The sequence below is a fragment of the Schistocerca cancellata genome, chromosome 6 (genome assembly GCF_023864275.1).
Source record: "Schistocerca cancellata isolate TAMUIC-IGC-003103 chromosome 6, iqSchCanc2.1, whole genome shotgun sequence".
NCBI lineage: Eukaryota > Metazoa > Arthropoda > Insecta > Orthoptera > Acrididae > Schistocerca > Schistocerca cancellata.
Genome location: NC_064631.1, coordinates 505,757,070 through 506,045,427, shown reverse-complemented (window position 1 = coordinate 506,045,427; position 288,358 = coordinate 505,757,070). Strand labels below are relative to the sequence as shown.

At 40.8% G+C, this 288,358-nt stretch overlaps 2 protein-coding genes and 1 non-coding gene across 4 annotated transcripts; 2 read left to right on the top strand and 1 right to left on the bottom strand.

The window, feature by feature from the left end:
• The first annotated feature begins 13 nt into the window (after window positions 1-13).
• Trnal-uag (transfer RNA leucine (anticodon UAG)) lies at window positions 14-93 on the top strand. Its single transcript has one exon. It is a non-coding gene; the product is annotated as a tRNA-Leu (tRNA).
• A 113,872-nt stretch (window positions 94-113,965) lies between these two features.
• On the bottom strand, window positions 113,966-138,670 carry LOC126190983 (probable U3 small nucleolar RNA-associated protein 11). 2 transcript variants are annotated; one of them, XM_049931658.1, is made up of 2 exons: window positions 138,564-138,670; window positions 113,966-114,825 (listed from the first exon to the last, which is right to left on the bottom strand). In XM_049931658.1, the coding sequence occupies exon 2, from the start codon at window positions 114,809-114,811 to the stop codon at window positions 114,050-114,052; it is 762 nt and encodes a 253-aa protein (XP_049787615.1). In that variant the 5' UTR covers window positions 114,812-114,825; window positions 138,564-138,670; the 3' UTR covers window positions 113,966-114,049. The 2 variants fall into 2 exon arrangements, with proteins under 2 accessions (XP_049787615.1, XP_049787616.1); XM_049931659.1 differs by lacking the exon at window positions 138,564-138,670 and adding an exon at window positions 119,680-119,845.
• A 229-nt stretch (window positions 138,671-138,899) lies between these two features.
• Window positions 138,900-269,638, top strand: LOC126191361 (N-alpha-acetyltransferase 35, NatC auxiliary subunit). Its single transcript, XM_049932210.1, has 13 exons — window positions 138,900-139,011; window positions 156,489-156,586; window positions 196,040-196,188; window positions 202,504-202,727; window positions 202,912-203,074; window positions 216,932-217,130; window positions 217,630-217,811; window positions 231,142-231,333; window positions 248,243-248,383; window positions 260,777-260,955; window positions 265,045-265,252; window positions 266,820-267,083; window positions 269,411-269,638. Exons 1-13 carry the CDS (start codon window positions 138,950-138,952, stop codon window positions 269,549-269,551), a joined length of 2,202 nt encoding a protein of 733 aa, XP_049788167.1. The 5' UTR covers window positions 138,900-138,949; the 3' UTR covers window positions 269,552-269,638.
• Window positions 269,639-288,358: the final 18,720 nt, after the last annotated feature.

The window sequence follows — 288,358 nt, the reverse complement described above, 5'->3', positions numbered from 1 at the left end:
CAAAACACGTGAAGGTAGCGTGGCCGAGCGGTCTAAGGCGCTGGTTTTAGGCACCAGTCCGAAAGGGCGTGGGTTCGAATCCCACCGCTGCCAAACATTTTTAAATCCTACAAATGTGTTCGAGAGAGTAACAGAAAAGACGACTGATGATCGCAAATGATGAAGTACGTGATCTTCAGACATAGTAAATTGGATTGTCGATAAACTGCATCGTGCATCTCGATTTTATTCGCCTGATGCTAAATTAAAACTGTCCAGTCCGTGTTTCACTTCGTGGCTTCCGGAACTACGCTGCAGTTGTGTGCAGTGAAGAGCTTGTTTACTGCCGAGTGTTGCTGGTGTTCAAGGAAAAGATTAAAAAATGTTCAAATGGCTCTGAGCACTATGGGACTTAACTTCTAAGGTCATCCGTCCCCAAAAACTTAGAACTACTTAAACCTAAGGACATCACACACATCCATGCCCGAGGCAGGATTCGAACCTGCGACCGTAGCGGTCGTGCGGTTCCAGATTGTAGCGCCTAGAACCTCTCAGCCACCCCGGCCGGCATTAATAAATGTCTTTCTAGAGTAAGGAAAGCTTGAAATTTAGTTTTGAAGGAACACCGAAACGCCTACTCCCCTCGCTATTCGGAAGTGACTGATTAATGATGTCAAGTTGGTGAGGAAGTGATAGGTATTCAAATTTACGCCTTTAATTCTCTATATGCTAAATGCAAAATAACAGCTTTTATGAGTGCCTAGTCAGAAACACTGATGGTGGCCAAATATTTAAGCGAAATGGTGGTTCTTCTTTAGTGTTAATAACACACGCTTGCGATCTGTCGGGCTCAGTAATTGACCACTCGGAGAGCCATTCGAAAAATTCAGCGAAGAGCTTAGCTTGTATGGAACAGTTTACCTTGTCAGAAAAGAAGTGTGGTCTGAAACCTTTGGCATGGCAAGTTCATGGACAACCGAATAGCCAAAATAGAATTTCAAAAACACATACCCTCTTACCTGACTATATGCGGTCATAAGGTGTATGCTGAGCACGAAATTCAACCTCAACATGGATCTGCAGTTCAACTGAACACCTGAGGGGAATTTGTGAGTGTAGACGCCCTGTTCAGTTGCGAGTCGGAAACAACCAACCAGGAGTACCGACATACGCAATCGTTCTGTCTGGACATATCGACACCTCTGTGGCTGCATCGAGGGCAGGATGTGGGAGACATGTGAATGGAGAAGTAACATAAACTATAGCCGAAGAGCAAGGGAACGGAATGGAGAGCGATAAAGCTGGCAGTAAAACTAAATCAATGGATGAAGTTGATATCGATGTCACCACAAGGACACCACAATCCGCCTGTGAAAGTGGTAGAGGATGGCAACAAGCGTTAGTGAGAGCAAAGAACACTTGAAAACAGTGAAAATAGATATTCTGAATACGGAGAAAACAAATGCGACGGCGAACGTATGACCGATGAAGGCACCACGCTGGAAAAATCTGTGGATTGGACCCAACAACAAAACCTCTTCTACACTTCTTCACTGCGAAAGCACACACCAACAACATAACTTGCTCAAAACAGACATGACAAATAGTGAAAAACCTAAGAAGAGGAATCCAAAACTACTATTCGAATATCAAAAAACATAAAAAGGACAAGATGGATGGACAATGAAGTCCCACCAAAATGTATCTTTGTGTTGCATGTGAGAGAATTCCACGAGCTGCAAACCAAGCCTGGTGGGAGTGAAACACTGTCTCCTGGGGAAACGACCCATCGAATTCACCGAATGAAGCCTATTTTCGACCGTGTAGTAGGAAGTAATGGTCATCGGTCATAGAATTATACATATCATGTGGAAACCAGTGTAACAGAAAGAAGCGTTAAACTCGATGAAACAAAACGCATAGGTTTCCAGGACCATTTAAGGAGGAAAAAATGGAAAATACAAAGAATTTCGAAACTAGGAACAAAATATGTATCATACGTATAGACTGTCACATAGAACTAAAAACAAGGAGAAATAATCATGGAATTCCAAAAATTCTGAAGAAACCTTATTTTAACTAATTTCAAAAAGTGAGAGTTTTACCTCTAATACACACATAAAGTTCCCCACACCGCAAATTGCATTTTTAGGCTAACAACCTAAAAACATACAAAGAGTCTATGCTAGAAGACTCATTTATCATAGGAAGTTTCCATTCTTCAACTGCTTTCATCATTTGCGGAAGTTTCTAAAAAAAGTTGGAGATATAAAGCTCAACTTGTCAAAAGGACGTTAATTTTATGTTACCTTTCCTTTTAAATTTTGTTTTAACGACTGTGAAAAACATTTCGATCTGTTCACTACGTAAGGACAAAGTAAGTCTAAGAACAATGTAAGAGGTATGTGATGCCTGCGATATGTAAGCTATAAGAGAATCTGAGACCAAAGAGCAGTGTTGACTGCAGTACGAACTGTGTAGCAGTAGCAATAAGTTGTTGCTAGCGAGCTGTCGCCTGTCTGCGCTTGTCAGTCGAGTCTTGTGTATCATGTTGGCTGGGGCGGTCGCGGTGCAGCGATGCCGGAGCCTGAGTATTATTGTATAAGCTAAAAAAAAACAGCCTCTCGCATATCTAGTAACATTATGTAAACTCACATGTAAATCTTTTAAAAATGTCCTAATAATAATCTTTGTCTAATTTCTAACAAGCATTCATTTCAATTTAAAGAATTTAATATTTTTTAATGCATGATCATTCCAATTGTTGCAAAAGAAAAATCATTTGCTTCTACATCTACATCGACATCTACATCTATACTCCGCGAGCCACCTTACGGTGTGTGGCGGAGGGTACTTATTGTACCACTATCTGATCCCCCCTTCCCTGTTCCATTCACGAATTGTGCGTGAGAAGAACGACTGCTTGTAAGTCTCCGTATTTGCTCTAATTTCTCGGATCTTTTCGTTGTGATCATTACGCGAGATATATGTGGGCGGTAGTAATATGTTGCCCATCTCTTCCCGGAATGTGCTCTCTCGTAATTTCGATAATAAACCTCTCCGTATTGCGTAACGCCTTTCTTGAAGTGTCCGCCACTGGAGCTTGTTCAGCATCTCCGTAACGCTCTCGCGCTGACTAAATGTCCCCATGACGAATCGCGCTGCTTTTCGCTGGATCATGTCTATCTCTTCTATTAATCCAACCTGGTAAGGGTCCCATACTGATGAGCAATACTCAAGAATCGGACGAACAAGCGTTTTGTAAGCTACTTCTTTCGTCGATGAGTCACATTTTCTTAGAATTCTTCCTATGAATCTCAACCTGGCGCCTGCTTTTCCCACTATTTGTTTTATGTGATCATTCCACTTCAGATCGCTCCGGATAGTAACTCCTAAGTATTTTACGGTCGTTACCGCTTCCAATGATTTACCACCTATGGCATAATCGTACTGGAATGGATTTCTGCCCCTATGTATGCGCATTATATTACATTTATCTACGTTTAGGGAAAGCTGCCAGCTGTCGCACCATGCATTAATCCTCTGCAGGTCTTCCTGGAGTACGTACGAGTCTTCTGATGTTGCTACTTTCTTGTAGACAACCGTGTCATCTGCAAATAGCCTCACGGAGCTACCGATGTTGTCAACTAAGTCATTTATGTATATTGTAAACAATAAAGGTCCTATCACGCTTCCTTGCGGTACTCCCGAAATTACCTCTACATCTGCAGATTTTGAACCGTTAAGAATGACATGTTGAGTTCTTTCTTCTAGGAAATCCTGAATCCAATCACAAACCTGGTCCGATATTCCGTAAGCTCGTATTTTTTTCATTAAACGTAAGTGCGGAACCGTATCAAATGCCTTCCTGAAGTCCAGGAATACGGCATCAATCTGCTCGCCAGTGTCTACGGCACTGTGAATTTCTTGGGCAAATAGGGCGAGCTGAGTTTCACATGATCTCTGTTTGCGGAATCCATGTTGGTTATGATGAAGGAGATTTGTATTATCTAAGAACGTCATAATACGAGAACACAAAACATGTTCCATTATTCTACAACAGATTGACGTAAGCGAAATAGGCCTATAATTATTCGCATCTGATTTATGACCCTTCTTGAAAATGGGAACGACCTGCGCTTTCTTCCAGTCGCTAGGTACTTTACATTCTTCCAGCGATCTACGATAAATTGCTGATAGAAAGGGGGCAAGTTCTTTAGCATAATCACTGTAGAATCTTAAGGGTATCTCGTCTGGTCCGGATGCTTTTCCGCTACTAAGTGATAGCAGTTGTTTTTCAATTCCGATATCGTTTATTTCAATATTTTCCATTTTGGCGTCCGTGCGACGGCTGAAGTCAGGGACCGTGTTACGATTTTCCGCAGTGAAACAGTTTCGGAACACTGAATTCAGTATTTCTGCCTTTCTTCGGTCGTCCTCTGTTTCGGTGCCATCGTGGTCAACGAGTGACTGAATAGGGGATTTAGATCCGCTTACCGATTTTACATATGACCAAAACTTTTTAGGGTTCTTGTTTAGATTGTTTGCCAATGTTTTATGTTCGAATTCGTTAATGCTTCTCTCATTGCTCTCTTTACGCTCTTTTTCGCTTCGTTCAGCTTTTCCTTATCAGCTATGATTCGACTACTCTTAAACCTATGATGAAGCTTTCTTTGTTTCCGTAGTACCTTTCGTACATGATTGTTATACCACGGTGGATCTTTCCCCTCGCTTTGGACCTTAGTCGGTACGAACTTATCTAAATAATAAATGTGTAGGCCAGCATTGCACAGAGCTGTGCTGGGAAAAGCTATTGTAAGAGCAGATAGTTGCCGACTTTATCGAGGTGAGAATTTTTGCTTTTTATTTAGAATGATCTTACAGGGCCATGACGCAGCACTGCTGTCGTCCAAATTTTACCAGGTTACTGAATTTATTTTTTATTACGAGGTTTAGGAATTTTTTCTGTTTCGAGCTTACATTAAATGAGAAAAGAATTTTGTGGGTACATTAAATGGGAACCAATTATGTTCAGAGGTTACACAAAAAATTAGAATCATTAACCAAATAAATTTGAAATTATTTCGTGTGGGGAAGTTACACTTAACGTGAATATTATTTATGTTAACATTTTCTGTTGAGAGGTTGCGGTGAATTATTTTACGTGGGGAGGTTACACTTGGCGAAAACCGGCCAGGATCGGATTTTCTTTGTGAATTTCTGAGTAGTAGTTATATATCTGCTCTTATTTACTTAAATGTAGTTTTCATCTGGCGCAACGCATTTACTAATTTGTCACTCTTTCTTTCACAGATCATCGGCAATTTATTGCTCTTTGTTGTAATTGTATTTGTTCCATTTTTGCTTTGTCTTTGTTTCACTTTTGTGCTTAATTTTGATTTGTGAAAAATGCCGCGAAAAACTGTCAATAGTACATCGCGATGTGCAATGAGTGAAATAGCCGACTCGAATAGTTTGACCGATAATATTTGCGACACTCAGTGTAATAATGAGAATCCTCCATTTTCAGATAATCAGTGCGTACCGACCACTAGTAATGATTTTAATCCTAATGATCAGCAAACAAATTCAATTGTGTCCACTTTCCATTACAATGAACGCTGTCCAGTTTGACACACCTGCTTTGCAAAATTTACCTAACGAACAGATAAATTTTTCTAACGAAGATGAACAGTGTAATCAGAATACGTCAGATTTATTTGCTTCCGAGGTAGTGACTAATAATACACGTCCAATTGGCGAACCTGTTCAAGAATCAGAGAATGGCCAAATGGTTACACAAAACGCGACAATTGCAGGTACGCCATCAAACAGCACAGAGAATAGCGTAGGTAATATTGGCATGGATCAAGTTATGGCATTATTGCTACAACAAATTAATGAAAATAATGAAAATCTCAAACAACTTAATAAAAAATAGACAACAATTACAAACAGTCGAAAGAAAGACAAGATAACAACTTCAAACAACTTAATGAAAATTACAAACAACTCAATGAAAAATTAGACAACAATTCCAAACAGCTTAGGGAACAGATTACAGTCGTTGCCGTGCAATGTCATGATACTAAAGAACAATTACGTGAAGAAATTAAGGCTTGTGCTAGGAACAGTAGTGAAGAGATTAGATCTGTGGCACAAGAATTAAATAATACACATGCAGACACAACTAAACTACTTAGAGACGAAATTAGTGCAGTCGCTAAAAAAATGCTCTGAAAACGCAACATAGTTACGCGACGAGTTTAAATCAATGTCCGCAGAACTTTCACGTACACTGGATGCGAAAGTAGAAGCGAAATTTGACCAACAGAACAGCCAAATTGACGAACGTTTTAATCACCACCTACTAAACAGTGAAACGCGTTACCGTAAATTTATACAGGAACAGAATAAAGTAAAGCGACAAGTCATGGAAACAATTACTGCACAGAGACAGGAAGATAGGCGTAAATTGTTTACGAAAGCAAAAACATACGTGGACAACAATATTGCTACAGTATCAGACGAAATCAAACAGTTGAACACCGAATTGCATGATGAAATTTCCGATCTTAAAACAAAAACACACACACATTAGAGTTTCAGACAGTGGCCGACAGACTTGAACAATTAGAACTAATACAGGATCCCGATACCATCAAAGCAGACGTTAAAAAATTGAACGAAACCACACGTAAAATACAAAAACAAATTAATGCTTATGATAATAAAAACGATGATCAGGTAAAAGCACTGACTGAAAAATATGATGAATTGGCCAGTCGTGTTGATGTTATCGAAAGTAATAAGGGTACCAAATCAGACGATACGTCACCTGTTTCGTTTAATCAAACACCCGAATTTCAAAATTTACAACAGACGATCAGTGAGATAGGTTCGTCCAATAATACATTACATAGAAAATTGTCAACTTTACAGCAAGAGGTAACAGAGATGAAAAATGTTTCAGCCTTTAACATATCACAGCATACGCCACTTTGCGAACATTTGTCAGACTCACACAGCCAGTATAATTTAGGTAATTTACAGAGAGTACGTACAGTCACAGACAAACAGATTATCATACAATCCTGAACCTGTTCAGACATACAGAGACGATAATTTTGATTACAAGCATTTTCTATCCGTGAGAAAATTTAATTTTTAAAAAAAATGACAGAACACAGATTCACGCTTTGGACTGGATACGACAATTTGCTTTTGTAATTTTATCAGCTTGGCCTGTAATGCAGAAACTAGAACTGGGCTGGATACAAAAATTTATTTTTGAATTTTCACCGGCATTGCCTGTAACGCAGAAACTAAAATTTAATTGTAGAAAGACCTCAAGGGATTCCTTACACTTCGATGAATATGTGCCGTAGCGTGCACAGGGCCCCGAGCCGTAGTAGTGCTATTTCATCTTTAGTTTTCTGCACTGCTGCCTTCTCTTCTACTATCCTTTATATCTATCAAAACAGCTCTTCAACTATCGACCTATGTAGGATTAAGGATGTATAAAGAAAACCTGATATGACGAGTTTTACCTGAAAGTGACAGTTTTCATTAGACTCTCTCGAGATGACAAGAACTTCCAGCATAATTTTAATAAGTGACAAAATTTTAATCATCAGTATGTACAAAATCTTCAGCAATATCAAACACATTTTGCTAACAATACAGGTTTTTCTCCGTAACAGCATCAAAACCAGCCGGTTAGCATACCTAACCAACAATGCAGTCTGCAAGGTCAACCAAGCTTTAATGTTTCGCCGCCTACACGTATAGCGTCGGCTCCACCAAATAGTAACGCACAGCAGCAAGGAAATCAGTACGTGCAGAAAACACACTATTTCAACTCCTATCGCAACGCGCCGTATAGCAACGACTATCATGACAGACGTAAATGTAATGGGCACAATTTTCAGCGTAACAGTCGGTCTTACCAGCAACAGAATCATCCGCAACAACATATTATCATGAATGAACCAGACAGTAGATATCATCCCGAACGTAATACGTCGGACGAAATAACAGAACAGTACAAATAGTCGAAATGCCACAGCATCCTCCCGAAAATAATAGCACGTCAGATAGAATTTGACTAGATACAGTACAGGTTGCATCTTCCAGCAACGCAAGCAATTCTTTAGATACGCAGAATCTTGTTCACGAAAATGTTATTACTTTTGACGACATCTGAGACACACTTTTACATGAAAAACCAATAGTCTGAATTTGCTAATCTGAAACAAGCTTTGTTGAATGCTCCACTTTTATCACATCCAGATCTTACTAGAAATTTTTCCATTGCCACCGACAGTTCTAACACCGCTTTAGGCGTACACATTTTTCAGGAAATTGAAGAAGATGGTACTACAGTAATTAAAAACATCGCCTTCCCGAGTCGCATTCTGCACCTGCTGAAGGCAATTATTCTGTTACAAAACTTGAAACATTATGTGTTGTATGGGCATTTACGAGATTTAGCCATTTTCTTTATGGAAGACACACTACCGTTTACACAGATCATAGAGCTATACAGTTTTTACTTTCCGCAAAATTTACACACGACAGGTTAAGTAGATGGAAACTTTATTTACAGGAATTTAGTTTTACAATTGTTCACATTCCCGGTACACAAAATATTGTAGCAGACGCACTATCCCGTTCTCTCAACAACAATCAGCAAGACATCGCAACCAACTTCTGCAAAGCAAATTTCAGCGTCATGTATATTCAACAAGTTGCATTTGAAAATTTCATTTCGTCGTCATTACGAGACATGGCACAAGAGCAGAGTAAAGACAACGTATGGAAAGAAATTAAACACCTTTGGCAAGATAGGAATAATGTTACCATTAGAAACAATTACACTGTACGCAATAATATTCTGTTTCGCCGCTCTCACCCTGACAGCAACAACTGGTTACTATGCATTCCTGACGAGCTTGTTAACAAATTAATTTGGTATACTCATTTAAGATACGCACATTATGGAGCCAAAAAATGTTTTCTAATACTGAGACAGAACTGTTATTTTACCAACATGGAGAAACGTATTCGACGAGTTTTAGCATCATGTAAAATCTGCCAGAAAGCTAAGTCAGATACGACTTCACATATTCCTCCATTACATCCCATTGTACCTGTTAAATTGAGACACATGGCCGCTGTAGACATTTTTGGTCCGCTTCCCAGAACTAATAGAGGTTTTTGCTAAATCTTTGTCGCTGTTGAACTCACTTCAAAATTTGCGACCTTCACTCCATTACGCAAAAATACTGCTAAATCTGTTTCGAAAGCATTTGTAAAACATTTTTTATTTCATGTAGGGCATGTATTGAAAGTAATTTCCGACAATGGACCACAATTTCGATCTGCTATATGGACACGTATGTTAGGAACAAGAAACATTTCTCCGATCTATATATCCAAGTATCATGCTTCTTCGAACCCTTGTGAACGATTAATGAAAGAAATTGGTAAACTGTGTAGAATATACTGCCATAAAAGACATATTGATTGGGACACACCAATACTCTCATTCCAGGATGTAATTAATTCCATACCAAATGAATCTACTATGCTATCTCCGACTGTTATACTGAAAAATGTTGAACCACCTAACAAAAAGAATTAGTATCCTTTCCTACATCTCGTCGACTACGACACCATGAAATAATTGACATTGCGCTGAACAACATCAAACGTGCCGCAGAGCGCCGGAGAAGACAGCAAAAACAGGTTTGTACACGCCGTGACTTTGACATTGGACAGAAGATATTAGTGCGTACACACTATTTATCTAACAGAGGAAAGAGTAGATGTAGTAAATTTGACCTTCTATACGCAGGTCCATATAGAATTCGCAGCATTCTTCACCCCAATGTAGTACACGTCGAAACTCTGAGAACCAGAAAAAGTAAAGGCAATCACCATATCTCCAATATTAAACCCTTTATTGAATGAACATACTTTATGATTTATCACACTGTAATGCCTTTTCCTGATTTTTTATATGACCACTTATACAATTATATTTATATGAACACTTACTGATGATTATTATATTTTTCCTTGGCAAGTGCCCGGCAAGGTAAGGTCAGCAGGTCGCTTTTCTTGTCGTTACACATCAGACCGTGCACATTTTTCCAGATAAACTTACATATTTTATGAACAACTATGCAATTCTATCTAGTGACATATTAATTTTATCAAATTCTGTCTCTATTAAAGTCTTCAACTCTCGCCTCTATCAACTACACAACATACAAGCTGAACACAAAGAAAGTCATTTCTTGTCGTTATATATCAGACCGTGCATATTTTCCATTTTTTATGTATGTATAATTGTTTTCCTGTTTCTTTGTATTCACTATGAAGTCTTTAAGATATAACAAACACAAGTTGACTTTGACATTTTTGCCTTATGATATCTCAACATCGTGACTATTTTACATTTTTTTGCTACTACATTATGATACTCTGTGTACATTTTTGCACCTGCACACTGTCTTTGTTTTTGACATATTACGTTTTTTGTCATGCTATGCTGTATGCTTAATTATATCACTAGAAACCAGTTTTTATTTAATGGGTATATGATTTAAATGCAAGACATTAATCATTGTTCATCATTTTCAGAAAGCAATAATGTGTAAAAAAAATAAATGAAACAAACCACAGCGGATTACTATGAAATGGGAATTTCACCTTCGGAATGAACGAAAGAAGATGCAATACCTCGTCACGAAGAGTAAATGGATCAGAATTAACAAACATTAACATGAATATACTATACACATCGTATGATAGCAGTCTTAACTAATCTTTTCTTTCAGAATACGAGGCGATTGATGCAGGCTGTCAGACAGAACCTCACATCTTAGTTTTAGTGATGAAATATGCTAGAAATACGGAACTCTATACTATGAATAGTTGTATGAAGTAAATGGTAATATGAATAATGAAGTGTCTTTTTGCAGATGATAATGAATGATGATGAATAGTGATGAAGAATATGGTAATATGAATAATGAAGTTTTTCTTTGCAGATGAGAATAATGATGAAGTTCATATATTTACTGTTAGTTAAGAAATGCTATGTAGTTATTTAAGTATTTGTTGCAGTTCGTTTTGACAGTATGTCTTATGTCGCATGGTATAATGACTGAAGGTTTTGGAAAGGACAGCTAGAGTACATATATATTGAATACACATTTCATTACCTGTTAATTCGAAGTTCACTACTTTTCAGCATAATATGTGTTTCTTCTTTCAGCTTAATAATCCATTTTGTATTTTTTCTAGAAGAAGCTATTCATGGAATTAATATGCTATAAGCAGATAATCATTAAACCTGTTCTAGTACTTGCATTTTTTTACCCATTTGTGTGTGTCATTCATGAATGTGATCACATATACTCTACTTGTTTCATAACCTTGCTACAGCTGACTCATGACGAATGATGTTAATAATCTTTATTTGCAGCAATAGGTCAAAAACAAATATTTTTATGCCCCAGAAATTAATTATCGATCCCAACGCAATGCATTGCTAGCACAAAAAAATGTATTACCAGTCCTAAATAATGCTACCAGTTTAAGAGAGTTCTGAGTAATTCTGAGTAATGTTTTCTAGTCACAGACCTTCAATAATAGTTACAGTATGTTACATTTTCAATATGTCCTATGTCACTTGAATGATGAGTTCTAAGTAATACTGAATGATGCTTTGTAATAATGCATAAATACTATGCCAATGATTTCTGTAAATAATATTTTTGTTATACTCTATAAATGCTATGCCAATAATTAACTCTCATTTTGAATGATAACTTCTGAATAATACTGAATAAGGTTTTATAAAAGTGTAAGAATACTTTGTAACTGGCCAATGAGTGCCAATAATTATTTTAAATATGTCGTATGTCACTTGAATGATGAAAAATGTTTTGTACTATTCAATACTTGCTATATGTTTAGTAACTGCCCAATGAATGCCCTGTTTCTTATTTTAATTTTGTATTATGTCACCTACATGCTATTATATATGAATACCAGTAGCTTGATGCTACATTCATTAGCTCCTGTTTTGAATGGTGACTTCTGATGATTTGTAACTGGCCAATGAGTGCCAATGAGTACTATAACTAGGTGAATTATGTTAATACTATGCCATTCATTAGCTCCTGTTTTGAATGATGACTTCTGATGGTTTGTAACTGGCCAATGAGTGCCAATGTTCACTGTAATCAAATGATTTATGAACATTATTCTGTAATACTTCATATATAGTACAGAAGTGTTCAGTAACTAGGCGATGAGTGCCAACAATTAGTCAAATCGGTTGATAGACTAGTGTAATTCTCAATGATGACTAGCATGAGACTTAATGTCCTTCACCTTCTGACCTAATTACCAGAAACCAGATACTAAAAGGTATCAGATAGATTATATAATGGTAAGACAGAGATTTAGGAACCAGGTTTTAAATTGTAAGACATTTCCAGGGGCAGATGTGGACTCTGACCACAATCTATTGGTTATGACCTGTAGATTAAAACTGAAGAAACTGCAAAAAGGTGGGAATTTAAGGAGATGGGACCTGGATAAACTGAAAGAACCAGAGGTTGTACAGAGTTTCAGGGAGAGCATAAGGGAACAATTGACTGGAGGAAAGAAATACAGTAGAAGAAGAATGGGTAGCTTTGAGGGATGAAGTAGTGAAGGCAGCAGAGGATCAAGTAGGTAAAAAGACGAAGGCTAGTAGAAATCCTTGGATAACAGAAGAAATATTGAATTTAATTGATGAAAGGAGAAAATATTTAGGGAGTAAAATAACCGATGATGGTCGAAGTAGAGAGGATATAAAATGTAGACTGGCAATGGCAAGGAAAGCGTTTCTGAAGAAGAGAAATTTGTTAACATCGAGTATAGGTTTAAGTGTCAGGAAGTCATTTCTGAAAGTATTTGTATGGAGTGTAGCCATGTATGGAAGTGAAACATGGACGGTAAATAGTTTGGACAAGAAGAGAATAGAAGCTTTCGAAATGTGGTGCTACAGAAGAATGCTGAAGATTAGATGGGTAGATCACATAACTAATGAGGAAGTATTAAATAGGATTGGGGAGAAGAGAAGTTTGTGGCACAACTTGACCAGAAGAAGGGATCGGTTGGTAGGACATGTTCTGAGGCATCAAGGGATCACCAATTTAGTATCGGAAGGCAGCGTGGAGGGTAAAAATCGTAGGGGGAGACCAAGAGATGAATACACTAAGCAGATTCAGAAGGATGTAGGTTGCAGTAGGTACTGGGAGATGAAGAAGCTTGCACAGGATAGAGTAGCATGGAGAGCTGCATCAAACCAGTCTCAGGACTGAAGACAACAACAACAACAACTGCAATATACGTTTGTCCTGTCTATCCTTATGATCATGGAGCACTAGATTTGGTTTCCGCACTAATTCTACGTTGGTGAATGATTGTGGTGCTGACACATCATGGTGTCCACCACCTTGAACAATGAAGATGTTACTATGGTTCCACTGTTTGGTGTACCTAATGTACTACCAAAATGATAACATGGAATATTAATACATTTCAGTGTCTTGGCTACACTGATTAATACTTCAGGGAGGAGAACTTCAGATTGTCTCACTCGGTGTTGTGCTTCTGTAAAAAGAAATGGACTTTGAGTGCAGCTACGTGCAACCTAATGTGCTACAACCATGATGCAATCCTTCCCTTTACTATCCTAGTTCTTGTAAAATGGTAAAAAAAAATACTACAGTGTTTATGCACTTTATGTCATTTGTTAATATGTTTTGTATTCATTGCGTATACATTTTGTCATTGCTAGGTATGTTCTGTACTACAGTGCATATGCACTTTATGTCATTTGTTAATATGATTTGTACTCATTGCGTATACATTTTGTCATTGCTTGATATATTATGTACTCAGTGCATGTGCACTATATTTCATTTCATGTTATGCACTTACATATATGTATATACTCTGTGACTGTAAACTTAGTTAATTAAGAAAAATTGCGTATATATTTTGTGATTTCTTGATATGATCTGTACTCAGTGCATGTGCACTCAATTTCATTTTATGTTCTGTACTTATATATATGTATATACTCTGTGACTGTCAACTTAGTTAATTAAGTAGATTTTAGAAAAATTTGTTGCTCATGGCAAGTCCAATTGACTCACCATCGCTGTCAAATTTTTGCCCCCCCAGTGGAGGGTTATGTAAGAGGTATGTGATGCCTGCGATATGTAAGCTATAAGAGAATCTGAGACCAAAGAGCAGTGTTGACTGCAGTACGAACTGTGTAGCAGTAGCAGTAAGTTGTTGCTAGCGAGCTGTCGCCTGTCTGCGCTTGTCAGTCGAGTCTTGTGTATCATGTTGGCTGGGGCGGTCGCGGTGCAGCGATGCCGGAGCCTGAGTATTATTGTATAAGCTAAAAAAAACAGCCTCTCGCATATCTAGTAACATTATGTAAACTCACATGTAAATCTTTTAAAAATGTCCTAATAATAATCTTTGTCTAATTTCTAACAAGCATTCATTTCAATTTAAAGAATTTAATATTTTTTTAATGCATGATCATTCCGATTGTTGCAAAAGAAAAATCATTTGCTTCCTTTCATAAATAATAAATGTATAGGCCAGCATTGCACAGAGCTGTGCCGGGAAAAGCTATTGTAAGAGCAGATAGTTGCCGACTTTATCGAGGTGAGAATTTTTGCTTTTTATTTAGAATGATCTTACAGGGCCATGACGCAGCACTGCTGTCGTCCAAATTTTACCAGGTTACTGAATTTATTTTTTATTACGAGGTTTAGGAATTTTTTCTGTTTCGAGCTTACATTAAATGAGAAAAGAATTTTGTGGGTACATTAAATGGGAACCAATTATGTTCAGAGGTTACACAAAAAATTAGAATCATTAACCAAATAAATTTGAAATTATTTCGTGTGGGGAAGTTACACTTAACGTGAATATTATTTATGTTAACATTTTCTGTTGAGAGGTTGCGGTGAATTATTTTACATGGGGAGGTTACAACAAGAAGGAAAGAATTTTATCAGGATGGTTACATTTAATTTACTTCGCGAAGAAGTATCGGTTTACATTATTACTCCCCTTTCTAAAGGTGCACGGACAATGGAAGAAAAGTACTGACAATTCATATTGGATTTTTCTTTTAGGAAAATATTGCAGAGAAGCTCGATGAAGGTGTAACTGGAGAGCGGATAATAATAATAATAATAATAATAATAATAATAATAATAAAATGATTCAGTTGGCAAGTTTCAGGCTATAAACAGAAAGGTTTGCGTTTTTAAAGCCTACCATTATACAAAGAGGTGACGGAAGTCGTAAGATAGCGAGATGCACATATACAGGTGGCGTTAATATCGCATACACAAGGCATAATAGGACAGTGCATTGACAAGCTGTGATTTGTAGTCAGATGATTCATGTGAGAATATTTCCAACGTGACTATGGCGGCATCACGGAAATTAACAGACTTTGAACGTGGAATGGTAGTTGGGGCTAGACGCATGGGACACTCGATTTCGGAAATCGTTAGGGAATTCAATTTTCTGGGGCCCACAGTGTCAAGGCTGTGCCGGGAATAGCAAATTTTAGGCATTACCGCTCAGCACGGGTGACATAGCGACCGATTGCCTTCAGTTAATGACTGAGAGTGGTTGTGTTTGCGTAGAGTTGTCAGTGCTAACAGACCAGCAACACTTCATGACATATTCGCAAAAATCAATGTGGGACATACGACGAACATATCCGTTAGGAAAGTCCGGCAAAAATCTGGTGTTAATGGACTACCGCAGCAGACGACAGAGGTGAGTACCTTTGCTGACAGAACGACTTCGCCTGCAGCGCGTCTCCTGGGCTCGTGACCATATCGATTGGGCCCAAAACCGTGGCCTGGTGGGATGGTAGCTGATGGTATGGTTAGAGTGTGGCGCGGACCCCAGGAAGCCAGGGACCCAAGTTGTTAACAAGGCACTGTGCAAGGTGGTCGTGGCTCCATAGTAGTGTGGACTGTGTTTACGTGGAATGGACTGGGTCCTCTGGTGCAACTGAACAGATCATTGACTGGAAATGGTTATGTTCGGCTACATGGAGACCATTTGCAGCCATTCACGGACATCATGTTCTCAAACAACGGTGGATGACAAAGCGCCATGTCACCGGGCCACAATTGATCGCGATTGGTTTGAAGAACATTCTGGACAATTCGACCGAATGATGTGGCCAGCCAGATCGCCCGACATGAATCCCGTCGAACGTTTATGGGGCGTAATTGAGAGGTCACTTCATGCACAAAATCCTGCACCGACAACACTTCCGTAATTATGGTCGTCTACAGAGGCAGTATGGCTCAGCATTTCTGCACGAAACTTCCTGCGAAATGATGAGTACATGCTACGTGCTGTTGCGGCACTACGCCAGGAAAAAGGAGGGCCCGCATCTCGTGGTCGTGCGGTAGCGTTCTCGCTTCCCACGCCCGGGTTCCCGGGTTCGATTCCCGGCGGGGTCAGGGATTTTCTCTGCCTCGTGATGGCTGGGTGTTGTGTGCTGTCCTTAGGTTAGTTAGGTTTAAGTAGTTCTAAGTTCTAGGGGACTGATGACCATAGATGTTAAGTCCCATAGTGCTCAGAGCCATTTGAACCATTTTTTTGAAAAAGGAGGCCCGACACAATAGGAGGAGATATCCCAAGAGTTTTGCCACCTCATTGTCAGTGTACTACTGCAACTGATACAATAAGTGAATCACAGTCAGATATTTACAAATGGGTTGCGAAGAAGACGGTTGCTGATCGAAAATACGAGCAAGCATGTAATTTAAGACTTAAGTGAGACAGTAAAAAAAATCTTGAAATCTGGTAATTAAGGAAGGCAGGATGCCTTACGATTGTGGACGGGGCCCTAATCAATTACTATTGGGTTGCTTTGCAATTTCACTCATTTATTTTAATAAATAAATTTTGAAAACAAGCCAATGAGTTCGCAATCAGACTTTTAAGGCACGTAACCACAATCACAGGTGAAAGCCTTTAACCGAAAAATGGCAATTATTAAAAAAATTTAACAAAAGATAAAATACAGACAGCTAATAATTTTGAAGAAAAGCCAATGTGGTTGAAATCAGAATTTTAAGGCAAGTAACCACAATCACTGCTGAAGGCCTTTAACGCCCAAAATGGCAATTATTAAAAAATTTAACAAATATACACAAAATACAGACAGCAAAATGTTTTTGAAAACAACTCAATGTGGTCGCAATCAGAATTTTAAAGCTAGTAACCGCAATCACGGCTGAAGGCCTTTAACGTGAAAAATGGCAGTTATTTAAAAAATTTAACAAATATACTGTCAAACGGCATAGCAAAAGTTAATTTAAAAAAACTAACAACAGATCACCAAACAGGTGAGACAAATGATGGTAACTTAATAACACAATAATAAAATAAAACACAAGGGCCAGTGACAGCCGGTGCTCCAGGAATCGACCTCTGAGTAGGTCACACCAAAAACACATTCGCGAACGAAGAGAAAGGCAGCCAAGAGTTGCATTCAGATCACAAGATGGTAACTTGGACTAGTGGCAGTCTAACGAGCGACTAATGATAATGTTGGTGAGGCTACCTGACATCCAACAAAACAAATGCAAGATGTAAAACTAAGCCAAAGCCGGAACCGGCGGTCTGGGCTCCGCCTGCAGAATACTGTGCTTAGAGCGTCCGGAACAAGAAGGAATGACTGCCACTAAGGTAGAAGAACGCCAGCCAACCTACAATCAAGAAGCTGCCAAACATACACGCCTCACCGGACAGTGGCGGCAAGGCGAGGAAATGTACAATGCCGTTATATACAATAACCCCCAGGGCTGGTAAATGTGGCGTTAGCGGTCACAAGACAGAAAAATACCGCTGGTTAAACTTAACAGTGTAAGAAGCTGAAAATAGTAAATAGTAATTAGAAGCTCAGGAAGACTAATCAGATCCGCCTTCCCTAGGTATTCCACTCGCTGCTTTTCGCCTCGGCGACACTACGAGCAGCAAGACGAACCCAAGCCATTGGAGAATCGCGAGATTTCACAATGGTGGAGGTTCCTCTACGCGAATTGCAATGCACTCAAACATGCAGGATCCGGTTTTGACGAGGTCGTGCACCCTCGTGACCACTGCCCTTCGATCCGGCAGTCCATACAAACTGCCAGCGATCCCCGCGTGTTGCCGCTCTGCCCGGACCTCGCTGCTCCTGCGTCCCCAACCGAACTCCGCACTCACACCACCGGAAAAAGAACTAGGTCGCCCCAAAGACAGGGTTGCAGAACTACATACCGATAAGCTCCGCTGCTGCCACTAACGGACAAGCAACGCTTACGAAACCGAGTGGCGCCAGTGAACACGAGACGAAGACAAACAACGCAACCATGCCAACTAAACGATAGGGTCTGGCAGAAACCTACACATGACACCAACGCGAGCCTGATGGAAAACTAATTAAAAATACGAAAAAATCTAGAAATTCGAAACGTTCTGAACTTGTTAATGGACAAACTCTAGTACAAAAAATGACAAACGTTCACAACATATATCTAAAAAGGGCAAATATACAACCATTGCAACCACTTTTACTTATTGCTCAGTTTCGCATTTCTTTCTGTTTTTTTAAAATCAAACCTTTAGGTTAGGATTGCCGATGATCTGTATACCGCAGAAAAAAATATTAACAGCTAACTGCCATAGTATTTCAAGAGTTGTTTTCTTGCACTGATACAGTTTCGCAATCATCCGCCCGTATTGTCATGGTATTTTACTGATATGTACTAGATCCCGTCGACGGGGCAAGGCAGTCAATGATATCGCTGAACATTTACTTGACGAGATCTCTAGACTCACATTCAGGAGAAGTGAATTAAGAAATCAAATCGAACAGATGTCGATTTACAATGATTTAGATGACTCACATGACGTTTTGTAACAGCTGAACAATAGAACTACACGTTGTTTTCGGTGTGCTTATGGAAGAAGTCATTTTATAATTTGTGCCACAGCAGTAGTGGAAAGCGCCTACCAAGTGCGCAAGCCCATCGTGCGTTTCTAAGTGAAAGACGTATTCCAGCTGGGAGTTCCGATCACTGTGGTTAACAATTACCGTTTCTTAAATAAGGCTTCTACATCTTCTACTATACTCCGCACGCAACATTATGGTGTGTGGCGGAGAGTATTTTGTGTGCCCGTGTCAACCCCCCAACCCCCCTCCTCTAATTTTCTTGTTCCTGTCACGAGGAAGAGTGGTTGATGGTAAGCTTCCGTGTGGGCTGGAATCTCTCTGATTTTATCTTAATGGTCTTTTTGTGAGGTGTACGTTGAAGAAGTTGGATGTCTCTTCTAGGAACGTACGCTCTAGGAATTTAAACGGGGAAACAATTCCGTCATGCACGATGCATCTCGAGTAGGGCCTGCCAATGGAACTCCGTGAGCGAGTCAGTGACGCTTTCAGCCTTACTAAATGAACCTGTTTGGTAACGCGCGTTGGTCTTGTTTGGATCTTCTCTATTGCCTCTATCAATCGTATCTGGTGAGACTTCCTGACTGACGAGCAGTACTCTAGTAACGGTGGAACGAAGGTTTTGCAAGCTACCTCCTTCGTAGATAAACTACACTTCACGAATATTCTTCCAATAATTAGCTTTATGACATCGTTCCACTTTAAATCGCTCTGTACGTATACTCTCAGATTTTTAATGGATACGATAGCTTCCAGAGAGTTTTCGATAATCGTGTAATAATACAATAACGAGTCTTCTACCTATTTATAGGCAATAGGTTGCATTTGTTTATGTTGAGGATCTGCTGCCAGTCCTTGCTCCAAGTGTAGATCCCCTGCACTTCGCTACGATTTTCTTAACGCTGCGACTTCTCTTGCCATCCGCGAACAGTCTCCTGGAGTTCCGGCGTCACCCACTAAGTCATTAATAAACTACATATTTTGTATTAAGTAACCGTGCTACAACACTGCCTCGGGGTACGTCTGAAGGTCTCGCTCTGTTAAAAATGACACGCGGCTTTATATTTGCAAAGAACTCTACAGTCCGACTAGAAACCTGGTTTGATGTTCCTTTGTTCGTTAGCCGACAGTAAGAAACTGTATCGAAAGTTTTCCGGAAGCAAAGACCATAGCAACAACCTGCTCGTCAGTATCTACTGTTTTCTCGGTCCCGTGGGCGAACAAAGATAGAAGTTTCCGGAAAACTTAAAGACCAGTGTTTTGAGTGACATGTTTCTTTTGTCTTGGTGCAGACTGTCGGCGTAAGTAGCAGGAGGCGGTGTATTCACTTGCGATGCACGTTATTCAGTCCAGTGGCCGAATCTCTGAATCTTTCTGAATGTAATTAGATAGTTGCAAGGCATAAATCATGAGTTTGGAGCCCTTTGAAACTCTTACTCGCATTCACAGTAGAATGTTTGACAAACGGTGATATAATGTATGTTTGCAAGTACAGTTTTGACAACGAGGAAATCATAAAAATTGCAGATGGCAAATTGTACTGAAAGACCAACTACTGTGCAGATATCAGCCTACTACATGAACTAACAGTTGTTTCTAAACAGAAAAATAAATGGAACCAATTCATGACTATGTAATTTCGCTGATATATACATGGGTGAAGAAAGAAAGAAAATTGTGTTTTCCCAAGACAGAATTCTTCCAAAAAAAGACCTCACTTTTTGAAGCAAAAACAGATACAAACAGTGAGCACCTCAAGATGACTACTTGCTTGATATTCAGGAAGTGGTGTTTCAAGCTTAGCAAGGAAGACCTGCTAAAAAGTAGAAAGTGTGGTCTATAAAAAATAGCTTTTGCATGCTACTATATCTTTTAGGACTAATGAGAAAATTTTGACTGTTTTGGCGCGAGGTCATCGGTGTTTACCTACAGCTTTGTTTGCTATTTCTATCCTGCCATCAAAAGGTACCACGTCTCATCCATAGAAAGAAATCGGCGCATCAAAATCAGCTAGTTTATTTTTATACAACTGTCAAAATATTGCTGAGGTACAGAAAGTCCCTGGCGGATTAAAATAGTGCGTGGGCCGCAAATCGAACCTGTGACCTTTACCTTTCGCGGGCAACAGTAAATACTGCCAAGTATTTGATGCTGTGATCTTTGTTTCCGGAAAGGGTTCGATACAATTCCTTATCGTCGGCTAATGAAAAACAGAATATTTAACCAGCTTTCTAATTGGACTGCAAAGTTCCTTCAAAATATAAAGCCGCGTCTCACTTTGAACGGAGAGAGACCTTCAAACATAAAAGTAACTTCGAGCCTACCCCAAGGCAGTGTTGTAGCAGCATTCACAAAGCGTAGCGTATAAATGACTTATTGGGTAACGTTGGAACTCCACGAGGCCGTCCGCGGTTTGCACCAGTACATCTCCTACCTTTGCTGAGGTATTCTATTCCGCATTTTCCCTAATTTTTGAGAGTCGAAATTATTTTTAATGTAAAAGATACTAATTATCTCCAAGATCATGGTTTTTGTTAAAACCAAGTTTTGTGCGAACTCTTAACACTTTCACGTGCAAGGATACTCCTGCAGGATGAAGTTTCCCGGTGAAAGGGGCAGTGTCTGGCAACTTTACGTTCTAGGATGGTCCTTCCAGAATTGCTGCCAAAGACAAAGTTAGGTTGGTTATAAAAAGCACTGCCATTTAGGTTTATCGACAGTTTTCCTTGGAGAGCCGGGGTCTTAAACAGCACCGAAATAGCCTCCACGTTTGGACTACCGTGGAGAAATTAAGACGGTGTTCCTTGTTAGGTACGGTGAGCCTATGTACCGCGTGGATCAACAGTCTAGGAACCATACTGATGCGGTGTTAATGAGAGCTAAAGCCTCGGAAGTTTAGAAGAGGCTGCTAGTTTTCGACGGGCAAACCGTTCAAGAATACTGTTGCTTGCTATTCGAGACAACTCGATTAATAAATATTATGATGATAGCTCAAAGTACGACCGCAACCAGTCTATGAAGTCATCCATGCTGCCGCTCAGTTAATGCTAAACATTCTGCTGCCATCGTAGCACCATTTGACAGAATCTCTCGCTCGCCTTCTCAATTTTCTCATGTATTACAATAATTAACTTATTGTTTGTGGTTTTCTCTTGTTGAACGCTGAGTGATGGCACTCTAGTAAACAGTAAAAGTTGAACGGTTCAAGCACGCCTTCCCGCTCATTTCATTACTATTACATTAACTGTTTGCGTGAGTTTCTTTTATCTGTAACTGACAGCTTTATTTAATACAATCTGTTTATTTGAGTCTGTTTATAGCCCTTATCTGTGTAGCTATCCCCAGGTGCCCTTAATTTCTGTTAGTTGCTTGATAATAATCGCAGTGATTAAGCGAGAGGCCAAGGTTAATTACACTTGCAAATACGAGTGGAAGCTGATGTCTGGATCGCGGACAGGATAGAAATCTGTGAAACAGGGTATCCTTCTAGCAAGAGCAATAAGAACTGTATGGAGAGCTATTACAAATCAGGTCCGTTTTTACACAAAATGAGCGTTTACATTTTATGACATTGGGTTGGTTGAATTGGGGGGAGGGGACCATACAGCGAGGTCATCGATCTTACGATATTTACTAAATCCAGTACAGGTAAAGTAATAATATTAGGGCATGAAGCGGAACATATTAGAAAACGTTGATTGTAACTAGCCAGAAAACATTAGAAATAAACTACGTAGTGTGTCTTAGAGAATAAAGGCACTGGTCTTTTCTAGGAAAGCGTCTCTAGTAAGTGCATTGTTGGTGTCTGAAAAACATGACTTATGGGTCTCGAGCCAAGAACTTCAGCATATTCCTGAGATTGAAAGAAATGATCGTAATACAAAAATTAAGTGCTGCGATGTCAGTAGCAGATTACTAAGAAAATCATTTGCTTGTAATTTCCCCAATCGACCAATCTTTCAGTTTTACAATGATACTAATCAAAGACATGAGTGGAGCGGCCTTCAGCTGCAATATTATTAATTTTCGAAATGTATAAAAATTTCTGGCTTAAGTATTTTTATAACTAATGAAGATTCTTATAGAGTAAGACACTTTGACATTCTGGTTGTTGTATTACTCGGACGCATCTGTATGTTCTGGTGCCAGGCAACGTATTAATATGGTAAAGAAGCACCCACCGTCCTTCAACCAACAGGTGACTGTAAAAGAGCTATATTTATTGATTACAAATTTAACGAATCAGGATGTGAATGAAATTCCATAGTCCAAACATTTTTGCACTATCAAAGAGAAGAACCTCACCACATGTTTCCTACAAGACGAAAGCAACGACAACGAGACAACAGGTAAAACTTCAATTAATTTTCTGGTGAGTCTTCCCGGTAGTATGGCAGTGCTCGATTGAACTTTTCCACTCCAAAGTTCCGTCCAAAGTTGTACTGGACATCTTCATAGGTACTCCAGGTTCTACTGAGTCTTGCAGTAGTCCGCCCAAGACTGATTTATGTCTTCATGCAGAATAGAACAAGAAACACGTAAATTTGCCTTTTGATGTAGCAACTTCGCTGCGATCTTCGAAGTCAAAGTAGAAGACCACATAATCGTTTGAAAACTGTAAAATAAATATTAATTGCGAGTTACTTAAAACTAACGCACTGATTTTTCTATTTCATGAAATTCAACACCGAACGACATCATGAAGTCCGCCGATTACACGACATCGAAAGAATAACTACGGCAAGTAGCGGATGCCGAAGTGTTTTTTCGGCAGACTTTTGCAGAAAAACATACGTTAGTAGAAGCTATGAGTGTAACGGCCGACAACAGAAGTGCAACGAACACTGAGCATTGTTGAGTGTGGAAGGTAAAAGAAGAGACATTACAGATCGTACATGAGGCTTTTAATTTCAAGTTGGTGAAGGGCAACGATGGGGTTGGGGGAGGGGGGGGGGGGGGCGGATGGCACTCGCCCCACTCACTACAATGTTTGGGAGGGGGGGACAGGGACGGCTCCTCCCCCCACCCCACCCCCCCACCCCACCGCTTTCTAAATCCTAATTTGACTTACATATGTACATGATCTACAGCCGGAGACAGTGATAAAAATTATGCTGCTCGTCAGAAAGTATGTAATTAGTATCTCGGCTGACAGTAATTTTTACATATGACTGACTCAAACTGTAGCAGTATTGGTTAAAAACAGTATTAGTTGCAGTTTTAGTTTTTTATTTTTCAACGACGCGTTTCGCCTTATTTAGGCATCTTCAGGTTATCTTTTCTCGATGGACGAGAGTGGCACCAAGATCTGCATAACGCGTTCCCGTTCACAGGAGCTAGAAAAGATAACCTGAAGATGCCTAAATAAGGCGAAACGCTTCGTTGAAAAATAAAAAGCTAAAATTGCAACAAAGACTGTTTTTAACCAATACTGTTGAACACTGGTTTGCTGTATGCGACATATGGATTGGAGGAATTTCAAACTGTAGCATCCTTGAAGTTATTGTTCGTATGACAACGTTTAACGTCTTATAACTCCAACTACATCCTATCTAGTCTTGTCATTAGTTCGCGCGAAGGAATGGAAGTCTTGTAAAGAGCTGCGATTTGTGTGTTAATGAGTGGTTACATTACGAAGAAAAGAGCGAGAGAGTGCCTGCTAGGACAGCATTAGATCTATCCACATAGTGAGAAATAGAAGACCGCAGAAAGAAACGACATTTCTTAAAGAAGGTTTACGTAACTGGAAAAAAGCTACAGAGAAGTTCAAAATGCACAAGAAAAACCTCTTTCATCGCTAGTGTGACGGAATTATTCGGCAATGTGAATGTAGCACACCCGTGATCGCCCAAGTCGCGGTAAATCTGCTGGCCGACCAGGAGAAGGGAAGGAGCGCTTTATTGTCAGTTCATTCAGGTTGCTCGGCCGTTCTGGAAACGCCTTGAGAATTCATAACACTTCTCAATGAGAGGAATGACGATGTACACGATCTGAAGATATGGCTGAAGCGCCGCGACATTTTGAAGACGCTAACGATACAAAACGAAATACTGAAAATATTATGGCTTACATGATCGAGTGAAGCATTGTGCAGCAAATAAGTCATTTACCGAAATATGGAAGATTCAACAACAGATGTACTTCTGTACATTGCGTCAACAATGAGACGCTCCAAGCAAGGAATTTTTTTTTAATTTATACACTCCGATGGACTCCAAGCCACAAACATCGTTAAAGGCTTCCGGACGCTGCCTAGCGCACGAAGAAAAAAGAAATCATTATTCAGAACTCAACAAAGTGGAGGCAGATGAAGAGTCGTTGCACATACATGATGAACCAGGTGTAAGGAAGTTCACGCGGACAGTAAACAAGTATTTACTATTCACACGCAGCACGAAAGCACGCAAACTCAGCACCCACCAACGAAGTACTGACAGCTGAATGACAAGGCAGTTATTCGCATGTGGGCAGCCTAAATTATTGAAGTGGAAGGGATGCAAACAGTTGAGAGCAACATTTCAGAGTGCAGAGAGAAGTATGTCTGGAATTAAAATATGCACAAAGTGACTGGCCAATAGAGACAGACGAGAAGTCGATATGTTGAAAGAAATATTTGACTTGAATTTACATGTACTTGTGTATACAAATAATGCACTGTAAACTCGTTGTGTAATAGAAACTTAAAAATGTATGTTCTTACTAAGCAGGTGTAGGTTGTGTCACGTAGGACAGAGGATAGAAAAAGAAGGTTCATAACGATATGAGTCACTATCTCTTATCACTACAGGAAAATAATGTAAGTTCGTTACAGAGTGTTCATACGCTTGTGGACTACGTTTCACGATCTGACTGAACTGTTACTGATGATGCAAACACAGTAAAATAGCTCTTGTTGCTTCTCTGTCCAAGGCAATATCGTCATCACAGCCGACTTCACAAGCCGTGGCTGCACTTTCCCGCTCCGCCACTGTCTGTCGACATTGAGCCTGTGAAGCGCGGGGTTCACGCCCTGCTGGTGCTGGTTTTCCTAGCCGGTCCTTTTGCAGCACCTAACAGCGGAATCGAGGAGGAAGACTCTCCGGGTCTGGATATTGAACCTCACCAACCATCTTCAGCGTAACAGTGAGAAGTAGTAACGTAGAAGCTCCTGCTCGCCAGAAAGCAAACTTTTGTCTCACCGGTTCTGCGAGTAGTCCATAGAAGGAGAACCTTTTCAATTATAGAACGATACTAAGCAAAAACATGGCTAGAGAAGTCTTCAGCTGCGATATTTTATACGATGTTTAGCAATTTGTCGCTTTTTTTAAATAAAAAATGAAGATTCTTGCGGACGAATATATCTATCGTTCTCTGGCGTTCTGATTGTAGACGGACGCACCTGTTTGTTCTAACACTAGGCAAGATATTGTTACTGTCAAGGAATTATCGTCCTTCAGATGAAGATGCTTTTATAAGTTTTATTTGTTAGTTACAAATACGATGGATCATGACGGAAACGAAATTCTGTAGTCCTAAAGCTTTAGCACTAGCAAAGAGCAGAGCCAAACCAGATGAAAACGACGATAACGAGACAAGAGGTGAAATTTTAATTAATTTCCACTTTTAATTAATTTCCACCTAAGTCTGATTGTCTTCATACAGGCAGGACTCTAGAGCAACGAAAAACATGAGATCTTCTATTAATGTCTGTGACACAGGAAAACAGCTGTTCTGTTACTCAAATTTTCTGTACTGATCCTAAACACAAATTAACAACATTTCACTATTGACATCCAGAAGTATATAAGGGGAAGGGGACGGCCTACCTCGGGCCTCTAGTCCTCGAGGGGGGGGGGAGGGGAGAGGGGGGGCAGGTATGGAGGACCCCAAGGACTGGACCATTTTAACTTAAAAACTGTAGATTATAACCAGTTGTCTGCAAGACGTAAGTATTCTACATGAAAAGATTTTTGTTACCCGTGTCATCTACACAGGGGTGCTTTAAGTACAGTTTAAAAATACGCACATGAGTGAAGTAAAGAGTTCTTCAGTGATTTATTGACGTTTAACTAAAGTATTATATTTTAGAAAAAATGTTCAAATATTGCATCACCAATTTGACATGAGATAAGTGTGTGTAAAACTGGCATCGAAAATTCTCACGATCGAACAAAAAGAAGCTCTTGAAAATGTTTGTACTGGCACTTTGAATACCAGTAAAAATGATCCTAATTTCTTCAAAAGAGTGATATCATGTGACTAATCTTGGTTTTTCACTTATGACCCAGAAATAAGGCGCCAGTCCATGCAATCGAAATGCCGAAATGAGCAAATCAAGATTTGAAATGATGATATTTTCTTCGATATTCATGGAATTTTACTTCTTCACTGGGTTCCTGAATGTCAAACTAGTTATCAGCATTACTACTTTGAAGTTATTGCTCAATCCTGTGGAAGGACAAGAGTCCTGTATTCGTGTCAAGACAATGCACGAGCTCATACCGCGTTGTCTATTAAGAGGTTTCTAGCGAAGTACAGCATCCCATTCACCTTGTTCAAAGTGTTCAAATGTATGTGAAATCATGTGGGACTTAACTGCTAAGGTCATCAGTCCCTAAGCTTACACACTACTTAACATAAATTATCCTAAGGACAAACACACACACCCATGCCCGAGGGAGGACTCGAACCTCCGCCGGGACCAGCCGAATAGTCCATGGCTGCAGCGCCTTAGACCGCTCGGTATATTTTAGAAATTACTTTTTCAAAGGTTATTCATAATTATTATGTAGTTCATTTTACGAATATGGAAATTCAACTAGATGAACCAAAACACTGCCATGTGAATTTAAGGAACGATTTTTACCAACTGTGGAGATCAAGATCTACACTAAAGTGATCTACACTTTACACGGAGGTGACAAACGTCATGGGATACCTTCTGATACTGTGTTGTACCTCCTTTTGTCTGGCGTAGTGCAGGAACTCGATATGGCATGAACTCAACAAGTCGTTGGAAGTCCCCTGCAGAAATGGTAACGTTTATGACTAAAGTGAAGTGTGATGTTCACGTCTAACAAAGAACAGTTATATCAAGTGGTGTTCTGGCTGCGTATCTGATTACGTGTACCTGTATATTTACCTAACCCAGTTTTAAACAATATGTCTACTATCAAGAAATTAAGACCAGTAAACTCATACTAATTAAAACCTATACACGATAATGACAAAGTAGAGGTAAGTACATTGAGATCCACTCGATCTTACTACGGCCCTTTACAAAAGTGGTCCCTGTGCGAAAAATCCATCACTGTGTGAAATAAATTTCTTACCTCGTATTGGTGTCGGGTTGTTCTGCTTTCACCACTGCTAAATTAACTACAGTCGCAAAAGCCAAAATGCAAGATATTTGACTGAAACACATTTAGAATTTGTTTAAATAAAACGACTTGGAATTGGGAGGCGGAACATGACTGAGGAGAATGGCTGTAATATCTTACTTCAAAATCTTACTATATTGCGAAATTGACTTGCAATTGTTAAACCATATCATAACAATTACATTTACGCAAAGAAATGATCTTTACAAAAAATATAATAAAAAACTTGGGGTTGCATACAAAGCTGGTCTCATTCAAATTCGTTCTACAGCAAAACCGCATAAACACATGAATATTGATTACCTTATTGTAAAAAATGGCTCAAAGGGCTCTGAGCACTATGGGACTCAACATCTTAGGTCATAAGTCCCCTAGAACTTAGAACTACTTAAACCTAACTAACCTAAGGACATCACACACACCCATGCCCGAGGTAGGATTCGAACCTGCGACCGTAGCAGTCCCGCGGTTCCGGACTGCAGCGCCAGAACCGCTAGACCACCGCGGCCGGCACCTTATTGTAGATCGATGTAACAATATGTAGAAAAATCCTTCACCAAAATTTCGTAATAATATTTGTAGCATTTCCTTAATTAATTTTACCTCAAATTTTATTTCTTCCGTAAGTTATTAATACACAACACTGAAACTATTACACTGAATATTTAATACTAAGCGACCACTGCGGAGTACCGTAACAGACACTTCCAGCCTCTTACTCGCTACTCCTGGTCTTGCTGAACAACAACTGCCTACCACTGCCTGACCTAGCATAAGCTCTTTGTTACACGTACCCTGGCTCTGCGATAGCTGCCTCTCGGCGTTCTTTCACACTTACATCTTTGAAATCGGTGCTTCGCTTATGCTCTTGGATAATACGTTAAATTTACAATTTTTATTATATGTACCTCTTTCGAAATATTCAGGCGCGCTGCCTCTATAGCCGTCCATAATTGCGAAAGTGTTGCAGGTACAGGATTTTGTGGACAACTGACCTCTTGATCATGTCCCATAAATGTTCGATGGGATTCATGTCCGGCGTTCGAATTGTCCAGAATGTTCTTCAAACTACTTGTGAACAATTGTGGCCCCGTGACATTGCGCACTCCTCCGTTGTTTGGAAAAAAATGGTTCAAATAGCTCTGAGCACTATGGGACTTAACATCTGCGGTCATCAGTCCCCTAGAACTCAGAACTACTTAAACCTAACCAACCAAAGGACATCACACACATGCATGCCAGAGGCAGGATTCGAACCTGCGACCGTAGCGGTCGCGCGGTTCCAGACTGATTCTTTGGAAACATGAAGTGTTAAGAGTGGCTGCAAATGATCTTCAAGTAGCCGAACATAGCCATTTCCAGTCAATGTGCGGTTCAGTTGGGCCAAAGGACCTAGTCCATCCCTTGTAAACAGAGCTCCATCATTATGGAGCAACCACCAGCTTACACAGTGCCTTGTTGACAACTTGGGTCCATGGCTTCGTGAGGTCTGCGCCACATTCAAACCCCTACCTACTGAAATCGGGACTCATCTCACAAGGCCATGGTTTTCCAGTCTCTAGAGCAGTGGTCGTCAAACTTTTTTGCTCAAGGGCCAAAACTAACAATATGATGAGGTACCTCGGGCCGCGGATGTCCAGGTCTTTTTATTAACTGGCAAACCACATAAATGGTGTGTTATGAACCTCCAATAGACAAGCTATAGTAAAGAAGCGAGAGGTTTACCACCGACTTTCTAGCACTTATCGTTAAAGTCGATACCATTCGGACCACTACGTCTAGAATCGTCTCTGTTTCAGATTGTTGCCACCCTCAATGACCCGTAAATTGAAACATTGTAATTGCCCGACGAAATGTTGCTGCGTTGTCTTTGTGAACAGATGGTAAATAACAGCAAATGGACTTATACTTGAATGTATTATGTAACATGAGACACGATCACAACTGTTTTCTATATGTTTTGAAAGTCATTTTTCTTCAACTCACTTGACTGAACTACAACAGCCTTAATTTTATTTCATACTAGATGAGGTACCTGGCATTGTCTAGATATATATTTATTCCAGTCTCATGTTATTCTGTCCCTTCCTTCCCTCACTCTCTGTCGTCCATCTCGACTTTCCCCTCACTCACCATCTCTTCACCCCTTTATCTGTCCATTTCGCACTCCTCCTGTATGTGTCCATGTCCTCCTCCCCCTTCTCTCTCCACATTACCATCCCCCGCCCAACAAGACGTTGCCTCTGCTTACCCCACAATATTTCCTTACAGATTGAAAATAATGTCTGTATCAGTGTGGTTGAAATCGATCCGAGGGTTTAGGAGGAGAAGTGAAGGATAAACACACAAACACACACACACACATATCTTCGTAACTTACCCGACAAAAGAAAGAATTGTTTTTGTGGAATTTATTGTTTTGTACGTAATTAAGTACAGTTTAGGGCAACTCTCCATTTCGCATTTTTGTGCAAGTGGAAGTTTTCGTACTTTTCCACTTTTTCGGACAAATGATCCCTACAGATGCATTAGTTCACGAATTTACTTCTGGGCTGAAAATCAGATATTCTTACGCTGCACACACACAACAACTCGCGCTAACTGTACACTTCCCTGTTAATGTTCGTCCGCAGCTCGTGGTCGTGCGGTGGCGTTCTCGCTTCCCGCGCACGGGTTCGATTCCCGGCGGGGTCAGGGATTTTCTCTGTCTCGTGATGACTGGGTGTTGTGTGATCTCCTTAGGTTAGTTAGGTTTAAGTAGTTCTAAGTTCTACGGGACTGATGACCATAGATGTTAAGTCCCATAGTGCTCAGAGCCATTTTTGTTAAATGTTCGCTTGTACTCGCGCTTATTTACACTCTGCAGCGGAGTGTGCGCTGGTATGAAGCTTTCTGGCACATTAAAGCTGTGTGCCGGACCGAGACTCGAACTCGGGACCTTTGCCTTTTGCGGGCAAGTGCTCTGCACGACTCACGGCCCGTCCTCACAGCTTTACTTTTCTGTCAGTATTTAAAACAGATTCAATATGCTTCATGTTTACACTGCACGCGGAAGTCGATTTCCGTACAGTAGAAAACCAACTTCAAGCACAAAGTACCGTTTGTGGAAATGATTAAACTCGAGTAGTAACGTCTACCGACATGGTCACTTGTCTAGAATACAAATGAGACGCTGAGATCCATAAGAGCCTAAAGCAGACTACCGTCTATCCCACATTTACTGTAAGTGAATATCAGAGAAACCTGTGATATAGCATTTTGTTAATTTTCATGTATACATGTGAGCCTACAGCACAAATAAACCTGACTCATCAGAAGATCGAGATTTCAGAAGTATGAATAAATGCACAACATCACAATCGACAGTTATGTACTTTAGGCCCTTATAATTCTCAGCACCTCAAATGTATCACTGCATGATAAAATTCATAACTTAATATACTGTAACTCATTCAGAAACCCACAAAATGGGTTTACTGCCAGTACAGCTCTAATATATACTGACGTCCGATCTAATTTTACTACAGTGTATAGTGAGTGAATTAGCATATCTGAGATGTGTCCTGTGATCTAGCAGGATTTATGCAGAGCGAACGGGGATAAAAGTCTTCCGCAGTGTGCTACCACATGGTGGCACTGCATAAACTTCCAGTTCAGTGGCAAGGGCTAGGCTGCGCACATCGTGAACCGTGTATGTTGTTTATCAAATCCGTATGTATTTGGCGCGTAAGACAATTACATAACTGAAGGTGTGCTGGCGACCCTGATGCCAAGTTTCACGGATTCTAGAGGAGCAGTAGCGCGGTAGATTTAAGCATCTATGCCGCGTTTGACAGCATTCAAAGAAAAATAACCAATAAATCCGCAAAGTGTCATAATAAAGTAATGAGACTGATGTGAAAAAAAATGTTGCTTACCGTTTTAGACAAGTTTAGTGCTGTCTCCTTCAAAGTAGTTCCCTTCTGATTGCACACACTTTTTCCAGCGCTTCTGCCATTGATGGTAACATTTCTGGAACTCATCTTCTGTAATATCCTCCAAGACCCTCATCACAGCTTTTTGGACATCTTGTGTTGTTTGAAAATGGTGTCCCTTGACCGTCGTTTTGACTCTTGGAAATAGAAGTCGCACGGAGCGATATCTGGTGAATAAGGTGGCTGTGGTTAGTACTTAAATTTTTTTTTTTTGAGGTTAAAAATTGCTGCACTGACAGAGCAGTATGGGATGGCGCATTATCATGATGCAAAATCCAATTGTTAGCAATGTTGGCACGGACATGAAGAACTCTTTTACGAAGTCTTTCTAAAATTTCTTTGTAGTAATATTGGTTAACTGTTTGTCCGGGAGATACCCACTCTTTATGAACAATTCCCTTGGAACCTAGGAAGCACATGCTTTGACATGCGAGATTTTTTTGTTTTGTTTTGTCTGGGTGATCCCTTTTTTTGAGCACCATTGCAAACTTTGGCGTTTTGTCCCTGAATCGTACTGAAAAAACCAACTTTCATCAGCAGTGATAACACGGCTCAACAATTCTGGATTGATTTCCGTTTGCTCTAACAGATCGGCTGCCACATTTTTCCGTGTTTCTCGCTATTGTGTTGTGAGATTTTTGGGGACCATTTTTGCAGAAATCTTTCTCATACCAAGATCTTCAGTTATTACTAGACGAACCGTTTCTCGATTGATGTTCAGTTCTTCTGCAATCATTTTCACGGATAATCTTCGACCAGATCGTGTGAGTTCACGCACCCAGGCCAAGTTGACATCCGTCTGTGAGGTTGACGGTCGTCCACTGCGGTCTTCATCTTCAACATTCGTTCTGCCTTTACTAAACATTTTATGCCAATGAAAAACTTGAGCTCTTGACATTACCTCCTCCCCAAAAGCCTTCTGAAGCCTACCGCAAGTTGTCGTCGCGTTTTCACCCAATTTAATGCAAAAAGAAATGGCATACCGTTGCGCAATATTATGCGGTTCCATTTCCGTGACGAGAGACACAAACACGTGTTAACTTATTACAACACAACTCAGTACTGAGCATTTGCATTGATGTGCTGCTTGGACTAGAACCAGCTTATAGACCAAGGCCAAAGATATTGTGCCTATGCACGCTGCAGGGTTGCCACATCTTGCAAATAAAAGCAGTCTCATTACTTTACTGTTGCACCCTATATAAAGGGGATAGCAGATGTACTGATAATGGTTTCAACGTTGTTCGCCGAAAGATATCATAGCGCCATCAGTGCCTACTCTCTAATAGGGAATGCTCTCAGCCAGAAAACTCATTGTAGTATAGTGCTTCTTACAGCCATCTGAGCGACTTTGAAAGGGGTTAAATTGCGGCCTTCCGAGTGTTGGGACGGTCGCTTCGGAGAACTGCCACACAAGTTGGACATGCTGCGTCATCTGTGCAACGATACTGGTACCAGCGGTCACGTGAACATTCTCACACCCGTAGACGATGTTCTGGATGTCCACGCAACACAGACGCCCACCAGGATCGCCATACAGGGTGTCCAAAAAGACTTTCCCTGATTACATAAATTGATAAATCAGGCTAGAAGTAAGATACAAATATGAAACTTGTGTCGAATTGTTTACAACTACCAAAGTTTTTTTTCTGTTTTAGGTTCTCATTATGTAAGTAGTGGATGAGGTGCAGTGCCCAAGAAGCTCAAAAAAAAAATGGCTCTGAGCACTATGGGACTTAACATCTGTGGTCATCAGTCCCCTAGAACTTAGAACTACTTAAGCCTAGCTAACCTAAGGACATCACACACATCCATGCCCGAGGCAGGATTCGAACCTGCGACCGTTGCAGTCGCGCGGTTCCGGACTGAACGCCTAGAACCGCTAGACCACCGCGGCCGGCAATGCCCAAGAAGCCATGTTAACCAATCAGGAGAAGGCACAGTGTGTCCTGTGATACCATGAGACACGATCACCAACCACAGTGCTGAGACACTTCCAGACAACATTTAGAAGGAATCCACCCGATGTCAAGAGCATTAAAGCCTGGTATAAGAAGTTCAAGAACATAGGATCGGTTGCTGACCTTCCGAGGTCTGGTCTACCAAGAACCTCAAGCAGACAGGGTGGAAGCTGTAAGGCAGTCTTTTCTGCGAAGTCCGAAGAAATCAGTGCGCAGGGCCTCACGTGAATTACAGATGCCAAAGAGATCTCTCCGTGACATTTTACACAAACGTTTATTGTTTCGTGCATACAAAGTGCAAATCGTTCAGGCCTTGTTGCCAAATGACAGTACACGTCGATCTGACTTTGCAGTCGAAATGCCATCACGTATTGCGGACGATGATGTTTATCTCGAACGAATTGCCTTTTCCGACGAAGCGAGCTTTTTTGTCAGTGGAGTAGTGAATCGCCATAATGTGCGCATTTGGGGTTCACAACCCCCTGGCGAGGTAATGGAGTGCACCAGAGGCAGTCCAAAGGTGAATGTTTGGTGAGTGCTATTGCACGATCGAATTATCAGACCATTCTTCTTCGCTGAGGCTACCATCACATCTGCAATGTATCTGGACATGTTGCAACTGTATGCTGTTACTCAGCTGCTTCAGTATCACCCCGATGTATTGTTTCAGCAAGATGGCGCATCGCCTTATTGGGGTTTGGACGTCCATCCCTGTCTCGATATGACCTTTCCTGGGCGACGGATTGGTCGTGATGGGCCAACGGTTTGGCCTCCACGCTCTTCTGACATAACCCCATTAGACTTCTTTTTATGGGGTTATGTCGAGGGCGAGGTCTACCAAACACGTGTACCAGATCTTGAAACCCTGCGGCAACGGATAACCACAGTCGTTGAATCGATCCCTCCAGTGATGTTGGCTAATGTGTGGACGGAAATTGAATATCGCCTAGATGTGCTATGTGCTACCAAGGGTGCTCATGTGGAAGTTTATTGACGTGTGAAAAAAAACTTTGATAGTTTGTAAACAATTAGACACTAGTTTCATGTTTGTATCTTATTTCTAGCCTGAGTTATCAATTTATGTAATCAGGGAAAGACTTTTCGGACACCCTGTATTGTAAGGGCAACAGCGGAAGATCACACAGCTAACACAGCACAGATAAGAGGGCTTTTGAACTCAGCTGTGTCAGCATGAACCAATTATTAGCAGTGGGACTGCGGGGACACACACCTCTGGCCCATCTTCCGCTCAGGCCTTAGCGTCAATGTGCACAGCTCGAAAGGTGCTATCAGAGAATCACTTGGAACATGGAATAGCGCGCCGTGCTCTTCAGCAATGAAAGCAGATTCTGCCTGGTTACTGGGGTTGGATTGGGTTGTTTGGGGGAAGAGACCAAACAGCGAGGTCATCGGTCTCATCGGATTAGAGAAGGAGGGGGAAGGAAGTCGGCCGTACCCTTTCAAAGGAACCATCCCAGCATTTGCCTGGAGCGATTTAGGGAAATCACGGAAAACCTAAATCAGGATGGCAGGACGCGGGATTGAACCGTCGTCCTCCCGAATGCGAGTCCAGTGTGCTAACCACTGCCCACCTCACTCGGTATGATTCTGCCTGCACGCAACTGATTGTCGTTATCTCGTCTCCAATAGAGCACATGTGGTACGTGATGAGAAGTGATTCGTGCGACTTGTCAACTGACAACTCTTACAGAACCACGTGAACAGGTCGGGCAGGCGTGGCATAACGTATCCTAGGACAGTATTTTCCACCTCTATGATCGACCGGATGCTAGAGCCAGCACTGAATTGTCACCCATGGAGGCTGCACAGTGTACTAATATGGGTGTTTCAGCATCAGTCGACACCTGGTACCGCTTGTGCTACTGATCTGTAAATGTAATCATTTCAAGTACTCCACGTGCACAGATGTAACAATGAATCTTGAGTGAATTGGAAACCTCTGAAAGGGTGTACTATTTTTTCCGAAAGTGTATTTTGTTGACTTCCGCCTAGGTTTACACAGCTAAAAAGGTTGGGAACTGCAGTACTACTATTATCTTTCTGTAGAATGTAGTTTGTTATTGTACAGCACATAATAAGACACAAAGCTTTGGTGCCATGCTGCACTGGTATTTCTCTGTTTGAAAAACATAATGGTTGATCTGGGTACATAACCAATGTTATTCATATTATTAACATAAGGTAGCTAGTGCACGTGACTAAGTGCTAGCAGTCATCACATCAGCAGTCAACGATGAGAATGCTAGAATATTACCTAACATTCGAGAGCAATGTCCTAGTCGAGTTGGTTTGGTGTTGTCTTCCTTCACCCAGTTACGGAGTTCAAGTGTGTTTCTGTATCATGAGTACAATTATGATTAGTCTTTCAGCAGTGCGATCGTGTTGCTGCAGATGGGCATTGGATAGAAGGAAGGGACAAAATTTGCTGCCTATGCATAGCCTACATCTCTCGAATTCCAATAAGTGGCCAACAAGCTTAACATCGGCATCCAATTAATGCTCAACATCAACAGCAACTCCACGAGGCACGTTGGAAATGTTTGAAATTCAGCCCAGGTCAGTGGCGCTCAGTGGGACAGTCAGGAATTTCTCGCTGCCATCTGCTTTTCCTTTGTCTGCCAAATGCAATAACCTATATTTCTATAAAACGATACCACTCACTGTGGTTGGGCGGTGATGTACTACTCTCATATGTTCCTTTTTAGCATTCATATCAGTAAATTCAAAGACTTAGGAGGTATTGGATTTCATAGTACTGCACTCCTATAGTGATTGAGCTCAAAAGGCTCATTTACAGCTTGGTTCAGCGTACTTTTCCCGCGCTAACGACCAGTGACGGAATGTCGTAGATGGCACAGAACTTCAGCTTCTAGCAAGGCCTTACTGTTGATAGCACTAACAGGAAGACCGCGCCTGCCCGTCATCACCGACTGCGTCGAAATTTATGGTGCATGCAGAGCCTGGGCAGAAATGAAAGTGACAGAAGGGGAGTTCCAGATGGTGAAGTGTTCATAAAAACTGTATTTTTGACCTGGGTGATGTGAGACATGAGTCATTTAAGTTAGCACAGGTTCCACGCAGCGGTTGGCGAGTGGAAAGAGAACACAACGCTAATCTGAAAGTCTTGGGGCCAAGTCTCAATGTAGAAATGTTTCCTTCCATTTTTACGTTACTTACATTGCAGATAAACCGAAATGAAGCTCACTGACAATGTAGGAAAAGAGAGATTGTTATTTACTGTAAAGAGGACACATCAAGTTGCAGACAGGCACAATTAAAAGACACATAAAGCTTTTGGCCACAGCCTTCATCAGTGAAACAGAGATGCTGGAGTTGGCACTCTTGTGTGCGTGAGGTGTGCTCGACTATGTGCGAATGGTGGGTGTCTCGCTTTTACTGATGAAGGCTGTAGCCGAAATCTTTCTGTAAGTGTCTTTTTATTGTAAAATGCTTGTTTATTCCAGTCTCTGATCACAATATGAATTCTTTAGACGATGACCGGTTTCAGTCTGTAATGACCATCCTCAGACCTTTTTTACACCATGTCCTAAAGTGATACGGCCATAATGGCATCGTCAAAACATATAAATATAATCAGCATAGGATACATCTAAAATAAGGTGTAGAATAGGCCACATCGTCCACATAGTGATTATTGCAACTCAATCACTTTATTGTGATCAATATATATTTTCAAGACGAAAGAAGACTGCCATTTTGCAGTTTTAAAGTGCCTCCCCACCGCCACTCCACACTCCCCAAACACACTCCGTCAGTGCAGCCCTGTGATGACTATTTTTACCATCCTGTTGAAGAATTTTACCAAAAAGCTTCAAAACTACTATTATACCAGGGTCAAATGAAAAGTAATGCCTCCACCTTCGTTAATTGGGTTTGGATGGGAATATTTTAATAAATCAAACGCAGAAATAATCAAAATGTTCAAATGTGTGTGAAATCTTATGGGACTTAACTACTAAGGTCATCAGTCCCTAAACTTACACACTACTTAACCTAAATTATCCTAAGGACAAACACACACACCCATGCCCGAGGGGGAACTCGAACCTCCACCGGGACCAGCCGCACAGCAGAAATAATCCTTAGAATCTGATCTTTAATTATCAATATTCTTCACTTTTCCACATAATCACCAGCCAATTGGATACATTTCTGTCAACGGTGAACAAGTTTTCTGAAGCTGTCACGGAGTCAATGTCGATAATCCACAGACTGATATTTCGTAATGGTGTACCCACATTTCGTCTCCTGTCATAATTCAATGGAGAAAGGCGTTACCGTCACGGAAGAAGTCGACACTCTGTTTCCGCAGCCACAGTCTCACAGTTCTCTCAACGTCTTCATCAGAAGCATAACGATGTCCCCGCAGGTCGTCTTTCATTATCGGGAACAGATGGAAGTCAGACGGTGTTAAATCTGGACTGTATGGAGGATGCCGTACCGTGGTGAGATTCAGTCCCTCGAGTTCTTCTGTGGTGGCACGTGAAGTGAATGGTTTGGCGTTGTCACGCTGCAGGAAAACATTTCCCTTTCCCTTCCGGACCCTTGTTAGCCGTCGTTTCAGTGTTCGCAGCGTTGTGATGTAACACTCTAAATTTATTGTTGTTCCAAGATCAGGAAATCAACATGGATAACACCATCTGCGTCCCACAACACTGTGGCCATGATTTTTCCAGCTCAGGGCTGCGTCCGTCTTGAATTTCTTTATCTGGGGCGAGTCTTTTTGTGTCGATAGAGTGACGTTTCGTCTCTCGGTCGTAATGGTGTATCCACGTTGCGTCTCCTGTCACAACTGAATGGAGAAAGGCACCGCCTACATTCTAGTGACGCAAGAGGAGTTCCTGGCAAATTTAAAGTCTGTGCGCTTTCATTTCAGGAGTCAGCATCCGGGGTAACTATCGTGCACAGATCTTCCGATAGCCAAGCAAAGCAACAGTGTGACCCATACGTTCTTGTGAAATGCCGATTGTGCTTGCAATTTCTCTCTGAGTGATACGACGATCGTCCTGAATCATTCTGTCAACACCTCGCTTGTGAAACTCAGTGGTTGCTATTACATGACGTCCAACTTTTTGTTTGTCACGCAGGTCAGATGTTCCCGCCTCAACATCTTTAAACTTATTCGCACAGTACTCGCATCAACACAGTCACCATAAGCTGCTATCATTCTCTGATGAATCTCCTATGGGGTGACACGCACTGCTGTCAAAAATTCAATGACTGCACATTGCTTAAATCGTATTGAGCGACCGTCTGCGCAGGGTTCCATACTTTACATTGTAACAACACAACCGCAGCTGCAGAGAAGAGGCTACGGAACAAGCAAGTACCTGCCGCATACCAATGCTGCCAACTGTTGAAGAGTTACGAAGGTGGAGGCATTACTTTTCAGTCAACCCTCGTACAATTGAGAGAGAAAAAGAAATACTATCCCGAAAAGACTGCAAAAAAAAATACATCCCATTGTACTTCACCAGCTATCCTCGTCAACATTGGGCGAAATGATGCGTTACTCGTGGTTTACTGTCAAACTGTTCTATGTGAAAGGACCTTTTATGAGTGTAAACCAATCTGTCCTCTTTTTAGAAACTTTAAAACGACTGTCTAATCGCAGAAATACGGCGTTTATAATTTGTGCAGGATAACCGGAAAATTAGTGATTCCCCTAGTTTTACGATGAATATCGCCCCAGCACGTGTAAATCATCTAGTATAAAATAATAAAATTACCTAATTTTATGTACGTAGGTCTCGTGTATGCCTTCCTGCATGTTCGATAACAATCCCAAATTTTGCTTTGCCTTTCCATTTCATGCCTTTATTGAAAATGTTAACAAATGCGGTACAATGAGCACTATTTGAGTTTATCTGCAGTACAAGAGAAGTAAAAAGAAAGAAAGAAACGTTTGGGCATATGGACTCGATCCCACAACCCTCTGATTATCGTTATGTACTCTTTCCGCTGCCCCAGCCGATGCCTTGAAATTTCGCTAATATAAATGGCTCGTGCCTCGCCCGGTCCACGACAAAAATGTTTATTTACGTATTTATTTTAAACGGTTGGCTATCTCGAACTCTCACTTCTGTCACCTTCATATCTGGCCAGGCCCTGCGTACATCGTAAATTTGTGAGAAACCCGTGATGACAAACAGGCGCGGTCCCCTTGTAAGAAACTGTGTGAGCAGTCGGCGGCCGGCACCCTGATAAGACGGGCGCCACTGGTCCGCCAGCAGACTGCCGTGTGCCTAATTGCAGTAGGGGAAGGTCTCGTTAGTCCTGGAGCCAATCGTTCAGTGGCGTGTGTACAAGTTTCACGCTCCGACCTGGGACTTTAAGGGGCCGCCGGCAATTGGGAGCGCGCGCTGACGTCTCAGGCACGACCATTAATCAACTTCGACGAGCTGGCGGCCTCAATTACTGCACCGCAAATTCCTTTTTTTGATGAGTGACTGACAAATTACATAACTGGTCCAAACGTGCGCTGGATAGAGTTGCGCTCTGCCAAAACTACGGTTCAGTAGTTTGGGTTCACTGTACAAATTGCACACTATATGGCAGGAAGAAACATAAATGACTGTGTAAGAGAGAAACTGGAAGCCGACGACTTCTCTTTGTTTTTTTTTATTGTTTTGTACACAAGTAGAACTGCATATCATTCAGTACAAGTCCTTTGTGTATTTTACATACTTACAGAATATAAATTGCATTTTATAAGTAACAAAATTTGTTGATCGCTTAACATCTGCGTTTTTATGTAAGCACGGCAATTACTTGTAATGCAAGTACAGTTTACACGTACAAAACACAAAGAAATATATTTAATTAACGTTTTTATCTTGTACTCAATAGAAAGTTCTTTATCACGATCAAAGGCAAGAGTTCCTTGTTACTATCGATAAATGCAAAAGTTGTTAATGAGTAACTGAAACATGTTTTATGTAAGTTTCACGAAGAATTGAAGCGATGTTTGATGTCTTTTTGTTTTGTGGGTTTTTCTTTATTTTACCTTTTTGTTGAGAAAATTGCGTTTTATAGTGGTATATGATAAATCTGTATTGTTTCCTTTATTTTTACAACTGACCTCTGTTTCACATCACAAATCAACAATCTTCGAATAAAATCGGAATTAAATATGGACAGTTTCAATTTTGCTGTAAATACTGTTCACTTTTAAATAACAGACAGGAGGATAACTAGGTAGACCAGAAATGTTGTGTAGGTAACCTGGCCCTTTATATATGGTCACTCAATTTCTAGACGGTTCGCCGCTCCCGGTTTTTAGGGGAATCTAGTAAGACACTGATCACATACGCAAAGAAAGCGATCGTTATATGGATATCGTTATATGGTAACGTTTGCAATTCTATGGTATAAATGGAACAGCATATGAGTTGTTTAAGTCATACCGACAGAACAGGAAGCAAAAAGTTTCTTTATATGGTCTAAATGATTTAAGGAAGTTTTCCACTTCATCTAACTGGGATGAAATTACATTAGGTGTTCCACAGAGTTCGATCATGGGTCCCCTTCTGTTCTTGGTATATGTGAATGACCTCCAATCTTATCTGAAACAAGATACTGTTTGCTGGTGATAAAACACATCATTATTAATCCAATAAAAGAAACTCCAATAGAAAATGATACAAATATTGTCTTTGGAAAAGTTATTGATTGGTTTTCTGCGAATGGGCTTACTCTGAATTTTGAAATAACACAGTACATACAGTTTTCTACTGGAAGAAGTATAGTTCCTTCAACACATCAACAGAAGTCAGTAGCCAGGATAGAGCATACTAAGATTTTGGGTGTACATATAGATGAGAATCTTAATTGGGAAATTCATATTTTGGATCTCCTAATGTGACTGTGTCAACAGTTTTTCCGATCAGAATAACTACTAATTTTGAGGCTTTATAAATTAGCAAGCCAATATAGTTTGCATACTTTCACTCCCTGATGTCATACGGAATAATTTTTTGGGGTAACTCAACACTTAGGCAAACAGTATTCACTGTTCAAAAAAAAAAATTGTTAGACTATTGTGTGGAGCTCATAGTAGCAAATCTTGTGGGAATCTCTTTAAAAGGTTAGGAATTTTTACAACAGCCTCACAGTACATTTACTCAGTAATGAAATTTGTTCTTAACAACACAGACTAGTTTAAAAACAACATTGACATTCATGGTTATGATACCAGAAGTAAGAAGGACTTACACTATCCTCTACTTAACCTATCTTTTGCACACACAACGGGGTAAAATATGCTGCTGTAAAACTTTTCGATAAATTACCAGATGAAATAAAATGTCTGAGAGACAGCAAAGGTAAAAATAAATTGAAATCGTATCTCTCTGACAACTCATTCTATACCTTAGATGAATTCTTGAATAAGAATAAATAAACCTACAGGTATAATATATGCATTTTGTGCCATTTAAGGGAATGGGGTAGGTAATAAAAATTTGAAGCGTTTTTTTTTTTTTAAAAAAAACACTTCATTCATGTGTGCATTCCTTATGCATTTGACACGTTACTGTGAGAGTGATCAATGGAACACTAACTAACTAACGCCCAATAGGTACGCAATACCTAACGTACAGGTAATGTGGTTATGATCTTTACTGACTAAAGCTACCACGAAAACTACCGTAATCTACAGTAGTTTACGGTAGCCTACAGTAGATTTGCAACTCTAGCGCTGCACAGTTAGTATCACATAGGGGAGGGGGCATTAAGAAAGAAATGACATAACAGACTTGGCTGGCTGCCACTGAACATTGAAGTTGTCGAGTCATGTCTTGTCACAAGAGGTATCTTACTCTCTGTTCTGGTGATACGACATAAAGTAATATTCGGAGGTTCAGTTGGCACATCTTCGAGCAGGGAACTATGTGTTTGATGGAATATCCCATACGTACGGAACATCTGCTGTGTCAGGACTGGGCCACGTAACATACAGTGTAGTATGCATAGTTCACACGTGCCGAAGTGGATAAAAACCAAAACACAGTGGGCAACGAATGACCGTTACGCCATGCTGATGCACGAAATACGTATACATATGAAATACGAAAGGTAGTTCAGAAAGGAGGCAACTTCATCGAAATGGTCACCGAAATGTCACTTGTGAAAGACGTGAGTAACATTTAATTTGGAAATCAATGTTTCAACGTAATTTGTAGTAATGCCTAGAGCTGCAGCACTACAACACACAATGGCCTTCACTACTGAAAAAAAGTTGTTTGATTCTTCATAAAGACATGAATAATAAGCCACGAAATATTTGAACACTCAGTAACATAAAGTGCCCACGAGGCAGCAAAACAAATTTTTAAATCTAAAAATAGGTTTTTTTAACATCACTTCCCACTCTATTGTCAAGTTTAAAAAAAAACTGTAGCTTTCAGAAGATCAAGTAATTCACTTTTGTTGTTAAATTTAGTACGTTAGATCCACCTGAATTCATTAAACTGAAGACCCATTATAATTAATAATCTGTAAATGGCCAGTGTAAGCTACAGTCATACACACGAACAGTTCGTTTATAAGTAGTCACAGTCTAGCTCCACATCATCATGGCAGAAATCAAGGAAATGACCTGTGTGACATGGGGTTAACTTGTTAACTAATGCACTGTTGTGCAACATCAAACACAACTCTACAGCGAGAAAACCAGGAATATACTTCTGTTTTCCTGTTAGTATTACGCTGCACTCGAATTAATAAATTCTATATGTTTGGAAGTTCCAACCATAGAAAAATCGTCGAACTCTCCAAAACACTCCATTTTACATTTTATGCATTTTCCCAGTATCCTACCAGTGAGCTAAATTCTGTCACCTGCTTTATAGACGACTGAGCCTACCAGGTGAAGTATGAAACCGGAATTTGGTTGCAATAATTACATTCTGTTGTTTGACACTGATAAACAATATTTTATTCAAAATAATTTCCATTGTTATTTATACATTTCTCCCACCTCTCCAGCAAGCCATGAATGCCACACCAAGAACACAGGTCTTCTTTTGAAGTGAACCGGTCGGCGAGCCATTTTCGTACATTTATACGAATTGAAGCGTGTTTAGTGAGAGCATGTCTCAGTGATGAAATAGATGATAATCGGAAGGAGCCAAATCTGGAGAATAAGCAGCATGTCCTAGTATTTCCCAACTGAACGCCTCGACCGTTTCCCTGACCCGTTTTCCAGTGTGTGGTGGGGCGTTATCATGGGGCAATATGACTTTGTGCTGCCTTTTTCCATATTCCGGTAGTTTTTCACGTAATGCTCGATTTAAATCGATCATTTGCTGTTGGTACCGACCAGTGTTGAAGGTTTCACTAGGTTTTAGCAACTCATAATAGATTACATCCTTCTGATCCCACCAGACACAGAGCATTGTCTTCTTTCCAAAGCGATTTGGTCTTGTAGTCGATGTCGGTGGTTTGCCTGGATTCACCCATGACTTACAACGCTTAGGATTCGCAAAATATATCCATTTTTCATCATCTGTCACTGTTCGATGGGGAAACAACTTTCTTTTATATCTGGCGAGCAGCATTTCACAAGTGGTCTTTCGATTCGCTTGCTGTCTTTCATTCAGTTCATGGGGAACCAATTTTCCCAGTTTCTGCCTCTTTCCCATAGATTTCAACCGAAGAGAAACGGTTTTCTGCGTGGCATTCAATTGTTCCGCTAGTTCCTGTTGAGTTTGAGCATCATCTTCATCCAATAAGGCCTGCAATTTGTTGTCTTAGAACTTCTCGGTGGATTCTCGCGCTCGTCGTTTCTCACGTCAAAATCACCACTTTTGTATTTTTTGAGCCACTCGAAACATTGTGTTTTCCAAAAAGCATGGTCGCCGAGAGCTTCGACGAGCATTCGATGTGATTCTGCAGCTGTTTTCTTCAAATCATAACAGAAGACCAATGCTGTCCGCAAATCTTTGTTCGTATGCACAATACTTGACATGTGTACAGGTTTGAAACAGATACCAATGTATGGAACTTGAGTTACTGTGTGCTGACATTCGTCATCAGTCGTTACAGGAAGCAGATGGCGCTGCAGAGGTGGTCACACGGTCCGAGAGCTAGCACCGTCTGTAGGGAAATTCCAGTTTCATACTTCTACACCTGGTAAGCAATACTCACTGGGGGATGTAAAAATTTTGCGCCTCTAGGCATACCATATTATATGCGCCTTCCCCCAAAAAATATGTTTTAAATTTTAACTATTACCCGATCGCTTCACAATTGCCGATTTCAGTGTTTCCGTTGAGCTGTTTCCGTACTCTGCTTTTCGTTGTTCTGGAGGACGCGTCAGCGGTCAAGTCGCGCTCAATCAAAATGTAATATGGTTCCTGAACTGTATTGGGTGTACGGCAGTGGATAAAACAAACTTGTGTTAACACATTCTTCTGTCGAAAGACAACAGGAACAAACACAAGGAAAATAACTTTTCTTATATGGCCTAAAAATTCTGCAGAGCGTGTAGGAGACAACGGATTTTTATTATACATTCACTTTTAATTTTGTTCTTCTACACGAAGCCGTTGAAAATGAAAATAAAAAAGTTGTGATAAGATCTAAAACTTGAAACGAACATGTTATACATTAGAAATTAATATATACTTTGACAGATATGCTTTCAACATTAAAATTGAGCTGTCGTTTTACGATGTAATAACTTGAATGTGTAACATTAAAAAAAAAAAAAAAACACGTTCGGCGTTAATACGTGAATCTATAGGAAATCGTAAGAATTGAAAATGAAATAGAGATTTAGGTCCACGAAGTAATAACTAAATACAGACGAACAAACACAGAACTGGATTTGCTATTACATAATATTACAGACTAGTGTGGAAAAATCAAATTTGTTTTATAACCCAATAGTTAATGTGTAAAGCATTAGGATCTGTGTAGCTAGATGATGCATAATAAGTGTACACAATACCTTTAATCCATGTAAGGGCTGAACAGTTCTGCACTGCAGCTACTGCTCTCATCATAGCTTTTTCTAACAGTTTTAGCAAAGCTTTTACGTATTTATCGACGGAACTGAACTGGTTATATATCAACGTTTTTTCATCTGAGCGTACTCTCCGATAACGTATATTTCCGCGATCGTATATTTCCGCGATAACTATCATTTCAGCAGATGCCAAGAATACGCATCAGTTGTAATATACTACAGTATCAGTATGACTTGACTGCACAGCGCCGAGCGGCCTGGGTCATTCGGGTATTGTTGAGTATTGCTGGGGCCTTCCGTCACGTCTGCACGTAAACGAGGCTTAGTTTCGCGTTCTGCCATCGGGAATTGTAAAAAAAAAAAGAACAGGTAATACGTAGTTTGTAAATCCAATGAATGTGCTCTAAGTTATAATAAAAATCAAATTATAATCCTAAATTTTTAAAACTAATACGAATAAACTCACCAGTCAGCAAAGTTTGCGTCTGGCTTTGACAGTAGAAAACTCGTTGATCATATTTTCATAGTTCAGACGGTTATCAGTTAGAAGGTCGGCTTCGATGTGAAGAATGGACAGGCGTTCAATCTCTCCTCAGACAACGTAGAACGTAAGTAGGAGTTCAGTCTTTTAAGAGCAGAAAACGAGCGTTCTGCTGAACAATTTGGAAGTGCCATACATAGAAATATTCTAACAGCAATGTCAACATTCGGAAACACGGACTGTAACCTCTCTTTTCGTAAAAATTTACTCATTTCGAATGGTGTATCACTAATCTCAGAAGATTTCAAAAGTTCCGCGAAATATACACATTCACTAGGGAAGGAAGGCTCTAAATTTGTGTCATGACGCTTGGAGTTTTGTTGCACGTTCAGCAATATCATCGAGTCCAACAGTGTTCTATAGCTTTCCTTCCTCCTCACTCATTCGGCGTACAAGTTGTCGAGTACTGGGAGATATGTTTCGAATCTAAATTTTTCCCTCCCAGTCAGGAAAAAAGAGTCCGCTTCTTCGTCATCATGAAGTTTGCATTTTCGTGATATTTTATAGGTGCATTCATATTCTATATCAGTCACAATCTCCATGGTTTTGTTTTCATACTCGTTGAACATGCCACGGTTCCACAAATAGATGCAATAAATCCTACAAGTTATTCGTATAATTCATGCTCTATTTTAGTATCAATATTTACACTTTGCAATTCCAGATTTACACTATTAAATCTCTGGAGTATGTCCTTCCAAACTGTCGTCATGAATAGTATTTCTAGTCTGCTGAGTTGATTCAATAAAGCTGAAGCCTCATTTCGCACAAGTGGTTTTTCAAACGTATTATTGGCAATATGTGTGAGGACACTGATAATGCCCTCCCAGTTTTCATGTATGCTTACACACGCATCCTCTCTTGCTGACCAATGTGTTTTTGATAAGCTTTTTACCGTTTTGCTTACTGGTTTCATGAAAGAAAGAAGTTTATCCCAACGCTGTGTAGAAGCAGAGAAAAAATTTAAAGGTTTTGCACAACATTGAAAAATGAACATGCTTCCCGACAACAGCTTGCAGCACTCCTGCCGACTAAATTCAAAGGATGTGCTGCACAAGGCACTCAATGCGCTTTCGGATTTCGTTCTTTAATGCGTGCTTACAAACCAGTGTCCGGTCCTGACATATTGCTTGCGTTGTCATATGACTGGCCTCTACAGTCAGTAATATCAATGGAATTTGAAGACAGGACTTATAGTACGGGCCTCAGCTAAGTTTTCGCACTTGTGTCCCGGGTCTGGTAAAAGCACACGAAAATGTTCAACAGGTTCACCATTCTCTTTCACATATGTCAATATGATAGATAATTGATCAATATGTGAAATGTCCACAGTAGAATCTACTATTATAGAGAAATATTTGGCCTGTTTTAATTCACTTATGATAATACTTTTTATTCGTTCAGAAAGAAGCTCTATTATTTCATCACAGATTGTTGAAGAAAGATAATTTGATGTCCTTGCCCTGGATTTCCATATCGTTCAATGTGCTCTGCGAGAAAAGGATCAAACTCGGCCATAAGTTCAAGAGACATCATAAATTGAGCATTATGTAATGAATGGAATCTTTCAACGTGTCTACGTAGGGTAAGTCCACGACTTGTTAGTTTCTTTACTACTGCAAAACACCCTTTTCAACACACAGCGCCAGTGCATTTTTTCTGTTTCAACATATGACTCGACTCGAAATGATTATCTCTTTTTCCCAGCGACTTTTTTCTTAGAATTTTTGTGTTCAAGTGAATTCTTATGATGAGATAAAATATTAGAAATATTTTTCCGATCTGCAGTATCATTAATCTAAAAGTTTACGGTAAAATACATCTTTGTTCAAATATCTGGTTTTATCGCCTATTGATCTTCTTGAATTAGAAAAATCACTGTTACAATTTTGATTAATGCCATGTTGTAAGAGAATGTCGATTGTTGATTCATTGACACAGCATGCAGGATCATCAGTAAAGAGGTTATTTCTCTTTGTAATATCTGACTCGACACTTAGTTTTTCGTGAAACCCGAAATCAGGAACAATTTGCTTTTCTTCGTTTTTAACTTTTGTTTCGTTTGTATTTATTTCTTTTACAACATCTGCAGTGACAGAAATATCATCCGTACTACTTGAACTCGAAGTCGAACCAGCAACATTTTTTGCGAAAAATTTATCTACTCTGTCGACAGTTTTTGGAACATTGGCTTCTCGTTCTCGCCTTTCCTTTAATAATTTCCAAAATGCCACTCCATTTAATTTTGCACGTTTGCTTGTTTCACTGTTATTCATGTCAAGGCACTTACAAAATTGTCAACCAACAGTCAAAAGAAAAGAAGAAAAATTGTAAAAGAAAGGAAAGAAAGGCTGTATCCAGTTACAATCGTATTACACCGCACATGGGCACAAAGCTTTTTACTTTAAACACGGCACACAGGCACAAAGATTTTTCCTTTAAACACGGAGCGATGAACTGAACTCGGGTTACTCGACATAACTGTGCTATGAAAGAACGACAGGGCAGAATAATTGTCGCCTGTTCCTCAGTTGTCAGTGAACAGTAGAAGCACACTTGCCTGCTGGAATTCGCCTCGTAAAGAAAACGGGACAGTCCCATTTTTGGCTTCTGTTTCCCGCGTCGCTGGTGTTTTAGCTGGCACGCAAATATGTTCTGAATATTCTTGACACTGTCTTTCTAATTTAAAAAGCAAATTATTTTTGCAATTTCTTGGAGGGAGGTGTGCTAGATCAACTCTTATCCCACTTAATATCATTTTAGCGGTTTCTGCGAGCTACAAAGTTTTAGTAGCCTTGTTGGCAGTTGATGTAATGTGTTGTCATATGTGTGAACACTGCTGTTATAGCTACACGCAAATGCACCTTTTGTTCCAATACAAAATAAAAATAACCGTTCCTGGAAGAAAAAAAGCTTACTTAAGAAGTATAATATAAAATTTGCAAAAAGTGGTAACTTTGATGTCGTGCAGCCTGGGGCACAACAAATGAGACAAACGAAATTTGGTTTCTTTTTCTTTTTTCGACAAAAAAATAACTAAATAAATAAATAAATTTTTTTAACTGTTGCGAAGTGTATTTCACATATTAGATATTCTGCTTCTATTCTTTTCGTGTAAGCATGGGTTTAAAACATTCCCAGTATCAACATGTTATGTTAAACGGGTGCCATTAAATCAAAGCTCAGATACTCAACACCACAGAGCTTTTGCATTAATTACAGTAATGGAGGGTCAGTAATGGAGGGTTGACTTGATACTTTCCTGTAATTTCGACAAGAAATTTAAGTAGAGTCGGGTTTTACATACTGAGGCCCACATATGTTACAGTATTTAAGAAACTGCTGCTTAGTTTATCACAGCTTTTCAGGGGTCCCGATATTTTCACGGGGAAAATATGGTAGGGTGAAGTAGAAGCCGACAACATTCTCGGAATGATAACGTTTCAGACATTATATTGTAGATTGCCGTCCTGAGAGCTTACTTCAAAATGCTTTGAATAATCAGGAAGATGATACCAGACAGAAACTCAATGTTACATTTCCATTCAGTCACCTAGTAAACTATGTATATTTCGAAGCTTGTATTGTCGAATTTCGTTCTTAAGGATTCTTTAAACTAGCAAATTGTTTAACAATATTAAAAATTTTTGTCGTTTGTTAGCGCAGTTCTTTTAAAACATAAAAGGTTAAAATGAGTAACGAGCAAAAAATGTCGCCCCCCATAAGGTGCCGACGTGCCTAGTGGGCCTAAATGTAAATCCGCCACTGGTAATACTTCGCTTTCATAGCAATACAAATTGTTACTTGCACGTCTTTATATGAGTTCGCTGATTCCAGGCGTGACTCACTCATATTTAGTGCTTGTGGGGTAAGTGCACCATTTAAAGCAAGCTGACAATCTTTGCACCACTTTGAAATTTTATCGGTATTTGACTGAATATTTGAGCAGCATTTCTCAGACAGTAATGGTAAAGGTGCGATCAAAAAGTTTCTGTTTGGGGGCATTCCTGCAGCATATACGCAACGAAGCGTAACTCGGATGCGGGATATAAGCACTGACTTGTAGGCAAGAGGATTAGTGTGCCATTTGCATCTTTCCGACGTGTGTGTGGAAAATGTGGAATCATGAATTGTGGCGACGTTATTACCAAATACGGTCAAACAGGGCCACCGTGTGTGGGGCAGCTCGTCTGTTGGAAATATCCAGGAAAACTACGACAATGAGTGCTGCTGCTTCATGATAACGCACTTCCCTACACCGCAAATGTCGCAATGCAGAAGTTATGGAACTCAGAAGGGAGACACTCGAGCACCCGCTCTATAGTGTTGATCATTACACCTCGGTCCCTTCGAAAAGGCCTCAAAGGATCGACAGTTCATGTCGGACAAGTATGTGCTTCAGGCTGTTGCAAACATCTTCATGCAGCAGGACATAGTGTCTTACCATAGAGGTATTTTCAACCTGGCGCGTCCATAGGATGACCGCCTCAATGCTCCTGGAAATTTTGCCTCATTTGGATGCTGATTCTGGACTGTACTGTAAATAGAGTGAGGTTACTGTTAATATTGCGCACTGGGTGGTGGTAGTGGAAGTGGTAAGTTCCTATGAGGTGAAACAGCTGAGGTCATTGGTCCCTAGACTTAAACACTATTTAATCTAATCTAAACTAACTTATGCTAAAGACAACACACACACACACACACACACACACACACACACACATTCATGCAAAAGGGTGGACCTGAACCTCTGACGGGGGAACCCGCACTAACTGTGGCAAGGCGCCTCAGACCATGCCGCTACCCCCTGTGGCTTGTGCACCGAGTCCTCAGTATACAACAAGACAGTAAGAGTCATAATACATTTCCCTGCGGCACGCCGCAAGTTACTTCTGCAATGTGCAACACAATTAAAGTGTCACTTTTTCAAAGCCGCTTAATTGTCTACCATTGCGATACTGAATTTTGCCACAAAGGTGACTAAATCCTTCCCCTATAATGGTGCAAAAGGATTGGCACATGTGAGAAAAAGTGCAAAACTCACTCAGACGTTCATGTGAGTGTAAGGGTTAATGGTGTCACATTGTCAACAAAAGTTTGCTCAACGCCACCATGGATGTGTCACCCACTGAGAAGGCTGCTACACACCCTTGTTACCCATATTTCAACCTTTTTGATGGAGGTCAGAACCTCAGCGCCCAGTGTCTAAATCACGTGGTTGTCTTACGGGTGTCCAGGAAAACATTTTAGACACAACGCTGCTCAAAACTGACACAAAAAGGCCTCAGGGGATGGCATAAAGGGCGTAAATGAACCTACTCCTTCCCTTGATGGCGTTGATTTCCACCCATTCCGCAGTCGAAAACGACACTGTGCAGCACCAAAAGCAACAGGGGGATGTTCTTGACAACCTTTGACACAGTATACAAGCACTGGATAATTCAACCATTTTTTAAGGACATCGTGGGCCTGGAAACCCACTGAACGTGACTGCACTCTTTTGGAGTACAGCGTGACCACAGTCTTTGCTCTGCCGTAAATGAGGCCAGCAAATGCTAGTTCAGCAATGTAGTGCCACTCAGATGAGGTGTATCAAAATGATTAGCTGTCACATGGGAACCTAGGAATCAGTGAATGGCTGTCTCTGTACAGGGCCATTTGTAAAGAACACCAGAGTAAAGATTGCAGTCACACTACACACCAAAGTGCATGTTCAGTACTGTTGCAGGCCCACAATGTTCTTAGAGAAGGGTTAAAGTGTCCTAGGACGAGGGGGGACATTAGAGCAGCATCAATGACTATCACTGATGTCATCGTGCTTCTGATCTCCATCACAGAGATGGCAAGAGGGTAAAATTAGGGTAAAAGAGAGTCTGACAGTAGAGTATCATTGCAGGTTCTGGATCAAATTGCTGACGATGGCATCAGCATTTCTGGAATAGATGACACTTACATCAGCATTCTTCAGTGTCCGGTGCTCAGGCAAGTGTGCTTGTTATCTTGCACTGACATCAGCATCTGCATTCCTGGAATTCTGGTGTCATCACATCCAGATAATTGCATCAAGGCCATGACATCATCACATTACTGCCCTGTGAAGGCCATACTCATCCCGCACCGGGTACCCTCTTGAGCCTTGCACTTCATCGGACACTCGTCGATGTCATCGCGGTGTCTGGCAATGGCATGCAAGCTCAGTCCCCAATCCTAAAAAGAAATTTTAATTTTTATAATTTGACAGCCCAAGTGCTGCCATTTGCTGTCTGTCGATTGTCCAGTATGAAGCACCATCAGCAACAACAGCAAACAGCTGGTGAAAAGTAGTCTGACAGCACTAGAAAATTCTTTTTTTATAACAATATTTTTCTTATTAATTTATTTATATTATTTTATTTATATCTGAGTATCATTTGCAAAAGTCGTCAGTTTGCATGCACGTGTCACAGCACCCCAGTGTGGAGGGAGGGCAGCAGTTAATGTTATACTATTTCCATGCATGACAGAGAAATATTGCATGTGTGTTTTTACACATCATTTAATGTGTTTATACTTAGGTTTTATCGTTATTGTTGCAAGCCACAGCAGCAGCAATCACTGTCCACAGGGCGTCTTCCTCCCAAACCTTTCAAACACAGTATTGTTAGATTATATTGTAGCACAGCCACTGCAGCAGCAACAGCTACCAGAACTTGAGTCTCACAAGGAACCCCTTGAGTGACAGGTTACAAAAAAATCAATGATATTTTATTTGATGCCCCACATATTGTCTACCATGCAACTGCAATATTGGCTGCTAATGGTAAAAGGGGACAGGACTGGAGGTATCCAATGGTGAGCATAGCATGAGGCTACAGAGTGTAGTTGAATTGCTTAGTTGACAATTCACAACAGTGCTACAGTGCTAGTGGTACTGATACAAAGAAGAGCAATGAAACTGATAAACAAAGCAAACACTGCATTATATCTACAACAACAGTTACTGAAGTTGACATTTTGTCATAAAGGAATCCTAGAAATTTTGTAGAGTGAGAAAGATGTGGGAGATGAAAGATTAGCATTTCTGCACCATGAGCCACGTGAATGCGTGGTGTCCTATATGCCTAACTGTGCAGGCAATGTACATGAGGGGTACAATGATGATACGTGCTTAACAAGTGAAAGTGATATTGAAACAAGTGTTGAACCACATAGTTCATCATTCTTGTTGGTCAGGGAGCCACGAATTCTGTCTCCAGTGAAACATAGTAAAGGGCAATTGAACTTCAATTAGCAGATACTAAACATAATTATGTACATGGCAGATCATTTGCAGCATAATAAAAAACAATTTGAACAGATTTCGAATAAGTCCACAGCAATATGACCATGCAGTGCATAAGAAAAACTATGGATATTCAAAGAAGAACAAGGATGCTTGATACAATTTACAGGATGTGCATGATAGTGACTTACTATGTTATGCACATCAAATTGTACATGACATAGATTATAGTGATTTCAAGGGAAGCAGTAGATGGTTGCATAACTTCAAACAGTGCTAAAGAATTTGAAGGTGTAAGATAACAAAATTTTAAACAAAGTGTCAACTTGGTAGTACACAGCAAACTGTGGAATCAACTTGAAAATTTGGAGATGAGATAAACAAACTTATCCCATCATTCAATGAAGACTTTTTTTCAGCTCTGACAAATGGAGAATTGAAGAGGAAATGCATATGAAAGGAAACCTGGAAATCAAGGGTACCAAGAAAGTTGTATTAAGATCAACTAACATCAATGCCTTAACGCATTCATATACAATTATGCTGACTGTGAAACTGGATGGTAAATTGGCTTGAAAGTTGTTTATTGTGCTCTGAGAAGTTGTAGGTGCTATGCCCCCTATGATTCTTTCTCATGTGCATGATCTTGAAAGGACAGTAGGGATATTTCCATCGCAACAAGCAAGAGTGGGAAAATGGGCGTAAGAGGACTACAGCTATGGAATGAGCACTGCTTTTGGCCAATAGTTGGCCAAAATAACTTACTTTTGCTTGATTTCTGGTCTGCATGTAAAAATCATACTTTGTTAGAGCTAACTATCCCTGCTGAAGATCGTGTAACATTGCAATGTATACTAACTGGAACCACTGGGCAAATTCAGCCTCTCGATGTTTGTTTTTTATGTGCCTATGAAACATATGAATGCACTCTCTGCAGCTCCTTGAGATATAGCCAGTTTCACAATAAGCTCCACAATAGACAGTTTCACATTCGTTTGCAATACACACATCCTGTAGAAGGTAGGTCTCTGCACTTTGCGCACACTTATTTTCTGTCTCCCTCCTGATGCACATGGTGAGTCATTGCCAGCTAATATGTTTCCCATCATAATTCTTAACATGACACTTTCAAATGAAGCTTACTAAAGATTGAACTTGGGACCTCGCACTCAAGGGGTTCCCTGTCAGCTAAGTGCTGGCAAAATACTGCTGTTCGCCAATACAAAGAATCTGACTGCAAGTGGATGTAAGTGTATCAGTGTAGGCCTAGCATTTCACAGTGTCTTTGATGTGGTGACCGAGATGGAGAATGTTCAGTGTCTTGGTACTAGAGTACAGTATTCATGTTGTAAGTGGGACTATCTATGTAGTATGACAAAGTTCATAGAGAGAAAGATGATGATGGAATACAACCAATAGCATAGTCCAATTAACAATAGCATGTTAAAGAGTGAGGCATCAATTTTGACACATACGGAGCTGCAGTGCTTGCATTGAAATCTGAAGGTGCAGCCATATACATTAAACATTTGCTGAGTGTGGAGAATTTAAACAACCTGTACTATTCCCTACTGGTTTCATCAGGCTGATTTTATTGACTATTTGTGCATGCACAATGCAAATATAAATCAATTTGAACAGTATAGAAATGACTATGTACATCTAACACTAAGATATGCATTTGAAAACCCTGTAAGCATAAAACCTGTGGCAGCTGAATTTACTCAAGGAATGCCTAGGCCTGGATATGGTATACCTGAATTACAGGTATATAGAACAGAATTATTTGGACAATATCCCCCCCCCCCCACACACACACACACAAAAACAAAGAAAAATTTTCTACAAGGAAAAAATGTTCTTATCTGTCTCTTCCCTACAGTAACATTCAAAGGGAAAGGATTAGTGTCTTTTAAAAACAGGAAGAGCATTCAATAAGTAATGCAACACACTTTTTCCTTGGCTAATTTTCGCCAAAAAAAAAATGTAGAATTTGTTGTGGCACATTGTAGAATATTCCCGCTTCACCCTCTACAGTATCGTGAAGTTCCAAAAAATGGCAGCACTATACGTAGCCTTAAAAATGGCATCTGTAACAGAGGTGCATTCAAAGCAGAGAGCTGTCATTTAATTTCTTTTGGTGGGAAACCAGAGCATCGCAGATATCCATAGGCACTTGCAGAATTCTACGGAGACCTGGCTGAACAAAAGCACGGTGAGTCATTTTGTGAGGCATTTGTCACCATCACAACAAGGTCGCGCAAACGTATCTGATCTCCGTGTGCTGGCCGGCTACACACAGCTGTGACTCCTGCAGTGTTGGAATGTGCAGACACACTCCTCTGAGGTGACTGGTGAAAACAATCAAACACTTCACTGCACAACTGGACATCTCTGTTGGTAGTGCTGACATAGTCAGCCACCACCCATGAGTTGGGGCATTCAAGAGTGTGCCCGCTGGGTTCCTCGCCACCTAGCAGAAGACCGTGAAGAGCGACAACAGACTATCTGTGGAGAATTGCTTGCACATTATGGGGTTGATCATGTCGATTTTGTGTCAAACATCATCACAGGTGATGAAACATGGGTTCATACCTTAGAACTGGAAAAAAACTGCAATCCATGGAGTGGCACTACACTATCTCTGCTCCAATGAAAAAGTTCAAAGCTGCACATTCAGCTGGTAAAGTAATGCTGACAGTCTTCTGGAACTATGATGATGTTATTCTGTTTGAGTCCTCCTTAATGGTGCAATGATCAACTCTAAAATGTGTGCTATCCTCCAGAAATTGAAGAAACTACTTCAATGTGTTTGTCACCACAAATGATCCAAGTGGCTCTGAGCACTATGGGACTTAACTTCTGAGGTCATCAGTCCCCTAGAACTTAGAACTACTTAAACCTAACTAACCTAAGGACATCACACACATCCATGCCCGAGGCAGGATTCGAACCTGCGACCGTAGCGGACGCGTGGTTCCAGACTGTAGCGCCTAGAACCGCTCAGCCACTCCAGCCGGCTTGTCACCACAAAAATGCATATGAAAACCTCCTTCTCCATGATGATGCAAGGCGTCACACTAGTCACAAACCAGAGAGGAGCTCACAAAACTTAATTGCACTGTGCTTCCTCAACAGCCCAGGTCTCGCACCTTCTGACTTCCATCTATTTGGCCGAATGAAATGTGCACTGTGCGGGAAGCAGTACATACATGGTGGTGAGGTTATTGATGCAGAAAAATGTTTGCTCCGATGTTGACCAGTAGAGTGGTACAATGTGGGCATACGGACCCTCCCAGTAAGTTGGCGTATGGCCATTGCATTGAACAGAGATTATGTTGAAAAATAGGGTTTTGCAACCAAAAGAGTGGGGAATAATATGGAGTACTGGAATCATGAGCAAAACCCATCTGCCCCTCATGTAACAAATTAATTTATGGTTTATTGTTTTTTTTCACAGCATATTCTGGAAATTGGTGGTAAATGTTAATGTAAGACACTTCCTGCTATATCTCCCACATGCAGATGCTTGATAAGGAGGAATAAGACACAAGTGAACCAAGGTTTATTGTGACCACAGTAGAGAGATTTTAAAAAAGTGTGTTGCATTACTTATTAAATGCCCCTCATAATAACACCCCCATGTAACAAATTAACTTGTGGTTTTTCTTGTGTCACAGCATATTCTGAAAAATGGTGGTAAATGTTAACGTAAGACACTTTGTGCTACATCTCCTACAGGGAGATGCTTGATAAAAATGAATATGACTCAAGTAAACAAGAACAAGGGTTTATTATGACCACAATAGAGAGATTTAATAACAAAGGAAAAACTCTTCTCAATAAAAATATAATACAACTTCTCAGACACTAACAAGCATATGCCTGGAACACACAGTGAATAATTGTTGTGGGATGTAAAGACTAAACCACTGGTAATCCAACGATGGAGGTTGAGAGTTCAGCGTAGCTGGCCGACAGGTACATCTCGGGATATCATTGAAAAGTCATAGGTCCTGCATCAGTGGCTTCTGAATGGACTCTTACAGATGGGCTGCTAAGAGACGGTGCCTGAATTGGCCCAGAGGAGTATTATATCTCTTAAAAGAAATATAATGTTATGTTGTTTATTTAGTTAGCGGAAACACTCTCCTAGTAAATTTGTTTGAAAATACAAAAGAGATATAATAAGCAAAATAATGAATTTCGTAGGTTGCCAATTACGTATTATATCTGGTTTTATCGAGCACCAGGCTCCCTACAAATTACTGTAAATGCAATAGTGTAGTAGTACTCAGCTCTGAAATTATTACTATCACAGAAAATAGACAAGTTTTAATAAAATTATTTCACTGGATTACTTCAATTAATCTCACAGAATATTTTTACATAATTTCTTCCACTCTGGCTATCAGATATTGTGCTGTGAAAAAATACGAGTATTTTTAAATGTACCACGTAATGGCGGCTAATTGTTAACAGTCAGAGATTACTGTTACTCGCTCCGCAGCAGCTGGAAACATGCTAAATAATTTTCATTAAATATTCTTTTCATAAGATAAATGTGGCGTAGGTTCTTGAAATAACACACGGAGATCACTTTATACTAATATATTCTTGCTAGGACACAGTTTACACCATTAAATATTTGCAATTACGTTACGACAGAAACAAATGCTAGCGCACGACAATAGCTTGCGTACCTTATTCCAGCTAACACCAGAACGAACAGAACAAAACAGACTAGACAGAAGAATGAGCATTGCATTGTATTTTATACTCTAACAAAGATAATCACATTATAATCTCATACAATAAAAATAATGTCTTTTCTGCATTTATCGATATATATATTGTATATTTTTACAGTTAAATCAATGTTTGCAATTCGTTTTGAGTCACATACTGACAGTTTTATTTATGTTTCACCTTGATAAGGGTGAATATTGCAAAAGGGACACTACGGGAGGTAACTGCCAGTGTGTTGGACTATGCTGCCCTATATAGCTGTGGTGCTGAGGAATTCTTGACAATCAACTTCTGCACACCTGACATGACAGAGGAAACAGGTCCCTGGCATGGAGGACCTCCAATAACACTTGTCCTGCCATCTGTCATCATTGTTATTATTGAGGCAGTCCAGAGAGGCAATGCCTTTTACATATGCAAATCCATGATGTTTCAGTGACATTGCTAATCCCTTTAGGTGAACGCCGGGCACATGGCACTTTGACATTATGGGCATGCGAATTCTACAAGAAATGTTAGTCCTGTAGGCAAATTATATGTCTGAGTGTATTTAAAAATTGGTAGTCAGTATTAGTATAATTAACACCTTTTGTATCTATGAACAGATATCGAGAGTGTAACACATTTATATTAAATATTCAGGAGCTGTGAATATGTGTTAGCGATCACATATGTTAGACTATATGTTCAAAACCCATGTGGATTAGGCAGCTCACTTTGAGCTGCCTCAATACACATACATTTACATCCAAGCCCGAGCTTGTCAGGATGAAATCTGCATCAACTGGCATGTGCAAACCAATGTCAGTGTGCTCCTAGCTACAATTTGCAGCAGTGTAACCTGCATGAATTTCATGTGATTCCCTACACACATCCATATAAATTGCAAACTGACATTGGTTGCAGCAAGTTTTTCAGTCCAGACTGCACATGACTTAGGTTTCTTTCTAGGTTCACTGATGAAGTACATTCAGATTTAATAATCATATACAACCATTCACCCAACAGAAGATCTATGCTTAAAGACTGGAGACTTGTTGAGTACAGACGAAAATATCACTGAACCAAATTTGCAGTAATAATCTGGAACACACACCCTGTTTGAACATTATGAGATATCTTGAAGAAAGCAACACACAGTCAGAAAGTGGTGTGAAGGGCTGCTGCCGCAAGTACAGTGCATTTTCTTTTCAGACGAAAAGCTCACATTGTACATCGAATGAAAGATTAGACAGTAGAATGGATTGCATCATGCCATTTTTCCCAGTGAGTAAACTGCACAGTAAGCGTGGAGACCTATTTATAAAACTTTTCATGTCCGTTGAACAGTTTACGTGTCATCTATACCACCTTCCATGGTTTAACATAAGCCTTAAGTCGTGTGGAACATATTAATCTCTCTAAACAACACTGTAAAAGACATGGATTTTTAAGCACCATCCTCCCAAATGCAAATCCAGTGTGTTAATCATCATATGCCATAACAACTGAATGTCAGATGTGCAAATTTTCTATAGCCCACAGCATACGGACACAGTTGCCTGTTACTGCACTACCCTTTGTGCACAAACTCCTGGAAGTTCCATCACATTCAATTATTTAATTTCTTCATTTTATCAATCACCATAAAGTCATAATGTGTGTGATTCTAGCAATTAGCAGATATGCTGAAAAACTCATTGAACATAATGTCGCTCCCTACATGTACTTGGTAAATAACTTTTAAATTAATATTGTTGTGTTTGAAAATAATAAAGTTTGCATTATCCCTCACCAACTGGTTTGGTATCCTTGAGTATCTCTGAATCAAATAAAACACATTGCCTTTCATATGACAGTTGAAACCAAATTATTTGTGTATCATATCCAGCTTTTCCACAACTTCATTGTCAAATGTGAATACTGTTTGGTTCCACTTTCTCAGGTGGTGGAATATCATTGCTTTTGCTGAATGGCACACAAAAATTACTGTAATAGTTATATTTAGGTTGAATTAGTATTTTGAAAATAATCAGAAGGCATGAGAATCAAATCTCCTATATAATAGGGAAGTAGGGTACCATTCCTCTTCCTCCTCCTCCCCTCCTCCTCCTCTTCTTATTTTTTTGCTTCTTCTTCTTCTTCTTCTTCTTCTTCTTCTTCTCCTCCTCCTCCCCGTTTCTAGTACCGTTGCAGGACCAGTCACTTACCACAACAGTCTTGTGATGAGGCTGTTTAGTTCACTCGGTCATGTTGGCAACTGTCATTTATCTCGGTATACAGGGGTTTCATAGAGAAATAAATAATGCACATGTAAATCTTACACTTTTTTATTCTTATAAATTCTTTCATATAGCAGGTTATATGAAAATAATTAAGCAAGAGTATAGTTCTGTGCCTATATCCAGCGCACGTTTCATTCATTTCCATTGCCATCAATGCACAACATGAATTGTAGAGTTGAGTGATGGTTTCTTCTGATGGTCAACAAGTTTTGCATGTCATATCCAGCAGACTGGTCCGCAGCTTCTCAAAGAACCAGTTGACATATGGCTTCCAATTTAGCTGACACACTATATCATGCTGCACTGGATAGCTAGTAAGCATTAGATTTTTAAACATATAATCCTTCAAATATTTTAACTGTATGTGGTAAGTCCCCTTTAGAGATTGTAAGTACACTCAATATCACTGAGATGAAGCAATCGCACAGCTGATTACACTCATACGGTGATAATGTTACTTCAACATCACTAAATCGTGGGTTTCCAAAATAGCTCCAGTATATAGAATTCGTGTTCCAACTTCAAACCCACACAGACTCATTTAGTACCATATTTGTTTAAAATATACACGAGGTTATCCCCCCATGAACCATGGACCTTGCCGCTGGTGGGGAGGCTTGCGTGCCTCAGCGATACAGATGGCCGTACCGTAGGTGCAACCACAACGGAGGGGTATCTGTTGAGAGGCCAGACAAACATGTGGTTCCTGAAGAGGGGCAGCAGCCTTTTCAGTAGTTGCAGGGGCAACAGTCTGGATGATTGACTGATCTGGCCTTGTAACATTAACCAAAACTGCTGTGCTGGTACTGCGAACGGCTGAAAGCAAGGGGAAACTACAGCCGTAATTTTTCCCGAGGACATGCAGCTCTACTGTATGATTAAATGATGATGGCGTCCTCTTGGGTAAAATATTCCGGAGGTAAAATAGTCCCCCATTCGGATCTCCGGGCAGGGACTACTCAGGAGGACGTCGTTATCAGGAGAAAGAAAACTGGCGTTCTACAGATCGGAGCGTGGAATGTCAGATCCCTTAATCAGGCAGTTAGGTTAGAAAATTTAAAAAGGGAAATGGATAGGTTAAAGTTAGATATAGTGGGAATTAGTGAAGTTCGGTGGCAGGAGGAACAAGACTTTTGGTCGGGTGATTACAGGGTTATAAATACAAAATCAAATAGGGGTAATGCAGGAGTAGGTTTAATAATGAATAAAAAAATAGGAGTGCGGGTTAGCTACTACAAACAGCATAGTGAACGCATTATTGTGGCCAAGATAGACACAAAGCCCATGCCTACTACAGTAGTACAAGTTTATATGCCAACTACCTCTGCAGATGATGAAGAAATAGATGAAATGTATGACGAGATAAAAGAAATTATTCAGGTAGTGAAAGGAGACGAAAATTTAATAGTCATGGGTGACTGGATTCGTCAGTAGGAAAAGGGAGAGAAGGAAACATAGTAGGTGAATATGGATTGGGGGGAAGGAATGAAAGAGGAAGCCGCCTTGTAGAATTTTGCACAGAGCATAACTTAATCATAGCCAACACTTGGTTCAAGAATCATAAAAGAAGGTTGTATACCTGGAAGAATCCTGGAGATACTAGTAGGTATCAGATAGATTATATAATGGTAAGACAGAGATTTAGGAACCAGGTTTTAAATTGTAAGACATTTCCTGGGGCAGATGTGGACTCCGACCACAATCTATTGGTTATGAGCTGTAGATTAAAACTAAAGAAACTGCAAAAAGGTGGCAATTTAAGGAGATGGGACCTGGATAAACTGAAAGAACCAGAGGTTGTACAGAGTTTCAGGGAGAGCATAAGGGAACAATTGACAGGAATGGGGGAAAGAAATACAGTAGAAGAAGAATGGGTAGCTCTGAGGGATGAAGTAGTGAAGGCAGCAGAGGATCAAGTAGGTAAAAAGACGAGGGCTAATAGAAATCCTTGGGTAACAGAAGAAATATTGAATTTAATTGATGAAAGGAGAAAATACAAAAATGCAGTAAATGAAGCAGGCAAAAAGGAATACAGACGTCTCAAAAATGATATCGACAGGAAGTGCAAAATGGCTAAGCAGGGATGGCTAGAGGACAAATGTAAGGATGTAGAGGCTTGTCTCACCAGGGGTAAGATAGATACTGCCTACAGGAAAATTAAAGAGACCTTTGGAGATAAGAGAACCACTTGTATGAATATCAAGAGCTCAGATGGCAACCCAGTTCTAAGCAAAGAAGGGAAGGCAGAAAGGTGGAAGGAGTATATAGAGGGTTTATACAAGGGCAATGTACTTGAGGACAATATTATGGAAATGGAAGAGGATGTAGATGAAGACGAAATGGGAGATAAGATACTGCGTGAAGAGTTTGACAGAGCACTGAAAGACCTGAGTCGAAACAAGGCCCCGGGAGTAGACAACATTCCATTTGAACTACTGATGGCCTCGGGAGAGCCAGTCATGACAAAACTCTACCATCTGGTGAGCACGATGTATGAGACAGGCGAAATACCCTCAGACTTCAAGAAGAATATAATAATTCCAATCCCAAAGAAAGCAGGTGTTGACAGATGTGAAAATTACCGAACTATCAGTTTAATAAGTCACAGCTGCAAAATACTAACGCGAATTCTTTACAGACGAATGGGAAAACTGGTAGAAGCTGACCTCGGGGAAGATCAGTTTGGATTCCGTAGAAATGTTGGAACACGTGAGGCAATACTGACCTTACGACTTATCTTAGAAGAAAGATTAAGAAAAGGCAAACCTACGTTTCTAGCATTTGTAGACTTAGAGAAAGCTTTTGACAATGTTAACTGGAATACTCTCTTTCAAATTCTGAAGGTGGCAGGGGTAAAATACAGGGAACGAAAGGCTATTTACAGTTTGTACAGAAACCAGATGGCAGTTATAAGAGTCGAGGGGCATGAAAGGGAAGCAGTGGTTGGGAAAGGAGTAAGACAGGGTTGTAGCCTCTCCCCGATGTTATTCAATCTGTATATTGAGCAAGCAGTAAAGGAAACAAAAGAAAAATTCGGAGTAGGTATTAAAGTAAGAAGTAAAAACTTTGAGGTTCGCCGATGACATTGTAATTCTGTCAGAGACAGCAAAGGACTTGGAAGAGCAGTTGAACGGAATGGACAGTGTCTTGAAAGGAGGATATAAGATGAACATCAACAAAAGCAAAACGAGGATAATGGAATGTAGTCAAATTAAGTCGGGTGATGCTGAGGGAATTAGATTAGGAAATGAGACACTTAAAGTAGTAAAGGAGTTTTGCTATTTAGGGAGTAAAATAACCGATGATGGTCGAAGTAGAGAGGATATAAAATGTAGACTGGCAATGGCAAGGAAAGCGTTTCTCAAGAAGAGGAATTTGTTAACATCGAGTATAGATTTAAGTGTCAGGAAGTCGTTTCTGAAAGTATTTGTATGGAGTGTAGCCATGTATGGAAGTGAAACATGGACGATAACTAGTTTGGACAAGAAGAGAATAGAAGCTTTCGAAATGTGGTGCTACAGAAGAATGCTGAAGATAAGGTGGGTAGATCACGTAACTAATGAGGAGGTATTGAATAGGATTGGGGAGAAGAGAAGTTTGTGGCACAACTTGACTAGAAGAAGGGATCGGTTGGTAGGACATGTTTTGAGGCATCAAGGGATCACAAATTTAGCATTGGAGGGCAGTGTGGAGGGTAAAAATCGTAGAGGGAGACCAAGAGATGAATACACTAAGCAGATTCAGAAGGATGTAGGTTGCAGTAGATACTGGGAGATGAAGAAGCTTGCACAGGATAGAGTAGCATGGAGAGCTGCATCAAACCAGTCTCAGGACTGAAGACCACAACAACAACAAACGAGGTTATATAATACTATTTTCATATCAGACAGCAGCTGCTCCTGCTGCTGTGATGGCAGGGCATTGTTAGTAAGGAAAAAAAAATTATTTAAGAATATTATGTCTGTATCATGGTCAGCATTTTTTATTCATCATCAATATTAATACTTACACAATGACTGTCTTGCTGCTATGTGTCTTGACATGTTCACTGTTTGAAAGTTCCCACATGACTGCTTGAAAAATTTATCGATAGGCGTAAATATATAACTTTTGGTATAATGAATAATGTTATTATCAAACAACGGAAAATCCAGGATAGAATGTAACAATACTATGAGAACGAAAGTTGGTACTGACCATATAGTGGAGATCCTGAGTTGCAGATTTAATTGTGAGAGTCTTTTTGTTGTGCCTATCTGTGACTCAGGATCTCTGCTATATGGTGAGTAGCAACTTTCCCTCTCATGATATTGAATAATGTTATTATCTTAGTCACTTAATGAGTTATCTTAGTAGCAAGTGCATGCTCAAGTGGCTAAAACTTTTTCAGAGCACTAAATTACTTATGGGCACTGATGTGACACTATGCAGGTGTGTGTCACATCTCTGAGGCCACCGTGATACCAACATAATGTCAAAACAGCACTGACATGAGGCTGGCACTACACCAGTGTGATCCTGTCAGGCTGTTCAAATACTTTTGGGCAAAAAAATAAAATTTCTTAGAATGAATGTCAAAGGACTGAGATATAATGGAGAGCATGTTGCTTCAAAGCAGTGGGAGCCCCTTCATGAGAGCAAAAAAATGACACTGAATGTTGCTGCTGCTGCTGCTGCTATGGTTCAGGTAGGAGCTTCTGTGTGTCATTGTGTGGAACAATAACAAAAAACCTAAGTATAAACACTGTTAATTTGATCACAGATAGTGTGTGAAGTCATGTGTAGAAGCAGTATAATGCTAAAATGCTGTGACATGTGTGCAAAAATAACCATATTGTTATAACAAACAAAACAAAATTGATAAATACTTACTAACAAGCTGCTTCTTCCCAGCTGGTTGCACTTCATACTGAACAGTCAATGAGGGCGGCCCTCACTCAACTGAGCTATAAAAATTAAACTTGCTTGAAGGATGTGCAGCTGAACTTGCACACCATTGGCCACTCTGCTTTTTTGCAAAACACATAACGCCATTGACTACAGGGGGAAAGGGGAGGGGGGGGGGGTTAATTCTGGGAATAATGTCATTAACCCAGCACTGGATGCTGGTGTCAGCAATTCCAAGAAAAGAACTGATGCTGATGTCATTGATTCCAGGAATACTAATGCTGATGTTGATGCATTTTTCGCTTGTATGCTCACTGATCTTCTACTAATCAAGATACTGTGGTATCATCTCTTGCACATAAAGTTGATCTATTATTTTTTTTTTTTTTTTTTTACTGTCAATTTATATCTGCAGTGCATACAAAGAAGATATTGTAGTTCTGCTCTGTGAGTGTCCTGGAAATGATGTTAGCAGGTCACCTTCGCCAAGAGTGACCAGCCATAAAAAGTGGTGGAATACAACAAAAATGTAAATGTAAAAAAATTGGTAAAATTAGCTTCCTGACATTAAGATTACACTTCTCCTTATGAGTGATTGGTTGGCTGTCTGTAATGTGGTTAGAGGCACTGCCTCCACTATAATGTGCTCTACAAGGAATCAATTCATTGCCTGTAAGCACTAAAAAGCATGACCACGAGCCATCTTTTACATTCTCACACAGTAAAGTGATACCCAAAGCAAAAAAATGTTCTGTGTATCTACAATGATACTTGCCCTATTATGTGACACTCCCATCAGACACGTAGGAAATGTGTTGTCAATGTCACAATCACCTTTCCTGCCAATATTGCCAGAAGAGGTATCCATTGTAGATGGCCTTCCAGATGGGCAAGAAAATGTCATTTTATTACTAATTTTTTCCCAGAATACTAGAAAAAAAGCATCCTGCACTCAAGCAGATGTCAGCACCATATCTTAGTGCATATCTATAAATTAACATAGTGAGATTATACAGCACTAGAATACCATACAGCTGATCAGCTCTATATTGAGTGCATTTCATGAGCTGCTGTGTCCCCCACCTGTATCAAATCATCAGCCATGCTACGTGCACACAAAGATGTCACTAGCCTTGATGATGCATGACAGATACTGCACAGGGCCAGCATGTGTCTTGATTCACATAAACTACATTAGAGCATTTATTTGAGAACCAAATCCATTGCCTGAATCAGAAAGCCTTTGATATGTTGTCTCCTGAAACATAATGCCTCACAGAACACTTGGGGACATTGCGTAGGTTCCATTTGTTGTTACGTAACCTGCCAGCTTGGCTAGCATTTCCTGTGGCACTCAACACTGGATTAGTAGTCTATAAACAGCAGACATTTTTTAACTGTATGCTTGTATAAACAACGAGTTGACAGCGGTTATTTGCTCGAATCAAAGTCCATGGTGTTACAGCTCAAGACGTCACATGAACATGCCAATCAACTGCCTAATGCAAGTGGAGAATAGTAGTTCACAGTATGCTGTTGTGATGGTGCTGCACAACAATTCACATAAAAAAACAATGAAACTGCAACATGTGTGGAGAATTAGCCAGCATTTCTGTCTGATAGTTAGTCTGACATATGTAAAATGATCTGCACAGAGTCGAGCACATTGTAAACACTGTTTGATGTGTTCAAACACATGATCCTTTCTGTTATCAGCTATAAGATTCTATTTTTGGTGTAAACTGATAGGCATTCATTCATTTGCCATGCCTACAGATTTAATCATTTTAACACGGCAATCAATTACACAAACTACCAAAACATCGATACAGACAATTGTTATTGTAGACAATCCCTTGATGGAATTCTGTGCTGTTGTGGTGGATGACAGTCTATTCATTGTAAGCAAGTTACATTTCCAATTGAGTAAGGGATTTATGTGCTGTAGAAAGACTGTCCTTTTTTTCACAGAGAATTTTTAATGGTTGGAGTGAGCTGATGGCCATCTATTGATTGTGGAATTTTTGTGCAGAACTTTATGTTTGCTTACATGGAAATTGAGTCTACATCTATTTTACTGGGGTCAGATACTTGCTATTGAGTAAAAACCAGGTAATATGATGATACTGAGAAACACATTTATTATTTACAGTTACTATTGCTGGAAACAGCACCACCTTCCCACCAGTTTTCTTTGCTAGTGTTAGAGAAAGGGATAAAATCTAGTAGGAGAAGTACAAAGAATAACTATACATGTCCAGAAACATGACTGTCTTGCTGACAAAGATAGATACCTTAAGGTGTCAGAGTGTTGAGCACACTCAACACATTACATATTAAGGGATCACCTGTGGCCTAGGGGTAGCATCTTTGATAAGTAATCAAGAGGTCCTTGGTCCCAGGTTCGAAACTCACCACTCCTTAAATTTTGATTAGTAATCAGCATTGGCAACTGAAGGCTTCCGGCATAAAAAGTCACCGTCATTCTGCCAACGGTCTTGTCAAAGAGGGTAGAGGAGCAGAGCAATGTTCAGGGCACTCTCTTGTCCTTGGGGTGGAAAACTGGCCCTAAAGGCAGAAGAATCAGCAATGATCAATGACATGAGAATGCAGAAGGCAATTGAAGCCACTGCATTAATGACATACAATGTGCATCCACAGGACATGTGGCCGGTAAGTGTAATGATCATCTCTCTGTTGGCAAAAGCTTCTGGAATAGTTCCCCATTCAGATCTCCAAAAGGGACTGCCAAGGCGGAGGTTACCATGAGAAAAACATCAAATAACCAATGAAAGGATAACTTTCTACGAGTCGAGCATGGAATGTCAGAAGCTTGAACATGGCAGTGAAGCTAGCAAATATGAAAACAGAAATGAAAAGGCTCAATCTAGATACAGTAGAGGTCAGTGGACTGACATTGAAAGAAGACTAGGATTTCTGGTCAGATGAGTATAGGGTAATATCAACAGCAGCAGAAAACGGTATAACAGGAGTAGGATTTTTTATCAATAGGAAATTAGGGCAGAGAGTGTGTTACTGTGAACAGTGCAGTGATAGGATTGTTCCTATCAGAATCAACAGCATGCTAACACTCACAATGGTAGTTCAGGTATACATGCAGGAGTCGCAAGCTGAAGATGAAGAAAGAGAGAAAGTATAAGATATTGAAAGGGTAATACAGTACGTAAAGGGAGATGAAAATCTTATAATCATGGGGGATTGAAATGCAGTTGTAGGGCAAGGAGCAGAAGATATGGTTACAGCAGAATATGGGCTTGGAACAAGGAATTAGAGAGGAGAAAGACTAACTGAGTTCTGTAATAAATTTCAGCTAATGATAATGAATACTCGGTTCAAGAAACACAAGAGGAGGAGATATACTTGAAAAAGGCTGGGTGATGTGGGAAAATTTCAGATAGATTACATCATGGTCAGGCAGGGATTTCAAAATCAGATACTGGATTGTAAGGTGTATCCAGGAGCAGATCACAATGTAGTAGTGATGAAGATTAGACTGAAGTTTAAGAGATCAGTCAGGAAAAGTCAATGTGCAAAGAAGTGGGATACAGAAGTACTAAGGAGATACACTTTGCGACCGAACCGCTGAATCTTTCCATCAGTAAATGACTCGGTTGTTTTAACCCCCTCCACTGACGGAATGACCCACTTCCCAATTCCGTATGTATAAAACCAATACGGACTTGTAGCTGTCACGCCTTTGCGCTTACTGCTACGTATTTTAACTGTAAATAGCTCAGTCCCAATGGTAAGAGGCAGTAGTGAATTCACGTAGTTAATATTTGAATCCAGCACAGCTGCCACAAGCTCAGCTCACTTTTACTCCACTCCTACCCTCGCCATTGCACCACATTAACTAGGTGCTACGTGGACCTTGCTAAATTCACTTGCGTATACATTTTTTGACCGTTACTCGCCAGTATTTACCTAATGATTAGTACACTCCTAACCGGACTATTTCCCTAAGAGCTGTGATGATTGAACGGGTTCGATCCACGGCCTACAGTGCCCTACAGTTCACACGGTAACACTGCCTACCTGACCCACTTAACTTGGTAGTGAGCTTATGTATCCAATCACCACTGCTAGCAGCAGTGGATAATCCTATCAGCACGACGAGAGCAGCAGACTTACCGTCAAATCCTCCTGAAAATACTTATAACTACGGTCGCCAGCTCTGAAGGAGCAAAAGAATAAATCAATTTTTGGCTCGTTTCAAAGTGAAATGGCTTGAGTTGAATTTAAACTTAATTCTGAATATTACTATTTCTGATCATTCTAGATGATTCTACAAAGCAAATACTCTCTCAATTTCTGTGAGTTGGCTTGGTAATTACTACCAAGACAGTTTATGCAACTTCGGTTAACAAAATTCTATCCTTCAACTTATTTAATGATTTTGGATATTACTCTTTGGACCATTGATACAGAATTAGTTAAGTGACTTTACTTGAAAGGTTGCTCAGAAAAGTTTAAGTAACTGTAAATAGGCGACTCATTCTGGTGTGACCATTGCTCTTTTCAACATTCTTATACGCTAAAGTATTCTACAACCAAAAGAATTGAAAATGAAAGAGGCGATGGTGGCCTCAGTCTGATTTCACTATACTATGTTTGAGGTTACTACACTTTACAATGAACAACATGCGTCGTAATTTTACTCATTACTATATTCTGTCCTCTGCACTTGCATAAAAGAAAACTGGTATTCTCCTTTTACATGTATACAAAGTTCGACTTAACAATTGCAAGCAGTCTTGCCTTGGGTAGACGTGTCGGTGCTGGTGGTGAGATCCATGTGGCTAACGCAGCTCTTCACGCCTCATGCCCTTAATGGCGGCTGGAACTATGAGCTGTAGCACTCGTATAAGCTACTGCATGTCCGCCATAAAATCTGGGCGCAGGAACTCTTACAATCAGCCCCAGTGGCATAAAGGCGGCTTCAACAACCACTCATCGCATTTTACTCCAAAAACGGCGACGATATTCGCCTCTTCGCTGTTGCACAATCACTTTTGCATGAGCACAGTTACGCACGTCCGATCACGTCAACACTCCCCAGGCCATTCCATTGTTCAGTCCCTGTGTCTCCAGCTACCCCTAGCTACGCTCGTATCACCAAGAGTGGGGGCGTTCCCCTACCACCTTTTTACCGAAATCATTTAGTATTTAAGAATATTTATGTTTACTACCCTGGAGTCCATACCAGTCATAATAATTTACTACTAGCGCTTTACAACATTAAATTATACAGTAATAACTTATAATTACCAAGAAAAAGAATACATTTGACTCCGAGCGCTTAGTGCATTGTCTGACAGGCAGTGCTAATTCCCAGTTTCGCCAATAGATGGCATCAGGGTGCACTCCCTGGCAGTCTCACACAAGCGCGCCCGTTTCCGACGCGCGGGCTCCAAATTACTGTCAGCCCACCATCATTTCAGTTCCGTTACAACTTGGAGCTCTTGAAGGCTATTGAAATAGCAATAAGTAATAGTTCAGTGGCCAATACAGTTCGTGAGGACATCTCTAAAAAGGGCAATCACAGATGTTGGAAAGAAAACCATGGGTGCAAAGAAGATAACTTCAAATAAACCATGGGTAACAGAGGAAGTAGTTCCATTGATCTTGAAAGAAGGAAGTACAAAATTGTTCAGGGAAATTCAGGAATACAGAAATACAAGTCACTGAGGAATGAAATAAATAGGAAGTGCAGAGAAGCTAAGATGAAATGGCTATGTGAAAATTGTGAAGAAATAAAAAAATAGGTGATTGTCTGAAGGACTGGCTCAGCATATAGGAGAGTCAAAACAACCTTCGGTGAAATTAAAAGTAAGGATGGTAACATTAAGAGTGCAATGGGAATTCCACTGTTAAATGCAGAGCAGAAAGTGGATAGGTGGAAAGAGTACATTGAAGATCTCTACGAGGGGGAAGATCTGACTGCTGTAACAGAAGAAGAAACAGGAGTCGATTTAGAAGAGATGGGAGATCCAATATTAGAATCAGAATATAAAAGAGCTTTGGAGGACTTAAGATTAAATAAGGCAAAGGGATAGATAACATTCCATCCAAGTTTTTAAAATCACTGGGGAAGTGGCAACAAAATGACTATTCATGTTGGTGTGTAGAATGTATGAGTCTGGCAACATACCACCTGACTTTCGGAAAAATATCATCCACACAATTCCAAAGACTGCAAGAGCTGACAAGTGTGAGAATTATTCCACAATCAGCTTAACAGCTCATGCATCCAAGTTGGTGACAAGAATAATATACAGAAGAATGGAAAAGTAAATTGAGGATGTATTAGATGACAATTAGTTTGGCTTTAGGAAAGGTAAAGACACCAGAGAAGTAATTCAGATGTTGCAGTTGATAATGTAAGCAAGACTAAAGAAAAATCAAGACACCCCATAGGATTTGTTGAACTGAAAAAGCACCCAGCAATATAAAATGGTGTGAGATGTTTGAAATTCTGGGAAAAACAGGGTAAGCTATAGGCAGAGACACATAATGTACAATATGTACAGGAGCCAAACAGGAATAATAAGAGTGGACAACCAAGAATGAAGTGCTTGGATTAAAAAGGGTGTAAGACAGGGGTGTAGTCTTTCATCCCTACTGCTCAATCTGTATATCTAATAACCAATGATGGAAATAAAAGAAAGGTTCAGGAGTGGTGCTAAAATTAAATGTGAAAGGATATCAATGATATGATTTGCTAATGATATTGCTATCCTAAGTGAAAATGAGAAAGAATTACAGGATCTGCTGAAGGGAATGAACTCTCAGTCCATATTCTGTGCACATTAGAGTACAGAATATCCATTGAGAGTAAATCGAAGAAAGATGAAAGTAATAAGAAGTAGCAGAAATGATAACATCGAGAAACTTAACATCACGATTGATTGTCACGAGGTAGATGAAGTTAAGGTATTCTGCTACCTAGGCACCAAAGTAACCAATGGCAGAGGGAGCAAGGAGGATATCAAAAAAGTAGGCCTTAATTTGAGGAAGAAATTTCTGAATATACATTTGGAGCAAGGCATTGTATGGAAGTGAAACATGGACTGTGGGAAAACCAGAACAGAAGAGAATCGAAGCATTTGAGATGTGGTGCGACAAACGAATGTTGAAAATTAGGTGGACTGATAACGTAAGGAATTGGAGAGAAGAGGAATATGAGGAAAACACTGACAAGGAGAAGGGACAGGATGATAGGATACCTGTTAAGACATCAGGAAATGACTTCCATCGTACTGGAGGAAACTGTAGAGGGCAAAAACTGTAGAGGAAGACAGAGATCAGAATACATCCAGCAAGTAATTGAGGACATAGGTTGCAAGTGTTACCCTGAAATGAAGAGGCTGGCACAGAAGAGGAATTCAACAAGATGTTAATGTAAATATGCCTAATATATAGGTATTTATCACCTACATAGCCCCCGTTTCAGATTTCCTTTGTGTGTATTATGTATAAAAGACAGTATTTATTCATCAGTTAGCCTGATTAATAAATGTGGGGTTTAATTATCATGAGAAAATATGATGAAATCTGTTTTATTATTGTGAAGATAGTAAACCAGCCCTGTGTACATATGCATATGTCAGAACAACTATCAGATTCTAACAGTAGCTAATTGTCCCATATCAAAGATTCTTCATGTTTTAAGTGGATTGTGATGCAGTGCCATCACAGCAGCATACTACGAACTACTATTAGTTGCAGTTGAATCGACAGTATGCAGCATGTATGTAACATCTTGGTCCATGGTGCAGTGACACCTTGGACTTTGATTTGAATGAGCAACTGCAGTCAGTTTGCTGTTTACACAGACATATAGTTAAAAGTTGTTTATTGACTACTAACCCTGTGTAGGATACCATGGAAAATGCTAGCCAAGCCAGCAGGATGCATAACTTTGAGCGGAACCTCTGCAATATCCTCAAGTGTTTGTTGAGTGCATTATGCCGCAGGAGGCTGTGTAATGAAGGCTTTCTGATTTGGGCAGTTAATTTAGTTCTTGATATAAATGTCTTGATATTTACAGTTTATGTGATTTTGCATATCACTAAATTGGAATGAGAGCCCACTGTGTCAAGACATGTGCAAGCCATGTGCAATATCTGACATGCATCATCAACACTGGTGACATCTCTATTTGTGTGGCATGTCTGGGAAGTTGAGACAGGCATGGGATGCAGCACCTCACGAAATGCACTCAGTACAGAGCTGACAGGTTGTGCAATATTCTGGTGCTCTACTGCCTCCCTATGTTAAATTACAGATATGCGTTAAGATATGGTGCTGACAGGCAAGGGGATCCAGGAAACTCATTATTCTGGTATTCTGAAAAAAAAAATGATAAAATTAAGTTTTTCTTATCTATCTGGAAGCCCATCCACAGTAGATAGCTCAGCAGGCAGTTTTGGTAAGTGAGGTGATCATGATGTCGACAACACAGCCTATGCATTTGGTGGGGGTGCTACATGACAGGGCACATCATGTTGCATACAAACAGAACTTTTTTGATGTAGCTATTGATTTACTGCGCGATGAAGTAAAAGACTTTCTCTGTAGAGTAAATTGTAAAGAAGGCATTACCCCTATCTTGTTAAAGGCAGATGTGCAATTACTCAAAAGGAGAAGTGTTATCTTAATGTTAGGCAGCTAATTCTATATTTTATTTACTCATTCATTTTGGTCTATTCCGCCACTTGTTACAGCTGGTCACACTTGACAAGGGTGACATATGGTCATGCTAATATTATTTTCAGTGCACCCAAAGTGTAGTAGTATATCTTTTTTGTTTGTGCAGGGTAAACACTGTAGTTATGTCACAGGTTAACACACACAAAATTAGATCAACCATATGCTGCAAGTCATGATACAATCATGTCTCAATTTCCTCATTAAGTAATTAGAACTATAGGCAAGTAGATAATAATTTGCATTTGATATGTCAGTTTTGTTTTTTCATTTTTTCCCTTATAATATACAAAATAATGTTGCTTGAAATTAACAAATCTCAATAGTATTACAGTAAAAACAATAATAATAATAACAATAATGTTTTTCCTGCTGTGTTAATACAACAGTTGCATAGTGGCATAGGGGTTGGGTGTTGGTTTGCACATGCCAGTAGACAGAATATTCATTCTGGCAAATTGTGGTTTCAAAAAGAAAGAACAGATTTCAATTGCTTAGTACAGACAAACTATAGAAGATACAAATACACCGCATACATCACTTGATAGAGGAACGTTCTAAGGTTTTGACACAGCTGTGCTGATGTTGGATTGTAGCAAAATGGAGATTACACCACAAGAGAAATCATTTTGTGTATTGCAATTTGCATGGAGTCAATCCATTGTTCAAGTGCAATGTGCATTCTGCCATCAATTTGGTATGAAGCTGCCTTTGCATAAGCAGATTTATGACTGGCATACAAAATTCTTGGAAGTTGATTGCATATGCAAAGGGAAGAGCACTGGTCAGCTGTGCACATCTGATGAAAATGTCGAACATATCCGAGATCATTCACAATGAGTCTTCAATTGTCCACAAGACAGGTAGGCAGGGAACTTCCACTTCCTCAAATGAAGGTGTGGCATGTTCTGAAACAGCACCTGTGTATGAAAAGCCTTACAAGTTGCAATTACTGCAGCAATTGCATCCCGGTAACCATAACGGAAGGTATAAATCATCTTTTCAGATGAATTGACATTTCATCTATTGGATAAACTAAACTGCCATAACACAAAATGAGGGTGACAAAACATGGCAAGGTCACTGATCATGAAAGAGACTCACTGCAGCTGAACATGTTTTATGCCATTTCTCTCCATTTATGGACTTTTCTTTTTTGTGGAGGGCTGTCTTATCTAGATGTGCTGCAAAACTGCTTGTTTCCTCAATATCATGAAGATTCCATTGATTTCATTTTTATGCATGATGGCACACCCCCGCCCCCCTCCCCCACTTTCATCTTGAGGTGTGCCATTATCTCAGCATCAGTATTCCATAATAGAGGGAAACATTCCATGTGGGAAAAATATATCTAAAAACAAAGATGATGAGACTTACCAAACAAAAGCGCTGGCAGGTCTATAGACACACAAACATACACACAAAATTCAAGCTTTTGCAACCAATGGTTGCTTCATCAGGAAGGAGGGAATGAGAGGGAAAGACGAAAGGATGTGGGTTTCAAGGGAGAGGGCAAAGAGTCACTCCAATCCCAGGAGCGGAAAGACCCACCTTAGGGGGAAAAAAGGACAGGTACACACTCGCGCACACACACACACACACACACACACACATCCATTCGCACATACGACATGCGTACATGCGCGAGCGCACACCTGTCCCCCCCCTCTCCTCCCCTCATGTCCGCGCGCGCGTGTGTGTGTGTGTGTGTGTGTGTGTGTGTGTGTGAGAGAGAGAGAGAGAGAGAGAGAGAGAGAGAGAGAGAGAGAGAGAGAGAGATCCTTTCGTCTTTCCCTCTCATTCCCTCCTTCCTGATGAAGCAACCGTGGGTTGCGAAAGCTTGAATTTTGTGTGTATGTTTGTGTTTGTTTGTGTGTCTATCGACCTGCCAGCGCTTTTGTTTGGTAAGTCTCATCATCTTTGTTTTCAGTATTCCATAATGATGGATTGGAAGATGTGGACAACAAGATCTTGTTCATTGCTTTTGCCTGCCTGGTCACCAGAACCCACATCTTGTGAATTTTTTTTTGTGCACTTACATAAAAGACAGAGTCTTTGTCTCACCTTTGGCAGCTACTCTTCAAGAGCTGAGAAATCACGTTATTGAAGCTGTCAGTTAAATAAAGGGGAACTTACATTAAAATGTATTCACAGTTGCGAATACAAACAACCATCAGCTGTATAAGGGAATAACGATGATGAAAATTTCTGCTAGACCAGGACTCAAACCTGGTTTTCATGATTCTGTGAGTGGTCACCTTAACAACTTTGGCTGTTCATGAATGAGTCACGGATCAGACCCAAACTCCCATATGTCATCAGTCATGCATCACAATCTGTGTCCGTACACATGTTATGTAATTCCCATACACGGGAGAACATTTTAATTGAACGGTGCTGCCTGGTATCAGTACACAAACATGATACTGCAGTGACTAAGTTGTTAAGAAGAATGATGCATATCCAAATGAACATTACATCATTCTTTTTAACAACACAGACACTGCAATATTGCAAACAGGGACTTATTGATTCATGTGCGGAATGAAATGAACTACCATTTCTATGTTTCTTGAGCAACATATGGCACTCATGTTGGGTGTATGATATAGTGTCTATGCGAACAAAAAACTTTGAACCTTTCTCCATCCAGGAATGTGTGAAAGATGTTTCTGTATTTGATAGGTTGTCCGTAACACACAAATGAAATCCGTTCTTTTTGAATCACCTGTACTTAGTCAATACTTTCAGCGATTATCAACTTGGTAGAAATGCACATGTGTGTGCTGGTTAGCCTGAGGGATGTCATTCTGTTCAAGATTTATCAGTATATTTGAGCCCTCAAGAGACCTACAGTATTTTATGGTTGAAAGGGGGTTAACTCAGTTGCAAATTTTTTGTGTAATCAGACAAAAATTCCATATGATCCTGGGGCCACATTTAATTTTAGCATGTTCTGTAGTTTGTCAATACCACTGGCACTAAAATCTATATTATTCATATTCGATGTGGTGTGGTGCTTAAACTGTAGAAGCAATACTATATATTTGTTCATAAAGTTATATTAAGAAAAGCAGTTCAAAATTTCTGCTTTTGTTTTGCTACCTCAAATTTGGAATCTAGGTCGTTCTTAAGTGGGTGCTAACTTTGGTGCCACTCACAGCCATTACAAATGACATGAGTGTCTTGGGTTTTGCAGAGATCTTTTGATAAGATTCTGCAACAATAATCATCAAAGGCTTCATGAGCTGCTATACTGACAGCCAAAAGTGTTTCTTTCAGCATTTCTCTATCAACAGCCTTACTTATGTTGTATTTTACACTAGTTGTACAGTAGCCACTGTTTCTGTAGAAGACTCTTCATATGCCCTGGAAGTACCTCCCATTATGAACAGTTCTATTAGGTCTAATCGCTCTGATGAACACACATCAATCCAGGGCTTTGACAATTATTTATCTGAACTCTATTATGAAAATGATAGGCTGCTACTCACTATACAGAGGAGATGTTGAATCACAGACAGGCACACCAAAAAGAATATGTGAGCTTTCAGCCTAAAGCCTAATGCTGCCTGTTGAGAACATGCAGGGTGGTGGGGGCAGGGTAGGACAGTTTGGAGGGAGAGGGAGAGGGAGACTAGTGACAGGTCTTACATACTCCCATTATCCACACTATGTTGCCATATTTTGAGCAGGTTTCCTCTACCAATATGTCTTCACCTACACTGACATCGAGAACCATAATGCTGCAAATAAAAAATACATAAAATGATATAAAGTGCAAATATCAACATTTGGTTTTATTATCCTGATGTAGCGATTGATGTCCATAATGGTGATAGAGTTGATGTAATATTGTTGACAGAGTTGGTACTGGAACTACTGTAAATTGACTGGAGGTTGCTTTCAGTGCCTTGGCTACCACCTCTAGATAAAAAAAAAATCTCATGTGGAATGGAATTGTGGGACAGAAAAAGTATGTGTGATATGGATCAGGGTTCTGGGGTAAGACTGTGGGCTGGAGAACTGCATTAGTTAGATATGTACTGTGAGGGTTGGGTTAACAGAACCAGATATTATTGAGTTACGTTGGGAAGAGTGCAAAAGATAGGTTTGTTGTGCAAGGTGAGACAGAACTGGGATTAGAAACGTGTATCTAGATGGGAGAAATTGAAATGGGAGTGGTTCTGGGGGTATGTGGCTGAAGCATTAATGTGAAATACAGAGAGGGCACCTAGTATAATTTTTTGAAGGCTATGCTATAAATCAAATGAATAAATGTTTTGGAGAACTGTGTTTACAAAACGAATGTCAATGTGAGACATAAACTGTTGCTTATTCAGATAAAGTTATGCCCATGGGCCCAGTAATTTTTTTACCTCCCCCTCTCCCAACAACAACAAACTAACTTATGCAATTCTTAACAAAATTAGCAGTAAAATTATAAATAGGTTATTTAAAACAAGTATATATTATGCAAAGAAGAAATCTTTGAAAAAGGAAAAGTATTGTATGAATTATGGTAACTAACCTTGAGTTTGGAGCACAAAGATTGGTTGCATCATGTCCAAAATTAAGGATGGAGACATCAGACATATACTATTATTAACCACACATACATACACTCAAAGGGTAACTCAGTATAAATAAAAAAAAAGGATTAGTACATCAGCAAAAATTGTCAGTAGTTTACTGGCTTTCTTCTTGCCTTGTTATCAGCAAACATATATTTCACAGTCTCAAAGTCATATCATTTTCTATTGCTAGAACAGCCAGGTGATTCAACCGTCCTGAATCTGAGAAGCATGCACAGTTTGTGGCATCGATCCATGGATCAATAGGCCACAACATCATATGTGTATTATGTTTTCAAGTGGATCTTTGTTTTGTATACTTCTGGGACCTCATTTCCGGCCTAGTCTTCGACCTGTACGTTTGTCATGTAATAAAAGTACTGATGATTAGAAGAGAGAACCGTGATCATTACCTTACCACCTTGATATCTCCTTCAGTGGTGACCCCAAAATTCGAAAAATCTGTCGAACCAAGTACAAACTGACTACTGCGCTGGCTTCCGCGTTCCGCGTGGATCTTTGTCCGCTACACAATGGCCTTCTACAACACGCCACCACTGCCACCCAGTTTTCACCAGCAACAGCAACTAAATTCAAGCACGCCAGCTGTAGTTGGAGCCCGACATGAATTTCCGCAGTCCTATAGTCTCGAGAACCTAGAGACCTCATCAGGTGCCGTGGTTTTGAACATGATGCCAGCAGTCTCCGACTCCGGCTTTGTTAGCCCCAAAGTGCTTCAGTTTTCGCCGCACAGCAGTACAAGAAACCACTACAAACTGATACCAAACTTTAATGCAAGTACTGTAAATAGTGGGAAGCATAGTTTTCATAATGTGCCACAACAGGACGCCTTTTTGAATGTGCAAGCTCCACGTGTGTATCACTCCACGGCGGTTGCACACGACGTGAATGACATTTGCCAGCCTGTTACTCCGAGTGTTCATCAGTGCAGTAATTTGAGCATGTCAGGTTCCACCACGCTCATCAGTGACTCTGTGACGGACAATTTCGCTGCAGATGTGGAGGACCAATTGCATAATAACCTGTCAAGCAACCGCTATGACCACTTTGACCTTCCGCTGCAACAACCCGTCCCACTTCGCTCCACGCCGGGCTTCCAGCTAACAGATTTCACTCCCCCTCCAACTACTATGAACACAGCCAGCATGTCTGCTTCCACTCTACTGCCCTCACAATGCAGAGTTAACTTTGACTTGCCTACATCTATGTCTACATCTACATTCATACTCCGCAAGCCACCTGACGGTGTGTGGCGGAGGGCACCTTGAGTACCTCTATCAGTTCTCCCTTCTATTCCAGTCTCGTATTGTTCATGGAAAGAAGGATTGTCGGCATGCTTCTGTGTGGGCTCTAATTTCTCTGATTTTATCCTCATGGTCTCTTCGCGAGATATACGTAGGAGGGAGCAATATACTGCTTGACTCTTCGGTGAAGGTATGTTCTCGAAACTTTAACAAAAGCCCATACCGAGCTACTGAGTGTCTCTCCTGCTGAGTCTTCCACTGGAGTTTATCTATCATCTCTGTAACACTTTCGCAATTACTAAATGATCTTGTAATGAAGTGCGCTGCTCTCCGTTGGATCTTCTCTATCTCTTCTATCAACCCTATCTGGTACAGATCCCACACTGCCGAGCAGTATTCAAGCAGTGGGTGAACAAGCGTACTGTAACCTACTTCCTTTGTTTTTGGATTGCATTTCCTTAGGATTCTTCCAATGAATCTGGCATCTGCTTTACCGACGATCAACTTCATATGTTTATTCCATTTTAAATCACTCCTAAAGCGTACTCCCAGATAATTTATGGAATTAACTGCTTCCAGATGCTGAACTGCTATTTTGTAGCTAAATGATAAGGGAACTATCTTTCTATGTACTCGCAGCACATTACACTTGTCTACATTGGGATTCAATTGCCATTCCCTGCACCATGCGTCAATTTGCTGCAGATCCTCCTGCATTTCAGTACAATTTTCCATTGTTACAACCTCTCAATACACCACATCATCATCTGCAAAAAGCCTCAGTGAACTTCTGATGTCATCCACAAAGTCATTTATGTATATTGTGAATAGCAACAGTCCTATGACACTCCCCTGCGGCACACCTGAAATCATTCTTACTTTGGAAGACTTCTCTCCATTGAGAAGGACATGCTGTGTTCTGTTATCTAGGAACTCTTCAATCCAATCACACAATTGGTCTGATAGTCCATATGCTCTTACTTTGTTCATTAAACGACTGTGGGGAACTCCTGTGTCCATGAGTGGCTGCCTGTATTCTTCGACAGCCAGTTCGTCATATCTACCGAACCTTCCGGCAGATATCCAAGCGCCTCCTCGGGAGGAGTGAGGCCCTTAGCTGACACGATGTAGCCTAAGAATCTTACCAAAGTCTGGTGTAACTGGAGCTCCTTATTATTCAGTTAAACAGCAACAGTGGTAAGAGTGTCTTTAACAATCTGCAAATGTTCCTTGCTCTTTTGAAAAGTAGGACTGAAAATAAGAATGTCGTCCAAGTAAATGAAACAAAAATCCAGATGAAACAACACCTTGTTTATGAATCTCTGCCAAGTTTGTGCAGCGTTGCGGAGGCCAAAGGGCATGAACCAGTACTGTAAAAGGCCGAGAGTTCAACTTAGTATAGTCGCCAACCATACGCCAGGTTCCGTCGCTTTTTGTGATGAAGTGGATAGGTGAGGCCCAGCATCTGGCAGATGGTTCGATGATGCCGGCTGTTAGGAGGTCATCTATTTGTTCGTGAGCCACTTTCATGAGTTCTGGCTTGAGACGGCGTGGTCGGCAAGAGATAGGCAGTCCGTCTTGCAAGCGAAGTTTGTGGGTGGTGCCGTCTGTAACCATGGAAACACACAACGTGGTAAACAAGGCGACTGTCTGTGGTATAGTGGGCGCAGTGGCGGCTAGGCTGGGTTGTGGCGCGGATGGTGAAAGTTTGCATAAATGCCAACTGTTTGGTGGCTGGGAGTGACAAACAAGTGAGCTACATGAAACAAGGTTGGTACACTGTTTATTAGTAACCGAAGGCGCCGCTGTTGAGCTTGGTGGCGGTAGCAGGCGCGAATGAACAGCTGATGGTGGTAAATCAAAAACATTAACCTGCGCCTGGGAAGTTAGCTGCCCAAGTGAGGAGGGGTATGAATGTGCTCTCGAATTAACACAGTTAGAGCTGGCGGGAGCACAGACACTGTACAGTTTATGTGGCACATGGTTACAAATGCACTCGGGTGCGAGAACACTGTAGTGGCACCGACTAACCTTGTGTGTTGCCGAGGCGTGGTCTGCTGCAAACTGCTGCCGTGCCGAAGATAACTCATTACTTAAGTCGTTGAGGCGACGGTGTAGCTCAAGTTGTTCCAAGCACAGGCATGTAGACTTGACACACTCAGTGAGCCACTTATTGGTCCATGACAAGAGCTCGGAGGAGGGGTTATTACACTTCCTAGCCAGGTGGACCTGTTTAGCAGTACTATTGACACTAGACGAAGCACACGTGATGTGTTCCTGTGCATAGGTTGGTAGAACACTATTCTTGACGAGGTCAGGCCACAGTGTGTGGAGTCGTAGAAAGTCGATGCCCAAAATGGGATCGTCGATATCAGCCACCAGGAAGGACCACTTCAGGTTGCACTCAGGCGAGAGGGACACTGCATATGAAGTAGAACCTAAGCATGACAAACTATATGAGTTTACAGCATGTAGGACAGTTTTGTGTAGTCAAGACGAGATGGAAGTGGGGAAACATCTGCGCCTGTGTTGATGAGAAAGTTTGTGCCAGAGTTCAAGTCGTGGACGTAGACTCATCCATTCGAAGCATTAGTGTTGGACACAGAATGGAGCGTGGGACGGCATCTGTTGTTTACATCGCAGGAGGTGGCGCCGCTGCCTACCTGCGGTTGAAGTTTGGGTAGCAGCATGGTGGTTTACAACTGCGTGCTTGTTCCCAGAATTTTGCATGGAAGAAACAGTATTTATGGGCGGACGTCTGCTCCTTCGAGTGGTCAGGCAGCGGCGGCCATATTCATCCCCGGCAACAGATGTGATGTTGTTGTGTGAAGGTGCCGGTAGTGCGGCAAGTTTGACAGACTTAGACTTAGTGGGGCGTCCATGTTGGGGCCCTGGTTGTGGTTGGAAACTGGCGTAGCTGCCGGACTGCTGGGACGCCGTTCACATAGTAGAGCAGAGTAAACTCGGTCGGCAGTGCGCAAGCGTTCGCTATTTGGTCTATCTTCATAGGCGGAGATGGTCATTTGGACAGACAGAGGCAGCTTTTCCATCCAGATCTTGGTGAGCGTGGCATCTGGCACGTGAAGCTTGCACATTCAAAAAGACGTCTTGTTGTGGCACATTATGAAAACTATGCTCCCCACTATTTACAGTTAAAGTTCAGTATCAGTGTGTAGTGGTTTCTTGTACTGCTGTGAGGCGAAAACTGAAGCACTTCGGGGATAACAAAACCACTGCACCTGACAAGGTCCCTCGGTTCTCGATGCTATAGGACTGTGGAAATTCACGTCGGGCACCGACTACAGCTGGCGTGCTTGAATTTAGTTGTTGCTGGTGAAAACCGGGTGGTGGTGGCGTGTTGTAGAAGGCCATTGTGTAGCAGACAAAGGTCCATGCAGAACGCGGAAGCCGGCGCGGTAGTCACTATGTACTCGGTTCGACAGATTATTCGAACTTCAGGGTCACCACTAAACAGGTCCACCTGGCTAGGAAGTGTAATAACCCCTCCTCCGAACTCTTGTCATGGACAAATATGTGTCTCACTGAGTGTGTCAAGTCTACATGCATGCGCTTGGAACAACTTGAGCTACCCCGTCGCCTCAACGACTTAAGTAACGAGTTATCTTCGGCACGGCAGCAGTTTGCAGCAGACGACTCCTCGGCAACACACAAGGTTAGTCGGTGCCACTACAGTGTTCTCGCGCCTGAGTGCATTTGTAACCATGTGCCACATAAACTGTACAGTGTCCACACTCCCGCCAGCTCTAACTGTGTTAATTCGAGTGCACATTCATACCCCTCCTCGCTTGGGCAGCTAACTTCCCAGGTGCAGGTTAATGTTTTTGATTTACCACCATCAGCTGTTCATTCGTGCCCGCTACCACCACCAAGCTCAACAGCGGCACCTTTGGTTACTAATAAACAGTGTACCAACCTTGTTTCGTGTAGCTCACTTGTTTGTCACTCCCAGCCACCAAACAGTTGGCACTTATGCAAACTTTCGCCGTCCACGCCACAACCCAGCCTAGCCACCATTGCACCCACTATACCACAGACAGTCGCCTCGTGCGTTATGTGGTTATGTGGTTACAGACGGCACCGCCCACAAACTTTGCTTGCAAGACGGACCGCCTATTTCTTGCCGACCACGCCGTCTCAAGCCAGAACTCATGAAAGTGGCTCACGAACAAATAGATGACCTCCTAACAGCCGGCATCATCGAACCATCTGCCAGATGCTGGGCCTCACCTATCCACTTCATCACAAAAAGCGACGGCACCTGGCGTATGGTTGGCGACTATACTAAGTTGAACTCTCGGCCTTTTACAGTACCGGTTCATGCCCTTTGGCCTCCGCAACGCTGCACAAACTTGGCAGAGATTCATAAACTAGGTGTTGTTTCATCTGGATTTTTGTTTCATTTACTTGGACGACATTCTTATTTTCAGTCCTACTTTTCAAAAGAGCAAGGAACATTTGCAGATTGTTAAAAACACTCTTACCGCTGCTGCTGGTTAACTGAATAATAAGGAGCTCCAGTTACACCAGACTTTGGTAAGATTCTTAGGCTACATCATGTCAGCTAAGGGCCTCACTGCTCCCGAGGATAAAATCAAACCTGTTTTGGATTTGCCACGCCCTCACTCGTTTAAGGAGCTGCGCAGGTTCATCGGATCAGTTAACTATTATAGGAAGCACTTGCCTGCCGCAGCCGAGGTTCAGGCTCCCCTAACAGACGCCCCTGCTGGCAAAAATACAACCATATCCGCCCGGTCCCCTGAACCCCTGCCATGGAACAAGCTTTTGACAAACTGTAGCATGTACTAGCAAACTTAGTGACTATTGCCCACCCACATCTGGATGCTACATTTTTTATTACTGCGGATGCCAGTGATACTGCAGTAGGAGCTGTCCTCAGACAAACCGTCAGAGATACTACCTCTCTTTTGCAGTTCTTTTCTAAGAAACTCAACGGTGCTCAAAAAAAAGTACTCAGCCTTTGATAGGGAACTCTTGGCAGTTTACGAGGCTGTGAAACACTTTTGTGCTGAGGTTGAGGGTAGGGACTTCTATATTTTAACCGACCATAAACCTTTGGTTGCTGCTGTAAAGAATCCCCCGACTGACCCTCCACCCAGACGCTTCCATCATTTGGACTTTATATTGCAATTTACCTCTGACATATGATACATCAAGGGTGCAGATAATGTGGTCGCAGATTTTTTGTCTGGTGTGGGTGCTCTAACTACTCTGATAGACCTCCCTAACTTGCCTCAGCTGCAGTCTGCCGACACGGACACTATGGACCTTATTTCCGATCACAGCTCGTTACTCAAACCTGTGCGATCCACCTTTCTCAGTGTCGTAGGTGAGGTTTGGTGTGTCGAATCAACTGGTATGCTGCGCCCCTTCATACCCAAACCTCTACAGAGACAAGTGTTTGACAAATTACACAACCTAGCTCAACCAGGTGTGAGAGCCTCTACCAGACTTATTTCAGAGCGCTTCATCTGACGTGACATGTGTCATGACTGCCAAGCCTGGGTCTGTGCCTGCATTCCGTGCAAACAAAATAAAGTTTTGCGGCACACATCGCCACCACTAGGCAGCTTCACTGCTCCTCCCAGTCGCTTCCAGCACGTTCACATCGACTTGGTGGGCCCACTCACCCCCTCCAAGGGTTACAGATAGTGCTATCTATTATAGACAGAACCTCTTGTTGGGTGGAAGCTGCCCCGCTACCCAATATTAAATCTGAATCAGTGGCACGATCCTTCATAGACACTTGGATTTCACACTTTGGCTGCCCTGTTTACTTGACGACCGACCAAGGCCGTCAATTTGAGTCTGCCTTGTTTTCTGAACTATGTAGGCTGCGCGGCATCAAGAAAATTTATTCAACAGCATACCACCCCCAAAGCAACGGCCTCGTGGAACATTGGCATAGGATGCTTAAGACGGCCCTACATTGCCATGACCTCCTTTGGACGGAAGCCCTGCCATTTGTCTTACTCGGTTTGTGGACCACTTTCAAGGAAGACCTTAAAGGCTCAGTGGCCGAGTTCGTCTACGGCCAGTCCCTTACACTGCCAGGTGAATTTGTTGCTCCTACTCCAGTTGCCAAACTGTCCGAACTGCCATCTTTGGTAGAACGGATGAGGTTACTCTGAAACAAGCTTCAACCCCCACCCCCTTCCAGCCGCACTCTGCTGCACACATATGTTCCCAAGGCGTTCAACACTTGCGAATTTGTGTTCCTTCGCGACGACACTGTAAAAGCCCCATTACAGCCCCCTTTCACAGGCCTGTACAGAGTTGTCAAACGAACCAGTAACACAATGGACCTCGTAATTAAGGACTCAGTAACTACTGTCTCCCTCAACAGGGTTAAACCTGCTCACGTTGAGTTTTCCCCTACCTAACCCACCGCTGCAGAGACCACGCTCTCTGGCCACCCTCGGCCTTCTTCCTCTGCTCATGATTCGAGTAAACTCACGCCTACACCGGCCCTGTCAACAAGCCCACAGTCATTCTGGGGTTTTCCGCCTCCCGGCTCCCATAACAGAGGCCCCAGGTCCCAGGGCTCTAATATAACAGTTCCATCTTCGTGCGGCAGCACACCGTGCCGCTCTTCTAACCGGTGCAGCTCGCAGGTTCCTGCCACACCCACTCAGACCTTACCATCTGACACTCACCCCTCTACTCGCAGCACACCGCCCTCACCATGCTACGGTTTCCCCACCCCACTGGCTCAGCATACCTCTCTGTTAGCAGGCGCCACTTATGAGCTCTCTACCCACGTTCATTCTAATGACATTTGTGGTTTGTCTGTCATCATTAGTGGTGATACCGCATTAGTGCTGCTTGCATGTGACAATTCGTGTGACTCGTTAGGTGGTGTGTTACAACGTGTAGTGAAGCATTTCAAAATCTCTCGAAGTGCTACGTGTGGCAACCTACGTGCTTATGTTAAGCCAAGTGGAAAGGTGGTCATTAGGTTCCTGGCCGACAACACCCTTCCACACCAACGCTCCCGCACCAGCCGATGACTACGACCGCTGACGTTGCTTCAAGACTTCAGCATCAGCATCCCAGGATTTGCTCTCGCCAACCCCCTCCCCCATCATCAGGTATGTACTCCATAGTGCAGGGGGGGCGGGGGGGGTGCTATGTGGCGTCGATTCATGGATCGATAGGCCAGAACATCATATATGTATTATGTCTTCGAGTGGATCTTCCGGGACCTCAGTTCTGGCCTAGTCTCTCCCCTACTTTTAGCACCTTCAAAAGACTTTGTCGTGTAATAAAAGTATTGATGATTAGAAGAGAGAACTGTGGTCATTACCTTGCCAACTTGATATCTCCTTCAAGTTCATAACCCCTCCAAGAACTGAGGATTCTTCAGCAGAGCAGTTCATTGTTGATGTGCTCAAATAAATTTCTAGAGTGATTCTGATGTTTAATTATCAAAGAGATATTTCTCTCTTAGTATTTTATTTAAGACACAGAAAGAAGTACCATTTTTGTACCCAGAATACAAAAGGAAGCTTTTGAGATGGACACATTCTGTTCCAAAAGACTCCTCTATATTCTCTGAGTAAACATGCTGCAGCTGTTTTGCAGTGTTATAGACTTCATCAGGGTCCATTTTATTGAAACTAGTTAAGAACTAGAACTTTTCAGAAAATGCTCTGTAGACATCAAGACACGTATAGAGTTCTGTGGATAGTTTGTTCGATGTAATTAAATAAATAGTCTTCAACATGTCACCATGATATTTGCAAACCAAAGTTTTATTTTCTGACTCAAAATCTGAGTCATCAAAGAACTTCATTCATTTCTTCGCATGTTTATCTTCAGCTTCATTGACTTGTACAACTTGTGTGGTCTCCAGTTTTCTCTCTCCCCTACTTTTAGCACCTTCAAAAGACTTTGTCATCTCATCTATGAAAGTTAGAAGTGAAGTATTAAGTTTCACTATTGCAGATATGTCAACTTCTTATGACTGTCATGTTGTACTCTGTGTGTAAAAACAAAAAACTCACATTGTAGCCATGAATGAACCCAGTGTCTTTAGAGTTAAGCTTTTGCAATATTCCCATTACTCCTGATTTAATCACAACTTTCCTTTACACTTTCTTCTATGACAGTCTTCCCCACAATACTTTTAATTTCTTCATAAGTGCTGAATGATAAACATGGGCTGTTTCCTTTATCCAGGTTTCCATATTTAGCTTTATGACCTGCTAAGAATGGATCAAATTCAGTTATAACCTCTAAACACATCACAAAATTATCATCCCTTAAGGAACCAAACTGTTCTTCACTTCCACAAAATTGCAGTCCCCTTGAAGAAAGCTTTTTCTCCGTAGCCACTACCCTCTATAGCCCTATCTCCAATACTTTACTACTTCTTGAACAGAGCAATGAACTGTTTATCAATTCTATATAGAGTATTTCCTCTTTCTCTGCAACTTACAACACAATCTCAATGTACACTGGAATTTTCATTTTCGGTCACCCCTTGATTAGTGTGTTTCCAATCACTAAAGCCACTTATACAGAACTAGAATAAACCCCAAACCATTTGCATGGTGCACGGTAAAGTAACCCCTGACTGGTAGAGTACCGTATTTACTCGAATCTAAACCGCACTTTTTTTCCAGTTTTTGTAATCCAAAAAACCGCCTGCGGCTTAGAATCGAGTGCAAAGCAAGCGGAAGTTCTGAAAAATGTTGGTAGGTGCCGCCACAACTAACTTCTGCCGTCGAATATATGTAGCGCTACACAGACATGCTTTGTAGGCACAAAGATAAATACTGGCGCCAAAACCTCTGCGTCAGTAAATAAATAAAAAAAAAAAAAAAAACGGTGGAAGACGAGCTTTTTTTTCTCCGCCCCGAGTTTCGACCACTGCATTTTCATACATTATCCAACGAAGTAAATACAAATTCCGTATTGTTCATCTTCGAATGTATTAGAATTTCAATGTACTACGAAAATCCGACTGGCAAGACTGTTTGGGATGTTTTTCAATATGGCCAACTCTATGTTCTGAATTTTTTCCTACCTGTGAGAAAAGATGGTTGCTAATAGTAGCCTGATGAAATGTGAATCACAAGCAGTATTCTCTTCACCATTCACCATAAGAATAATACGAATATAAACATTTTGCCATGTGTTCTTCCGTGTTTGTTGCTATCTCATTTAAATCCTGTCTGCCTTATAAACTACGAAACTAGAGTGAGACAACAGCAAACGCGGAAGAATACACTTATCGTGTCTGTTTATATTCGTATTATTCTTAGCCTAATAGTGATACAGTCAGAAATGAACCACGGCAACTGACTAGATTTTTAAATCTAAGATGACTCTAATTTCTGTGCAGAATTTGATGTACTAAAGAAGCGGCCGCAAAGATTTTCAAACGGAGAAAAATTTTCGCCTAACTCTCGTTCAGAACATGTTCTATCATACGCAGCCTATTATTTGGTTCTTGTTGATCATTCTCAAAGAAAGCAGCAGTGTAAGTAACAACAAATAGCAGTCTCTTGACATTGCTTCGCTAATGAGACGATTCGCCTCTTTTTAGTTGTAAGCGGTGGTAGCGCGCACAAAAGCAACCCATGCCGCGAACGGCGACAGGCCGTAAACACGCACTATCAGAATGCGACAAACAATGCATGACACAGTACAGTGATGCATTTTCAGCTTAGAGTGACGTAAACACCTATAACAGAGAAAACGGCACTTATCAGGTCAAACAAAATAAGCAATCGATTCAAACCAGATGAAGCACGTGAAAAAGGAAGGGTACCCGTATAAATATGGACGGAGCGCCTGACGCATAGCAATGGCTACCTGGTAAAGCTTACGACTCGAACCAAACTACTGTAGCTGTATCGTCATTCATTCGACCTAAATTGTGTCTCATATTACAATGGACCAACTTTGTTTCGATTTGGAGGTGCGGCCTACAACTTTTATCTCCCCTTGAATTTCGAGTCTCAAATTTCAGGTGCGGCTTAGATTCGGGAAATCTTTTTTTCCTTTGTTTCGAGTCTCATTTTTCAGGTGCGGCTTAGATTCGAGTGTGGCTTAGATTCGGGTAAATATGGTAAATCAAGAAATCACATAGCATGACATCTCCATTCAATAATTTCCTTTCAAACAAATCCTTGGAAATAAATTGATATTCATCAGTATTTGCTCACTGTGACTTTATTCTCATTATTTCTGTTTTGTGCTATGTGATCTCATATATCTTCACTGATTTCCCAAAAGAAGGGCTTTTCATCAGCTGTAAACTCTGATGAATCTTCCCCTAGGTCTAACTCTGGTTCACTTGCTGCGGAATTGTTCATACATTCATTATCAACTTCAGATTCACTAATGTCAGTCTTTTCACCACAGTCGCTGCTGCACTGCAAATCATTTGTTGTTTCAAGCTCTCACGAGAACTTGCAGATACAGCATCAAGTCCTTTGTTAACAAAAATGTGTGTAACTTTGGCATTTAATCTAAAACTTCCTTTTCCCCCCTCCTCTTTTGTTTCAACAAATTTTCTGTAGCATGCAGCACTGAGACCTTTCCTACTTCCATATTGACATTTACTTTATATCAGAACTTCACTATGTTAATAAAGAATGGGGATGTACACACAAATAATAATAAAAGCACCAAGCTGATACAACACTACATCAAAGCTCCTGTTTCTACATCTGATGCCTCCGTGCTTAGTCACACAAAATATTGCAGAGGGAGTGTTGCCAGTTGCATGATGTGCACATTTCCACCCATCCACCTACGATTTCTCTACCACTAACAACAATTCCCACAACCATCACCACTTTTTGTGTATGTGTGTTTGTGTGTGTGTGGGGGGGGGGGGGGGGAGGGGGGGGGAGAGGGCGTGCACACACGCGTGCGCATAGGCATGTACAGTGGTATATTGACAGGGCAGATTGGGACATAATTCAGGTTTGATGAGAGGAATCTTAGCTTTTCCACATCTACAAAAAGGTGGAGAAGTTGCAGGCAGACCTGGGAGGCAACGTATGAAATTGTATGAGTAGGCAAGATGCTCTTATAGCCGAGATGACAGAGATTATTAGCAACTTATCCATTCAAATAGGTAAAGGGAAGAAAGAAGTAGATAAAATAAAGGAACAAGTAGAATCTGGCATTAAAATTCAAAAAAGTGAAGTTAGAAAGCAAATCAATGAAATAAAAAGCGAATTGAATTCCTTAGCTGTACATCAAATCTCTACAGTGATCAGTGTTCCAAAGATGAACTTGGGATCGGTCATATGTTTTGGAGATGATAGGAGATATCACCTAGTAAAATTTCTAGCAGCATGCAGGGATTGTTTAATAAGAGGAATGTCTGATGAGGAGAAGATAAAATTTGTGAAAAGACATTTGGAAGGAGAGCCGCAATTGTGGGCAAATATACACAGCGATACGTTCACTATCTACAAAATATTTGAAAGAATAAGTTTCCTTTAGTTTATCTCTATGGTCACAAGAAAGTTTTCTGAACAAGTTCTGTGGTGAAGCGAAGCAAACACGACTTCAAAATGAGTTTCTGAAGGTGCCAACATTTAAATACAGGAATGGGTTGATGTGAGAATTTTGTAAATGTGAACTTGGGAGATTAATGCATGTGAAACATCCATTGGCAGTGCTTACTGAAATTATGACATTGAAAAGGCAGTTATTGGAAAATTTGCAGTGGGATCTAGTGCACCGTCCTAGCAACTCAATAGATGAATTTTTGGACTTTGTAGGAAAACTTAGAATGGGTGTAGAAATTTAAACTGCGAAGTAGGCAGACAAATAGTTTTCAGAGTGGAAATCATAACTACAGTCCAAATAACTACTATGAAAGACATCCAGGAAGTAATCAACAGAACACAAACAACAGTTTTGATAAGGGAAATGGTAACAGGAACACATCCAATAACAAATTTCAAAGTGGTAATGGGAACGGATACTTTTGTGACAGGGCCTGACACCAAGAATGTAGATTTGAGGGACCAGCACCTGGCAAAATGAACCAGCATAATGGGAGATTGGGAAACTAAGTTTCGCCACATGGCAAAATAAACTGGCAATGAATAGGACTCGAATAAATGGAAATGTGATAGGTGTTAATAAATTGGCAGAAAGGTCAGAATTTTGAAATGAAATTAGTAAGAGATGAGAATCAAATAGGTAAATTTTCAAATCATACTGTACGTAAAAGGTGTAATCCTAAGATAATGAAAGATAACGATAAAGGCAATGACGACGATTTAGGGCTAAATGATTTGTTTTATGAATGTGAGATGAAAGAGTGTGTGAATGTTAATACAATGAAAGATTCTATGTGCCAAAAGGAGGCTGCAGCTGAATTTGGTGGGGTTAGATGGTATAGAACAAACTAAAGAGGTACTAACCAGCAGTTAGATTATAGTGATGACGGTGAAAGTTGTTAAGGAGGTTAATGAGGGCGGCATAGCATTGGTCTCATCAGCTATTGATGAATTTGTGTGTGTATTGGTGGATATTGGTGAATTATTTTTGAAGGAAGGTAGTAATGATGTCTTATGTACTGAAGTTAACGAAAGTTAAAGCTGCTGGTATTGATACTTTAGAGGAAGGTATCTGTGCATATCTTTCCACTAATGGGGGCGAACTCAAAAGTCTGGATGGATCAATGGATCTTGAATGTTTGTTTGAGAATGAATGTGGATCTGAATTTAATGCATGATCTGAATTTAATGTGGTGCAGGAGCGTGTGGGAGAGGAAAAGGTATTATGATCAGGCTTAAATCAAAACATAGCAGAATTTAACGGTACTGTTGATTCTGAAATTGCACAACACTGTAGCTACAATTTATGTGATGTAACAGCAGATGATGGTGAAACTATGAACGGTTCTTATATTGGCAATTTGTCGACGGAGGTAAATGAGGTATTATGTAGCGAGTTGTATGATGTATCAGCTGCTGTTGAAAGTGGTGTTTGTGAAGGTGTTTGTAATGACTTGGAAGTAAAATGTTATGTTTTATTTCATGATAATGATGATGTAGCTACTAGTGTCAATAATTTTAAGGGAGAATACAGAATTTCTAATATAGAAAGTGATATTTGGACAGAATCATATCCTAAGGAGGAATGTAATTTTACTGTAATTGATTGGTGATGGTACAGTAGAACATTACGATCATTATTGCCTCATTTGTGTACTTGAGAGAAGTCTAAGATAGTGAGAGGTCTAGGGGAAAAAATGCAATTGGGACGAAAGAAGCATTTAATGGATTATTTTGGGAGAGTACAAAATTGAGGGGTGGATCGAATAGGATATGTGCGCTCTAGAGATGAAAGAGAAGGGACGAGACATAGAGAATGATTTGTTGAGGGAACAGTGGTTAGAGTGAAAAGAAATGATTGGTGTTCTGCCTATCATTGAAATTAAAGTAAATGATGAGAAAGTAGGTGCACTGCTCGATTCTGGAAGTAATGTGTCGGCAAAGTCGGAAGGTTTTGTACACAGGATAAGGAATAAGAAATTAGTGTTACTACCTGTAAATAGTGTAAAAATTAAAACGGCAGTTGATGGTTTAAGTAAGCTGATAAGGTAGGGGAAAGCAGTTAAGAAATAAGTGTATCTATGTTTAGATTATAAGATTATTTGGAGGGATAATTTGCAATGTTTTATTTCAGAATTTATTGCATTTTGTTTGTTGTTTCATCACATAAGGATTTTTTTGGCACAAGGTCTGTGCAGTTATAAATAAATAGTTTAGATTCACATTTGGGTGCGAGGAGGTCAGAGAATGCAATTATTTGGTGAACAGTATCAAGTCAAAAATTAGTGCATGGTATGAATATAAATTAGGTGTTTGGAGGTATATAAGGGATTTATTTATGTATATGTATGTGTTAGGCTTAAGTTTTTGGATGGTTTTATGTTTGTTGTAATTTCCAAATTATAAATTATTGTCACGCCAATTTGGGTGCGTGGAGGTCGGAGAAATTTGGAAAATAAAAATTAATAATGCTTACCTAGGACGGCAGATGTATGTTTACCTAATTATCCGAGAATATTTTGGGGGAATAAATTATTGTTGTATGGAGTAACGAATTGAGTACACAACTTCACTGCATGGAATTAAACAAGGGGTGAGATTTGTTCGTACTTATTGTTGTTTTGAGTCTAAGGAAGTTATTTAAATTAAAAGAAAATATTAATTTGCTGATGAAGTCAACTGGGAATCTGTCACGAGATGCATGTCTCTAGTGGGGTGTGAATAACGTGTCAGAATCATTGAAGAATTTACGTGCATCTTGCAGAAACTGTAAATCAACTGTTTGGATCTGTTTGTATTTATTCTGCTGGGGGAAGCATTCAGTGCACATCCTAGGTGGTTTCGGAAAGTATTTGTTTTCTGGTATCTACACCTGATTCGAATTTCAACAGATTTGTTCCTGAAAAATGTTGGTGATGCAATGCAGAGCCATGCAGAATTTCAGTGGGATACTCGGCTCTGAAACTGTGGAGCACTGTTGGAGACATAGTTGTGACAAAAAGGTTCTGTGAAAGTGAGCGCAATGGCCCTGATATTTCTGCGGCATTTCAATAGAACAGTCAATTTTAATGAATGTATAGTTTTATTTGGCATTTAATTAATATGCCACAATCCATATTTATGTTAGATATAAGTTTCTTTAAATTTAAAACATGCTGCATCAACACCATTACAAATAATCACGCTACTGATTCAGCGCTTAGGATATTTACGTAATTGCATTACGAATTTGTGTCTTGTAAATGTGGGTGCTACTTCATAACATATATGGCACCCTAACATGTTATGAAGTGGATGTGTGTGATTTAACGAGCATTTTGCTCTCATTTAAGTATATGGCCAAAAGAGCCAGCCTTCAGGAATTGTGAAACGAACATCTTTGCCACAAGATGGGGAAACTGTCTATTGTGCTGAATGAGGCGTAAGCATTGTAGTGTGCAAGTGAGATAGACAAGAACCTACGTCATAGGGAAACCCCATAGAAACCGTTTGTGGCCAAGGAGACATGTTGTTGTTGTTGTTGTTATGGTCTTCAGTCCATAGACTGGTTTGATGCCGCTCTCTATGCTACTCTATCCTGTGCAAGCTTCTTCATCTCCCAGTACCTACTGCAACATACATCATTCTGAATCTGCTTAGGGTATTCATCTCTTGGCCTCCCTCTATGATTTTTACTCTCCACGCTGCCCTCCAATACTAAATTGGTTATCCCTTGATGCCTGAGAACATGTCCTACCAATCGATCCCTTCATCTAGTCAAGTTGTGCCACAAATTTCTCTTCTACCAAATTCTATGCAGTACCTCCTCATTAGTTATGTGATCTACCCATCTAATCTTCACTGTTCTTCTGTAGCACCTCATTTTGAAAGCTTCTATTCTCTTCTTGTCTAAACTATTTATCGTCCATGTTTCATTACCATACACTCCACACAAATACTTTCAAAAACGACTTCCTGACACTTAAATCTATACTCGAAGTTAACAAATTGCTCTTCTTCAGAAACGCTTTCCTTGCCATCAGCAGTCAACATTTTATATCCTCTCTACTTCAACCATGCTCAGTTATTTTTCTCCACAAATAGCAAAACTCATTTACTACTTATAGTGTCTCATTTCCTAATCTAATTCCCTCAGCATCACCTGATTTTATTCGACTACATTCCATTATCCTCGTTTTGCTTTTGTTAATGTTTGTCTTACATCTTCCTTTCAAGACACCGTCCATTCCATTCAACTGCTCTTCTAGGTCCTTTGCTGTCTCTGACAGAATTACAATGTCATCAGCGAACCTCAACATTTTTATTTCTTTACCATGGATTTTAATTCCTACTCCTATTTTTCTTTTGTTTCCTTTACTGCTTGCTCAATATACAGATTGAATAACATCAGGGATAGACTACAACCCTGTCTCACTCCCTTCCCAACCACTGCTTCCTTTTCATGCTGCTCGACATAGGAGACATAGCAGTGTTTAGTATGGCGGACCAAAAATTGGCCATAAAGGGAAAGATTTATGGAAACTATTTAATTCTGTAGTAATGCATGGAATGAGGCCACAGTAATTTTAATCTACCATCCTTGATAAATTTTCATGGTACTCCCAATAAAACATGAATACTAAATAAATGGCGTGTGACGAGGGCCTCCCGTCGGGTAGACCGCTCGCCTGGTGCAAGTCTTTTGGTTTGACGCCACTTCGGCGACTTGCGTGTCAATGGGGATGAAATGATGATGATTAGGGCAACACAACACTCAGTCTCTGAGCGGAGAAAATCTCCGACCCAGCCGGGAATCGAACCCAGGCCCTTAGGATTGACAGTCCGTCGCGCTGACCACTCAGCTGCCGGGGGCGTACACTTGAATACTGATCATATCTGTAATAGTATTGGATTTACTGTTAAAGTGAAATTCACAAATTTTGTAACAAAAACCTGAATGCTAAAATCTGAACGCTTTAGTCGATCTTAATAATTGACATTTCATATAGAAGTGCATCATTAAAATGACAAATGTTGTAAATACCAACTCTGTAGCCTAATTTGTTTAAATTATCAGTATTTTCAGTTAAGCATCAGATCATCATTTCCTTCACACAAAACACAGTGAATGATGACAGCATGGCTTCTTATTGAACCATTAGGTAACAGAATATTTGTTGTAAAATTTAGTGCATAATAGTTACATTTGTTCTTTATTTATTTACCAGAAAGCACATTGGTGCAAGGCTACTGGCCATGACATTCAAAGTTAAGAAGGAAATTGTATTGGTTTTATGTAAAAGAATTTAACATTTATTATGTAATGGGTATTATTGTTACTTTATTTAGAACTGAAAGTGGTCATGCTTTGTTTATTTAAATATGTTAAAATGTAAAGTAATGTAGAATAAGCTGTAGCCAATCAGACGGACAGCTTCAGTAAATGGAACTGCACTAGTCAGTTGAGCGAAGATGTTCGACATGCAGGAAACAGGATCGGAGATGGGCAGAGGGCAGTTCTAGTTGAGACACCAAAGGGGACAGTTGAGATGGAGATGCGAAATTGGACAGTTCGGCTGGAGACACCAAAAGGTGCAGTTTGGATTGAGATGTGAAAGCAGATAGTCAGACTTTAGGTGGCTAGGAAGTGGAACAACTTAGAAAATTTTGCATTGTGTGGTATCGTGGGACTTGTGGTGAGCAGCTGCATACCAGGTGTGAACCCTAACCTTTTGCATGCATAAGTTGCATTTCACGATGAGATTGTGAATGCTCAAACTGTGTCAAATTGATATACGCTGGAGTGTAGCAGTAACTCTAAATACGACCACTTTTGCTATTAGTTTGCTTTCTGAATAAACATTATTCTAACCAAATCGCAACTGTGTGGCCTACATCATTTATGGATCATTAATTTAGTTCCCGATATTATTATTACTATTATTATATGTTGTATTAACTCTTTATTTTGCAAACTTGCCATCAGCCAGACAATTTAACCAAAGGGTTACAAGTATCTAATTTAGGGCGTGTAATGCAACATGTGCGGTTCAACCCCTAGATGAGTTTGAGCAAGACCACATGTGGGCCCGAACATCTTTGGGGCTGTTAGCTCACATGGTGAAGGTGGTGCAGATAACACAGGTGTGATTGTGATTGGCACTTCTGGTGGCAGTGATGTTATGCAAGGTAGTGAAGGGTAGTGAGGCCAGCCCTTGCAACAAGCTTGCCCCCCCCTTGGTTGGCATTGTATATTACAATCAATATGATCAAACTGGTGGGATAGTTTTGTGGTACGACCTCCATATAACTACCTCCCCCTAACAAATGCATTTTCTCAATTCAAATCTTACATGCGGCCTCAGCATAGCATGCTACAACACTACTCATTTTCAATGTTAATGCTTACATTACTTGAACTGTCATATAACATAACCTACATTTATACTCTGCAAACCACAGAAAGGTGCATGGCTGAGGGTACATTCCTTTGTACCAGTTATTAGGGTTTCTTCCCATTTCATTCTCGTATGGAATGCTGGAAGAATGATTGTTTGAATGTAATGTATACCAGCTCATCTGATAGACAATAAACAGACACAATTTATGGATTGGCAGGGGATAAAATAACTAAAATTTCAGAAGTAATGAAAATACTGACTTAATACTTTTGTCCAATTTTCACTTCAGTATACATATGTTGTAGTATCCTACAAATACCTACATTTCTTATACAAGGACAACCTCTGACAGCATCTGCTCAGACTGCTGTCTTGCCCACTGTGATCTCCAGGTGGTGGACTACCTTCATTAGGAAGAAGAGAAGACCTTGCTTGAAGCAATTAACACAGTCTACCAATCCTCAGCTGAAAGCTGAGTTGTTCAGACCCTTGCTTTGAAACATAGGGAGGCATGTTAATATTGCATTTACAAAAATTTTATGTATAAGCTACTTGTAAAATTATGATGTCCTTTAACATGCTGAAGCTTGTTACCACTTAGGCCTTGTTTCACACACAAGTGCCAGCTGAATAGGCAATCATTCCTAGCCCAAATAGCATGCAATGTATAACTGTCAGCTTTCTGGTTATTTACTGTCTTTACCGAAGACAATTCTGAAGTCAGCACTTATGTATAGTACTATTTTGAGCACAATGCTATACCTCAAATGTTTCTTTTAACTATATCTTGAATGTGCAAGTTTAATTTTACAGTTCTATTGGGGGTCAAACAAAATAATTAACTTTTAGAGTTAAAATCATAGAGACAGCAAAGCATAGTAGAGTGAGTACTTTTGAGGTGAGGATCCAAAAAAGGATGACTAATAATCATAGTAGATATACTTACCAATGACTCAGTGTTTTTGTATTTTTTGTTCATATAATTTTGCCTCTCCCCCATGAACCATGGACCTTGGTACTGGTAGGAAGGCTTGCAGATAGCCGTACTGTAAGTGCAACTGCAATGCAGGCATATCTGTCGAAAGGCCAGACAAACATGTGGTTCCTGAAGAGGGGCAGAAGCCTTTTCAGTAGTTGCAGGGGCAACAGCCTGAATGATTGACTGATCTGGCCATGTAACATCAACCAAAACGGCTTGCTGTGCTGGTTCTGCAAATGGCTGAAAGCAAGGAGAAACAACAGCTGTAATTTTTCTGGAGGGCATGCTGCTCTATTGTATGGGTAAGTGATAATGGCATCCTCTTGGATAAAATATTCTAGAGGTAAAATAGTTGCCCATTCAGATCTCCAGGTGCAGACCATTCAGGAGGATGTTGTTATCAGGAAAAACGAAACAGCATGCTATGGACCGGAGTGTGGAATGTCAGATCCCTTAATCAGGTAGGTAGGTTAGAAAATTTAAAAAGGGAAATAGATAGATTGAAGTTAGATATAGAGGAAATTAGTGAAGTTTGGTGTCAGGAGAAACAGGACTTGTGGTCAGATGAATAAAAGGCTATAAATACAAAATCAAATAGGGGCAATGCAGGAGTAGGTTTAATAATGAATAAAATAAATAGGAATGCAGATAAGCGACTATGAACAGCATAGTGAACACACAGTTGTAGCCAAGATAGGCACAATGCCCAAATAGCCAACACAGTAGTACAAGTTTATATGCCAACTAGCTTCCCAGATGAGAGAGACAGATGAAATGTATGATGAGATAAAAGAAATTATTCAGACAGTTAAGAGAGATGAAAATTAATAGTTATGGGGGGCTGGAATTTGACAGAAGGAAAGCAGCAGTTGAATATGGACTGGGATAAGGGATGAAATGCAAAGCCACCTGGCAGAATTTTGCACAGAGCATAATTTAATCATAGCTGACACAAGGTTTAAGAATCAGGAAAGAACATTGTATACGTCAAGAGACCTGGAGACTCTGGAAGGTTTCAGATTGATTATATAATAGTGAGACAGAGTTTTTGGAACTAGGTTTTAAATTTTAAGACATTTCCAGGGGGAGATGTGAACTCTGACAACAATTTATTGATTATGAACTGTCGATTAAAACTGAAGAGACTGAAAAAAAAGGTAGGAATTTAAGGAGATGGGATCTGGATAAACTGAAAGAACAAGTGGTTGCAGAGAGTTTCAGAGGGAGCATTAGGGAATCATTGACAAAAATAGGGGAAAGGAATGCAGTAGAAGAAGAATGAGTAGCTTTAAGAGGTGAAATAGTGAAGGCGGCAGAGGATCAAGTAAATAAAAAGATAAGGGCTAGTAGAAATCCTTTGGTAACACAAGAGATACTGAATTTCGTTAATGACAGGAGAAAATATAAGAAAATTCAGTAAATGAAGCCGGTGAAAAGGAATACAAATGTCAGAAATGAGATCCACATAAAGTGCAAAATGGCCAAGCAGGAATGGCTAGAGAACAAATATAAGGATGCAGAAGCATATATCACTAGGGGTAAGATAGATGGTGCCTACAGGAAAATTAAAGAGACTTTGGGAGAAAACAAAGCCACCTGCATGAGTATCAGGAGCTCAGATGGAAAACCAGTCATAAGAAGGGAAAGCACAAAGGTGGGAGGAGTATATAGAGGGTCTATACAAGGGAGATGTACTTGACGTCAATATTATGGAAATGGAAGAGGAGACAGATCAAGTTGAGATAGGAGATATGATACTGCACACAGAATTTGACAGAGGAATGAAAGACCTAAGTCAAAACAAGGCCCTAGGAGTAGACAACATTCTGTTAGAAATACTGATAGCCTTGGAAGAACTAGCCATGACAAAACTTTTCCATTTGGTGAGAAAGTTGTATGAGACAGACAAAATACCCTCAGATGTCAAGAAGAATGTAATAATTCCAATTCCAAAGAAAGCAGGTGCTGACAGGTGTGAAAATTACCAAACTATCAGTCTGGTAAGTCACGTGTCCAAAATACTAACACGAATTCTTTACAGAAGAATGGAAAAACTGGTAGAAGCCAAGTTCGGGGAAGATCAGTTTGGATTATGGAGAAATTTAGGAACACGCAAGGCAATACTAACCCTACAAATTTTCATATAAGATAGGTTAAGGAAAGGCAAACCTACATCTACAGCATTTGTAGACTTAGAGAAAACTTTTTACAATGTTGACTGGAATACTTTCTTTCAAATTCTGAAGGTAGGAGGAGTAACATACAGGGAGCGAAAGGCTATTTAAAATTTGTACAGAAACCACATGGCAGTTATAAGAGTCGAGGGTCATGAAGGGGAAGCAGCGGTTGAGAAGAAAGTGAGGCAGGGTTGTAGCCTATCATCCATGTTATTCAATCTGTATATTGAGCAAGCAGTAAAGGGAAAAAAAAAGTTTGAAGTAGGAATTAAAGTCCATGGGGGGAAAAAAATCGCAGTTTTGCCAACGTCATTGTAGTTCTGTCAGAAACAGCAAAGGACTTGGAAGAGCAGTTGAATGGACTGGACAGTGTCTTGAAAGGATGATATAAGATGACCATCAACAAAAGCAAAACGAGGAGAATGGAATGTAGTTGAATTAAATCAGGTAATGCTGAGGGAATTAGATTAGGAAATGAGACTCTTAAAGTAGTAGATTAGTTTTGCTATTTGGGCAGCAAAATAACTGATGATGGCTTAAGTACAGAGAATAAAAAAAGTAGAGTGGCAATGGGAAGAAAAAAAATTTGTTAACAACACGTATAGAACTAAGTGTTAGGAAGTCCTTCGAAAGTATTTGTAAGGTGTGTTACCCAAGTATAGAAATGAAACATGGATGTAAACAGTTTGGACAAAAAGAGAATAGAAGCTTTTGAAATGAGGTGCTACAGAAGAATACTGAAGATTTGATGGGTAGATCACTTAAGTAATGTGGAGGTACTGTACAGAATTGGGGACAAGAGAAATTTGTGACACAACCATACTAGAAGAAGAGATCGGTTGGTAGGACGGTTCTGAGGCATCAAGGAATCACCAATTTAGTACTGGAGGGAAGCGTGTGGAGTAAAATCCGTAGAGGGAGACCAAGAGATGAATACAGTAAGCAGATTCAAAAGGATGAAGGTTGCAATAGTTACTTGGAGATGAAGAAGCTAGCACAGGGTAGTGTAGCATGGAGAGCTGCATCAACCATTCTTCAGACTGAAGACTACAATGACAACATATTACTGACGCATTTTTCAGGACTAAGAAAGGACTCCTCTGCTGAGCATGTTACATAAGCTTTTTTCTTTAATACTATGGCTTAAGAGGTTTTGCTATTACCTCTACAGAGCACTGATTAAAAATGTTACTGACTTCTTTTGGATCTATGCCTTCCTTTTTTTTCTTTCTTCAGTAATAGGTTTTCATTTTCTATCCTGTTTGATCCTACTCTATTTTATTTATGTGGGTCCATACAGTAAAAGCTATTTTTGAGGCAGTAATTTCCTTTTGGTGAAAGGTGGGTTTAGTTTCTCTTGTAAGACTTATATGCTATCCTCTGGCCTCTGTTTCCCCATAGCAAGGATAGTGTAGCTGGATAGGGTAGCTTTTCACCACTTTTAGTTCAGCATTGAAGTGGTGAGTAATTTACAGTACTGTGGCCAGTCACTTTTGCAAGCAGCAGTAAGCAATGGTAATCCTTGTCATCAACAAGGTGCTGCTAACAGCAGAACATGACGGCAGCAGTTTACCCCAAATGCAGATACTCATACTATACCTTTGACATGGGGCATGTGAAAATACAGCACTTGGGGAAGGCATTGGAAGACAAAACTTTGTTTCTTACTTGTTTTGAGTTGACTTTGCAACGTTGATCACTATCTGTGTGTATTTTAAACCGATATATGCTGATATTGTCTCTGCACATGAAAAATTATAACTAAGGTTAGTGTCTTATTCTTTAAGCTCGGTAGGAGTTGAAGGAGTGGAAACTAGTGCCATTATTTCTTTTTTTCCATGTCAACACAGCCAGTACTGTGTACTATTGAGAATAACACCACCAATGTCATTTAACCATCATCAGCAGAAATCTTTCTGAAGACTGATGAAACACAAGAGTACAGCAATACCTACGGTGATATGTACACATGCATGTGCTAACAAGGGGCAGAATGTTATGTGTCTGTTTAATTTTTTGGGACCTGAGTGGTGATAAATTTTATTTATCTCTGATTATACTGAATATGATATTTTGTCTTTGATGAGCTGTAACATTGCGAGTCAATACACAACAGCATTTATTGCACTGCTTTGCAGTATGGCTCATAGCTTTGGAGTCGTTGGCGGTGATAGAAACGGCCGCTTGTATCTTAGCGTAACTCATTCGCACCTTTCGCTAGCCTAGCCATGGGAAGTGGTACCTTTGTCAAATCAAGCGACAGAATATTCAAGCCCCTAAGAATCTAAATAAACTACATGAAATATTATTCAATTTAGTTAAAAGTCAATATGTTGACCTTTTTTTTATTAAAAAGAAGATTGTGTACAAATCTCAGCTTTCTAGCTGGCATACTTTCAGAGTTACAGAAAATTACCAAAAACCCCAAACCGAGACTTGTAAGATTAAAGTCAGTTAGGATTCATAACAGTTTGTCTTTTAGTATCATTTGAAATCATTACTGCAGTCTACAAAATGTTAGGTCAATTTGTTTGAATTTTCATAATTAAAAACGTTAACTATTTTTTATTTTTGTAATATAAAATTCAGAAAAGATCAGTATTTATTTAATGTGTTACAGTGTGAGTAAATGAGAATGAGTGAGTGTGTGTATGTGGTACATACGAAAAAATTCAATATTACCTCACATTAAACATTACGTAACTGTATCTTGGGAAAGTGTTAAGCAAGCAAGTTGCAATGAAGAATGTAATTTCCCCACCTTGCTAATGCTGTATGTCTAAGAGTACTTGCTTTTGTAAGAAGGCAGCCAGAATAGCCATTTACAGAGTAACAGTGTCTAAAGTTATTTCAAGATTACTTTTCTTTTCATTTGGTTTTGTTAAACATTTTATTAATATTTGCATGATGAAGTGACGTAAATGCATCTGTGAATGTTGATTGGCGTAAGACAGTTTTAGTGCGAGAAAGAACTCAGAAGATTGTTTTTATTGGCTGGTCATTTTGAACAACCAATCAGTGTTAAGCATTTCCCGCGCATTGCAAGTAGTTATAGGCCCTGGAGGGAATGTCAGTGAGTCAATCACTGGCTAGCTATGGTACGTGCAGGTCATGTTGGACGTGTCCGTCTACATTATAAGTAAAATGAAGAAGTTATTGGTTTCTCACATCGGGATTGTATTGCCATGAAAACAGTTGCACTCATTGACAGATTGTTAAAATTTGAGCTTCATGAAATGTTTTGTTGGAAAGATAAATGCGTGTGAACTTCTGGCCGTTGTAAAATTCCATGTGGCATGTTTCATATTCGTCTATGGAATATTTGGCGAGCAGTTTCTTTATTAGAAGTCCACTGAAAAGGACCGAATATGAAACCCATATATTGCAGCAGAATATTGACTGTAGATCGCATAACAATTCGGGTTGGATTCAAGTACATTTTTGGCTGCCTTGCATGTGTACTGAATTGTCTGAAGTGTGAGCTGAGGACAGTGATATTATTTGTTAATTAAATGCAGGATGATGGCAAGTGTTTATTTTGAACCTAAATAAAATAAAAGAACTCTTATGCAGAATTTTGACATTTTCCTAAAGAAATGAAGCAATCGCCCTCCACCCGAAATTTGTTATAGGGTATTACAGGATAGCTTGCTACCAGAGTTTACACGGACTTTGCAAACGTTTAGTATTGACCGTGTTTTTCTTCAGTGCTGCTTTTAAAATCATCTGGACTGTATCTACGTATGCAGAGAAACAGCCTAGGGATCAGAAGCAACGAACACAGACAATGCATTTCTAACCCGCCCCAACGCAGAGCATATGTAAGGACTACAGATGGCAAAATCTTCACCAATATAATGAAATGGACATCTGCTCATGAAGAGTTAGTTGTTGATTTATCTCTGAAGATGTCTTGCGTAGATGGTGACAAATCATTTGTAAATAGCTTGGCCTGCTGACCATAGCCTCCCACCTCTTAAGTTTTAATTGAAGTAAACACATTTATTCTTCATGCTTTGTATGATGTTACAGAGATTCTACCAGACTGAATGTACCCTCATGACAACTGAATCAATGGCAGGTGCTGCATTGTAAAGAGAGCACTCCTGTTGCCACGATGAATAGAAGAGCTCACATGTTACGTGACAGAGTAGGAGGTGAACAGGAAACTGATTTCAGTGCATTTGTAGTACTCAATGCAAGGGACATGCTATAAGGTTATGTAAATTGTAACCTTACAATGGTAACTGCAGTTCTGCATACCAGTAATAAAAGTTCCATAATCACAATAAACAATATGGTCACTATGATACCGTATCCCCTAGACCTGTGTCCTAAATACAATTAATTTTTTGGCAGTTAAGTCTAAGCATGTCATTTCATATAGTTAATCCTGCAGTGAAACAAATGGAGAAAACATAATGTGGTGAGCATTTTGTGAGAAGTCAGTTTGCAAAGGTGTGGTGGCTTAAAAGACAAATAATCTTATCTCCACAAAATTTCACAATGCACAGTTAAATTCAAATTAGATGCACCTCCAGTATCACATATCATGAGGCAACAACTTCCATAAATAACCAGATTCCAACAAAGTGTGTCGACTCACTGTTCTGACAAGAAACACCAAAGGGGTACACTCTTGCCTGTAACTGTAAAAGCTTCTTGAACCACCACAGCTACAATAAAAAATCAGTGCATATGTACATTAACTCTTGTTCCATAATGAATACATTTCGTAATGATGTGGAACGTGTCACTTTAACATAAGTTTTCTTTACACAAAATAGGTAATTTTTTTCAGTTACTACTTCGTATCTAAGAATTCATCTATTGAGTAGAAGGAGTTGTCATTCAGAAATTCTTTTAATTTGCTTTTACGTGTTGGTTGGCTATCTGTCAGACTTTTAATACTATTCGGCAAATGATCATAGATTTTTGTGGCAGCATAATTCACCCCTTTCTGTGCCAATGTGAAATTTAATCCAGAATAGTGAAGATCATACTTTCTTCTCGTGTTGTAGCTATGCACTTTGCTGTTTTTTTTTTTTTTTTTAACTAGGATGGATTATTAATGACAAATTTCATAAGAGAACATATGTGTAGTGAAGGTACTGTGAATATCCCAAGTTACTTAAATAAATGTCTGCAAGGTGATCTTGGGTGGGCTCTAGCTATTATTCTGATTACACACTTTTGTGCAATGAATACTTTCTCTCTTAATGACGAGTTGCCTCAAAATATGATGCCACATGAAAGCAGCGAGTGAAAATAGGCATAGTAGGCTAATTTACTGATATGTTTATCACCAAAATTTGCAATAACCCTAATATCATAAGTAGCTGAACCTAACCGTTTCAGCAGATCTTCGATGTGTTTCTTCCAATTCAATTTCTCATCAATGAACACACCCAGAAATTTTGAGTGTTCTGCCTTATCAACAGACTTCTGTTCACAGTCTATATTTATCAATGGTGTTATGCCATTTACTGTACACAATTGAATAAACTGTGATTTCTCAAAATTTAGTGAGAGTCAATTTGCAGAGAATCACTTAATAATTTTCTGAAAGTCATTACTTACAATTTCCTCAGCTGATTCTTGCTTGTTGGGGGTGATTACTGTACTAGTATCATCCGCAAAAAGAACTAACTTTGCATCGTCATGAATATAGAGTGACAAGTCGTTAATATATATTAAGAACAATAAGGGACCCAAGACTGAACCCTGTGGGGCACCATTCTTGATACCTCCCCAGTTAGAGGGCTCTGTTGATTTTTGCAGACTATCTGCACTGTTAATTTCAACCTTCTGCAATCTTCCCGTTAAGTATGAATCAAAGCATCTGCGCACTGTCTCACTCATACCACAATACTTAAGCTTATCTAGAAGAATTTCATGATTCACACAATCAAAAGCCTTTGAGAGATCACAAAATATCCAAGTGGGTGATGTTCGGCTATGCAATGCATTTAATATTTGATCAGTGAAAGCATATACAGGGCTATTAGAAATGATTGAAGCGATTTCATAAATTCACTGTAGCTCCATTCATTGACATATGGTCACAACACACTACAGATACGTAGAAAAACTCATAAAGTTTTGTTTGGCTGAAGCCGCACTTCAGGTTTCTGCCGCCAGAGCGCAGTGAGACAAAATGGCGACAGGAGCCGAGAAAGCGTATGTCGTGCTTGAAATGCACTCACATCAGTCAGTCATAACAGTGCAACGACACTTCAGGACGAAGTCAACAAAGATCCACCAACTGCTAACTCCATTAGGCGATGGTATGCGCAGTTTTAAGCTTCTGGATGCCTCTGTAAGGGGAAATCAACGGGTCGGCCTGCAGTGAGCGAAGAAACGGTTGAACGCGTGCGGGCAAGTTTCACGCGTAGCCCGTGGAAGTCGACGAATAAAGCAAGCAGGGAGCTAAACGTACCACAGCCGACGGTTTGGAAAAATCTTACGGAAAAGGCTAAAGCAGAAGCCTTACCGTTTACAATTGCTACAAGCCCTGACACCCGATGACAAAGTCAAACGCTTTGAATTTTCGGCGCGGTTGCGACAGCTCATGGAAGAGGATGCGTTCAGTGCGAAACTTGTTTTCAGTGATGAAGCAACATTTTTTCTTAATGGTGAAGCGAACAGACACAATGTGTGAATCTGGGCGGTAGAGAATCCTCACGCACTCGTGCAGCAAATTCGCAATTCACCAAAAGTTAACGTGTTTTGTGCAAGCTCACGGTTTAAAGTTTACGGCCCCTTTTCCTTCTGCGAAAAAAACGTTACAGGACACGTGTATCTGGACATGCTGGAAAATTGGCTCATGCCACAACTGGAGACTGACAGCGCCGACTTCATCTTTCAACAGGATGGTGCTCCACCGCACTTCCATCATGATGTTCGGCATTTCTTAAACAGCAGATCGGAAAACCGACGGATCGGTCGTGGTGGAGATCATGATCAGCAAGTCATGTCATGGCCTCCACGCTCTCCCGACTTAACCCCATGCAATTTCTTTCTGTGGGGTTATGTGAAAGATTCAGTGTTTAAACCTCCTCTACCAAGAAACGTGCCAGAACTGCGAGCTCGCATCAACAATGCTTTCGAACTCATTGATGGGGACATGCTGCGCCGAGTGTGGGAGGAACTTGATTATCGTCTTGATGTCTGCCGAATCACTAAAGGGGCACATATCGAACATTTGTGAATGCCTAAAAAAACTTTTTGGGTTTTAGTATGTGTGTGCAAAGCATTGTGAAAATATCTCAAATAATAAAGTTATTGTAGAGCTGTGAAATCACTTCAATCATTTGTAATAACCCTGTATAGCATTTTCTGTTGAAAAGCCCTTCTGAAAACCAAATTGACATTTTGTTAGTACGTACTTCATTTTTACAAATATGTGATGCTACTCTTGAATACATTACTTTTTCAAGAATTTTGGATGAAGTTGTCAGAAGTGAGATTGGGTGGTAGTTGTTAACGTCAGACCTATCCCCTTTTTTATGCAATGGTTTAACAACAGCGTATTTCAGTCTATCTGGAAAATGCCCTGTTTTAGTGAGCTACTACATATGTGGCTGAGAATCCTATTTATTTGTTGGGAACAAGCTTTTATTACTCTGTTGGAAATGCCATCAATTCCATGTGAGCTTTTACTTTTGAATGACTTTATTGTTTTCTTAATTTCAGTAGGAGAGGTGGGTTGAATTTCAATTTTATCAAATTGCTTAGGTACTGCCTCTTCCATATACTGCCCTGCATCTTCCAATGAATAGCTGGGTCCCATTTTCTCTACAACACTTAAAAATGATTATTAAAAATGTTTTCTACTTCTGACTTCTTGTTAACAAACTTTTCATTGTGTTTGATAGAAATACAGTCTTCCTGTGCTCTTAGTTGCCTTGTTTCCCTTTTAACAATATTCCAAATTGTTTTAATTTTATCAGATGTGCTAATCTCAGACATAATGCACATACTCCTGGACTTTTTAATAAATTTTCTACAAATCTTCCTCACCTTCAATTAGTGTGATAAATACTACACACCAGTCTGAAAATAGTTGTACTGGAACGACATTCGTGTAATGCATCTATCTGACATACAGTGAAATAAATCTACTTCCACAGTAACTCCTCTCAACAAATTAATTTCTAACTATAGCAAACTTTCTGCTTGCACCAGTACTTTCAGATCTGTCAGGAAACAACATATGCTTTAGCAATAAATCAACTTCAGTTACAGAACACAAAATCCTACAGAAAATAGTTTGTTAAATACCATTAATGAAACCTCAACAAGTGATTGTCTGCAACAGAGAGAATGGAAAATGTCAAATAATATGAAATAACATATACTGGAAATGTTTTGGAAAACAATGTATTCACAATTATTCTTCTTTACCTAACAACTAAATCTTCACATGCTTTCTACAGCAGCATTTTTTAAAACAAGAAACGATTATCATCTACATTGCTAAGTGGATGTAAAAAGGGATAAAACTGCAATCAGTCACTTATGAAATATTTGTTTGCAACAGCCAGATGGATTTTTTTAACAATAGTGCCCCAGACACAATGTGCCTTTAAACTAATATGCAAGACAATGTGTCAAGTATTTCCTGTCTTCTTGTCACAGACACAGTTCCGAGCATCATGCTACAAAATTAAGTACCATATACAATTTCTGTACTCCCCATCTGGAGATGAGCCTGACAAGGCTGCATATCCCTAGTATTCTACAGATGAAATGAAGTCTGCCACCTGCTTTACATCATGTCTGGGATTATGTGGTCATTTCTTCATCCTTACAAATTACTTCATCCAAATATTTATATGAATTGAATGATTCCAACTCACACATTGGTACTATAGTCATAGGTTACTTTTTTCATTTTGAAAAATGCACAATTTTACATTTCTGAACATTTGAAGCAAGTTGTCAACCACTGTAACACTTTGAAATATTAACAAGATCCGACTGAATATTTCTACATCTATACTATGTGAACTCCTGTGAACTGCATGGCACAGGGTATGTCCCATTGCAACAGTTATTAGGATTCCTTCCAATCACATACACATATGGAGCACAAGAATGCCTTTGTGTGTGCCATAATTATTTTCATCCTACCAATTCCTAAGCCTACCTAGATGGTTTTAGTATATTCCTAGAGTCATCATTTGAAGCTGCCTCTTGAAATTTTGTTAGCACACTTTCTAGGGATATTTGTGCAGATTCTTTCAACCTGTACCAGTACTTCATTATACTTAGCCACACCATCTGCAAAAAGTTTGGATGGATACTGCTTTGATTTTATTGGCTGCTTCTGACATGGAAGCAACACCTACCAGTTATTCAGATGCAAACCATGCCACATATGATTTGGCTATTCATAACTATGTGTGAATGGTCCCTCTCCCCTGAATGATTTTTTTCCAAGTTTTGTGTTAATACACTCCACGGAGCACTTCATCCATGGCTTATCATGTTGCTCAAAGTGTGACACAGTTATGTTACTGACACACGAAGTATTCTCAGCAGTGCACTTCATGCCATCAACAATTTTAAATTAAGGTTGTGGATCAAACTGTTGCTTGTACTCTCGACTATCTTTACATGATAATATTCCCCAAAGGGTCTGAATCACAGGTGACCTCATCTTAACCTGCACTTTGCTTAAAAATACTTCTCACCTGGTAATAATTCACAAGAAGTTTTGTGCCAGTTCTGACATTTCACTGTCATGGCTACTACCAAGCAATAAGACCTTAAAAGTTTCCCTTCTCAACTTATCTTGTGCAGTAAAGCTCAAATGGTCCAATATCCCTGACATCAATTTTCTGTAGAATCTTAGAACATATTCTGAGCTGAAGCATAATGAGACATCTTGAATAGACTGGCCTCCTCATTGCAAACCAGCATGAATTTCAAAAACATAGATATGTTAAACCCCACATTCACTTTTCTCACATGACATACTGAAAGCTTTGGATCAAGGCTACCAGGTAGATACTGTATTTCTTGATTTCTGAAAAGCATTGGACTCAGCACCATACCTACGCTTACTGCCAAAGTACAATTATATGGGATATCAAGTGAAATTTATAACTGGATTGAGGTCTTTTTTGCAGGGAGGATGCAGAATGTTATCTCAGATGGAGAGTCATCAGCAGATGCAGGAGTAACTTCGGGTGTGCCCCAGAAAGTGTGTTGGGACTTTTGCTGTTCATGTTGTATATCAACGACCTTGCAAACAATATTAATAGTAAAATCAGGCTTTTTCCAGATGAAACAGTTATCTCTAACAAAGTATTATCTGAAATAAACTGCATAAATATTCAGTCAGATCTTGATAAGATTTCAAAGTGGTGCAGAGATTGGCAGCTTGCTTTAAATGTTCGGAAATGTAAAACTGTCCACTTCACAAAAAAAAAAAAAAAAAAAAAAAAAAAAAGCCATAGTATCCTGTGACTATAATATTAATGAATCACTATTTATTGGTAGAATACTGGGGAAGCGCAATCAATCTACAAACGAGGTTGCTTAAAAATCACTTGTGCAACCCTTTCTAGAATATTGCTCAAGTGTGTGGGACCCTTACCAAATAGGACTAATCAGGGGATATTGAATATACACAGAGAAGGGCATCATGAATGGTCACAGGTTTGTTTAATCCGTGGGAGAGTGTCACAGCAGTAGTGAAGGAACTGAACTGGAAGACTCTTGAAAATAAACATAAACTATACTGAGAAAGTCTATGCATAGAGGAATTCAAACAATAATTCTTTCCACACTCCATACATGAATGGACCAGGAAGAAACCCTAACAATGGGTACAATGTGGTGTACCCTCTGCCATGCACCTCATGGTGGTTTGCAAACTGGAGATGTACATGCAGATTGCTTCTATTATGCTAGAGGTGACTGGCTGTGAAAACCAAAAAAAAACTGTACAGTATGTAACAGTCTGTAATCACTTTCAAATTGCAAGTGAAGATAGACTCATAAGATACAGATTAAAATGAGATACAAGTAGAAGTCATGAACATGTACTGTGATAATTTGATTAAGAGTAGGGAGGGACATCAAGTGAAATTACGCAACAAGTTTAGCAAGTTAGAAAATTAAAATTATACACCGTAGATGAAAGGAGTGCTAATTTAATAAAAGTATTTATGAGCAACACAAAACAAAAGCACAAAATAAACTGATATAAGAAGTATGAAGGGAAAAGTAAAGAATGACACAAGGCAGCTATTAAAGAGATTAGGAGAGTTTAAAGTGAACAATATTAGAACAATATGCTGATTCAACCAAAGCTATTCACAATTGTTCTCAGCAGAGTGGGAGAAGATACAATTATGCTTCAGCTGGGACAGGTTCCAGAGACCGAGGACACTCAAAACCAAAACTCCCAGTAGATAATAAAGTTAACTGGGCCAGTCACCAAAATACCATTCATTATTAGTAAGTTCATTGCAAAATCACCACTATTTCTATTATTTTAAGGTAGTTATTGAACATGATAGTAATTTTTTAAGAGCTGTCAAAAGACAGTTCTATGAACATTACATTACAGCACGCATGAGGAGCCAATTTTAGTGCATTAATATCCTTGATAAATTAATGACCACGCCATATACTGTTATTCAAAAATACCTGTGAGATTTCAGAAGACTACTGTAAGAAGACAAGATGTACTGCAAACATACGCATATCAGTGGATAGTGTGTGTATCCAAGTTTTAACTCATATTACAGGTGCTCAGTAGGAGGACAATTTACCATGCAGCAAACATTAATAAGTGGCTGCAATTCAACGAATCACTAACACGAATTGGTTAGAAAAGCACAACAGCAGCCCATTTTGAAAATCCTGTTCATTGTGTTGGCGATTTGTAAGTGCTAACTAATTCTAGGTGACAATATGGAGAGGATTATTTGGTTACATGTTCTGAAACATCTAGCCGCTACTGCAACTGTGCCACGGCATGTATTAAATTTAAACTTGGAGAGATGCTGTATCCATTGATATGCATGTCATTTTTCTGTATGTCTTTTAGTTTTATGCAGCCATCTTCTGAAGTTCTGGAGGTACAGAAGACACACTAGCACCCACTGTAGGGTCACAACACATGCTAGATACACAACACTTGCTACAGTTCTCAAAGCAACTGCATGTCTTTCATTGCAATAAACAGTGACCAGAAAGTAACAAATGGCTACTCATTTGTAAAAATACTTTATTTATTACACAATCATACATAAGTACATAATAAATGCATTTGTTAATTTACAAAATAAAAGTTATCGTTTTCGTTCAAATTTCCATTCGTAGACAGGTGCAGAATCTTGTGACCCAGGTTTGATTTTCTTTGGACGTTCCTCCTTTTTGTTTTGAAGATGACGTTCAATTTCGAGCTTCTGTTGTACAACAGCGAGCTCCTTCTCACGCTGAATTCTCTTGCTCAATTCTTTGTATGCCTGAGTCCGCTGAAGAACAGCTTTCTCCAAAATATTTTCATCTACTTCTGGCAACAATGTATTCTTCAAAACTGACAGTCTAGGTCGGTTTGTTCGCCGACCGAGCAAGGAGGGATGTGTATCTAACCTAGCAGCAACATCAAATTTTTTGGCCTCTTCTTCTGTATCGACAAAGAATATGTGTGTATTTTCCGTTTGATCTGCTACATCGATCAAGTGAAGTTGTGACTGAAGTTTATCTATCTTCTTTGACTCCATTGTTCGTTTTGTGGTAACATACCTTAAATCCTGAGTTTGCATCAATTTGATCTGCTCTGGTGTATGTTCATCTGGTTTATCAACTTCGTGATGCTCACCATCCAGAACACGAGAATTGATCATATGAAAATAAAACTCATCTGGATTTCTATCGAGAGCACGTTTCTTCAATATTTTGAGTGTCTTTTTCTTTTTCCCATAATTTTTTGCTCTCTCTTTATAATCTTTCTTTTTCTCTAGGATTCCCAGGTGTGCCCTGCTTTCTGGTTGAGATCTTTCTCGGTGTGTTTTCTGGTTTGCCTTTGAAGTCTTCTTCCATGAGGACATCTCGAAAAATTAACCTAGGAGAGGAAAATATACAAATTTAAGTTTAGTACTGCGTACATAGTTACACATACACACTTTGCAGAAATAGTATGGATGATTTTGAATTAAAAATAAAGAAGTGGGAGACTGACAGTAACTCAAGACATAAATTGGTCATCAACCAAATTTTCAGCAATACATTAGAACTTCAAATCGAGTTAGAGCTCTACATGTAATCCATGGCAGAACAACAAACTCTTATTGGGACTACACAGTATGTAATTAAAAGTAACGGTAATTGCTTGTAACTAATTATTAAGTAGGACTTGCTGTTATTTAGCTAACAAGCATCAAGACAGATGACCATGATCATCTTGGAAAAAACCATCACAGTATATGAAATAACCACTTCTGCTTTCAGGTATGTGTCACTTCAAAGAATATGCAGAGATGTCACTTTCTCAATTTACCACCAAACTGGTGCAACAAGTTGGTATAAACAATGCTGCAGGAATGAGGGACAAGGAAACAGGGTCCAAATGCATATCAAAGATCAATTCAAAAACTGGCAACAGTGAAGGAAGGGCATCCAGCTATTGTCTACCTCTAACATTCCAAATACAATAATTAACGCATCGATCCTGTGAAGATAAAAGATAAGGGCCATGAAAATAAAGAAGATGATTGATAGGTCAGTGGTAATCTTTTGAGTCCAAGGATATACTGAGAAATTTGTCACTAACTTATTTGTGCCGCATGCAATAAAAACAGAACAATTTTGTTTATTAGAAAGTTCAAGGTGTTGCAGACAAAATAATGCTTAATTAAAATTATTTAATGTCACAGAATAGATGGATATAAATGTTTGCCCTGACTAACCACCTTGCACAGTTGGTTGCCTGGATAATTCAGAATGCCATCAGCAGTTTAGGATTTTTTTTTAACACTGACTCACTGAATTCCAACCTGTACAACAGATAGCTGAAACCAGAAACAGGCACTTTGGCTGATTCTCGCTCAGTTTGAATTCTTGCAGTAGCACTGCTGAATCCTTTTACAAAAACAAATCACATCATCAATAAGGTCTTATGTGAGATTGGTAAAGAAAGAGCAGCAGAATTCTGGGTGTGTAGAGAGGCCTACTGAGAGACACGAACCAAAGATACCTTAAGTACTATCCTCTACTGTTGACACTGTCTCCTCCACAAGAAGAACAAGAACAAGATCTACCACCATTTGTTCACTTGATTGACTGACGTGTCAGCTGTAGGTCTAGGGACTTCGTATATGGGAGGCAGGGACCAGCAAGAACTCAAGAGTGTACACCATATCCGTAACCAACAAGTTCAAGTTGCTGTCTCTCAATGAAACTGAGCCAGTTACACACACTCAATCTGTTGGGAAGGTTGCAATGGCTATGTCAGGGAAGCAGATGCAATCTGTTAATCATTATCAGTTAGAACATACAGTGAATAACTGTACTCTTGAGGAAAATGGCAGCAAGGAATGGGAAGGATCGCCTTGTGTGTTAAGTGTGTGCCATTCATCATGTTGAAATTGTTCTGGCAGGTACTGAGAGAACAGGATGCAACCAAGTGAAGATTGTTGCAGATGTTGCAATCAACAATGCCTTTTATCTGGCCTTGGAGGTCATACCTACATCACTGCAGCAAGTGGCACAGAAGGTTGAGATGACAAGCCTAGCTTACAGTATTCCAACAAAGTAGCATTGTCCCTATAACTGATTGTGCCCTCTGGTTAAGAGTCAAGTGGCACACTTCAACCACAGCCTTTGAACGTTCCATGACAAACTAGGTTGAGACTTCACAGGCTTACACTACAGCTTTGAAAGCTGCAGAGTCCCTCTAAATGTGTACTACACACTGGAGGCTGCTACTCAGGTAGCTCACTGTATGTGCAGATGCACACGAGGGTTAGTCAGATTAGACGACTCTCCATCAAACAGAGATAGTGATAGTTGCAAGAGATGCCAAAGTATCAGTGATTCACAAACAGTGCCAGAGTTAGAAATACTCCAACACAGTAAAGCTCACAAAAAACTAGGAACAGAAAGCAGGCAGAAACCTGAAATTCATAGTGCAATGACGTTTTTAGGGCAAATCCATGTGTGTGTCGATAGAATAGGCTAATGGAAACTGGAGCTGCACTTTCCACAACAGACAAGAAAGTCAGCTTCACGGACATGGAAACTGATGTTGCATGCCATATTGCTAGGACAAGTTGGAAGGGATCAGTTGGCAGAAACATAAAATTGTATCCTTCTACAGATACCCTAACTCACTCCCAGATATAACAAAAAATCCAACCATGATTATCACCAAAAACACTGATAATGTAAAAACCAATTTACACGTTCCTCACATGACATCCTGAAAGCCGTTATTCAGGGTCGTAAAGTATTTATTAACTTTCAAAAAGCATTTGATTTAGTACCACACACTTATTAAGGAAAGTACGGTTTTATGAGGGTGCTGACTGAAACTGAGGATTTGACTGAGAATTTCTTTGTAGGGGAGTGCAAAGTGTTATGGTGGATGGATAGTCACTGACAGATGTCCAAGTAAGTTCACACACGCTTCATGGAAGTGTGTTGAGACTCTTCATGTTCATACCATGTATAAATGTGTGGGCAGGCAATATTAGTGGCGACTTAAACTTGCTGCTAATGTCTATAATGGAGTACTGTAAAAATGCTACAAAAATATTCACTCAGATTTTTATAAGATTTCAAAGTTGTGCAAAGATTGGTAACTCGCTCTAGACATTAAGAAACAAATTTTTGCACATCACAAATTGCAGTACCTTTTGACTATGACAGGACTGAGTCAGTTTCCCCATGTCCACTCCCTTTTCCATGTTGAGGGAGACAGACAACGGCACAAAGCAGGGGACTGCCTGTAGGAACGAAGTACAGTGTGGTCAAAGTGTGTCCCGAGACTGCTACAGTAGCTGTGCAGGTCCTAGAGGAACATTGGCTGCCAATAGGGCCCAGCAAGCCAGTAGTGGATAATCCCTTTGCTTTCAACAACCAAACAAGCCTCTGATCAAAACCAATACCAAAGATGGCACAGCCTCTGAACAGATATATCAGGTATGACATCCAGCTGGTATTGATGAGATATTTGTTTCATGAAAAATGCAAGGAAAGGGGCTCTTAATGTTGTATCTTAAGAAAAGGATGCAAGAATCCAGGAAATCACATGGATAATGACAAGAGGTACATATCTTTAATGGGACTAAGTGAAGTAAGAAAGAAAGGGAATGGTAATAAAGTGCTGGAAAAAGGAGGTAACACATTCATAAGCAGCTGGAAATTGCCCTAATAACTGTCAAACGATTAGCTGCTGCAGCAAGCCATCATGTTGGAAGAACCCCTGAGAGCTGTTAACCATGGCAGTGGTACCAAAGGCACCTCAAGTATTATCCGCTCCTTTGCAGAAAGTACAGGATCTGTCATTACTCATCCAGTTCACTGTGAATGGCATTTCAATGGTAGATCTATGCATCCTGTACAGGGTAGACAGGGACAGAGAGGACTCAGGGTGTTGTACCGATCACCCTAGCTTACAAAACTGAGGTTTTGTCTTTCACTGAATCCGAGCCAGTGGGACTCACACTTCACCTGTTTTGAGGAAACCTGTTTTGTTCAGTGTTAAGAGGAGGCTAAAACAAAAGGTTAGGAGTCTATTAACCATTGGAAGTTCAAATGAATGGTGAATGATGGTACCCCTTTGGAAAATGGCAGCAAGGGACAAGAAAGGACACCACATGCACTCAGTCTGTATGCCTGGGGGCCTCATTCAAGAAGTTGAAGTGTCTACTGTGGCGCATGTTGGAGTTCTGGAAGCTATTGAGGAACCATGGTGCACCCAACTGCAGACTGTGGCGCACGTTGGAATAAATGATGTCCATTGTCTGGGCTCTGAGGTCATACTTTTGTCATTTCTGCGACTGGCAGAGAAGGTTGAGAAGACCAACCTTGCACATGCAGTTTCAACAAAGCTCACAATTTGCAGCATTGTCTCCAGAACTGATTTTGGCCCTTTGATTCTGAGTGGAGTGGAGTGGAGTGGAGAGAGAGAGGGGGAGAGAGAGAGAGAGAGAGAGAGAGAGAGAGAGAGAGAGAGAGAGAGAGAGAGAGAGAGAGAGAGTGTGTGTGTGTGTGTGTGTGTGTGTGTGTGTGTTTTAGGTGCCCAACGGCAAGGTCATCAGCACCCTTACACTTAGCAAAAGAAACGAATGGGAAGATCAACTAAAATTGTTGTACACTCAAGCATTCAAAATGGCCACACAGTCACTCTATCTCACATGCACTAAAACCAATTAAGAGAGAAATTACCTATACATAAATTAAAACACAGAAGAAAAAAAAAGGGAAATGTGACTGGCTGACATCTTACAAAAAATTTGGATGAGCCAGTCACCCTGTTGATACATTAAAAACATCTCCCTAAAATCTTATTATAAATGTTGGACAAGTCACAAAAGTTTAAAAACTTGAACCACATTCGATTGAATGTTGCTTAAAATAGAGGGCAGATCTGTCGGCAAATCCACCACAGTCTGCTGGTCGGAAAATAAAATGCAATCCAATAGAATGTGGCGCACAGTGATCTGCGTGCCACAAGTGCCACACATTGGAGTGCTCTCTTGCCGGAGTAAGAACCCATGTGTCATGGGGCTGTGGCCTACGCGAAAATGAGTAAGGACCTCGCCCCATTGACATGGCTGGAAGTATGCCACGGCCGAGTTGGGGGATTTAAAAGCTTGTTGTAGGTCACTTCCAGCCACTCGTCTCCCCATCGACGTATGACTTTGTACCTCAACAGCGAGGTGGTAGCATGCAGGGGGATGGCACACTAAAATACCTGAGGATCAAGATATGCCTCCTTGGCTGCTCAATCTGCCCTTTCACTCCCCGCAATTCCCATTTGCCCAAGTACCCAGCAGAAAGTCACGTCCTTTCCCAGTTGTCGTAGTTGGAGGAGGACGTCCTGGGTGACTTTATCTGCTGGGTACAAATGCTGGAGAGAGGAAAGAGCACTCAGAGTATCTGAAAAGACAAGAAATTTAGTTAGCACTGGAAGAATGTCTGATCTGCTCCAGTGCCCACAAGATCACATATAATTCTGCGCTGAAGACTGTAAGTTCTTGAGGCAGTCAGGCCATCAGGACATGATCTGGGAAAACGGCAGAGCAACCAACAGAGACCCCATGCTTAGACCCATCCATAAAGACAGCTACATAGTTGTGGTGCTCATATAAAATGTCTGAAAATATCAAATTAAAAACAGATGCAAGAGTGCAATCTCTCCTGTACTGCACTAAGTCTAAAATGACACTGGGCCTATGCACTAACCTGGGTGGCAGACAGTTAAAACCCTGGATTTGGGGTTGTACTTGCTCCACACAGGTGACGCCAGCACTCACTGCACCGGATCCCAAATGGCATTGTGACTCGTGGATGGCTGGAGGAAAGGCAAATAACAGTATGGTATGTGGGTGAAGTCGGTTGGTTGGTTTGTGGGATTGAAGGGACCAGACTACTAGGGCCATCGGTCCTTTTTTCCATGAACCTGAAACCCCCCAAAAGGAATTAAAAACAAACAATCCAGATGACAAGAGAAGACACAGGACAAGAAAGACACAGACAGAGGGGTGGGGGGAGAGGAGGGGGGGGGGGGGGGGGAAACCAACCACCAAGAAATGCACTAAAAAACCCCAGTCTAAAATCATAGGCCAAAGGCCAGATGCAACACAAAGAAAAAAGGACAACCACTTAGAGCCAGCAATAGAAACCCCCTGCACGATTAAACTCAAAACTAAATCTGCCATTGCAACGTCATCTGATAAAAATGCAGGAAGCATATCAAGCAGCACAAACATCTGCCTGAGTGGAGTTAAAAGCGGGCAGTCCAACAAGATGTGGACCACTGTCAAAGCTGACCCTCAGTGACATAAAGGTGGGTCCTTGTGCCGCAATAAATAGCTGCGTCTTATCCAGGTGTGGCCAATGTGCAGACGGCAGAGGACAACTGAGTCCTTGCGAGAGACCCGTAAGGAGGAGCGCCACGCACCGGTAGCCTCCTTGATGGTGTGAAGTTTGTTGGGTGAAGGCAGGGTGTGCCATTCTTCACCTCAGGTGCGAAGTACCTTCTGCCGCAAAACTGACCTGAGGTCACTCTCCGAAAGGCCAATCTCCAAGGCTGGTGCATCGACAGCCTGTTTGGCCAGCATGTCAACACGTTCATTTCCTGGGATGCCTACATGATCAGGGGTCCACACAAAGACCACAGAGCAGCCGCAACGGGCAAGAGTATGGAGGGACTCCTGGATAGCCATCACCAGACAAGAGCGATGGAAACACTGGTCGATAGCTCATAAACCGCTCAGGGAGTCACTACAGATAACGAAGGACTCACCTGAGTAGAAGCGGACATACTCTAGGACGCGAGAGATGGCGACCAGCTTGGCAGTGAAAACACTGCAGCCAGCCGGCAATGAGTGTTGTTCATAATGTTCCCCTAGAGTAAGAGCATAACCGATACGACCAGCAGCCATTGAACCATCAGTATAGACAACGTCAGAGCCTTGAAACGCGGCAAGGATTGAAAGAATGTGGCGGTCGAGGGCCTCAGGCCTCGGGAGGGACTAAGTCCTTTGGGCCCTGTGCCAAATCGAACCGAAGGCACGGCCGGGGCACACACCATGTGGATATACGCAGAGGAGCCCGGAAAAGAGGTGGAAGATGGAAAACCTCAAGACCAGAGAGAAGAGGTCTGATGCGAACTGCGATCGTACACCCTGACCGGGGCTGCCGTTCTGGAAGATGGACGACCGACTGAAGGAACAGGAGATGATAAGTGAGATGCCCGGGCAAGCTACAAACGTGTGTAGCATAAGTGGCTAGTAATTGTTGGCGCAGGAACCGCAATGGAGGGACACTAGCCTCCACAAGTATGCTGTTGACAGGGCTTGTCCGGAAAGCTCCTGTGGCAAGTCGGATCCTGCTGTGAAGGATCACCTTCAGCACACTGCGGAAGGTGATGCCGAACCGTAAGCCAGGCTCCATAATCTAGACAGGACTGAATTAACGCCTGGTACAGCCATAGAAGGGTAGACCGATTGGCACCCCAGCTGGTGTGACTCAAGCAACGAAGAGCGTTAAGATGCCGCCAGCACGTTTGTCTAAGATGCTGAATATGAGGCAGCCAAGTCAACCGGGTATTGAATACCAATCCCAAAAACCGATGCTTCTCCACCACAGCGAGAGGTTCCCCGTCAAGATAAAGCTGTGGCTCAGGGTGAACAGTGCGTCGTCGGGAGAAATGCATACTGCAGGTCTTGGCAGCTGAAAACTGGAAGCGATGCGCTACAGCCCAAGACTGAGCCTTTTGGATATGTGAGGCTGGAAGTACAACGGGAAGACATATGGCCAAACTTCCAGCACTTAAAGCACTGCATGGGGGGAGGGATATAGGGCTTGATGTCACAGCGGTACACCTTCACCTTGACCTTCTCCGGTAATGTATCAGCTTCGAAGGCCAAGATGAAGGCACCGGTGGCTACCTGATTATCCCTCGGACCCCGATGGACGCGCCGGACGAAGTGAACACCTCGTCGTTCGAGGTTGGCGCGTAATTCATCGTCTGACTGCGGAAGAAGATCCCTATGGAATATAATACCCTAGACCATGTTGAGACTCTTATGCGGCGTGATGCTAACTGAAACATCCCCCAACTTGTCACAATTGAGCAACATCCGTGACTGGGCAGAGGATGCCGTTTTGATGAGCACAGAACCAGAGTGCATTTTGGACAAGCCCTCCACCTCCCCGAACTTGTCCTCTAAATGCTCCACAAAAAACTGGGGCTTGGTTGACATAAACGATTCTCCATCAACCCACGTACACACGAGGTACCGGGGTGAATAGTCTCCACTGCCTTCTTTAGCACGATGTTCCTCCCATGGAGTGGCGAGGGAGGGAAATGATCGCTGATCAAAGTTCTTCACGTTGAGGTTAGACCTCGATCGCTTAGAGACTGCTGGTGGAGGCCCACCAGCGAGAGATGATGTACCACGCTTCATTGCGAGTCATCCGCCCTGATGCCACCTACTCCGACCAAGGGCCCTCCCCACGGGCGCCACCCAGCCGCAGCAATAGCCACCTGGCAGGATGGCCATTGCCGGGAGTCCCGATGCCCCAGGGAGATGTGCATCTACTCCTTGGCATACGTGGGGAGTTAATGGCGCAGGCATCAGTAGAGCGATCCCTGTGTTGTCAGGGAGCTGCAACCAACAGGGTACATGGCGGCACCACCACAACAGACTGGCTACCGTGCTGGATATTAGGTGCAAGGAAGTCCATGGTCGTCGTCTCCGCAAAAAGCAACACTGCACAGTGCATGGTGGAAATTGCACCTAGGAATGTATCCTCGCCCAAGAGATGGAGAATGAGCGGGACGGCAATATGACGATGAGAAAGCTGGCTAAGGGTCTCAATGCACGATGGTCACAATGCATCATGTAAGGTGCCCTTCCTCAAATGGCTCACTCTTCAGAAGAATTTGGGAATATGGAGGTCAAACCCGAGAGGGGACCATCACATATAGGCTGAAACGTTTGAGACTCCTTTTAGTCGCCTCTTACAACAGGGAATACTGCGGGCCTATTCTAACCCCCAAACCCGCAGGCGGGGGAAAGCTGGGCAAAAGGCGCACAGGGGGGGGGGTTGAAGTCAGTGCTGAAAGGAACTTACATGCCTGATGCACCATGAGGAGCTGCTGCCGGACGGTGAGTGGCAGTTCCCCGGCCTCACCACAGAGACTGGGTATGGGACTGGTCCTACAAGCACCTGTGGCCATCCGAATCCCCTCATGGCGGACAGCATCAATCTTCAAATAAGAAGGTCTTGCTGATCTATACACTGTGCACCCACCGTCCAGTGCGAATGCATGAAAGCCCTATAAAACTGGAGCAGACATGGCCCATCCACTCCTCAAGGCCTGTAGCTAAGGCACTTGACGATTTTCAGTGCCTACACAGTTCTGGCTTTCAGGTCTCTCAGGCGCGGCAACCACAACCAATGTGAGTAAAAAAATGAAGCCCAGAAACCTCAGTGAGTCTCTAAAATATGTGATGATGTCCCTCATATGCAACACATAGGCAAATTAAAAATACGACAAAAGTGATTAAAATGAACATACACACACATCTGCAGAAAACTGAAAGTCCGTCTTTGCAGCCCACTCCTCTAACCTCTGCACTGTAAGTTGCAACTGACAGCTCACTGTTGCAACACTGGAGGATGAACAGAAAACAGCAAAATTGTCCAAAAATAAGGGGCACTGAATAGGACTCCTTACTGTAGATTTGATATTATTAATGGCAATGTCAAAGAGGGTGACACTTAAAACACTGCCCTAAAGGACACCATTTTCCTGCTCAAAACAATCTGAGAGTGAGACAAACTCGGGTCCTAAAAAACAGCCGAGACAGAAAAGACCACATGAAGATAGGGAGGTGGCCACGAAAGCTGCACTGATCCAGTTGTTTGAGAATACAGTGTCTCCAAGTAGTATCGTAAGCCTTACTGATATCAAACAATATACCAATGCAGTGATGGTTACATAAGAAAGCCTGTTGAATAGCTGCCTCTAGCACAGTGAAGTAGTTGACAGTGGACAGAAATATCCAGATTCCACACTGAAAATGGCTAAGGATGGTCTCTAACAACAGGACCAATGACAGTTAACCATCCACTTCTGGTTTGAGGCAAGGTATCAAAAGTTCCTCTCTCCCTGAGTTTGGGAAGTTACCAGTCTGCAGTATGAGATTAAAGCATTTGAGGAATACTTCATTTGAAGCCACTGGAAAATATCGAAGCAAGCTGTACCAGATATGGTCGTGACCGGGTGCAGTATCATGAGTCTCAGACAGAGCTGATTCCAGCTCCCACATGGAGAAAGGGTAGTTGTAATTCTCAGAATTGTTGGAGCTGAAGTCCAATTTTTCCCTCTCTGCAGTCACACGGTAGCAATGAAATGCCGAATCCTGGTAGGCACTGGCAATAGTTTTTGCAAAACGCTTGGCTAGCAACTGGGCAATGTCTCCGGGCGTTGTTTGGAGACAACCCTGTTTCACTACTGCTGCTGTTGGTAAACAACTGGGTTTACCGGAAATCCCCCGAATGGCTTCCCATACTTTTGTAGAAGATGTGGAGCGGTCGATGGAGTCCAGGTACACTCTCCCTAATGATGTGTTGAGCCTTGGCTTTTTGCAATTCGAAAGGCACTGAGGTTGCCTGTTGTCAGGCAGCATTTAAAATCTCTAAGAGCTGCAGGCCTTTCCCAGACTGCTTAACAGCATTCATCTGTCTACCAAGGAACAGGTCACCTCCTAAGACGACCTCAGGATTTTGGTATGGAAAGGTCATTGGCATGATGGATCACTCGTGTGATGTGGTCCACCCATACTTGGACGGTGTCATGCTGTTCAATCACAGCCAGCTGCCTGAATAGTGTCCAGATAGTCCTGTTGACCATACATTTTGGTGGCTTCTCTGCAGGTAGTGCTCCATCCAGCAGGTGAATGTGGAGTGGGAAGTAGTCACTGGAATGAAGGCTGTCAATGACCTCCCACTGAAAAGAGTCCACAAGGGTGGGAGAGCAGAAAGACAAGTCGATGGCTGAGATTGACCCAGTAGCAGTACAGAAACGAATGTGAGCACCTGTGTTAAGGATTCACAGCTCATGAGATGACATGAGGCTCTCCAAAACCTGACCCCAAGAACAAGTAGAGGTTGGGCCCCACAAAACATGATGGGCATTGAAGTCTTTCAGGAGGAGAAATGGTCGAGGGAGTTGTTTCAGAAGATCTGTGAGAGCCTCAGAGAGTACTGCATCTAGCGGAGGTAAATACAGTGAGAAAACGGTAATCCTCTGATGGGCATGAATTTTGACTGCAACTGCTTGCGGGTCAGTAGCCAGGGGGAGAGGAGATGAGTAGTGCGCATTATTTACAAACACTGCAATCCCTCCCCTGGCTCTTTCTCCAGATAGATCATCCTTGCAGTAGAGTGTATAGTCCTGTAGCCCAGGAACATCAGTATCTTTAAAATATGTTTCTTGTAAACACAAGCACAAGGGGCATGGCTGTGCTAGAAATTTCAGTTCCTCCACTAAAGTCCTGAACCCATTCAAGTTCCACTGTAGTGTGGGAACCATTTCATCAGTGTTGTTTTAATTTATCCCTGTCTTTGCACCAGGGAGCTGAAGCACTTGCAGAGCAAGGGGGAGTGGAGAGGCTGCCTGGATCTGAGGCATCGAACTCCATGATGTCTTCCTCATCAGCCAAATGCACCACAATGACATCTGATGGTGCCTGGGACAACCTTTGATCCAAACTTTGGGATCCTGTCCCTTTGAGGATGTGGGGGAAAGAGGGCGTTGAGAGGCACTCTGCTTTTCATGTGCCTTCTGGATGCTCTCACTGCAGAACTGTTGTTGGTCCGTCCAGTTGCAGCTGCCAGGATTGCTTTGTACTTACTCTTTTTATCTTGGCATGTACACATGCAGATGCTTGTGGTGGATACATGCAAGCTGGATGTCATCTGAGTTGAGGTGTCCACCTTGGGAACAGGTTCTGCACTATGGAAGAATACGAAGTGGCAAAGACAGGAGCTTTCGTCACCTTATATTCTTTTTTGGCTTCGGCACAGGGGATCCGCTTGGTCACTTTTATTTCCTGTATTTTGCATTCCTCAGAAAAAACAGGGCAGTCTCACCTCCAGACTGGATGCCTCCCAGAGCAGTTGATGCAGATTGCTAGAGATGGGTAGTTAGACCCAGTGTTGCGGGTTGCTTTGCTGCACTTCCCACAGGTCACTTCACCTTCACAACTCATGGTTTTATGGCATTTATAGCACCCCATTGGGTTAGATATGTACAGCCAAACTATAAGTCGAAGGAACCCTGCCATAATATGTTCAGGAAGTGTTGGAAAATTGAACGTGACAATGAAAGTGGAAGTCTTTTCAGTTTCTCCACTATTACTTCACGTTCAATGCTCTACGTCAACTATCCCCTGGGATGCCCATTCTTGTTTCAGCTCTGCTATATCCATATCCTGAGTTGAGAGAGTTGTGCGTCTCAACAATGATGTCATATTCACCCAGTTTGTGAGAGTTCTTGAGAAGTCCCACCTGCTTTGACCTCTTAGTTTTGACCAACAAGGAGCCACTACGCAGTCATTTTACAGATTCTAAAGTGCCAGCTAACCCTTCCAAACCCTTGTGGATATATATGGGGGACACTTTTTCAAATGTCCCTTCCTCCTCTTTATCACAAGAAACACATTATTATTGATAACTCCGTGAGCCTTATTACCCATGTCCCAATTATCCTTACTGTCAGGGGGACTAGTCCCTCTCATTCTCTTGGATGAATGGTTGTGAATACTCCCTTCCCGCCGAGACGGAAAGAAGATGATTTTGAGGATTCCATATCTGTCCCATGAGCAGCTACAGAAATAGGGGTCCACTCAGACAGAGTCCCACATGCCTGAATAAGCCTTATACAACCGAGCACTGTAGTAGGTTCCCCAAAAGTTGTCCGCTGACAATCCAGGCGGTCAAGTCAAGATCCCCGTTCCCTAACACACACTATGTTCCATCGCCGTACCGCACGGTGGCTGCTTAAGCATGCCCAGAGGTTAAGGTGAACACTGGACTGGCGGCACTTAGCAGTCCTAGGTCAGGAACACTGGGGTCACCAAGCCCGTTCCCAGCAAATGAATGCTGAGCCCCTGAGGGCTGAATCAAGTGGGTCTACTGAACCAGAGACTTCAAAGGTTCTGTGACAAGCTAGGCTGTGAATTCCTGGACTTGTGCCATACGATTAAGAACTGTAGGATCCCCTTAAATGGGTCATGTGTGCACTACACATCAGAGGCTGCTACTCCAGTAGCTGACTGTGTGTGGCTTGCACACAAGGATTTTTTTAGATTAGCAACTCTAAATCCAATACAAATAATGATAGCTGTAGGAAACCCAGAAGTATCAGTGTAAAATCAAAATGCCTTCCACATGTGACGGTATTAAAATCCTAATGGTTAACTGCCAAAGCATTCGCAACAAAGCACACCTGCAAATCAGTGAAGTTCACATAACTTTAGGCACAGAAAGCTGGTTGAAACCTGAAATTGATACCAGTGAAATTTTAGGGGGAAATTTAATTGTATATTGAAAGGATAAGCAAATGGGAAATGGAAGTAGTGTATTTGTTGCAGTAGACAAGAAACTCAAATCCCCTGATAGAAACTGAAGCTTAGTGTATTTGTCGCAGGAGACAAAAAAACTCAAATCCCCTGAGATAGAAACTGAAGCTGCATGTGAAACTGTTTGAGAAAGACTCAGTATCAGGGGTGATCTACTGAAGTAATCGAAAACTTTAGAGAAAACCTCAGTTCACTTGTACTTAAGTCTCCATCAGACTGTAATCGTTGGTGGAGACTAATCATCCAGCAATCAACTTGGAAAATTTTGTTAGTGGTGGGCATGATAGGACATCCTGTGAAACATTAATAAATGCCTTTTTGAAAAATACCCAGAACAGATAGTTTGGAACCACACCCACTGTGGAAATATATTGGACCTAATGGCAAAAAATAGACCTGACCTCTTTGCGGATGTCCACATCAAAACTGCCATCAGTGATCATGACGCACCGAGTTAGGTGGCTCAATGGTTAGGACACTGGACTCAGATTCTGGAGGACCATGCTTCAAACCCATGTCCGGCCATCTTGATTTACGTTTTCCAGGATTTCCCTAAATTGCTTAAGGGAAGTGCTAGGATGATTCCTTCTAAAGGGCACAACAGCTTTTCTTCTTCATCCTTTCCTAAACTGAGCTTACACTCCATCTCTAATGACCTTGTTATTAACAGGACATTAAAACTAACCTCCATCTCACGTGATCATGACACATTTGTGGCAACAATGGTCACCAAAGCACATAGGACAATTACAACAAGCAGAAAGATATGTATGTTCAGTAAAGTAGATACAAAATCAGTAGTGTCATATCTCAATGAGGCACTTGAAACTTTCAGCACAGTGCAGGAGCATGTAGAAGAACTATGGCTCAAGTTTAAAAGAATGGTTGACCACATACTGGATAGACATGTACCCAGTAGAACAGTTCATAATAGGAAGGACCCTCTATGATATAGAGTCATTGTAAATAAACTTCTAAAGAAAAGGAGACTACAGCATAATTGGTGTAAAACAAAGCATAGGACTACAGAAAGAGAGATGCTGAATGAAACACATTTGGCTGTCAAGAGAGCAATGCCTTGCGCCTTCAATGACTATCATAGCAGAATATTGCCAAATGATATTTCACACAACCCAAAGAAATTATAGTTGTAAGTAAGGGCTGTTTGTGGCACCACAGTTAGTGTCCAGTCCTTAATGAACGAGACAGGAACTGAAACTGAGGGTAACAAAGCAAATGCTGAAATGCTTAACTATGTTTTCAAATGTTTCTCTACAAAGGAAAACCCAGAGGAATTGCCTCAATTTAATTCTTGTACCACTGAAAAGACGAGTGAAATAAGTATTAGTGTCAGTGGTGTGAAAAACAGCTGAAATCATTAAAACTGAACAAAGCTCCAGGACCCAATGGAATCCCTGTCAGATTTTATACTGAATTTGGGGCTGAGTTAGTTCCTCTTCTAAGTATAATCTATCATTGATCCCTGAGCAAAAAACCATGCGCAGTTCCTGGAATAAAGCACAGGTCATACCCATCTACAAGAAGGGTAGTAGCTGTCATCCATAAAACTACCGTCCAATATCCTCGACATGGATTTGTTGCAGAATCTTAGAACATATTCTGAGCTCAAACATAATGAGGCATCTCAAACAGAATAACCTCTTCCATGCTAACCAGCATGGATTTGGAAAATACTGATCATGTGAAATTCAACTTACACTTTTGTCACAGGACATATTGAAAGCTTTGAATCACAGCAGGCAGGTAGATGCATTCTTTATGTCTGAAAAGCATTTGACTCAGTACCACACCTATGCTTATTGTCCACAATACGATCATATGTGACTGGTTTGAGGACTTTTCAGTAGGGATGACTCAGTTTGTTGTTATCCTGGATGGAGAGTCATCATCAGATGCAGAAGTAACTTAAGGTGTGCCCCAGGAAAGTGTAATGGGACTGTTGCTGTTCATGTTGTGTATTAATGACCTTGCAGGCAATATTAATATTACCCTTAGACTTTCTGCAGATGATGCAGTTACATGTAATGAAGTAGTGACTGAAAGAAGCTGCATAAACCTTCAGCCAGATCTGGATAAGTGGTGCATAGATTGGCAACTTGCTTTAAATGTTCAAAAATGTAAAATAGTGTACTTCAAAAAACATAGTTTTATCCTATGATTATAATACCATGGAGTCACTGTTGAAGTCTGCCATCTCATACAAATACCCAGATGTAACACTTTGTAAGGATGTGAAATAGAATTATCACATAGGCTCAGTAGTGTGTATAGCAGGTGGTAGACTTTGGTTTATTGGTAGAATATTGGGGAAGTGCAATCTGTCTACAAAGGAACTTGCTAACAAATCAATTATGCTACCATTTCTAGAATATTGGTCAAGTGTATGTATGTGTATGTATATGTGTGTGTGTGTGTGTGGGGGGGGGGGGGGCAAATACCAAATAGGACTCATGGGGGGATATTGAATGTATACAGAGAAGGGCAGCATAAATGGTTACCATACAGGTTTGTTTGATTCATGGGAAAGTGTCACAAGAATCTTGAAGATAGGCATTGGCAAATTCTACTAAGTTTCAATAAGCGACTTTAAATAATTACTCCAGGAATATACTACAACCCCCCACATATCACTCACATAGGGATTGTGGAGATGAGATTAGAGTAATTACAGCATGCATACAGGCATTGAAACAATAGTTCCTCTTGTGCTCCATACATAACTGGAATGGGAAGAAACCCTACTAACAGGTATAATGGAGCATACCCTTTGCCATGCACTTCATGGTGGTTTGCAGAGTACAGATGTAGATGTAAACACAGAAGGTGTGGTGGTCAGGAAGAGACAAAAGAAGAATTGGTACCACAATCATAGTAGCCAAAGAACTGGTGAACAAGAACTTAATGTGGAAAATGTGTGTGACAGAATATTTAACTTAAGATAATGATGGAAAGAAATATTCTTGATGTAGTCCAGGTTTACGATCCTCAAGACAGATTAAAAGGAAAAGATTTTTGATAAACTGGAGGATGCTGTAACATTTAACAAGACTTCAATGTTAGAGGTTGGAACGAAAAGATAAATGAAGCAGTCATATGAAGCCACTGAGATGACCACAAAAGAGACAAAGGGGAGGTATTAATAGACACATGATTCAGAAATAAATGAATAATTGGTAATGGATGGTATAAGAAAACAGGCAGCCACAAGTTCACCAGACACCGTTGGAATTTGCTACCGAAATCCAGGATAAAAACATTGTTGTAACTGAAGAAATCAGAAGATGTCTGACAGAAGTGAAAGTGATACCAAGCATTAATCTCAATGGGGACCACAGATTATTGAAAGGGTCATTGAAGAAATTTCAAAAGGGTACATACAGGGAAAAAAGACAGGCAAAAATCAAGTGCTGGAAACTGGAAGGTAAATAAACCCAAGAGATATACAGAGAAATGATTAAGACATAGCTTCACAAAGATGGGGGGAAGCTTGTAGAGGAAGAATGGAGGATGTTCAAACAAGAAGGCTAGGAGAATGTTTCTACTACGTAGAGTATATAAGCAGTTATTAACATCTCACTTGGACAATGAATTGGCATCACTTAGTTCCAGTAAGATGGATGTAGAGGAATTATGGGCAATGTTTAAGCAGACTGTAAATTGTGGTCTGGAGATGGAAAAGACCCACCATGGTTTAGCAACGAAATTTGGTGGATGCTGAGGAAGCAGATGCTGTTGCACTCTTGGTTCAAAATAGATTGTGTAAATGACAACAAGTGAAGGTTAGTAGAGATCTGTGCTTATGTAAAAAAATCTCTGCATGAAGCAAACAACAACTACAACCATCACAGCTCAGCAAACGATCTGACGAAGAACCCGAGAAAATTCTGGTTGTACATAAAATAGCTAAGCAGGTCTACAGCTTCCATTCAGTCCCTTGTTGATCAGTCCAGTGTGGCAATTGAAGATAGCAAAACAAAAGCCAAAATTTTAAATTTCATTTCAAGAAACCATTCACACCGGAGAATCATACAAATATACCATCATTTGAACATCGGACAGACTCCCATATGGGCAACATAGTAATAAGTATAGCTGGTATAGAGAAACAACTGAAAGATTTGAAAGTGAATAAATCACCAGGTCTGGATGGAATCCCAGTTCGAGTTAACAAAGCGTTCTCAATGGCACCAGGCTTGCATTTATTGTGAATCTCTCGCCCAGCACAAAGTCCCAAGCGACTGGGAAAAAAACGAAGATGACTCCAGCATACAAGAAAGGCAAAAGAACGGACCCACAAAATTACAGACCAATACCCGTAACTTTTGTTTGGTGCAGAATCCTTGAACATATTCTCAGTTTGAATATAATAAACTTTCATGTGACTGAGAAACTTAAGTTCATGAATCAGCATAGTTTTAGAAAGCATTGCTCATGTGAAACTCAGCTTGCCCTTTACTCATGATATATTGAGACGTATGGATGAGGGGCAACAGATAGATTCTGTACTTCTAGATTTCCAGAAAGCATTTGACATGGTGCCCCATTGCAGGCTGTTAATGAAGATACAAGCATATGGAATAAGTTCACAGATATGTGAGTGGCTCGAAGGCTTCTTAAATAATAAAACTCAGTATGTTGTCCTCAATGGTGAGTGTTCATCAGAGACAAGGGTATCGTCAGGAGTGCCCCAGGGAATTGCAATAGGACTGCTGTTGTTCTCTATATACATAAACGATTTGGCAGACAGGGTGGGCAGCAATCTGCAGCTGTTTGCTGATGATGCCGGGGTGTACAGTAAGGTGTCAAAACTGAACAACCTTAGGAAGATATATGATCACTTAGACGAAATTTCCAGTTGGTGTGATGCATGGCAGATAGCCCTAAATGTAGAAAAATGCAAGTTAAAGAGGATGAGTACGAAGATCAAACCTGTAATGTACGGATACAGTATTACTAGTGTCCTGCTTGACACAATCAAGTCATTTAAATACCTGGGTGTAACATTGCAAAGCAATATGAGGTGGAATGAGCATGTGAGAACTGGCAGGGAAGACAAATGATCGATTTCGGTTTATTGGGAGAATTTTAGCAAAGAGCAGTTCACCTGTAAAGGAGACCACATGTAGGACATTGGGATGACCTGTTCTTGAGTACTGCTCAAGTTTTTAGGATCTGTACCAGGTCGGATTGAAGGAAGACATCAAAGCAATTCAGACGTGGGCTACTAGATTTGTTACTGGTAGGTTCGAACAACATGTAAGTGTCAAGGAGATGCTTTGGCAACTCAAATGGGAATCCCTGGAGGGAAGGTGACATTCTTTTTGAGAAACACTACTGAGAAAATTTATTGAAGAGACACTTGAAGTTGACTGCCGAATGATTCTACTGCCGCCAACATACATTAAATGTATGGACCATGAAGATAAGATCACGGCTCATGCAAAGGTGTACAGGCAGTTGTATTTCTCTCGCTCTGTTTGCAAGTGGAACAGGAGGGGAAATGACAAGCAGTGCTACAGGGTACCCTCTGACATGCACTGTACGGTGGCTTGTGGAGTATCTATGTAGATGTAGATTTAAAAGCCCTAGTCAAGACAGCAAAACAAAAGGACATCATCAAAAGACAGACACAAAGAAACTCCATGATGAAATGAGAGAACTGCTGAAGCAGTAAAGGAGAAGAATAATGCATAAAGAGAATGATTCAAAAACAGGACAGGAGATTTTAGAGACAAATGGAAATCACAAAGCAGAACAGAAAGGAAAATGATAGCATTGTCTAAGATGATGTCTTGGGAAATAGCCACAAAAGATATAGAAGAGAATTTTAGAGGTGACAAGAAGACATACTGCATATTATGTAACATCTAACGAAGTAAAAAGAAAAGACTTCCAAAGTCATCGACAAAGTTCGAAAGCCTTGTGCAAGGAAGAAGGATTTTGAAAGTATGGAAAGAATACTTCCAAAATCTACATGAAGAATAGAATGAAACAAATACACACAATTAAAAACAGGAAGACAAAAATGGTAACATCATTACAGAGGAAACAGAAGAGGAGATCTGCATATGATGGGAGTACATAAAGCTGTATTAGAAATTAAAAACAGCAAAGCTCCTGGTGTAGATGACATCACAATGAAAATGATCACAGTTGAAGGATCTTTGGAATTGTGTGGCTGTAAAGAATAATGAGGATAGTATGGATTTAAAGAAAGATTCCTCATGACCAGAAAAGATAATTATTTTACCTATTTTTAAAAAGGGTAACAACAGACTCTGAGAACTACGGAGGAACAGCAGTACTGTGAAACTGCATGACGCTTCATTTAAAGATAATTTTAAAGAAAATCAAGAACAAGATAGAAAAACAATTAAGAGAAGAGCAACAACAAGGACAGTGACCTGAAAGGCCAACTACGGATGATATATTTACAGTTAAGACACACAGGAGAGAAGAAACGGAAATTTGGGAAAGAGACAGAAGTTGCATTCAGAGATATAAAAAAAGGCTTGTGATACTGTTAGAAAGGAAGAGGGGAGGCATGGAGTGAATAGCTTGAAATTGTGAAAAGGAATGCAACTCACAATCAGAAACATGTATAACCAACGTTTGCCAAGGGTCAGCTGCACAGGATATGAAAATCATAGCATATGCAGACGATGTGATGACTTGGAAAGGCAATGCGCAGGAATTGGAAAGTAAAATAGAACATTGGAGTAACATGAGCCATTCTGACATTGATTGTTTTTAAGTGCACATTGTGGTTACACTGGTATCTAGTGATACTGTTTATGTTATGAGGATATGGTCAAAGAAGTGCTGGTTTATTTTTGAATAAGAAGTTGTTGTATTTGTTGAAGGTGGGTTTCAACTTATTGTCCTGAAATGACCTTCATTATTGAGTAAGCATCAATGCTTTTGTAACATAACATCAAATATTGATGTTACACTGGCACATTTGAAAGTAGTGCTGCCAACAGAAGTAATGCTGTTTGCCAAAATTCTTCTAATGAGCAGTGGTGGGGTGCCATGGGACAGTGTCCTATGTTCATCCACTTGTTATTTTTAAATGATGTTTCAACATATTGATAGCATTTTTTTCTGTTTTACGAGAATCAGTATGCCTAGAAATCCAAAGAGGAAGACTGGGTCATGTAAATATCGTGTTTCACTCATGAACAATTACAGAAAGTGACTGATGAAGTGAAAAATAAAGGTCTACCTGTAAGAAGAGCTGCTGAATTATACGGAGTCACCATATCCACTTTAGATCATCATATACAGGGTGTAAAGATTGGAAAAGTGGGCAGACCTTACACAATTTCTAAAGATGACCAACATGTCCTTGTGTCTTATATCATTTTTGCAGGAGACTCAGGTGACCCTTTGACACCTTTAGACATTCGTCTAATAGTGAAATCATTCCATGACCACAAAGGAATTACTAAAAGATATTCAACAATAATTTACCAGGCAAAGATTGGTTTTTATCATTTCTATCTTGTCATAAACAAAAACGCTCACAAAGATTGTTTCCGAATGTGCAAAGATCGAGAGCTCAACTCATTCATGAGGTAGTAAATCAATATTTTGATGAATTGCAACAATCTTTTGAAGGTATCAAACCACATCTTATTTTAAACTATGATGAGACCAATCTACATCTAGCCCTATACTCCGCAAACTACCATGAGGTGCATGGAAGAGGATACATCCCATTGTACCAGTTATTATATTCTAATCTTATCCTCATGATCCTTGTGTGATTGATACATAGGGGGTTGTAGTATATCACTAGAGTAACAATTTAAAACCGGTTCAGTGAAATTTTGTTAATATACTTTCTCGAGATAGTTTACACTTGCCTTTAAGAATATGCCAGTTCAGCTCCTTCAACATCTCTATGACACAAACCTGTGAACATTCATGCTGCCCTTCTCTGTACATGTTCAATATCCGCTGTTATACCTATATGGTGAGGGTCACAAACACTTGAGCAATATTCTAGGATGGGTCACATGAGTGATTTTGAAGCAATCTCTTTTGTAGACTGACTGCAGTTCCCCAGTATTCTATCAATAAACTGAAGTCTAGCACCTGCTTTACCCATGACTGAAACTATGTGATCATTCCATTTCATATCGGTACAAAGTGTTACACCCAGGTATTTGTATGAGTTGGCCGATCCCAACAGTGACTCGTTGATATTATAGTGATAGGATATTATGTTTTTGCATTTTGTGAAGTGCAAATTTTTACATTTCTGAACATTTAGAGCAAGCTGCCAATCTCTGCACCACTTTGAAATTTTATCAAGATCTGACTGAATATGTATGCGGATTCTCTCAGATAGTACTTCATTACAGGTAACTTATCACCTGCAAAATGCCTGTCTTTACTATTAACATTGTCTGCCAGGTCATTAATATACAATAAAGACAGCAAGGGCCCCTGAGCCACACCTGAAGTTACTCCTACTTCTGACGATGATTCTCCATCCAAGATAGCATGCTACAGCCTTCCTATCAAAAAGTCCTCAATCCAATCACAAATTTCACTTGATTCCCCATATGACTGAACATTTGACATTAAGCATAGACGTTGTTCTGGTCAAATGCTTTTCGGAAATCAAGAAACACTGCATCTACCTAGTTGCCTTAGCCCCAAACAATATTACCGATGACCTAAGAAGAAAATTAGTCATTGGCAGACTTTGCTGTCAACATCCTCAAAGAACTGTTGACTCAAATAAATCAAGTGTTTCAGTCATGTTTTTGGGAACAGCTGTTGGGATACTGCTGCCTCCCTATGTGACATATAAAGCACAAAATCTGTACAGCATCTGGACAGAAGGGGGACCAAAAGGAACAGTTTATAACAAAAGCAAAAGTGGTTGGTTCACAATAGAAATTTCTGAACACTGGTTTGAAATGGTAGCTTTACCTTATTTCAAACAATTCAGGGCTGAATCTCCAAAAATTTTAATTGAAGATGATCTAAGCAGCCATGTATCAGCAAAAGTAATATCTGAATGTCAGAACATCATCAGATTTGTTTTACTTCCTTCCAACAGCATAGCCGTCCTCCAACAACTCGATGTTCCCTTTTTCAGGCATTTAAAAATTAAGTGAAAAACTGTTACTGAGAACTGGAAACAGAACAACAGAGGGAAGATTCCAAAAGACCGGTTTTCTGGACTGCTAAACAAATGTCTTGATGAGCTTGGTGACAACTGTGAAAAGAATCTGAAATCGGGTTTCAGAAGTATAAGCATTGTTCCTATAGACAGAGAACAAGTGCTGATAAAATTGCCTCGATCCAAAGCTACCAGTCTCCATGAACCAGAATGAGTTCAAACCTTAGAAAATTTTCTTGAGCAAATCAGAAGAAATGAGACACAACCCCTGCGAAGTAAAAGGAAAAGAATGGGTGTTCCTGCCAGAAAAACTATATCACTGAGAGACTGCACTACACCTGCAGTTCCTGGGACTTCAAAGAAACATGTCAACAAAAACAAAGATAAGAAACCTGACATGAATGTGAGATGTATTCAGTTCATGAGTCTGATTCAAATGGAAACATGTCCTTTCTTGAAACACCTGTAGAGGAAACAGCAGAAGAAAATAAAGAAAGCCAATTTCCATATAAAAGTATAAATTTTTCTCCAAGCTGTTTGCCAGTAGGTGCATTTGCAGTCTTAAGCTTGTATACAACAAGGACACTAAGAAGGAATATGAGAAGAAGTTTTAGGCACAATTATTTTCTACTTCTAATTATCAGGTAAAGCTTCAGGTCCAGTTCTTGGAGAAATCATTAAAATGCAACAAAACGTATGTTTCCCCAGATGTTGATGATTTAATGGAAATGACCTCCATAACTGCGTTAGTGACATCACTAACTGTATCACGAGGGCACTACAAGTTTAAATTTTAACTATGATCCATTTCAGTTGTTTATCAATGTAAATTTTAAATCATTTCGAATAGCTAGAGTTACCTTTCTTTGCAAAAAACAGCTTTTTGTAAAATAAAATGTCAATGTCCTCTGCAAGGTAAAAGAGGACACACGAATTTTCATTTAAAAAGGCTGTCAGATGCGAAACTATATAGAAAATGTTCACAAAATATACAGGCTACAAAGTCACCATGATTTTGTGCACGTACGTTTATAGGTATAATTGAGTTAAATTGCTGAAAACATTAGATAAAAAAATGTGTCCTAGTTTACCTCGTATTATGATAAATATATGGCAGAGAGTAATTGAAGAAGCAGGTAGGGAAATAAGCTTAACAAAATGTGAGGTAGAGAAAAATCAAGAGAAAAAATGTAAACGTAACAAAAAGAAATTATGAAATGAACAGATGCTGTCATATAACTTGGAAAGGAAATATCAAGAATTAAATTTCAGACAACAATTGGGTCAATACTATGCAACTGCTATTACGCTACTTACTTTTTGTTCACAAATATAGAAACCAGTCCACTTCAACTTCTGTCCTGGAACATGTGTTCCCGTCTGTGTTCTTTAGTGTTGACAAACATACAATCGGCTTGCCAAAGATAATACGCTTTAGAGATATTCCATACCTACCACGTAAACATACCTGAAATAATATATCACTCTGTAACTAATGATAGAAATTTTACTTCTTTCTATATATTGGTAACAAACATTTAGTCAAATATATTACACGCATTCATGTGTCAGTTTTTTCCATAGTTTCGTTATATTACAATTTACTCCGTAAACGCACTCGATTCCTGTTCGGTCGATACAGTCAACAAGTGTGTTTGGTTGTTTGTGTCAGTGAGGTCGGTGGATTGAGTTTGTGTTGGAGCATGGCGTCAATAGAATTTGATGATGGGAATCCTGAAATTACAGAGGATGGTCAGAAAGATGGGTGAGCAATAACTGCACAGTAAAATGTTTATGTGTGTGCAATTAAAAAGTCGCTGGTGGAGCGAAGGTAATGGTGTGAATTGACATTCTGCGTTTATTTTGGCATTGAAAGGTTACAGAACGACAGTGAAGAACTCAGTGAACAGAGTGCAGTGTGTCTCTCCAATCCCACGTATATAGACTATAACGATGTACTCGTTAATAAAAGTTTTTGTGGAGGCTGTACCTGCCCCAGCTTGTTGACAGTTGCGTAGAGTTTACTGTTAACGTAAACCTTAAACGCAAGAAATTTGCTTGCTTCATTCGCTCCAAGACTTTGTTTTATGCATCTACATCTATACAATGCAAGCCGCTGTGAAGTGCGTGGCAGAGATACGTCCCATCTTACCAGTTACGAGGCTTTTTCCCGTTCCATTCACGTTTGGAGCGCGGAAAAATGATTAAATGACTCTGCGCTTGTTGTAATTAATGTAATCTTGCACACACGATTCCTACAGAAGTGATATGTAGGTGGTTGTAATATATTCCTAGAGTCATCATTTTAAGCCGAATCTTGAAACTTTGTAAGTAGGCTCACGCGGTATAGGTTGTTAGCAACTATGTTCTTTCAACATTGCTGTGACACTCTCCCACGGGTCTGATAAATCTGTAAGCATTCGTGCTGCCCATTTTTGTACATGTTCAGTATCCCCTGTTATAGTCCAATTTAGTAGGTATCTCAACACTCGATCAATATTGTAGGACGAGTCGCATGAGTGATTTGTACAATTTCCTTTGTGAACTGATTGCATTTCCTTAATATTCTCCCAATAAACCGAAATGTGCTATCAGCTTTCCCCACGACTGAGCTTATGTAATCCTTCCATTTCGTAACTGTACAAAGTGCTACACCCAAGTATTTATGAGTTTACCGATTCCAAAACCGAAAGTTGCAATTCTTGTTCTGCCGCCTGCTTTGTTACGTGATGTTATCAGATAGGTCTGTATTTCAAGCGTATGCAGTATGGTGACTGTGATGACACTCGTTACACTCGCAGAATAAAACTCCAGCAACTAAAGGGGCAACCTGGGAAGTAGCGGGTTTTGGGTGTGGACAAACAAAATAAACGACAATTAGAATGACACCATTCTAAAATAAATACTAACCCAACAATCAAGCTCAAAATGTACCACAACCCCACAACCAAAAAATGTAACATCATTGGTATCGTAAATCTCGCTTCACATATATGTCAGATGAAGACCTCGACACCACTGTTGTTTCTGTTGTTGTCATTGTGTCATCATCTTCAGTTTGAAGACTGATTTGATGCAGCTCTCCGTACTATTGTATCCTGTGCAACCCTCTTCATCTCAAAATAACTACTGCAATCTGCATCTTTCTGAATCTGCTTACAGTATTCATCTCTTGGTCTTTCTCTATGACTTTTACTCTCCACACATCCCTCCAATACTAAATTTGTGATCCCTTGATGTCTCAGATTGTGTCCTATTGACTGATCCCTTCTTCTACTCAGTTTGTCACAAATTTCTTTTCCCTTCAGTTCTGTTTAATACCTCCTCATTAGTTATGTGATCTACCCATCTAATCTTCAGCATTCTTCTGTAGCACCACATTTTGAAGAGTTCTATTCTCTTCCTGTCTAAACTGTTTATTATTCATATTTTCCTTCCATACATGGTTATCCACCAGACAAATACCTTCAGAAAAGACTTCCTTTTACTGCCCAAATAGCAAAACTGTGTACTACTTTAAGTGCCTTGTTTCCTGAACTAATTCCCTCAGCATCACCTGACTTAACTTGATTCCATTCCATTATCCTTGTTTTACTTTTGTTGACGATCATTTTATATCCTCTTTACAAGACACTGTCCATTCTGCTTAACCGCTCTTTCAAGTCTTTTGCTAACTCTGACAGCATTATAATGTCAGCAGAGTTTTTATTTCTTCTCCCTGAATCTTAATTCCTACTCCAAATTTTTCTTTGCTTTTTGTTATTGCTTGCTCAGTGTACAGATTGAAAGACATGAAAGATAGACTACAAGCCTGTCCCACTACCTTCTCAACCACTGCTTCCCTTTCATGCCACGTGACTCATAACTGCCATCTGCTTTCTGTACAAGCTATAAATAATCTTTTGCTCCCTGTATTGTACCCCCAATACCTTCAGGAATTTAAGGAGTGTATTCCAGTCCACATTGTAAAAACCTTTATTTAATTCTACAAATGCTATAAATTTAGGTTTGCATATCCTTAACTTATCTTCTAAGATAAGTTGTAGGCTCTTTATTAGCTTGTTGTTCCTATATTTCTCCAGAATCCCAGTTGTTATTCCCCAAGATCAGCTTCTACCAGGTTTCCATTCTTCTTTAAAGAATCCTTGTTAGTATTTTGTACGATTTACTGAACTGAGAACTCGGTAATTTCTTTGCAGTCCTTCCTAAAAGTAAAAAGCCCAGTATTACAAATTTTAGTTGACCTATATAGCCTCTACGAAGACCTCAGTGCCACTAACCAAAGCACAACTCCAGAACAAGATACCCCAAATTTCACTTGACCTATTTGGCAGCTAAAACGGAGTCCACAGTACCAAAAACCGACACTCAAATCGACACGTGTGTTATCCAAACATTCTCTTACCCTATCTATCTGAAACCAAGTCTACAGTATAACAAACCATAACTCACTAACCAAATCCACAATACTTACATTTACAAATCAAAACAGTTACCAAACACTAACAAGAAAATCCCAGAAATTTCTGACAACTTGCATCATCATGAATTTTGATGTACACAAAAAACTATAAATTCACATGCTATACATATTACAATAACAAAGAATAAAACCTTAGACATATACTTATGAACCAAAGCCGCTATCCATGACTGACAAAAAAATGAAAAATAATATTGAATCTCTGGCCATAAGAAACTCGTAGCACTAATAATTTCCAACAAACATGAATCCATCAGCCACTATTCACAAAATCAAAGCAATTCACTAGCAAACTGCCACAATCTCTTTCAATAACAACTTGACACACTCAGCCCAACACCTAGCACAAGAGAACGCCACCAAATGCTACAACATGCCATCTACTAATATGACACGATTCAAAAACACCACGACTTCACATCATACCACACCATATTACACAGTTAAGTCACGGGATAAAGCAGATGGATGAAATCACATTTTTCGGTTGTTGCTACTCATTCATACTGTAGTCATAGGATACTACTTTCTTTCATTTTTTGAAATGTGCAGTTTTACATTACAGCTCCAGGGCTCGACTGCATCCACAACCAAATGATCGGCACCTACTGGTGGATCATCATCATCGTAATATCCTTGCCATCTTTAACTGCATCTGGAATGAGGAAAGTTCCCGTTGCAATGGCAAGAAAGCATCATTGTCCCAGTGCTGAAACCAGTTAAGCACTCTTTAGTGATGGATAGTTATCACCCAATTAGTCTTGCCATTGTTCTCTTTAAGTTGCTTGACTTCATGGTGAGCTGACAGCTGTGTTGGCTCCTTGAGTCTCAGGGTCTTCTGGCTCCGTCCCAGGACAGTTTTCGCCAAGGCCATTCCACTACTGTTAATCTGGTTTACCCGTAGTGTGCCACCCAAACACTTTGGCCCAATGTCAACACCTTATAGCTGTCTTCTTCAACCTGCAAAAGGATTATGACACCACATCCTTGCTACATTACACTAGTGGGTCTCTGGGGCCCGCTCCAGATATTTATCCAGAATTTCCTGTCACACCGTATGTTCCGGGTTCAAGTTATGCTTCTCACAGTCCCCCCCCCCCCCCCCCACACACACACCTATATACAAGAGAATGGTGTCCCATAGGGCTCCGTACTGAAAGTCCCTCTCTTTCTAGTAGCCATCAATGGTCCATCAGCAGCTGTGGGGTCCTCAGTATCACCCTCCTTGTATGCTGACAACTTTTGTTTTTACTATTGCTTTTTTAGTATGGGTATTGCTGAATGTCTACTTCAAAGTGCTATACGAATGGTGCAGTCATGGGCCCTCACCCATGGCTTCTGGTTTTCAGCCTTCAAGGTTCGCGTCATGCACTTCTGTCAATATCATACCATTCACCCATAACCCGAACTTTACCACAACAACCAACTACTCAATGTGGTAGAGACTTACTGCATTTTTGGACTGGTCTTTAATGTTCGTTTGACGTGGATTCCACATCGTTGCCAGCTTAAGTGAAAGTGCTGGCTGCACCATAGTACACTTCACTGCCTGAGTAACACCAGCTGGGGTGCAGATGACACTACCCTTCTGTAGCTTTACAAAGCCATGATAAAGGCCTGCCTTGATTATGGGAGTTGGGTGTGTGGTTTGGCATCACCCTCAGCATTGCAGATACTGGATCTGATACACCACTTGTGACAGGAGCCTTTCAAAGTAGTCCCTCCATTGTGGATCAGGCACCAAAAACGGCATGTCAGTTGTGCTACACATGTTTGCAGGTCCCCTAAGCACCCCAACTACCATCTCCTCTTTCCAAACATGGAAATCAGTCCGCTGCAACAGTGGCCCAGATCAGGGATTGCGATTGAAATCTGCATCCGGCCCATCCTCTCTAACTACAGCTGTTTCCTCTCCTGCCTCTCCTCTGAATCCTCCTACATAAACCTCCATGGTACATTCCTCAGCCACAGCTTCATCTTGACCTGTCACAAGGTTCAGAAGATTTGTTCTCTCCCAATGTCCTTCTCTATCCATTTTTCTCCATCCTTGATGCATCCCTAGGTTCAGAAGTAGTCTTATGGCTTGATTGTTGCTGATCACGTAGGCTTTGCTTATACTCGCGCCAAACACATTGAACTGCACTCCTTGCTGGGTGGCTGTAGTGTTTTATCTACAGAGTTGGTTGCCATCCCTCGTGTTCTTGAGCATACCCGTCCCTGCTTTGGTGAGACCTTTCTAATTTGCATTGAGTCCTTGAGCGGTTTGCAAGCTCGTGACCAGTGTTACCCTTGCCACCCCTATGTCTTGGCTATCTAGAGTTCCCCATAGGTCCTTGAATGGTGGTGGATGCTCAGTGACCTTCGTCTAGATCCCAGGACATGTTGGGATCCTGGGGAATGAACTTGCTGATAGATTAGCCAGATTGGCTGTCAATAAGCCAACTCTTGAAATACGTATTCTGTAAATAGACCTCTGATTGGTGCTACGCCATCAAGTTTTAGGGATCTGGAATATGGAATGGCCACTCTGACTTCACCAAACTAACTACAGGTGATAAAGGAAACTACAAATCCTTGGAGGTCCTCTGTGCAGGCCTCTCACAAGGACTGTACTGTCCTTTGCCAGTTCTGCATTGGCCGTACTTCGCTGACTCATGGTCATCTCCTTTTGTCACGAGGACCCACCCCACTGTACTGGTTCCCATGTGATGGCGATCCACATTTTGCTGGACTATCCAAACTAGCCACCCTGCAGCGGACTCTTAATCTCTCTGACTCACTCCCCCTGATATTAGGAGACGATGCCTAAGCGGCTGACTGAGTTTTATGTTTTATTTGTGAAGGCGGCTTTTACCACTCCCACTCTCTTCAAGAGGAAGGGGGGGGGGGGGGGGACTTAAAAATATCAGCCCATTGAGGGGTTGGCAGAATGCTCTGTTGCTTCCTATGCCCAGACAGGGCTGCAGCTGTCTGGACTTGGTGGTCCACCCTGGCCCTCATCCTTCCTGCTCTTTTACTCTGCCCAGCCGTTTGCATGATCTGTTTGACTTGTTCATCTTATGTCTGCCTGTGCTTCTCTTGCCCTGTCCGTGTTTCCCCTCGGCAGTTTCTGAGTGGAGTACCTCTGGTAGCTGGCAGGGGATGGGGGATGTATGTCTCCTCATTGCATTCTGTTTTCAGGGGTTTCCGGCTGCTCCCTAAAGAGGGCATGTCACCTGCCTTTCTTTTTATATCCTCACTTTCTTCCTTGTTGTCCCTTATCTAGCCTTCGTTAACCTTTGATAGACCTTGGGGTTTTCTTTCCCTGGTTTTTGTGTGGTAGGCCATCTATCATGTAAAGTCACACCTGTGTGTTCGAGGACAAAGTGGCTGATGAACTAGTAGTTTGGTCCCTATAATCAACCAACCAACACCCAAAGTTACACATACATTTGTCAGTGAGTCTCCATACAAGATAATTTGCTGTCTCAATACAAGATAATTTGCTGAGTCTTCTCTACCAAACAATCCTCAATCCAGTCACAAATTTCACTTGATATCATACACATTTATACTTTTTAGAATAAGTGTAGGTGTGTTACTGAGTAAAATGCTTGGCTTTCAGTATGTCATGTAAGATAAATGCGAGTTGAGTTTCACATGACCGATGTTTTTGAAATACGTTCTGGGTTGACATGGAGGAGGTCATTCTGTTTGAGGTCCTCATTATGTTTGATCTCAGTGTATGTTCTAAGATTGATCTCTGTTTGTGTTCTAAGATCTACACAAATGGATGTCAAGAATAGTGGTGAGTCATATCTGCTACCCTTCTTCTAGATGAGTGTGACCTGTGCTTTTTCCAGCTATTGAGCAGCATTTTTTTGTTTGAGGGATCTGTGATAGATTATAGTTAGTAGAGGGGCACACTCAGCCACAAATTGGGTATAGAGTCCGTCAGTAATTCCATCTAGCTAGGGGCTTTGTTCAGTTTTAATGATTAGAGCTACTTCTCAATGCCACTGACACTGATATCTATTTCTTGTCTTTTCAGTGATACGAGAATTAAATTGGGGACACACTCCAGGGTTTTCCTTTGGAATGGAACTTTTGAAAACAGAGTTAGCATTTCTGGTTTTGCTTTGCTGCTCTCAGTTTCTGTTTCCTGTGTGAGTGGTTGGACACTAACTTCAGTACCACTAACAACCTTTACATATGACCGGAATTTCTGTGGGTTTCGTGAAAGATCTTTTGATAATATTCTGCTGTAGTAGTCATTGAAGGTTTCACACATTGCTGTCTTGACAGCGAGGCATGTTTCATTCAATGTATCTTTACCTATAGCCCTAGGCTTTGTTGTGTACCTATTATGGGATGTAGAGCAATGTTCAGTACGAGTCGTTGGTTTTGATCAGACACACAGGAAACATGCAACAAATGCTGCAAACACTATTGATGACTATAACGTGATGTTATTGGCCTTTTTTTTTTTTTTTAAAAAAAGGGGGGGGGGCTGAGGTACAGATCAGCCTTTCACTGCAACCAGGTTTCTTTACTATCACTTTGCAAATGCACGGCTAAACTTTTACCTTCAAACCTAAAGTACACCTCTGGCTAAGCTACAGATCAGTTTCTCACCATATTTTTTTCCTCTTTTTTTTCCCCTTTCAAATTCGTTTTCTTCACCAATGAATAACAAAACTGGGAAAGTATACCAAAGATGACATGCAGCCATTAACATTCCGTCACTGGCCAAGGTCAATGACTCATCTCAAACATTCCTGTTGGCCCCATGTTATGCAGTAATCTCTGTTTCTTTAGAAGTTTATTTACAGCATGACCCTTGACAGTCCCTCCTGTCATGAACTATTCTAATTGGTACGTAGCTGTCCAGTACATGACAACATCAGAGACAGCATTTAGGAATAAGGAAAAAAAATCAAGAAGTTAATTAAGAAAAAGCCTCGTAATCATGAGTTGTGTGTGTGTATTCTGCCTGAAAATACTGGAGGATTTGAAACCACCTTGATACTCATACATGTTCTGCCTACACAGATAGGTATTTTATATTAACACTGATTTCAGATTCTACATTCCTACGTATTACTTTGCCTGATTATTGATAAAGATTGATATCTGCACTATGTGTAGGCTAAAAATGGATACAAATAAACAGAGCAGTGGTAGTTTCAGAAAATTCACCCAGAAAAGTAATTTTTAAGTAAAGAATAGCAAGGAGGGAGGGACTCAAAATCACCAACCAGTCAGCCAAATTTTGGTTTTCATGGATTTCAAAATTGCTTGAGTAGTGGGATAGTCACATTGACTATGTGAAGTCCAATGTCTTTCACCAAAAGTGCTTCACTGCCTACTTACCCTCCTAGTTGTAATATTTGGTTGAGGTTGTGTGTTCCTGGAAATTTTGTATTTGTGTGTTAGGAATATTTTCTCTCCCCAACCAGACAGTCCAATTTAGACTAAAGTCTGGATCAGGCCCAGTGACAGTCACAGAGGTCTCTCTCCACTGCTCGGAGATTGGTGAGTAAGTGATTACCTTCTTGTTACATAGATACATGTATATATCAGACTTTCCTTCCATAAATGTAGAGAAGCTGGTGTATAAACCTCCTTATTCAGGTAAATGGATGATGGACCACCTCAGTGCTTTCCTATGTCCATTTAAGTGACTTCTTTTTGTCTTGTACAAGACTAATAGAAGCTGTCATATTGGCTTGAGTGAAGCTAGGTCAAAAGTTTTTGCATTGTGTCTAGGGTGGGCTGTGTACTATGCTTTTCTTTCTTCAGTGAGACAAGGAATGCAAGAATAAATGGAATAACAGTGTAAGCTATTCAATGTTTGGCAACTGCTAGATTACAGAATCCACTACCATAAATCATCTCGTCCACCACTGTAAAGTTTGTTCTAATTCTATACTTTAAGCATAGGCAACATGTTCACCAAGAGGGAGGTGTCGCTTGTGTTTCATCTCAGGCAACTAACTCATGAATGTACAGGGTTATTACAAATGATTGAAGCTATTTCACAGCTCTACAATAACTTTATTATTTGAGATATTTTCACAATGCTTTGCACACACATATAAAAACTCAAAAAAATTTTTTAGGCATTCACAAATGTTCGATATGTGCTCCTTTAGTGATTCGGCAGACATCAAGCCGATAATCAAGTTCCTCCCACACTTGGCGCAGCATGTCCCCATCAATGAGTTCGAGAGCATCGTTGATGCGAGCTCGCAGTTCTGGCACGTTTCTTGGTAGAGGAGGTTTAAACACTGAATCTTTCACATAACCCCACAGAAAGAAATCGCATGGGGTTAAGTCGGGAGAGCGTGGAGGCCATGACATGAATTGCTGATCATGATCTCCACCACGACCGATCCATCGGTTTTCCAATCTCCTGTTTAAGAAATGCCAAACATCATGATGGAAGTGCAGTGGAGCACCATCCTGTTGAAAGATGAAGTCGGCGCTGTTGGTCTCCAGTTGTGGCATGAGCCAATTTTCCGCGGGCTACGCGTGAAACTTGCCCGCACGCGTTCAACCGTTTCTTCGCTCACTGCAGGCCGACCCGTTGATTTCCCCTTACAGAGGCATCCAGAAGCTTTAAACTGCGCATACCATCGCCGAATGGAGTTAGCAGTTGGTGGATCTTTGTTGAACTTCGTCCTGAAGTGTCGTTGCACAGTTATGACTGACTGATGTGAGTGCATTTCAAGCACGACATACGCTTTCTCGGCTCCTGTCGCCATTTTGTCCCACTGCGCTCTCGAGTGCTCTGGCGGCAGAAACCTGAAGTGCGGCTTCAGCCGAACAAAACTTTATGAGTTTTTCTACGTATCTGTAGTGTGTCGTGACCATATGTCAATGAATGGAGCTACAGTGAATTTATGAAATCGCTTCTATCATTTGTAATAGCCCTGTATATGAATTAGCTGAAACGAATTTTTGATGTGCATTGAGATCAATACAAGGAAGGATGATGGTCATGATGAGTCAGCTCTACTGCTTAATATTAAATGAATGTGAGCACAGAAGGGAAGTCAAATAGACACCATATCTACCAATGATTAGGCCACATTACTATTGTTTCATTAATTCTGACATAAAAAAGATGTGTACTTCAGGTATGAAAACTCCAGAAAGATGAGTATTAGGAAAGTAGGAGAAAGTTTAGCATAAGATTGAAAGAAATGTATTGACCAACTCTGTAAAACTGTACAAGCTACTGACCACATTCAGGAGATTATTACAGTGAAAAACAAATACATATCAACACATGCATACCATTTGTAGTACATACTTTCTCAAAAAGCAAACTGAAGTTTTTGATGTACCTAAGCAGTCAATCATCTAAAAATTACACTGGAAAAGAGTGAAATTTATTTTAGTGGTGGAGGAGAATGACACTAAGAGTATGTTATGATTAATTGTGTGTTTCATAGACAATTTGCACATTTTCTGCTACATGAATGATTCAGTTCACAGGCTATGTAAGTACTGTAGATCTCTGGAACAAGAAACTGTGGCTCTAAAAGAAGAGAGCAAATCAAATTAATATTCCAATATCGAATGTTAGCATCATCCCATAACTTAATGATTTACGTGTGCACATAGAAAGAAATCAGAGCTCTGATTCATATTAATTTCTCGAATTAGATGGTTGTAACAGAGTGTGTAGAAGCATAGCCCGATGCCTTGGTTAGGCTGGGTAATGACGAAGACCTCTGTCTGATCTCATGACTGCATCTAGCTGCCCTACCCTCTCTCCACCTTGTCCGTGCAAGCTCCCCAGCAGCACTTTACTGTCCCGTACCCCTATGCAGCTTCCCCTCCCTCTCCCTGCCCCAGCCTTCTCCTTACCACCACCCTGTTACCTCTTCCATCAATTTGCCGCTGCTGCTGCTGCTGCTCGTATTGTGGGTTCAGCTGCCAGAGACTGTGCTCATGGGTGGGTGAGTTGCATTTGCGCAGGCACGAACGAACGAACGTGTGTGTGTGTGTGTGTGTGTGTGTGTGTGTGTGTTTGACAAGGGCCTTGTTGGCCAAAAGCTTATTTTGTGACAGTCTTTTTGTTGTGCCTATCTGCAACTCACCATCTTAAATAATATTATGCCTCCAAAGTACTATCATGTGTGGTTTTTATAGCAGATAAGTCTCCCACAAGGTGGCTTTTTTTGTAAAGGAAGCTAACTACCTTAATAAACTACAGAATCCATACAGTATGATAGTTAATGATTCATTTGAAGCCATGCTTCTAGGGAATGTACTATATTCTTTTGGTTGCAGGAAGAATATTAAGATGGTTTCCTGTGGAGTGTTGGAATTATAGCAGTCAGTCCATTTTCTATTAGTATTAGTAATTTCTTCACCCAAGGACCATTTTGCATTGGTATAAGATTTGTCAGCTTAAGGTTAGGAAAGCATCAGATACGCAGACATATGATGGTACACACATTTAATGAAGATAGGACAAGTCAGGTACTAACAAACATACTAACTTACTGAAGTACACCTAATTCACTGTTCTGTATTTTATAGACTTGGAACTGGTTAACTTAATAACATAAAAAGTAATTATACTCAGTTTATTTAGTCCCTCCATGCCTTTAAAAAAAGAGTAAGATTTCTTTTTGTTAGCAAACTGAGGTGTTTCGCATGCTACTCCGAGATGAAGATTTTGCCCCAGAAGATGAAATTGTGATAAGCTACATCAAACTGGTCAAAAGATTGATTATTGATTTAAAACACGCACACACACACACACACACACACACACACACACACACACACACACACACACACACATACAACAATCCAAATCTTAGTTGTCCCAGGTGAGGTATCATAAGCCAATGAAAGAGCTGATTCCAATTGCCACATCTGTTTTGTTCACACCTGTTTTGTTTGCTATTAAATTTGGTGTCTTCCTTCTCGCAGCTTCATAACACAGTGAGCTGATGTATTCATCCTCTCCCAGAAATTGTCTATTGATATCAGTACTTTGTCTCAGGAAGTGGAATGGTTTATAGGTACAGGAATTTATTACATGACATGCTTTTGCTCCTTTGAACATCTGCTTGGATTTATCTCCAGCTATCTGAAGTGCTGTTATATCCCTTACAGATGAACTACTACTGAATCTTTGCAGTGCTGCCTTCCTGTTCCTCCACACACTTGCCAGTTACTGTTCCATATGTCTCTCTCTCTCTCTCTCTCTCTCTCTCTCTCTCTCTAACTCTGTATCAGTCTCTGTCTCAGTCTCTTTCTTAGATCCTGCCCTAGTTGCACACTATGGAAACTACTCCAAGCTGCTGAGAAAAGTTATTAAAAAATCAAGGAACATACACATTGTGTGAGAAATCAATACTCCGACAACAAGCTTAATACTGAAGTCTGAAACTTTCTGGCAGATTAAAACTGTGTGTTGGACCGAGACTCGAACTCGGGACCTTTGACTTTCGTGGGCAAGTGCTCTACCATCTGAGCCACCCATCCTCACAGCTTTACTACAGGTATTTTTCCAGAGAGATTGAAATATGCCAGTGTCAAAACTTGCTGTAAGAAAGGTGAAAGGAGAGGTTTTAAAACTACTGGTCTGTTTGACTACTGGCACTATTTTCCAAAATTTCTGGGTTCGTCATGTATTCCAAAACAACATCCCACCTAAGCAACTTTTATATTCTCAGTAAATCGTAGTTTGGATTTCAGAAGAGTTGTTCGACTGAGAATGGCATTTATACATTCTCTCACCAAATTTTGCAAGCACTGAATAATAAAATAGCACCCATTGGTATTTTTTGTACCTACACTATGTAATCAAAAGTATCTGGACACCCCAAAAACATGAGTTTTTCATATTAGGTGCATTGTGCTGCCACCTACTGCCAGGTACTCCATATCGGCGACATCAGTAGTCATTAGACATCATGAGAGAGCAGAATGGGGCAGTACGGGAACTCACAGACTTCGAACGTGATCAGGCAATTGGGTGTCACTTGTGTCATACATCTGTATGTGGGATTTCCACACTCCTAAACATCCCTATGTCCACAGTTTCCGATGTAATAGTGAAGCGGAAATGTGAAGCACAAAAGTGTACAGGCCGACCTTGTTTGTTGACTGACAGAGACTGCCGACAGTTGAAGAGGGTCATAATGTGCAATAGGTAGACATCTATCCAGACCATCACACAGAAATTCCAAACTGCATCAGGATGCACTGCAATTATTACTACAGTTAGGCGGGAGGTGAGAAAACTTTGATTTCCTGGTCAAGCGGCTGCTCATAAGCCACACATCATGCCGGTAAATGCCAAACGATGCCTCGTTTGGTGTAAGAAGCATAACCATTCGATGATTGAACAGTGGAAAAACATTGTGTGGAGTGACAAATCATGGTACACAATGTGATGAGCTGATGATAGAGTGTGGGTATGGCGAATGCCTGGTGAACGTCATGTGCCAGCATTTGTAGTGTCAACAGTAACATTTGGAGGTTGTGGTGTGGTCACGTTTTTCGTGGATGGGGCTTTCACCCCTCGTTGTTTTGCGTGGCACTATCACAGCACAAGCCTACATTGATGTTAAAGCACCTTCTTGCTTCCCGTTGTTGAAGAGCAATTCGGGGATGGTGATTGCATCTTTCAACATGATCGAGCACCTGTTCATAATGCACGGCCTGTGGTGGAGTGGCTACACGACAATAACATCCCTGTAATGGACTGGCCTGCACAGAGTCCTGACCTAAATCCTATAGAACACCTTTGGGATGTTTTGGAATGCCAACTTCGTGCCAGGCCTCATCGACTGACATCGATACCTCTCCCCAGTGCAGCACTCCATGGCAAATGGGCTGCCATTCCGCAATAAACCTTCCAGCACTTGATTGAATGTGTGCCTGCGAGAGTGGAAGCTGCCATCAAGGCTAAGGGTGGGCCAGCACCATACTGAATTCCAGCATTACCGATGGAGGGGTGCCATGAACCTGTAAGTCATTTTCAGTCAGGTGTCCGGATACTTTTAATAACATAGTGTATATAACTCATTTGACTATGTGAATCACAATATTCTCCTGGATAAACTGAGAATGTATGGAATTGATATTGTAACAAAGCAATGGATAGTGTAATACTTAACTAAAAGAATGGAAAAAATTATACCTAATAATTCAGTCATTTAAGCAGGGGAGATTTTTCACCTGGGGAGAAATCACTTAAGGGGTTCCACAAGGCCCTGTCTTAGGTCCACTGTGTTTCTCATGTACAGAGTGATTCACCAAGATATGCAAATATTTTAATATGTTATTCTACAAGTAAAACTAAAGAAAAAAGTTCATATAAATGTAGGTCTGCAATTGTTTAATTATGGCTAGTAAAAGATTTTGCCTGGATTTGTAGCAGCTTCGCTAATATGAAGCCATTGGAAAACTGTACGAGGTTAAAGGAAAACACGATTTCCATTTATTTTGTTGTTGATGATCTGGTGAATCTAATAAAACATGCCCCCCATGTGTATCTGCAGTAGTTTTCAAGAACATCCAGAGAAGCAAAGACAAAATTAAGAACAACTCTGTGAAACTGAAATGAGCAACAAAATATGTTCATAGACGTGCAGCTAAATGCATTGAACTCGGTGCGGATATTTTTGAACATTTATTGTGATTGTATTGTAAAATTGTATGTACACTGTACAACTTCCTTAACACAGAGCTTTGTTTTTTCTGATTTAACGTGAATTCACATGTACTATGGTATTAATAAAAGCAGATTATCTGATACATTCATACAGTTTCAGTTGATGTTATTACCATCATTTTTCCAAAATTAAAATCTCTACAACTTCCGTTGAAAACATCGTGCAATTGTCTAGACTTTAAAAAGCAAATTGGGTCAAGTAGTTAATAAATTAAAATTTTTATTAAATTACTTCTTTGCTTCTCTGGATGTTCTGGAAAACTACTGCAGATGCACATCTGGGACATCTTTTGTTAGATTCGCCAGATCAATAACAACAAAATAAATAGAAATCATTCTTTACTTTAACCTCATACAGTTTCTCGATGGCTTCACATTAGCAAAGTTGCTAAATTTCAGGCAAAATTTTTCATTAGCTGTAACTAAACATTTGCGGACCTATGTTTATATGAACTTTTTTCTTTAGTTTCACTTGCAGAATAATATATTAAAATATTTGCATATCTTTGTGAATCACCCTGTATGTAAACGATCTTCCATCTAACGTACAAGCAGAATTTGTTATTTTTGTGGATGACCTTAGTATTGTTATCAATCCTAGCAAGACAAGAAATGATAAATAATGCCCTTAAAAGTATTACTGAGCCATTTTCTATGAATGGTATCAAAAAGACAACTTATTCATTTCTGCATATTTAGAGGTACTACATCAATGATAAGCATAACACATGATGAGGAAATAGTAGCTAAGGCGGAAGTGTCAAAAAGTTTAGGTGTTCTCATCGATGAGAATTTGAACAGAAAAAAACACATTTTCAAACTCCTAAAACAACCTGGTTCAGCCACATTTGCACTCCAAACCATTGCAAATCTTGAGGATAAACAAATCAGTAACTTGACTAAATTTACATATTTTCATTTAATAATGTCATATGGAATAATGTTCTGGTGTAACTCAGCTTTAAGAAGGAAAGTGAGCATTGATCAAAAACATGCTGTAAGAATATCATGTGGTGCTCACCCACAATCATCAGGTAGACATCTTTTTAAGAAGTAAGTATTCCAAAATTGTTGATTGCGTACCCAGTGATGTAAAATGACTGACAGATATCAAAGTTTAATTTGAAAAGAAACTGGCAAGAGTTTCTCCTGACAACTCCTTCTATAATGTAGAAAAATTTCTAATTTTGTAATGTGTAGGAATTATTAACTAAAAAAAGAAAATTACGTATTTTAATGTGTAATGTGAATGTAAAATGACTCATTCCACATCATTAAGATTAATTGTGCAAATGATCCACAGAACATGGGACTAACCCACTCACTCACTCACTCACTCACTCACTGCTAAGTGGATTGAGATATGGAGGTAGTCACTGGAATGAAAATTACTTACCACTTCCCATGGGCAGGTGAACATATTGCAAGGTTTGTGCCAGAGATGGATCCCAATTTGTCCCTGAATTGTGCAGTATTATCCATACTTAGGAGATACAAGAAGTTGAATAGAAGCTGGTGCTCTAAAATTTGGCTCTAGGGGCAGATGTTAGAGGAAACCCTAAGCACATTGTGTGCATTAATTTCTTTGAGAACACTGTTAATGTATTCATGAGGAGCTATTGTTACAGCTGGAACATAAACCGATACAGCTATAACGTGTTGTCAGATATTTAACATGATAGATGAGAAGTCATAAAAGTCATTCACAAACATAGCAACTCCAGTCTCCAACCTTTCACTACTGAAATCAGCCTTCCTATAAAGCTTATATACCTTAACAAAGGGGAGTCATAGGACTTGAATTGTCTCTCTTCTATATAAACCATCTAACTATTCATATTCCACTGAAGTACAAAGTGCTGTCTTCCTTAATCACTTTCTCCCTTTGTGGAAGAGGTGGTTCTGACAGAGCTCAGGCAGAACTAGGAAAAATATATGGTTTTGTTGCATAGTGCCTCTGTCTCCATACCTCCATCATTTATATCAAAGTTGAAGTTTTGTAGCTTTTACTCTGGTGTGTGTGTGTGTGTGTGTGTGTGTGTGTGTGTGTGTGTGTGTGTGTGTGTGTGTTTACCATGCATGAAGCCGCCTCCTTCTGTTATGATGGAGGGAATGCTAGAGCTATAACTGGGAAGACTGTATGTGTTCAGTGACTGATGGATCTGTTTTGTTGTCTGCATCAGTGTAAATTTAACTGTGAATATACTTTTACAGATGCAGCCTTACATTGCATTTGCATATGCAGGTGTTGGTGTTGCTGTGATAATCTGCACAAGTCCTCAAATTTGGTTTTATGAGTGGGAATTCAAATCACGTCTTATGCTAGGAGGCTGTATTGCACTAGATTCCATCATGAGATGTCAGCTGTCGGAGGCTCGAGTGAGACTGTAAGGGGAAAGTGCTGTGTGCACATACATGACATAGTTAACAAAGCCCTTGCTAGGTAAAATCAGCTGACATACTCTTATATGAAGGTGTAGTGGAGAAATCTGACTTATTTGTCCCTCCCAAACACACAAGTCTTTATATTTTGCCCCCTAACAGAATCATACTCATATTTAATTGCACTCCATCATACATAACACCACGACTCCATCAATGTTAACTTCCAAATAATGCTTCTGACAGCATTAGAACAGCCAGCTTTGGCCAAGCTTATCATCCTTTTGTAATGAATGGAACATCATCAACAGTTTTAGTTTCCCTCACTCCACGTAAGATTGTGGAGTGGTTTTAAGTTTAATGCAAAACATTGGTATTGCTGATTAGGAATATAAAGCCACAGTCTCTCTTCCTCTTGCCAATCAAATACAGGCAAGGAAAATTTGCTTGCCACCATAATTTGAACCAGCTATATCAAAGTGGCAGCACATAAGCAGGTACATTTACTCACATGGCTCATGGAAATTGGTACAGATGGAGTAAAATGACCCTTTAGAATTTAATTTAACCATTCCCAACACTTACCCTAAGTATTGTGGCATCAGAGTACCAGGTGACTTGCAGTAATGTATCTCCAACTTATATGCAAATCTTTTTAAATCTTATGTTACTTAATTTTATGTTACAGCTTTGGAGTTGGCACAGAACCGATTCCTAGCCATCCTTTGCCATTTATTCACTACAACTGGGTAGACGTTACTGAGGAATTCTTCAAAGCTGTTAAAGGTAAGGGCAAATGACTCGGTCAGTGTTGCAAGTTCTGTTTACTTCTGCCATTATCAGTTATTTTACTGCCAAAATGATAAAACTTGTCCCTACTTTTTCTGTCTACTTTCATAACTTGAACCCCCCAGCATTTACTTTGACCTCACTCCATTACACTAGTTTTACTTTGGTTGGTATTCATTTTATAACTACTTTTGAGGATACTATCCACTCTGGTGTGCTGATTTTTCAAGTCACCTGCTGTCTCGCAGGATTACAATGTCAGTGCCTTTCCGTAATGTATTTTTTTTTCTTTTTTTTCCCTCCCTAAACTATAATTCCATTTCTAATTTAATCTCGGTGTCCTTCACTGTGCCCTCTATGGACAGATTGAATAACAAGGGGTATAGGTGGCAATCCTGTCCCACTCTCTTTTCAATTACTGCCTCCATTTCATGTTCTTTGAGTCTTGTATACATGTGCAACTTCTGCCCAAGTTATAGGTAACCTTCCACTCATTGTATTACATCTTTGATAACCTCATAATTTGAAGTACAGCTTCACGTTTTCCTGTGTTTCCCCAGAATCCAAACTGAATGTCACCTTGGTTGGCTTCTACCAATTGTTTCATTCTTTAGTAAAAAAAAAAAATCATGTTACTATTTTTGCAAGCATGACTTGTTGAATTAATGGTATGGTAATCCTCATATCTGTCAGCACCTGGCTGTAGACTATGTGACCAAAACTGCACTAACTTCACCATGCGTATTGCTGTCAGTGGCACCACTTATCAGTATATGTGGGTTATAACAACATAATTTATGACAGTCAATTGAGCATGGAAATGGGTAATGTTATCAGTTCACTTTTAACCTGTTTTGCTGCTTAGCTTTGGCTCCAACAGTTGTGCATTTCTATACTGATTAGAATCATCGTGCCCTGTTAACGTTCAGCATTCATTTTGCATTGCAGTATTGTAATAGCCTTACCACTATTAAGGCCACCATTTATTCTGGCTTTAAACATTCTGTTCTGTAAAGGAAACATGCTATGCAAGTTGTAATTTTGTGATTTTTTTTTCCTTTAAGTAACATGTTTTCTGTAGGATCCTGCACACTCCTCTAATATAGGGTGCCTAGGAAGCTGTTTCCTCGGATATCTAGACAATACTCAAGCAAATGTAATTAATGGAGTGTATTACAATAAATTGAATTGGCAGTACTTAACTTTGCCTTCTTACAGTGATGAGTCGCAAGCAAATGGTGACATGCAAATAATCAGTGTCCTTTGATACATACAATTTCCATGCAAGCAAAACATAAGTCACTACTGAAGAGTTAGGATGACGATTTGTCTTCAAGTGCGGCTCTCCTAGTGTGTGTCTTCTAGTGTGACTCTTCTAGCGTGGTCGTGGCTAGCTGGAGCGAGACTTATATTGTCTTCCTATAGGTGCCACTCCTGTCATGGTGCAGTCCTAGTCAGTGTTCTGTTGGCTGATGTCATCTTGCAGCCTTCTCTGCAGTTATGTTCTGGGCCGATGTGCTGGTGCTTGATGTTACGCCGGAACATTTTCAATGAAACTAGTCATATTGTTTCAAACAAGTACCCCCCTGCGGGTTCGGGGGTTAGAATAGGCCCGCGGTATTCCTGCCTGTCGTAAGAGGCGACTAAAAGGAGTCTCACATGTTTTGGCCTTATGTGATGGTCCCCTCTCGGGTTTGACCTCCATCTTTCTAAATTATTCCGAAGAGCGAGCCAATTGGGGAAGGGCGCCTTACATGGTGCACTGTATCCGTCGTGCAATTAGACCTTTAGCCGTCTTTCTCGTCGTTGCAATGGTGTCCCGCTCGTTTTCGATCTCTTGGGCGATTACCACACTGCACTCTGCAGTGTTTCTTTTAACTGCGACGACGACCTTGGCCATTTTTGCACCTAAGATCCAGCACGGTAGCCAGTCCGTTGTGGTGGGACCGCCATGTACCCTCTTGGTTGTAGCCCCCTGACAACACAGGGATCACTCTACTGATGCCTGCGCCGTTAACTCCCCACGTATGCCAAGGAGTAGATGCCTATCCTCCTGGGGTATCAGGACTCCCGGCAACGGCCATCCTGCCAGGTGGCCTTTGCTGTGGCTGGGTGGCGCCCGTGGGGAGGGCCCTTGGTCGGAGTAGGTGGCATCAGGGCGGATGATCCGCAATGAAGCGTGGTACATCATCTCTTGCTGGCGGCCAGCCGCCAGCAGTCTCTAAGCGTTCTCGGGCTCAATTTAATGCTCAGAAGTACGATCCGAAAACGTTCCCCTCCCTGGCCACGCCGTGGGAAGAGCGTAAGTCCCAGGATGGAGGTAACAGTTATTCGCCCCGATTCTTAGTTTGCACGAGAGCTGATGGGGAGTCTTTTCTCTCCACAAAGCCTCAGTTCTTCGTCGAGCATTTAGAGGACAAGTTTGGGGAGGTGGAGGGCTTGTCTAAAATGCGCTCTGGCATCCTCCGCCCAGTCACGCAGGTTACTTGCTTGTGACAAGTTGGGGGATGTTAAAGTTACTATTACTCCACATAAGAGTTTAAATATGGTCCAGGGTGTTATTTTCCATAGGGACCTCCTTTTGCAGTCTGATGACGAGCTGCGCGCCAACTTAGAACGTAGAGGTGTTCATTTCGTCCGGCGCGTTCATCGGGGTCCGAGGGACAATCAGGTTGCTACCGGTGCCTTCATCTTGGCCTTCGAGGGTGATACGTTACCGGAAAAGGTCAAGGTGATGGTCTACCGATGTGACGTCAAGCCCTCTATCCCTCCCCCGATGCGGTGCTTCAAGTGCTGGAAGTTCGGCCATATGTCTTCCCGCTGCACTTCCAGCCTCACATGTCGAGATTGCGGACGCCCATCTCATCCCGATACTCCATGTGCCCCGCCTCCCATCTGCGTCAACTGCGGGGAGCACCATTCACCTTGCTCGCCAGACTGCAGAATATTCCAGAAAGAGCGCAAAATCATGGAATATAAGACCCTGGACCGACTGACTTATACTGAGGCCAAACGGAAATACGACCGATTACATCCAGTGCGAATGACAACTTCCTACGCCGCTGCTACAACACCTGTGCTAGCCCCATCAGTTTCGCGCCTTCCGGCCGGATCGACGAGTGGTACAACTCCTCCTGCCCCCTTGCCAGTGGGGGGCTCTACCCACCGGGTTGCTCCTGTGCCACCTACCTCAGGAGCAACACCATCCCCCCCCATCGGGGACGTCGGTCCCCGCTTCTAAGCCGGAGAAGTGTCCAACTTCTTCGGCTTCTCACGCTCGCAAGGGGTCCCTTGGGTCCCTCCCTTCCCAGGTTTCCACCGGCGGGAAGGTTGACGATCGACAGTGGCGTAAGTGCCCACAATCTGCAGGTCGAAGGGCTTCCCAATCCTCCTCAGTCCCGGAGACTGAATCGGTGAAGCCCTCCCAGCCAGTTAAACCCAAGGAGCAGCGTGAGAAATCAAAGAAGAGCAGCTCTAAGCCCAAGGAACGCGCGGTGGTAGCCACCCCATCGCAACCTTCTAGCTCTGCGTCTGGGGACGAGGTGGAGATTCTGGCGTCCGCTGAGGACCTCGATCTCGCCGGTCCCTCAGACGCCGTGAATAGCAATAGCACTAGCACGGGTGCTCAATCGGAGGCAGCAGGTGACCCAGCGGCGTAATCTGCCGTCCCAGTCCCGGCACGCCTTTCTCAGCCATGGACAAAACCATCCTCCAGTGGAACTGCAGCGGTTTCTTCCACCATCTAGCTGAGCTCCGCCAACTTATCAGCCTTCACCCTTTCCTCTGCATTGCTCTGCAGGAAACTTGGTTTCCAGCAATGCGCACCCCCGCCCTCCGTGGCTACCGGGGTTATTATAAGAACCGAGCAGCTTATGAAAGGGTGTCTGGTGGCGTCTGCATCTATGTCCTTAACTCTCTTCACAGCGAGTCTGTCCCTCTACAAACAGCTTTAGAGGCTGTCGCTGTTAGGGTGTGGATGCCGCAGGCTCTTACCGTCTGCAGTCTTTACCTTCCACCGGAGGGTGATGTCGCGCAGCATGTCCTGGCTGCGCTGATAGCCCAATTGCCGCCACCTTTCTTATTACTGGGCGACTTTAACGCCCATAACCCTCTGTGGGGTGGGTCAGTGGCAACAGGTCGAGGCGCCACCGTTGAGCATTTATTGTCGCAGCTCGATCTCTCGATTTTGAATGATGGTGCCTCCACACACTTCAGTGTGGCGCATGGCACCTACTCCGCCATTGACCTTTCAATCTGTAGCCCTAGCCTCTTACCATCTGTCCACTGGAGTGTGCATGACGACCTGTGTGGTAGTGACCACTTTCCGATTTTTCTGTCACTACCACAGCGTCACTCTTCTGGGCGCCCTAGCAGATGGGCTATGAATAAGGCTGACTGGGACTTGTTCTCCTCCACTGCCGCTATTGAGCCTCTCTCAACTGATGCCATTGATGCGGTGGTTACATCGGTCACTGCCGGCATCGTCACTGCCGCCGAGTCTGCCATTCCCCGTTCTTCTGGGTCCCCTCGGCGGAGGGCTGTGCCTTGGTGGTCGCCTGAGATCGCTGAAGCGATTAAAGATCGCCGGCGGGCGCTCCAGCGTCACAAGCGACATCCCTCCATGGACCACCTTATCGCCTTCAAACGGCTGCGTGCGCGGGCCTGCCTCCTTATCCGCCAAGGCAAGAAGGAGTGCTGGGAGCGGTATGTGTCCACCATTGGACTCCATGTCACTCCATCGCAGGTCTGGGCCAAGATTCGACGGGTCTTCGGCTATCGGACCCCTGCCAGCGTCCCTGCGCTCTCACTGAATGCAGCAGTTTGTACTGACTCCGACGTCATTGCAAACCGCTTAGCAGAGCATTTTGCTATGAGTTCCGCTTCTGCGAATTACCCCCAGGCCTTCCGCTCCATTAAAGAGCGGATGGAACGTCGGAGCCTTTCTTTTCGCACCAACGCTTCTGAACCCTACAACGCTCCATTCAGTGAGTGGGAATTTCAGTGCCCTTGCCGCTTGCCCTGATACCGCTCCCGGGCCAGATCGCATCCACTGTCAGATGCTGAAACACCTTTCAGTGGACTGCAAGCGACGCCTCCTCAACCTTTACAACCGTCTCTGGGTCGAGGGTGAGTTTCCGTCGCAATGGCGGGAAAGTATTGTCATCCCCATTTTGAAACCTGGAAAGAACCCTCTGGAGGTGGACAGCTACCGTCCCATTAGTCTCACCAACGTTCTTTGCAAGTTGCTTGAACGGATGGTGAGCCGGCGCTTAAATTGGGTGCTGGAGTCTCGGGGCCTTCTGGCTCCGTCTCAGGGTGGGTTCCGTAAAGGCCGCTCCGCCACCGACAATCTGGTGAGCCTTGAGTCGGCCATCCGTACAGCCTTTGCCCGCCGTCAGCACCTGGTCGCTGTCTTTTTCGACATGCGGAAGGCGTACGATACGACATGGCGTCATCACATCCTTTCTACGCTTCATGGATGGGGTCTTCGGGGCCCTCTGCCGATCTTTATCAGAAATTTTCTGTCGTATCGTACCTTCCGCGTGCAAGTCGCGGCCTCGTATAGTTCCTCCCTCGTCCAGTAGAACGGGGTACCCCAGGGCTCTGTCCTCAGTGTCAGCCTGTTTTTAATTGCAATAAACGGTCTCGCTGCGGCAGTAGGAAATTCTGTCTCCGCTTCCCTGTATGCTGACGACTTCTGTCTTTACTATAGTTCTATTAGCATTGCAGCAGCTGAACGTCAGCTACAGGGCGCAATCCGCAAGGCGCAGTCTTGGGCTGTAGCGCGTGGTTTTCAGTTTTCGGCTGCCAAGACCCGCGTTATGCATTTCTGCCGGCGCCGAACGGTCCATCCTGAGCTGCGGCTTTATCTTGCCGACGAACTTCTTGCTGTGGTGGAGACCCACAGGTTTTTGGGTGTCCTTTTTGATGCCCGGTTGACTTGGCTGCCTCATATCCGGCAGCTTAAACAAGCGTGTTGGCGGCATCTCAACGCCCTGCGTTGTTTGAGCCACACCCGCTGGGGCGCCGACCGATCTACCCTGTTGCGGCTCTACCAGGCGTTAATCCAGTCTCGCCTGGATTATGGGTGCCTAGCTTATGGCTCAGCATCCCCATCTGCGTTGCGGGTGCTGGACCCAATTCTCCACAGCGGGATACGCCTTGCCACTGGTGCTTTCCGCACCAGCCCTGTGGACAGCGTCCTAGTGGAGGCAGGTGTACCTCCACTGCGGTTCCGACGCCAACGTTTGCTGGCCGCTTATGCTGCCCATGTTTTTAGCTTGCCCGGGCATCCAAATTATCGTGTCCTATTCCCGCAGTCAGTCGTCCATCTGCCAGACCGTCGGCCCCGGTCGGGTTGTCCGATCGCCGTACGCATCAAGGAGCTTCTCTGCGGGCTTGGGTTTTTCCCAGTTCCACCTCCTTTCCGGGTGCCTCTGCGTACACCCCCGTGGTGTGTTCCTCGCCCTTGCCTTCGGCTCGACTTGGCACAGGGCTCGAAGGACTCGGTCCCTCCAGAGGCCTTCCGCCGCCGCTTTTATTCCATCCTGGCCACGTATCAGGGCTCTGGAATTGTTTACACCGACGGTTCGATGGTTGCTGGTCGTGTCGGGTATGCGCTAACTCTAGGGGACCATTCCGAACAACGGTCCTTGGCGGCTGGCTGCAGCGTTTACACTGCTGAGCTAGTCGCCATCTTTCGTGCCCTAGAGTATATCCGCTCCTGCTCAGGTGAGTCCTTCGTTCTCTGTAGCGATTCCCTGAGCGGTTTACGAGCTCTCGACCAGTGTTTTCCTCGTTCTCGTCTGGTGATGGCTATCCATGAGTCCCTGCATACTCTTGCGCATTGCGGCCGCTCTGTGGTCTTTGTGTGGACCCCCGGTCATGTCGGTATCCCAGGCAATGAACATGTTGACCGCCTGGCGAAAGAGGCCACGAGTAAACAGTCTCTGGACGTTGGCCTCCCAGAGACTGATTTGCGGGCAGTCCTCCGCCAAAAAGTTTTTGCGCTTTGGGACGCTGAATGGCGCAATCGGATCATGCCCAATAAACTCCGTGCCATCAAGGAGACGACGACTGTGTGGCGGTCATCCCTGCGAGCCAACCGCAGGGACTCTGTCGTCCTTTGTCGGCTCCGCATTGGCCACTCCCACCTGACACACAGTTATTTACTGTGCCGGGAGGACCCTCCTGTATGTCGCTGCGGGGCGGCTTTGACAGTGGCCCACATTTTGTTGGCCTGCCCCCTTTTAGCTGTGGTCAGGCAGACATTTGCGCTGCCTGATACGCTCCCTGCCCTCTTATATGATGACCCTGGTATGGCTGACTTAGTTTTCCATTTTATTCGGGCAGGGGGTTTTTATTATTTACTCTGAGTGTTTGTTCTGTTCTTTTGTGTTGATTCTGGCCATTGGCCTACGATTTTACGCTGAGTTTTTAATGTGTTCTCGGTGGTTGGCTTTTCCTTTTTATCTCTATGGTCGGCCAACCACTGTCACACTCTGTGTGATTTTAATTTGTTTCGTCTGATCTCTGTAGGAGTATTTCTTGTCCTGTGTCGTCTGTAGAGATGGGGGATCCGCTCTTGAACTAATTCATAGAGTTCAATCTTTCAAAGGAGTGAACAATCAGTGATTCAGAAAAAAAGAACGGTAGCTCCAAACGTTTCCCACGGCAGAGAGAGAGAGAGAGAGAGAGAGAGAGAGAGAGACGGAGCATATCAGCAGCGCCTCTGCTGGTCACAGCACAGTGCACACCACACAACACAGCCAGCGCCGGCCTCTGCCCTGCTTCTACCTTGGCTGCCTGCATTGTGCAGTGCCCCATTGGATTTTGTGTTTCACATATGCCGTGGCGTCTCTGTGCGTCGTCTGCCGCGCAGTGTCTGGCGCAGCGTAACTTCGCATTGCACTCTGTCGGCGATCGTTTCAGTCGCACGTCCTGCCCTCTGGGCAGTTGATGCGAGCAACAGGACAGAGAGCCACCTAGCGGATAACATAGGAACTACTTGCAAAAACCCGCTCGCAAGGGAACGAACTATTTGTCTCGGAGCGGGTGAGTTCACCGCTACCCCCTCCCTCGGAACTCGCCCGCTCAACGCTCGCCCCACCGTCTCGACTCTAGCCAGAGCGTCGAGCAAAACGACTCAGGTGTCACTGTGGTCTCTGCGGTCTCAGCTCACGCAGTAATACAGCTCGCGGCTCGACCTGCTCGACTCAGCGCCTCTGCATCGGAGTTCGTCCCCACTGGATATTGTTCTTCGTAGTAATGCCGCTATGTATATTACATTATTATGTTATGTATACATCAATTGTTTTTATTTTATTTTTATTTGTTTAAACTGATTAGATTAGGTTCCTGATGACTCCTCTTACTATAGGATTTTTATTATAGACACTGGAATTTACGCTTTAATTACGAGCGAACCGATAAACGTATCGCAAAATGTGATACACCAATATTTTCCTTGTTTTATTCTGCGTAAGGCTATATGCAGCACTTTCGTTTTACAGTCAAATTTATATTTTTTTTTTCTTATTCTGGTACGGATTTTGCGATTTTAGGCGTCTTCGAAAGGAAACGTTCACTTTAAAAATATATGGCTTGCGATGTATTTGTATGAGGTTAATGAAATTTTAATACGTTATTGCCAAATATATTGTTAATGTAAATCTCAAGTTACAACATTTTCCGATCACCCAAAAAACCACGATAGTGCAAAATAAATCAATAATCAAAAACTTTGTCATATTGTGGAAATTTCAATAAACAATACAAAATTCTTACTCATTATCTGTGTTACTTCAAAATAGAATCAAATAAGATCAAAATACAGGTATAGTACTGGAATAAACCAAGTTTAAAGGGCAATGTGCCTTCCATTTATCTTATATTGTAAATGAGTGGTGAGTCATGAAAAAGAGCTAATTCATTTCAGGGAGTGAACAGTTCTGATCCAATCTCTGAAAAGAACAGTTTTGCCCATCTCTAGTCGTCTGACGTCTTTCCTGTTGTTCGTTTTTTTTTTTTTATTCTCTTTGGGTGGTTTTACTTTTTTTGGAAAAAGGGACCGATGACCGTCGCAGTCTGGTCCCTTTCATCCCCCCCAAACCAACCAATCAAACAAGTAGCAGATATCTGAATCATGAATAATAAATTTTAATCCAAAACATTTTAAATAAAATCTTTACTTTTTGGAAATGTTTATATTCAATACATTGCCTAATAGAAGACAATAAACAGTTTGAAACAGATAGATTTTTCCTTTTTTATTTCTAACAAGTAGTGGGTGCAGGAAGATGGGTCTTACCAATTTGGCTCAAACTATGTAAGAAGGAGCAGGTAGAGGACCCTTTAAAGTTCCTAGAATAGACCTGTCAAGACATGGCTCACAAGACCTTCGCCTTCAGCAAGTACTTCATCCTCCAGCTCTACTTGAACAGTGCCATCATGGCCTGACACAACCACACTGACCAATTGTCCAATTGCAGTCCAATTGACCTATCACTCGTTGTGGATCGTGAGCTCTACCTACTCCCTAAACATAAACTTCATAAGACATAAACTACTAAAACTTTCATTTTTCTTGGTGATTTATCTCAAACACTTGTACTTCTATTAATGAGATATTTTAATATTTAGGTCAGTTTTCTTGAACTTAGGCTTGAGCTCTGCAATGTCAGTTTCATTGTGGATTGTAGTGGAACGAAGTTTATGTTCCACCAAATCAGTGGTCACTGCATAACACAGAGCAGATTCAATGTAATTCATTGAAGAAAATGTATTCACAAATGTATGATGAATCGAAAAAAAGCTTTTATTTTAATGGCTAAGTCTGCAGGTTTTGGTTAGTGATCTTGTGGCATTACTTCAAAAACTGCAGCATCTCTTTCTGTTTTTGATAGCATGAACGGATCATTTTGTAAACTGAACACTTCTCCTTGAAGATCAGTTTCAACACTGCCAAGACAGACATCCAGTAGTTTATTAAAGAAAGTGGTATCTGGTTCTAGAGACTTGCAATATTTAACACAACTATGAAACTGATTACAGACTTCATCAGTATTGGATTTAAACCTTGAAAAAATGTGCTTTCTTGTATTTCTGTTTCAGTGTGCAGCAACTAGGGAAATGACATTTGTTCATTAATAAAAAATGCAATAAATTGTTTAGTTTCCTTTTTATGCTATATCCCCTATGGAGATTTCGGCTTATGGCAGTGCTACATGTCAAAGTATCTTTTTTTTAAATATTCAGTACCATTGTCACAACCAAATACTTTGGCCATTTCTGTTGGACATTCTTTCACTAGTACACCATCACTGAAGCATTTCTGTGCTTTTTCTAATTTTAAGCATACCACATATGACACAGTTAAACTTGTGTATAATACGTGGTGATTCAGGCATCCCTTGTACTTTTTTTTCCCCCCTCCAACTTATCTGCTAAAGCACATTGTTCGTCATAGAAGTGACACCCGTGTGATGCACATGGAGTAAAAGTTTGATCCAAATTACTACCTTTGCTTTATTTTAAACATTTTTTTTGTGTCAGACATTGGGGTCTTCCATCAAAATTGTGTACAAAAATGTACTTAATCTCCCACTCATTGAAAACACGGTTTTCAGTATTCTTTTTTTTGTCCCCCGCCATTCTTAAGAATCATTCTAAAAAAATAACGATAACACCAACCAAAATGAAAACTAGAATAATAATCACAGTAATAACCAAAATGACAATCTGACCAATGTTGTTGTTGTTGTTGTTGTTGTTGTGGTCTTCAGTCCTGAGACTGGTTTGATGCAGCTCTCCATGCTACTCTATCCTGTGCAAGCTTCTTCATCTCCCAGTACCTACTGCAAACCTACATCCTTCTGAATCTGCTTAGTGTATTCATCTCTTGGTCTCCCCCTACAATTTTTACCCTCCATGCTGCCCTCCAATACTAAATTGGTGATCCCTTGATGCCTCAGAAAATGTCCTACCAACCGATCCCTTCTTCTGGTCAAGTTGTGCCACAAACTTCTCTTCTCACCAATCCTATTCAATACTTCCTCATTAGTTATGTGATCTACCCATCTAATCTTCAGCATTCTTCTGTAGCACCACATTTCGAAAGCTTCTATTCTCTTCTTGTCCAAACTATTTACCGTCCATGTTTCACTTCCATACATGGCTACACTCCATACAAATACTTTCAGAAATGACTTCCTGACACTTAAATCTATACTCGATGTTAACAAATTTCTCTTCTTCAGAAACGCTTTCCTTGCCATTGCCAGTCTACATTTTATATCCTCTCTACTTCGACCATCATCAGTTATTTTGCTCCCCAAATAGCAAAACTCCTTTACTACTTTAAGTGTCTCATTTCCTAATCTAATTCCCTCAGCATCACCTGACTTAATTCGACTACATTCCATTATCCTTGTTTTGCTTTTGTTGATGTTCATCTTATATCCTCCTTTCAAGACACTGTCCATTCCATTCAACTGTTCTTCCAAGTCCTTTGCTGTCTCTGACAGAATTACAATGTCATCGGCGAACCTCAAAGTTTTTATTTCTTCTCCATGGATTTTAATACCTACTCTGAATTTTTCTTTTGTTTCCTTTACTGCTTGCTCAATATACAGATTGAATAACATCGGGGAGAGGCTACAACCCTGTCTCACTCCCTTCCCAACCACTGCTTCCCTTTCATGTCCCTCGACTCTTATAACTGCCATCTGGTTTCTGTACAAATTGTAAATAGCCTTTCGTTCACTGTATTTTACCCCTGCCACCTTTAGAATTTGAAAGAGAGTATTCCAGTCAACATTGTCAAAAGCTTTCTCTAAGTCTACAAATGCTAGAAACGTAGGTTTGTCTTTCCTTAATCTTTCTTCTAAGATAAGTCGTAAGGTCAGTATTGCCTCACGTGTTCCAGTATTTCTACGGAATCCAAACTGATCTTCCCCGAGGTCGACTTCTACTAGTTTTTCCAGTCGTCTGTAAAGAATTCGTGTTAGTATTTTGCAACTGTGGCTTATTAAACTGATAGTTCGGTAATTTTCACATCTGTCAACACCTGCTTTCTTTGGGATTGGAATTATTATATTCTTCTTGAAGTCTGAGGGTATTTCGCCTATTTCATACATCTTGCTCACCAGATGGTAGAGTTTTGTCAGGACTGGCTCTCCCAAGGCCGTCAGTAGTTCCAATGGAATGTTGTCTACTCCGGGGGCCTTGTTTCGACTTAGGTCTTTCAGTGCTCTTCACGCAGTATCATATCTCCCATTTCATCTTCATCTACATCCTTTTCCATTTCCATAATATTGTCCTCAAGTACATCGCCCTTGTATAGACCCTCTATATACTCCTTCCACCTTTCTGCTTTCCCTTCTTTGCTTAGAACTGGGTTTCCATATGAGCTCTTGATGTTCATACAAGTGGTTCTCTTATCTCCAAAAGTCTCTTTAATTTTCCTGTAGGCAGTATCTATCTTACCCCTAGTGAGGTAAGCCTCTACATGCTTACATTTGTCCTCTAGCCATCCCTGCTTAGCCATTTTGCACTTCCTGTCGATCTCATTTTTGAGACGTTTGTATTCCTTTTTGCCTGCTTCATTTACTGCATTTTTATATTTTCTCCTTTCATAAATTAAATTCAATATTTCTTCTGTTACCCAAGAATTTCTACTAGCCCTCGTCTTTTTACCTACTTGGTCCTCTGCTGCCTTCACTACTTCATCCCTCAAAGCTACCCATTCTTCTACTGTATTTCTTTCCCCCATTCCTGTCAATTGTTCCCTTATGCTCTCCCTGAAACTCTGTACAACCTCTGGTTCTTTCAGTTTATCCAGGTCCCATCTCCTTAAATTTCCACCTTTTTGCAGTTTCTTCAGTTTTAATCTACAGGTCATAACCAATAGATTGTGGTCAGAGTCCACATCTGCCCCTGGAAATGTCTTACAATTTAGAACCTGGTTCCTAAATCTCTGTCTTACCATTATATAATCTATCTGAAACCTTTTAGTATCTCCAGGGTTCTTCCATGTATACAACCTTCTATCTGACCAATAGCACAATAATAAGGAGAAAAAATCTGAACAAAACACCAAGTCCAAGAGGACTAGCAAAACAGTTATGCCTCTTCGAAGTTGGAAAGCCAGTGAAGGTGCAAAAGCCTATACATTGAGGAAACGGTTCAAGAGAAGCTGTCCCACTCAATTGCAGTTAAACAAGCAAACCATATGTTGCTGCAAGGCCGTGGATATCCCACATGACTAGAGATGAAGAGGGAGTGCTCAATAGAGGGTGTGTCTTGTGAGCCACGGTTTTCCAGGCCTGCCCTATCAATTTTTATGCATACCAAGCATATAAAATCACTAGGGTGAAAATAGGAGCACTGGTTTGATGCAGTGCAATTGAATGTATTGTAATGTAATCTTCTCTTGACAATAGTTGTTGTAGCAGCAATGCAGGAGCACTTTACAGTTTTTTAATTAGATTTTTGGCTTGGTAGCGGAAATATACACCAAAGTGTTGACCAAGAAGAGTACATGTGGGTGGAATGATCTTAATATTACATGTTACTTTGCCATCTTCATTGATGAATGTCTCATCATACAATGACAAGTCTTCTTGGCCACCCCATAAATCCACCAATAGAAGGAATTTGTTGTTAGCAATTTATGGTTTTAGTGTTGTGTAAAGAATTTTACATAAAGCTCTTTTGTTGTTACCCTGACTTGGAGCAAGTAACGATAACATTCTCATGTTCTTCTTCTAATTTCTTGATGGTAGCAGCAACTTGACTGAACATACTGGCAGGCTCTTGAATACAAGGGGTAGCAGTTTCCCTGAAGTGGCTAAACTGTACTGCACTGTGCAAGACAGGGTGGTTTCTCACCAAAACAGTCTCTGCACAACAGTGTCTTGTTATATGTTTGTTTATTCATATCATACTGGCTTCCAGTCTAGTCAGTGTTAATTATATAATCTATTTGCTGCTTCCTCTGTTTCTTCCAAACATGCTACATTATTTTTGCTGATGAATTTGGTGATTTTTCAGTGCCTTATTGAATATTTACATTTGAAATATATTACCCCGATGTCACTAGTAATAAAGTGTAATTTGCCTGACAAATATGAGAATGCAACTTTCATTGTCCATTGTTGTAATATTGTCCCCATCATTTGTTCATAACATCCTCATGCATCCAGACACCTTTCCCATGTTTCGAGTTAATGAATACAATTTTGTTATTTCTAGTTCCACCATTTTGTCCATTTCCTCTTGCCCTTTTCATTGGCCTTGGGCCTTCTCTCTCTCTCTCTCTCTCTCTCTCTCTCTCTCTCTCTCTCTCTCTCTCTCTCTCTCCCCCTCCCCTCCCCTCCCCACCCCTACCCCCTCCCCTCCCCTCCCCACCCCTACCCCCTCCCCTCCCCTCCCCGCCCCTACCCCCTCCCCTCCCCTCCCCCCTCCCCTCCCCCCTCCCCTCCCCTCCCCCTGCCTCCCTCCCCCCTGTGTGTGTGTGTGTGTGTGTGTTGTGTGTGTGTGTAACTGTACATTGCCCCACATTTATTTATATGTTACGTATTTTAAGAAACAGATATATAAAAACATGTGCTTGTTAGAATGCAACATTGTGTCAAAATTTTGAAGCAGTTGGTGAAGAACTTCCATAGATGTAAGATTTTGAATGAACAAACATTTACCTTTATATAAATAAAAATGTAAATGATCATTTGTTTAAAATCTTAAATCTCTGAAAGTTCTTCAATGATTCCTTTGAAATTTGACAGAATGTTGAATTCAAATATGCATGAGTTTTTATATACACACATATTTGAATGCAATGTTGTGTCAGAATTTAAAAGGAACTGGAAAGAACTTTCAGTTTCAAGATTTTGATCAAACATGAGGTTTTTGGTAACAATATAGCCCTATATATATTATATATATTTATGCACTTTATGGTGCTGCAGTGGGTATTTAAAAATAACCCTGTATGAGTGCAAGGTCATGTCAAAATTTCAAAGCAGTCGGTGAAGACGCTTTTGAGATAGATGATTTTTAACAAACAAACATTTACATTTTTATTTATGAAGATAGTTAGCAATGACATGAAAATTCATGACGCCTTTCTTTTTTTATCTTCATTAAGAAAAATTGCAGTTTTGATGTGTTCTCCATTCACTTCAATGGTAGAAAATTCATGGTACATTTTCATTTTCCAATAATAATAATAATAATAATAATAATAATAATTTTTAATGGAAGATCACCACAGACACGTCACAAGACACTGTTCATAACTATATATGTCATTTCACTATATCAGAAAATTGTTGAAAACACAAAGCATCAAAAATGTCATTTGAAACAATTCCTGTTTAAATGTATTAATTAAATTAAAGTAATTGAAACAAACCTGAATAGATTAATTTAACACATATAAATTGATGTTTTAAAAATATATATAAATATTATAAATAACTATTCTACTCAGGTGAGGTATTGTAGGTACTTGGAAGGATCACCTACCTCCTTCCACTCATACACTTTGAGTCAAATCAGTGAGATCCATTCTGCACCCTCCCGCTGTAAGTACTTCTTATGTTCCAAAATAAGTAATGTGTTATACGTACATATTGCACGCAACAATAACTGAAAGAAAATGCTTCTATTTAGTTACAACCGTACTGAATGAAAGGATTACTTTTATGTGAGCTTTCGTATCACGTTATGCTGTTGTAAATCCATGTCATAAAGTATACCAGAGATTTGGATCGACTACTTCATTAATAGAATTTTATCCACCCTCTCTCTCCCTTCCCCCTCTCCAATATACATTGCAAAGACAGAAAGTCAACAGGAAGGCTTGCTCTAAATGTGTAAAAATGTAGTTTAATGCAGATGAGTAGTAAACATATCCTGTAATATTTAAATTCAGTATTATTGGTGTGCTGCTTAACACAGTCATATCAATTAAGTGTCTGAGCATAATGTTACAAACCGACGTGAAGTGGAATGAGCAAGTTAGGACAGTTGTAGAGAAGGTGAGTGTCGTGTTAGGTTTAATGGGAGAATTCTAGGGAAGTGTTAGTCATCTATAAAGGAGACTGCATACACAACACTTCCAAGGCAACCCATCCTTGGTATTGCTTTGAGTCTTTGGGATCCTCAGAAGGTTGTATTAAAGGTAAATATCGAAGAATTCGGAGTGTGCTGCTAGTTTTATTACCGGTAGAGTTGATTGATAAATAAGTGTTACAGAAATACTTTATGAACTTAAATGGTGGGAAGAAGTTGCTCTTTTTGTGAATCATTCTCGAGAAAGTTTAGAGAACCAGTGTTTGCTACTAACTGCAGAACGATTCTACTGCCACTGATGTACATCTCACTTAACAATTGCAAAGACATAATAAGAGAAATCAGGGATCGTATGGAAGCAAACTGTTGTTTTTCCCTCACTCCATTGTGAGGGAAACAGAAAATTACTGACTAGCAGTAGTACAAGATACTCTCCACTATGCACCTTATGGCGGTTTGCAGACTGTGAAAGTAGATGTAGACGCAGAAATAAAGTACACAGTGAAAACACATCACAGTTACATTACAGACTCAAGTGATGATGGCAAGATACTGAAGATAATTGTGACAACACTTAAAAAAAAGAAAAAGAATTCATGACCAAACTCATTCTCTGATTGGTTGTTGCTATAGTATTTATCCCATGAGCAAAGAGCTGTGTGTCAGAGTTAATCCAATTGAGAAGTACCTTGTGGCAACGTACAGATAGTGTTGTTGTCTCTGATTTCAGGTTGAACTGCAAATGCAGCAAAATATCCACCCTTAAAAAATTAAGCAGCCCAACCTTACCCGTACACAAGACTATTGACCATTAAGAAAGTCATCCCTACATTGTTTTGCTAATATCTGTTCTTAACATGTGGTTGTTTGGTACTCTGAATACAAAAAACAGTTTCCGTGTTGCGCTTGAGCTATGTAAACTTGCCTGCCACAACCTACTTCAGCTACCTATGTACCACATATTAGGCCATATTAAAGACACAAATGCTGATGTCTCGTGTGTGGCTTGGAGTAATACCACCAAACTATGAACAGGATTTTCTACTGCAAGAAATCAGAATGTGTTATGTGGTGTTCTGGTTGAAGCATGCTAGGTGTAACATGTGATTATTGACATTTGCAAACACATTTAGTGTCTGCAGTGAAATATGCAGGTGAAGAACTATTCTTTGTAAATATTAAAGGCATGTGTTCTTATTGCACTATTTACACATGTTACAGGAGAGGTGCACATGGGCATGCCAATCTCTTATTGTCTCTGCCACTGAAACAGCATTTCCAGGGATGAAAAATGGTCAGTAAAATCGGTAAAAGTCCATATTTTTCAGATTTTCGGTCCTGGTTACTATTTTTCGGTTTTGGTCTTTGAAGTCATTTTAATGCCACGGCTTTTTTAAAAAAGATTTATGTGATAGGGAAAAAAAGTTTGTAGGCAATAAAGTTTTATGTGATAGATTGATTGAAAAATTAGAAAATGCTGCTAAAAGGCTTTCAGTCATAACTGTGTTAATAGCCTTGTGCACCAAAGAGTCATTCTTGATGTCTGTATTGGGAATGTTATCTGAGCGATGTGAAGTCACTAAAAACATGAAGACATTTGACAAATCTGAGGATGTCATAAATTTCACAAAATTGAAATAATATGTAAACCATATGAAAAAGATCACATAGGTCAAAATTTTTATAAAATTGTCTGAATGTGATTAAATGTTTTGTAGTTACAGTTTCAACAAAGTAAGAAATATATTAATTGTTGAAAGATCCTAAATGTGGTTGCATCTGTGATCAGATGGCTCAGTACCCTTTCAGTCTTTGTTTCGGTTGTTGTTTTAAATTGGTCTACAGAACCTCACCCTCTACCTACTGTTGCCTTCTGTATAGTGATAATTTTGTGTGGCTCAGTGGCCTGGTGGAAGTTGTGGACACCACTTCGGTGACTTGTGTGTCCCTATCCTACTCCTGTTATCTAACCGGGTAAAGTGGCCCTAAATACTGATAGTTAAGTATGGGTTAACATTACTTAGAGATTCAAAAGACTTAATCTTGTTTTCTGTTCAAATGAAATAATTTAGCTCATTGTTAGTAATCATTACATTTTCTTGGACATCGATAATTAAATCATTATCCTTGGGAAAATTTGACAGAGAATGGTATGTACGATTTGTCATAGTAAACTGGTAACATTGTCATTAATGGAAGCTTTCCAGCTGCATGAAAAGTAGTTGACAATACAGAAGGCATATCAAATAGATCACATGATAAAACACTGTGATTGGCATTTAAAATCAATCCACTACCATTTAATTTGAGTGTAAAAGGTTGGTCCGGAGTGCCAAAAGTTGTACATCTAAATGTGAATTGAGAGTCGAATTAAAAGAGTAAATTATACCTTTAGAAAATTGTTTAAGAAATGGATGATACAGGTACATTAAATTCCTAGGACAATCATCTCTCCGAGAATTATTCATAAACAATTCTTTCTCACAGCTGTGCACTCTACTATCTAAAAATACTGCTGATTCTGGGCAAATTAACTTATGACTAGGTTTCCATGTATACAGACCACACTCATTAAGAGATAAATCTTTGATCCTTGCTGATCAGCATATCATTTTCTAGCTGATTCATAACATGAAGGTCTGCTTGTTGTCACATGACAGGGTAAGTATAAAGTTTATGCAATCTGTAGGGATTGGTCTGGATCCAATAGTACACTACTTGAGGAAGCATTTTAACTAGTTTCTAGAGCTGTTCTTAAATTAAGAGCATCATTTCTAGCATTTGATAGACTGTCAGTAATTCACAAAAGCAGTGTTCAGATTAAGTGAGCACTTGCAGGATTTAATCCTTCAAACAACTCGTGGACGGTTGCATTCATATCACCACAAATTATGTTGAAATGTATAATAAATTGCTTTACAATTTGTTCAATAAAACTGTGTGATTAGTAATGGTTTTTTGTGTATTTATTAATACAATTATTTCACTAGATAGGTTAATTGAATTCATACTAGACTGTTGCTCAGTGGCTAAAATTTTGTCTCTAACATCCATTATATCTCGGCTGGTTAAATTACCAAACAGTACAAAGGACACTTATTCAAAAATGAAACCAGGCATGTTTGCACCTAATCAATGTGTTGTGCGGCAGAAGGTTTAAGAAATAGTTAATCTCTTTTTCATCAGTAGCAAATGTGGCCTCCACCTGCATTTTGGCGGTAATCCAGTTGTTATACCAAGACATTCCATTTCCAAAGCTGTGACATTATTCTTGACTGAATGAATTAAATCAATTTGTTTCTTAAAAGAACTGAATTGTTGTTGAATCTCTCTTGGGTTTTATTTAAATACGAGCTTAGATTATCCGTTGAAACTACCATGTCCAGTTGTAGTTCAAACAAGACATCTGCTGTCTGTGGCACTCTTACTGTAGTATTAAAGGAACACATTGACATAGCAAAAATTAGAATTACAGTAAACGTGGTTAATCTGTTCTAAACATTATAAAGTTAAACAATGAATATAATACAAATGCATCTCTTGCAGTAACCTGTGGAATAAAATGTTACACTTGCTCACTTTATTTAATAGTTGCTGTCTATATTTGCACAATACAGTTACATATGCACGTGTCTGAGAAACACATGCTTTGCACTCACTCACACTGCATACCTGTACGAAGATTGTAGGGGCGTCTGGGACGGACTAGGTCACTGGGTGTATCACGATGCTTCGGCCTCAAAGTCTGGACTGCAGCCCTGTGCTGCTCATTTCCTGGATTTAAGAACAGTTGGTCAGTCCCTCAGCTGATCCTCATCGTCATCTCGCGATGCTATAGAAAGTCACTCAGAAATGGTTTTGCATGATTGATATGAAGACAATTAAGTGGAAAGTTAGTTGGAGATTAAAAGTAACTGGTGACAACACCTCTAAGATCTGATACGGCCCTTTCAAAACTTCTTAAACTTTTTGACCCGACTCTTCTTTAACCCTATAACTGCTCTGGACATGTTAACGCGCGTGCCTTTGTACCTGTCCCTGTGTGCTCTGAATGTGTTTACGTGTGCCACCAGTCCTTCTACCTGGTACTCTGAATGTGTCTACGCATGCTTGCTGCTTATGTAGTTCTGTGAACTCGCTCAGTGCATCGATTTCATTCAGGGTGTGTAATTCTTAGTTGTGTTATTTGCATTAGCTTACAAGTCTGTTTAAGTAGTTCACTCATTAAATTTGATTCTTAGTCACTGATTATGCTTATAATGGTGATATAAACTTGAGAATCAACTCTTTTAGCTATGGTCTTGGCACTCCGATCAACTATTGATATCGTGAGAAGATATCTGGAGAAATGATCTAATATGGTCAATAGTATGGTATTTATTTCCATCTTTGGTCTTAGGCAAAGGTCCGACTACATCAGATCCTACCCTTTCGAACGGTTCACTAGTCTCTGGCAGTTCTAGTAATGCTGCCTTAGTTTTCCCCAAATTGTTCCATTTGTTACAATAATCACATAGTGAAACAAACTCAAAAACATCTGGTTTACAACTTGGCTGCCAGTATACCTCAGCCATTTTGATGTTTGTTGCTTTTTTGCCATACTATATCCAGATAACAGTTTCGTCATGATTTGCCCTCTAAGCTCTCTGGAATAGTTTCCTTTACAAGCGACTTTGTACAGCAATCCATCTATTTTGACAAAACATTGATCTTTTTCCAGATTTTGCATTTTTGATCTTCCTCTTGAGCTGCTTTTAACTCTTCTTCATGACTTACTCTTAACACAAACACGTACATTTTGTCTCATACAGGCTCCCAGGTAGATGCTATTTTTCTTGACTTCCGGAAGGCGTTCGATACAGTTCCGCACTGTCGCCTGATAAACAAAGTAAGAGCCTACGGAATATCAGACCAGCTGTGTGGCTGGATTGAAGAGTTTTTAGCAAACAGAACACAGCATGTTGTTATCAACGGAGAGATGTCTACAGACATTAAAGTAACCTCTGGCGTGCCACAGGGGAGTGTTATGGGACCATTGCTTTTCACAATATATATAAATGACCTAGTAGATAGTGTTGGAAGTTCCATGCGGCTTTTCGCGTATGATGCTGTAGTATACAGAGAAGTTGCAGCATTAGAAAATTGTAGCGAAATGCAGGAAGATCTGCAGCGGATAGGCACTTGGTGCAGGGAGTGGCAACTGACCCTTAACATAGACAAATGTAATGTATTGCGAATACATAGAAAGAAGGATCCTTTATTGTATGATTATATGATAGTGGAACAAACACTGGTAGCAGTTACTTCTGTAAAATATCTGGGAGTATGCGTGCGGAACGATTTGAAGTGGAATGATCATATAAAATTAATTGTTGGTAAGGTTGGTACCAGGTTGAGATTCATTGGGAGAGTCCTTAGAAAATGTAGTCCATCAACAAAGGAGGTGGCTTACAAAACACTCGTTCGACCTATACTTGAGTATTGCTCATCAGTGTGGGATCGGTACCAGATCGGGTTGACGGAGGAGATAGAGAAGATCCAAAGAAGAGCGGCGCGTTTCGTAACAGGGTTATTTGGTAACCGTGATAGCGTTACGGAGATGTTTAACAAACTCAAGTGGCAGACTCTGCAAGAGAGGCGCTCTGCATCGCGGTGTAGCTTGCTCGCCAGGTTTCGAGAGGGTGCGTTTCTGGATGAGGTATCGAATATATTGCTTCCCCCTACTTATACCTCCCGAGGAGATCACGAATGTAAAATTAGAGAGATTAGAGCACGCACAGAGGCTTTCAGACAGTCGTTCTTCCCGCGAACCATACGCGACTGGAACAGGGAAGGGAGATAATGACAGTGGCACGTAAAGTGCCCTCCGCCACACACCGTTGGGTGGCTTGCGGAGTATAAATGTAAATGTAAATGTAAATCATGTCAGCATGTATGTGTAGTTTGCCAAGTCAATGAATAACTTTAAACTGAAACAATAACTTTAAACTGAAACTCACTCAGTCTCAAAGCACACCTTGTTAGTCTGGAACTTAGTTCCTTTAAGCTCAATAGCAATTTAAGTGCGGCATTGTCTGTAATCACTGTGATTTCTCTTCCTGTCAAAAAACATCTGTTATGTATTATACCAAAAACCAAAACACAAAGCTCCTTCTCTGTTGTTGTATAACTACATTCTGCTTTGTTAAACTGTCTGGAAGCAAATTATATTGAGCATTCATGGCCATCAATTTTTTTAATACAAAATAGCACCAAGAGCAAAATTTGAAGCATCTATTGAAAGAATGAAGGGCTTGCTGAAACCAGGATCGAGTAACACTGGAGCTGTGGTTAGGGCTGTTTTAAGTTCGCCCATTGCCTTTGTGCGTTCTGTTGACCAATTGAATGTAGTTCCTGTCTTAAGTAGCCATGTCATTGGACATGCTATATTTGCACAACTGGCTATGAGATGCCTACAGAAATTTGCCAATCCCAAGAATGATTGTAATTCCTTTAAATTCTGTCTCTCGGGGAAGTTCTTGACAGCTTCAATTTATTTTGGATCACGACGGATGCCTCCGCTGGTTAACATATCTAAGGTAGTTCACTTGACTTTGTGCAAAGTGACATTTATCTTTTGACAAAGGCAGATTTGCATTTCTTATACACTCAAAAATGACTTGAAATCACTCAGTATGCTGTTTTATGTTTCTACCGAAAATTATTACGCCATCAAGGTATACAAGAGCTTGTGTTAGTGTGAGTCCTCGTAAAACTGAATACATTAGATGCTGAAAGGTGGCTGACACATTGCAAAGTCCAAATGCCATAGCAAATATTTATTCACTCCTGTTGTTGGTAACAAATGAAGTTTTTGCTCGATCTTTCCTTTGGATGCACTGTCAGCTGATGATATCCACTTGTTATATCACAAACCAGAAAAATTTGATGTCTTCCCAAGGAATTCAGAGTTTCTACCAGGTTTGGTAAGGGCTAAATGTCTAGTGTGGTTACTGCATTCAGAGCTTTGTAGTCCATGCAAAAATGGACCTGTGGTTCTCCGTAAACAGATTTCTTTTTAACAGTGATGACAGTGAACACCATAGCAGATCTGCAGGATGTCTTGGTTCTATAATTACGGCTTCCAGTTGTTCTTTAACTATTTATTCTACCAGCTCTTTTTGATTGAATGGTATTCTGTAAGGTTTCTGAGTGATTGGTGCTGCATTTCTAATAGGTATACAATGCTGATCCAGATGAGTAACAGGTAAATCTGAATGTTCTCAGAAAACATCTGCATACTCCAATAAAACAAGTGCTAAAATCTTCTGCTCTTGAACTGTTAAATGTTCTATCTTCTGCCAAATCTTATTCTTTGGTTCATTATTAATTTTGACTCCTGTTGTGCAACTTTTCAGTACTACTCCAAAAGTGTGGCTTTATAACTGCGACATTTGTAATCACTTTTATTTATGCTCAACATTTCAGCAACTTTCACTCCTCATAGCAATATAATGTTTTTATGGCTCATGTTAGTTATTGTTATTGTGACTCTAGCTACTTTCTGTCCTGCCATTGTAGCCATGCCTACACTTCTGAAATCATAACAATGCATTTTATCCAGTAACTCATATTTATCCAACTGTTCGGTCGATAACAGAGTGCCTTCATTGCATCAGGGTGACTTGACTTCAACATAGATTGTTTTTCCTGCTCCCTGAGGAGTTTGCTGAGGCTGATTAATTTCTACATTGACTCAGAGGGTTTGAACTGATGCGTCAGTCAGGTTGATAGAGCCCATGATGTCAGTGTTGCTGCTCCTTTTAGTACCATGTGAAGAATGATTTCTTAGGCCATAATTTCTTCAACCTAATCTGCTCCTTTTGTGTGCGACAAATATTTCTGCCCTGTTTGCAGACAAGAAATCAAATCCAAGTACACCAGCTTAACAAGTTTCATTGTTTGAAACTACTTGCATTCTTGCTGTGTATTTTTCTTGGCCTAAATATAAATTTGTATCAATCTTTCCATAGTTACACACCTTGACCCACGCACCTTTAGTGGTGGCGGTCTTAACTTATCCTTTTTGTCAATGTAACATCACATTCATTAGTGATATCTGTGCTCTTTTATCAGTAAGTAGCTACTTTTGTCAGTGTATTACCTGTGCTCGTGTATCAGTAAGTAGCTTGGTCTGTTGTCCATGATACACAGTAGCTTGATCTGTCGTCCATGATATACAGCACCATCAGAAATTCATTGTCGATCTGATTTTTGGTGGAGCCAACAGGAATCACTGTCTTGGGCAAGGGGGGGGGGGGGATGGTGTGGTGGTACATATGTCCCTAAACTTGGTTAACGATCCAAGTCGTCTGTTGCTCGCATCACCTTTTCTTTTATTGAGGCGATCTCTCGATATGTGGCCCAGCATCCCACAATTGTAGCAAATTTGTTTCTCCTTACAGTCTTTACCTTTATGACCAGGTTTGTTATATCTGTAATAGTCTGCATTTGTGTTGAATAAATGACACTCTTCTTTTTGCATATCATTTGGCCATCATAATGCTTTGATGAAGCCAACAGCTCCTTCTAAAGTGGTCTTACACTGTGCCAGTCTGACTGCTTTTCCTACTTGCTTGCCTACAACCTTTGGCTTCAAACAGCTGAAAGTGGTTCTCATTCTCCTATGTTTTGTGTGTTAATGTTTTTAACTCCGTTGGCAAACTCCTTGATAGATTCATCTCTTCACATCCACAGTCCATGTAGTTGCTCTGTGCAGAATCTGATAGCATTTTCCCACTTGAATCTCTGAACAACTGTCACTTTGAATTCATTGTAGTTTTTTTTTGACTTCATGCAAGTGGGCTCTGTGGTACTGAAATTTTGTGTGGCTCCCTGAATTCTTAATTTAGGATCTGCTAATCTATCTGAATCGGTTCACGAATCCAACAAGGCAGTCCCTTCAAGTTTACAGAAGAATACTTTCACATCTTCCTTGGGTTTACAGCTAAACACTAGTGCTAAAGGCAATGATGAGGAATTCCTCATGGGCCAGCACTGCAAGAGCTGTCATTTGACGAGTCAAGTGGAAGACTGCACTCACTTCAACTGTGTCTAAACATTGAATCTCTTTTCTCAAATTGTTTACAACAGTTTGCAGATTGACCATGTTACTTGTGTTAGATTCTGCTGTACATTGATGTGCACCAACAAAATCACTCTATTACAGCAAAAGTTTTACAGATCCATCGCTGCCTTTCATATTGTAGCCAAATCTGATTAGACTAACATGAGTTCCAGCATTGGATGACACCGTGTTGTCAGATGGTATCCATCCTGCTGCTGCTTCGCCATGGATATGTGACAGGAACCCAGAAGTTCTCAGAACTTTACACATTGCTGCATCTCCTCAGGTCTGTAGGATTTCTGTAATTGAACCCCGTGCTGACACCACTTCTATAAGGCGATTATGAGTTTTGTGTCCTTGGCCAATGGCTTGCCTTTGGTATTTGTAAGGAATATTGCAGGCATTGTGTCTATGTGGCACAGAAATACACAAAATGTGGCTTTTAACCATCACCACTTTATTTCTGTAAAAAATTTATAATAATATGATTGCTCATTGACCTGTCATAACTGCCTCTGATGTTTTGCCATGAACAAATCCATTGTGAACTACAAAAGACCTAAATTCCACATTGAAACCAGTTGCTTTGGAAACAGTTTTGCCCAGGTGGCCAGCGATGCAACGCGACTACTGCGTGCATGGAGATGCTCTGCGGCCAGTGTATAGTGACACTGCAATTCATCAACATTCCAAGATAGCACCAGCTCACACTTGTACTCACATGAGGTGGCTGCATCCAAACCTGTAAGACTCACATGTGGTTGTGTCATAGAAAAAATATATATAAAATCTCAAAAAAAAAAAAAAAAGAACACCTGTCAGACATTATAGATAAGTGAGCATATGAAGAAACAATCCATATTGCTAGGACCACTCATATTGTCGACTGAAATGAAGTTCTAATTCACATTATTAATCAAACAGCAGCTACAAACTGACAGGAAAAAACCACAGATATGGAATTCTCTGTCTGGTGCTTCCTTGCCACATGTGTTATTTTGGTTTTATAAGAGTTGCGTGCACACACAGATGCAAACTATGATCTTGCCAATCTTACATTCCCTACATTCTGAGCCTTTTTACTGTATTTCCTATAATTTTTCGTATTATGTTCTCATCCATTAATATGAGCAAGAATTGTAACTGTGCAAAACTTCAGATTTGAGGTTTCATGATAAATACATGTATTTGATTTCAGTGTTTCCAAAGTGCTGTCTGTATGTCAGTCTCTGAGTGTGTCTGCCCCTCTCTGTGTCTGATTGTAGTTCGTGATCTTATCTGGTTAATTGTGATTTTTAAGTTATCCGTGCCGTTTTTTAAAAGAAATTTTTCTAAAAATAATAATATGGAGGTGACATTTGTACATTGTAGTGGCCTGGTAGTTCACAGCTGTGTAGGGGGTCATTCCTCCTCAAATCATCCAGAAATTTTAGGAAATGACACCCATTGTCATGCAAATCCATGAAATTTTGGTAATGGAAGTTTACCTAGATATATTCATTTTCCAAAATGTAAATGTTGCAGGTCAATTCCTTTTTCAATTATGATAAAAAGAAGTTGTATAGATTCAGGAATTCAGGCTTTCATAGACAAGCTCTTTTATAATTTAAAAATGCAATAGTTTCTACAGCTTTTGCAGTAGAAGCTTGGTATTTTTAGTTAAAGAGGAAGGTTTATATTTTTATAGTTTTGCTTCTTGTAGTGAATATCCATCATCTACATCTCAGAAAAAATTGTAAATAATTTCTTTTAAACAAAATTCATGCATGGACATTATAATTTTTTAAGGTAGTGCCCCCTCATAGATACCCTTTAAAAATTTACAGTATAATTATAAATATTCCATTATGTCACATAAAAAGAATCAGTTGGTAGACATAATGGTAAGTTTGAAAAACAACATTATTGTAAAAGAAATATTGAAGTTGCTAATTCATGACTACCATGTCACTACTAAATTGCTGAAGTTGGTTACACTGGATTTCCCTAGGAACACATAATATCTAAGAACACACTGTTTTATTGCAACTACGTGTTGTATCCATAGTCAGTTATTAGTTAAAAATTCAATTGTTGCAGTTTTTAACTATTCATTCCAAAAAAAAAGTCAGCCCCCTAATGTTACAATAATAATGTGAAATACTTTTGTAATGAAACAATGGGATAGAAAGATTTTTCATTATTTAATTACTTTTCAGGTTACACGAATCATCTTTTGAATAATTTACAACAAATATTGGTTTTATGACTGAAGCAGTATGGAAAGTACAAGTAGGCAGTGTTTTCTTGGAGAGTATCTGCAAGATATATTTGATAATGCCCTGACTTATATGAATGAACTGACCAGTGAAGAACAAGAACTTTTATTATGGTGAAGCAACAGTCATTCACATTGTGATTTAAGTGTTTCATGTGTGTGTGTGTTAAACGCAAAGACAGGTACCTGCACAAATTCTCTCTGCATAAGAAAATTTGCTGTGATTCCTTCAGGTGCCAAAAATGATCTGTTTCATCTGGATTGCGTGAAATTAGTTTAGAAAAGACAAAAGACCTTCAAAATGGGAGGCTTTGGGATTATACCTGGGGAGAAAACAGACTATATAAATGACAGTAATGTGAAGGTGCAGACTCCTGAAAAATCTGTGCTCAGTACTAGCTTAGGAGTATCTCCTGCAATGCTGCATTCAATTGCTCGACATAGTCAGTATGCAGCGGCCAAACGAAAATTGGGATCAGCAGCCGGGGCTCTGAAAACTAAAATTTCTCATACATATCAAGTTGAGCTGGCTGGTGATGCAAGCACTATCCCTGACAGTGATTTAAAAGAACTGGAAGAAAAGGCAAAACATCATGATGAACTCGTGGACAAAATCAAACAGAAAATTGAATATGCAAATAATCGTGAAAAAATTCAGTTACTTACTCTTGTGCTGCCAGCTCGGTCTCGACAGAAAGTCAGTTCCAAATTTCAGGTTTCTGTATATTTGGTACGACAAGCGAGAGCTCTTTTAATGGGGAAGGGTATTTTATTGATGGCTAAGCAAAAAAGAGGAAAGACATTGCCACATGATAAGTAAAGAGTTTTTATTTGGATGACGAAAACACAAGAATAATGCCTGAGGAAAAAAGACAAAGTGAATACCAGCAAAAATACCTATGAACAAAAGCGTCTTGTTTTAAGTAATTTAACTGAACTGTATTTTCTCTGTCCTGACATATGCATCAGAATCCTTGGTTATGGAAGGAAGAGAGGAAAGCAAAGTACAAGCTAGTGAGATGAAATTCTTGAGAAACAGTATTGTAGTGACAAAGATATACAGGTTAAGAAATGAGAGGCTCAGAGAGTTAATGAAGGTGGAACCATTACAGGAGGAAATAGAGAAATCAAGGCTGAGATGGTATGGACACATTAAGAGAATGGAGAAAAGGGTACCCAGGAGGATACACGAGATGAAACTGGAAGGAAGGAGACCAAGAGGAAGACCTAGAGACAGACGGCTGAAAGGAGTAGAGGAATGCATCCAGAAGAAAGGAGAGGACCGGACCAAGGTGAAGATGGAGAGATGGTGGCAAGACAGAAGACGATGGAGAGGCCTATGCTCCAGACAGACCCGGCCAAAGACTGGAAACTGTCCAAGATGATGATGATGATTCTCTCCATAAAAAAAAGTATCCTGAAGACAAAGTAGGATTCTAAAAATTTGCTTCTCTTTGACAAAATAGTGTATACTTGCAGGATCATCAGAAACACATACCGTATGTGTGTGCATTTACCACCAAAATGTTAAATTACCTCTAAATTCCATTTCTATTGAAGAAACATACCAAGATCTAATTAAAATAATAACTTGTGATATAAATAACCGAGACACTATGCTTCGTCTCTGTGAAAAATGCCCCACCAGTTCATTGCTTCAATCCCACTTAGAAAACGAAATAGAAGACCAAGATCCTAATGAGATGGTTCAGTACAGTCAACTGGTATCAACCGATAGAATGGCTTTGTGTTCAAATCACTCCTCTATCAGAATTCTGTGACACACTAAGAATATTGAAAAAATTGCCCCACACTCTTTTATTTCTCAATCACAATCTGATTATCTGAAAATGAAGAAGGAAAATCTCAATTTTGTTGTTCAAGCTGAAGTACAGGGGTACCATTGGAACAGTGGCAGCTGCACTCTTCACACTGTCCATATATATCACAAAAAGGACAAACAGTTGCATGCTAAAAGTATTTGTATGTTTCTGATGACCTAGAATATGATGTTGCCTTGGTGTACCAACTCAGAAGACTGTATTGAATTTTGTTAAGTGTGAATTTTCAGAAATTCGTCTTGCATATTTAGAATATTTCACTGATGGTTGTGCTGCACAATACAAAAATAGTAAGAATTTCAGAAATATCTGCTACCATGAATACGACTTCAACATAAAGTGCAGCTGGTCCTTTTTTACTACCACCCATGGCAGCTCTCCTTGTGATGGTATTGGTGGCACTGTTAAAAGACTTGTCACAAAAACAAGTTTGCAAAGAGTTTATAAAGAATAAATACTTACAGCTTCACAGGTATTTGAATTCTGTCGCAAGAATCTGCAAGACATTTCAGTTCTCTCTGTTTCAAAAGGTGAAATGGTACAAGTCAGACATTATCTTTCTCATTGCTTCACAAGTGCAGAAACAATTCCTCGAACACGATCTATGCATCACATTGTACCAATATTACCAGCCAAGATTGAAGCAAAAAGGCTGAGCTGCTATACGGATTTTATTATCGCGCATAATTTCTCAGATGCACTTCCGCCACTAATGCCAGAATGCACTGTGCAGCCTAACTGCTGTGTTGCATGTGCATATGACTCTTCTTGGTATTTAGCAATTGTTGAGGAGATGATTTGTGAAGGAAATGTTACAGTAAGGTTCATGCATCCTCATGGACCATTCCCGTCCTTCTGTTGGCCTCATAATGATGTTTCTTTCTCTCTTCTTCTGTGTGAAGTTGATATCACCACAGCAATAGGCTGTACTTATTCTCTGAGCAAAGAGTCCTCAAAGTTGGTGGAAGAAAAGTGTTTCTCATACAAAAAAATATTATCTAAACATCAAAGTGTCTTGTCACGTGTGTAGTTCCAAATCAACTTGAATGCAGATTGCAGGACCAGCTTTTTATGCAATATTGACAATATTAGCTTTTGCCAAATGCATAAATATTATAAACAAAATGCTATGTATTTTTACATTGAGTTAATTTGGTTATGGCAGAGGTAAGAAAGTGTTCATAAGCTTTGTAATGTACTAGTTGCCCTATATTTTATAATGTGTAATTTTGTTTCATATATTGCAATTTTTGTTCAGTTTGGATATTGTTATGTGTACTTATGTTGTTAATGTTTCTTGAGTAGTAATCGTACTTCTCTCCAGTATATATATATATATATATATATATATATATATATATATATATATATATCCATTAATTTTTCAAAACTGATTTTTTTGTGTGAAAAAACTTTATTATTTGTAGATCACTTTCTAATTTTTTCAGTGTTTTCCAGAGGGGGTCAATTGTCAAAAATATTTTTTTCTAATTTAACAATAAAATTAAATAAAATTAATTTATAAAAATTTAATTGGACAATTCTAACACACTTTCAGAAACTACACGTCTGAAAGGATATCCAGGGAAAAAACTGTCAGCATACCATTCTTTGTTTAAAAACTGCAGCCAATTTTCAAATTTTTACAGTTTGATTTGAAGTAACACATTGCATCAAACTTTCAGCAATTGCTACCAACAGAATGTATATAAGGCAATAAAAATTGGCAAAAGTTCATAATATTAGGTACAAAAGCAGTACACAAAATCTCAGTTGACAACTAGATAGTGGGTGTAATGGCCTGGATGACTTTACATGGAATGACCCTAGACAGGGTGCGAACTATACTGGAATGTCGGCAGGGTGGAGCCCTATACCAGCATGAAACATTTGATCTGGAAATACTCAGTAAATTTTACCGTAGGATTTTAATAGACACTCCACTTATAAATCTCTCTCTCTCTCTCTCTCTCTCTCTCTCTCTCTCTCTCTCTCTGATGTAGCTGTCTTTATATATTTTTTTTGGTTAAATGGGTTCCTTCCATCTAAAATATGGGAAAATGTGCTGTTTAGACAATCCTGGATGTAACAGTGATGATGTAATTTCATCCTTTGGAGCTACACCATCATTTCTGCTTCATTCTGCTAAACAAGCTGCTTCAAGGATAGTTAATGTGGTATTTCAAAATGATTAGAGAGAACTTTGGTGACTGTCCAGCGTGTGAAAAAAACCTTTTGAGGCAATGTTTCCTGGAAGTGTTCCTTCTAAGTTCACACTTTCAAGACAAAGGCAAGATATTTAGTATGTGATGCTTTAACTCCAGAAAAATAAATAAATAAATAAATAAAAATGGTGAATGGTATTGGATGAGCACATTTCTATCTTCCTTTTAACAGAACTGTGAATGCAGATTCAAAGAAAGAGCTTCAGACTTTAGTTAAATACTGGTTTGATAAATGAGTATGATGTGACATCTAGACACTTTCTTCATTGGTAAAGCCACTGTGGGTGATCTTTACTCCAAATGAAATGAAGTCTTGGATAATGCACAGCTTTCTTGTTCGAAGGTATTGATGATGGGTTGTGATGGATCCAGTGTTAACAAAACTGTGAATTGTCTTATGAATGATTCTCTTATTCTGTTAAGAAGAAAACAGTTGATTGATATTGGCATGTGTAACATACACATCATCCATAATGTATTCAAAAAAGGATTATCAGACTTTGGTGAAAGTGCTTCGGACATGATTGTGTTCCTCTCTAATTTTTTTTATTGCCAAACATCTTGTTGGGAAGATTTTGAAAAAAACTCAATCGAGTATGGAACTTCTCGGCCATTGGTTTATGAAATATGTTTCCTGTAGATGGCTGACATCAGAACCAGTTGGAGAGAGACTTTTAGAATAATGGTCAACTGTTGAAAAATATGTTCCTCAGTTCATACCCTAGCACAAATCAAGCTGATGAATTCTTTGAAATACAAAAATATTTTTAAACTATTAAGTGACAAAACTACCAAAGTAGAAATTGTAATGTTATTGGATAGATTTAAAAAATCTATTCACCAACTGGTGGCAAATTGAGACACACACAAAGGAAGGTCATAATTATACAAAAGAAGGCTATACTTACACAAGCTTTCAGAGCCACTGGCTCTGAAAGCTTGCACAAGTTTTACCTTCTGTAGTGTGTGTGTTCTTCTGCCGTCACTTGATGAGTAGATTTTTTATCTATCTAATTATATTATATTGTCAAAAATTGATTATTTTTGTCATTAAAGTAGAAATTACGTTTGCTTGTGCAAATGCTCATACATGTTAAATATTCTTTCAGAAGAGGAGGGATCCTTTAATGCATCTAATCTATAATGAGTCCACAAACCATTTCAGAACACCCACAAATCAATTATTGTTAGGGCTACTCCATAGTGTCTGGAAGCATTTTGTAATAAATGTTACTGACCATTGAAAAACAGACAGAAAGTGACTATCTCAAGAAGATAAGTGCACAAAAAAGACCCTATATTCCCATGCAGGCTAGAAAACACTGTGTGTCTGCTTGAGCACATATTTTGGAAAAGTCGTCTTTGGATAAATTTGTGTTGTGGTACATTCAATGTTTGCATCCTGCAAAGGCGATGAAATAAGGATGTTACTAAAACTTAGTGAAATTAGCTGCAGTTTTTCCGTTTTTCCAGTTGAGCACAATGAACATGCACTAGTTGATGAATGGGAACTATTGACATTACAGGAAGAAAGTTAGGTAGGGATAAGAACCCAGTCGATATTTACTGCAGTCAGTTTTTTGAAAAGACATATACCTCTGGAAAAAAAAGAAATATGCTACTGCTACGAAAATTGTGAAGGCTGCACTTGCACTTTTGCACATCAACGCAGATGTAGAAAGGTGATTGTCATTCTTTGGGAACATCTTGAATGAAGACACTGCAAATATGTGTGATAGAACATTGGATGCTTGTTTGGCTGTAAGGTGCTGTAATGAATTTGTTTGAGCAGTAAGTTCACTGTATAGTTATCACTCAGAAATTTCTTCAGTTGGAACGCACTGCTCATATCAGACAACAGCAGTACTGAAAAGACAAGAAGAGAGCGGCTGGAGGAAAAACTGTGGAAACAAGAACAACACGATAAAGAAAAATTGTTGCAAGCAAGTACAGAGGTTAACTTCTCATAGTCGTGTAGAATATTTTAAAAGACACCATATTCACCATTGACAGTAGACGTTATTTATTTCACAATTGCAATTTCGGCCTTTGGGCCATTTTCACGCAGTATTGCAAAAGATTTTGCTTCCAACATAAGATTAAACAGCCAATCGGTTGCCACAAACAGTAGGTATATTGGCCTAGGTTTTGACACCTGCTAGGAGTATCTTCATCAGAATAAATGTTACTAAATCCTATAAAATAATACATAGGAAATGAGGTATGCCCAAAAACAAGATGACAGTTTTCATGATGCACAAAGGTTACTTTTGTAAAATTACATTGCTAAAAAGCAAGAGAATTTGGAGCAGCGAAGCTCCTGTCAAAAGTAAAATATAACATTCTATCCTTTGCCATGTGTGCCCAGCTGAGAATGACATCAGACTGATAGGCCCAGTGGCTTAAGTTGCTGCCACAAAAACAATAAGAGTTGTGCCACCTGTTAGGCATGGGTAGTAATGTGCCCATTTGAAACATGATAGGCCATTGTACCTACCGTTTATCTGTGACCGGTTGACTTTTAATCCTGTGTTAAAACTGATATATGGTTGCTGAATAACAGCAATGTTCAAAATTTTGCTTCATTGCATGTCAGACTTTAAAATCCCGTGACAGGTATACATGTCATTGTCAAAAATAATCCTTTTCACTGTAGAAATACAGTAACATCAACAATGTTAACATCGATAACAGTTCATGTAATTTACATCATTTCACATTGTTTAGAGCTTGGCATTTGTTTGATGTTACTCTCTCTGTAAGTAAATATGGGGCATGGTGCAAAGGCACCGAAGAAACTGAAGGAGGAAGAAAAGGAGAAAATATTGACTGCTGATGGATAATTGGATGCTGTAAATGAGTCGTTAAAAGAGCAATAAATAAAAGTGGTTCAGCAGGAATTAGTCTGGCCCAAGCAATGTTGCAGAATGCCGCAAAATTTGTGGAACAGGAAGTGAGAAAATTAAAGGCATAGAAAATGTGGAGGAGGCATTGAGTCACAGAAAGACACAATGAAAAGACTGCTGAACATTTAAGCTTTTGGACAAAAAAAAAAATCCTCCCTCAGAAATAGAAAACATGCACACGCACATTCATGTTTTGTTCTTTGTTTTACAGCCTCTTTTTTTTGTATAGTCATACTTTACAGGTTGCGTAGGTTAATACCGTCTTTTGCGACTGTAATAAAACTATATGGATGCATGAGTTCATCTTGATGGGCTATGAATCCACCAGCTTCAGTGTAGATGCTTAACTACATTCGACCTGTGGGAATCTGAAAATAGTGGACATGGAGGACATGGATGGGTCTGCGGATAGGTGGTGCTCAGTGGGAGTGTGGTCAGCAGGCTGGTGTGCCTAGGTAGTCAGTGCAATTGCAATAAACAGTTGTGTCCAAATGGCACAGTGGTTTATGCAACTGTCTAGTAAGCAGATCCCACATTTGAGTCCCGGTCCAGTTCAAATTTCACTCATCCCTGCTGTTTCCACATAAAGTTCTGATGTAGCTGACATCAGTAATTCCTTTTCTTTCTCCCCCCTCTACCTTCAGTTCACATGATGCATACTAAAAGTCTTATTGAGACCAAACATATTGTCCTTTATTTCAAAGCATATTCCATGGTCACTGTTAACAATATATCTCTTCTTACAATTTTGTCTGTTAGTCATGAACAGTTCGCTTGTTTTCGTTTACTACTATAAACAGTCTGGAATCCTAACCGGTGAGTTTGAAATCCCTCTGAATGGCATAGAACTCAATGACAGCTACTAGACAGCACTGCTGTTGTCAATGCAGTGCTGACTACAGAGACAAGCTTTTTGTGCCAGTCTATCAGTGCCAGTGGCTGCCCTTTAAAGCCAGCAGTGTCACAGCTCTGCAGTCAGTTGCGATTTCTCTGCACTACTGTATTGATCTCACTGAATGTTGTTGTCTTGTTTCCGAATTAGCTGCATCTCAGGTTTCAATCTGGGCTTGGTTTCTTGACTTATTATTCTGCTATGTCATCTCCATTGTTTTGTCATTCTCTAATTGTGTTGTCCACTTCTTTACTTTCAGGCGACTTGCTGTGATGCCCTCATCTTCTGGTTCTCGAGTCATTCCAGGTCTTGTCAGATTCTGGTGGCTATGAACAGTGTTAAATGTTTGTTCCAGTGGTCACTGAAGATCCTTTGAAATAAAGCAAAATGGATTTGATCTTAATAAGACTGTTATCACTGTCACAAAAGACAGTATTAACCTATATAACACCCACATTCAAACAAGCACAATTCAGACACTTGCCCATTGTATCTGGTCATTGTGGCCCGACTGCAACTGTGTCTAATGTGAGCAGCAATCTGTGGTGAGTAGGACTTGGGGAGTAAGGAGGAGGCATGCGGCAAGGAGGGGTAGGGATAAGGATAGCAGGGCATGGGTGGGGGAAAATTGATGGGCTGTTTGTGAGAGGGATCAGGACAAGGCTGCTAGGTGCAGAGTGATGAGGCTGTGCGGGAGGGGTGGGGGTGGGGGGGGGGAGGGCAAGAGAGGATTTCCCCCATCACCCATTCCAGATCCTTCCACACACAAATGTAGTTGCAGTCTGCAGTCAGGCCACATGTGTGCTAGTTGCTCTTATGTGAATGGTTTGTGTGTTTTCTAGTTCTGAAGGAGGAGGACTCTTTTTTTCCTTAAAGCTTAAATGTTTAGCAGTCTTTTCATTATGCCTGTCTGTAACTCAGTGCCGCCTCCTATGTGGTGGGTAGCAATCTGTCCTTTTCACAACATTATTGTTATTCCATCCTGGACTCTCCATTGTTTGACGACATATATGAGGCACAGAAACCAGTTGATAAGCAAAAATGCCATTTTATAAAAACATTTTTTTTTTCAAAGAAGCACAAGCAAATTTGGTTTTGATGAACTGAATTTGAAAGAAAAAAATAGCCAGATGATTTTCCACATTGCATTTAAAAATTAAAAATTGTAAATATTTTGTTTGTATTATTCTGGAAATGGTTTTGCATAGCTGCACTTTAAAGATTTTTCTAATTTTAGGTATATTTGTGCTGAATAAGTGCTTGTCATTATTATTTTTATTATAATAAAATGAAATAATTTTCCTGATTGTTTTTTGTTATTGTTACATGCAATTTTGTTATAGTTTTATATGTTGATTCAGTTTAAGCAATAAATAGGTGTGAGTGAGCTGGATGTGGGGGATGGTGGAGACCAGATTGAAAAAAAGTGTTTTTAATCCTACTTTCTGTCAAGAAGCTTTAGTCGGTGTTTAGGCTGTTTTGTATGTCCAAATAAATAAAGTCAGTTTCTGGTATGAAAATGGTCAGCACGCCAGTAATTTCAGTAATTTTAGGCATGCTTCCATACCTACATTTTAGAAATGAGAGTTTATTGTGTCAATGCAGGGCATCAAATGCTTTATGCCGTATTATCAGTACTGTTGCAGCTTTCTTTGAAAACTGGCCTGATATACTTCGCAAAACTATTTTCCATTTTATTACATATGTTTCTTCAATAATGAAATGTATCACATAGATAAGAAATGGACCAAGCGTTTCCTAGGACTGCTTACAGAAGTAAACCTAACCTTTGTTGCAGTTTATTTGATGTCTGCACACTTTTGATCTAAGAGCATACTATAATTATTACTGTGTGTGTGTGTGTGTGTGTGTGTGTGTGTGTGTGTGTGTGTGTGTTTTTTTTTTTTTTTTTTTGCAGAGAAATATTATGAGTGGTCAATATAGGCAGAGGCTGAAATGTTTGTTTAGAAAAGTCAGTTAAGCCTTATTGCATGTCAGAATTTCTCGGTGACTTGCCTATGCTGTATTAATTTTTCTATTTGGTGTTCTTTTTTGTAAGATTGTTGTAAATTTAATATTCAGTTGCTGAAATTTGGTTTATAAGTGACTAGGAGGATGCAAAATGACTTAGACAAAAAATAGGGAATTTTATAATTTCCAATTTTTTCGTATTTCACTCAGTGAAGTGACCCAATATATCACACTCGTAACTTACTAGTGATAGTGGCTAGAGTTAACATCGCTTATTCACCTATCCTGGTGACATTTTTCCACTGTTTCTGTGCATTGTTGAGTGACAGGCCAATAACTTTCTCATACTTGACCAACTGGATTTGGGAGATCATTGGCATTAATGGAATTGTGTCCATTGGAAATATTCATGTTTCTTGTTGATCAGTGCAATTCGTATGTTGGTATGTATTTCCTTTCCTGTCTCTCAAGTTTTCTCACTCACAGCAATATTTTAGGAAATACCATAAAAACAGGTGGAAAGCATATCCTTTAAAAGTTGTGAATTAATTCAGTGGGCAATTCATAAATCCTCCTATATCAGCATAAACTCAAACTACTTTTTAAGTGATTGTGTGTGTGTTCCATACAATTACAGTGGTATTAAAATCACAAAAGACAGGTCAGTACTTACACTCAAGAGGTGCAAGTTTCAGTACTGCCTATATAACTGCATAAAAATTGATCATAGCTTTTGGAAAAAAAAATGTTCCTTCTCAAGAGAGGAAAGAAAAATTGATTGTGGTAGGTGGCAAGGGATGGGGGATGTTACTCAAAACCTAGGGAAGATGTAATTGCCTGTTATGGGGAGGAAGGGAATATAGGACAAAGGAAAAGACAACAGAGAGAGTAGGAAGGAGGTTGTAATTAGTGCATTAGTGAATTTGAGCAAAGAGAGGGAATGAGAACCAAACATGGAATATGAGAAGAAGTGGATCAAATAATGCAACTTAACTGTAATTAGTAGAAAACAAGGAAAAGAAAGGGGGAAAGGTGCATGGAAATGTGAGAGGGGGATAGAATACAAACAAGTAAATAATGAAATAAGATAAAATACTAACAAACATGAACATAGGAATGGAAGGGGGGTGTAGGCTAATGGAGGTTGCATCCTGTAAGTATCAGGGTGAAAGGATTTATTGGAGAGCAAGTTCTCATCTCTGGAGTTTTGAATACTGGGTCTTGGTTGAGAAGATCCAAATGGCCCATGTGCTATAGCATGCACTCAGCTTGCTTAAATCATGCTGTAGTGCAGGTGGATACTTAACCTCTCTAAGGCAGACAGTTCTTATATGTCTATTCATGGGTTCTGCCAATTTGGTGATCCCTAATGAAAGCTGTGGAGTGAACAGTATCAACAGTTAAATATTGTGTGTAGTTTCACTTGTCTTCTTCAGTGTTATACAATTTGTTAGTGATGGGGCTTGAGTATGTGGCAGTTGATGGTTTCACGGGGCACATTTTACAGCAAGCATGTTTGCAGGGGGTTGGAACCTTGGGGAAGAATGATATTCTGAGAATATCAAGCGATATGAGGTGATGGTTTAGAATTTAGAATGGCAAGGGAAGTGCCCTTTGGTTGCTACGGGGAAAGATACATTTGTGTACTTGATTTGAGAGGTTTATTTGTGTACTTGATTTGAGAGGTTTATATGGCAGACAGAGTAATGTATTGAAGTATTCAAGGTCTAGAGAATACAGTGTAATGTCAGGTCTTCTTTTCAAACATTTAGAAGTAGGAAGAATTGACTCTGCTGTCATATTGCTCCCTCTTCTCCCTAATGTACATTTTTTTCTCCTTGGCTTCTATTGATCATTCTTTAATTACGATATTGATTCTGCTTTCAGCTCTCTCTCTAATATGTGTAACCAATTCCTCTTTCCTGCCTGTAGAAGAAACTTATTCTGAAAGCTAGAAGTGCTGTGATTTATAGTTATGTCTTTCTGCTACCACGATTGCCACTGAGAGTAGTGCTCGCTGAATATAGACTCTGGTCAATCTTGTCATCTGCATTTTTAATTGAATTTTCCTTTTCATACTGTTACAGCTGTGTAATATTTATATTCAATGTTATTGGGAAGATACTATTTTTTTATTTTCTGTGATAGGATACTGATATTATTTCTTTTAAACAGGCCTAGAGTTGGGTGAACTTCTGCACGATGAACTGTTTGGTTTATTTGAAGCAATGTCGGCAATTGAAATGATGGATCCCAAAATGGATGCTGGCATGTTATGCAATAGAGGAAACAAAACAGCGCTAAATTTTGACCAGGCTGTAAAGGTAGAAACATTATTTATTTATGTTTATCTGTTATTAATTTTCCTCATGTAGTAAGATATAACAGTATCTTAAATAGCCACACTGTACACCGCATACAGCTAACAATTTTTTATTTGTTTTGTTTGTTGAAACACTGTCATATCACTGAAGGTAAAACAGTGTTACTGACAGTAGCTTGCATGGTTATGTTGTTAAAGTAACTATATATATTCTCTTGTTGTAACACTTGCTTCCTACAGTGAATGCCATGGTATGTTGTTAATACATGATGGCTGTTGACAGTCAACACTAAGGAAAGACATTGCAATTAACTGAAGTAAAATGATTGTTCTGGTTTGTTTTTTAAAAACCATGAGTGTTGGATGTGTATTACACATAAGCATTTATTGCTGGATAGGGGGCAGAAAATGGGTACTATGATTGCAGAGGGGGTGAGATTTTGGAAATTTCATAGTAGTCAGTGATGCTTTGGAACAACATACGATGTGGAAGAACTCTAATGATGCTAGAATCACAGTCTTAGTCATGTAGATATGTTTTCTGCAAGTACAAAATAATTTTAAACTTAGAATAAATAAAAAATACACCCACTACACAAAAAGGGGGATAAGATGAATGTTAATAATTATAGAGGGATCTCGCTACTACCAGTAGGATACAAAATTTTGTCAAGGAAATTACTTCAAATCGTGGAGCCAGTTCTGGATAAAAAAATAGGTGAATATCAAGCAGGTTTTAGACAAGGTAGATCCTGTGTTGAACAAATATTTAACCTGAAAACACTAATTCGTTACAGAATCTCAAGAGGCCAGAGATTTGCAATAGTATTTGTAGATTTCAAAAAAGCATACGACTCGGTAGATAGAGAAACATTACTGAAAGTATTGGAAGAATTTGGGGTCGATAAGAAAACAATTCAAATTATCAAACAGACGCTAACAAACAGTAAGGCCAAAGTTAAATTTATGGGTGAAATTTCAAGGAAGTTCGAAATTAAAACAGGTGTTAGACAAGGTGATGGTTTATCCCCAATCCTCTTCAACTGCGTACTGGAAAAGATATTGAGAATATGGAAAGAAGAACTCAAAGGCACCAAGAATGACATCAGAATTGGAACAAAAAAAGAAAAAATAGAAGTGGACTGTTTAGCTTTTGCAGACGATCTGGCAATAATTACAGAAAACGAAGAAATAGCTCAGAACTACTTGGAGAAACTACAAGAAGTTTCGGCCAGAGCTGGACTGCAGATTTCATTTGAAAAAACCGTGTATATGTCTAATCATAGAAATAACAAGAAAAATCTTATTACTAAATACGGCAATATTAAGAGAGTAGAAAAATTTAAGTATTTAGGTGAAATAATTCAAGTGAATGGTTTAGACAAGAGTGCAAACCAGGCGAGAGCAAGGAAAATGGAATTTGCTTTTCAAAAAACCAAAGACATATATAACAAAAAAAAACATTTTGATTCAAGCTAAATTAAGACATTATAAAACTGTCATTAGACCAGAATGCCTGTATGCATCGGAGTGCCTAACTCTTAACAAAAAGGGGGAAATAGAAAACATGGAAAAGAAAGAAAGGAAAATTTTGAGAAAAATATTAGGACCGAGAAAGATTGGAGAAGAGTACAAGCTAAAGAGTAATAAGGAAATATACAAAACTATTGAGAAAGTGAGTGAGGCAATGCGTAAACGCAGACTAACGTTTTATGGTCACCTGTCGAGGATGGATGGAAACAGACTAACAAGAAAAGTGTTTGAACATAGTAACAGGAACGAAAAAACCAACAATAAATGGATACAGATGGTGAAAAAGGATTTGGCCTATTTTAATGTCACCCGTGAGTCAATCAGGGACAGGGAAAAGTTTAGACAAATAGTGAACGAAATTAAGTGTTTTCCAGAAGAAATGAAACTAAAGAATAATAACAGGAAATGGTCGGAAGAGCGGAGGAGGAACCACTCGAAAATGATGAGGAAATATTGGGAAGAGAGAAAAAAAGATCAAAAAGCCGGGCAAGTGAATTGTTGAACGTGGTCCAAAGATGGCCGAAATCGAAAGAAGAAGAAGAAGAAAAAATTAACAATGGTTGAAGTTTAATGTCCTATAACACAATTTCTTTAGAGACTAAACTTTAGCTTAGTTGTGCAAAAAAGAAGGATGGAGCTGACTGTGAGCTGTTATGGCAATGTTGCATTCATTTGAGGGATTTAGGGGAAATCATAGGTGGGATAAAAGGAACTTTGAGACTGTTGCAGCCATGTGTGATTTCTACAACTTAAGTCTTGCTGCACTGCACTGTGTTATGAATATTTCTGGGCTTCAGTTGAAAATTAAAGGAACTGAACAAGTTGTTCATGGTGTCAGGAGTGCCCCAGGGAAGTGTGATAGGACTGCTGTTGTACTCAATATACGTAAATGATACGACAGAAAGGGTGGTCAGCAATCTGATGCTGTGGTGTATGGTAAGATGTCGAAGTTAAGTGACTAGGAGGATGCAAAATGACTTAGACAAAATTTCTAGTTGGTGTGATTAATGTCAGCTAGGGAAAAAAAAGTAAGTTAGTTAATGTGGATAAGCAGGAAAAACAAACCCATACTGTTCAGATATAGCATTAGTTGTGCTGTCTTCCATTCTGGGCCTTGCTCCTCTTGGTGACTTTTGTACAGATCCATCAGTTCTTCTGCAACACTTCGTGACCCATTTTGCAACAGCATCGGCTTCGGCCACCTATCCAGCTGCCTACTACCTCTCGAAACAGTGTGCTGAAGCTTCCCACTTATGTTTTACCCCTTGTCAAGTGGAATCCTACAATAAAATTTTTACTGAATGGGAGCTTCTTCTGGCCCTCTCTTCTTACCATGATTCAGCCCCTGGTCCTGATTCCATTCATAATCAATTGCTTCAACACCTCAATACTTCACAATGTCAGTATATTTTCTAGGTGTCGAATCGTATTTGGATCCGACATTTTTCCCCTCACAGTGGAGAGAGAGTATTGTGTTTCCAGTCCTAAAGCCCAGGAAGGATCCATTGTCCCTTGATAGTTGTCGGTCATTCAGCTTGTCCAGTCTCTCCTGCAAGTTACTTGAATGGATGGTGGCTCATCAGCTCAGTTGGGTCCTTGAATCTTGGGCCATTTTGTCTCCATACCAGTGTGGCTTTTGGGGAGGACAGCCTTATCGATCATCTGATTCAGTTGGAAATTGCAGTTCTCTTCGATCTTTCGTGAGGCCTATGTGACACCTCAGTGTCATCATATCCTCTTTACGGTCTATGAGTGGAGTCTTCAGGCATGCCTCCCTATTTTTATTTGCCATTTCCTGTCCCACAGGTCATTTAGAGTTCAGGTTGGCACCGTTCTCTGCTCTCCACAGGCCCAAGAGAATGGCATGTCACAGTCCTTCTTTTTCTCATCAATATTAATGGACTTGTAACATTTATTGGACTGTTTGCCACTCCTGGTCTGCGTGTGGATGATTTTTGTATCTGGACTAGCTGCCACTTGGTGGTCCCTGCAGAATGACAGCTCCATGGTGCCATCCAGCATGCTTCTGTCTGGACACTCTAGCAAGGTTTTCATTTCTCTCCCCTTAAGTCGAGGGTAGCACAGTTCTGTCACAGTGGTCCATCCTGATCAAGTGCTCTACCTCAACACCCACCACCTGACCATGGTCCCCCAGTTCCATGTCTTAGGTCTTCTTTTTGACAACAAGCTTTCTTGGTTGTCCTATATCCATCGTCTGAAGGTTGAATGTTTTTGTAAACTCAATGTCTTTCACTTCCTTGCCCACACCTCTTGAGTTGTGGGTCATCAACCCCTCTCTGCCTGTACTGGGCATTAGTTCTGTCTCGTCTGGACTATGGTTGTCAAGTTTATGGATCAACTGCCCCTTCCATGCTGCTCCTCTTGAACCTGTTTCATTATTGTGGGATCCATTTAGCTATCAGTGCCTTTTGCACTAGACCTGTTAATAGTCTTCTGGTTGATGTTAGATCCATCCCATTTTGGTTCGGTAGTCTCAGCTCCTGGTTTCCTATGCCATCACTTGCCGCTCTTCCCCTGCTCATCTCTCCTATTCTATTCTTTTTGTGGCCTCAAGCCATCGCCTGCCTATTGCCCACCCTTAGGTCAGTTTACCAGTTGTGCTCTGCCTCGCTTCTCTCCTCTGTGATTTCCGTCTCCTCTCTTTGTCCTCTTCCCCACATTCTCTCCCGAACACCCCCTTTGGGTGGATCTCTACTGGGGTCCGAAGGCCACCATCGCTCCAAAGATGTTGGGTTGTTTTTTCCGAACATTCTTATGGTATTTTCAGGATGCCATTGTTTCATACACCAATGGCTCTAAATCTGCTGGTCACATGGGATATACCTTCATATCTTCTGTTGGCACAGAACATGATATCTTACCTGCCATTTAGGGGGTGTTTCCTGCAGAATTGATGGCCATCAATCAGGCCCTCTGCTATATTCAATGATCCTTCCTCACCCGAGTTTTATTATGTATCGACTCAATGAGTGGCCTTCAGGCCATCACTCGATGTTTCCCTTGTCACCCATTGGTCTCTGCCATCCCTGACCTTCTTGCCGATCTTGGTGGTGGTGCTGCTGTTTGTTGATTTCCTTTTGGCTCCTGACTATGTAGGTATCCCAGGTAATTAACTTGCTGATCTGATTGTCTGGCTGGGGAGGGGAGGGTGGTGGGGGGGGGGGGGGGGGGTGTGGATGGATGGATGGAGATGGATGGTGGCCACCAATGCTCCATTCCTCATGACATGTCCAGAGGCGGATTTGTGGCCTTACGTCAAATCCCTTTCTGCTCAGTTGTGGACTGACTCTAGGGCAACTACCCCCTTGTCTAATAAACTGCGTACAGTCAAGGAAACTCTCATCATGTGGTACTCTTCTCTCTGTCTCTCCTTGCAGGAATCTACCATCTTCTGCTGTCTTCTTATTGGCCATAACAGTTTGACACATAGTTTTTTTTTTTTGTTTTTTTTTTTTTTTGTTTTTTTTTGCCCCCTCCACAATAAGTCGCCCTCCCACCTTCTTTGTCCAGGGTGTTAGTGGATGACCCTTGCATGGGTATGTCTGTCCTTGTTTTATTTCATGAAAGTGGTTTGTCCTCCCAGGTTTAAGTCCTTGCATTTCCCTTGGGAAGTGGAGTTTCTCAGTTAGCATTGGCCTTGCCTCCGTAGTAGCTGGTTTCTCCCTCCCCTTTTCCCATACATTTTCCCCTTTTCTTGTGTCTTTTTCCCTGGTGTTGTCCCCATTGTGTTGTGATCATGGTATGGCTTGGGGATCGGAAAGAGTCAGTAGCGGTGCTGGTGCCCAAACATGCATAGCGTGTATGGGGCGCCCCTGCTCTTGCCGTAGCCCCCTCCCCATTCTTTCCTCTTCCTTGTGCCCGGACATTGCTTTTACCTCTGTGTTTGTCCGTTTTCCCCGTGCTCTTGGGTGGACTGCTTTTTTTTATTATTATTATTTATTTTTCCTCCCCTACCTTGGTTTCTGCCACCTTAGATCATGTGATTAATGGACTCTCTGTTTGGTGTTCTGCACTGTGAATCCTTCAGTGTTCACACAAGTGACCTGTATCCCATGCATGCTATTGGCTAAAACCAAAGGCATGAATTCACTAGCAATTTCAGCATAGGGCTCGATGTGTCTATTTTCAGCAGCTTTAACTGGACAGAATAACCTTGATTCTTAAAGAGAGGCAACTTGTGTCACGTAGGCACAGTGAAAGTAGCTCTGGGAGAAAACTTGTAAGGATTTCCCAGGGCCTTTGAAACAAATTTTTGAAACTAATTCCCTAAAATATTCCTTGGCTGGCTGCCACCGTCTACAGGACAACTCTTCTGTGAGTTTATTGAAATGAAAAACTTTGGACATCATGGGTGATGAGACTTAGTATTATCAGTACAAACCTACCACAAAATGAAAACAGTGCAGAATGGGTCCAAGACAGTTTGTCAGGACTGAAAAAAGTGTGAATGTAATGTGTGAGTTGAATGTCACCCCAAAGATTGATTTTCCTGACAGTTTCACGTGGTTGCATGAACATTCTGTGTGTTGTAGTCATGTTGGTGGTAGACTGTGTAGCATGAAAAGCATTAAAACGACCATCTTAACTTTTCTTTATATTTTATTAAATCAGTCTCAAAACTTTTTGGTCTGATAGTTAAGATAACTGTTGGAAATTGACAGTTATTTTGATCCCTTGTTAAGCTGTGCACTTACTGCCAAATTAGCAAATGTTTGCTGTAAGCTACCTTTTTAGTTTCATAAGTGTATAATTTTATTTACAGGGTGGAGTCTTAAAAGTTCAAGATCTAAGCATAGCAGAACAGATTGGAATAATTGATTCTACCTTCGCTTGTTTGGTTTCTTGGCTTGAGGGGCATTCTCTAGCTCAAACTGTATTCACAAATTTGTACTTGCATAAGCCACATCAAATTGAAGATCGTCCAATTAAAGCTTTCAGCATATGTGTGTTTAAAATAGTTGATGTCATAAAAGATTTTGTTAACAGGTATGTAATAGTTTTCAATATTGAACTACGTGGCATGGTACATGTTTTGGAAACAAAAGACAAAGTTGTAAAAAATGTGAAGTACACATTCATATATCAAGTATCCTTTCTAAAATGCAGATCTATTACTTTATCTCTGCCTTTTTATCACTGTTTCCACAGTATATTGGGAAACTCTTTCTAGGGCTCAGGTTTTTGAAGAAGAAGATTTCCAGCCAATGGTATATGGATACCGTCTCATACCAGATGTTACAGAACAGAGAGCTGTAGGCATGCTGAAGGAGGTTGAGGAAGACATACAGAGACGGATACGTGGTAAAGTTCCTGATATAAGTTCTTCATCTGAGGTAAGTGGAATGGGTATTGCATTATATAGAAGTAATTCATAATTATATAAGAACAGGAATTCTATAATAAATTCTCACAAAGGCTCCTCAGTACTTATGTCTGTGGTGTTCCCATTGGTTGTGAATGTTTAATTTGTTCATGAACCATTTTTTCAGGATATGAATGCACTCCCCATTTACTTCTTCATGACCACCAGTCTTGAAAAGCTCAGACTTGGTTTTCCATACTCTGTAGCAGTCACTGGAAATCAAGAGTACAACACAATATCCAATTTAAAAAATGAATATAACACTTCTCATATTAAACTTCCTGGCAGATTAAAACTGTGTGCTGGACCGAGACTCGAACTCGGGACCTTTGCCTTTCGCGAGCAAGTGGTAGAGCACTTGCCCACGAAAGGCAAAGGTCCTGAGTTTGAGTCTCGCTCTGGGACACAGTTTTAATATGCCAGGAAGTTTCATATCAGTGCACACTCCGCTGCAGAGTGAAAATCTCATTCTGGAAACTTCTCATATTAATTTGACATATATTTGTGGCCTCAGATACAATGACTTCATATTAATGTCTCTTTATAGGGAACACCACAATAATCTCAGTGTGCAATTTCAAACTGATAAACTACAGAATTATTGTAAGAGTAGTAAAAGCAAACTAACTCAATATTGATTGTAATTCTTTAATTACATTGACTTGTAGTTCTATGCTATGCAACTCATGTAATCTCACTTGAAACTCTCTAAGTATGGCACAAAACCAGATAAACTTGTCTCTAACCAATTCTTATGGTACTTTAGTTCATGTATATTCACATAGTTTTAATTTACACATACATGTGGACTTCAGATAAATCAGAATACACAAAAAACATTGTTTCTTCCCAGTAGTAATCAAGTAAATAGGAATTTAACATTATTTAGTTTGTCTAGAAGCTATTTGTGTGTTGATACACCTCAGTCAGTACTGAGGAATCAGGTTTTAATATATGTAGAAGAGAAGGGTTTTCACAATGGAAACTATTGATTATGGAAAGAGGGAGGGAGGGATAGACTTGGTACTCCTGGTGGAGAAGAGAGAAGGAAAAAAAATAGGTCTAGGAAAGTTGTATGTGAGGGGCAATCAAATGAAAACCAAATAACTGCCACAATGGGACCATGGAATGGTTCCATTCAGAAGTAATCACCACACCCATTAAGACATTTATTCCACTGGGAGACAAAACCATTGGTTCCTGTTATGTAGAATATGGTCAGCCACTGATTGATCCACAACCGCATCCACTCTTTCACTTCTGTGTCTCACCAAAACTGACACCCACCCCTCTTTTTTTCAGCTTGCCAAAGGTGTGAAAATCGTATGGTGAGGGATCAGAGCTGCATAGAGAAGCTTTTAGTGTTTCCCAAGCTGAAGCATAGCCTTCATCTTATTGGCAGTGTGGGGACGATCCTTATCATGCAACAGGATGGTTCTGTCTGACAATATTGCTGGATGTTTTGACTTATGGCACATGACAGTTTCTGCAAAGTGTCTTCTTAGCATTGTGCATTGGTTTTGATTCCATGCTCAAGGAATTCAATGAGCAGAGGGCCCCTGCAGTTGGAGGAGATTAGCGTGGCCTTAAATGGTCCAACCATTTCAAGCCTGAGGGCAAAGGGCAAAGACAACAGTGGAGACATCCCATATCTTCCTTACCAAATACTACTTGCTCTCACACTGCCTATCAGAGAGAAGCTGTACTTTAGCAGTTTGGTTGGGAAATTCTGGCAACATCCTCTGTACAGCCTGGGTTGTTCACTGTATGATTTTCACATCTTCAGTGACCTGAAGAAAGAGATGTGTGGCCATTGGTTTGACTCGGACGAGGAAGTGCAAGAGTGGGTGCGGTTGTGGATTTTTGCAGTGGCCAACTAATTTCTGTGAAACAGGAATTGATTGTCTTTCATCCTAGTGGCATAAATGTCTTAATGCATGTGCTGGTTCCTTTTGAGTCGAACCATTCCATGGTTCCATTGTGTTGGGTTTTCAGTTTTAGACAGATACCCTTCCCACCTCCACTCCAAGAATCCCGCCATGGGAGGAACTTCACTGGTGGGCCATAAGACAAAGATCTGTGCCAGTCCTACAGAATGGACACCATTGGCTTCATATACACAGGCCCCGTCTAGTGGTAGCATCTTTGATTAGTAATCAAAATGTCCTCAGTCCTTGGTTCAAAACTGTCCGCTGCTTAAATTTTGATTACTAATCAGCATTTGTAGCCAAAGACTTCCGGCATAAGAAGTCAACCTCATTATGCCAACAGCATTGTCAAAGAGGGCGGAGGAGTGGACAGAGGTTCAGGGCACTCTCTAGTCCTTGGGGTGGGAAACTGCCCCTGAAGGTGGAAGAATCAGCAATGATCAATGGTATGAGAATGCAGAAGGCAATGAAAACCACTGCATTAAAGACACATAATATGTATCCACAGAACATATGGCCTGTAATTGAAAAAGTGTCATGATGATCTCTCCGTTGGCAAAAGATTCTAGAATAGTCCCCTATTCGGATCTCCAGGAGGGGACTGGCAAGGGGGAGGTGACCATGAGAAAAAGATTCAATAATCAATGAAAGGATAATATTGTATGAGTCGGGACATGGAATGTCAGAAGCTTGAATGTGGTAGGGAAGCTAGAAAATCTGGAAAGGGAAATGCAAAGGCTGAGTCTGGATACAGAAAGGGTCAGTGAAGTGAAATGGAAAAAAGACAAGGATTTCTGGTCAGATGAGTATAGAGTAATATCAACAGCAGCAGAAAATGGTATAATGGGAGTAGGATTCGTTATGAGTAGGAAGGTAGTACAAAAAGTGTGTTACAGTGAACAGTTCAGTGACAGAGTTATTCTTATCAGAATGAACAGCAAACTAACACCAACAATGATAGTTCAGGTATACATGCCGACATCCCAAGCTGAAGATAAAGAGCCCGAGAAAATGTACAAGAGTATCCAAAGGATTATACACTACATAAAGGGAGATGAAAGTCTAATAGTCATGGGGGATTGGAATGCAGTTGTAGGGGAAGGTGTAGAAGGAAAGGTTACAGGAGAATACGGGCTTGGGACAAGGAATGAGACAGGCGAAAGACTGAGTTCTGTAATAAATTTCAGTAGTAATAGTGAATACTATGTTCAAGAATCACATGGGGAGGCGGTATACTTGGAAAAGTCCGAGTGACACGGGAAGATTTCAGGTAGATTACATAATGGTCAGACAGAGATTTCAAAATCAGATACTGGATTGTAAGGTGTACCCAGGAGCAGATGTAGACTCAGATCATTAGTAAGGAAGAATCAGTGTGCAAAGAAATGGGATACAGAAGTATTAAGGGATGACGAGACAGGCTTGAAGTTCTATGAGAGGGATGGACATCTCTAAAAGGGGCAGTCACAGAATTTGGAAAGGAAAACATACATACAAAGAAGGTAATTGCGAAGAAACCATGGGTAACAGAAGAAATACTTCAGTTGATCGATGAAGGAAGTTCAAAAATGTTCACGGAAATTCAGGAATACATAAATACATGTCGCTGAGGAATGAAATAAATAGTAAGTGTAGGGAAGCTAAGACGAAATGGCTGCATGAAAAATGTGAAGAAATAAAAAAAGAAATGATTGTCAGAAGGCCTGACTCACCATATAGGAAAGTCAAAACAACTTTCGGTAACATTAAAAGCAAGGATGTTAGCATAAAGAATGCAACAGGAATTCCCCTGTTACATGCAGAGAAGAGGGCAGGTGGGTGGGAAGAGTACACTGAAGTCCTTTATTGGGGTTATGATTTGTCTGATGTGATAGAAGAAGAAACAGGAGTCGATTTAGAAGAGATACGGGATCCAATGTTAGAATCAGAATTTAAGAGAGCTTTGGAGGACTTAAGATCAAATAAGGCAGGAGTAGGTAACATTCCATCAGAATTTCTAAAATCATTGGGGGAAGTAGCAACAAAATGACTCTTCACGTTGGTGTGGAGAATGTATGAGTCTGGTGACACCCTCTGACTTTCAGAAAAATATCATCCACACAATTCCAAAGACTGCAAGAGCTGACAAGTGTAAGAATTATCGCACAATCAGCTTAACAGCTCATGCATCCCAGTTGCTAAAAAGGCTTGAAGAATGGAAAAGAAAATTAATGTACTAAATGACAATCAGTTTGGCTTTAGAAAAGGTAATGGCACCCGAGAGGCAATTTTGACTTTGCAGTTGATAATGGAAGAAAGACTAAAGAAATTTCAGGACATGCTCATAGGATTTGTCAACCTGGAAGAAGCGTTCGACAATGTAAAATGGTGCAAGACGTTCGAAATTCTGAGAAAAATAGAGGTAAGCTGGAGAGAGAGAGAGAGAGAGAGAGAGAGAGAGAGAGAGAGAGAGAGAGATGGATAATATACTGTATGTACAAGAACCAAGAGGGAATAATAAGGGTGGACAACCAAGAACTAAGTGCCCAGATTAAAAAGGTTGTAAAACAGGGATGTTGTCTTTCCCCCCTACTGTTCAATCTGTACATCGAAGATGCAATGATGGAAATAAAAGAAAGGTTCAGGAGTGGAATTAAAATTCAAGGTGAAAGGATGTCAGTGATAAAAATTGCTGATGACATTGCTTTCCTGAATGAAAGTGAAGAAGAATTACATGATAGGCTAAATAGAATGATCAATCTAATGAGTACAGAATATGGATTGAGAATAAATTGAGGAAAGATGAAAGTAATGAGAAGTAGCAGAAATGAGGACACAGAGAAACTTAATATCAGCATTGATGGTCACGAAGTAGATGAAGTTAAGGAATTCTACTAACTAGACAGCAAAATAACCAATGACGGATGGAGCAAGGAGGACATCAAACTAGACTAGCACTTGCAAAAAGGAAATTGCTGGCCAAGAGAAGTCTACTAGTATCGAACACAGGTCTTAATTTGAGGGAGAAATTTCTGAGAATGTAAATTTGGAGCACAGCATTGTTTGTTGGTGAAACATGGACTGTGGGAAAACTGGAATAGAAGAGAATTGAAGCATTTGAGATGTGGTGCTACTAATGAATGTTGAAAATTAGGTGGACCGATAAGGTAAGGAATGAGGAGGTTCTGTGCAGATCGGAGAGGAAAGGAATATGTTGAAAACACTGAAAAGGAGAAGGGACAAGATGATAGGACATCTGTTAGACATGAGGGAATGACTTCTTTGGTGCTAGAGGGAGCTGTAGAGGAAGACAGAGGTTGGAATACATCCAGCAAATAATTGAGGATGTAGGTTGCTAGTGCTACCTCGAGATGAAGAGGTTGGCACAGGAGAGGAATTCATGGCGGGCCACATCAAACCCGTCAGAAGAGTGATGACCTCAAAAAAAGAATGGAAAGCATGTGGACAGATTATCAGTGAAGGTGACAGATTCTGCATGATGACAGTCCTACAGTACATTTATGCATCTTTCTCAAATTTCAGTAAGGGTAAAATATGAGGTAGACTGTTTATACTGAGGTAAGTTAACCTCCCATATGAAAAATGTATAAACCAAACTGTATCATTAGGTAGGTTGCAGATAATACAATCCTGCCCTCCTCCCCCCCCCCCCCCTCCCCACCCTGCCGCCTGTTTCTCCCTCTTTCTCCCCCCTCCTTTTTATATACTTTTCATGGAATGGAGATTGGTAGTCAGGGGCATGTACTGTCAGCCAATCAACAGATTGTAATAATACTTAGAAAATGTATTTTTGTGCAAACGTACACTTTTTAAATGGAACAATGCCTATTGACATTCACAACCTAAAATTAGGGTAATCAGAATGTCAGTGGTATTTTTTGCAGAATTCTAATGCAAGCCATTTATGAGATATTGTATTTTGAAAAGTTTCCACACTACATTTGTTTTTGCCATTCAGCCTGCATAGTTATTAGGTATGATGTTATGTTTTCTTACAGTATGCCTGTGTGCCAATCAGCCAGTGTGTGACAGTCCAAGCGGTGAGTCATGAGTGTGTAGCAGTTCTGCCTGCTTTTATCTCTTATTCGTTTGTTGTCCTTGGTGTCGATGTACTGCGTTGCTACACTGGCTGAAAAATAGGTTGTGGATTCCAACACTGGCTACTGTAAATAATGTAGCCGAGAGGTGCACAGTTGCATTTCACAGTACTTTAATTTCACTGTTCACAACTGCTCAATAATACACAGTTATACGGTCAGTGCACTATTGTTTAACTTTTGGTAAGTGTCGTTAATAGTTTGCAGGCAAAACTCCACGTACTGCTACAGTAGTGTACTATTGAACATCTACAAGCAGTAAAACCTAACCACAAGTTCACAGTTCTTGAAGAATAATCATTTACGTATGGAGCAGACACTGTCATTGTTTTTACACATGGCCTAATTGTTTAACACTTATTCCACAGTTAAGGTGAAGCATTGTGGTGTTCTAACCAACTCAGATTTCTCGTCTGAAACTCGGTCGTTGACCGACTGACTCATGACTGGAAATTGGGCCCTTATATATCTGAAACTGTACGTTGTTCGAAGTGAAATTTACAGAAATTAAAATTAAAACTTACTTCATTAAATTAACTGAAAACTTACTTCATTAAATTAACTGAATACATAGAAAGATTGGTTCTTGTTAAGTTTCTTCCACTGCAAGATTTAGTGTAAACAATACTTTTGACAAAACTGTTAATTAGTTTGGAATTAATTAAGGACTGGCTTTGCTAACGTTTTTGAATAGAGCCAAATAAATACTTAAAGAATGCTCGCATTTCGTCTTTCAAATGTTTACAATTATTACAGAATTTATATTTGTTTATACATCAAAAGTAGAATTTAAATTACGAAACAGTTACTGATTTCACCCTGTACTGAAAGATACTAACTAAGAATAGTCAAAATAAATTAGAAAATCAGTTACATATATTAAACAAGGCACAAAATTAGATCTGGTGTTATTTACTTTAAAACTAAGGGCCCACCCTTCTCTTGTATGAAAATGCAGATTATATTCGCTTATGCTAATGATAAATAGTTAAAAGTAACACACTGAATTTAAGGAGGCAGATGGCAAAACAAGAGAGGAATTAAAATTATCCCAGCTTACTTCGTCACAAGTGGACGATGAGATTTACCAATCCAGAAAGAGCTGAGGTACTCGTGGTGTATGTAGTGTGTGGGAAGAATTCAGTTCATTCTTGTTCAGTGTATGCGGCAAGATATCCCAATAGCCATCAATCATCTTGGCAATTATTTATCAGCGTGGCATTGTAACACCTAGACACTGTAACAGAAGGAAACAAGTGACAACAGAAGAGGAGGAAATTAATGTTCATGCTGCTGTTTGCAGTTGATCAACACATTAGCACCCATGAAAATGCATGAGGAAGTGGCATGAATCAGGCTAGTGTCGTACGCATTCTCCATCGATATATGTTCCATCCCCGTCACATCTCTCTCCATCAAGAAATGCATGGAAATGATTGTGATAATTGTGTTAACTTCTGTACATGAGCATTACGACATGGCACTCAAGATGTATCATGTACCTTGTTTAGTGACTAAAGCCACATTTATCAGTCATAGCCAGGTAAACCACTGTAGCACGTCAGTGGCCATGGGAAGGAAATGGGTGGGGTTTGACAGTGAACCATCAGTTCATAGGTTCGTTTTTCATAAACTGAACAGTGAATGCAACAAGTATTGCAGACACCTAATGGACCATCGTCCATGGATGCCAGAAGCTGTTCCTCTGTAGACTAGAAGGAACTCGTGATACCAACATACTTGTCCAGCCCATAGTGTATGAAGTACTATAGCATTTCTTTACAAATTGTTTCCAAAGTGTTGGATTGGATGCAGAGGACCTGTACCTCAGCTGGCCCATTCCCCAGATTTGACGCCTGTAGACTTTTTTTCTGTGTTGAAAGCTGAAAGACTCTGTCTACAAGGACATACGATCTACACCCAATGATAACGATGTATTACCGCACCCTACTCAGACATCTCTGCTGGAATGCTAGTAAGGGTGCAGCAGTTGTTCCACGCCAGACTGAAAACTTGTATTGATGCTGCCGTTGGTCATTTTGAACACAACCTTGTTATCAGTTGTCTTATTACTCATAAGAATCCACACAACTTGTGTATGCACTCGTGTTCTTCATTAGTGTGCGCTACTACAGGTATTGTACGAGTGTTGGTGTGGAAACTTTTCAAAATGAGATATCTCATAAATGAGTTGCACTAGAATCCTGCAACAAACACCACTAACATTCTAATTTACCCTACTTTTAGTTTGTAAATGTCAGTAGGTATTTTTCCATTCAGAAAAGTGTATGTGTGCAGAAAAAAATACGCTTTCTATGTATTATTACAATCTGTTGATTGGCTAACAATATGAGCCCCTGACTACCAATACATTCTGTGAAAACCGCACATCAGTAGCTCTCTCCATTTCCGCAATATTTGTGGTGCGAGTTTTAGGTGATTAACCCTGTATATACACACTGACGTCACAGGTCATGGGTACCTCCTAATATTATGTCGGACCTCTTTTTGCCTGGCTTACTGCAGCAACTCGGTGTGACATGGGCTCGGCAAGTTGTTGGAAGTCCCCAGGAGAAATATTTGGCCATGCTGCATCTATAGCTGTCCATAATTGTTTAATTGTTGCTGGTGCAGCATTTTGTGCATGAGCTTACCTCTTGATTATGTCCCATAAATGTTTGATGGGATTCATCTTGGACGATTAGGAGGGACAAAACATTCTCTCAAATTGTCCTGAATGCTCTTCAAACTGTAGCCAACAGTTGGGACCCTGTGACATATCACATTGTCTCCATAAAAATTCCACCATTGTTTGGGAACATGAAATCAATGAATGGTTGCAAATGGTTTCCAAGTAGTCGAACATAACCATTTCCAGGCAACAATCAGTTCACATGAACCAGAGGACCCAGTCAGTTCCATCTAAACCCAGCTCATACCATTAAGAAGCCACCACCACCTTGCACGGTGCCTTATTGACTGCTTGGGTCCATAGTTTCGTGGGCTCGGCTCCACACTCAAACCCTATCATCAGCTCTTATCAAAAGAAATTGGGACTCTTCTGACCAGGCCATTGTTTTCATCATCTAGGGTCAAATTGATGTGGTGACAAATGCAGGAGAGATGCTGCAGACAATGTCATGCTGTTAGTAAAGGCCCTCACATCAGTCATCTGCTGCCATTGCCCATTAATGCCAAATTTCACCACACTCTCGTAATGGATACTTTCATCATACATCCCACATTGATTTCAGCTGTTATTTCATGCAGTGTTGCTTGTCTTTTAGTACTGACAACACAAATGTCACTGTTCTTGATTGTTAAGTGAAGGCCTTTAGTCACTGCGTTGTCTGTGGTGAAAGGCAATGCTTGAAATTTGGTTTTCGTGGCACATTCTTGACACTGTGGGTCTTGAAATATTGAATTTGTTAACACTTTCTAAATGTCCCTTGCTTCTAGCTCCAACTACCATTCCTCATTCACAGTCCATTAATTCCCATTGCATGGCCATAATCATGACGGGGAACCTTTTGCACATGACTCACCTGAGTACAAAAGACAACTCTTCCAATGCACTGTCCTTTTATATCTTGTGTATATGATACCACCATCTTTGTATGTATGTGTCACTATCCCATTTATTTACATACACAGTAAACCCCCCGTTTTACACTTTACAGTGACCTGACCCAAAAAAGTATAACTGCAAGAAAGTGTAAAATACAGGAAAACGTTGGAAACACAGCAAGCAAAAATGAATAAATTACTCTTGCTGTCATTCTCTTTACATACTCAGAGTATGAGATTAAAACAATTTAAATTAAGTGCATATTTTAAAAAAATCTGAAATAGTTTATTGTTTTGGTTTCTTTCTATCTGCAATTAACTCTACACAGTGAAGAGAAAATGCTTAACTTCTGCTGCCATACCAGTGAACAGCATGCTAACATTATTTATTTGCTGTTTTCATTTAGTGTGTTATCAATTGCTGCATGTGAATTGGCATGAATATAGCACATAATATTGTAAAATAATTTCAAATGTGTTAGTATAACTAAGCATTATGGCCTTTTGAGAGGAAAAAATCTACATAAAATGTGTACATAAAAAAGAAAATTTTTTTAAAAAAAAGAAAAAGTCGACATACTCTTTTTGGCCATCTGGTGCACAGATACATGTTCATTTGGAATCCAGAAGGCACATCTCCTGGTTTGTTACACTATCCTGCCTTGCTGGATAACAAATTTTGTAATTTATAAGTCTGAACTACATTGCTGTACAACAGTACACCATGTAGCACTACACTGCACCACATTACACTACTGTACTAGGTATCAGAACCAAGCTAGATTTCCCATTTGCCCAGATAGTTAGCCCTGGAGCACTGAGGTTCAACTCGGGATTCAAAGGGACTCTGCTGCTTTGCGATCCAAGGTGCAGAGATTGGGTGATGGCTGTCAGGGTCTCAGTAAATCCTTTCTGGTCCTCCCTGAGGCTCATCTCCTCAGTGCTTCTGGAATGTTGCTACAGTGGATGTTCAGCCATTATGTGTCTTATTGTCAAGATATGGCCTCTTCTTGTCTAATGGCACATTCCTAGACAATGGGTCCGGCATACTGATTGCCCCATATTCAAAAGTGTCCGCGGTGTGTCGTCGTATTTTCAGTAAGTGGTAGGGATATGGACCATATCCCAACAGGTTACATATAACTCTTTTGGTTAGAAGAAAGTATGACACTCTTTATCTTTCTTTTATGTTAGGAAGGAACAGGTGGGTTCTCTTCCCTGGTTCGGCACTGTCCCATATTTCTTGCCATTCTCTTGCCCTTTTCCATCCAAAATTGGGCACATCTCTTTCGTAGTGCTAGGTCTAGAGATAGCAAGCGTAGTATCATCAGCATCACCTCAGTTGGTATTTTTCTGTATGCGGCTGTCAGATGTAGGAGTACACTTCTGTACACTCAGTGTATAACCTGTACTGTCCTTACCTTGCTGGCCCTATGAGCCCAAAATGCTCAACCTGAAGCCCACAGTAGCATTTAAGATTGCATTGTGGTATGTTCTTATTGTACTTACTGGCAGCTGAAAAATTCTCTAGTCAGTGGTTGCTATTTGATTTAGGATTTTAATGCCTCTCCAGCTGATGATTTCTACATGTGCATGAAAGTTTTGCTTTTCATCAATGTTTATCCCCCCTGCGGGTCCGGGGTATGAATAGGCCTGAGGTATGCCGGCCTGTGGTAAGAGGCGACTAAAAGAAGTCCCTCTCCCTCAAGAGGGTAGTTTGCGCCTGCGTCTGGAGACGGACGGTTCAACGACTTACATTTGTGGTCATTTTGGTTTTTCGCTTATTCTGGTTTCTTCCTTCCTTTTTTGTTTCCTTTCTTTGTCCTTCTCCCTCTCTCACTGTCTTCCTTACTTTTTATATTGCCTTCTTCTCCTTGCCTTCTGCTCCACCCTATGGTCTCCACCTTATCATTTGAGACAGTCTGTCATTTCCCTCCCTCTCTCCCTTTTTTTCCTTTTTTTCCTATTCTTCTTTCCTCCCTGTGCATGCCTGAAGGCCGACCCACGTGTTCGCACGCATAGCCGGTGACGGGGTAAAGCGTAATTCCCTGCCCTGGGTAGACAAGTAGGGCTTGTGCGTACCCCCTGGTAAAGGCCGGGCCCGGGGAGGGGTGATTGCCCAAGCTGACACCTTCCGACCATGCCAATTGGTCCCTCCGTCCGTTTCTCGGGACGTATGACCTGAGGTGTAAACATTCACCCATTCACCCAAGGCGGGAGCACCCTCTGAGAGGGTCCCCACACGGAAGGAGCACGCCATCGGAGACGCTGGAAATCATGGGGGATTCATCCGCAATGGATTTATCTTCTTCTCTCTCGACTTCTGCCCAAAAACGGAAACTTGACCAGCCACCAGTGACAAAAGTACTACCACCTGCCACAAAGTTCCTCATAGTTTCTAGATCTGACGACGGAAAGGATTTTTCATCTGTCAACCCTTCCATTATTCAGAAGGGCATAGATGCCTTAGCCGGACCTGTCAAGTTTTGTACCAGGATGCGTAGCGGTACCTTGTTGTTGGAAACTGAGAGTGCCTTTCAGGCACAAAAACTCCTTTGGGCCACACTCCTGTACACGTTCCCTGTCCGGGTGGAGGCTCACTGCACTTTGAATTTGTTGCGTGGTGTGGTATCTACTAGATCACTCGACAGATTGACTGACGAGGAGATTCAGTCTTTCCTTGCTGAGCAGGGCGTGACGGCTGTCCATAGAGTCATGAAAAAGGTCGACAATGACCTTGTACCGACCCGGACACTTTTCTTGACCTTTGATAGTGTTCAGCTGTCGTCGCGCATCAAAGCGGGCTATGAGGTTATTTCTGTTCGCCCCTATGTCCCGACACCTACGCGCTGCTACCATTGTCAGCATTTTAACCACACCCGCCAGTCTTGTTCTAATGCGGCTAAATGTGTTACTTGTGGCAGGGACGCCCATGAGGACCAACTTCACAGTTGGTGTTTTGTCTGAAATAGCTTTAAAAAATACGCCAGTTTCACCCATATTGTTAATGTCACTATAATAACAGCCACTTGTAACTGCACTAAGCCCTGAATTACAGTCAGATAAAGCATCTTAATTGACTTCTGCACTTTCTCCACAGACTGCTCGGAAAACGATACTGTGTCGAACATGAAATTAGTCCAAGCAGCCGTTGCTTGCATTGAAATTAGGAATTCTGAGATAAGAAGCAAATTTAAGAGCTTTTTCTTGTAGCATCGGTCCACTAATAGGCAATCCTTTATGATGTGCTTTATTAAACCACTCTAAAACAGCATTATTAATGTCTTCAAATGGTTGCCACCATCTTTTCTTTGAATTTTTGTTGGAAGTTTCTTCCCATTCCTTAACACACTTGCTGGAGTTTGCAATTGTATTCTATATTTGGCTTTTTCCACAGTTAAACTCCCTTGCAAATTGATGCTGAGATTTCCCTTTTTCACTCTGTCTGTAATAACAGATATTCGCTGTTGTAGTGAAAGAACTACTACTTTTATTTTATTTGAAGTAGCCATGACCGTTCACTGCAGAGGAAAAATCAGAACTGTTTGCTATTAGAAGTAAAAATGGCAATAAAATTTTTGAGATTGTTGACAAGGAACGTTACAGTAATACATTATACTCATTCCCTCTTCATTGATTATTGGTGGTCATCATAACGAGAGGACATTGTTAGTTAAAGACTGGTTGTTGGTCAGGTAAAGGGGTGGTCATCTTAAAGGGGATAAAGATACGTTGCTCTTATGGAAGTTTATTTCTGTTCCTTAAAAAGCAGTCATTTAGAGACAGGGTTGGCTTGTAGGGGTGGTCTTCTTGAGAGGTTACACTGTACTATAATTTTGTACTGGACAATATTTTCACTAGAAGCTGTGGCTTTAGAGTTATTTGAGAATAACCTAACTAAGTGACCTTTAAACCCACCCTCCTCCCAACACTCACATGCCACTGGTCGGGATTTTTAGTATGTCGTTCATGACACTCTCCCTTAGCATTGTGCAAAAATTTGCAACTACACAATTTTGTACTATAATTGACCTTTTTTGGTGTCTGCTGACTGTGCTATTTCCTCACATTTCAAAGTATTTGCATTACCAATTGTAAGTATATTTGTAATTAATGTCACTCTTTTAATGCTGTGTTTTACTTAATAATATTGTTAGAATGCTTAAGAATAAGCAAAGTTCTAACATGAGTGTAATTATGGTGATAATATACATTTTCTTCTTCTTCTTCTTTCAGCATGATGATCTTGTGGCATTGATGTCACGTATCAAACTAACAAGACTTTTATATCAGGCCTTATGCACACTCGGGCGCCGAGATCAACAACTAACTTCAGCAACTCTTGCCGATTGCCCCCGACTTCTTTCCAGCTGCCTGGAATTGTTGTCTACTGTTCATCGCACTGTTGGCCGTGGAGTGCAACCTGAAGTTGAATGTAAATACATATTTGAAATGATGATTTGTCTTTTAACTCAAAGCACCTTGAAATTTTTGTGTGTATCTGCATAGTTATACAGTTTTGTGTGTGTGTGTGTGTGTGTGTGTGTGTGTGTGTGTGTGTGTGTGTGTGTGTGTGTGTGTGTTTTCTCAAGTGCAATCCTTCTGTTCACCTACAGACATTGTGATATTACTTTTGACGGATCTTGATCTGGAAACAAAAAATTACAACCTCATTATTCTAATTTCGAAAATTCAGTGTCACTCCACCTATAAGTCAAGTTTATAACTATTACTTTTAGAGGGATCGCTGTTGGTCTTCTGGTATCTGTTGGCCTATTTGCATGAAAAATATCTTCTGGCATTAGATAGATGGAAATAAATAGAGTTATTGTATTACTTAATTTTCTCCTTATATACAAAAGTGTTGCAAGCTGTCATTTTTCACCACAAGCTCTTGAAATAGTTCACTGATTTTAATTTTAATTTCATTTCAGCCGATCATCCAACAATAATGGGATTTGATCCCCTTGTTAATCAACGTCTGCTGCCCCCAACTTTTCCACGCTATACAAAAATAAAATCTCGGATTGAAGCCTTTGAATATTTTGAGGAGCTATTAAACAGACTGAAAGTGGTTTGCAAAATTACTAACTACACATCTTTCCACTCTGCACTTGTAAGTTCACTGCCTGTTTACATATTTTCATTCATTTACAATGTTAGTATATTGTAGGTGTTTCTTTTTCTAGACAGGTACTTTAATAAAAAGACATCTTTGTTGTTGTTTGAGAGATATGGTTGACTAATTAAAAGTCTGATATGATGACAGTTCATAAATTAAGGTAATAGTAACTTTTATAGTTTCCATGTTCTATTTGGATCCTTAAAATACCTGTGAGGAATACAGCAGAGTAACCATGTTATGGATGATACACGTAGTGAGTCATAACCTCACATTATTTGTTGATCGCTCACTATTGTATGCCCTTGTAGTGGTGAATGTAGTGTAATCATATTTTTTCATCCTTAAAACCTCCTGTTAAAGGTATTATGTAGAATATCTGCAGCTTTTCTCTTAACAATATTGCTAGCAGGCTTAGTCTGTTACAGTGTGTACACACCCCTTTATTAGTACCTGTGCTTCCATATGACACACTCATGCTGGATGTCAAGGCAACTTTTAAATCCTTAGAAGCTGCTTGGAGGGGAGTGTGCCTTCTGTACTAGATGCACTTTATATGAAAGCAATGCCCTTTTTACAAAATATTGTTGTAATGGACAAAATTTGGATTCATCATGTGACAACAAAGATGCAGCAATCCTCGGTGGTATAGAAAAATACTACATCTCCAACATTTAAGAAATTAAAAATGGCTTCACACACCAAAATGATGTGGCATTGATACTTGTGTTACTTGATTTTCACACTTGGGAAGTGATATTAAATGCAAGAAGTTGTGAGGACAAAATCATAGAATAACAGATGACAGTTCATTGAAGTGAGCCACTTTTCTCTAACTAGTGGGTGACATAAATCCCTCTCATACTGTACTGATAGTGCAAATATAACAGTTGTTTGGGCAATCAATAGAAATGTAGAAAATGTATTTTCTGCAGCAGGGTTTGTAACCCCTATAGAAGATTACAGTGAATCACTTTTACATTTCCCTCTATATCTACACATTGCAAACTACTGGGTAGTATAAGATACATGATGTACCAGAGTCATTTTTCCTTTTACATTCCATTTGCAGTCAGTGCACAGGAAAAAAGATTGTTGCTGCTACTCTGTATATTCCACTATTTTCCTCACACACATTAAACGAAGTTTGTGTAGAAAATGTGGTTACTGATATGTCTTCGAATGCAGGCTATCTGGAGTTTGAGAGTAAGTCTCTCCACAGTACGCAACCCCCTTTGTAAAATGTTTCCCACTGGAGTTCATTGAACGTTTCTGTGATGTTCTTGTGTTAATGAGCCTATGAAGAAGCATCCTTTTTTCTAATCTCCTTTAGCTCTTCTGTTAATCCAGCAACAAACAATACTGTATTTTGCATCAGGAGGAAGTTGCTGCCTTACACAGGGAATCTCAAGGTTGTCAGCAGAAATCATAAAACGAATACCATGGTGAAATTTCTTCATGGCAGCAAACTCACTTCTGTCCAAGCCAGCAACTGTTTGATGCACTAGATGCAAGACTAACAACAACAACAACAGCAGACAAAGTGAGTCAGCCACTATCTACCTGCAGTGGTAAGTCCGATAAGCCAGATTGCTCATGCTTCCTAAGTGTGGAAATGCACTGTGTGGCCTTCAAAGCACAGACCTTCTGTGCTGAGTGCTAGCACTGTGGTTCAGTCTTGCTGAGAGCCATTCTGCCACCACTGACATAACACAGGATGCAACAAAGTAATGTCACATCATGAAACCCATACCATCCTCAGTGTAAGCAGTGTGACCATGAAATCCCTCTCCCCCCTTCCATAGAACAAACCAATATGAATATCTGAAAGAACAGACCACTTGCTGCTTATCATCCTCATGTACATAATAGTTACACCAACTTATGTGCAGGGAAAATCTGGAAGACACGAAATCATTACCACTCCTCATCTCCACCTGTCCGAGGGTGCAGAAGAGCATGGTGATTCCTGCACTGAAAATGGATGTCACACTTGTCAGAAACTCAACACACCTTTTTGTGAATGTAATACAAACTAGATTTGAACAAGTTATCAGAAAGTACGGACAGTTTGCCATAGATTGCAGCTCTACAAATATATACCATGAGCATTGCACCTCATTAGATTACTACGTATGACTTGGCATCAAGACATATTGGTATGGTGCACCAGGTTGCTCTCCAGAGTGTGTAAATGGTCTACAGCCCACAGAAAAAAAAGGAATGCACTGCTTTGTGGATTTGGCATTGTACGAATCTTGCTCATGCTAGACTGATAGGAATGTCCTTGTCATAGACCATTTGGAGCAAGGCATGTCAGTGTAGATTATTATGATGCTTGTTAAAAAACCTGAGTGGAACCCCATGTGGTTAGTGCCAAGTTTGCTAACAGCTGCAGTTTAGCCAATGACTGCTGCACATAGTGTAGCAGTGAAGCCACTGAGCTGCAGTTCCTGGTGTAAGGGCATAAACTATAGCAGAACTGGGAATGGAAGATGGATTCCATAGTTGTAATCTGGCCATAGCCAGCCAGCACTGGTCATTGAACTGCATGATCAGCAGATGCAACCGCTTCTGTGTCATTGGACCTCCACTTGCCAATGTGTGGCCCAACTATCAGGAAGTTACTACAGCCAGACCTACTGCCGGTTATGACATCCATTCCAATAGTCACACTTGTTCCAGATTGTTTGGTGTGACATACAAATACAGCCACTACATCAAAGTCAGCACGGAGCAGCAGCATTTAAACTGGCCCAAACCCCCCATGAACCATGGACCTTGCCGTTGGTGGGGAGGCTTGTGTGCCTCAACAATACATATAGCCATACCGCAGGTGCAACCACAACGGAGGGGTATCTGTTGAGAGGCCAGAGAAGCGTGTGGTTCCTGAAGAGGGGCAGCAGCCTTTTCAGTAATTGCAGGGGCAACAGTCTGAATGATTGACTGATCCGGCCTTCTAACACTAACCAAAATGGCCTTGCTGTTCTGGTACTGCGAACGGCTGAAAGCAAAGGGAAACTACAGCCGTAATTTTTCCCGAGGGCATGCAGCTTTACTGTATGATTAAATGATGATGGTGTCCTCGTGGGTAAAATATTCCGGAGGTAAAATAGTCCCCCATTCAGATCTCCGGGCGGGGACTACTCAAGAGGACGTCGTTATCAGGAGAAAGAAAACTGGCGTCCAACAGATCGGAGTGTGGAATGTCAGATCCCTTAATAGGGCAAGTAGATTAGAAAATTTAAAAAGGGAAATGGATAGGTTAAAGTTAGATATAGTGGCAATTAGTGAAGTTCGGTGGCAGGAGGAACAAGACTTTTGGTCAGGTGAATACAGGGTTATAAATACAAAATCAAATAGGGGTAATGCAGCAGTAGGTTTAATAATGAATAAAAAAATAGGAGTGCGGGTAAGCTACTACAAACAGCATAGTGAACGCATTATTGTGGTCAAGATAGACACGAAGTCCACACCTACTACAGTAGTACAAGTTTATATGCCAACTAGCTCTGCAGATGACGAAGAAATTGATGAAATGTATGAGAGATAAAAGAAAGGATTCAGGTAGTGAAGGGAGACGAAAATTTAATAGTCACGGGTGACTGGAATTCAATAGTAGGTAAAGGGAGAGAAGGAAACGTAGTAGGTGAATATGGATTGGGGCTAAGAAATGAAAGAGGAAGCCGCCTGGTAGAAATTTGCACAGAGCACAACTTAATCATAGCTAACACTTGGTTCAAGAATCATGAAAGAAGGTTGTATACATGGAAGAACCCTGGAGATACTAAAAGGTTTCAGATAGATTATATAATGGTAAGACAGAGATTTAGGAACCAGGTTTTAAATTGTAAGACATTTCCAGGGGCAGATGTGGACTCTGACCACAATCTATTGGTTATGAACTGTAGATTAAAACTGAAGAAACTACAAATAGGTGGTAATTTAAGGAGATGGGACCTGGATAAACAGACTAAACCAGAGGTCGTACAGAGTTTCAGGGAGAGCGTAAGGGAAAAATTGACAAGAATGGGGGAAAGAAATACAGTAGAAGAAGAATGGGTAACGTTGAGGGATGAAGTAGTGAAGGCAGCAGAGGATCATGTGGGTATAAAGACGAGGGCTAGTAGAAATCCTTGGGTAACAGAAGAAATATTGAATTTAATTGATGAAAGGAGAAAATATAAAAATGCAGTGAATGAAGCAGGCAAAAAGGAATACAAACATCTCAAAAATGAGATCGACAGGAAGTGCAAAATGGCTAAGCAGGGATGGCGAGACGTCAAATGTAAGGATGTAGAGGCTTATCTCACTAGGGGTAAGATAGATACTGCCTACAGGAAAATTAAAGAGACCTTTGGAGAAAGGAGAATCACTTGCATGAATATCAAGAGTTTTGATGGAAAACCAGTTCTAAGCAAAGAAGGGAAAGCAGAAAGGTGGAAGGAGTATATAGAGGGTCTATACAAGGGTGATTTATTTGAGGACAATATTATGGAAATGGAAGAGGATGTAGATGAAGATGAAATGGGAGATACAATACTGCGTGAAGAGTTTGACAGAGCACTGAAAGACCTGAGTCGAAACAAGGCCCCCGGAGTAGACAACATTCCATTAGAACTACTGACAGCCTTGGGAGAGCCAGTCCTGACAAAACTCTACCATCTGGTGAGCAAGATGTATGAGACAGGCGAAATACCCTCAGACTTCAAGAAGAATATAATAATTCCAATCCCAAAGAAAGCAGGTGTTGACAGATGTGAAAATTACCGATCTATCAGTTTAATAAGTCACACCCACAAAATACTAATGCGAATTCTTTAGAGATGAATGGAAAAACTGATAGAAGCCGACCTCGGGCAAGATCAGTTTGGATTCTATAGAAATGTTGGAACACGTCAGGCAATACTGACCCTACGACTTATCTTAGAAGAAAGAGTAAGCAAAGGCAAACCTACGTTTCTAGCACTTGTAGACTTCGGGAAAGCTTTCGACAATGTTGACTGGAATACTCTCTTTCAAATTCTGAAGGTGGCAGGGGTAAAATACAGGGAGCGAAAGGCTATTTACAATTTGTACAGAAAGCAGATGACTGTTATAAGAGTCGAGGGGTATGAAAGTGAAGCAGTGGTTGGGAAGGGAGTGAGATAGGGTTGTAGCCTATCCCCGATGTTATTCAATCTGTATATTGAGCAAGCAATAAAGGAAACAAAAGAAAAGTTTGGAGTAGGTATTAAAATCCATGGAGAAGAAATAAAAACTTTGAGGTTCGCCGATGACATTGTAATTCTGTCAGAGACAGCAAAGGACTTGGAAGAGCAGCTGAACGGAATGGACAGTGTCTTCAAAGGAGGGTGATGCTGAGGGAATTAGATTAGGAAATGAGACACTTATCATAGTAAAGGAGTTTCGCTATTTGGGGAGCAAAATAACCGATGATGGTCGAAGTAGAGAGGATATAAAATGTAGAATGGCAATGGCAAGGAAAGCGTTTCTGAAGAAGAGAAATTTGTTAACATCGAGTATAGATTTAAATGTCAGGAAGTCATTTCTGAAAGTAAAATAGTTTAGACTAGAAGAGAATAGAAGCTTTCGAAATGTGGTGCTACAGAAGAATGCTGTAGATTAGATGGGTAGATCACATAACTGATGAGGAGGTATTGAATAGAATTGGGGAGAAGAGAAGCTTGTCGCACAACTTGACTAGAAGAAGGGATCGGTTGGTAGGACATGTTCTGAGACATCGAGGGATCACCAATTTAGTATTGGAGGTCAGCGTGGAGGGTAAAAATCGTAGAGGGAGACCAAGAGATGAATACACTAAGCAGATTCAGAAGTATGTAGGCTGCAGTAGGTACTGGGAGATGAAGAAGTTTGCACAGGATAGAGTAGCATGGAGAGCTGCATCAAACCAGTCTCAGGACTGAAGACCACAACAACAACAACAACAACAACAACAACAACAACAACAACAAACCAGCTCGTCATCATTTGACCAGCTGGGCAACAAAATTGTGCTCATTCCATGTCAGCTGCAACCTTGGAATCTTTGCCATAACTATGTTGCCACCAAGCCATCACTGGGCCATGAACGAGGGACCAGTTGTTGACTGCCCAGGCCCTGGCAGCTAACACTCCACCACCATCTCGACAAGCAGTCCACCACTGCTCTCTAGCCATCAGTTCAGAGTTAGACTCTGGACAGTACGACGACCTGTCGCAACACCTGTCACTGCTGCCGGCCGCCATGTGCTGCAGAGGGCCAAGTGCGGTGTTTGACCTGCTCTGTCATCTCAACTCCGGTATACTGACTACACCAGGTCAGTGCGCTTCCTTCCCAGCAGCATGTGTTAACCACATCTGGATGACTGTCCAAGCTGAATAAATTGATAAAGAACTGTTTATGTTCATCTGCAGCTTCCCCACAGTGTTGCACTTGTCTCCCAAGCCTTCTATGAACCGTTGGACATTGGTCCAAGGAAGACCCAGGCATACCATGACAAGAAACAACTGTCTGTTTCACTCCTGTATCTCTGCAACTACTTCTGATCTGCTACATTTTGCCACCCATCGTGGAGCTGCTTTCTTCTGTCCCTTTACATTTTGGGTGACAGAAGTGACACAGATGATCGACGGCAACAAAGGAGATCCGCAGCATTCTGAGGCAGAAGACTGCAAGAGTGATTCAGCTGGGACAGTAACATGTACGAGTAGCAGCACAGAATTTTAATTTTCACTCATGGGATCCATGTATTATGGTATCTTTGTATCCTTGTTCAGTATGTCAGGAGTAGGCTCAGTTGTAGTGCTTGGGAAAGATCTGATAATGAACCCCTATTGCCAGTAACCTGTATGCAACATAATTTACAAGGCCATTCAGCCTTGTCTCAAGTTAAATGATGTGTTTTGTTGGGTTTGCCTTCAAAAAGTTCATTCCGTAGACCAGTGATGGCTTAGACGTGGTAAATCATGGGTGCCAAGAGGATGAAGGAATAGGCCAAAATAGCAATAAGTTTTTCCTGTAAATAGGAATTTTATAAAGTAGAATTAATATTGTAAGCAGTAAAGTTTAGTTAAAAGGTTGGAGGAGCTTTTAGGTTAGATTTAGATTACTTGGAATACGTGATCCATTGGTACTTAGTGGGTTTAGTTTTGTAGGAAACATTAGCAGTTGGAATAATTAGTAAAGTGTGTAGTATGAAGTTAGTGAATGTGATTTAGTTCGCAGACATAGATAGATATAAGCTAGATGTAGCAAGTGGTAGTTCAGCACTGACTAAGTAAAGCAAGGTCTGAGAGTCGCAACGGAATCGGCTGGTTCAAATTTTCCGTCTGTGCATTGTGCAACACTGACCCAAAGCAGCAATACACTTAGGTGTACCTCACAGATATCAGATTTTATCATTAGACATCACATCATCAATTAAACTGCTCTAGGTCTGCCTGTAGACAGTGCACTTAACAGCAGTAAATCCACCAATGATGCTTGTAGGAATTCACTACAACAGGAGAATGTGATGGGAAAGTTTTATGAAGTTTTTCAAAGGTATATTATGGGCACAAGGGTAAACTAGGAAATAGTCTCTGGGGGGTGAGAGGTAGCAGTGCATAGCTGGAAAGTGCCTGTGAGCCAGGTTGTAAGACAGTGATATTGAGCAGCTCATGCAGTGTAATACACTGGTCTCAGAATGAAGGGAATCTATGAGTTTAGATACTGAGGTTCATTATGAAGTATCATGAGGAATATGATGGTGAAGTATTATTGTGTATTCTGAGAACGAAGTTCGAGAATTGTGTTCATTATAGCATTTTGCCTGGTGAGTGTGACTGAGTACACGTAGATAGTAACACTGCCAGTGACTCCGTTCTATTGTAAATAGCTTTCATTACTGGTTAGGTCATAATGATGAGGCGACAGGATAGTATGCTTAAAGATCAATGTAAATGAGTTATACAGATCAAGGAATGCGTGGTCTTCTTATGTCAACATTGGAAAGTGTTAGAAAATGTTTGTGAAAATGTGGGACTAATGTGGAATGTGATATAAGAGAATTTTCCAGGGTTTTTCTTGTTAGTTATTAGATGTATCAGTGTATGTAATAAGAGAACGTGGGAAATGGGAAAATGCGTATGTAAATATTAAGTGGGAAGACTAGCTGATAGGGTACCTTCTTGAAGCACATGCCTTTCCCATGACTTGAAATCATGTAACTGCCTGTCTCATACATCTTGCTCACCAGAGTTTTGTCAGGGCTGACTCTCCCAAGGCTATCAGTAGTTCTAATGGAATGTTGTCTACTCCCGGGGTCCTATTGACAGCTATATTTCTAGGTTTCCAAAAGGCTTTTGATTCCATTCCTGACGAGAGCTTTTAATCAGATTGCACCCTCATGAAGTATTGTCCCAGTTGTGCAACTGGATTTCTGATTTCGTGTCAGGAAGGTCACAGTTTGTAGTTGACAGGAAGACATTGAATAAAAGAAAAGTGATATCTGGCGTCCCCCAAGGAGGTGTTATAAGCACTCTGCTGTTTTTAATCTATATAAATGATATAGAAGACAGTTTGAACAGCTCTCTTAGATTGTTGGCAGATGATTCTGTCATTTACCATCTAGTTAAGTCATCAGAAGATAAAACCAATTGTAAAATGATTTAAAGAAGGTATCTGTATGGTGCGAAAAGTGACAGTTGAACTTTTAAAAAGTGTGTACTGAAACAAATCCATTAAATTTTGGTTACACGATAAATCACACATATCTAAAGTATGTCAATTCAACAAAATACCTAGCAATAACAGTTACAAACAATATTAAATGATCTCATAGGTAATGCTGTGGAGAAGGCATTTTATTGGCAAAAAAACTTGGAAGACAAAATAGATCCACTAAAGAGACTGCCTACACCACACTTGTTTTCCTCTGCTAAATTATTGCTCAGATAGGATTGACAGAGGACATCAAAAAAATTCAAAGGAGGACAGCTCATTGCAAGTTAGGGGAGGATTTCATGGATATAATACATGAGTTGGGGTGGCGGTCATTAAAACAAAGTTATTTTTTGTTGCGGCGAGATATTTTCATGAAATTTCAATCTCCAACATTCTCCTCTGACTTTGAAAATATTTTGTTGACACCCACCTACATAGTGACAATTGCTCTTTGTAATAAAGTAAGATAAATCAGAGCTTGCATGGAAAGATGTAAGTGTTCATTTTTCCCATGCGCTATTTGAGAGTGGAACGGTTGAGAAATAGAATGAAAATGGTTCAATGAACCCTCTGCCAGGCACTTAGGTATGACTTGCAAAACAGTCATGTAGACGTTGATGTAAATTTCAGTCAATTCTTGTGCATCTGTTAATGGACTGTGCATTGATTATTGGGTGTGCCAGACACCCACCTCCATCATCTATGCCAAACAAAAGTGCACCAAAAATAGACAGAGCTGGCCATCCTATCTTCTCTTTATAACTGTGTCTTGTCCCATGATAAACTTTGAATATTTAACATACTGGGTCAGGAAGACTTAGGGCACGCAGATAGCCCATGGGCATTATTGTTGCATCTGGTAGCACAGAAGCCAGATTGTGGTGAGTGTATGATGATTATACAGGGTGTTACTAAAATGTACGGCCAAACTTTCAGGAAACATTCCTCACACACAAAGAAAGAAAATATATTATGTGGACATGTGTCCGGAAACGCTTACTTTCCATGTTAGAGCTAATTTTATTACTTCTCTTCAAATCACATTAATCATGGAATGGAAACACACAGCAACAGAACGTACCAGCGTGACTTCAAACACTTTGTTACAGGAAACGTTCAAAATGTCCTCCGTTAGCGAGGATACATGCATCCACCCTCCGTCGCATGGAATCCCTGATGCACTGATGCAGCCCTGGAGAATGGCGTATTGATCACAGCCGTCCACAATATGACCACGAAGAGTCTCTACATTTGGTACCGGGGTTGCATAGACAAGAGCTTTCAAATGCCCCCATAAATGAAAGTCAAGAGGGTTGAGGTCAGGAGAGCGTGGAGGCCATGGAATTAGTCCTCCTCTACCAATCCATCAGTCACCGAATCTGTTGTTGAGAAGCGTACAAACACTTCGACTGAAATGTGCAGGAGCTCCATCGTGCATGAACCACATGTTGTGTCGTACTTGTAAAGGCACATCTTCTAGCAGCACAGGTAGAGTATCCCGTATGAAATCATGATAACATGCTCCATTGAGCGTAGGTGGAAGAACGAAACGAAAATGAGCTCTAACATGGAAATTAAGCATATCCTGACACATGTCCACATAACATCTTTTCTTTATTTGTGTGTGAGGAATGTTTCCTGAAAGTTTGGCCGTACCTTTTTGTAACACCCTGTGGAATACTAAATACTTGGACAATCCCAGACCACTACCTAGTGTGATACCTTGGATGTTAAACACATTACCTTTTCAGTTATATATTTTTTTCTCATTCTGAACCTCATTGATGGTTACAGCCAAATACAGAATTACAGCACTGACTTACATGTTGTGTGCTCTGTGCAGCAATGCACAGACCTTCCAAGAGATTATTAATGAATTGCTAAGGACCTGAATTTCTCTATAACCTTTGTTGATGTTTTGTGGACACTTACATGAATGTAGCCCTAGTGCTTTTGGTAATGTTTTAGCCCACTCTCTGGTTGCGGTTCTGCAGCAGTGCATCAGTGGAGCCTGGGAGCCCGTAGGCTTTTCATCCAAAAAACCAACAGAACAACAATATTCTTTGCTGCCATTTTATACAGTGCTCTTGGCTGTCTATGAGGGAAAAAGATACATTATCTCTGTGGGCAAAAACCACATCTTCATTATATACACTGACTGCCGATTGCTAATGTTTGACTTTAAAGTCCCAGAATAATTATCTGTCAGTACAGCTGAACTGCCGTAGTTTCAGTACCCACTTTCTGACTGAAATGCAACACATTACTAGTGCTGAAAATATTGTTGCTGATGCTGTGTCTAGAGTTGGAGCTATTTCTTAACTTCTAGATTTCAGTGCACATGACAGTGACACAGATCAACAATACAGAACTGATGGATCTACCGCAAGGAATGTTGGCTCTTTGTTTAAATCATGTGCCACTGTCGGGCACCAGTGTAGTGTGATGAAGCCACATGTCAACTGTGGCCTTACATACTCACATCTCTACACCACAGCGTATTTCAGTATTTGCATTATTAAGTTGCCAGGCATCCCTGCTGCCAGAATAATACAGATGTGATGTTATTTATGGCCTAATGTGCAGAAGCACTGAAACTCATGGACCCAGGAATGCATCCTCTGCCACAGGTGCAAAGTATCACATTATGTACAAACACAGCTTGATAACTTTTTCCTTACCAATGAAAATTTCACACATCTGCTTGTGAATCTCATTGGCTTGCTACCTATCCCTCACAATAATTGCCACTGCCTGTGATGAACATGTGCACCATATGAAGTCTTAACACTGGAAGATGTGATAGTAAAGAGTGTGGTTCATACTATTGAGTTCAGTTTAATAGTAAATTTCAGCTTCCCAGAACAGGTGAAATCAGACCAAGATTGCCTGTGGGAGGCTGAGATATTCAGTACCACAACACATTTGTATGACGTTTAACTCACAACTGTCAGCACTGTACCACAAATCTTACGTGGGACAAGAGAGCATCTTCGCCATTCAAATACGGCTGTCATCATGTACCACGTGACAGATTGTGGTATGAATACTCCCGCTAGTACAGCTCAAACTGCATATTATGCTGAAGGAGTCTGCTACTAAGCTAACATATGGCTTAACACAACAGGTGAACCACATTTGTTCTCACAGACCTGGCCATGACAAAACACAGCTTTCTGCACTGAGACCCATTGTCTAAGATTTTAAGCCACTGTACCAATATCCCTACATGTAGCAAAAGACAAATATTTCACATAATAGGGGAAAACAAAGTTGTTTTCATCATTTGTCATACGTAAGTATTGAAGATTTTGTCAAATAGCCACTCACTGCCAAATGGGCCTCAAAGCATATTCCAAACATAGCAACTCAACAAACAGCGACCCCTCATTCAGACACAGGCATCACTCTGCACCAAATGTCAAGGGAATAGGGTGCAACTGTGGTTATGTGCTGCAGGTAGCGAGTGCAGTTTTGCATGGGCCTATAGGCAGTTTCATAAACTGACAGATATCACTGTTTCATCCTGTGGATGTACAATGTGGTGGCCTCAGCATGCCACCCTGCAATGTTATGGAGCCAGCAACACTCGTGCAGGAATTTATCAACACCACCACAAGAAATTACCCACAGAGACTTACAGTGTGCACGTAGCCTTTGACCTGATCAGATGGTAGTGTAAGCAAACATGAATGGGAGAAGCTCTGTATCTTATTCTGTAAATAAATCATGACGGACACTGTAGTCGTGTTTTCTCTGCACAATTGTGTAAGTAAGATAGGCAAAATTATTAAGTTTTGGGTTGATTTATCCAAGAGATGCGGAACAAAAAGAGAGATTTGGAGAAGGAGAGAGGGAATTAAGCTTTTACACAGTTCAGTTTGCAAAGTAGTATGAAAATAAAGTATGTTAAGTTGTATAGAGCTTATCTGGAAATGAATTTTGGATAAAAGACAAAATTCTGTAAGTAAGTAAATTTAAATCTTCCTTGAGCTTCTGTGAGAGTACAGCATAAATTTTTAAGAAAGCCACAAATATTTGAAACTCATTAAAATAGCTTTGCTGGTAATGAAAGACTGTAGTTCGTTTACATGGACATAAATATGTACTTGAACTCAGGTGAGGCTGCAAAAGATTGCCTAATTACAACCTTCGTGTGTGTGTGTGTGTGTGTGTGTGTGTGTGTGTGTGTGTGTGTGTTTTGCTGCTGCTTGTTGAGTAGGGTTTTTTTTTATCTATTAGCGATATTTAGATTAGTAATAGATAATTTGATTAGGTTAAGATTGGTGGATTGTAATGCCACAAAAAAGCATCACCAAAACTGAAAAAGATAACATAAACTTTAGTTTTGTGAGTACATGGTGATGACATATTCATTGTATATCTGACACTGATGAAGTTCAACATTGAAGTTAAATATCATAATTTATTAATGTACATATTTTTATTCTTTAAGTTAATCTTTACCGATGTATTATAAGGGCATGTATAAGAGACATGGTTGAACATGTATTCACTGATGGTAACGTTTTTGAGCAATACGTAGATGTAGCTCCCATCTATTTTGTAAGATGTTATGTGTAGCACATTGCTGATGTACTAAATTTTTCTTTGCAGGACTTCTTCATTGATTTCAGTCGACATGGCCCTTGTATTCTTTCTCGATCCATTCTTCAGCTCCTGTATTTACCGCAGTGTAATAAGGTGTTTGGCAGTCTAAATTTTGTTGATGTTCTTAGAGATGCTGCAAAAAACTTTATATTTCCTCCTGCTTTGATGCCTAGGTCTACACTTTTAAACAATCAACAGGTAAATAAATCCCTAATTTTGTTCTGAGGTGATATTTTTGAGAAATGGTCTTTACTAAATAAGCAATCCTAAAATTGTGCTGTTTAAGCTGTTAATTCCTGTTATTGATAAGTGTGTGTGTGTGTGGGTGTGTGTGTGTCTTACCTTAAAGGCATCCTTGACTAACATCAAATCTCAAAAGTAACTAACTGGTATGAAACTTGAATATACATCATCATTCAGATGTAGAAACACAGTTATCAACTTTAGTTTATGTCATACGGCTTCTTAGTGTTGCGATTTCTTTTTCTGTCAGTGTGTGTCCATGTACAATGCAAATGACAAATTTAGTTATGGAAACAGTAACAGCTGTGCAGATACTGTTGATGACTTGTGTGGTGTAAGAACAGAGGAGTGAACTGCCAAATCAGTTTTATTTGTGGAAGACTAAGAGACAATAACATAATTTACTCACATTCTGAAATCTTTATCTGTACATGTAAACTGCAAGAAGTGTTTGTTTGAGTTTGTAACAAGGGAAGACAGGCAAACCAGAAATCCTTAGAGTAGCATGAAAACCTTGTTGATATTTGCATGTAAATTCTCCATATCTTCAAGAGATCTGTGAAATATAATTTTGTGTGGTTTCTCAGGTCAGTGGGTGAGAAAGTTACTAGAGATCACATTTATGAAAAAATGTGTAGAAAAAGAAGTAAGAGGAGAGAATCAAACTGTAAATTGAATTATAGGTGGCAGTAATATTTTTTTCTGTGAGAATCAGTGTCATGAGGAGGACTGAGCTTTGATCAACAAAGAATCAAATTGTTTTAGTGGGGTGGCCATTGCCCGCAACTAAAGACTTGTTGAGGTGATAAGGTTTATGATTTTAGCTATATGCGAACTGTGTGTGTTTGATATGCACACAGTTGATTGCTGGGAAAAAAGTATTTTGTGCTAAATTGCAGCGTGATTGGAAGCTGCTGCAAAAGTGTTTGTTGGGAGGGCTACCAAGAGTCATAAATCAGGGATACTTCAAGAACTGTTCTCTCCTCTCCTCTGCTCTACAGAAGGTATAGGATCTGCACTACTTGTCCACTTCACTGTGAGTGGCATGGAAATGGTAGGGATAGGTGTCCTTCGTAACCAAGTTGGAGCTCGTGTCTTCCATTGAAATTGGAAATGAGCCAGTGAGACTCACTTCACCTGTTGGGAAACCTGCTGAGTCTCGTGTTGAGGGGAAGCTAATGTGCAAGGGTAACTGGCCGCACATGCGGTGTTGCAGACTGTGGGTTTAAAAGGACAAGAGTGAGTACTAGGGTTTGTGTGATGGTTCACTTATAAGATGGCCAAAAGATACATAGCTGAAATGTCAGGTTAAGAAAAAGGCTTCTCCAATTGCGTGGCCAAAATCTAACGGATCAGTCATTGCACAGCAAAAACTTGAAGATACACAAAAAGAGTAGGGGGTTTGTTAATAGTTGACACTTCAGACATAGGTCTAATACACTGAGGTGACAAACATCATGGTATAGCAATATGCTTATTACTGATGGTGGTAGTATCATGTGCACGAGGTACAAAAGAGCTGTCATTTGTACTTGGATGATTCAAGTGAAAAGGTTTCTGATATGATTTTGGCCGCATGATGGGAATGAACAGATTTTGGACATGGAATGGTAGATGGAGCTAGATGCCTGGGGCATTCCATTTTGGAAATGATTAGGGAATTCAATATCGTGATGTCCCCAGCATCAAGATTGTGCCAATAATACTGAATTTCAAGCATTACCTCTAACCACGAATTTCAAGCATTACCTCTCACTACAGACAATGCAGTGGCCAGCGGCCTTCACTTAATGACCGTGAGCAGCAGCGTTTGGGTAGAGTTGTCAGTACTAACATACAAGCAACCTTGTGTGAAATAACTGCAGAAATCAATGTGGGACATAGGACAGTGTGGCAAAATTTGGCATTAACAGGCTACAGAAGTGGAGGACCAATGTGAGTGTCTTTGCTAACAGCACGACATTGCGTACAGCATCTCTCCTGGCCTTGTGACCGTATTGCTGGACCCTAGACAATTGAAAAAAGCCATGGTCTGGTCAAATGAACCTCAATTGCAGTTGGTGAGAGTAGATGGTAGGGTTTGAGTGTGGTGCAGACCCCACAAAGCCACAACTCAAGTTGTGAGGAAGGCACTGTGCAAGCTGGCTCTATATTGGTGTGGGCTGTGTTTAAATGGAATGGAGTGGGTGCTCTGGCTCAACTGGACCAATCATTGATTGGAAATGGTTATGTTCAGCTACTTGGAGACCATTTGCAGTCATTTGTGGATGGAATTTTTATGGATGAGACTGCATCATGTCACTGGGTCACAACTGTCCACGATTGGTTTGAAGAACATTCTGGACAATTTGAGTGCATGATTTGGCCACCCAGATCACTCAACATGAATCCCATTGAATGTCTATGGGTCTTAAATGAGAGATCAGTTTGTGCACTAAATTCTGCACCAGAAACACTTTTGTAATTATGGATAGCTACAGAGGCAGCATGGCTCAGTATTTCTGCAGTGGACTTCCAACGACTCGTTGAGTCCATGCCACATCGAGTTGCTGCACTACACTTGGAAAAAGGTAGTCTGACACAATATTAGGTGGTATCCCATGACTTCTGCCACCTCAGTATAATTTCCCCTTAGAGAAATGGTGGGAAGGGGTGGGAAGGAACAGCAGCTGCATTCTATGTGTATACCTGGACACACAATTCAAGTTGAAGAGGTGATTTTGGGCCACTGGGCAAACAGGATGCAGCTAACTGTGGATTATGGTGCACACTGGCACAAACAATGCATGTCATATAGGCCCTGAGGTCATAGTTGGATCTCACCCACCAGGTACTCTTAGAGTTGCTCACAAAATTACAATGAATCTCACAATCTGCAGCGTTGTAATTAGAACTAACCGTGGCCCCCCAGGTTCTGAGTTGAGTGGAAGTCTTGAACCGTATACTTCAAAGCTTCTGTGAAAATCGAGGTTGCCAATTTCTAGACTTGCATCATGTCGAGAACTGCAGAATCCCCATAAATGAGTCAAATTTGTACTACACATCAGAGGCTGGGTAGCTCACTGCGTGAGGATACACACATATCCATAAAACTACTCTCTGGTATCCTTGACATCTACTTGTTGTAGAATCTTAGAATATATTCTGAGATCTAATGTAATGAGGTATCTCAAACAGAATATCTTCCTCCACACCAACCAGCAGAGATTCTGAAAAATTCATTATGTGTTAGACAGCTTGTACTTTTCTCACATGGCATCCTGAAAGTTGTGGATCAAGGCAGTCAGGAAGGTGCATTATTTCTTTACTTCTGAAAGGCATTCAGCTCAATACCCCACTTACACTTAGTGTTGAAAGTATGGTTGTGTGGGGTATGAAGTGAAATTTGTTAGTGGACTGACCATTTCGTATTAGGAGGCACACAGCTCATTTTTTTGGAGACTCATCAGCAGACTCTGATGCTGAAGCAATTTTTGGCATGCCACAGAAAAATATGTTGGGACGTTTTCTATTCATGTTGTGTATTAATGCCCTTGCAGGCAATATTAAAAGTAAGCTCATACTTTTCACAGGTAATGCAGTTATTAAAGCTGCCCGGATATTCATTCATATTTTGATAAGATTTCAAAGTGATGCAAGGACTGACAATTTGCATTAAATGTTCAGCAACGTAAAACTGTGCATAAAAAAAAAAAGATTGTATCTTGGATATCAGTGAGTCCCAGTCGGAATCGGTCAACTTGTAAAAATACATGGCTGTAACAATTGAGAGGAATATGAAATAGAATGATCACTCAGCCTTAGGTAAAGCAAATGGCATATTTTGTTTCATTTATAAAGTGCTAGGGAAATGCAATCAGCCTATTGAAAGCATATGAAGTAGGGCAGCCTGAATAGTCACAGGTTTGTCTGACTGTAGGGAGAGGGTCACAGAGATGCTGGTGAGGTGGGAGGGGGGGGGGGGGGGGGGGGGACACTGAACTGGCACTCACTTGAAGATGGAAGCAAAATATCCTATGAAAACTTACATACAAAGTTTCAAGAACCAGCAGTAAGTGATGAATCAAGGCATATGCTGCACCCCCCTGTTTATGACTATCATAGGGGCCACAAAGACAAAATTAAACTAATTACAGCATTCATTGTTTTACAATATTAGTGTATAAGAACTGCATTGTTTGAGGTATTCAAGCGAGGAAAAAAATGAGCTTTATGTGGAAGAAGTTACTTTCCTTAAAATGAGAAAATTATCATTAAACTTTAAAAAAATTTTCAGTCATTTTTGGCAGTGGTACATTGGCACTTGCTATAAGCCATTATTTAACTATACAAATCAAATCCCCATTTCCTAGTTTCATATTTAACAAATATCTGAACTTTATAGGACACTGTGCATAACAAATGAAACTAACACCTTGCTCAGTGAGTATGATGGATTTGAAGATGTTCAGTAAAGTACAAGATCTGCAATGGTTGTGAGATAGGTGCAACAATAGACTCCATTAAAAGACATTGAATAATTACATGTGTAGAAATGACATTTGCTGTATCAGTCTATCGACTGAGTAACTTCCACTACTAATGAAGAATATATGATGCACTCAGATTATTTATTGTACATCTCATGGCATGAGAATGAAATAGTGTTTGAGCAGTGCAAAAATCTTAAACTGTTTCAGACCATGAATACACAAAAGAACCAGTTTGCTAACTGTCAAAAGATACCAGGGTTTCATTGCTTGAACAAACACTCTGCTTCATTTGCTAATTTTATCTCTCTCAGATAACTGTCAAAAATGTTTAAAGAGTCAGTAGATGAAATATGTGATGAGTATATCATGTGAGAAAAATTTCACAATAAAAGGTAGATATATTATTTAGTCTAATGCATTTGTTCTTAACATTCTAATTTTACCAGTTTTAGAGTGAAGTTCTAGTTCACAATGTCTAGAACTACCAGCATTTTGTGAAGAAATTTAGCACCAAACAGAAACAAAAATCTCAAGTCCTGCTTTTAAAATCAGTGTGCTACCAACTGCCTTTTCAAACATGGTTTGCGGATCTACTCAGAGCTGCATGTAGCCACTAGTTCCTCTCCATACTTCTCAAAAGTGTGGTTCATAAGGTGTGCTTGGATACTACAAATTGGAATCCTCTTTTGAACCACAGTCAAGCAAACAGTTTTAACTTCACACAAAATGTTCAACACAGCAAGTGCCTTGCTAATAAGTGTGTCTTCTCACTATCATTACATTATTGATTCAAATTTTATGTTACTGTTTTGGTTTTATGTGATATGTATGAATGGATGATAAAAATTGTGATTTCCAAGGAAAAGTAACTGTATTTGTCTTATAAAAATATTATGAAAAGGATCGTTACTACTCACTACAAAAAGACTCAGAAAATTAGCTTTCAGCCAACAAGGCATTCATTGGAGACAGAAACACACACACACACACACACACACACACACACACACACACACACACACACACACACAGACTGCAGTCTCTGGCTGCTGAAGCCACATTGAGAGCAGCAATGCATGGTTGAAGACACAGCCAGGTGGGGTAGGGGAGGGGAAGTATAGTAGGGTAGGGGTGGGTAATGGTGCCTATCTGTGACTGAGCATCTCCACTATGTGGTGAGCAGCAACTATCCTTTTCATAATATTGTTACATTCCATCCTGGATTTTCCATTGTTCAATTTTTCCGACAACTTTTTTTCATACCATAACCCAGTGCTGTTTTCCTGTGTTACTGTTTTCTACTGCATTACTATAATCAGTGTCCATCCTCCTTTCTCTTTCCTGTGTTTCTCTTGTCAACTTATGAAATGCAGTGCATGCTTCACTTATAAGTCACTCTATATCAACAGTCTGTGCTGCGCAACTGCGCTGATTGTTGGTGCAGCATCTCGTGTCCCACATTACTTCCGCTGATATCTTAGTCCAATACCTCCAAATTGATTACTCTTCCTGCGTCACTCTCAAGTATTTTTGCGTGTTATTTCCCATACCTTCCTGTGCAACACGAACTTGCATCATACCAACCGTCCCCCGTCCCCTCCCTGTTACAGTTCGCACCTACTAACTTCACCTAATCTAGTAACATCTATCATCCCCTTCTTCGCACTTAAACCACCAACAGACCTATAACTCACATTACAATCTTTTTATTCATTTTTCTTTGATCTCATTGTGCCTTCACGCCACATCCAGTTGGGTTTTGCCATTCGCTGTCGGCCTACTCCCTCAGATTTCATCATGTTTCCCCTTATTTCATTCTTTTTGTGATTTTTCCCACATGTTTTGGTGTATTTTTGCAAATTTTTTCAGACTTAATTCTGCGTTATTTAACTATTTTTGTGTGTTTTTCCCCGCATTGTTGCTTGACTCATAGAATCCCCCCCCCCCCCCCCCCCCCCCCCATTGACTGTACCATCAAATTTCCCATCTCTGGCTGCCACCCTTCCTTCAGCAATGACATCCGTCTGTTCAGATTCCTCCAATCCTTAACGCTCGCCAACATAATCCTTCAAAACCATTATCAGTCTGACCCAAACCTCCTTCCAATACCTTCACTCCATCTGTAAAATTCTCCTGCTATGCAATCCCAAATTCCTGGACCCCATAACACACACTAAAACTCTTGCTCTCCAGGAACTAGAGCAACATGCACAACGCCACCTCAAAAACACTCCACCCTATTCACGTCCTACTCCCGCCTTGAGCAACCACTGTTCACCACCTCTACAACCACCGTCAAACCTTCCCCACTTCCCCTGATATCTGACAAACCCTGCCTCACAGACCTGCTTCATTTACCTCACCCTCAAAAATTCCCTGCCATCACCATATACAGGGCTATTACAAATGATTGAAGCAATTTCATAAATTCACTGTAGCTCCATTCATTGACATATGGTCACGACACACTACAGATACGTAGAAAAACTCATGAAGTTTTGTTCGGCTGAAGCCGCACTTCAGGTTTCTGCCGCCAGAGCGCTCGAGAGCACAGTGAGACAAAATGGCGACAGGAGCCGAGAAAGCATATGTCGTGCTTGAAATGCACTCACATCAGTCAGTCATAACAGTGCAACGACACTTCAGGACGGAGTTCAACAAAGATCCACCAACTGCTAACTCCATTCGGTGATGGTATGCACAGTTAAAGCTTCTGGGTGCCTCTGTAAGAGGAAATCAACGAGTCGGCCTGCAGTGAGCGAAGAAACGGTTGAACACGTGCGGGCAAGTTTCACGCGTAGCCCGCGGAACTCGACGAATAAAGCAAGCAGGGAGCTAAACGTATCACAGCCGACGGTTTGGAAAATCTTACGGAAAAGGCTAAAGCAGAAGCCTTACCGTTTACAATTGCTACAAGCCCTGACACCCGATGACAAAGTCAAACGCTTTGAATTTTCGGCGCGGCTGCAACAGCTCATGGAAGAGGATACATTCAGTGCGAAACTTGTTTTCAGTGATGAAGCAACATTTTTTCTTAATGGTGAAGTGAACAGACACAATGTGCGAATCTGGGCGGTAGAGAATCCTCACGCATTTGTGCAGCAAATTCGCAATTCACCAAAAGTTAACGTGTTTTGTGCAAGCTCACGGTTTAAAGTTTACGGCCCCTTTTTCCTCTGCAAAAAAAACGTTACAGGACACGTGTATCTGGACATGCTGGAAAATTGACTCATGCCACAACTGGAGACCGACAGCACCGACTTCATCTGTCAACAGGATGGTGCTCCACCGCACTTCCATCATGATGTTCGGCATTTCTTAAACAGGAGAGTGGAAAACCGATGGATCGGTCGTGGTGGAGATCATGATCAGCAATTCATGTCATGGCCTCCACACTCTCCCGACTTAACCCCATGCGATTTCTTTCTGTGGGATTATGTGAAAGATACAGTGTTTAAACCTCCTCTACCAAGAAACGTGCCAGAACTGTGAGCTCACATCAACAATGCTTTTGAACTCATTGATGGGGACATGCTGCGCCGAGTGTGGGAGGAACCTGATTATCGGCTTGATGTCTCCCGAATCACTAAAGGGGCACATATCGAACATTTGTGAATGCCTAAAAAAACTTTTTGAGTTTTTGTATGTGTGTGCAAAACATTGTGAAAATATCTTAAATAATAAAGTTATTGTAGAGCTGTGAAATCGCTTCAATCATTTGTAATATCCCTGTAGAATTCAGAACCTAAACAGACATAAAACACGGTCATGAACCTTTCCTCCAATAGCCTTAGGCCTACAGAAGTATCAGTCCTTTTCAAAGGCCTCCCCTTTTCCCCCACTCCCAAATTCAGTCATGCAGGACTTGTTAAAGACCTTCTCTCCTTCTGCTGATCCCTGCAGTGGAAACACTTTTTCGCCACTATCCCTGGCAATCGGACTCAACCAAAGACAAATGTTAAACCTTGCCTGACTCAGTTCACTCTGCCATCCAACTGTGATTCACCCCCGCTGCTCCATTAATTACCCCCTGCTAACTTTTCAGAATTTCTTAACCAAAAACCTTGTCTCATTGTCAATCCCCAAATCCCTAACATGCAAACTAACCTCACATGCATGGATAACCACAATCCACCATTTAAAAACTGATCACGGACTTATAATCCTACCTGCTGACTAAGGCTCCACCACTGCTGTTATGAACTGCAAGGGTTACCTGGTGGAAAGACTCCATCAGCTGACAGATTCAGCCACCTACAAACCCTGCCACAGTGACCCCCATTCCAAAAATTCCAGCAGGATCTCCAGTCTCTCCTCAAATCCTTAGGCCCATCCCAGAATCTCTCCCTGACCTTTTCATGAGCCATCTAGGGGAATAGTTCCTAAACACCTAGAATCCCCATTTCTTCACTGGTTCCGATTGATTGGTGATATTCATTATTTGGATAAAGGATGAAGACACCCTATCAACATTCCTCCAGAATGTGAACACCTTCTCCTCCATTCGCTGCACCTGATCAAATTCAGCCTAACAAGCCACATTCCTCGATGTCGACCTCCACTTCAGAAATGGCTACATTAGTACCTCCATCAATATCTAACCCACCAACCACAGCAATACCTCCACTTCGATAGCTGCCACCCATTCCATACCAAGAAGTCCCTTCTATAGAGCCTAGCCACCTGTGGTCGTCACAACTGTTGTGATGAGTGCTCCCACACTCAGGGCCTCACTGATGCCTTCACAGACTGTAATTTCCCTCCCAACCTTGTACAAAAACAGATCTCCCATGCCTTTTCCCTCCAATCACCCACCACCTCCGAAAGTCCCACCATCTGACCACAGGGGAGCATTCTCATTGTGACTCAGTACCACTCAGGACCGGAGCACCCCCAGGGGGTCCACAACTCTTTTGTGGATACATCCGTGGCGAGCATGGGGCCCCGAGCTAGTGCAGTTCTCCTTCCTTTCCGGGCTGCCCTATCCCCCTCCCCCATCCCTCCTCGTCCCCAATCCTCCCCCCCCCCCCCACCTCCCCTTCACACTCCCTCTTCTTGAGAGTAATGTATTGAGCCTTCGTCTGGAGACGGACGTTTGGAAACTCCAGGATCCTGTTTCCTTTGTTTTTCTCCATTCTCACACTATCTTCCTCTATTGGTCTTTTTCCCTATGTTCACTCTTCTCTTCTCTTTGCTTTCATGCCCTTTCTTCTATCTCTGCCTCATTCTCCTTGCCCTATTCTCCTTGTCTTCTTTTCCATGTCTTATTCTGCGCTTCAGCGTTTGAGATTCTTTCTTCTATCCCTCTATCTCTCTCTCTCTCTTTCCTCTCTTCTTTCCTCCCTGTGCGTGTCTGAAGGCCGACCCACATGTTCACATGCATAGCCGGTGACGGGGTAACGTGTAATTCCCTGCCCTGGGTAGACAAGTAAGGCACGCACGTACCCCCTGGTAAAGGCCAGGCCCAGGGAGGGGTGATTGCCTGAGCTGTTACCTTCCAAACGTGCTGATTGGTCCCTCCGTCCGTTTCTTGGGAGGTGTGACCTGAGGTGTGGACAATAACCTAAGGCGGGAATGCCCTCTGAGAGGGCCCCCATAAGGAAGGAGCACGCCATCGGAGACGATGGCAATCATGAGGGATTCATCCGCAATGGATTTCTGTTCTTCTTCCCTGTCTTCTGCCCAAAAAAGAAAGCTAGATGAAACTCCTGTTCTGAAAATTCTACCACCAGCACTGAAGTTTCTTGTTGTCACAAGATCTGACGGTCACGATTTGTCAACAGTCAACCCTTTCATCATTCAGAAGGGTGTAGATGCGATTACAGGACCAGTGAAATCTTGTACTCATTTGCACAACGGTACCTTGCTGTTGGAGACAGAGAGCGCCTTCCAGGCCCAAAAATTACTTCAAGCCACTCTCTTACACACATTTCCTGTACAGGTTGGTGGCCCACCGCACCTTGAATTTGTCACGTGGCGTGGTGAATACTGAGTCACTCAACGGACTAACTGATGATGAGATTCTGTCCTTCTTCTCTGATCAGGGAGTGACGGTCATCCATCGGGTCATGAAAAGGGTCGACAAGGACCTCATACCGACCCAAACCACATTCCTGACATTGGACAATGTGCAATTGCCTTCACGAATTAAAGCAGGTTATGAGATCATTTCTTTTCGGCCTTATGCACCCAGCCCTACAAGGTCTTACCAATGTCAGCAGTTTAACCATACACGGCAGTCTTGTTCAAGTGCGGCTAAATGCGTTACCTGTGCCAGGGACGCCCATGAGGGTGGTTGTCACCCTCCGTTCCCTCGTTGCATCAACTGCATGGGCGACCATGCTGCCTCCTCTCGCGACTGCCCCGTCTACAAAGATGAGAAAAGTGTACAGGCAATTCGAGTGAAAGAGAAGGTGTCGACCTTGGCTGCTCTCAAGTTATTCAATAGCAGAAAGCCCACTGTGCTTCCGGCAGGTCAATACAGTACCGTTCTCGCCTCTCCTCGGTCTACCAGGGAGGTAGATACACAGACATGCAATCTAATATTTAGCGATTTGGTCGTCAGATCGGCCAGTGCTAAGATCGCCCGATCAACGTCTCCTCTTCATTCCACCAACCCTAAGGCTCAAACATCATCACCTGCTACCGCTAAGACGAGGACCTCTAAATCAGATGCTCGGACCTTCAAAAAAGAACCGACATGCGAAGATTTCTTGCGTACACAAACTTCACAGCCATCAACTGTTCTTTCGACAAAACATAATTCTTCAAAGAAGGCTCATAGAAAGAAGAGTTCTCCATCTCCGCCAAGGTGCGTTTCTTCTCCTGTGCCACCCAGTGGTTGCCGTCCCCGGCCATCTCCAGTTTCGCCAAGCCGCACCGCTGGTAGTCGATCAGCCGGCCTTTCACCGGCGGAGGAAGCTGCCTCTCCTGACCAGCTCAGGAAGGTGGCAGACGCAACTGTTGAGTTGATGGACCATGACTCACCACCTATTGATTGCAGCAGCAGTGCTCCCTCAAAACCAGGTCCTCGGCGGCCATCGAGGTGACCCTTTCTTGTTTCTTCTTTTTCTTTTCATTTTCATAATGCCACTTCTTCAATGGAATATTCGCGGCATTCGGTCCAACCGAGAGGAACTAAAATTGCTCCTTCGAATGCACTGCCCACTTGTTGTGGGTCTCCAAGAAACGAAATTATGCCCATGCGATGGTATTGACCTGGCACACTATACCTCCATGCGTTTTGACCTACCCCCTGTGGCAGGTATTCCGGCCCATGGATGGGTCATGTTGCTGGTTCGGGATGATGTCTACTACGATCCCATCACATTGTACACAGATCTGCAGGCAGTTGCCGTCCGGATTACTCTCCCCACTTTCACATTTTCCATTTGTACTGTTTACACTCCATCGTCTGCCTTTATTAGGGCAGACATGATACAACTGATTGGTCAGCTTCCTACATCATTTTTGTTGATTGGAGAATTTAATGCCCACCATCCCCTTTGGGGCTCTCCAGCATCCTGCACGAGAGGCTCCCTCTTGGAAGACCTTTTCAACCACCTCAATCTAGTCTGCTTAAATACCGGTGTACCTACCTTCCTTTCAGATGCAACACATACCTATTCCCACTTGGACCTCTCAATATCCACTATCCAACTTGCATGTCGGTTCGAGTGGTATGCTCTGTCTGACATACTCGAGCGACCATTTCCCCTGCGTAATCCATCTCATGCATGACACCCCTTCTCCACATTCCACTAGCTGGAACATCTCCATAGCCGACTGGGGGCTTTTCACCTCCCTGGCGACCTTCCATGATCAAACCTCCTCCAGCTGTGATAGTCAGGTCGCATACCTCACTGACGTTATTCTCACTGCTGCTGAATATTCCATCCCTCGTACTTTCTTTTCTCCACATTGAGTCCCAGTCACCTGGTGGACTACAATATGCAGCGACGCTATTCATGCTCGGTGATGTGCTTTACGCACCTTCCAACGCCACCCTACGATGGCGAACTGTATCAGTTACAAACAACGCTGTGCACAATGTTGCTGTGTTATCAAAGAAAGCAAAAAGGCTTGCTGGGTGGCTTTCACCAGTTCATTCAATAGTTTTACTCCTCCTTCGGTTGTCTGGGGTGGCCTATCTGGCACCAAGGTCCACTCCCCGATTTCTGGCCTGACTGTAGCGAATGAAGTCCTTGTAGATCCTGAGGATGTCTCAACTGCCTTCAGCCGCTTTTTCGTGGAGGTTTCGAGTTCTGCCCATTACCACCCCGCCTTCCTCCCCCGAAAACAAGCAGAGGAGGCACAGCCACCTTCTTTCCAGTCTTTGAATTGTGAAAGTTACAATGCCTCCGTCACCATGCAGGAACTCAAAAAGTGCACTTGCCCGGTCCTGATCCTCTGCTCCGGGGCCCAATGGTATCCATATTCAGATGCTGAAGAACCTTCCTCCTGCAGGTAAAGGCTTTCTTCTTCGCGCCTATAATCGCATCTGGACTAAAGGTCGTGTTCCCACACACTGGCGTGAAGCAATTGTTTTTCCCATAAGCAAACCAGGAAAGGACAAACACCTTCCTTCCAGTTATCGCCCCATCTCCCTTACCAGCTGCGTCTGCAAGGTGATGGAGCGCATGGTAAATTCTCGATTGGTTTGGCTCCTTGAATCTCGACGCCTCCTTACCAATGTCCAATGTGGCTTTTGTAGGCGCCGCTCTGCTGTTGACCACCTAGTTACCTTGTCAACCTTCATTATAAACAACTTTTTGCGTAAGCACCAGACGGCGGCTGTGTTCTTCGATTTGGAGAAGGCTTACGATATCTGTTGGAGGGCGGGCATTCTCCGCACCATGCACACTTGGGGCCTTCGCGGTCGCCTCCCTCTTTTTATTAATGCATTTTTAATGGATTGAATGTTCAGGGTATGTGTGGGTTCTGTTTTGTCAGATGCCTTTCGCCAGGAGAATGGGGTGCCCCAGGGCTCCGTTTTGAGTGTGGCCCTTTTTGCCATAGCTATCAATCCAATAATGGATTCCCTTCCAGCTGACATTTCAGGCTCCCTTTTGGTGGACGACTTTAGGTTCTACTGCAGCGCTCAGAGAATATGTCTCCTGGAGCGCTGTCTTCAGTGTTGTCTAGACCGCCTATATTCCAGGAGTGTTGCTAACTGTTTCCGTTTTTCTGGTGAGAAAACGGTCTGTATGAACTTCTGGCATTACAAATAGTTTCTTCCACCGTCCTTACATCTCGGTCCCGTTGCTCTCCCATTTGTGGAGACAACAAAATTTTTAGGTCTTACATTTGACAGGAAACTTTGCTGGTCTCCACATGTGTCTTACTTGGCTGCTCGTTGTACCCGTTCCCTAAATGTCCTCCGTGTTTTCAGTGGTACATCATGTGGAGCAGATCGAATGCTCCTGCTTCACTTATATCGGTCCATTGTCTGATCAAAGCCGGATTATGGGAGTTTTGTCTACTCTTGTGCCCGGCGGTCCATCTTACGCCGTCTAAACTCTATCCACCATCGAGGGTTATGTCTGGCGACTGGAGCATTCTACATCAGCCCTGTTGGGAGTCTGTATGCCGAAGCTGCCGCATTACCGCTAAACTACCGGTGCGATATGTTGCTTTGTCGGTACGCCTGCCGACTGACGTCAGTGCCCGACCACTCGTCATATTTCTCCTTCTTTGACGACTCTCTCGATCACCGATATGGGCTGTATGTCTCTGCCGTGTTACCTCTTGGAGTTCGCTTTTATCGCCTGCTTCAGCAACTTGATTTTACCCTCCCTACGACTTTTCGAGTGGGTGAGAGCACGACGCCACCTTGGCTCCAGGCTCAGGTTCGCGTTCACCTTGAACTCAGCTTGCTCCCAAAGGAGAGGACCGCGGATTCGATATACCGCTCAAGGTTTTTCGAACTTTGCTTGCTAATAATGTCTTTATTTACACTGATGGCTCCAAGACTACTGCTGCCGTCAGATCTGCCTTTGTTGTTGGGGATGATACCTTTCAGTGTCGGCTCCTTGACCAGTGTTCAAGCTTTACAGCTGAGTTTTTTGCTCTCTATCAGGCTGTTCAGTATATCCGCTGCCATCATCATTCTCCCTATGCCATCTCCTCTGATTCTTTGAGTGCCATCCACAGTCTCCGTGAGCCATATTTGGACCACCCTCTCGTGCAACGAATTCACCAGTCCCTTCAGTCACTAGCTGATACTGGTGCTCGTGTCCTTTTTTTGTGGATTCCTGCCCACGTTGGTGTGCCTGGGAACGAAGCTGCTGATGCTGTGGCGAAGGCTGCTGTCCTCCTGCCTCGGACAGCTTCCTTTTGTGTTCCATCAACTGTTGTTAGTGGGGTTCTTTGTCGGCGCGTTTCATCATTGTGACATGAGGCTTGGTCCTCTCTCCATGAAAATAAGCTTAGGGCCATCAAACCGATCCTGACGGATTGGACGACCTCCTCACGCCCTTCCTAGCGAGAGGAGGTCATTTTGGCCAGGTTGTGGATTGGGCATTGCCGATTTAGGCACCGCTACCTGTTGTCTGGTGACCCCGCCCCGCAGTGCCCCTGTGGTCATCCATTGACAGTGCGCCATGTTTTATAGTCCTGTCCCCCGTTTTCTTCACTCATGTTGTCCTGTGTCTGCTGTCTACCTTACAGGAACTTTTAGCTGATGATGCTCGAGCAGCTGCTCGTGTCCTTAGTTTTATTACATTGACGGACTTGTCCAAAGAGATCTAACTCTTTTATTTTGTTTATCTGTGTCTTTGTACGTACTTTCTGGTGTTGCCCCCTTGCGTTTTTCTACACTATGTGCACTAACGTTTGTGACTGGGCGCTAATGACCTTAGTAGTTGAGTGCCCTAAACACGTACAAAAAAAGGGACAGGAGCAACTGAATCACATTCTCCACCGGGGTTTGATTACCTCTCATTGTGCCCTCAAATGAGGAGTGTCCTACCCTCTATCCTTTCCATCCCTCCCACAGTGCTATTCCACCATCTACCAAACCTACACAATATCCTCGTCCATCCCTACACAACTCCTGTTCTCAACCCCTTGTCTTATGGCTCATACTCCTGCAACAGACCAAGATGCAAGACCTGTCCCATATACCTTCCCACCACCACCTAGTACAGTCGGGTGCAGGGCTACCTGTGAAACCAGTCATGTGATATAAAAGCTAAGTGGCAGTAATGTATTTTATGTGGCCTTGAAAACCAACCAGTTGTCTGTCCGCATAAATGGCCACCAACAAACGGTGGTCAAGAAACAGCTGGACCACCCCATTGCTGAGCACGCCACCCAAAACAGTGTTCTTCATTTCAGTGACTACTTTACAGCCTGTGCCATCTGGATCCTTCCCACCAACACAAGCTTTTCTGAATTGCACAGGTGAGAACTCCCCCTGCAATATATCATACGTTCCTATAACCCTCCTGGCTTCAACCTCTGTTAGTCTTTGTCGTTACCCTCTAGCTCCTTCCTGTTCCCATTCCAGCACTACACAGTCCTCTATTCTACCAGTGCATGCATAGTCTTTTTACCTCTCTCCTTTTCCACTAACCCTCCCCACCTTCCATATAGCCTCCCAACTGCACCTAGCTGCCCGACCATGTGTCTAGCTCGGCCCTGTATGCTCTTGCAAGCAGCACTTTATCGTCCCCCCAACCCTACCGTGCTATCCCTCCCCCTTCCTGCCCCAGCTTCTTCCTTACCCCCACCACTCCCATCATGCACTGCTGCTCACAGTGTGGCCTCAGCAGCCAGAGACTGAGAGACTGTGGTCATGTGCATGTGACTGGTGTTTGCGTGCGTGCGTGCGTGCTTGCGTGCGTGCTTGCGTGTGTGTATGTGTGTGTGTGTGTGTGTGTGTGTGTGTTGTATCTCCAGTGAAGACTTTGTTGGCGACTCAGCATCTCCGCTGTATGGTGAGTAACAACTATCCTTTCCGTAATATTGTTACAATGCATCGTGGATTTTCGATTGTTGTATTTGTCTTGTCTGATTCCTTGTTTACACTCAGATACCTCCATCCTCTCACGAATAGTAGGTTTAAAACAAATTTTACATTAAGTACGTATTGTGTGAGATGTAGTACAGAATTTTAGCTACAAAATTTCAACCTCATACAGTCTCCTATGCAACTATCAAAACAAAACTTCTATAAATCATATGAATTTTTCATTATGTTTTTGATAATAATTGTCTTCATGTAAGTCTGATATAAGTATTTATCAACTCTGAAACTTTGACGGGACTAAAGGATTTTAAGGAAGCTCTTTATTTTCTTGTGTTAATTAGCATGACGATACAGGAATATCGTATCATTTGCCATTGTCAGATTTATAGCAGAATGCTGCAGTGTTTGCTTTGAATTTCAGGCAAAAGAATTTGTGGAGTCATTCCTTGGTCACTGTGTGAGGCCATTTGGAAATTTAATTCAACTGTGTGGCCATAACAGAGCCAGACAGAGGGATAAATTAGCCCATCTACTTGAAGATTTTGCAGCCCTTCAGGATGAGGTAATATTCAAATTTCTACACATAATAAATACCTTTATGAAAAAGTTTTCAAAAAATAAAAGTAGTGACTAAGAGTAGGAAAAATACTCAGTGTCAAGAGAATAATGGATAGATGTATCAGCTGGTCATTGCCTCAGCTTCGTTGCTTTTCCTCTTGGAACTGCCTTTAACAAATTATTTCGCAAAAAAGTACATCTTACATGTGACGTTGTAGATTTCATAAATACTATATCAAGTATATAAGATCTGTTACATTGTCAGACTCTTCTCCTAACTACTTTCTTAATTATAGCATTGATAATTCCCACGTGATGATTTGTTATTGACAGATTTTGAAATGAATTGTATTTCTTCTTCTTCTTCTTCTTCTTCTTCTTCTTCTTCTTCGCTGTACAGGTCATTATGGACGTTGGCCTGCTCTGTGACATAATTCTGTTTGTCCCTGTCCAGTGTTTTGTCTCTCCATACTCAGCCACCAGTAGATTTTAGAGCTTGTTGTATGTCATCAAAGTCTTGATCTTCCCCTGCTTCTTCATCCCACTGGGTTTTGTAGCACCACTATTTTTGTTGGGTTATTTGTTCCTTACAAAAAATATGTCTGACTCATTTCGAGCGGTTTATTTTGATGAAATTTGTGACTTCAAAAGGTCTATAGAATCCACAAAGTTCACGTCTACATTGTGTACGACATAGCCCACTTTCACTAGTCGCCCCATACATTTTGTGTAGCACCTTCTGTTCAAAACACCCTATAAGTTTACACACTGCTATATCAATGCCCATGATTCTGAGCCATATGTCAATACTGGACCTAACCACCACCAGTCTTTTGACTGGTTTGATATGTGGCTCCCTCTAGTATCACGGAAGTCATTCCCTGATCTCGGTGTTCTCCATATATTCCTTTCCTCTCTGATTCTGGGCAGAACCTCCTCACTTCTTATCTTAAAAGTCCACCTAATTTTCAACATTCGTCTGTAACACCACATTTCAAATGCTTTGATTTTCTTCTGTTCTAGTTTTCCCACAGTCCATGTTTCACCCTACTATACAGTGCTGTGCTGCAAACATACATTCTCAGAAATCTCTTCTTCAAATTAAGGCAAATGTTTAATACTAATAGACTTATCTTAGCCAGGAATGGCAAGATGTTCTCCTTGCTCCGTCCGTCATTGGTTAGTTTGCTGCCTAGGTAGTAGAATTCCTCAACTTCATCTACTTCATGACCATCAATCCTCATCTTAAGTTTCTCGCTGTTCTCATTTCTGCTACCTTTCTTTACCTTCAACTTCCTTCAATTTACTGTCAAGTCCATATTCTGTATTCATTAGTCTGTTTATTCCATTCAGCATATCATGTAATTCTTATTCACATTCACCCAGGATAGCAATGTCATCGGCAAATCATGTCATTGATGTACTTTTGCATTGAATTTTAATTTCACTCCTGCACTTTTCTTTTACTTCCATCATTGCTTCTTCAGTGTACTGATTGAACCGTGGGGGCAAAAGACTACATCCCTGCCTTACACCCTTTTTAATCCAAGCTCTTCATTCTTGGTAATCCATTCTTATTATCCCCTCTCGGCTCTTGTACATGTTGTATTTTACCCTTCTCTCCCTACAACTTCCTCTTATTTTTCTCAGAATTTTGAACAGCTCACAGCTTTTTTCATGATTTTTCTTCCTCAGTTTTCTTCTCTATATTAACTTGGATGCATGAGCTGTTGAGCTCATTATGCGATAATTCTCGCACTTGTCAGCTCTTGCTGTCCGAATAATTTGCTTATTTGATCTTAAATCCTCCAGAGCTGCCTTAAATTCTGATTCTAATACTGGATCCCCCATCTCTTCTAAATCGATTTCTATTTCTTCTTCTCACACATTGAACAAATCCTCCTCCTCATAGAGGCCTTCAATGTACTCTTTCCAGCTATACACTTTCTCCTCTGAATTTAACAGTGGAATTCCCATTGCTCTCTTAATGTTACCATCCTTGCTTTTAATGTCACCTTGCTTTTAATGTCACCGAAGGTTGTTTTGACTTTCTTTTTGTATTTCTTCATATTTTTCATGCAGCCATTTCGTCTTAGCTTCCCTGCACTTTTTATTTATTTCATTCCTCAGCAGCTTGTGTTTCTGTATTTCTCAATGTCCCTGAACATTTTTGTACTTTCTTCTTTGATCGATCAACTGAAGTATTTCTTCTGTTACCCATGGTTTTTTTCAGTTACCTCCCTTGTTCCTATGTTATTCTTTCCAACTTCCATGGTTGCCCATTTAGAGATATCCATTCCTCTTCAACTGAACTTCTAACGGTTTTGACGACAGAAGAATGTGTGAAGTGTATGTATGCTACCTTCCCACCTCCTTTATATGAGTTGACTTACTTGGAAGTGCGCAGCCGATCTTCTTCGCTGGTTAGTTGGCTGCTGGAATCTCTTTAAACTTCGAAGAGTGATGCTAGGTACAGGAATATTTAAAATACTCCCTCTACTTGTGAAATAAGTAGATACTCGAAGGTTACTTTTCATCAACTAATGATATATTAGAACTTCATACAGAACAAAATTCACACTTCTCACATAAACATTCGACTTCTTGCAAGTCACCTGTGTCGTCTCACATTAGAAACAATTAAGTTACATTTTCAACAGAGTTGATTTAATAACCATGAATCTCTCACAGGATTCATAAAATACGTCTTGCCTCTAGCAAGGCTGGAATAAGAGATTTTTTAAAAGAGTTCTTTCTCCGCTGTTCTTTTTTCACTAACAATAGCCACTGACACTATTATCACAGAGTTACATAAATACTCCATGGTCCTCTCATACGCACTTCCTCTAAAACTTCCATGGATCACCCGACAGATACTTGTTAGTGCCGTTTGACCACCGCGCCTACATTCTTCTCGCAGCTGAATTTCAAACCTGCACACACAAACATGTGACGCGCAGTAGGTAGGATTCTATCATCCCACACTCACATCTAAAATGTTGTGTGTTCGAGACGGTGGAATTCTGAGTGGTTCTAGAATTTACACGGAAAGTCTCAAATCACTACAAACTGCCTACTGAGCTATTCCTATTGCTGATCTATAGCCTTAGAGAACGTCAAGCATACCTTGTCATACCTTAGTACTTCGGTATCCCATTTCTTTCTTTATATATTCTTCCTGATTAATCTCTTAAACTTTAGCCTACTCTTCATCACTACTATATTGTGATCTGAGCCTAGATCTGCTCCTGGAGACACCATACAATACAGTATCTACTTTGCTCTTGGCCACAGTTTGGCAGTGGCAGTTTATCCTGGTGGACAGCTGGTTGGTAGTCATGCCAATACAAACAGTTGTGCAATGATTGCAGCAGAGCTGGTATGTGAAATTACTGCTTTCACTGCCCATTGATCCATTCATTTTACTTGAAAGAGATCCCATTATTTTTCAGATTTTAAAAATAGCCTTGTTCCATTTTGTGGACACACATTGTCACATGTGTGGAAGAAACCTAAGTGATTATGTGAATCTGATAGTTCTTTTGCACTACAACTCTAGAGGTCTAGACATCTTCTGTGGTTACTTAACTGAAACTGAGAAGTGAATTAGAGGTCTTTGTCACACCTCCTTCCTGTGATGAGGAAGGTCAAGAGAGGCAGTCTGAGGTAAACAACATTGGAGAAAATGGGAATAATGGAAATTCCAGGTTGGAATATCAAACATACAAAGGAAACATAGATTGCTGCTTACTGTAAAGGTGGCACATTACATTGCAGACAGGTACACTAAAAGATACTTACACATTACCTTGCAGCAACAGCATTCATCAGAAAAGGAACCAAACATGCATTTATTCACACAAGCTGCTATCTCCAGCATCTTGGACTGAAATGCAAGAGTCACCTATAATGGAAATGGCAGTCTTGGCAACAAGTGCAACATATGGAGGCCGTGGGGTCAGTGAAAAAGATGGTGAGTGGGGAAGGAGAAAGATGGGCAGGTGCGTTGGCAGAGAGCGGCACACAAAGAAGATGGGAGACGAGAATAGGGATTGAAGAGAAGCATGTTATGTTCAGCTGTATGTTTAGCTACAGAGTGGTCTACTTTGCTCTTGTGCACAGTTTGGCAGTGGCAGTTTATCCTGGTGGACAGCTGGTTGGTAGTCATGCCAATACAAACAGCTGTGCAATGATTGCAGCAGAGCTGGTATGTGAAATTTCTGCTTTCACTGGTGGCCTGGCCACTGCTGGTATAGATGGAGTAGGATAAGCCTGTGACAAGACGGAAATAGAAATTGCTGGATGGATGGATGGATGGATGGAGTGGGCAAGTCTTGCACCTGGGTCTTCCATAGGGATATGATCTCTGTGGCAAGGGATTGTGATTGGGGAAGGTGCAGGCGTGACTAGGATGTTACTGAGATTCGGTGGGCAATGGAACACTGCTTTATGAGGGGTGGGAAGGATCTTGGGTAGCATGTCCCTCATTTCAGGGTATGATAGATAATGAAAGCCCTGATGAAGGATGTGGTTCAATGGTGGGAGGATTGGGGGTATGAGAGGGAAATGACTCAGGAGATCTGTCTGTGGAGTAGGTCTTAGGGAGAGTGGGAAGGGGGGTGGGGTGGGATTGGGGTAGTGCCCATCTACATCTACATCTACATCTACATCCATACTCCGCAAGCCACCTGACGGTGTGTGGCGGAGGGTACCTTGAGTACCTCTATCGGTTCTCCCTTCTATTCCAGTCTCGTATTGTTCGTGGAAAGAAGGATTGTCGGTATGCCTCTGTGTGGGCTCTAATCTCTCTGATTTTATCCTCATGGTCTCTTCGCGAGATATACGTAGGAGGGAGCAATATACTGCTTGACTCTTCGATGAAGGTATGTTCTCGAAACTTTGACAAAAGCCCGTACCGAGCTACTGAGCGTCTCTCCTGCAGAGTCTTCCACTGGAGTTTATCTATCATCTCCGTAACGCTTTCGCGATTACTAAATGATCCTGTAACGAAGCGCGCTGCTCTCCGTTGGATCTTCTCTATATCTTCTATCAACCCTATCTGGTACGGATCCCACACTGCTGAGCAGTATTCAAGCAGTGGGCGAACAAGCGTACTGTAACCTACTTCCTTTGTTTTCGGATTGCATTTCCTTAGGATTCTTCCAATGAATCTCAGTCTGGCATCTGCTTTACCGACGATCAACATTATATGATCATTCCATTTTAAATCACTCCTAATGCGTACTCCCAGATAATTTATGGTATTAACTGCTTCCAGTTGCTGACCTGCTATTTTGTAGCTAAATGATAAAGGATCTATCTTTCTGTGTATTCGCAGCACATTACACTTGTCCACATTGAGATTCAATTGCCATTCCCTGCACCATGCGTTAATTCGCTGCAGATCCTCCTGCATTTCAGTGCAATTTTCCATTGTTACAACCTCTCGATACACCACAGCATCATCTGCAAAAAGCCTCAGTGAACTTCCGATGTCATCCACCAGGTTATTTATGTATATTGTGAATAGCAACGGTCCTATGACACTCCCCTGCGCCACACCTGAAATCACTCTTACTTCGGAAGACTTCTCTCCATTGAGAATGACATGCTGCGTCCTGTTATCTAGGAACTCCTCAATCCAATCACACAATTGGTCTGATAGTCCATATGCTCTTACTTTGTTCATTAAACGACTGTGGGGAACTGTATCGAACGTCTTGCGGAAGTCAAGAAACACGGCATCTACCTGTGAACCCGTGTCTATGGCCCTCTGAGTCTCGTGGACGAATAGCGCGAGCTGGGTTTCACATGACCGTCTTTTTTTAAACCCATGCTGATTCCTACAGAGTAGATTTCTAGTCTCCAGAAAAGTCATTATACTCGAACACAATACGTGTTCCAAAATTCTATAACTGATCGACGTTAGAGATATAGGTCTATAGTTCTGCACATCTGTTCGACATCCTTCTTGAAAACGGGGATAACCTGTGCCCTTTTCCAATCCTTTGGAACGCTACGCTCTTCTAGAGACCTACGGTACACCGCTGCAAGAAGGGGGGCAAGTTCCTTCGCGTACTCTGTGTAAAATTGAACTGGTATCCCATTAGGTCCACAGGCCTTTCCTCTTTTGAGCGATTTTAATTGTTTCTCTATCCCTCTGTCGTCTATTTCGATATCTACCATTTTGTCATCTGTGCGACAATCTAGAGAAGGAACTACAGTGCAATCTTCCTCTGTGAAACAACTTTGGAAAAAGACATTTAGTATTTCGGCCTTTAGTCTGTCATCCTCTGTTTCAGTACCATTTTGGTCACAGAGTGTCTGGACATTTTGTTTTGATCCACCTACCGCTTTGACATAAGACCAAACTTTCTTAGGATTTTCTGCCAAGTCAGTACATAGAACTTTACTTTCGAATTCATTGAACGCCTCTCGCATAGCCCTCCTCACACTACATTTCGCTTCGCGTAATTTTTGTTTGTCTGCAAGGCTTTGGCTATGTTTATGTTTGCTGTGAAGTTCCCTTTGCTTCCGCAGCAGTTTTCTAACTCGGTTGTTGTACCACGGTGGCTCTTTTCCATCTCTTATGATCTTGCTTGGCACATACTCATCCAACACATTATGTACGACGGTTTTGAACTTTGTCCACTGATCCTCAACACTATCTGTACTTGAGACAAAACTTTTGTGTTGAGCCAACAGGTACTCTGAAATCTGCTTTTTGTCACTTTTTCTAAACAGAAAAATCTTCCTACCCTTTTTAATATTCCTATTTACGGCTGAAATCATCGATGCCGTAACCACTTTATGATCGCTGATTCCCTGTTCTGCGTTAACTTTTTCAAATACACTCCTGGAAATTGAAATAAGAACACCGTGAATTCATTGTCCCAGAAAGGGGAAACTTTATTGACACATTCCTGGGGTCAGATACATCACATGATCACACTGACAGAACCACAGGCACATAGACACAGGCAACAGAGCATGCACAATGTCGGCACTAGTACAGTGTATATCCACCTTTCGCAGCAATGCCGGCTGCTATTCTCCCATGGAGACGATTGTAGAGATGCTGGATGTAGTCCTGTGGAACGGCTTGCCATGCCATTTCCACCTGGCGCCTCAGTTGGACCAGCGTTCGTGCTGGATGTGCAGACCGCATGAGACGACGCTTCATCCAGTCCCAAACATGCTCAATGGGGGACAGATCCGGAGATCTTGCTGGCCAGGGTAGTTGACTTACACCTTCTAGAGCACGTTGGGTGGCACGGGATACATGCGGACGTGAATTGTCCTGTTGGAACAGCAAGTTCCCTTGCCGGTCTAGGAATGGTAGAACGATAGGTTCGATGACGGTTTGGATGTACCGTGCACTATTCAGTGTCCCCTCGACGATCACCAGTGGTGTACGGCCAGTGTAGGAGATCGCTCCCCACACCATGATGCCGGGTGTTGGCCCTGTGTGCCTCGGTCGTATGCAGTCCTGATTGTGGCGCTCACCTGCACGGCGCCAAACACGCATACGACCATCATTGGCACCAAGGCAGAAGCGACTCTCATCGCTGAAGACGACACGTCTCCATTCGTCCCTCCATTCACGCCTGTCGCGACGCCACTAGAGGCGAGCTGCACGATGTTGGGGCGTGAGCGGAAGACGGCCTAACGGTGTGCGGGACCGTAGCCCAGCTTCATGGAGACGGTTGCGAATGGTCCTCGCCGATACCCCAGGAGCAACAGTGTCCCTAATTTGCTAGGAAGTGGCGGTGCGGTCCCCTACGGCACTGCGTAGGATCCTACAGTCTTGGCGTGCATCCGTGCGTCGCTGCGGTCCGGTCCCAGGTCGACGGGCACGTGCACCTTCCGCCGACCATTGGCGACAACATCGATGTACTGTGGAGACCTCACGCCCCACGTGTACGGGCGCTGGTAACCACGCAGTTGAGCGCCCCACAAACCAAACATCATCATCATCATCATCACGCCCCACGTGTTGAGCAATTCGGCGGTACGTCCACCCGGCCTCCCGCATGCCCACTATACGCCCTCGCTCAAAGTCCGTCAACTGCACATACGGTTCACGTCCACGCTGTCGCGGCATGCTACCAGTGTTAAAGACTGCGATGGAGCTCCGTATGCCACGGCAAACTGGCTGACACTGACGGCGGCGGTGCACAAATGCTGTACAGCTAGCGCCATTCGACGGCCAACACCGCGGTTCCTGGTGTGTCCGCTGTGCTGTGCGTGTGATCATTGCTTGTACAGCCCTCTCGCAGTGTCCGGAGCAAGTATGGTGGGTCTGACACACCGGTGTCAATGTGTTCTTTTTTCCATTTCCAGGAGTGCAGTTCGGGTCTGTTTGCCACCAGAAGGTCTAATATGTTATTGCCACGAGTCTGTTCTCTGTTTAACTGCTCAAGGTAGTTTTCAGATAAAGCACTTAAAAAAAACTTCACTGGATTCTTTGTCCCTGCCACCTGTTATGAACGTCTGAGTCTCCCAGTCTGTATCCGGCAAATTAAAATCTCCACCCAGAACTATAACATGGTGGGGAAATCTACTCGAAATATTTTCCAAATTATCCTTCAGGTGCTCAGCCACAACAGCTGCTGAGCCAGGGGGCCTATAGAGACATCCAATTACCATGTCTGAGCCTGCTTTAACCGTGACCTTCACCCAAATCATTTCACATTTCGGATCTCCGTCAATTTCCTTCGATACTATTGCACTTCTTATCGTTATAAACACGCCTCCCCCTTCACTGTCCAGCCTGTCTCTGCGGTATACATTCCAATCTGAGTTTAGGATTTCATTACTGTTTACGTCTGGTTTCAGCCAACTTTCTGTCCCTAGTACTATATGGGCGTTGTGACCGTTTATTAATGAGAGCAGTTCTGGGACCTTTCTGTAGACGCTCCTGCAGTTTACTATTAGCACATTAATATTGTTATTCCATGTTGCATTTTGCCTACTCCTACCTTGCCGCATCTCAGGAGGCATTTGTCATTGCAGATGTGCTGGACGTGAGTGGCCAGGCTCTGTGGGAGGAATTTTTTGGTGTGGAAGAGATGACAGCTGTCAAAATGCGGGTTCTGTTGGTGGGTTTAATATAGACAGAGGTGTGGAAAGAGCAATCAGAGAGGAAGAAGTCAGTATCTATGAAGGTAGCATACTGAGTTGAGGAGGACCAGGTGAAGCGGATGGGAGAGATGTTGGAGGGTGTGAAGGAACAAAGACAGTATGTCGCAGGCCTGAGTCCAGATCACGAAGATATAATCAGTGAACCTGAACCAGACTAGGGGTTTGGCATTTTGAGAGGCTAGGAAGATCACCTCTAAATATCCTATTAACAGATGAGCATAGGAGGGTGCCATGTGAGTGCCCATGGTTGTGCTGCAGATTCATTTGTATACCTTCCCTTCAAAGGAGAAGTAGTTGTGAGTTAGTATAAATTTAGCAGGGTGTATGAGGAATGAGGTAATGAGTTTGGAGTCAGTAGCACTTTGGGAAAGGCAGTGTTCAATAGCAGTAAGCACATGGGCATGAGGAATGTTTGCATATAGGGAGGTGGTGTTAATAGTGATAAGTAGGACTCCAGGAGGTAAAGGGGTAGGGCTGGTGGAGAATCGATGTAGGAAGGCTAGATCATGGGCAATTGGTTGAAGCTGTTGATCAGTGAGAGCTGAAATGTTTCACTGAGGGGGAATGGATTCGGGGAAGATGTTCTGGGAAGAGCCGAAGGCTTTAAGTAGAGATTGGAGGTTATGCTGGACTTCTGGGATGGAATCACTTTGGCAGTAGATGCCAACAGGTTGGATGACTTATGGAGGTGGTGTTTGTAATGATCGTCGAGGTGTTGGAGAGCAAGGAGCTCAGTTTCAGAGATGTGATGTATGGCGTAGGGATTGCACAGTAGCAGTGTCTTGCAGAGGGAGCAGAGGTGGTTCTGGGATGTATGTGCCATGGAGATGTGTTTTTGGAGAATCTGAAAAGGCAAAGGTAATTGTGAAAGGAGAGGTGGGATCCAGAGCAAGGAATTTTTATGTTTAGGGCATTGGAGGAGATCCCATGGTTTAGGTAGCATTTAAGAAGCAGGATGTGGGACTGGGTTTTAGTTGGGGAAAGAAATACTTTTATGAACTGGCGCAGAAAAATGGAGCTGGGTCCATTGTGGTGGGGATGGCATAAGGGAAATGGGAATGATGCAGAAATGGGTGAAAAAGGTGTCAGATGGTTGTGAGGGGAGCTGGATAAGAGAAAAGGTGCATAAAAATACTTAGACATGCAAAAACATGCACATTATGCAAAATAGACACGAATACATAAAAATACACACAAATGTATAAAAATGCAAAAGTACATTAAAACATACAGAAACCTGGGAGAAAAGGAACCAATAATGTGTGATAGTATGCATGTGTTGGGATAAGGGAAAAAAAGAGGGAGGCGGCATTGGTTAAGTTGAGGACCAAAAGTCATGTGGCACTGATAGGTGTGGAAAATAAAATGCTAAAATATGTGAGGATGAGGGAGGAAGTGGGATGATAATTGGTGGGAAGATCAACAATCAGCAAGGTCATTTAGTCGTGTGTTGTGCACAGATAAGGTCATTGATGCAGAGTGCCTTTGTCATGCAATATCACCCAGGACTGGAACAGCTGAACCACATCCTTCGACAGAGCTTCGATTACCTATCATCTTGCCCTGAAATGAGGAACATTCTGCCAAAGATCCTTCACATCTCTCCTAAAATAGCATTATGTTGCCCACCCAACCTCAGCAGCATCCTAATCCATCCCTACACCACTCCCAATCCAAACCTCTTGCCACAAAAATCATACCCCTGTGGAAGACCTAGGTTCAAGACCTGCCCAATCCACCATCCAGAACTTCCAATACCAGTCCTGTCACTGCCTTATCCTACCCAATAAGAGGGCTCCAACGAGAGGCCAGGCCACCCATGAAAGCAGCCATGTCATATACTAGCTCTATTGCAATCATTGCACAGCTACTAACTCGCTGTCCACCAGGATGAATGGCCATCGCCAAACTGTGGCCAAGGGCAAAGTAGACCACCTTGTGGCCCAAAATACAGCTGAAAATAAAATGTGTGCTTTCAGTGGCTGCTTCACTACTTGAGCCCTCTGGATCCTTCACTCTACCACCGGCTTCTCTGAACTGCACAGATGGGAGTTATGCTTACAATACTTTCTCCATTCCTGAAATTATCCCAGCCTCAACCTAAAGCAGCGTACCGTCTCCACACCCTCCACCCAACTGTTTCCACCCTCTCTGTCCTATCACCTGCTCCGTATTTTTATCTCCCCTCTCTTTGCTTGCCACCCTCAGCCAACACACCTGCCCATCTATCCCCTTACCTGCCCCTCTCCATTTTCATTCCATGTCCCCCACCTTCCTATCATACCACAGCCTTCCAATGCTGCATCTATCGGCAGTCTAGTCCGTGCATCCTCTGCCAGACTGTATTCTTCTCTCTCCTCATCCGTACTCTTCCCACTCGCTGCCTCCACCAGATAGCAGTTTCCATTCTAAGTAACAGCTGCATTCTGATCTGAACTTCAGGTGATGGAAATTGTGTACATGAGGTGTGCTTGCTGATGAAGGCTGTGGCAGAAATCTAATGTGTGAGTTTCTTTTAGTTGTGCCTGTCTGCAACTTGATATGTCACCTTTACTGTAAGTAGCAGTGTCTTTTCCTTATGCTGTAGAAAATGAAAATAATCTGCTTAAACAGAATACTAAAAATTTTAATTAATAGTGAAGAGAAACCACACTAAGTTCTAAATCCAGAGTTACCTTCTTGACAAGTATGTTCCACTGCATAATTTCAGTGTATATTTGAAGATGTGATTAAGTGCTCAGTTTTTGTTTCGAATATCTGAGAAAAATATTTCTTTTTTAGGAAAATAACACCCCCCCCCCCCCCTTTCACCAGGAATGGTGGGTGATTTTGCACTTCCTACCTTTCAAGAATACAAAAGTTGGAGATTATATATTTTCCATAACAATTATGTTTGTCACACATTAAACAGTAGTTCCAGCCATATTACATCAATAATAAATTACATTATTCTAGAGCTGCACGTTTTGATATGCGACACTTGTGTATGACATTTCTTGTAAATTTCATGCAAGTATTACCGTCCTTCATTTTCTTCCTGTCGTCTCATCTTGTCTCTACCTTTTTGGTCCTGTCTCCTTAATGTCATTGTTGACAGGACATTAAACCTTAATCTTCTGTTTTCCTCTCTTTCTTAAAAAAATGCGTGATTTGGTTTCTGTGCTATCAGGTATTGTTAATTTAAACTGCAACAACCTGTTAGTTACATGTTTGTAAACAGTTTATTTATTTTTCTTCTGTGTTTCTGAATCAGGCTGAACGAGTTGATGGATATCTGCACACACTTTCCTTGAAGTCTGAAACACCAAGGCCACACTTAGCATGTTTTGGAACCTGGATTTTGTATCATACTTTGAGGATAATGATTATGTATTTGCTGTCTGGGTTTGAACTTGAACTGTACAGCACACATGAATATCATTACATCTTTTGGTAAGGAATCTGAAGACATATGTGTATGTTATATTTCTGTTCTGCGTATAATTAGACATTATATAATTAAAATATGCATGGAAATAATTTCAGCTCTAGTAATGGATACACAACACAAGGATATTTATAGTATCAATAAGATAAATTACCCTTCACTTTATACTAAAAATGCAAAAGATCAAACAAGATAAGAAAGTAGAACCCCAAAAATCTGATAAATTAAGAAGAAACGGTGAATTCTTCTCGGTGTATGAATGCAAAAGACGGATGTCAATATATCTGTTCTGAGATTCAAATTATCATTTAGATGTGTGAGCCCAGAATGTATAATGATATAAGCAAATGTGTGTTCATCCCAGTGTGATTGCCATGAATGATATTTTTGAGACTCTAAGTAGCACAGTTATCAGGAGAAAGAAAACTGGCGACCTACGGATCGGAGTGTGGAATGTTAGATCCCTTAATCGGGCAGGTAGGTTAGAAAATTTAAAAAGGGAAATGGATAGGTTAAAGTTAGATATAGTGGGAGTTAGTGAAGTTCGGTGGCAGGATGGACAAGACTTCTGGGCAGGTGAATACAGGGTTATAAATGCAAAATCAAAGGGGTAATGCAGGAGTAGGTTTAATGATGAATAAAAAAGTAGGAATGCGGGTAAGCTACTACAAACAGCATAGTGAACGCATTATTGTGGCCAAGATAGATAGCCCATGCCTACCACAGTAATACAAGTTTATATGCCAACTAGCTCCACAGATGACAAAGAGATTGATGAAATGTATGATGAGATAAAAGAAATTATTCAGATAGTGAAGGCAGACGAAAATTTAATAGTCGGGTGACTGGAATTCGATAGTAGGTAAAGGAAGAGAAGGAAACGTAGTAGGTGAATATGGATTGGGTCTAAGAAATGAGAGGAAGCCGTCTGGTAAAATTTTGCACAGAGCATAACTTAATCGTAGCTAACACTTGATTCAAGAATCATGAAAGAAGATTGTATACGTGGAAGAAGTCTGGAGATACTAGAAGGTATCAGATAGATTATATAATGGTAAGACAAAGATTTAGGAACCAGGTTTTAAATTGTAAGACAATTCCAGGGGCAGATGTGGACTCTGACCACAACCTATTGGTTATGAACTGTAGACTAAAACTGAAGAAACTGCAAAAAGATGGGAATTTAAGGAGATGGGACCTGGAAAAACTGACTAAACCAGAGGTTGTACAAAGTTTCAAGGAGAGCATAAGGGAACAATTGACAGGAATGGGAGAAAGAAATACAGTAGAACTACAATGGGTAGCTTTGAGGGACGAAATAGTGAAGGCAGCAGATGGTCAAGTAGATAAAAAGACGAGGGCTAGTAGAAATCATTGGGTAACAGAAGAAATATTGAATTTAATTGATGAAAGGAGGACATATAAAAATGCAGTAAATTAAGCAGACAAAAAGGAATCCAAACGTCTCAAAAATGAGATCGACAGGAAGTGCAAAATGGCTAAGCAGGGATGGCTAGATGACAAATGTAAGGATGTAGAGGCTTATCTCACTAAGGGTAAGATAGATACTGCCTACAGAAAAATTAAAGAGACCCTTGGAGAAAAGAGAACCACTTGTCTGAATATCAAGAGCTCAGATGGAAACCCAGTTCTAAGCAAAGAAGGGAAAGCAGAAAGGTGGAAGGAGTATATAAAGGGTTTATACAACGGCGATGTATTTGAGGACAGTATTATGGAAATGGAAGAGGATGAAGATGAAATGGGAGATATGATACTGCTTGAAGAGTTTGACAGAGCACTGAAATCTGGGTTGGGGGGTTCGTCTTCGCTGTCAGAGTCCTCATTCACAGTTTCCTGGCTAACAGCGGCAACAATGTGGTCGTGATTCAGCTCTTCAAAAGTGTCATAGTCTTTGTCACATTTGTTGACCCACTCTTCAACTTCATTGGCATGGATGTTCGGCTCCAGAGTTTGTAGATCTTTAACGATTTCCAGTGCATTGTTGTTTTGCTCCTCTTTGGTATGCTCATTTTCAGTCATAACTTTTGGCCAAAGCTTACGCCATGATTTCCGCAGTGTGTCAAGTTTCAGTTCATCCCATGCTACAGCGATTGTGAGATATCATCTTTGATGTTCAGGGATTACATTGCATCAAATAAGTTATGACCTCCTTCAGATTTTTCCAAGACTGAGCTGATATACTTTCTGTGATATCGCCTTTTTAACCATTTGATAACGCCCTGATCCATTGGTTGAATGAATGAGGTCACATTAGGAGGCAGAAAGAGACCTTTTATGTCCCCTTTCACCAAATCTTCCTCAGATGGATGTGATGGTGCATTATCCAACAACAGTAGAGTACGAACAGGCAGATTTTTTTTGCATGAAGTCATTTTCGACTGATGGCACAAACTTGTCGAAAAACCGGGATTTAAAAAGGTTGCAGTCCATCCAAGCAGATTTTTGATTGCGGTAATAAACCGACAAGGAAGATAATTTTAGATTTTTAAATGCCCTTGGCTTCTTAGATTTGCCAGTGATGAACAAGAGGATCTTGTGGGTACCATCTGCGTTGCTACAAGGAATGACTGTTATTTTATCTTTTATAAGTTTTTCCTATTATGGATTCATTTGAAGCTGCGAGTGTTTTTGTTGGTAACATTTTAAAGTTCAGCCCTGTCTCGTCGACGTTACACACTTGCTAGGGTAACAGTTCATTTTCTCCTACAATTTCTTGGAACTTAACAGAAAACTCCTTAGCAGCTGCTTCATCGGAAGAGATTTTTTCACCAGAAATAGAAAAAAATCAGACACCATGATGAGTATTCCAGCGATCAATCCAGCTTCACTGGTAGCAAATTTACTTTCGGCTTCCGGTTTTTTGTGCAAAACTGTTGCTTTTTCTTTGAGAATTGGTCCGGATATTGGATTTCCTTTCCTTATTTCTTGACAAAACCACATCCACAATGCGTTATCAAGCAGTTCAAGTTTAGGCTTTTTTAATGTTTTGCGATTCTGCAGAGTGTTTTCACCATCAATTGTAACTGTATAGGAGTCAATGTCTTTCCGATTCTTCCACCAATCTTTAATTGTCGTAACACCTACGTTCAGTTCCTTTGTAATTTTTTGGAGCGATTCTCCTTCATCCAGTCTTTGTAGAATTGCTAATTTTTCATTTAATGGAAGAGTTAAGTGTTTACGTTTGAATCCAGACATGTTGAAGAACAGACAACTGTACACACAATGAATTTACAGTAGGAAGTACTGTAGAGATTACAGAATAAAGCAAACGACGATGTTTTTTAATCCAAGCAAAGGATAAAACTGCAACAGTGATAGACACCGCAACAATGGCCCAACAGGCGTCCAGTCAGGGACAAGTTGGCACAGGCTCGCAAGCCTGAGCATGGTCGGACTAACCGGAGTGACGGACCATCCAAAGTCAAATTAGAGGGTTTCTACTGTAGTCTCAGGACTGAAGACCACAACTACTACTACTACTACTACTACTACTTCTACTACTACTATCAAAAAAATTTTACTGCCGCTTCTGTAAGCAAAATGCTGCACTGTCTGTGACAGCTGAGGTAAAATTCCAGGTTAGAAATATACAAGTTTTGATGCCCAAGAGAAATTTTTCATTACAGTTGGACCTTATAACTGTCTCTTTAACCATCAACTTTCCTTTGTCTCTCCATCCAGATCTGATAAAATTATTCTGCTGTGAATTCAGCAATGTACAACTTTCATACTGTATCACGTATGAAAGGGAGCAGTCCATTCAGAAAAGTAAGAATAAAAGTATTGGTGGGGGGGAGGGGTGTGCTTACTCACGCTTTAGGTGGTGATGGACACACCTGTTTTAGGAGGAAGACTCTGTAATAGGTTGTGCCTTCTAACAAAACAAAAAGCATTTTTCACCTTTGTCTTCCACATAAAAATTTGTTATGATGAAACAGTGACCCCAGTGTATTATTGTTAAGAACATTCATTAAGTGCTTGAATTCATTGATCTGTTAGAAATTAATGCATTGTTGCAAATGGTGAAATCTGTTGTTTGATACTGACCATACTTAACAGAAACTTATTTGCAGGTACATGTATGAATTCTTGTATAGCTGGTTGGTTTCTGCCCTGAACCGTGCTGAAAGCTTCTTTGCTGAGCAAGAATCTGTAGTTGAGCAACATAACAGGAGTAGAGCAAATAAAAAGAATAAAGCCAAGAAAAAGAAAATGAGACCTTATGGGAGGGAGATCATGATCTACCAAGCACTGCAGAACATCTGTGGTGGTTTGTACAAGGTATAACTTCTGTGATGGTCATTTTATGGTAGTGTAGTAGAAAACATAGCCAAACCAATATTTACATAAAATAAGGGAAAGGCAACTACTCACCTGTAGTGGACCAGTGCATTGAGCCCAGAAACATGTAATGGAAAACAGCACTCTCACTAGCTTTTGAGTACAATTGCTTTCTCTAGCAAAAGTACATATGTTTACACGTGCACCCATGCAGACACCATAACAACCACTCCCGTGGCAACGGCAAGACTAATTATTGACACTCGATTACAGAAAGCAGTTTTCTGAACAGATATAGGTGCGGAAGGGGTCACAAAGAGGGAGTTACACAGAAGAGGCAGGTCTTTGGACAGATGACGAGGCACAGAGTGTCCAGAGAGAGAGAGAGAGAGAGAGAGAGAGAGAGAGAGAGAGAGAGTGCCCACATGGGAGGGGGGGGGGGTTGTGTGGTGGGAGAAAGTAGTAGGTTTAAGACCTGTCCCATACACCCACCCACATCAGTCCAGTTGCAGGCATTTCCTAGTGAGTAAAAGATAAGGCCAGGTTTGAAAACAGTTGTGTCACATATCTGTTATGGTGCAATTACTGTACAGTATTTTACATGGGCATGACAGGTAACCAACTGTTAACTCACATGAGTGACCACTGCCCAATTGTGGCAAACTGCAAACTTGACCATCCAGTTGCTGAACATGGTGCACAACACAACACAAATGACATCAACAGCTGCTTCTCTACATGGGCCTTTTTGTCACTTCAACATATTCTGCACTCTCGCAATCCCCTGTAGGCTAAACTTCCACTAAACTGTTACCACTGCCTTGCCTTACGTTTTCCCTTCTATCTTCTGTCCACACCACTCCTCCGCAGTCCAGATCATGATCTGTCTTTTCCACCACTCTTTGTCCCACCTCTCGCCCCACCCTGAGTAAGTCTCTCTCTCTCTCTCTCTCTCTCTCTCTCTCTCTCTCTCTCTCTCTCTCTTCTCTCTCTCTCTCTCACTCACTGTCTCCCCCTCTCCATCCTTCCTGTTTCAACCCGTCTCGTTTGCCTTTTTCTTTTTTCACCTTCACTTTTCTCTCTGTTTTCCACCCCTCCCCCCTTCCCTGTTCCTACATTTCTATTTTGCTTTACCCTCTCTACACTTTTTATCTCATTGTGCAGCCATGGAGTCATCCATCCAAAGATCTGCCTCTTTTCCACTACCCCCTCCTTATGTCTTTCACTACCCCTGTCACCATATCCACTAGCTCAGGCAACTGCTTTCAATAATCGAGTATCAATAATTAGTCTTTCTTTAGCCGTGGGAGAGTGCGTTTGGGTGTCTGTGTGGTTGTGTCTGTGAATGTGTCATTCCCGTATTTTATGTATTGCTTCTTCCAGGAATTTCCATTGTTGTTATACAAACCAAAATTTTGTTATATTATCATATTTCATTTAAGTCATGAATGTGGCACATGAATGTTAAAAATTATCCAGACGTTTTCTTAAGTTTATAGAGTCATGTAAATTTAATTTCATGATGTAAGCAACTGGTCATTATGAAATACTCCTCATACGTTCACAGGCTATGGTGGGTTTCCGACTGGATGGAAAAATCAGGCTTCCTCATCCAGAGTTTGATAATGAACAAGTACGCTATGAGCATCGATTTGCACCATTTGCTAGCTTGTTGACTCCCCCACCTATGCAGTATACTGAGTTTAGAGAGATGACTTCCTTGCAACGCTATGAGCAGCCACCTACAAGCACAAACTTGTACTTGTCGGGGTGTCAACATTTCCATAAAGCCCGGACAATATTAGAAGGGATTACAAATCAAGATCAAGAGGTAAGCATTACTTACTGTATGTATTATTATATGTGGGAGGGAGGGGGGAGAGAGAGAGGGGGGGGGGGGGAGTTTTCATATTGCATGACTGGAGAGCTATCCATGAATAATATTTTAGATTGTAGTGAGAGGTGGACCGTGTTTACAATTTTGTGAGAGGTCCAACTAGGAAAATCAAAATTTATAAGAGCAGGGGGGAGAGGAATTCTCAACTGGATATGAAATACCTTTTTTTCCCAAAATGATGACGTGGTCTTCTTTAATAGACATTGTCAAACACTCTTCGAGTGTGTAGATTCCATCACAAAGGTTGGATTCGGGAGGATCTACAAAATAGCCATTTATGAGTGCTGCAACCTTTTCCAACCACAGATTTCTTTAGGTGTTACAATAGATGGAAGTCAGAGTGTGCCATATCTGGCAAATGATGTGAATGTTCCAGCAAATCGTACTTCACATCACTTAGTGAAGTAAATTTTATTTTTTAGTTGCAGAGCTAATGGCTTCCATTCACTTCATTGATTATTCTTCCCTTCTGTCATCAACCACAGTACCTGCGTGTCACCAACAGTAACAAATTTAATTGCTTCATGCATTCAGTTAGAATCATTCTGAAAAAAAATGGTCCAAACATAGCGGGAAATTTCGTTGTCACATTGCTTTTGCTCAGTATTCAACAGATGCAGCTTCCGTATCACACATAGCTTTTTCATGTGAATTGTACAGTACTCCTACCCAGCCAGGTGGCACAGTGGTTAAGCACACTGGACTCGCATTGAGGAGGATGATGGTTCAAACCCATGTCCAGCCATCCGATTTAGGTTTCCACGTCTTCCCTAAATCACTTCAGGCAAATGCTGGGGTAGTTCCCTTGAACGGGCACGGTTGATTTACTTCCCCATGCTTTCGTAGACCGAGCTTGTGCTCCGTCTCTAATGACCTCATTGTCTACAGGATATTAAACACTAATCTCTTCCTCCTCCTCCTCCTCCTCCTCCTCCTCCTGTACAGTGCTCTTTCTGAAATGCCCATAGTATCATCTATTTTGGACCCTTTGAATCACTAATCACCCTTTGTACTATAGTGTATTGTGCACTTTCTCATTGTTTCTGTTATATTTGTGATAAACATTTTCCAGTTGGATAAACTTCCATTGATGACAGACCACCTGAAATAAAGAATTTATGATGGACGGTATTCCAGCTTATCCACATGATGGAACCACATGTCACACAGCATATTAACAAGACTATTCTGCTGATCAAATTGTCACTTGACAGATTATTGCACAACATGTGCCAGTATATCATAACAAAACTTCAACAAATCAGTGCCATCTGGTTCAGTGCCCAGAGATTGACTGGAGATCATTCAGCTGCCATTGCTGGATTGGTGCAAATCCCATTGGCTAGCCAACTGGACCATGAAAGCTGTGATTGGATGTACATAAAATTCATATACACAGACAGACACATACTTGTAGCTCTAGATGACAGGTAGTTGGTCTAGATGACAAGTAGTTGGTTGTGGCCATGTAGTAATTCTTAATTGCAGATATTTTTGCAATGTACCAGTAGCTGTTGTCAAGGTGAGAGGAAGGTTAAATCAGTATGTCAGGACATGCGTTACCAGTGTTCTCTTATAAAAAGCGCTACAGAACTCTACCGTAGACACGGGGTAAATGCAAGAACTGTGTCCAATAAAGTAGATTAATATATAGAGATTCAAAAAGTAAACTACCAAAACACACAGATGAAACTATATAGTTCACTCCTGGTTAGAAGCTTTTTAAGATCTCTGCTCCCTAAATTCACATTACTTCTACAGTGTCTCTCTCTTTCTTGGGTCCAGTATACTTTTTGGTTGCTTAGTCACAAGGAATTGCAGTAGATGATGTGTTGAGCTTTTTGTCCTAAATGACACACACGAGAGTGCTAATAAACTGTGCTGTTGGGTATCTCTGTATTGTCTCACTCCTAACAATCAAATAATAGTAAGGTTGTAATTTTTTATTGTGTTTGTTACAAGTCAAAATTTCATCCATTGTGAATTTAGATAAACATTTTGATTGTGAATAAACTTCTGTTGATAGATCAAAAACATTTATCTCTCTCTCTCTCTCTCTCTCTCTCTCTCTCTCTCTGTCTCCCACCACTTCAGTCTAACTGGGTTACTTTAATGCATGGAACCTGCTTATGGATGTTTGATATTAATGCTTATTATGTTAGCTGCATGGGATATGATTATTTTTATTCTCTTTCCCTCTCGTTAGTGTGTAGTGCAGTGTCTAAAACAAGGATCTAATGGTACATTTACTTTTTATACAGGTTAATGATCTGCTGAAAGTGGCCAAAACAAACTTTGTTGTTCTGAAACTACTTGCAGGAGGCCACAAGAAAGATTCGACCACACCACCAGAATTTGACTTTTCAACTCATCGTCATTTTCCAATAATCAAACTTCCATGAGATGGTTGACAACTTTATTGAAATTAATGTAATATTTCATTGCCCTGTGTCTCTTTGTAATTAAAATTATTTATTTTGAAGTTTGTACATTGTAGAGCTCACTGTGTGTTAATACAACAATGTTTTTTTTTTTTTAACGTTACTTTTCCTTTTTGTAATTCCTTTCACGTTTACTTAATCCTGAGGGTTTTTGGACTGCATAATTCACATGAAGTATATAATACTTTCCCTTTAGTGCTAATAAGAAAGGCCTGCAAGATTTGGGTCATCCATAACTTTTTATTTTTTATGTTTTATTTATTTATTTATTTTTTATTCCAGTGATCCTGCTGCAGTAGGATGTTCTAAATTATTATTGATGTCCTTTTTTCGCATCAGTCATAGAATTTCATAAATGTTGAATGTTCTGCTTAGTGGAAGTACATTAAAAATTAAAACTGATGATACATGCATTGCCCATGTATGATGGGAAACTACTAACAGAATTTAACCTTCCCCTGCCTCCTCACCATCCCCAGCTGTCTACCCTTTCATAAGCTTCTTTAAAGACTCTATTTTATTAGTTCCAATTAAACCTGAATTAAAGGCAGAAAGAACTATTTATCCATTGTTTTTTAATTGTACACTCAGTTGCAGGATTTAATATTTAAGAGGTCACTTCTTTCAAAACCAGTGTTAGCACTCAACATAGATGTAACATTCATATAAGAAACATGGGCATCTTATTATTGTCCAATAAGTGCAGAAATAGTCAAATAATTGCATATAATCCACCCATGATCATTTCTTTCAGTTTCTTCAGCACAAATACCAAATAGTACCATTATTCATTTAAATACATGGAATGCTCCTTTAACATCAACAGATAATTTTTGCTGTTGTCGAGAATCACTCTTGTGCAGTGTTCTAGTCTCTGCTTATTTATATACTAACGTACATTACGTCTATCGTGACAGTCCAGGAATTTCACTGCAGTGTGTTTTTTGACAAGTTTCGTTAAGGAGGAAAAAAAAAATTGGATTAACATATTCTCTTTCCTTCTTCTCTTAACCAGTTCTTTTCTTTCATCTTGTGAAAGAGTTAGAGAAGTAATAATACATGTGAAAGGCAGGTATAGTATTTGAATACTGGTCTGGTTGTAGAATTACAATGTGTCCCACTGATGTCAAGTGTCAGACCAAGTTGAAAAAGAACAGAAAGAAATCAGCCGTGGCCTATTTAAATAATTAAAAGAAGCACCTCTCTAATACCCTAAAGTGACTTTATCCTCATGTGCATTTGTTGTGTTTTCTGAGTTCATATCTTCTGTTATGTGCATAGTGACACATGTTGTTGTTGTTGTGGTCTTCAGTCCTGAGACTGGTTTGATGCAGCTCTCCATGCTACTCTATCCTGTGCAAGCTTCTTCATCTCCCAGTACCTACTGCAACCTACATCCTTCTGAATCTGCTTAGTGTATTCATCTCTTGGTCTCCCCCTACAATTTTTACCCTCCACACTGCCCTCCAACACTAAATTGGTGATCCCTTGATGCCTCAGAACATGTCCTACCAACCGATCCCTTCTTCTGGTCAAGTTGTGCCACAAACTTCTCTTCTCCCCAATCCTATTCAATACTTCCTCATAAGTTATGTGATCTACCCATCTAATCTTCAGCATTCTTCTGTAGCACCACATTTCGAAAGCTTCTATTCTCTTCTTGTCCAAACTATTTACCGTCCATGTTTCACTTCCATACATGGCTACATTCCATACAAATACTTTCAGAAATGACTGACACTTAAATCTATACTCGATGTTAACAAATTTCTCTTCTTCAGAAACGCTTTCCTTGCCATTGCCAGTCTACATTTTATATCCTCTCTACTTCGACCATCATCAGTCATTTTGCTCCCCAAATAGCAAAACTCCTTTACTGCTTTAAGTGTCTCATTTCCTAATCTAATACCCTCAACATCACCCGACTTAATTCGACTACATTCCATTATCCTCGTTTTGCTTTTGTTGATGTTCATCTTATATCCTCCCTTCAAGACACCATCCATTCCGTTCAACTGCTCTTCCAAGTCCTTTGCTGTCTCTGACAGAATTACTATGTCAACGGCGAACCTCAAAGTTTTTATTTCTTCTCCATGGATTTTAATACCTACTCCGAATTTTTCTTTTGTTTCCTTTACTGCTTGCTCAATATACAGATTGAATAACATTGGGGAGAGGCTACAACCCTGTCTTACTCCCTTCCCAACTACTGCTTCTCTTTCATGTTCCTCAACTCTTATAACTGCCATCTGGTTTCTGTACAAATTGTAAATACCCTTTCGCTCACTGTATTTTACCCCTGCCACCTTCAGAATTTGAAAGAGAGTATTCCAGTCAACATTGTCAAAAGCTTTCTTTAAGTCTACAAATGCTAGCAACGTAGGTTTGCCTTTCCTTAATCTTTCTTCTAAGATAAGTCGTAAGGTTAGTATTGCCTCACGTGTTCCAGTTTTCTACGGAATCCAAACTGATCTTCCCCGAGGTCGGCTTCTACTAGTTTTTCCATTCGTCTGTAAAGAATTCGTGTTAGTATTTTGCAGCTGTGGCTTATTAAACTGGTTGTTCGGTAATTTTCACATCTGTCAACACCTGCTTTCTTTGGGATTGGAATTATTATATTCTTCTTGAAGTCTGAGGGTATTTCGCCTGTTTCATACATCTTGCTCACCAGATGGTGACACATATGACAAGAATAAAGTCACTTTGGGAGAGTAAAAAGATGCTTCTTTTAATTATTTAAGTAGTCCATGGTGGATTTTTTTCCCTGTTCTTGCCAAGCTACCCCTGACCCCTTGATGTCAGTGGGACATTGAAATTCTTGAGCTTCCTTTCTTCATTTCACTTCCACCCAACGTCAGAATCACCATACTGGGAATGTATACTCTTTCCTGCACCCAGAAGAAATAAATAGTGAGATGATACGCTCAGAAAAACGGAAAAGGATAATGTTATTGACTGCAGATATTGAGCATTCAGTTATTTTCTTTTATAATCTGTGTTATTTAAGAAAACACTTAATGTGTTTTATTTGAGAGGTCAGTTTGACCAATGTTGTTAAAGTAATTCGTTTGTTATCTCTCCAAATCCCCTAGGCACATTATTAGACAGTTTTATAGAAAGCAATAAAATGATATGGAGAAATTTAGATGGCCAAATTTTTCCTGTTAAATTGGAGATTATTCTTCATGGAGAGTTAAAATGGAAGAAGACATTGGTGTTTGTGTTTGTGATTTGTTAGCTAGTTACAGGTATGTCTACAACCACGTAGCTCCATTGAAAGTCTACTAACTTCACCGAACAGACTAAAGTTTGTTCGTAAGCCACTTTATTGCAGCTCTACACCCAATTTCTGTGTTCAAATAATTATTTTAGGTGTAACTTAGTGAATGGTTATCTTATCAGTATACAGATGGTGAAAGAGTTGCAAAAACAATACAAGTCAGTCAAATAATGTGTTTAAATTAGAAAGTAGTGCAATTCAAATGATCATTAATGTTATTACAGCTTTCACTATTGTAGGAATATATTTTGTGTGTGTGTGTGTGTGTGTGTGTGTGAAAAATTTCGGAATGTACTTTCCAATGGCACATACAGTATTGATGTTTTATCATATATCTTGACTAAAAGTAAAATCTTACCCTCATATGAAAGGCTGTAGTCAGTGAAATTGACCATTGAATTAATCATTGCTTAAAAGGGTCCAGAGAATCATGTAGTTCATCCAGTAACCAATTTGAGGTGTTATTCCATTCAGCCTAGATTGTGACTAATGTATGAAGGTCTTATATTGTTATTCTCTGGTATTTTATGACATATCTTTAGGCAACCTACTACACTCACACAATATATTTAAATCTAAGAAGGGAATTACTGAGGAAAAAACATATGATGTCTGTTTGCAGATTCCATGTGGGGCTATGATCAAGAATCCATGACTTTCAGTATTGCCATCCCCTTTACTTACATTACCTGCTTAATAGTGTGTTGGTTCACCTTTGGAAGGCAGTACAGCAGCGATTCTGCATGGCATCTATTTGACAATTTCTACACGGGTGTCAGATATATGGCACCAGATGCGTATGCACAGATCATGCAGTTTCCATAAATTACAGACGAGTTGTTTATGGGCACAGAGATGCTGCCCAATAGCATCCCAGAGGTGTTCCATTGGATTCAGAACAGGAAAATTGGTGGCGAGGACATCAATGTAAGTTCACTATCATACTCCTCAAACCACTGTAGCACAATTCTGGCCTTGAGACATGGACTGGACCATTATTTTGCCAGAAGTTGCCATTACCGTCAAGTTAGACATCAACTTTGAAGGAATGCAGGTGGTGTGCAATAACATCCAAGTAGTGGCAGGTCTACCGAGAGTGCAATTACGGAGGAGGCAGTGCCCAGGACACAAGTTAAGCTGCTCTGAGTGTTTCCCATGACTTCCTAAGGAGCTTGACAATACTGGTGAGAATTGTGAACTTGTTGCTTTTCTGAACAATGAAAAGCATAATTTTTAAAGACTGTATATTTCCCCAGAAGACTCCTGTCAAATTAGAGTAACTTGTATGAGCATCTCTTTCTCCAACTCGTACATCAGCTTGACTGGAACAAGCAGATCCTGCTGAACCACAACCTAATCACTAACACGTCATTTATTGCAACATTTTTTCAGTAACTAAATATTCAAAAGGCATTATAATCTTATTTTGTAGATACGTTCACTTGACCAGGTGATACAAAATGTAGAATAGCTGCCCAGAACAATAAATTAGTGTCTCACAGTTGTCACTAAGAACTAATTGCTATCTGCCAAAAAACAGCAGGTACACCCATATACACTGGTAACTTTAAGGAAGATACCTACTTAGATACATACAGTGCCATGTTCTACTCTTGGAGTGACACACTATTTTCCTGTGCCAGAAAATTTCAGCACCTCCTTAGATTAAAGTTGCCAAAGGCCTTTAAGCTATACATACCATTTGAGAATGAGTATTGTTGAGAGATGGCTTACAAAACTTACTGAAAGTTTCTCCACTGTGTATATAATTAACTTTGAATGAATGAATAAAACTACTGTGCGCTTACACATGAGCATCCACAAAAATTTAGGCAAGAGGGGGGCAAGATTCTAAAATTGACGTTTTTGGTACCAGGAAACTTGAGCAATTCCTGTGGTTTATTAACAAATACAACAAGCAAAAATGCCATTGATTAGTTCTCCTCAAAGTAAAGAAATAGGAAATAAACTTTAAAAACTCATCGAACTTATACCACACTGTTTGCTTATGAAACTTCACACCTGATCATGTTGATGGATTTATTGTACTATTTTCATGCCTTATACTTTTAAAAATTGACTGCCAGAATTAAAGTTTAACTAAATGAGTTTTTAAAAGCTATGTTTTTGGGTGGTTTGAGTAAATGTAATCCAGGTCAGCATCCAAGGAGATGAATGCAGAACCCTCCCAAAACTACCACAAATTGCATGGTACAATCAACTATTAACAGCCTAGTATTGAACTAAGATGACAGCATGTTGTGCTATGTTGCATCCCATGTTTTTGTAAGACCAGTATCCTGAAGTTACATTTTCTCCACCTTGATATTTCACACTTTTTTCCTCTCTTTTAGTGAATAAAATGTATTTTAACATTGCAGTGGATGCACTTGGGTTCATACAAGTTCAGATGAACACACACACATGGCTCTTCATAGACTATTACAAGCACTCTGTGATTGTTAAACTGAATGTTGTTTCAGCAAGCCATGGCAGGTCGTCTTTGATGACAGAAAAATGCTATAAAAGTACGTGTACACAGACAATAAAATCAGATAAAGACTTCCCTTACTCAGTGACAGATGCCACTTGGTCCTCCTCACTAGAATGATCTACATAATCTGCAGGGTCACTACGACTGTCGAGGTTATCTTGCATTTCTTCTCATAGTACATTTTCACTCCGATCTAATGGATTTGTTACACAGTAATTTCAGCGGACGATTTGGATGGAATTCGGTTAATGAAAAGGGGACATACAATTCAAGGTTTATTTCCCCAAAACAATTAATTAATTGTAATAAATTACACTGTGGCTTACAAATTACAGTGACACAAACAAATCAAGCTGCTTACAATATGAGGTAATAAAAATGTTATATGCCACAGGTGAACAGAGAAACTTATTTGTGTCGTTTGAATCACTGTCAAACAAAACTGTTTACAATTTGATACATTAACAAATAATCATTGTGCATTAAACTACATACTTTCACCTAATACAGTTAAATTTTATAATGTGAAACACAAATGTATAATTTACAATTAAATTTTCAGTCGAAGTTACTCCTTCCTATACCTTCTTTAAAAGAGTGATAAAATTTCCAAAAGGTATCTCAATTAAAAATACCCTAAAACCCTTAACACAACAACACATACATGACTAGCTCAAATAATAAATATACGTATGGCAAAACCCAACATTTGCTTCCTTACAGAAAGTTTGCTGATTTCAACAGCGCAGACCACATTCACTCTAGCCAACATGGGGCGCTTGCTGGTCAAAACATGTTAAGACTGCGGCAGCAGGCAAACTTACATAGGTAATAAAAGAACACAGGCCACCTAGCAATCTTACCAAAATCAGTTTACATGAAGGAGGAAGAGGGGGGGGGGGGGGCGTAAATACCATATGTAAGTGCACTTGCCAAACCTACTACTAAAAATACAGTATAAAAGGATCTCAATTAATGACAAAATCCGGGATAGACTGGCAATATTGCACCCGAGCGCTAGTAGCCAAAATAAGATTGACAGATACCAAGGTCTGACATCATCTTAGGGCTAACTGGCACAACAAATAAATAAGAGTAAAAGAACAAGCAAATGACAATGCCCAAGAATTTAAATAGGATTAAGTACACACGAGGCTAAAATCAATTGCTAGCACCTTGCACATTGTCTTAGGCTTAATTGACACTACAAATAAACAAAGGTAAAAGAACAGGCAAATGACAATGCCCAGCAATTTAAATAAAAATAAGTAAGCACAAGGCTAAAAGCAATTGCTAGCAACTTAACAAGCACACACAAAAATATCAGACTGGTGCCACATCACAAAACGGAACAGGCGCACGCACAGTCCCCAGCAAGCCAGAAAACCAATAACACACACTACAGCAACCGAGCCAGCCTGACCACAGTAATTTCAACTCGTGAGCACACCGAGTTCACACAAAACGCACACTGCCAAATAATTCCCACCAACATATACGGCTGCACCCCGGGCGGGAAAACGGGGGCGACGACCGGGTACACACCAGCAGAAAACTTGACACCTAGACTCCGACCAAAACGGAATCATGCAGAAAATATGAACAACAGGTGAAGTAAACTGAAACGAACCCCGCCATGCAGACCGAACAGAGCAAACACACAGAAAGCCTACCCTGCAGTCCTTACAACTCCTGGGTGCGGAAACCCAAGCGATATCGTGACACCCTTTTCAGAGGCGGAAAACCTCAAGCGATCCCATGCGGGGATCCATCAGTTGTCCACTACAGCACGCCACCAACACGCCACACTGCCCAACGGCCAAATCAACGAGGCCCGCCAACAACGAGACCACACCTCCGTGCCGGGGCGGAAGGCAAAATACCACCAGCTCAGTGCGAATCCAACTGCCGAGCCAAGCGCGCAGCACCCCTGCGAAAAACGCTCCAGAGGCCAGCAGCCACCTCAGCGCCTGTGCAGGCCGAACCAGACGGAAACAGAAATACAAGTCGCTATCAATAGTGCCGGATACGCAATGCGCCAGAGAAATGGCACAATTCTTAAAGCCATTCACAACTGATGCACTGGATATGCGTGTCTGAGTAGTCTGGGCCCCATTCTGCAATTAGAGATACTGAAGGCGTCATCAACTTCCTGGTAAGAGTCAGGACTGGACCCCTTTGAAGTAACCAATTGCTGTACAGCTGCTTCAGATGGTCTTTAAACTGCATTTAACAGTTATAGTTGCAAAGTCATGCCTCCTGGAATGGCAACAAGATACTTGTGTAATTTCTGGATTTTACCTTCACTGTTGGTGGCAGATGCCCCTTAAAACATCAACGATCAACATCCCATGATTCTTTGTTCCTGGACTCCATCAACCATTCCACTTGTTCTACATCTGTCATTGGGAGACGTCGGTATAGCAGCATTGTTGAATTAGTGGTGTCTGCAAACAACATAAGAAGACATCATGCAGACAATGACAGAGAATTTTGCAACGGCTACTGCCATTGCCACTGCCAGCCAGGATCCAGCATTCCGTCGTTACTTTGCGACCATGGAAAGGTCCAGCTCGTCAGAGTCCTACAACTGCCCATCCTCAACATTGGGGCTGGGTTCAGCACTGTCTGACACGCTTGGTACTACACACAGCCACGATCAAATGCGATGTAGCATGCAGCAGAACTTGAAATCAGCGTCAAAGGAAGTCCTCTCGCAATTTTGTAATTCTGTATGGTAGATGGGCCACTCTCCCAGCTCGTGGAGGGAAAACAGGAAAGAACCAAAAGTGTCCCAGTAGTTACTGGAGTCTTGGCTTAACAAGTGTGTTGGAAAGACCTTGAAGTCTACGGTTAACTGTCGTCTGGTGTGGATGTCAGAGACTAAGCAACTCCTAAGTCGTTCCAAGTGTGGATTCCAGAGATGTTGGTCAATTGTTGACAACTTTACCCTGCAGGGGGCAGCTGTCTAGCAGGCTTTCCTACGTAAGCAGCATTGTATAGGTATATTATTTGATATCAGTAAGGCATATGGCACTACTTGGAGACACTATTCTGGGGCAGCTCCACCAATGGGGTCTCTGTGGATATCAGCCCATCTTGATTTGGCCCTTCTTATCAAAGCACTTTTTTCGGTACCGTATTGCTGACGTGTGCCGAATAGTTTCAAGCAGTGGAATGGTGTTCCTCAGGGCAGTGCTTTAAGTGTTACCCTCGTTGCCATAAAGAGTACCACTTGTATGGTAAGGAGTCCCGTATAATGCTCGTTATTGTGGACAATTTTTCCGTTTCCTATGTCTCCTTCAGTATTGCAACAGCAACTAGTCAGTTGCACCTTACAGTAACGAAGCTGGAGGAGTGGGCTGCAGAGACTGGTTTTACATTTTCTGCAGAGTAGTCTCTATGTGTGTTTTCATTTTAATCGTTATCGTCGTATTTTTAATATGTGGAACACCATTCTCCCTTATAAAGACTCTTTGCGGTTTTTGGGTCTTGTTTTTGACGCCAAACCGTCTTGGTTACCACACCTGAAGCATCTGAAGGCACTGAACATCTGAAGTGTCTTAGCCACAGGTATTGGGGAGCAGACAGGGCACATCTGCTCCAGTTTTATAGGGCTTTCGTGTGATCGCAGCTGGACTGGACTATGGGTGCACAACGTGCAGGTCAACTCGGCCTTTGTACCTGGAGATCGTTGAAGCCGTACACCATGAGGGGATCAGGCTGGCCGAGGGCGCTTACAGGGTTACCTTCGTACCCAGGTTCTGTGCTAAATGTGAATGTCGTGTGCCTAGGGCCTCCCGTCGGGTAGATCGTTCGCCGGGTGCAAGTCTTTCGATTTGACGCCACTTCGGCGACTTGCGCGTCGATGGGGATGGAATGATGATGATTAGGACAACACAACAACCAGTCTCTGAGCGGAGAAAATCTCCGGTCCAGCCGGGAATCGAACCCGGGTCCTTAGGGTTGATATTCTGTCGCGCTGACCACTCAGCTACCGGGTATGGACGGCTCTGTGCTAAGGCTAGTGAACCGCCGATTACCATCCGGCAGCAACTCCTTGTGGTGTGGCAGGCGTGAGCATTCCTCACTTCTCCCAATTCACCAGCATACCATATCGTTGCTTGTCCAGTTATGGAACGTCTCTTTACCAGCCCCCCCCCCCCCCCCCCCACCCTCCCCATGGACAACGAGGCCGTTTGGGATCCGTGTGAAGTGTGTTTTAGAGTTCCTTGGTGCGGGGCATGTACAGGCTCAAATCCAGGGTTTTAACGGACTGTCACACTGATTACTGTAGAGATTTAGTGCAGTACAGGGGAGATTACGCTCCATTTAATAAGATTTTTTCCGACATTGCAAATGAGCACCACAACTATGTAGTTGTATTCACGTATGGGTCTGAACAGGGGGACTCTGTTGTTTTCCCAAATCGTGTCCGCCAGATTCGGTTGCCTCCAAAGTTTACTGTACTTGATGCCGAACTACATGCGAATTTGAGGACGCTGGAGCAGATGAGAAGTGCCATGACTGCTAGACTGCTAAATCCCTCGTCTGATCCGACTCCCTGAGGGCCCTTCAGTCCCTACAGCGCTTGTATCCATACGATAAAGTAGTCCACGATACCCAGGACACCCTCTTCCAACTATAAAACTGGTGAGTACCAGGGCACACGGGCATTGCGGGGAAAGAAAGGGCGGATGTAGCAGCCATGGAGGCGTGCCGTGATCCTCCATTAGCTCAGTGTGCCATCCACTTGGACACTGTCGTCTAGCTGTTGCGGTACAGTCGACGGGAAGATCAGTGACTGGAAGAGACAGACAATAAGATCCTTCTAGTAAAGCCCATAACGCTGTCATGGTGTGCCTCCTTGCAGCCACGCAGGGTGGACAAGGTTCTGCTTACTCGTCTTCGCATAAGCTATGGCCCTATGACGCAAGACCTCTTGCTCTGGCGAGAGGAACCTGGCTTGTCTACAGATCACAGTGTATCACGTTTTATTAGACTGTGTTCTATTTTCCGACCAGATGGCAGCTGCAGATTTGCCGACAGATCTGTCATCTATTTTAAGAAACATTCAAACGAATACGGTTGGAGTTTTAAATGTAAGTTGTCCAACTAGTTTCCTAAAATTTTAGGAAGATGTTCTTTATGTGTTAACAGGGTCTCTGTCTTTTACTCTTCTGTCGTTTTACTTCTGTTTTAATCCCAGTTATAGCACCTTTCACTCTTTCTCCGTCGTCTTAAGGCAAATGAGATTTAGTAAGCGTGTGGGTCAACGCGAGTGAAATGAATGAGTGTCATTTTACAGGCTTCCTCCTCACTGTGTGACAGCAATTTTTTTTGTTTTATCCACTTCCTTTTTTTTTTTAAATACGTGTAAGGGCACTCATAACCTCGCCATTGAGCACCCGTAAGCTCCAATAAGACACGCACGCACGCACACGTACACACTTCTACAACGCTATACAAATTAATTAGCTTCATGAAGGAAAGTGAGAGAGAGTGATAGAATAGTCCAACTGCGTGTTAAGCAGAAGAATCATCGGCAACTAAAAATGGAGGTATAATATACTACTGGCCATTAACATTGCTACACCAAGAAGAAATGCAGGTGATAAACGGGTATTCATTGGACAAATATATTATACTAGAATTGACATGTGATTACATTTTCACACAATTTGGGTAACACATCTGAAATGTAACATTTACTGTTCAAAGTGCCGTCAATGCGAACAAGAGGTGACCGAGACTTGTAACCAATGGCACCCCATACCATCACGCCGGGTGATACGCCAGTATGGCGATGACGAATACACGCTTCCAATGTGCGTTCAACGCGATGTTGCCAAACACGGATGCGACCATCATGATGCAGTAAACAGAACCTGGATTCATCCGAAAAAATGACGTTTTGCCATCCGTGCACCCAGGTTCGTCGTTGAGTACACCATCGCAGGCGTTCCTGTCTGTGATGCAGCGTCAAGGGTAACCGCAGCTATGGTCTCCGAGCTGATAGTCCATGCTGCTGCAAACGTCGTCGAACTGTTCGTGCAGATGGTGGTTGTCTTGCAAACGTCCCTACCTGTTGACTCAGGGATCGAGACGTGGCTGTACGATCCGTTACAGCCATGCGGATAAGATGCCTGTCATTTCGACTGCTAGTGATACGAGGCCGTTGGGATCCAGCGCGGCATTCCGTATTACCCTCCTGAACCCACCGGTTCCATATTCTGCTAACAGTCATTGGATCTCGACCAACGCGAGCAGCAATGTCGCGATACGATAAACCGCAATCGCGATAGGCTACAATCCGACCTTTATCAAAGTCGCAAACATGATGGTACGCATTACTCCTCCTTACACGAGGCATCACAACAACGTTTCACCAGGCAACGCCGGCCAACTGCTGTTTGTGTATGAGAAATCAGTTGGAAACTTTCCTCATGTCAGAACGTTGTAGGTGTCGCCCCTGGCGCCAATCTTGTTTGAATGCTCTGAAAAACTAATCATTTGCATATCACAGCATCTTCCTGTCGGTTAAATTTCGCGTCTGTAGCACGTCATCTTCGTGGTGTAGCAATTTTAATGGCCAGTAGTGTATTACATCATCACAGCTGGTGCAGATAGGCACTCCATGAGAGCAGTGGCGGATACATATGGGGGCCCGCGCGGGGCGCGTATTTTATACGTTTCTGTCTGGCACATATATGGCTAACAAATACCTACGAGAAAAGTCGCTACCAATCTTGAGATCTCGGTACGTTATTCTGTCGGGCATTTGTTCGAGAAAAGTCACGAATATTCTACTGTTTTCTTGTACAGAGCACCTTCGATACGTAGCGTTATAAACACGGACAACTCGCCTAATAGGAAGCTATACATTCAGAAACAGAAATATTAAGACTGAAGAATGAATAAGTAAAAAGTCCTAGTTGTAGCAAGTGCATGTGTGAGGATTAGTCAAGAGTAAGAGTGATGAGCTGATTGTGAAGTATTAATAATAGTAATTCATAGTAATTTCTCAGTAAAAATATTGTTACGAGATTCGTAACAATATTTTTACTAATAACGCAACAACAGTTTCCCATACCTAACTCGTAAGACATGGCCGAGGTCGACAATGAAGGAGGATTGACTTAATTGCTTAGCTCTGTCGAACACTCACCCTGACATTGATTGTCCTGTTGATGATGTAATTAACCAATTTGCCAGGAGAATAGGCGCAAAGAATTCATCATTTAAGGAAGAGAACCACAATTATAACTTTTTATATCATAAGATGGCATTGTTTTGTATATGTGTATAATTAGTTTAAATAAAACATTCTTAAACTCCGCATTTGACTTGATTATTTTTTATTACGATAAAAGTAATGGTAGCTCAAGGTATCTTGAGCGCCCACTTTTTGAACTTTTTCTGCATCCGCCACTGCAGGCGTTGCATCCGCCACTGCATGCGAGTATAACAAAAAGACAACCTTAGATGGAAATAAGAGAACAGGTAAGATCTGTTGGAAAATTTGTTCATGGGATGTACGAATGTATGATGTAAACTCATTTGAGACATGATACGAGTACTCGGAACATCGGAGTGAAAAGGAAATCTTTACAGTTATAATGTCATGTACTTGGTTAGAACCCCGCCCCATGAACCATGGACCTTGCCGTTGGTGGGGAGGCTTGCGTGCCTCAGCGATACAGATGGCCGTACCGTAGGTGCAACCACAACGGAGGGGTATCTGTTGAGAGGCCAGACAAACGAGTGGTTCCTGAAGAGGGGCAGCAGCCTTTTCAGTAGTTGCAAGGGCAACAGTCTGGATGATTGACTGATCTGGCCTTGTAACAATAACCAAAACGGCCTTGCTGTGCTGGTGCTGCGAACGGCTGAAAGCAAGGGGAAACTACAGCCGTAATTTTTCCCGAGGGCATGCAGCTTTACTGTATGGTTAAATGATAACGGCGTCCTCTTGGGTAAGATATTCCGGAGGTAAAATAGTCCCCCATTCGGATCTCCGGGCGGGGACTACTCAAGACGACGTTATTATCAGGAGAAAGAAACCTGGCGTTCTACAGATCGGAGCGTGGAATGTCAGATCCCTTAATCGGACAGGTAGGTTAGAAAATTTAAAAAGGGAAATGGATAGGTTAAAGTTAGATATAGTGGGAATTAGTGAAGTTCGGTGGCAGGAGGAACAAGACTTTTGGTCAGGTGAATACAGGGTTATAAATACAAAATCAAATAGAGGTAATGCAGCAGTAAGTTTAATAATGAATAAAAAAATAGGAGTGCGGGTAAGCTACTACAAACAGCATAGTGAACGCATTATTGTGGCCAAGATAGTCACAAATCCCACGCCTACCCCAGTAGTACAAGTTTATATGCCAACTAGCTCTGCAGATGATGAAGAAATTCATGAAATGTAAGATGAGATAAAAGAAATTATTCAGATAGTGAAGGGAGACGAAAATTTAATGGTCATGGGTGACTGGAATTCGAGTGTAGGTAAAGGGAGAGAAGGAAACATAGTAGGTGAATATGGATTGGGGCTAAGAAATGAAAGAGGAAGCCGTCTGGTAGAATTTTGCACAGAGCATAACTTAATCATAGCTAACACTTGGTTCAAGAATCATGAAAGAAGGTTGTATACATGGAAGAATCCTGGAGATACTAAAAGGTATCAGATGGATTATATAATGGTAAGACAGAGATTTAGGAACCAGGTTTTAAATTGTAAGACATTTCCAGGGGCAGATGTGGACTCTGACAACAATCTATTGGTTATGAACTGCAGATCAAAATTGAAGAAACTGCAAAAAGGTGGGAATTTAAGGAGATGGGACCTGGATAAACTGAAAGAACCAGAGGTTGTACAGAGTTTCAGGGAGAGCATAAGGGAACAATTGACAGGAATGGGGGAAAGAAATACAGTAGAAGAAGAATGGGTAGCTTTGAGGAATGAAATAGTGAAGGCAGCAGAGGATCAAGTAGGTAAAAAGACGAGGGCTAGCAGAAATCCGTGGGTAACAGAAGAAATATTGAATTTAATTGATGAAAGGAGGAAATATAAAAATGCAGTAAATGAAGCAGGCAAAAAGGAATACAAACGTCTCAAAAATGAGATCGACAAGAAGTGCAAAATGGCTAAGCAGGGATGGCTAGACGACAAATGTAAGGATGTAGAGGCTTATCTCACTAGGGGTAAGATAGATACTGCCTACAGGAAAATTAAAGAGTCCTTTGGAGAAAAGAGAACCACTTGTATGAATATCAAGAGCTCAGATGGAAACCCAGTTCTAAGCAAAGATGGGAAAGCAGAAAGGTGGAAGGAGTATATAGAGGGTTTATACAACGGCGATGAACTTGAGGACAATATTATAGAAATGGAAGAGAATGTAGATGAAGATGAAATGGGAGATACGATACTGCGTGAAGAGTTTGACAGAGCACTGAAAGACCTGAGCCGAAACAAGGCCCCGGGAGTAGACAACATTCCATTAGAACTACTGACGGCCTTTGGAGAGCCAGCCCTGACAATACTCTACCATCTGGTGAGGAAGATGTATGAGACAGGTGAAGTACCCTCAGACTTCAAGAAGAATATAATAATTCCAATCCCAAAGAAAGCAGGTGTTGACAGATGTGAAAATTACCGAACTATCAGTTTAATAAATCACAGCTGCGAAATACTAACACGAATTCTTTACAGACGAATGGAAAAACTGGTAGAAGCCGACATCTGGGAAGATCAGTTTGGATTCCGTAGAAATATTGGAACACGTGAGGCAATACTGACCTTACGACTTATCTTAGAAGAAAGATTAAGGAAAGGAAAACCTACGTTTCTAGCATTTGTAGACTTAGAGAAAGCTTTTGACAATGTTGACTGGAATACTCTCCTTCAATTTCTAAAGGTGGGAGGGGTAAGATACAGGGAGCGAAAGGCTATTTACAATTTGTGCAGAAACCAGATGGCAGTTATAAGAGTCGAGGAGCATGAAAGGGAAGCAGTGGTTGGGAAGGGAGTGAGACAGGGTTGTAGTCTCTCCCCAATGTTATTCAATCTGTATATTGAGCAAGCAGTAAAGGAAACAAAAGAAAAATTCGGAGTAGGTATTAGAATCCATGGAGAAGAAATAAAAACTTTGAGGTTCGCCGATGACATTGTAATTCTGTCAGAGACAGCAAAGGACTTGGAAGAGCAGTTGAACGGAATGGACAGAGTCTCTTGGTAGAAGGATATAAGATGAACATCAAAAAAAGCAAAACGAGGATAATGGAATGTAGCCGAATTAAGTCGGGTGATGCTGAGGGAATTAGATTAGGAAATGAGACACTTAAAGTAGTAAAGGAGTTTTGCTATTTGGGGAGCAAAATAACTGATGATGGTCGAAGTAGAGAAGATATAAAATGTAGACTGGCAATGGCAAGGAAAGCGTTTCTGAAGAAGAGAGATTTGTTTACATCGAGTATAGATTTAAATATCAGGAAGTCGTTTCTGAAAGTATTTGTATGGAGTGTAGTCATGTATGGAAGGTAAACATGGACAATAAATAGTTCGGACAGGAGGAGAATAGAAGCTTTCGAAATGTGGTGCTACAGAAGAATGCTGAAGATTAGATGGGTAGATCACATAACTAATGAGGAGGTATTGAATAGAATTGGGGAGAAGAGGAGTTTGCGGCACAACTTGACGAGAAGATGGGACCGGTTGGTAGGACATGTTCTGAGTCATCAAGGGATCACAAATTTAGCATTGGAGGGCAGCGTGGAGGGTAAAAATTGTAGAGGGAGACCAAGAGATGAATACACCAAGCAGATTCAGAAGGATGTAGGTTGTAGTAGGTACTGGGAGATGAAGGAGCTTGCACAGGATAGGGTTGCATGGAGAGCTGCATCAAACCAGTCTCAGGACTGAAGACCACAACTACAACAACTTGGTTAGAAGCAGCTGGATGAGACTGACCCCACAACAGTTGCACAAAACCAAGCCTTCAGAATCATGAGCTACGAAAAAATGTGACTCAGAATTATACATGTTATCTTGCCAAAATATACTGCAGACTACTGTACTGTGACTGCCAGATTCTCAATTTGGGAGGACAAATAAAGGTGTGTCGGTATCTTCATAGATATGGACCCACACAAAAATCAGATGTTTTCAATGCATACTGAGACTTGAGACAATAACAGCCATTGGGTTCAACAAATTAATGTGCTGGTCATATAATTTCTTGACATCAACTATAAGGTATCGCACAATGGACTAACATACAGAAACCAGAGCCATGTAACAAACTGCAATTTCCAGGTAAAAATTAATCCTTTAATGAAGGATATCTCTAAAAACTTGCTATCTAAATTATCAAATGTACTGGACCTAAAACAAGTTCGTGAATTATAATTTTCAGTGTGCAGTTCTGTCTTAAAAAGGCGAAAAGTCTGAAAACAGGACTTCATAACTTGCGAAAGTACGCAGAATTTAAGCAACATTTAGCTTTTCGGGTAGCTTACAACATTCGACACATGTACGAGGTAGAATAGGTACCGCTATCAGGTCATTTCAGAATTCAGCATATTGTCAGAAGAAGAATTCGTGAGCAACCCACAAACGGTATCGATTACATAATTACTGAAACAGACAACAGCGCAAAAATTCCCAGAATTAAATATGTAAAATATCACAAATGAGCAAGAATTAACGGCGAACTGAAAAGAAAAAAATGTGTAATTTACGTAGAATACTATTTAAAAATGACGTTCAATGCACATGAACAATTAAGAATGGGCTAAAAGTACACGCCTGTACAGAATGAGAAAACCTCGATTTAAAAAATTACATATCTCTTGGAAAACAAATCGATTGCTTGTATCGGAATGTCAAAATGCCTTGAAGAATTAAACTGTACACTTTGAAAAAAAGAGAAATAATTATAGGAAAAGAAACGAAACAAAAATTATTAGAAGCTAGCACGTAACTCACGAGTTGTGGTCTCTCAGACAGCGCGAAAATGTTCGAACCCAATTTCAAAGGCCATTTGTGGTGGAATGCTTCTATACTCCCCCTACTCTCCTTAAACTGCGAAGCCTTCGATGTTTTGTTGTCGGTTGCTTTATCACCTTGTGTATTTATTGTTGACACGCGTTACTGATTGGTGTTGGAGTCTCCTAGACCGCGCCTCGTGAACTGCGTACCTGTTTCCTTCAGTACGGTATCGTATAGCTGAAAATGTGTTGGCACGAATGTGTCATTTTTAACTTTCCCGAGTTTGATGAAATTGTTAGTCGGTCTATGGAGGAAGGTGTCAGTGATATAGATCAAGAAATAAACGAGAAAGACGACGATCTTGCATTAGCCAGTGATCACAGTACTGCTTTCGAACAAGAGTATCATTCAGAGGAAGAACTTCAGGAAAGTTGTGGTGGGGAAATTTTTCTCCAATGAACTAATTAAAGTTTCTGTTAAAATCGAATGTATTCTGAGTGGTGATAAAAACGTAGTTCCCAGCAATGAATGTCAGATTGACGGACTTTCTTTTTGTACCTCTCGGGTGGAATTTTTATGCGCAATTTTAAACCCTGGAATTTAGTTTTATTTAAAAATTTATCTGCTATAGAGATTGTATAATTTTTCAGAATGTAAAATTCAGTACTCTAAGAGTCTATTTTGTGTACTATTTAAAAGAACCACACAAAATTATGTGCTTTTGTGTGATAAATAGTAAAATGCTGCAGGCTTTGTTTAGTGCAAGAAAATAAACTAGAAGCATTTAAACTACACTGAAATAACTATAAAAATAAATGTTATATAGCATAAATTAAAAATTTCAAATGATTTTTGCCTTAAATCTCGGTTTAAACTTAGGAGTTGCAGAGACCCCACCTCGTGGTATACGTTACAGAAAAGTCACCTCGCGAATTAAGAGCTAGAGAAATAAAGACAAAACATAACGGACGGAAGACAGACAACAGAATTTGACAGAAAGATGAAAAA

Coding starts and splice junctions, on each gene's coding strand:
- LOC126190983 (XM_049931658.1), bottom strand. CDS start 114,811: ATGTCCTCATGGAAGAAGACTTCAAAGGCAAACCAGAAAACACACCGA.
- LOC126191361 (XM_049932210.1), top strand. CDS start 138,950: ATGGCGTCAATAGAATTTGATGATGGGAATCCTGAAATTACAGAGGAT. Junction 202,728..202,911: donor ATAAAAGATTTTGTTAACAG/GTATGTAATAGT, acceptor AACTCTTTCTAG/GGCTCAGGTTTTTGAAGAAG. Junction 217,131..217,629: donor AGTGCAACCTGAAGTTGAAT/GTAAATACATAT, acceptor ATTTCATTTCAG/CCGATCATCCAACAATAATG.